This window comes from Mesoplodon densirostris, chromosome 4 (assembly GCF_025265405.1).
Source record: "Mesoplodon densirostris isolate mMesDen1 chromosome 4, mMesDen1 primary haplotype, whole genome shotgun sequence".
Classification (NCBI taxonomy): Eukaryota; Metazoa; Chordata; class Mammalia; order Artiodactyla; family Ziphiidae; genus Mesoplodon; species Mesoplodon densirostris.
In genome coordinates this window covers 97813263-98101620 of record NC_082664.1, presented here as the reverse complement: position 1 = coordinate 98101620, position 288358 = coordinate 97813263, and the positions used below count along the sequence as shown (strand labels likewise).

The window sequence follows — 288358 nt, the reverse complement described above, 5'->3', positions numbered from 1 at the left end:
CACAAGCATCCCTCCTGTTGTGCTTCTATAGCTACACCTGTTTCCTTCCCTCCTCCATCCCCCCCTTCACCCTGGTCAGCCATGAATCTATTCTCCATTCTATAACAGTATTTCAAAAATCTTATATACATGGAATCACACAGTATGTGATTTTTGGGGATTGGCTTTTTGCACTCAGCATAATTCTCTGGAGCTTCGTGTTGCATAGAGAAACAGTTGTTGCTTGTTTATTGCTTGGTAGTGTAGCATGGTGTACCACGCTCTATAGCTTCCTTTGTAGAGCTTAATTGACTTGAGTTTCATTAAGTTGGTCACACATTAAGGCACACAGACTTCTTCAGGCCAGAAAGTAGTCAGACTGGTGTGTATTTCCACCAAAAGTGCAATACTTGAGAAAAAAAATTTTGGAAAAACTTTTCAAAATTTGAAACCAGGAATTCTAAGATGTTTATTATTTCCCAATAGTGAGAGAATTAAAAATAAAAACAATTCTCAAGAAACAAGACTGTTGAAATATGAAAATTTCCCAACAATTGATGAGATATCGTTCTGGAGTGTCACCTCTAACAATATGTAACGTTGGGACATCATGATTTTTCTCAAAATTGCTGATTCTGTAAAATCAAGAAAAACGAAGCTAGGGAGAATTGTTTGGCAAGTTCCACGAATCTATCTTAGGTTTTGCATTTTTGGTGCTTATACCTTGCACTTCCTTCAGCTACAGGACCTAAGAAAGACACCAACACCCCCAAGTATAAGTAGCTCTAAAGGAAGCTGTGATTGGCAGATGGATGAGTGGCCATGAAGGAGTTATGGCTCCAATTGCAGGCTTACATGATAATACATGATGTAAAAACTCCAGTTATGCCACTGCAGGACATTTAGCACTTAAGTGAATAAGTGAACTACTTGTAAATGCACATGTGACTCTTCCTTCCACCTCCCTAGAAAGCTTGCATATTCAAGTTGACCCCAACCCTTTTTTTTATTAACATATTCTCATTAGGAAAATGGGAGATCACTTTGCATTTGGCTGTCAGGGAAAGGCTTCTGACCTTCTCTTCTCTGGGATAAGAATTTAACTACTTCTCCTATGGCCATTTAACTTCCAACACAGCCAAGGCAGCGCTAACAGAAATACATGTGGAAGCAGGGCAGCGGGTTGGGAGCTGATTTACATTACAACTTCCCTGAACACCCAGCGTTTGCAATTTTTAGGATGCCCTGAGTTGATCTGCAGGAAGGTAATTTGACTCTAGTTTGCTACCCATTCAAACCTCAGGCATGTTTAAGCTATACTTTTTTTTTTTTTTTTTCTCATCAGGATTCTAAAAGTGTAATTTATTTTCTCCCTTAGTGTTCACTCCTGAATGCTGGTTCTGATGCTTCTTTCTCCACCCTGGGAAGATGGAGCCACTTGACAGTGTGGGTTTTGGCTTTGCCACTCATTAAATTAGTGGGCCTGGGAACCAGATGGTCTTTCTGATCATCAAGTTTTCCCATTTGTAAGAAGGAAGGTGACTGTACCCTTCAATATCACTTCAGGTGAGTGAGTTGGCGCATGTGTGGCAGGTGTGTCCTGGGCTTGAGCAGAGTCCCCAAGGGCCCATCACCTGTCCTTTGCCCGCAGACCTCTGGTCCCCACCCCGGGCTCTGTCTGGCCTTCCCTCCTGCTGAAGACTCACTGGCAGAAGGAGAAAGAGCTTATGTTTCTTAGGCCAGCCCTTTCCCAGAGTTCCCAGCAGGATGCGTGCACGCAAGGTGTGTGTGTGTGTGTGCGTGTGTGTGTCTAGTGGCTATGTCCTTTCCTCAGAACCCAGTCCTCTTCTCCCCAGGCTTGCACACACTGCAGGTGCAGGTGGAGACAGTGACCATCTGGCCAGCCTCGCTGCACCTGGCCTGCCCACTCTTAGCATCCTAGCCCTGCTCTCAGCCAGACATCTGGTGCACCTGGGCTCATTTTTGCCTTGGGTCCCGAGGTCAGCATCACCTAGGGGCACCCCCAGCACCTACAGAAGAAGATCTGTAGGGGTCTGAACCCCAAATGTGAGACAGGCTCAAATCTTTTCCCGCAGGATGCCCAGAACTCCAAGCACATCAGGGGAGTGGTGGTCCCTGGGTTTCATCTCCAGGATTCAGTGCGTCCTCAGTTGACCTCTAGGGGGCAGTGTGGCCTGACTCCTCCTGCCGCCTTGTCCTCCTTGGCCCAGGCCCTCATGGCTGAACGCACTGGGTATTGCAGCTCAGAGCCACAGGACAACAGCTGTGATCACAGCAGCCACAACTGCTACAGTTACAATTTCCTTCTTCTCCCTGATCCATTGCAATCACAGGTCAGAAACGCCTTCCTGCCTGTGAGCCCGGGAACCTCTCCTTCATTGGGACTCCATAGCGCTGAGCATCTGGAAATCTTGCTTGACATTTGGCATTTAGTTTTACGTCTCCGGAGGGAAGGAATGCATTTTCAGTTTTCTTTGATTCATCCCCGTCTCTGCCAGCCAACAGTCCCCCACCGGCCGAGCAGCAGTTAGTTTGGCACTAGGTCCAAAAAGGGTCTCGATGCATATGTGTAGTGATGGGGTGACGGTGGCAGCGGCGGGATGCAGAAACTGTGAGGGCCAGGGCCGGCGCTCTGCCTGGCATTTCTGGGTCCACCCAGGTATTCCTAAATCCGTGGCCCTTCTGTCCTGACTCACACCTCACCTTTATTCCTCCACCCTTCTGTTTCCTCATCTATTGAATGCAGACAGTGCTAAGTCATATTTGCCTCATTGCCCACAATTTGAAAAGGACATGCTTTCCCCGTAACCTCTTCAGGGGCTATAGGATTAAAAGAACAGTCAAACATAGCAGTTAGCAGTCGAGGGCCCAGGAGGCGACCAGGCATCCCTTTCGAAGCCTCTTGCCTCCGGTATGACCACGTCGATGGGGTCATGAGCCGCGCACACAGCATGGCTCCTCGGCAAGTGTTGGGGGCTTCTCTGGATCACTGATGGTGACTGACGCCCAAGGGGCCTGTGCAGCTGCTCATGAGAGCAGGGCCCAGCAAGGATGCTGTGGGCAGCACGTTGCCCTAAACCTCCGAGCTGGGTCGTGGTTCTTTGGGCTTGCAGTGTGTCTCTGTTTTGTGATATTCGACACCCCCTCAGATCTCTTTTTCTGTTAGCTGGTGTCCAGCCTGTTGTGGCAGCTGGGAAGTTTGTCAGTGAGACCCGCCCGGAGTCACTGAGCTGACAGTGGAGGAATCAGGACGCGAATGGGAGCCTCTTGACACCTTCCATGCTCTTTCTTCTCCGTTTCACTCCCGCTCAGAAATGGACGCTGTCCTCAGGGCAGGAGGGCAAAGTGTGGCAGTGCCTTGGGCACCGTAACCGTGCTGTGCCTGTGTCCCTGTCACCCACACGAGTGGCCGGTCGCTTCATCATTTGGTGGCTGCTGAAGTGGCTTTAGTAACTCAAAGTGTGGTCCATGGACCAGCAGCAGAGATGTCAGCTGGAGTGTGTTAGAGCTGCAGGGTCCTGGCCTCATCCCAGGTCTGCACCGGATCCTCGCCCTCCTGTACTCACTGTGCCTGCTTTTCCCAGGGATTGCCGTGCCGGCATGAGACCTGTGTCGTCAGAGCTGCCTGGTGAGCGAATGGTCATCAGTCAAGGTATGCGTGTCAGTGGTCCAAGGGGCCCCCTTCCCAGGCACTCAGTGATTGAAGGGGGGGACCCCCAGGTGGGCAGCCCTGTGCTCTGAGTGCAGGGGTCAGAGTCACTGCATGATACTCACCCCCCCAAGGGCCTCCTTCAGACCCATGGACTGACTTTAGGCCCGCATGGCAGGCACTGAAACCCAGTGGGGCCCACTGCCCTGAGGACACCGTGTCTGTGGCCTCTCCCCATTCACAAGACCACCTTTGACCCTTCGTTCTCCTGGTGACCCTGTCCTCCAGGTGGGCAGTCTTCCACAGAGCTGATCCAAGCCAGACACTCAGCTGAAAGCCTAGTCATTTCCCCTAATGCAAAGAGAAAGGAACCCGCTTTATTAATAGCATACATTCCAGAGGGCATTCATCTTCAGGCTTAACGCCTAAGCACAGAGGGCCCAAGTGTTCTTAAAAATGCTCTCAAGAGGTGCCAGGAGTCCCTCTACCATTGGGGACATTCTCCTGTAAACACACACATGCCCAGGAGTGGAAAGCATTGCCTTAGAGAAAATGGCGTCAGCTGGAACCTAACCTGAATTCAGCCTAATGCAAAATTCATGCCAAAGGATAGCAAATGAAAGATAGTTTATTAATCCGGCTTATTCAAGGCTCCTAAGAAAGGCTCAGGCAGCAGGAGCAGCCCATGAATATTCTCCATGCTAATTGGAACTGTGCTTCAGGCCTCTGTTGGGCAGAGGCAGGAGGGGGCAGAGGGTTCGAACTCCCCTTTGGAAGCAGAAGAGCGGCAGGCTCCTGTGCAGTCCACCTCCCGGTGTGTCCTCGCCCCGTCTGGACAATTGGATCTCGGGCCTCTGGGACACGCACTCGTCAGTCTGTCCCCTGTGCTCCCTCCTACAGCTGCTCACACGTGGGCAGGATCTGTATGGAGATGCTGTCTTGATGAGGATCAGGGACAGATGTCCACGGCAGTGGGCTGGGTGCTGGCATCCCAGCTCTGTACCTACCAGCCATGTGGCTTCAAGGACATTTTTCCCTTGCTGGTTTTAGTTTCCTCAGCCATCACAATGTTCTAAGGACTTCATGAGTGCAAAGTTAGGAGTGCAAAGTTCCTAGCAGGGGTCGGGTGGGTGCTCAGGATGTGGTAGCTGTGTCACATCAACTCCTATGATGCTTCCCACTGATTCCCTTTCTTGATGGTGGCCGAGGCTAGTCACTTGCTTTAAAACGTTTTCTTAGACTTTTTTTAAGTTTAGTGTTAAGGTCTCAGCAAAACTGAGAGGAAGGTGCAGAAATTTCCAGAGACACTCCCACCCCCCACCGCATTCATAGCCTCCCTGACTATCAATATCCTGCACTAGAGTGGTGTATTTGTTACAACTGATGATCCTACACTGGCATGTCATTATCACCCAAAGTCCAGAGTTTACAATAGAGTTCACTCTTGGTGTCGTACATTCTGTGGGTTTGAACAAAGGTGTAATGACATGTATCCATCATTACAGTAGCGCACATGGTATTTTCCCTGCCCTAAAAATCCTCTGTGCTCCACCTATTCATCTCTCCCTCCCTCCTAACTCCTCACAACCACTGAAAGGATCTTTTTACTGTCTCCACAGTTTTGCCTTTTTCCAGAATGACATACATTTGGAATAATACTGTATGTAGCCTTTTCAGATTGGCTTCTTTCACTTCGTACTATGAATTTAAGGTGCCTCCATGTCTTTTCATATCTTGATGCCTTATTTCTTTTTGGCATTGAATAATATTTCATTGTCAGGATATTTCACAATTTTTTTTTTTATCCATTCGTCTACTGAGGGACGTCTCAGTTGCTTCCAAGTTTTGACAATTACGAACAAAGCTACTGTAAATCTGTGTGCAGGTTTTCGTGTGAACATATGTTTTCACCTCCTTTGGATGAATGCCAAGGAGTGTGATTGCTGGATCATATGGTAAGAGTACGTTTAGTTTTGTAAGAAATCACCAAAATGTCTTCCAAAGTGGCTGTACCATTTTCCATTCTTTTTTTTTTGCAGCATACAGGCCTCTCACTGTTGTGGCCTCTCCCATTGCGGAGCACAGGTTCCGGACGCACAGGCTCAGTGGCCATGGCTCACGGGCCCAGCCGCTCCGCGGCATGTGGGATCCTCCCGGACTGGGGCACGAACCCGTGTCCCCTTCATCGGCAGGTGGATTGTCAACCACTGCACCAACAGGGAAGCCCCCATTTTCCATTCTTACCAGCAATAAGGGAGAGTTCCTGTTACTCCACATCCTCCCCAGCATTTGGCATTGTCAGTGTTCTGGATTCTGGGCTTTCTAATAGGTGTGTAGTGGTCCTTTGTGTTGTTTTAGTGGCTCGATTTAATACATAGAACACCACAAAGGTGACAGGGTGCCCCTTCTGTGATTAGGTTACGAGAGACAGTGACTCCCATCTTGTTAGCTCTCTCTCTCTCTCTGGCTCTCTGTTCACCAGCTGCCCTCCACAGAGGTCCATGTGGCAAGGACCAGGGGAAGGTCTCCAGGCAACAGCCAGTGAGGGACTGAGGTCCTCAGTCCAACAGCTTGAGAGGAACAGAATTCTGACACCAATCACTTGAGTGAGCTTGGAATCAGGTCCAGATGAGTGCAGCCCCAGCCATACCTTCAAGGCCGCCTGGGAGAGACCCAGACACAGAGGGTTCAGCTAAGCCACACTTGGATTCCTGACCCACAGAAACTGTGAGACAACAAATGTTTTGGGGACAGTAAGTTTGGGATAATTTGCTATGCGCAGTAGCTAACTGACACAGTAGCCATTACAGTATGTTTATTATTATAATTGTCCTAACCCCAGTTAACGATATCAAAGGGGTGCATAAATAAAGCACAGGGAAGGGGAATTTCTAGAATACTGATTCTCAGCCTCCATACTTATTTACTACACTTGGCTTGAGCCCCAGAGGAGGCTAACATGCATCCCCAGCAGAAAAAATGTTATTATATGTCACTGGCTGACTACTGAAATGAAGCAAGGAACTTTGAAAAAATGCTGAGTTCTGGGCCTCATTGGAGAAGATTCTGATTCAGTAGACTAAGAGTCAGACCAGTGACCTGAAGTTGAAAAAAATGGCCTCGGGTGTTCTTTTATTTAATTTTATTTAGTTATATTTTTGGCTGTGTTAGGTCTCCGTTGTTGCGCGCAGGCTTTCTCTAGTTGCGGTGAGCGGGGGCTACTCTTCATTGTAGTGCGCGGACTTCTCATTGCTGTAGCTTCTCTTGTTGAGGAGCACGGGCTCTAGGCACAGGGTCTTTAGTAGTTGCAGCACATGGGCTCGGTAGTTGTGGCACATGGGTTTAGTTGCTCCGCTGCATGTGTGATCTTCCCTGACCAGGGCTCGAACCCGTGTCCCCTGCATTGGCCGGCAGATTTTTAACCACTGTGCTACCAGGGAAGCCCCGGCCTCAGGTGTTTTAATCATCATTCTGGGTTGGGAACTCCTGGGTTAGGTGATATTTGCACTATTTAGCTAATGTGCACATTTCCTGAAGGGTCTACCTCATATTTAAACAGTGGATTTTATTTCTGACTGCACATTACAATCACCAGGGGAGCTTTTAAAAAAATACTTTACCTGGGCCCCACCGCAGACCAATTAAATCAGAGTCCCTGGGGTAGGGGGTCTCTGGCACTAATATTTTTAAAAGCTCCCCTGTTGAATCTGATGTGCAGCTAGGGTTAAGAACTTCTGTGTTAAACCTTTAAAGAACACATAGAATTTACTCATCACCTGCGTTTGGAGGCTGCTTTTGATTATTGCCTGTTTTTAGTCTCTCATAGAGCTAATTTGTTATTCAGGATGTGAGTTTTTCAATCTAGCCTGATCCGTGTAAACCACTTGGGGTCTGTATCTCCCTTTGATCTGCAGGCTAGACTTCCATAAAGGTGGTTGAAGATGGCTCTTGCTTTAAAAAGGTTTTTTGGGACAGCTTCACCCATCATTGGTTGATTCATTGGGCTTATGGAAGAACTGAGAGCTTAGGTCTTTTCTGCACACACTGCTCTTGAAATGATCTCCTCTACCAGGTGTTTTTGCTGGTGATCTTCTTGATGGTTGTGACCAGGGATGCAGTGGGCCTGGGTCCTGGAGAGCTGATGGGGTGGCCGTTTAGGGCAGGTCAATAAAACAACTGTGCCTGTTCCACTGGACTTAAGCCACTCATGCTTGGTCAGCAGAGCCCAGCTGGATTTCAGCCCCACTCACTCCCTGGACCACACACCTCTGTGTGGGGCATGAACTCTTCAACCTCCCGTGGCAGGAGTGAGGCCCACATGAACCACAGGGACTGGGGTGGTGGGGAAAGAGGGGTTCCCTAAAGAGAAATTGAGATGCTGTTCCCCAGAGATGGGGACATGGGTGTTGGGTAGGCCAAACAGTGCTGTCTTAGACCTGAGCAAGAGGGGCCCACAGCCTGGTCCCTGTGCTTTAGAGGGCCCTTCTTTGGTCCTGCTTCAGGGTGGGGTCCCAAAGGGTGGGGGCCAAGGGACTGCACCCTACACACCTGTGCCATACCACACTGTGCCTGTTGTCACCTGCCTGGTGGCCCAAGCCCACTTTCAGGGCCCATGTATGTCTCTTCCCTGGGGCCAGCTCCTGAGGGCAGACCGCACCTCTAGTGTGTATACCCTAGGCCTTTGGGGCTGATCTAGGGGTGACAGGTGGTAGAGGGTGCCGATGGAGCTTGGACCTGTGGGCTGGGGTGTCCGCTTGCATGCATGCATGTGAGGCCCTTTGAGGAGCAGGGTGGGGCTGCGCTGAGCAGGGGTGGGCTGGGTGCTGTTGTGCAGGAGTTAGGGGCTGGATTTTCCCAGGTTGCCATATTCCAGAAACTAATCCTAATGAGTCCTGAGATTTGGAAGTCAAATCTGGCTTTCCAGTCAATATGAATGTGTATTTGTTAAGGCAGGAGGCTAGAACATGTCATTTGGTGGTTTGTTGGCTTGATTTATTTTTTTTTTAAATATGGATCCTTTAGTATACTTTTTTTTTAGTTTATTAATTAATTAATTTAATTCGGCTGCATTGGGTCTTTGTTGCTGTGCGCGGGCTTTCTCTAGTTGTGGTGAGTAGGGGCTACTCTTCGTTGCGGTGTGCGGGCCTCTCACTGCGATGGCTTCTCTTGTTGCGGAGCATGGGCTCTAGGTGCGCAGGCTTCAGTAGTTGTGGCTCGTGGGATCTAGAGTGCAGGCTCAGTAGTTGTGGTGCACGGGCTTAGTTGCTCCGCGGCATGTGGGATCTTCCTGGACCAGGGCTCTAACCCATGTCCCCTGCACTGGCAGGCGGATACTTAACCACTGCACCACCAGGGAAGTCCACTGGCTCTTAGATATTTGTTTACATGAGGGGTGGCCTCCATTTGGACTCTGGATCCAGGTACTATACATGTGAGGGAAGGGCTTTGGCACAACCAACACATGGGTCCAAAAGATGTCTATCCAGGAAGAACCCAAGGAAAGGCTATCTTGAACAGGAGGTCAGGGTAGAAATGAGGAATCATGCAGATGGTGGGTAAGTTCTTGGCTAATTCGAGGCAGGCTGCCATCTTCCTATTTATAAAATCTCCTGGAAGGAGCCTTGGCAACTGATCCTGCCAGAAACCTACAGTTTCCCTGGATTCTTGCTGATTTATTGGACCCCAAAGGACCATAGAGGTGGCCAAAAGTTTCCTTCCTTTCTCAACCCTCCAGCCTCACTCCCTAGTGAAATCAGCATTTACAAGAATTTAAGCCCTTGATATTCATCCCTATTGGCTGGCAGCTCTGGATTTCCTGTTGGGGGAAGATACAGCTGGATGCTGCGTCATAAGGATGGACAGAAGGGTCTCTCATCGTGAACCATGTTTTCCTACATTCGTTTTCAGCTAAGACTGAAGTCAGAACCACTTTTCTCCTTTGGGCCTCAGGTGTAGGAAACTGGAAAAAGTTCAAAAAACAGGGATCCAGAAGGACTGTCTTGCTTTGTCTTGAAGATATGCTTCCACCAAAGAGATAGACCTGCCAAAGTTACCTTAAGTAAGACAAGCATCAGAAGAAAACTGTAGGGGGAGGTTTGACATGAACCTGGCTTTGACAGGAAGCCTCTCCCTCCTCAACCAATTAAAATGGATCTGACTATGGGCCCACGGATGGAACCTGGAGGCTGATGGTCAGTAAGGATTTCAGGGATAAATGACAGAGAGGAAAATGTACAGAACACTGAGGCAATGGGGCGGTTATCATTTATGGGTGGAACCCTCCTAGCATGTTGGAAGTGAGGCTGGATTTACAAAAGTTTTAAGAGTACATCAGTTACCGGATGCAAGATAACTGATGTTACCACCATGGTTGTTACTTAGAGGGGCCAAATCATGTCCCCTCTGACATAGTTCTGCACATAAAACCTAACATTTTTTGGGATGCTCATCCCCACCCCACCCTGGTCACCACCATCATTATGGAGGAGCTCTGCACCCAAGTTGTCTCGGTGGCCGTCCTTTCTCCGTATCCGATAAACTGACTCTGGTTTCTCCAGATTTGCCAGCTCCTGGAAGGTGGGAACCTGCCACCTGTCTCTTTCTGGGCAAGCACAGAGTGACCTGCCGAGAGGGGTGGTCCCCTTGGGATGGAGGTGAAAATACTAGTGAAGGTTAAAGGTGTGGAGACAAGTCATCTGGATGAGTAGGTCTGGGTTACACTCCTGTTTCAGGCTCCTTGGGGAAGGTGCCAGAGCTGAACCAGTCAATACTAAGTGTTTCTTCTAAGAGGCTGTGTATGAGTTTCCTTCAGCTGCCGTAACAAATGACCACAAACTTAGTGGCTTAAAACAGTACAAATCGAATGTCTCACAGTCTTGGAGGCCAGAAGTCAGAGATCAAGGTATTGGCAGGGACATGCTCCCTCTGAAGGCTCTGGAAGAGAGTTCTTCCTTGTCTCTTCCCACTTCTGGTGGTTCTTCGGGTTCCTTGTTTTGTGGAAGCATCACTCCAATCTTTGCCTTTGTCTCCACATGGCTGTCTTCCCTCTGTGTATCTCTTTGTGTGTCCTTTTCTCTCCTAAGGACACTCTCATTGGATTTAGGAGCTGCTCAACCCAGTATTATCTCATCTTGGCCCTTACCTGAATTACATCGGCAAAGACCCTACTTCCAAATAAGGTCACGTTCCGAGATTCCATGTGGACATGCATTTTGGGGGGCAGTAATCCACCCACTACATGCTGTGAAGTACCTTTAGGAAGAACTTTGCTGCATGCTCTTAGAGATGGCCTTGGTCTCAGAAATGCTTGTATCAACTCCAAGTTTGGAACAAGGGTGTGTAGGGTGGAGTGGGGTGAGATGTCAGGCAGACATTTTATTGCCTGTCAGTTTACCTGCTAGGTGTTCGCCTGATATTTGTGGCGATTAATCCTTAAAACAATGGTTCCAAAAACATGGCACCAAGGCCAGCAGCATCAGCATCACCTGGGAACTAGATAGAAATGCACATTCTACTACTCAGCCCTAAAAAAGCATGAAATAATGCCATTTGCAGCAACATGGATGGGCCTAGAGATTATCACACTAAGTGACATAAGACAGAGAAAGACAAATACCATATGATACCATTTATATGTGGAATCTAAAACATGACACAAATGAACTTATCTATGAAACAGACTACAGACTACATAGAGGACAGACCTGTGGTTGCCAAGGGGAGGTGGGTGGGAGAGGGATGGATTGGGAGTTTGGGGTTAGCAGATGCAAACTATTACATATAGGATGGATAAACAACAAGGTCCTACTGTATAGCACAGGGAACTACATTCAGTATCTTGTGATAAACCAAAATGGAAAAGAATATGAAAAAGAATGTAGGGCTTCCCTGGTGGCGCAGTGGTTGAGAGTCCGCCTGCCGATGCAGGGGACACGGGTTCATGCCCCGGTCTGGGAAGATCCCACATGCCGCGGAGCGGCTGGGCCCGTGAGCCATGGCCGTTGAGCCTGCGTGTCCGGAGCCTGTGCTCCGCAACGGGAGAGGCCACAACAGTGAGAGGCCCACATACCGCAAAAAAAAAAAAAAAAAAAGAATGTATATATGTATAACTGAATCACTTTGCTGTACAGTAGCAATGAACACAACACTGTAAGTCAACTATAGTTGAATAAAATACTTTAAAAAGAAGAAGAAACCACTCTTTCTTATACCTTGATCTTGGACTTCTAGCCTCCAGAACTGTGAAAACATAAATTTCTGTTGTTTAAGCCAAAAAAGAAAGAAATGCACATTCTTAGGCCACCTGGGATCTGGTGCATCAGAAACTATGGGGGTGGGCCCAAAAGTCCATGTTTTAACCCTCTAGGTCTTCAAGTTTGAGAAGCACTGCCTAAAACATCCTTGATCCTTTCCACAATCCTATGTGTTATCATCACCATGTGGATAACGAACCCTTAGGAAGGTAACATGTTCAAACTGACCCAAACCCAGCCTTGCAAAGCTGAAATACACACCCAAGTCATCCCAGCCCCGAAGTCCTCAGAGCTTGCACCACATTCATCCTGCCTGTAAAGAAAATCCAGAATCTACTTTTATTTCCAGCTCCACCTAACACTCTTTTTTTCCAAGGCAGTCCACCCCTTCTCCCTCTCGTGGTCATCTCTCCATCAAGGGGAACCTTCCCATTCCTGTTTTCTGAGTTTTGTCTGTGAACTAGTTAAGCTTTGAAGAGGCAGTAGCAAAAGTGCCCAGTATCATTTTGAGTAGCCGTCGCAAATAAGAAAACAATGCCAACAAGTCAATACAGTGTGCAAAGGGCAGTAAAATCCCACTAACTGGCTCCCTGGCTCAAGTTTTATACAATAAAATCAATGACTGAGGGGCTTCAAGATGGCGGAAGAGTAAGACGCGGAGATCACCTTCCTCTCCACAAATACATCAGATATACATCTACACGTGGAACAGCTCCTACAGAACACCTACTGAACGCTGGCAGAAGACCTCAGACCTCCCAAAAGGCAAGAAACTCCCCACGTACCTGGGTAGGGCAAAAGAAAAAAGAATAAACAGAGACAAAAGGATAGGGACGGGACCTGCACCTCTGGGAGGGAGCCCTGAAGGAGGAAGGGTTTCCACACACTAGAAGACCCTTCGCGGGCGGAGACTGCGGGTGGCGGAGGGGGGAAGCTTCGGAGCCCCGGAGGAGAGCACAGCAACAGGGGTGCGGAGGGCAAAGCGGAGAGATTCCCGCACAGAGGATCGGTGCCGACCAGCACTCACCAGCCTGAGAGGCTTGTCTGCTCAGCCGCCGGGGTGGGCGGGGCTGGGAGCTGAGGCTCGGGCTTCGGTCGGAGCGCAGGGAGAGGACTGGGGTTGGCGGCGTGAACACAGCCTGAAGGGGGTTAGTGCGCCACGGCTAGCCGGGAGGGAGTCCAGGAAAAGTCTGCAGCTGCCGAAGAGGCAAGAGACTTTTTCTTCCCTCTTTGTTTCCTGGTGCGCGAGGAGAGGGGATTAAGAGTGCGGCTTAAAGGAGCTCCAGAGACGGGCGCGAGCCGCGGCTAAAAGCGCGGACCCCAGAGGCGGGCATGAGACGCTAAGGCTGCTGCTGCCACCAAGAAGCCTGTGTGAGAGCATGGGTCACTCTCGACACCTCCCCTTCCAGGAGCCTGTGCAGCCCGCCACTGCCAGGGTCCCGTGATCCAGGGACAACTTAGCCGGGAGAACGCACAGCGCACCTCAGGCTGATGCAATGGTGCGCCTCAGGCTGATGCAACGTCATGTTGGCCTCTGCCGCCGCAGGCTCGCCCCGCAGTCCGTACCCCTCCCTCCCCTCGGCTTGAGTGAGCCAGAGCGCCCGAATCAGCTGCTCCTTTAACCCCCTCCTGCCTGAGCGAAGAACAGACACCCTCAGGCGACCTACACGCAGAGGCGGGGCCAAATCCAAAGCTGAATCCCAGGAGCTGTGCGAACAAAGAACAGAAAGGAAATTTCTCCCAGCAGCCTCAGGAGCAGCGGATTAAATCTCCACAATTAACTTGATGTACCTGCATCTGTGGAACACCTGAAGAGACAGTGAATCCTCCCAAATTGAGGAGGTGGACTTTGGGAGCAAGATAGATTATTTTTTCCCTTTTTCTCTTTTTGTGAGTGTGTATGTGTATGATTCTATGTGTGATTTTGTCTGTATAGGTTTGCTTTAACCATTTGTCCTAGGGTTCTATCCGTTTTTTTTTTTAATTACTTAAAAATTTTTTCTTAATAATTATTTTTTTATTTTAATGACTTTATTTTATTTTAACTTCTTTCTTTCTTTCTTTCTTTCTTTCATTTTTTTCTCCCTTTTATTCTGAGCTGTGTGGAGGACAGGCTCTTGGTGCTGCAGCCAGGAGTCAGTGCTGTGCCACTGAGCTGGGTGAGCCAAGTTCAGGACACTGGTCTGCAAGAGACCTCCCAGCTCCACATAATATCAAATCGTGAAAATCTCCCAGACATCTCCATCTCAACAGCAACACCCAGCTTCACTCAACGACCAGCAAGCTACAGTGCTGGACAACCTATGCCAAACAACTAGCAAGGCAGGAACACAACCCCATCCATTAGCATAGAGACTGCCTCAAATCATAATAAGTCCACAGACACCCCAAAACACACCACCAGGCGTAGACCTGCCCACCAGAAAGACAAGATCCAGCCTCATCCACCAGAACACAGGCATTAGTCCCCTCCATGAGGAAGCCTACACAACCCACTGAACCAACCTTACCCGCTGGGGGAAGACACCAAAAATAGCGGGAACTACGAACCTGCAGCCTGCAAAAAGGAGACCCAAAACACAGTAAGTTAAGGAAAATGAGAAGACAGAGAAACACACAGCAGGTGAAGGAGCAAGGAAAAAACCCACCAGACCTAACAAATGAAGAGGAAATAGGCAATGTACCTGAAAAAGATTTCAGAATAATGATAGAAAAGATGATCCAAAATCTAGGAAATAGAAAGGAGAAAATACAGGAACGTTTCACAAGGACCTAGAAGAACTAAAGAGCAAACAAACAGTGATGAACAACACAATAAATGAAATTAAAAACTCTCTAGAAGGGATCAAGAGCAGAGTAACTGAGGCAGAAGAACAGATTAGTAACCTGGAAGATAAAATAGTGGAAATAACTACTGCAGAAAAGAAGAAAGATAAAAGAATGAAAAGAATTGAGGACGGTCTCAGAGACCTCTGGGACAACATTAAATGCACCAACATTTGAATTATAGGGGTGCCAGAAGAAGAAGAGAAAAAGAAAGGGACTGAGAAAATAGTTGAAGAGATTATAGTTGAAAACTTCCCTAATATGGGAAAGGAAATAGTCAATCAAGTCCAGGAAGCACAGAGAGTCCCATACAGGATAAATCCAAGGAGAAACACTCCAAGACACATATTAATCAAACTATCAAAAATTAAATACAAAGAACAAATATTAAAAGCAGCAAGGGAAAAACAACAAATAACACATAGGGGTATCCGCATAAGGTTAACAGCTGATCTCTCAGCAGAAACTCTGCAAGCCAGAAGGGTGTGGCAGGACATATTTAAAGTGATGAAGGAGAAAAACCTGCAACCAAGATTACTCTACCCAGCAAGGATATCATTCAGATTTGATGGAGAAATTAAAACCTTTGCAGACAAGGAAAAACTAAGAGAATTCAGCATCACCAAACCAGCTCTACAAAAAATGATAAAGAAACTTCTCTAGGCAGGAAACAGAAGAGAAGGAAAAGACCTGCAATAATAAACCCAAAACAGTTAAGAAAATGGTAATAGGAACATACATATCGATAATTACCTTAAATGTAAATGGATTAAATGCTCCAACCAAAAGTCTTAGAATGGCTGAATGGATACAAAAACAAGATCCATATATATGCTGTCTACAAGAGACCTACTTCAGACCTAAGGACGCATACAGACTGAAAGAGAGGGGATGGAAAAAGATATTCCATGCAAATGGAAATCAAATGAAAGCTGGAGTAGCAATTCTCATATCAGACAAAACAGACTTTAAAACAAAGACTATTATAAGATTCAAAGAAGGACACTACATAATGATCAAGGAATCGATCCAAGAAGAAGACATAACAATTGTAAATATTTATGCACTCAACATAGGAGCACCTCAATATATAAGGTAAATATTAACAGCCATAAAAGGGGAAATTTACAGTGACACAATCATAGCAGGGGACTTTAACACCCCACTTTCACCAATGGACAGATCATCCAAAATGAAAATAAATAAGGAAACACAAGCTTTAAATGATACATTATACAAGATGGACTTAATTGATATTTATAGGACATTCCATCCCAAAACAACAGAATACACATTCTTCTCAAGTGCTCATGGAACATTCTCCAGGATAGATCATATCTTGGGTCACAAATCAAGCCTTCGTAAATTTAACAAAATTGAAATCATTTCAAGTATCGTTTCCGACCACAATGCTATGAGACGAGACATCAATTACAGGAAAAAATCTCTCAGAAACACAAACACATGGAGGCTAAACAAAACACTATGTAATAACCAAGAGATCACTGAAGATATCAAAGAGGAAATCAAAAAATACCTAGAAACAAATGACAATTAAAACAAAATGACCCAAAACCTATGGGATGCAGCAAAGGCAGTTCTAAGAGGGAAGTTTATAGCAATACAATCCTACCTTAAGAAACAAGAAACATCTCAAATAAACAACGTAATCTTACACCTAAAGCAATTAGAGAAAGAAGAACAAAAAACCCCCAAAGTTAGCCAAAGGAAAGAAATCATAAAGAGCAGATCAGAAATAAATGAAAAAGAAATGAAGGAAAAAATAGTAAAGATGAATAAAACTAAAAGCTGGTTCTTTGAGAAGATAAGCAAAATTGATCAACTATTAGCCAGACTAATCAAGAAAAAGGGGAGAAGACTCAAATCAATAGAATTAGAAATGAAAAAGGAAAAGTAACAACTGACACTGGAGAAATACAAAGGATTATGAGAGATTACTACAAGCAACTCTATGCCAATAAAATGGACAACCTGGAAGAAATGGACCAATTCTTAGAAATGCACAACCTTCTGAGACTGAACCAGGAAGAAATAGAAAATATGAACAGACCAATCACAAGCACTGAAATTGAAACTGTGATTAAAAATATTCCAACAAAAAAAAAAAGGCCCAGGACCAGATGGCTTCACAGGTGAATTCTATCAAACATTTAGAGAAGAGCTAACACCTATGCTTCTCAGTCTTCCAAAATATAGCAGAGGGAGGAACACTCGCAAATTCATTCTACGAAGCCACCATCACTCTGATACCAAAAGCAGACAAAGATGTCACAAAGAAAGAAAACTACAGGCCAATATCACTGATAAACATAGATGCAAATATCCTCAACAAAATACTGGAAAACAGAATCCAACAGCACATTGAAAGGATCATACACGATGATCAAGTGGTGTTTATCCCAGGAATGCAAGGATTCTTCAATATATGCAAATCAATCAACATGATAGACCATATTAGCAAACTGGAGGAGAAAAACCATATGTTCCTCTCAATAGATGCAGAGAAAGCTTTTGACAAAATTCAACACCCATTTATGATAAAAACCCTCCAGAAAATAAGCATAAAGTGAACATTCCTCAACATAATAAAGGCCATATATGACAAACCCACAGCCAGCATCATCCTCAAGGGTGAAAAACTGAAACCATTTCCACTAAGATCAGGAACAAGACAAGGTTGCCCACTCTCACCACTCTTATTCAACATAGTTTTGGAAGAATCAACATTGTGAAAATGACTCTACTACCCAAAGCAATCTACAGATTCAATGCAATCCCTATCAAACTACCACTGGCATTTTTCACAGAACTAGAACAAAAAATTTCACAATTTGTATGGAAACACAAAAGATCCTGAATAGCCAAAGCAATCTTGAGAAAGAAAAATGGAGCTGGAGGAATCAGGCTCCCTGACTTCAGACTATACTACATAGATACAGTAATCAAGACAGTATCGTACTGGCACAAAAACAGAAAGATAGATCAATGGATCCGGATAGAAAGCCCAGAGAGAAACCCAACACATATGGTCACCTTATCTTTGACAAAGGAGGCAGTAATATACCGTGGAGAAAGGACAGCCTCTTCAATAAGTGGTGCTGGGAAAACTGGACAGGTACATGTAAAAGTATGAGGTTAAAATACTCCCTAAGACCATACACAAAAATAAGCTCAAAATGGATTAAAGACCTAAATGTAAGGCCAGAAACTATTAAACTCTTAGAGGAAAACATAGGCAGAACACAGCAAGATCCTTTTTGACCCACCTCCTAGAGAAATGGAAATAAAAACAAAAATAAACAAATGGAACCTAATGAAACTTCAAAGCTTTTGCACAGCAAAGGAAACCATAAACAAGACCAAAAGACAACCCTCAGAGTGGGAGGAAATATTTGCAAATGAAGTAACTGACAAAGGATTAATCTCCAAAATTTACAAGCAGCTCATGCAGCTCAATAACAAAAAAACAAGCAACCCAATCCAAAAATGGGCAGAAGACCTAAATAGACATTTCTCCCAAGAAGATATACACATTGCCAACAAACACATGAAAGAATGCTCAACATCATTAATCATTAGAGAAATGCAAATCAAAACTACAATGAGATATCATCTTACACCAGTCAGAATGGCCATCATCAGAAAATCTAGAAACAATAAATGCTGGAGAGGGTGTGGAGAAAAGGGAACACTCTTGCCCTGCTGGTGGGAATGTGAAATGGTACAGCCACTATGGAGAACAGTGTTCCTTCAAAAACTACAAATAGAACTACCATGTGACCCAGCAATCCCACTCCTGGGCATATACCCTGAGAAAACCATAATTCAGAAAGAGTCATGTACCAAAATGTTCATTGCAGCTCTATTTACAATAGCCAGGAGATGGAAGCAACCTAAGTGTCCCTCATTGGATGAATGGATAAAGAAGATGTGGCAGATATATACAATGGAATATTACTCAACCATAAAAAGAACGGAAATTGAGTTATTTGTAGTGAGGTGGATGGACCTAGAGTCTGTCCTACAGAGTGAAGTAAATCAGAAAGAGAAAGACAAATACCATATGCTAACACATATATATGGAATCTAAGAGAAAAAAATGTCATGAAGAACCTAGGGGTAAGACGGGAATAAAGACACAGACCTACTAGAGAATGGACTTGAGGATATGGGGAGGGGGAAGTGTAAGCTGTGACAAAGTGAGAGAGTGACATGGACATATATACACTTCCAAACGTAAAATAGATAGCCAGTGGGAAGCAGCCGCATAGCACAGGGAGATCAGCTCTGTGCTTTGTCGCCACCTAGTGGGGTGGGATAGGGAGGGTGGGTGGGAGGGAGATGCAAGAGGGAAGAGATATGGGAACATATGTATATGTATAACGGATTCACTTTGTTATAAAGCAGAAACTAACACACCATTGTAAAGCAATTATACTCCAATAAAGATGTTTAAAAAAAAAAGATGAAAGACAACGCTCAGAATGGGAGAAAATATTTGCAAATGAAGCAACTGACAAAGGATTAATCTCCAAAACATACAACTATCTCATGCAGCTCAATATCAAATAAACAAACAAGCCAATCCAAAAATGGGCAGAAGACCTGAATAGACATTTCTCCCAAGAAGATATACAGACTGCCAAGAAACACATGAAAGAATGCTCAACATCATTAATCATTAGAGAAGTGCAAATCAAAACTACAATGAGATATCATCTTACACCCTTCAGAATGGCCATCATCAGAAAATCTAGAAACAATAAATGCTGGAGAGGGTGTGGAGAAAAAGGAACCCTCTTGCACTGTTGGTGGGAATGTAAATTGATACAGCCACTATGGAGAACAGTATGGAGGTTCCTTCAAAAGCCAAAAATAGAACTACCATATGACCCAGCAATCCCACTCCTGGGCATATACCCTGAGAAAACCATAATTCAAAAAGAGTCATGTACCAAAATGTTCATTGCAGCTCTATTTACAATAGCCAGGACATGGGAGTAACCTAAGTGTCCATCAACAAATGAATGGATAAGGAAGATGTGGCCCATATATACAATGAAATATTACTGAGCCATAAAAAGGAACGAAACTGAGTTATTTGTAGTGAGGTGGATGGACCTAGAGACTGTCATACAGAGCGAAGTAAGTCAGAAAGAGAAACACAAATACCGAATGCTAACACATATTTATCGAAATTAAAAAAAAAGAAAAGAAAAGAAAAGAAAATGTTCAGAAGAACCTAGGGGCAAGATGGGAATAAAGATGTAGACCTACTAGAGTATGGACTTGAGGACACAGGGAGGGTGAAGGGTAAGCTGTGACAAAGAGAGAGTGGAATGGACATATATACACTACCAAACGTAAAACAGACAGCTAGTGGGAAGCAGCTGCATAGCAGAGGGAGATTAGCTAGGTGCCTTGTGACCACCTAGAGGGGTGGGATAGGGAGGGTGGGAGGGAGGGAGATGCAAGAGGTAAGAGATATGGGAACTTATGTATATGTATAACTGATTCACTTTGTTATAAAGCAGAAACTAACACACCATTGTAAAGAAATTATACTCTAATAAAGATGTTAAAAAATATATAATAAAGATGGCTTCTCTCACACACACGCAAAGAATCAATGAGAGTTCTGCTAGGCCTGGTAATTTTAAAGGCAAAAGACGCTGGGCATACGGGGTTGAAGGACGGAGGTTGCGTTTCAATGGTGCTCATTCTGGAAGGAAGTTAACAGAAGTGCTTAAACCTTTAACCTCCAGCGAGTTGGCCACCAGGAGGAGGAGCGCAGCTCATTAGCATAAGGCGACCCTCAAGGTTTGGCTTCCATCCTCTCCGCGACTCTGAGATCCACAAGATGGCAGCAGCCACTAAAACATTACACACCTTGTCCCTGCTGCTCTGGGAATTTCCAAATTAAAAAAATATCTGCAATCTGGAGAAGACCAAGAAAGATCCTTCATTCTGGTCCTGCCCCCATCCTTCCAGAACCGTCCACGTTAGAATCAATGTGAACATCCTGGTCTTAGAGCTGTTAAGGAAAGAAACTCCTCCGATCTCTCTTGTTTAATCAACTGACTCATTTGTTTACTTATTTCCCATCCTCCCCATTTTTTATTCTAAAAAATTCAAACCTATAGACAAGCAGGAAGATTAACACCTGCTTGCTCTTCACTTGGATTGGTTGATTATTAACATTTAACTACATTTATCTTATCTCTGTCTCTGTCTGTGCCTCTGTCTCTCTCTGTTTCTCATTCTCTGTCTCTCTCTCACTCTTTTTTTGGCTGAAACATTTTAAAGTCAGTTGCAGACATCCTGCTGTTTCACCTCCCAGCAATTCAACATGCGTCTCCTAAAAATGAAGACATTTTTCCACATGAGCACGACATCATTGTCACCCTCAACAAGTTTATCATGGATACATTAATATTATGTAATATACAGTCCATATTTAAATAGCCTCTGTAATCCCAGGTATGTTCTTTGCAGGGACCTTCAAACCGCATCCAGACTCCATTCAAGAACTATGCACTGCATTTAGTGGTCATGTCTCTTTAGTCACACTTTTTTCTAGAGCTGTTCTCCAGAATTTTGAGGTTTTTTTTTTAAACAGCCCAGTTCGTCTGTTTTGTAGAATGCCCATCACCCTGGATCAGTTTTGTTGTTTCCGTATGATTAGATTCAAGTTCAACATTTTGGCAAGAATGCAAGCTGGGTGATTTGGTGTCCTTCCTGTTGCGTCACTGCAGCTGGCACGTGTTGTCAGGTGGTCCTGTTCCTGGAGATGCTGAGCTGGAGCTCCTGGCTGAGGTACCACGACTTGGACAGGGAACCCTTCCTGTGGCTCCTGCAGCTATGAGCTGTACGCTTCCTATAGTCTCTTCTCTTCCCACAGTGGTCAGGGGGATATTCTGACGGTGTCAATCACGTCAGGACCTTCCTTTGCTTACCCACTGTCCCAAGGCTTCTCATCACTCCCAGGAAATTCCAGACTCCTTGCCATGACCTTCCTAGTTCAGCACGGTCTGCCCCTGCCTACCTTCTGACCTTGTTTTGCATCACTCTCCTCCTTGCTTACTGTGCTCCAGCTGCCTGGTCATCTTTCTGCATTTTTGGAGGCACCACCCCCTCTGCACTCTTGGTTCCTTCTGCCCGAGAAGCTCTGGCAGGGCTGGATCCTTCTTATCACTCAGGTTTCCGTTCAGATATCACGTTTCCATCCCTATCTTATTTTTTCTCTTTCTTTTTGTCTATGAAGCACTGATCACCATTTGAAATTATCTATTTACCTATTCATTCAGTGACTAGTTTATTGTTTGCCCCATCCCACAGGCCCACAAGCCCCACGAAGTCCAATACCTGGGTGGTTTTGTTCACCACAGCCTCGCCAGCCCTGAATAAATCTCAGCACATAGTAAGTGCTCAGTTAACATTTGTGAATGGATGGATGGGTGAATGAATGAATGAATGAATAAAGTCAACATGACACCATATTGGAGCATTGTTTTAGATTCGGAGATGGAAAAATAAAGAAGATAAGGTTCCTGCCCACAGGTGGCTCCTGGTTTAGTGAAGACAACTTACACATAGAGAGACAGCTGGAGTCCTATCTGCTAAGTGCCATGTGCCCTGGGTATACGGAGGAGAGGGTGGCTGAGTATCCTCTAGGCAAGGGAAGCTTTCCAAGTATGATGACTGCAGAGCTCATTGGCATGTTTGTGGCGCAGATTTTCCTCAAGAGTGCTGTGGTGGCCCCACTGGAGCATTGTGCTGGGAGGCACAAGACCCAAAGTGCGGGTCCAGCTGTGTGACTGCAGACCAGACGCTTAACCTCCTAAATGTGAGTTCTCTCCTTTGTAACGTAAAGGGCTTAGACTTGAGAATGTGTAGATTCATTTGACTCCAATGTTATCTGAGACCAAGCTCTACTGTTTGTGAGCAGCTGACCCTAAGCAGACCTCTTCCCTTTGTGTCTCACTCACCTTGGCTGTAAAATGGGTTTAATAAGACCTACCCCACACAATTACTGTGAGGAGTGATGTGATGGTGAATCAAAAATAAGGGGTTATTATGGAGAACAGTATGGAGGTTCCTCAAAAAACGAAAAATAGAGCTACCATATGATCCAGCAATCCCACTCTTGGGCATACATCCAGAGGAAACCATAATTCAAAAAGATACATGCACCCCAGTGTTCACTGCAGCACTATTTACCATAGCCAGGTCATGGAAGCAACCTAAATGTCCATTGACGGAGGAGTGGATAAAGAAGATGTGGTGTACATACATACAATGGAATATTACTCAGCTATAAAAAAGAAAGAAAGAATGCCATTTGCAATGACACAGATGGACCCAGAGATTGTCATACTAAGTGAAGTCAGACAGAGAAAGACAAATGATATCACTTATATGTGAAATCTAAAAAAATGGTACAAAGGAACTTATTTACAAAACAGAAATAAAGTCACAGATGTAGAAAACAAACTTCTGGTTACCAAGGGGAAAAGGGGGGGAGGGATAAATTGGGAGATTGGGGCTGACATATACAAACTACTATATATGAAAGAGATAACTAATAAGAACCCAGTGTACAGCACAGGGAACCCTACTCAATACTCTGTAATGACCTATATGGGAAAAGAATCTAAAAAAGAGTGGATATCTGTATATGTATAACTGATTCACTTGGCTGTACAGCAGAAACTGACACAACATTGTAAATCAACTGTACTCCAAAAAAATTAATTTAAAAAATAAGTAAGTATGCAAACCACACACACAAAAAGAAGGGGTTGTTCTTGTTCAGGGGCAGTTCTACTGAAACGAAAGAATCTCAGATTGCCTTTGTCTTCAGAGCTTTCTTTCTGCAGCTGCCCCAGGAAGAAAAACTAGCATTTTAGTCCAGACTGCTTCTCTGGAAGCCTTGGCATTTTGAGCTGAATGGTCATTAAATGACCAGATGGCAGAGAAACCTTTTAGGCTACTGTTTCCAGAAGCTCCATGGTTCAGTTAGAAACCCTGGTGCCCTGGCAGTGCCCTGCAGAAATGAAGATCAATGATGCCATGTGCCATCAATGCATCTGTGCCTGTCCTGGACACAGCTGCCCACCTGCTTTGGAGACAAAGAGCAGAAATGAGGCTTGGACCTGTCACATGTCACCATGGCACCTGCTGTGTATGTGTGTTCCCTTGTTACCCACCAACCAGCTGTGGGGCAAGAGCAGTGCCAGGGGCCTATGGAGGGGCCAATGGGGATGGCAGGGAGCTCTAAAGCAGGTGTGGGAGGGTCTGGGTGGGAAGTAGAGTGGCAACTTTTCCTTCTCTTTCTCTCTCTTTTTTATTGAGACATTCACATAATATAAAATCCATCCAATAAAATTCAATGATATTTAGTATATTCAGAAGTGATGAAACCATCACCACTACCTAATTCCAGAACATTTGTGTCACCCCAAATAGAAACCCTGTATCTATTAGCAGTCGTTCTCCATTCCCACGTACCCCTCCATGGATTTCCCTACCCAGGGCATTTCATATATGTGGAATCATGTAATATTTGCCCTTTTGTGCCTGGCTTCTCTACTTAGCAAAATGTTTCTAGATTTCATCCCTATTGCAGCATGTATCAGTACCTCGTTTCCTTTTTAATGGTTGAATAATATTCCATTGTATGAATAGACCACACTTTGTTTATCCATTTGTCCATTGATGACCATTTGGGCTGTTTCTACTTTTTGGCTCTTGTGAATAATACTGCTTTGAACACTTGTGTTCAAGTTTGTGTGTGAACATGTTTTCATTTCTCTTGGCTATACATCCAGGAGTGGAGTTGTTGGGTTCTCTTCCTTTTTTTCCTGCCACCCCACAATATTCTCATGTTTTAGTCCAGGTACATAAAGGATAAGGAGGATAAGGGGGGCATTTGGACCCTCTGACCACTGTGGGTCCTACTTAAAACATATTTTTTTATTGGGGTATAACTGATTTACAGTGTTGTGTTAGTTTCAGGTATACAGCAAAATGAATCTGTTATACAAATACATATATCCATTCTTGTCCCACATAGGCCATTACAGAGTATTGAATAGAGTTCCCTGTGCTATACAGTAGGTCCTTATTAGTTATCTGTTTTATATATAATAGTGTGTATGTGCCAATCCCAATATTCCAATTTATCCCTCCCCACCCTTACCTCCCGGTAACTATAAGTTTATTTTCTATATCTGTAACAATATTTCAGCTTTGTAGATAAGTTCATTTGTAGCCTTTTTCAAGATTCCACATATAAGTGATATCATATATTTGTCTTTCTCTGTCTGACTTACTTCACTCAGTATGAGAATCTCTAGGTTGCAGCAAATGGGATTATTTTGTTCCTTTTCATGGCTGAGTAATATTCCATTGTATATATGTACCATATCTTCTTTATCCATTCCTCTGTTGATGGACATTTAGGTTGCTTCCATGTCCTGCCTACTGTAAATAGTGCTGCAATGAATATTGGGGTGCACGCATGCTTTCGAACCATGTTTTTCTCTGGATATATGCCCAGGAGTGGGATTGCTGGATCATATGGTAGCTCTATTTTCATTTTTTAAAGGAAACTCAAGACTGTTCTCCATGAGGGTCCTACTTTTATGACTAATGAGTTCTGTAGGCAGAGGAGAGCTGCACAGACAGCCAATGACCCATTTCCCATTCTGCTTTGGCTCACAGCTATATCAGCTGTATTTTCCTGCCTCCCCAAGGTTAGATTTCGGCAGGTGACTTTGATCCAGCCGGGCTTCATCACGAAGCCCACTGCCAGGCCTGGCACAGTTCTCTTCTCCTCTCCCCTTCTGTGTCTGTGACTGAGCACAGAGGACCCGGGGGGATTCTGCCCTAAAAGGTGCCAAGCCGCTCCTCAGAGGGGGGCCCATATCCCTGAATGTGTACCAGGGCCCCCTCCCCCCCTGCCAGCCCCCAGTGCTTTGTGATGTGAACAAGGAATAAGCATTTGTCACCTTAAGCCACTGAGACTTGGGGACTGTTCATTACCCCAGGGAGTCTATCATGCCTAGTATGGATTCTTCATGTAAGAAGTGACTGTTCAATTTCTAGAACTGTCTGCAGAGCTTCTGGTCCTGCTTCCTACCTTAGCCCCCAGCTCACTCCGTGATGGTGGCTTTTGCACAGGCCTCGTTGGATGTGATGTCGTCTGCTAAGATGACCAAGTGTCCTGGTGGTCACCTGGGACTGAGGGGTCTCCTGGGATTCGGGACTCTCAGCTTTGAAACTGATGCTCTCACCCTGTCTCTGATCTGGGTCTCAGGCTGAACTCCACTAACTTTGGCCCAGCAGGAAAGAATGCCATGTCTGTCGAAGGTAAAGTTTGGGAGAGTTGAGACATATCTAGGAGATATTTGCCAGCCCTGGACCAGGGATTGGAATCCCACCTGCACCCTCCCAGTGGTGGAATGAGCCTTTCTCAGGCTGTGCTGGGGGTAAAGATGCGGGGCATGTGAGGTCAGCGTGTCCTCAGCTGAGGCTGACATGTAGTGGCCCCTTAGATGTGGCCAGTGAGACTTGCTGTAAGCGGGGAGGAGGCTGATCAACATTTGGGAAATGAATCAGGAACTCTAAGAAGGGGGTGAATAGGGTAGACAGCATGTCAGCGGGAGGCATGGAGGAGGAGAGCGGGCAGGCGTGAGTGGAGGACCCGAAGCAGGTGCACGAAGAGGGAAGAGTCCAGACCTATGTCTGCAAATGTGTTCCACCTGCCACTGGGCATGCCTGTGGGACTTGGGCTGTGCTCTCCTTCAGGCTGTGTATGAAGTGTTTTTGTTGTTGTTTTTTTCTTTCTTTGTTTGTTTTTTTGCGGTACGCGGGCCTCTCACTGTTGTGGCCTCACCCATTGCGGAGCACAGGCTCCGGACGCGCAGGCCCAGCGGCCATGGCTCACGGGCACAGCTGCTCCGTGGCACGTGGGATCTTCCCGGACCGGGGCATGAACCCGCATCCCCTGCATCGGCAGGCAGACTCTCAACCACTGCACCACCAGGGAAGCCCTGTGTATGCAGTTTTGAGACTTCGGCCTTGTCCCTCCTGTGACTTCTGGGTTCAGTTTTGTTTCTAGCTCCTGAGGTCTTCCAGTGACCCCTCCCTTCCAGAATGACCCACCCTGGTTGCTTCAGCAAGTGGGATGCACACTTGTCGTCACGTGGTCAGAGCTCAGTGGAAACACACCAAGATGGCAGGCATGATCCCTGTGTGTGTGGTGTGCAGTGCAGCATCCCTGGCCTCAGCTTCCATGTGTGACCCAGGCCACCTCCTCATCAGTGCCTATCCCTGGTCATGGGGAGCCCAGAGAGTGGGTGGACTGGCCCTGGCCACCACCACCATCAGAAAACCGTCTCAAGCTTTCTTGTTCACAAGCCAATGGTACCGTTGTTGGGAATGAAGGTGAGCTTCTTGTCTGGCTCTGCTGTAAGTCAGAAAATGAGAACTAAACACTCATTAAGGTCCTCCAGGGATGGAGACAAGCTCTCTCACTGGCCATTCATTGAAGTGAATAAGCAATCCATAGAGTCAGCTACTAGCCTTGAGTCCCTTTCTCTGAGTACCAAAGGTTTTTTTTTTTTTTTCTGGATCATGAAAAATAAATGCCCATTTTCCTTCAATCAAGTCAGCATGAGGGATCTACGGGGGAGAGGCTTGCTGTTCTTGTGATGGAGGATTTGTTGAATTTTCTACAGCCAAATATTTCCAGGTTTGTTTCCACATGGCTGACTGGAGAAGACGTTGCAGCTGGTGATGCAATGTGGGGTTCTGTAGGAGGGCTGCCTTCTTAGTAGAATGGGCTGGTGGGGAAAGGGGGCAGGCCTGGATGGTGGTCTGGGGTACAGGGGCCACCATAGTGCTGATTGCCACCAGGTATGTGCCTGCAATTGTGTCAGACACTTCAAATGCCTTCTTTCGTTTGAGTTCTCCTGGCAGCCCTGTGGGGCGTCTTACAAAGGAGGAAACAGAGACTCAGAAAATTAAGTATCTTGCCCCAGAATACAGACCTGAGATGCAAACACAGTTTTACCTGGTTCCAAATCCCAGCTCTGAAACGAACTGCTATCGTAGTCTGCCTCCTGGCTGTGGGGTAGTGGGTTGCTCAAAGGGATATTTTTTAGAAGCTGTCCAGTGGGGAAGAATAAAGCTGGGCTTGATTTGCAAAGTGGGTAGTGGTAAGCGGAACAGCCCGGTGGGTGCGGCCAGCCATAGGGATAGACCCAGACACAGGTAGCAACGCTCTGTCCTGAGCACTCATTGCTTCAGAGCCCCAGCCAATGACAGGGTGGCAGAGATGGTGGAGAGGGCTGGAGCAGGTGGGAAGGGTGTCTGAGCACCAGCTAAGAGAGTGCAGAGCTGGGATTCCTTACCAGTGGGGACTGAGAATGCTAACCAGGAAAGCATGACAGAAACTTGCTTGAGTAGATTTGTCAACAGCACAGGGCTTATTAAAGCTGGGAATCCTGGCTCCATGAGACGCCAGGGCTTCACCTTGGCTCCCCAGACAATGGGTCTATGACTGTATGATTTGTTCCAGACAATATCCAATTATCCTCCCTGCTCTGATAAGGCCAGGCCGGGGCTAAGAGACTGAAGACAAGGGTTAGTTTTCTTCTGAATGTACTGAGAGCCAGAATTCTTGACCTTTGGTGAGCTCTGCAGGACCTTGCCATAATGATGCTCTCCCTCAGTCTTCTGTGTGGGGCCCACTGTCAAATCATGAACTTGGATCCATAGCAATGATTTGAGAGTGAGCTGACTCTAATGCATATGAATGGTGTGACCTTGGGTAAGTCACTCTCTCATTAGGCTTATTCATAGAAATCAACAAGCTGATTCTAAAATGCATATGGAAAAGCAAAGGAACTGGAATACCAAAACAACTCTGAAAAAAAAAGCACTCAGAAAACAAATTTGGAGGACTCCCACCACCTGATTTTGAGACATACTATAAAACCAGAGTAATCAACACCATGTGGTATTGGAAAAAGGATAGACACATAGATCAATGGAATAGAATAGAGTCCAGAAATAGACCACACATATATGGTCAATTGGTTTTGACAAAGATGTCAAGGAAGTGAGATGGAGAAAGGCTGACCTCTTCAACACATGATGCTGGAAACACTGGATATCTATATGCCAAAAAATGAACTTTGAACCGTACATTGTACCCTATGCAAAAATTAACTAAGATGAATCATAGTAATCGTAAAACCTAAAACTATAAAACTTCTAGATGAAAACATAGGAGAAAAACTTTGTGACCCAGGGTTAGGCAAAAATTTCTTATATAGGACACAAAAAGCATGAAACATAGAGGAAAAGAAATGATAAATTGGATTTCATCAGAATTAAAAACTTATGCTTTGGGGCTTCCCTGGTAGCACAGTGGTTGAGAGTCCGCCTGCCGATGCAGGGGATGCGGGTTCGTGCCCCGGTCCAGGAAGATCCCACATGCCGGGGAGCGGCTGGGCCCGTGAGCTATGGCCGCTGAGCCTGCGCGTCCGGAGCCTGTGCTCCGCAACAGGAGAGGCCACAGCAGTGAGAGTCTCACGTACTGCTAAAAACAAAACAAAACAAAACAAAAAAAACTTATGCTTTTTGAAGGACACTCTTTTTTTTGTTTGTTTGATTTTGATTTTGGCCATGCCATGTGGCTTGTGGGGCTTGTGGGATCTTAGTTCCCCAATCAGGGATCGAACCTAGGCCCTCAGCAGTGAAAGTGTGGAGTTCTAGCCACTGGACTGCCAGGGAATTCCCAAAAGACACTGTTTTTAAGGAAATGAAAAGACAAGACAATCTTGGAGAAAATATTTGCAAAACTAATATCTGATAAGGGACTAGTATTCTGGTATTAACTTTGTGAATAAAGATCTTGAATAAAGGACTGTAACAATTCAAAATAAGAAAGCAAATAACCCAGTTTTTTTTTTTTAATGGGCAAAAGACCTGAGCAGATACTTCACCAAAGAAAACATATGGGTAGAAAGTGAGCACATGAAAAGTTGTTCAGCATTAGTAGTTACTAGGGAAATGTAAATTAAAGTCACAATCAGCTGCCACTCCAATACCCATTAAAATGGCTGACCATCCCCAGTCCCTCCCAGTCTGACCAAGGTTGGCGACGATGTGGGACTGGCACCCTCAGAAACTTCTGCTGGGAATGCAAAGTGGAACAATCACTTTGGAAAATAGTTCAGCAATTTCTTATAAAGTTAAGTACACTTATTTTACCACCCTGTGACCCCTGCTAGGTATTTACCCAAGAGGAATGAAAATATTCACCCACGCAAAAACCTGTTTGCAAATGTTTAGAGCGGCTTTATTAATAACCACCCCAAACTGGAAACAACCCAATTGTCTGTCCACTGGTGAAGGAATAAAAAATGTGGTGAATCCATACATTGGAATTCTGCTCATCAGTATAGAGGAACAAACTGCTGATATCTGCAATGACATGGATGCATCTCAAGTGTATGATGCTAAGTCAAAGAAGGCTACCTACGGTATGACTCCATCCCTATGGCATTCTAAAGAAGGCAAATCTATAGGGATGGCAAACTGATCAGTGGTTGCAAGGGGCTGGGTGTGGGGGGAGGGGACTGATTACAAAGGGGCATCAGGGAATTTTGGGGGTTCCGGCAATGTCTTATATCTTGATTGTGGGTGTGGTTATTGACTATGTGCATTTGCCAAAACTTATAGAACTGTGTATAAAGAAGTTTGAATTTTACTGTGCATAAAAAACCTGACAAGGGCTTCCCTGGTGGCACAGTGGTTGAGAATCCACCTGCCAACGCAGGGGACACAGGTTCGAGCCCTGGTCTGGGAAGATCCCACATACCGCGGAGCAGCTAAGCCCGTGCACCACTACTACTGAGCCTGTGCTCTAGAGCCCGTGAGCCACAACTACTGAGCCCACGTGCTGCAACTACTGAAGCCCGTGCGCCTAGAGCCTGTGCTCTGCCACAAGAGAAGCCACTGCAATGAGAAGCCTGGGCACCACAACGAAGAGTAGCCCCCACTCGCCGCAACTAGAGAAACCCTGCACGGAGCAACGAAAACCCAACATAACCAAAAATAAATAAATTAAAAAAAAAAAACCTAACAAGAAATTAACACTTTTCTTGAAATTGAAGTTTTGGTGGATCAAACGGATCCAATAGCTGCAGTTTCATGTGGTCTAATATGTAACATGATAAATCACATGGGGTGATATAAATAGCAAAGTTTCAGGTAACTGACATAGGGGAGAGTGTTATATAGTCCATCGTAGGAGAAGGATGACACGGGCAGAGCCATATGGCTGGAAGGGAATTCTCTGTTCATCAGAGTGACAGGGAAATGCTGTCCACGGCTCTGACTTTTCCTGAACTGAGTCTGGTCATGCAAACACATCTTCGAGTCCTTTCTCTGAAGCCAAGTCCCTCCCCTGGAGGTGGCCAGCCCTCACTGGAGCAGAGGCAGGAGTGTATTCTGGACAACACCGTTCCCTGTGGACTTAAGCTTCACGTCTCAGTGCCCTTTTGTCTGCCAGCTGCCTCAGCTGCCAGTTATCACATAGCCATTTCCTCGGAGCTGACAAGTAAAAAGCCAATAATTCTCTGTCAGGCGGAGGCTATTCTCACAGCAAACCATTGAATGGTCGTTTCAAAAGGGTAAAGCATAGGCACGATCCTTAAAGCTTCCCTGACAGGAGAGATTTAAGGACACGGAAGGGTATTCTTGGGCTGTCCCTTTACTGGATGAACGTTCAATGACAGGTATTACATGGTTAGAGATAAAATCCCTAATATCTTCATGCTTTACCTGCTAGTGGATTTGGTTCTTCCATGGCAAAGTCCCTATCAAGGACTGTTTCCGTTCATGAGGGTAAGGCAGCTGCAGAGAGTATGCTTTTGTCTTCAGAAAAATAGGTCCAGTTTTGAACTACTTTCTTCAACATAGATAAAGAAAAAAGCCCTTTTATCTCCCTTGAAGGCCTTTTCTGCTTCGAGCTTAGGTTAGCTGGATTTGCAACATTCTCTGACCCCACCAAAACCAGGCTGCTTCCCAAGGAGTCTCCATCAGAAACTTAATATAAGGCAAAGAACAGACACAACCCAAAAAGCTCTCCCCGTCTTAAAGGAGTCTTTCTTTCTAAAGTCATAAAAATATCTGATAGACGTGGTCTCAGGAAATAGAAATCTGTTTTGGGAGAACATCAATTTTATCATATTTTAGGGAAAAATTGAGGAAGAGAAGGCATTTGCTCATTGCTTTTCTTTTCCATGGCTCCTGTTAATTTTTTACGAGGGACCTAGGACTTGAACTGATGTCTTATAGTTCTTTTTCCACCAACCTGGAAGTTCCTCTGAGGTTTCTTTTTCTCTGTATTCCCACTGTACAGCACAGTGTTTGAAACATAGTAGGGAAAGGGAAGGAAATTACTATTTATTGAGCATCCACTATACAGTTGGTTCTATGGGAGATGCTTTATGAGTGTGTGTTTATAGATACAAGTGTATCGGTTAGCTATTGCAGTAGTAATGCTGTATAACAAACCGTCCCAAAGCTCAATAGCTTAAGAACACCTCAATCATTTATTCTTTTTTTTTTTCTGTTTCAGGGATGTTATTTATTTATTTACTTTAACTTTTATTTTATGTTGGAGTATACTTGATTTACTGTGTTGTGTTAGTTTCAGGTGTACAGCAAAGTGATTCATTTATACATATACATATATCCATTCGTTTTCAGATTCCTTTCCCATATAACTTATTACAGAATATTGAGTAGAGTTCCCTGTGATATGCAGTAGTCCTTATTGATTATCTATTTTATATATAGTAGTGTGTAATACTCCCAAACTCCTAATTTATCCCTCCCTCTCACCTTTTCCCTTTGGTAACCATAAGTTTGTTTTTGAAGTCTGCGAGTCTGTTTTTTCTTTGGAAACAAGTTTGTTTGTATCATTTTTAAGATTAGATTATAAGTGATATCGTATAATATTTGTCTTTGTCTGACTTACTTCACTTAGTATGGTAATCTCTAGGTCCATTCATGTTGCTGCAAATGGCATTATTTCATTCTCTTTTTATGGCTGAGTAATATTCCATTGTATATATGTACCACATCCTCTTTATCCATTCCTCTATCGATGGACATTGAGATTGCTTCTGAGGAAGTTTACAGCAATACAATCTTACCTCAGGAAACAAGAAAAATCTCAAATAAACAACCTAAACTTACACCTAAACAATTAGAGAGAGAAGAACGAACAAAACCCAAAGTCAATCATTTATTCGTGTTCATATTGTCTAGGGTTTTGCTGATCTCAGTTGAGTGGGGCTGGGCTTGGTTGAGTGGTTTTTCTTGTTGAAGATCTGTGAGTTAACCGGGATGGCTCTTTTCCAGGCTCTGGTCATGGGGGTGGCTCTGCTCCATGTGTCTCTCATCATCCTGGGACCAGGAGTCCAGCCAAGGCATGCTCTTCTCTTGGCTATGGCAGGGGGACAAGAGGCCAAGTGGAAACATGCAGGGCCTCCGTGACCTATGCTAGGAATTGGTACCCTGTCACGTTCACCTCATTCAATCTGTCAAAGCAAGTGACATGGCCAAACCCAAAGTCAAGGGGTGGGGAGTCAACGGGAGGGGGTGATGGGTGGATAAGGGGTGTTTCAAACTCACATGTCAAAGCATGAGGGAGAAATGAAGAATGAGGCCAGTAATGTAGTCCACAGTAATGTTTAATCCGGACATCAACCCTACATGCTAGATATGGTATTATCCCCATTTTACTGATGAGAAGACTGAAGTAGAGGGAGGCCAGACCGAGGTTTCAAAGCTTGTTCTCTTTCTGCCGTACCATTTTCTCTCTGCCTGGTGTTTCCTGGCGCTCCATAAACACACGTTGCATACAGGTTAATCAAAAGCCACAAGTCCAGCTGAAAGTTAAAATAGTTTAACCAAGAGCCTCTTTTCCTGAGCTAAGTTCCAGTTTGTCCGCGGTTTCCCTCATGCACTTATTCTGGGTCTCTGTCATTCCCACATGGTGGTACTGTTCAGCGTTTAACCGGCTGGGCTGTCTTAGATGTTCGGTCATGCCCTGCTCTCTCTGGAGCAGTCAGACCAGAAGGCACACAGACCAGGGGCTCCCACTGCAGGAGGGGTCCTCTGTCCATTTTTTTTTTTTTTTTTGCCAAAATGACCCTGTTTGCTAGAGGACAATTTCAAGCCTGCTCTGGATGGATCTCTTAATCAAAATGGATTATGCCAACAAAAAGGAATGTATCTTTCTAGGTTAGTCCCAATCAGTTCACTGAACTAGGATAGTCAGAAGTACTCCTCTGTGTCTGTCTACACCAGCTCAGCATCTCCTGGTGGCCTCTGGTGGTGGTCTCACTGAAGGGCTTGTCAGGGTCTGAGGAGGAGATTTTGGAGAGAGGCAGAGCCAGCTGGCTGGGACAGCACTGGTGACTCAGGAGGTGATATTCTCCTCTCTGAGTCACAGAGGAACTCCTTGAAGTACCCGCTGGGAGTCTGTGTTTTGCCTGATGCAGACATTGCGTTTTTCCTACCAGTGAAGTTGTTTCTCTGCCTACACGGGGTCATCAGCAGGCTGCTCTCAACCTAGATGCCCACAGAAAAGTGAACTGAAGCAAATGGTCCACAAGACAGCTCTTAAGGCTCACATCTCAGCTCAGCTGTGTGAGGGAGAAGCATATGGAAGTCAGGGGATGGAGGTACCTCACACGGTGCCCTGTCTGTTGGGGACTTCTTGCATGTAACACTACAGCCATTGCCAAAGTTTTGAACGGTTACTTCTGACATCCTGGCTAGATCCCAGGCAAGTCATCATGTCCTACCTCTTCTGACCCTCTCCCAATCCCTGAGAATGTTGTTCCCTGTGGTGTCTCTGAGGCAGCTCAGTGGATGCCATGTTTCTTACAGGGGCAATGGTGGAGATATCATTTCACAGATGAGCAAAATGCTTGTTTCTTGGGAGAGGGATGAAATGTGATATTGGAAAAATTTCTGAGCGACTTTGAAAATGTTGGTGGATGAATGGGGCTATTGTAATGCCAGTCATCTTTATATACTTATTTCTCACCATTGCTTGTAATAATCCCTCGGAAGCTGAGGATGAAATTGGTTTCTCAACGATTTCTCTTTTCACCCTGGATAGCTCCTATAGGATTATTTAGAAGTCCTCAAATCTTTGTCAGTATTTTGGTGACATGCTTCTGGGGGAGGACAAATGTGGTCTTATTTCATTGCCAGTGCACTGCCTTCTAGGAGCTGGTTTGATGGAATGGGGGCAGGGAAGGAGGAAGGAAAGAGGGAGGGAAGAAAGGAAACAGCACTTCTTGATGTGGACCAGATACTTGTTCCTTTTATGCCTCTGGTCCCAGTTTAATCTTCCCACAAATCTTTGGGACAGGTGCTTGGATTCCCATTTCACAGATGAGGAAACTGAGATTACATAAATGGAGCTAGACAAAACTCGGGAAAATAACAAGCGTTGGGATTCAAATCTAAGTGTCTCTGAATCCAAACCTGGTCCATGCTTGCTCCCACCTGCAGAACACCTGTCCTCCTTACCAGTCTCCCTGGGCAGCGTTTTCCTTCCTTCCATCATTGAAATAACCACAGCTTCGCCCCATCACCTCCCAGACAAATAGCTGCGACTTTCTCTCCATCTTATCTGTGCTTTTCAATATTCCACTCACCAGATTTTCCCTGGACTTAGATTTGGCCTTAAACACACGAAAAATAATGATTTCTCACTGTAGGTGGCCAAAGGCTCTTCTTAACTAGCATCTTCCCAGCCCTTCAGATGGTTCCTTTGGCTGCTTGCAACCCTTCATTAGTAAAATCTAAATGATGCAGTACAGTTCCTGGGCTGAAACAGGGCCACACACGGCAATTTAACCCATAAGGTGGAGTACCTGACCTTGGAGAGCTTTCTGTCTGGGGCAGCATGGGTCCCGAAGCACAGGCCACAGGTAGACAAGCAAAAGAAAGAGGCACAAATATGGTTACTAAATAAAACCTTTACACTGTGTTCAGGTGAAGGAGTGAACCAAGTGGAGTTTATTCTGGAAATAAGGTCCCAAAGCTGGTCATTCATATAGCTCTTTGTCTCAAGGGAGTATAACAATACAAGACGGAGTCATTGCATTAGAGAGTGCAGATTAAATTCCCTTGGCAAACTGGCCTTTGACCTGGCTCATTTTTCTACACACCCCATGTCCAACATCTATCTCCACTTGTTCTCTTATTCTGGATTTTTTATAATAAGAGTACCCAGAGTTCTGATTCCTGAGCTGAATCTCAGTGACTGCCAAGGTGGCCCCAGGTAGCTCAAACCCTTCTCCTGTGGGTCACCTTTCTGGCTGGCACCCCGAGTTCTACTGTCCTCTGTGGGTACAAGCTCTGCCTCTTCCTCCCTCCATGCTGAGACGTCAGTGCTGTCTCTTCCTCTGGCCAGCTTTCTGGTTTTCGCATCTTCCTTCTGATACTCCATTCTTATTTCAGTAGGAGACTTGAGCTGGGGGAAGGTTAGTGTTGTTCTGTAAGCCACTGGGAGCCACTGAAGATTTGTGAGCACGAGACTGACTGTCAATGGGGACCTGGAGGTGGTGGGTGGAGTAGGGACCAAATCGGGGACATCATTAACGATGCAATTGTAACAGTCGAGGAAAGGCTAGTGAGGGTCCTAAGCCAGGAGGCTGGTGTTGGGAATGAAAAGGAGAGCGGGAATTGTGGACAGAGTTCCCTTCCACTTGGGATTCCTAAGCCCCCCGATGCTAGAAGGGAACCCCAGCCTTTACACTAAGAATATCCAGATTTTGGCTTTTGTATAAAGCTGCCAGCTGCCATGGAAAGGATCCACAGATGAAAGTTGTATAATTCTGGGCTGTGATGTGGGTAATGAAATAGAAGAGCTAAGAAAGGGATCTCAGACAAAGGAAGGAGAGAAAATAACCATAATTATTATAAATGAAAGAAGTGATCTCAGAGTTAGATTAAGAAAATGGGACAAAAAGAGATGATGAAGACTCTTCAAAGGAGAGGACGGGAAGGCAGAGGGACTGTGTGCTTTAGTGGAGCAAAAACTCGTGCTATTCATCTGTCTGTCTCTATGGTTTAGTTGACACTGGAATTACTCTTAGGAAAGAAAATATTTTATTTAGGAAAATATCCTGCTCGGTATAGAAGATGAGATAATGAGGGCATACTTTAGTGAGAGTCAAGAGACAAATTTCTCTGCATTAGAAATAAGTAGCAATTTGGTGATGGGGTGGGGGCAGTGGGGGGAAAGAGGGGAGCAGAGAGAAGATAGTAGGGGGTGAAAAGAGATAGGAGAGAGTGTCAGGGCATCATGGTATTTTCTGAGGCTTTTAGGAATGGGAATGATGTTACTCAGTGAGAAATGATTTGCATTTCTGAGACAAACACCCCCTTTCCCAGGAAATTTGGAAAGTCTGCTACTTCCAATGGGAGTTTTTTTTTTAAATCCACAAACACCACCAATTCACTGGATCCCTCATCCAGGTTCATGCTGTGGGGTTCAGGGGGCTGCATGCAAGGGTGAGTGAGGTTATCCATCTGCTGACCTGATTCAGCTACAGGAACTTGAACCTGGAAGGGATGCTGTGATTATAAACTTTTCAGGAACACTCAGAAATCTTGGGAGAGGAACCTGGATTTCTACAGGTCAAGGACTGAAGTTCTAACTGGTCACATCTGGTTCTTTTTTTTTTTTTTTTTTTTTACAAATTTAATCAGTTATACATATACATATGTTCCCATATCCCCTCCCTTTTGCGTCTCCCTCCCACCCTCCCTATCCCACCCCTCCAGGCGGTCACAAAGAACCGAGCTGATCTCCCTGTGCTATGCGGCTGCTTCCCACTAGCTATCTACCTTACGTTTGGTAGTGTATATATGTCCATGCCACTCTTTCACTTTGTCACAGCTTACCCTTCCCCCTCCCCATATCCTCAAGTCCATTCTCTAGTAGGTCTGTGTCTTTATTCCTGTCTTACCCCTATGTTCTTCATGACATTTTTTTTCTTAAATTCCATATATATGTGTCAGTATACAGTATTTGTCTTTCTCTTTCTGACTTACTTCACTCTGTATGACAGACTCTAGGTCCATCCACCTCATTACAAATAGCTCAATTTCATTTCTTTTTATGGCTGAGTAATATTCCATTGTATATATGTGCCACATCTTCTTTACCCATTCATCCGATGATGGACACTTAGGTTGTTTCCATCTCTGGGCTATTGTAAATAGGGCTGCTATGAACATTTTGGTACATGTCTCTTTTTGAATTATGGTTTTCTCAGGGTATATGCCCAGTAGTGGGATTGCTGGGTCATATGGTAGTTCTATTTGTAGTTTTTTAAGGAACCTCCATACCGTTCTCCATAGTGGCTGTACCAATTCACATTCCCACCAGCAGTGCAAGAGTGTTCCCTTTTTTCCACACCCTCTCCAGCATTTATTGTTTCTAGATTTTTTGATGATGGCCATTCTGACTGGTGTGAGATGATATCTCATTGTAGTTTTGATTTGCATTTCTCTAATGAGTAAAGATGTTGAGCATCCTTTCATGTGTTTGTTGGCAGTCTGTATATCTTCTGTGGAGAAATGTCTATTTAGGTCTTCTGCCCATTTTTGGATTGGGTTGTTTGTTTTTTTGCTATTGAGCTGCATGAGCTGCTTATAAATTTTGGAGATTAATCCTTTGTCAGTTGCTTCATTTGCAAATATTTTCTCCCATTCTGAGGGTTGTCTTTTCGTCTTGTTTATGGTTTCCTTTGCTGTGCAAAAGCTTTGAAGTTTCATTAGGTCCCATGTGTTTATTTTTGTCTTTATTTCCATTTCTCTAGGAGGTGGGTCAAAAAAGATCTTGCTGTGATTTATGTCATAGAGTGTTCTGCCTATGTTTTCCTCTAAGAGTTTGATAGTGTCTGGCCTTACATTTAGGTCTTTAATCCATTTTGAGCTTATTTTTGTGTACGGTGTTAGGGAATGATCTAATCTCATACTTTTACATGTCCCTGTCCAGTTTTCCCAGCACCACTTATTGAAGAGACTGTCCTTTCTCCACTGTACATTCCTGCCTCCTTTATCAAAGATAAGGTGACCATATGTCCGTGGGTTTATCTCTGGGCTTTCTATCCTGTTCCATTGATCTATCTTTCTGTTTTTGTGCCAGTACCATACTGTCTTGATTACTGTAGCTTTGTAGTATAGTCTGAAGTCTGGGAGCCTGATTCCTCCAGCTCCATTTTTCGTTCTCAAGATTGCTTTGGCTATTCGGGGTCTTTTGTGTTTCCATACAAATTGTGAAATTTTTTGTTCTAGTTCTGTGAAAAATGCCAGTGGTAGTTTGATAGGTATTGCATTGAATCTGTAGATTGCTTTGGGTAGTAGAGTCATTTTCACAATGTTGATTCTTCAGTCCAAGAACATGGTATATCTCTCCATCTATTTGTATCATCTTTAATTTCTTTCATCAGTGTCTTATAATTTTCTGCATACAGGTCTTTTGTCTCCTTAGGGAGGTTTATTCCTAGATATTTTATTCTTTTTGTTGCAATGGTAAATGGGAGTGTTTCCTTGATTTCACTTTCAGATTTTTCATCATTAGTATATAGGAATGCCAGAGATTTCTGTGTATTAATTTTGTATCCTGCAACTTTACCAAATTCATTGATTAGCTCTAGTAGTTTTCTGGTAGCATCTTTAGGATTTTCTATGTATAGTATCATGTCATCTGCAAACAGTGACAGCTTTACTTCTTCTTTTCCCATTTGGATTCCTTTTATTTCCGTTTCTTCTCTGATTGCTCTGGCTAAAACTTCCAAAACTATGTTGAATAAGAGTGGTGAGAGTGGGCAACCTTGTCTTGTTCCTGATCTTAGTGGAAATGGTTTCAGTTTTTCACCATTGAGGACGATGCTGGCTGTGGGTTTGTCATATATGGCCTTTATTATGTTGAGGAAAGTTCCCTCTATGCCTACTTTCTGCAGGGTTTTTATCATAAATGGGTGTTGAATTTTGTCAAAAGCTTTCTCTGCATCTATTGAGATGATCATATGGTTTTTCTCCTTCAGTTTGTTAATATGGTGTATCACGTTGATTGATTTGCGTATATTGAAGAATCCTTGCATTCCTGGAATAAACCCCACTTGATCATGGTGTATGATCCTTTTAATGTGCTGTTGGATTCTGTTTGCTAGTATTTTGTTGAGGATTTTTGCATCTATGTTCATCAGTGATATTGGCCTGTAGTTTTCTTTCTTTGTGACATCCTTGTCTGGTTTTGGTATCAAGGTGATGGTGGCCTCATAGAATGAGTTTGGGAGTGTTCCTCCCTCTGCTATATTTTGGAAGAGTTTCAGAAGGATAGGTGTTAGCTCTTCTCTAAATGCTTGATAGAATTCGCCTGTGAAGCCATCTGGTCCTGGGCTTTTGTTTGTCGGAAGATTTTTAATCACAGTTTCAATTTCAGTGCTTGTGATTGGTCTGTTCATATTTTCTATTTCTTCCTGATTCAGTCTTGGCAGGTTGTGCATTTCTAAGAATTTGTCCATTTCTTCCAGGTTGTCCATTTTATTGGCATAGAGTTGCTTATAGTAATCTCTCATGATCTTTTGTATTTCTGCAGTGTCAGTTGTTACTTCTCCTTTTTCATTTCTAATTCTATTGATTTGAGTCTTCTCCCTTTTTTTCTTGATGAGTCTGGCTAATGGTTTATCAATTTTGTTTATCTTCTCAAAGAACCAGCTTTTAGTTTTATTGATCTTTGCTATCGTTTCCTTCATTTCTTTTTCATTTATTTCTGATCTGATTTTTATGATTTCTTTCCTTCTGCTAACTTTGGGATGTTTTTGTTCTTCTTTCTCTAATTGTTTTAGGTGCAAGGTTAGGTTGTTTATTCGAGATGTTTCCTGTTTCTTAAGGTGGGATTGTATTGCCATAAACTTCCCTCTTAGAACTGCTTTTGCTGCATCCCATAGGTTTTGGGTCGTCGTGTCTCCATTGTCATTAGTTTCTAGGTATTTTTTAATTTCCTCTTTGATTTCTTCAGTGATCACTTCGTTATTAAGTAGTGTATTGCTTAGCCTCCATGTGTTTGTATGCTTTACAGCTCTTTTCCTGTAATTGATATCTAGTCTCATAGCATTGTGGTCGGAAGAGATACTTGATACAATTTCAATTTTCTTAAATTTACCAAGGCTTGATTTGTGACCCAAGATATGATCTATCCTGGAGAATGTTCCATGAGCACTTGAGAAAAATGTGTATTCTGTAGTTTTTGGATGGAATGTCCTATAAATATCAATTAAGTCCATCTTGTTTAATGTATCATTTAAAGCTTGTGTTTCCTTATTTATTTTCATTTTGGATGACCTGTCCATTGGTGAAAGTGGGGTGTTAAAGTCCCCTACTATGATTGTGTTACTGTCGATTTCTCCTTTTATGGCTGTTAATATTTCCCTTATGTATTGGGGTGCTCCTATGTTTGGTGCATAAATATTTACAATTGTTATATCTTCTTCTTGGATCGATCCCTTGATCATTATGTAGTGTCCTTCTTTGTCTCTTCTAGTAGTCTTTATTTTAAAGTCTATTTTGTCTGATATGAGAATTGCTACTCCAGCTTTCTTTTGGTTTCCATTTGCATGGAATATCTTTTTCCATCCCCTTACTTTCAATCTGTATGTGTCTCTAGGTCTGAAGTGGGTCTCTTGTAGACAGCATATATATGGGTCTTGTTTTTGTATCCATTCAGCCAGTCTGTGTCTTTTGGTGGGAGCATTTAGTCCATTTACATTTAAGGTAATTATTGATATGTATGTTCCTATTCCCATTTTCTTAATTGTTTTGGGTTCGTTATTGTAGTTCTTTTCCTTCTGTTGTGTTTCTTGCCTAGAGAAGTTCCTTTAGCATTTGTTGTAAAGCTGGTTTGGTGGTGCTGAATTCTCTCAGCTTTTGCTTGTCTGTAAACGTTTTAATTTCTCCATCAAATCTGAATGAGATCCTTGCTGGGTAGAGTAATCTTGGTTGCAGGTTTTTCTCCTTCATCATTTTAATTAATTATGTCCTGCCACTCCCTTCTGGCTTGTAGAGTTTCTGCTGAGAGATCAGCTGTTATCCTGATGGGGATTCCCTTGTGTGTTATTTGTTGTTTTTGCCTTGCTGCTTTTAATATGATTTCTTTGTGTTTAATTTTTGACAGTTTGATTAATATGTGTCTTGGTGTATTTCTCCTTGGATTTATTCTGTATGGGACTCTCTGTGCCTCCTGGACTTGATTAACTATTTCCTTTCCCATATTAGGGAAGTTTTCAACTATAATCTCTTCAAATATTTTCTCAGCCCTTTCTTTTTCTCTTCTTCTTCTGGAACCCCTATAATTCGAATGTTGGTGCGTTTAATGTTGTCCCAGAGGTCTCTGAGACTGTCCTCTGTTCTTTTCATTCTTTTTTCTTTATTTTGCTCTGCAGCAGTTATTTCCACTATTTTATCTTCCACCTCACTTATCCGTTCTTCTGCCTCAGTTATTCTGCTATTGATCCCATCTAGAGTATTTTTTATTTCATTTATTGTGTTTTTAATCGATGCTTGATTCATCTTTAGTTCTTCTAGGTCCTTGTTAACTGTTTCTTGCATTTTGTCTATTCTATTTCCAAGATTTTGGATCATCTTTACCATCATTATTCTGAATTCTTTTTCAGGTAGACTGCCTATTACCTCTTCATTTGTTAGGTCTGGTGGGTTTTTATCTTGCTCCTTCTCCTGCTGTGTGTTTTTCTGTCTTCTCATTTTGCTTATGTTACTGTGTTTGGGGTCTCCTTTTTGCAGGCTGCAGGTTCGTAGTTCCCGTTGTTTTTGGTGTCTGTCCCCAGTGGCTAAGGTTGGTTTAGTGGGTTGTGTAGGCTTCTTGGTGGAGGGGACTACTGCCTGTGTTCTGGTGGATGAGGCTGGATCTTGTCTTTCTGGTGGGCAGGTCCACGTCTGGTGGTGTGTTTTGGGGTGTCTGCGGACTTTTTATGATTTTAGGCCACCTCTCTGCTAATGGGTGGCGTTGTGTTCCTGTCTTGCTAGTTGTTTGGCATAGGGTGTCCAGCACTGTAGCTTGCTGGTCGTTGAGTGAAGCTGGGTGCTGGTGTTGAGATGGAGATCTCTCGAAGATTTTCGCCGTTTGATATTATGTGGAGCTGGGAGGTCTCTTGTGGACCAGTGTCCTGAAGTTGGCTCTCCCACCTCAGAGGCACAGCACTGACTCCTGGCTCCTCAATTTGGGATGATTTGTTGTCTATTCATGTATTCCACAGATGCAGGGTACATCAAGTTGATTGTGGAGCTTTAATCTGCTGCTTCTGAGGCTGCTGGGAGAGGTTTCCCTTTCTCTTCTTTGTTCTCACAGCTCCTGGGTCTCAGCTTTGGATTTGGCCCCGCCTCTGCGTGTAGGTCGCTGGAGGGCGTCTGTTCTTCGCTCAGACAGGACAGGGTTAAAGGAGCAGCCTCTTCGGGGACTCTGGCTCGCTCAGGCCGGGCGGGAGGGAGGGGCACGGAGTGCGGGGCGAGCCTGCAGCGGCAGAGGTCGGCGTGACGTTGCACCAGCCCGAGGCGCGCCGTGCGTTCTCCCAGGGAAGCCGCCCCTGGATCCCGGGACCCCGGCAGTGGCGGGCTGCACAGGCTCCCGGAAGGGCGGTGTGGACAGTGACCTGCGCTCGCACACAGGCTTCTTGGCGGCGGCAGCAGCAGCCCCAGCGTCCCACGCCCGTCTCTGGGCTCCGCGCTTTCAGCCGCGACTCGCGCCCGTCTCTGGAGCTCCTTTACGCGGCGCTCTTAATCCCCTCTCCTCGCGCACCAGGAAACCAAGAGGGAAGAAAAAGTCTCCTGCCTCTTCGGCAGCTCCAGAGTTTTCCCGGACTCCCTCCCGGCTAGCTGTGGCACATTAGCCCCCTTCAGGCTGAGTTCTCGCCGCCAGCCCCAGTCCTCTCGCTGCGCTCTGACCGAAGCCCGAGCCTCAGCTCCAGCGCCGCCCGCCCCAGCGGGGGAGCAGACAAGCCTCTCGGGCTGGTGAGTGCTGCTCGGCACCGCTCCTCTGTGCGGGAATCTCTCCGCTTTGCCCTACCCAGGTATGTGGGGAGTTTCTTGCCTTTTGGGAGGTCTGGGGTCTTCTGCCAGCGTTCAGTAGGTGTTCTGTAGGAGTTGTTCCACGTGTAGCTGTATTTCTGGTGTATCTGTGGGGAGGAAGGTGATCTCCGCGTCTTACTCTTCCGCCATCTTACCCGGAGACATCTGGTTCTTAAGGACAGGGAGACCCCAGCTGGATTACCTATCTTGGATTATCTGTTTTCTTTTGGGGTCCAGCTTGCCTGAAAATGTTACACAAGTTTGGATTGACCAATTACTTGATTCAGTGACCTCCACCCAGCTCAGGTGTGAAATTTAGGAATCTCGGAGTCAGCTAGGGAAGCACAAAGTTTGGATCTGATCTTTGTGGGTAAGTGTGTGTCAGGAGGCTGGAACAGCAGGAGATACAACTGTCTAGTGCCCGTGTCCTGGGACTTTCTTCCAGCAACAGTCAGGACAGCTTTCTGGAGATCCGTCCATACTGCCTTGTTCCAGAATGTATAAGCTTTACCCTGAATCAGTGCTGCTCAAAATTTAATGTGCCTCTCAGAGCTACCTGGATGGCTCATTCAGATGGTTTGCTGAGTCCCATCCTCAGGGTCTGGGAATGGGGCCTGACAATATGCCTCTCACAAATTCTCTGTTGCTGCCGCTGCTGGTTTGGGAAGCACACTTGGAGAATGGCTGTTCTCAACCAGCATTTCTCAAACTTTAATGTGCATGGGAATCCTCTGGAGATCTTGTTAAAAAGCAGGTCTGTGGTGGGTCCTGATAATTTGCATATTGACAGACTCCCAGGAGATGCTGATGCTCTTCAAGTAAGGACCACTCTTTGAGTAGCATTGCCCCTCGTCAAGCTGCCTTTAGCCTCTGACTGGCTGCAGGTCAAGGCTTCCTATCCATCTAGGAATAAATACCTCCACTCCCTGCCCAGTTGACTCCACCCCATGTCCCTGTTAGGAGCCTAGCTGCCCAATCAGCTGTTGGGACACCTGTTCCCATCCACAGCGCTAGAGGGACAGTTAGGCCTGGTCAGGCTCCAGTCTTGCTGGCTGCTGCACAGTTGCAGCCAGACGTCTGCTCCCTCTCGCTCCCCAGGGCCTGCTCTGCCCTCGCCAGTCTGGCAGTGGCCACCTCCAGTACCAGGAACCAGCCACTCCTTTGTCCTTGAAACCAGCCCTGCTTGGCTTCTCTCTGGCTTTCCCACTGTCCTGGTCACTCCCGAATGACTCCAGCCTCCAAAACGGGCCTGCCACAGCTGCTCTGGTGAAAGGGCGGGAGGAACAGGGAGGTGATTCAAATAAAGAGAAGCTGCAAAGATAGAAACATAGGGGAGAAGGAAAGAGGAACGGGGGTTCATGCATGCCTCATATGAGTTTTGTTATTTGTAGGATTGGAATAACTAGGACTAATAAGCTAATAAGCACCATGATGGATTTAGGGAAGGTTTTTTGTAGGGTGAGGTCGTGGGAAGGGAAATGGTTTGGGGTTTAGGACACCCAAGTTCTAGTGCTTATTCTGATGCTAGTCAAGAGCCCCCTGGCCTCACTGTTCTCATTTATCAAAAGAGAGGGTTGTATGAAACCACATTGGAGGCACCACATATCACAAAATGTCATTTATTATGAGGATTAAATAGGGAGGCTGAGAAAGCCCTAGGCTTTGGAATCAGAAAGAACTGAATTTATTTATTTATTTAATTTATTTTCAATTTTTAAATTGAAGTATAGTTGATTACAATGTTGTGTTAATTTCTGCGATACAGAAAAGCGATTCAGTTATACATACATATACATCATTTTTTTAAGACTCTTTTCCATTATGGTTTATCATAGGATATTGACTATAGTTCTCCGTGCTATACAGCAGTTCTATGTTGTTTACCCATTCTATATATGAAAGGTCACATCTGCTAACCCCCAGCCTCCCATTGCATCCTTCCCCTAACCCACTCCTCCTTGGCAACCACCAGTCTGTTCTCTTATGGAGAAAGACCTGAATTTAAATCCCTGCTTGTCCTGCTCAATGTCTCAGAGCCACTGGACACATCTCAGTCACTCTAGGTTGCTTCTTTACCAGTGAGGATTAAATGAAATAACAAATAAAAAGAACCTAAAATAGCTGCAGGTATATAGTGAGTGAGCACTCAAGAAAAAGATGCTAATATCACGATAGTCACTAAAAACGTGAAAAACCTGTACCTTTCCACTGTGCTCCATTTTGTTAGACTGAAATGCTCAAACATGTATTACTTTTTTCCCCTGTAGAAACACTTCAATTTTGTGCTTCCCATACTAACCCCTTAGGTAGTCTGTGTTTGCTCAACTCAGCCTCCAAGAAAATACATTCCAAAATCTTGCAACAAGAGGGTAACAACAATCAAAGCAGCGTGTTGCCCTACTTAGCATGTTTTAGGGAATTATTTAATACTGAATTGCAGGAAAACTGACTGAAACATAATCTGTGCCAACAGCTCCTGTGGGTCCTGTAACCTGAAGGAAATGTTTAAGAACAGGGCAGGTAGTACAGGACAAAATGGTTTTTTATTGTCTGTTTCTATGGAAATGGTTGTCATGGGATGCTGAACGTAGTGGGTGCTCACTCGATGGTTCTTCTTTTTCTTTTCTTTTTTTTTTTTTTTCAATACGCAGGCCTCTCACTGTTGTGGCCTCTCCCGTTGCGGAGCACAGGCTCCGGACGCGCAGGACCAGCGGCCATGGCTCACGGGCCCAGCCGCTCCGCGACATGCGGGATCCTCCTGGACCGGGGCACGAACCCGCGTCCCCTGCATCGGCAGGCGGACTCTCAACCACTGCACCACCAGGGAAGCCCTCTATGGTTCTTGATTGAAAGAAGGGTGCTCTAGAGACTTAAGTGTTGCACCTGTTCAAGGTCACAGTATCTGCTGAAGGTGACTGTTGCCTCCATTGGTAGCCTGACGGTTTGTTTATTTAGTTCTGATTTGGGTCCCCCAGGAAGCAGGTGTTTGGTTTCAAGCAACAGAAACTGAGTCTGGCTAATGTATGTGGCTATCTGGAGTTTATAGGTGCACAGGGAAGGCTGGAGAGTCTGGATTAGTAAACAATAAGAATCCAGGACTTACCTGACAGGCACTTCCATAGGGATGAATGAACCAAAGGTTTTGAATATTTCTTTTTTTTTTTAATTTATTTTTTGGCGGCATTGGATCTTCATTGCTGTGCGAGTTTTCTTTAGTTGCGGCGAGCAGGGGCTACTCTTCGTTGCTGTGTGCGGGCTTCTAGTAGTTGTGGCGCGTGGGCTCAGTTGCTCTGCGGCATGTGAGGTCTTCCTGGATCAGGGGTCGAACCTGTGTCCCCTACATTGGCAGGTGGAATCTTAACCACTGTGCCACCAGGGAAGTCCCTGAATATTTCTTCACTAAAGGAAATAGGCCTGGCATTTCTGAAGGTGCCACTCCCTCAGACCCAGCCTTCAAATATGATCCCCCTGCCAGGACTCTGATATGAGCAGCTGACAAAGGGACAGTGGCACATCAGAGGGCCAGCCCATATATTACCCCCATGCCCAGCAGTTACTCTATCCTCCTATTCCTTATGAGATATAACAGACATGAGGACATTCATTCTTGTGAATCCTAAGTTTAGTATGCAGCCCAATGTGTGGTGTTGCCTTCAATATTAATCTCTGAGTACTGGTTAGTTAATTTCCTATTAACTACCCAATAGTTAATAAAACCTGGTGGTTTGGTTTTGTTGTTTTGTGCCTAATATGTTTGGGTTTTATGGATAAATGCTTACTTAGCACATTGTATCTACAAAGAACCCCTATGGGCTATAAGATAACCTCAATGGCCAAACAACTTCATCTACCGACAGAATTATTTCTGTGGTGTGCTACACTCATGTCAGAATTTGGCTAGGGAATTGTGGTCTTCCTGTGCCTTATTTCCCCAATTATATTCTGAAACGTGCATAATAGACCCTACATGGTGGGTTTGTTGTATTAAACTGTATACTATGTATATTCATCACGCCTGATGTGGTAGGAACGAATACAAAAGACAAGGATTATAACTTGTCTAGATATAGACAAGTCCTTCTATGACTTTCTCTATCCCCATGTAATAATCAGTGACTAAGACTTTGTTGGCTTATATGACAAAGTTTTGGGCAGGAGGAAGGTGAAAGAAAGAGAGGGTGGCCATATTCCCGGCCCCTCGATCTCTCCACGGTACAGAGCTGAGTCACAGCACTTGAGTCACTGGCACCCTCATTCCCTGTCTGTGATTTTGGTTATCACAGTCCTCCTAACAATTCCCCTGCAGGCTCAGGAGTGACGTGGAATCACTGTTTTTTGTTTTTAAATATTATGAATTATTTTGTGTGAGAATTATAAAGTTGATATTCTTTTTAATAAAAGTCTAATAATTTATTTCTTTCCTTGTATCACTCTGCCTGACACCAAGTCCCCAGAGAGAGAGAGTTAGTTTGTCTGGCCTTGATGATGGCCCCAACGCTTCAGCCAGGGGAGAGGATGTCATTCTGGTTGATGGTTCCAACAAGCAAATTAGGGCAAATTGATGTTCATAAAAGGAATCTGGGTCACAGTTGCCAGGAGTACAAACAGTTGATGATGCAGTGGGTGTGCAAGAATTCCAAATCTCCACTACAGGGTTTGCAGCGTTTACTCCCATAAAAATTATAAAGCCTAATAAAGAAACTACTCCAAAACAGCAGTTAAGATTTGGACAAAAAAATATACTGAGAAATAACATAATTTAATCACTTTGTCATATATATATATATATATATATATATATATATATACACACAAATATGTATGTATATATATATATATACACACACAGAAATATGTATGTATATATATATATATACACACACATATGTATGTATATATATATGTATGTATGTATGTAATCATATATATATATATACATACATACACATGTAACTAGGATTACAGTAGAATATTTTGTATTGACATGATTCGTTAAAGTTACCCATTACTAACAGACACTAATTTGTTGGCATAATTTGTTTGCAGCTCTCACCTTCCTGCCCAGCTCCCTCTCTCTCACCATCTGAATCAGCCAGTCTGTCTGGCTTCTACCAGGTACTGTGTGAGGTTCTAACACCAAGATGGAGACCAGGTACCAGTCTTGGTGGTCCTTGTTGCCAGGGAGTCCCAAATTGAGGAAGAGAGACTGACAGGTAAGTGGGTCAGTTTCACTTGGCTGGTGACCTCAAGGACACCAGACTTTGGATTTGGGGTGCAACCTGTGCTAGGACACCAGGCACTGAGGCACTTACTGCATTCCATTCTGCAGGATTCCTAGGTCTTTTCTCATCCCAGATACTTCATTCTCTTCTTTTGTAATCCTGCACCTCCCTTGCGCAAATCCAGTGCAAACTGGCTGGTTCCAATTCAGTGCGATGAGGCCCCTGTCCACTGGCCAGCTCCTTCCCTGGATGGAGCCAGGACTGCCAGAAGCGAGGCGATGTCTTCCTCCACGCCACCCCCTCTCTCCGCCTGCAAGTCTTTGTTAGAGGACTCCAGCAGGCCACCTCCTCACGCCACCTTCTCCGAAAAACTCTCCCTTTCCTCGGAGGGTGGACATTGTCTCTGGTCACTAGGTACTCCTTTATGTCCATCAGTTTATCCGAGACCCACCTAGGAAGCAGCTTGGTCACTGTGCAGTGTAAAAGGGCAAACATTATCTTTGCTCCCTCTTTCTATCTGCTCTTTTTGGAGAGACGCCAACCCGAGGAATGTGAAAAGGATTTTATTTAATTTCATTTCTATTCATTTTCAAGCCTCCAAAGCAGTAGAATTGACTCCTCTGCTTTGGATTAGGCTCAGAAGGATAATATAAGTCTCACTAACTCTGAAAAATTGGGGAAGTATCTTCCAAAGCTCTGCTTTGATCTTGTCGTCTTCCTGCTCTCCCCCCTGCCCAGGGGACAATCCAAACCCTTTCTATTGGCTTTTGAAACCCCACACAGGGAGTGGGCACCCTAGCCAGGTATGCCTCCAATGGTGCATCCTTCCCATCCTCTGTTTGGGTGACACTGGGCTCCACTTCATCCCCCAAACACTCCTCCTCTTGCTCATTCGGGCTGTTACCCAGAATGCCTTGCCCTCCCATTCTCACCTCTTCAAATCCCACTCCGTTTTCAGGACTCTGTTCAGAGGTCACTTTTTTTTTTTTTTTTTTTTTTTTTGCGGTACGCGGACCTCTCACTGCTGTGGCCTCTCCCGTTGCGGAGCACAGGCTCCGGACACGCAGGCTCAGCGGCCATGGCTCACGGGCCCAGCCACTCTGCGGCATGTGGGATCTTCCCGGATGGGGCACGAACCCATGTCCCCTGCATTGGCAGGCGGACTCTGAACCACTGCGCCACCAGGGAAGCCTCAGAGGTCACTTCTGTCGGGAAACCTTCCCAGTTGGAGCGAATCTCTCCTTCCTGTCCCCTTTCACGGTATTTGTGTGTGGCTCTCTCTTACTTTTCCCATTTTAACTTTCATTCTGTTTAACCTGCCAATTTTCCTCACTACATCCCAATTTTAATTTAGGTGACCAGACACTCAAGACAAGGAAATTCTGGGTTGGGGGGTTGCATTCAAAATCCCCCTTGGCATTACCTCCCTCATCCCGTCGATCAGGAAGTCTGCTATGTTACCTGTGAAATGTTTCTTGAGCTCCTCCCTTCCTCTCTGTTGTGATGTTCAGGGCTTAGGCCCTCATCACTGCTCCCAGAGGTCACTGCAATGGCTTTCCACCTGCGTTCCCTGCTGTGACCTGCTGGGCTCAAATCCACTGTCCTCACAGGGCTGGCAGTTGTGTGTTTCTCTCCCCTGTTAGTCCAGCAGCTTCCTCAGTTGCAACCACATCGTGGTTATGAAGACCTGGTGCCTATTAGATGCTTAATAAACACTGAGTCAATGAAGGATGAATAAGTGATGTAGTTATTGGGATTGGGGAGGGGGTGCCAACCAGCTCGGATGGGAGGATGCTACGTGATCATGGGTCCTTGACTTGCACAAACATCCTGCCTTCCCTCCCGGACCCCGTTTTACTCATCTGTAAAATGACAGTGATGATCTTGTTTCTGAGGTCCAATCGTGGATCCAATTTACCCCCGATTCATTTACATCTGTCTCACAGTTAAGCAAACACCTTAAGTTAGAGTGATCTGAGGGGTACCTTGCAAGAGATCACCCTTCCCTATGAAAGAATGTTTTCCTTCTTATTTCAGCTTGTTCCTTATGTCTCTTGTGAAGTGGACATGGACTATTGCTGATGGGGCAGAATACAAGGGAAAAGCTTTCTAATCTGGTGTGTGACTCTCTCTCCCTTTCATCACCTGGCTGGGGCTCTCAGGCTCTATGATTCAGATTCAAGTTAAAGAGTGTCCGAAAAATCTGCTTAGACACAAAAATCAATCAAAGAAAAGGAGGAAAGACTGATAGCTACAAATTACATAATTCAGGTGGTGAGTACACATGGCTCCCTCCTTTAAAGACTGTGGAAGGTGGAAATCTGAAGTGTTAATTCATCAGTTGAAGGAAACAACAATAATGATTATGCCAGGAAATTTCTCCCTGTGTAATGGTTGGGAAAATGTGCTCAGATCACAGATATAAAAGTTATATACTTTAACTTTTTTATGCCTAAGGCCCTTCCTGAATTCAAATATTCTGTCCTCTTGCTCCCAGAAGTATATTTAATAGTCGGTTCAGTTGGGATAATATGGTCATTGCATGAACAGGTCTTGGAAAGTTTTGATAAATTCATACCAGGTTTCTCTTGCTTACAAGAATAAAATAAGTATAATATTAATAATAATGTCTGGGACTTCTTAAATTCCTCCTATAAACATATTTCCAGTTTCCTAATGGAAAAATCTCTGCTTGAAGGCCATCAATTATTCCAAGCTCCAAAGCCATAATTTTCCTGGAAAACAGAATCCTCTTATTTGGGATCCCATTTCTTTCTGTGTTGCATCTAAATGAGACTGGGCCATCTGAGCAGTGAGTAGCACTGGGGGAGTATTGGCTGTTGGTTAGGGTGAAACCATACAAACATTGTTAAAGTGTGTTTGGACAAACGGAATTGAGCTATGCATTGTTCACCTAATTATATCTGCCGGGGAAGTAAAGTGAGAGCACTGCTGTTTGGAACAGAGTAACATGGCAGACCAGGGGCTGCATGAGAAACTCTTATGGAAAGAGCATGAGTGTCATATGTGGGGCTGACCCTTGAGAAGGTAGGTGGGGGTGGGAGCCTGCAGTCTATGTGTTTACTGTTTTGCAAGCTCTCTTATCTTCATTCCCTTTAGCCATTTTGTAGCTCTAGCTTCTCTGTTGCCTGTTACCGTATCTTTCTTTCATTAACCAATATCTCCCCTTACCATCTTACTAATGACTATGTCATGGAGAATACTGAATAATCCATATGACGCCATACTATCCCTGCCCAAGTTGGAATGGGTGGAGAGGTTGAGGATCAGGGCAAATGAGTTGATGGAAGAAAGTCAATGTTTCTGATCAGGAGGGTGGATCCATGGAGCCAGAATGTTGGGGGTCGGTGGGATGGACAGTGTCTGGCATCTATCAGGAGATGGGAAGTCAGAAAATGACTGAGGTCAGGGTAGTGTCCAGGTTAGGAACATGCCTAAGCAACTGCCCCCTAGTGGTCAGGAGGTCAGGGGATAGCTAGGAGGTTAAGGATCCCCAAGTGGGCCATCCAGAGACACAGTCTTGTTGAGGTAGAGTGGGGCTCACAAGTCATTCATTGTCACAATAGTGAAAGAATCAATGCTTATCAATTTTTCAATAAATTGAACTAGATTCAAGATTATGTCTCTATGAAAACTTACTGACTTCTGTTCTGATGTACATTCTTGAACTGGAAAAAAATGGTCAGGGGTACAGATAACACATCAGGAGCCACAGGGACTATCTTACAACAGCCACTTCCCACAATGAAATTTCTTCTAATAGCTGCAACAATAAAATATTGGGTAGCATTTTACTTCCACAAAATTTTTTTTATGATTTCATCAAAATTGGAGGGGCATGTTGTATATGGAAATAACAAATGTCGGGTGTGCAGCTGAAGGAAAAATGTTGAGAACTGCCAATTCAGTGTCCTGAACTGTGGCAGTGGAGGCAGACTGGGAGGCAACAGGTGCTTCTGCTCTTGGCTTTCAGGATTTTGGAGTTCAACATTGGTTGATATCTGGGTCATAGACCAGTCAGGAGGGTCAACTACTGCACCACTGCCTTCTAGTCCAGAACATACATCTCTCATCTCTCTTTCATGTTGTAGACACACCTGGTTTCTGGGTTCTGTCATGTCTTCCTTCACTGTGGTCTGACGTTTTCTCTTTGCTGCCCCTTGTCCCTAAGCCTCCCACTTGAGGCCAAGTCTGGAGCCTGGCCATCCCTTTCTTCCAGTAGTCTCTCTCCTGGCAGCCGCTCCCAATTCCAATCCACCCTCCACTCTGCCACTCTGCTAATCTTCCTGAACTGTCTCTGGCTTCCTGATGCTTCCCTGTTGGAAAAATTCAGCAAAACACGGTGAGATGGAAAAAGCCCCCACCAGGTACATCCCTGGTTTCTCACCCCTTTGCCTTCATCTTGCTGTGTCACTGAGCAAGGTGTCTCCTGTTCTGGGACCCCAGTGTTCTCCTCCATGATATGAAGTGATGCCATTAGCAGAATGTTACGAACCTTGATTCCTCTGCTTAAAAGCTCTCCAAATCTGCCCCACTGACAATGTTAATACAATATTGCCTGCAATGTTTTAGACACCTTGATGTGTTCATCAGAGAAATTTTGCAAACGTAGATGAGCACAGGGAAAAAAATGAAGGTCTTTGTAGTTAGAAAGGAAATGCTTGCTTTCAAACTAGGACAGGACACCATCTCTTTGTGCAAATCTCTTCCCCTCTTCTACCTTCAACTCCATTTTAGCCCTTTTGCTCTCCCCTTTGGCCTCTTGGAGGATGGTATCATTATGGGAGACTGAGTAATAAAATATGGTGGTTAGAGAAACAGGCTTTTGAATCAGAGAGGTCTGGGTGATGCCTAATTTCTTCGTGGCCTAGCTGACCCTTGGTGACAATGTTTCTAAGTGTCTTTTACTCCTTTGTAAAAGGGAGATAATAATAGTATCTTTCTCAAAGCCTGGTGAGGAATTTACCATATGGCATGGCACATAGTAAAAGCTAAATAAGTGTTAGCTCTGAATAAGCTCAAGCTTTCTCTTCATGCATCTTTTTCTAGTCTGCTTCACAGACCTGCCGCTGACCTTACAGGGATTACTACGCTGTTGGACCTTAGGTTTTTACCTAACCCTGGGTCTTTTTTCCTGGCCAGCCAAATGCAGACATCTTCAGTGGTGAACCCTGCTTCTATTTCTTTTGTCTTCTTAAGGAAACCAGACAAAATGCTCGCCCAATAATATTTTTGGAGCAATGAAATGTTAACACCAATTAGATGATGCTATGGCATTCTCCCAGCCATAACTAAAATCGTGGTGAAATTGTTCTTCCCAGGCTTTACCTCTTTGCCCGCTACTCTGCAGGTACTTTATCTTGATAGACATCCTCTGACACCTGAGGAGCCCTGAGATTGGGGATTTGGTGACTCTTGAATTGGCTGCCTGAAATGTCAGAGCTACCCCAGGCTCTCTCCCTTGGGGCCAGGAGATGTTTTCATCCTTCCAGCTCATGGTGAGTTTGAGGCTCAGGAATGGAGATGCTGCCCTCAGAGAAGCTGGGGAGAGGTGATTTTGCAGTGTTGTCTGTGAGTTTATTTGCTGTCCATCGTTTGTCATGGCCACACGAGGGTATGATGGGCACTTTCACTGCCCTCAGCACATTGTGGGGAGATCTGTCCCCATGGGTTTTAATTTTGGAGAAAAACCTCAACATCACACGTAAGGTGGAAAAGTTTTATTTATCATACCTGCTATGATAAACAAATTCGAACTAATGTTTGTATAGAGGGTATCTATTTGGGGACTGATACTGGAAGAAAGCATCCTCTACCCCCTCCCAGTGTGTAGAATGGACAGGGAAGAGGCTGCAACAGGAGTGGCTCGGTCTGTTTTTAACTCTGCCAGCTGAGGTTCTTACCCTAAAGGGAGGGGGTGGGCAAGGTGAGGGTTCATGTGTCAGGAATGGGAGGGGAGGTTCTGGACCTACATTCTGCAGCAGCAGCCTGAGCTCCACATTTTCTTTGCATCAGAGAAGCCTCCTCATTGGCTGTCTGCCTAACGATCAAAATCTCCCCATGGAGATTTTCTCTTCCATGTGCCCTTCATTTGGGTGTCCAGGCGGAAGTTGACCCCAGGCTCAGCAGAACTGGAGCTGCCTCCGACTCCTATCTGGTTCTCCGACTGCACAGTTCCGCTCCACTCGGGAGGTTGGAGGGTGCCGTGCATTCATTCCACCTCATCAGATGCGCTCTAGTTTGGGGGCCCATCCATCGCCCCACCTTGCTATGTGGAACCCAGAGCTCTCCAAATGCCCAGATCGCAGCTGTGACTGCGTATTTTCAACACTGCTCTGTGTGTACCGAAAGTCCAGGGAGGGAAGCTACACGGAAAGCTTTGGAGAGTAACCAGAATGCACATGGAATCATTCATGTTTGAGGAGGGGATGGCGAGACTCTTGCTCAGGGTCTGAGCAGAACAGAACCAAGGGATACAAGGCATCTGGTCTCTTAGAGACCCCTCCAACTTTGTAAGGTTCTAAATCTAATTCAGAGTGAGGATGGGAAGGGGCAGGCTGACCGGGTAGAGATCTGCTCCTGTTTATTAGAAAGAACCGAAATCCAGTACCATGTATGTGGAAGGAATTGTTCTCAGATCACAGTGGTCTCGCCCCATCAGGCAGGGGAAGGGGGCGCTGGGAGACTGTGTAAGGCCTGGGGGTGCTGGGACAGGGGGGTGGCCTGGGGGTGGGCACACCAGGGCTGACTCAAGGCTGGTGTTGCGAACAGATGTGGGCTCTGAGACACTGACACTTATTCTAGACTCCTTCACTGGAAGGTCCGAGGCCACCTGCCTACCCATGTGCTTTAGGGCTCAGCTCACGAGGCTGTGTTTCCAGGGAAGTTATCCGAGGTGGCTCTTGGCCACTGGTTTAACTCAACACTGCAGGGACGGCCACTATTCATCTTTATACAATGTTCTATTCATCCTTAACACCCCTCCAGGCCTCCTGGGTGCCACTTACAAGGTTTTCATGATCCTGTTAGATAAGACATTCATTTCCTTTCCTGACCCCCTCTTATTTGGATCATTGGATTTCCTTGCCCATAGAGAATTGTCTTGGGGTGAATGCTTGTGTCTGTTGCCTGAATGCACTACTCTCATAGACTTGGTGCGGGATGTGAGGGGCAGATTTATTTCCTTTGATATTTTGCATCAGCGGTACTGGCGTTATACAACAAAGGAAGACTTAGAGAAGTGCTATCAGGGGAGCTTATACAAAGACAGCCCCGGAATTCTGATATGTCCTCACTGAGTTGCAGTGCAGCAGTGAGGCACCATCACGGGTCGCCGAGGTGAAGAACATGGTGGGGGAATGTTGTTTAACCATCTCTAGGGTTAACTGGGTGTAAGGCCAGCCATGCATCACCCCAGATGCCTCTAGGACATGCTGCCACTGTATTTATCCCTCACGGTGTTCTCAGAGGCACAAGAACTCCAGTATCCAAATGAACATGAAGGTGGCCCAGGGCATGGATATTCTTGCTGTGAGAGTAGGAAGGCTTGAACTGAGGTCTCAGGTGTCTTGAGGTGTCAGTTCCTGCCTCTCAAGTGGTTAAACATTACTTTTCACGACTTGTATATTTTTGCATAATCCTCATAATATAGGGGTCAGTATAATATTCTCTAATCCTTATAAAATGTGTGACAGGTACAATTAGCCTTACTTCCTACATTCGGAAACCAAGACTCAGAACAGAAAAGTGACTTTCTCAAGTCACAAACTTCATGCTGGCAGAGTCTTGGGCATGAGTTTCTATTTGCTGATTCTCAGGTACATGCTGTTTTTGCTAGACTCAAAGTATTAAAGAACTGAGACTCTTTATTTGGAAGTAATGAGGGATTCCAAAAATAACCTTAGCGGTGCTTAACAGATTGGAAAGGCCAAAGGAACTGAAGCCAAAGAAGAATTAGAGAGGTGAGCTGTTTCATTGTATAAATTTTCATTAACTTAGTTAATAACAATTGATGCTGCCTTTATATGTGTCTATATATTAATTAAAAATACTTGCGATTTGATACAAGGTCAAAAATGACTCATTGAATTGTTTCTCAAATTGTGCTAACCTCAAATAAGAATCTCATGGTGATCATGGTTTCGCAAAATTGATTAGATAAAAAGAAATGCATCCAAGTGTCAAAGGCTACATTAGGAATGGTTGCTAATGAGCTCGATGTCTCAGAGCTGCCTGGCTGGGGGCACAGTAGGTGCTAAATGAGTGATGATGGAAGGCTCGGTTGGCCTTCCATCCCAGGGAGCATGGTGCTTTAATGTGTGAGCTAAGATGAAATTCTAAAAATGTATCAGCCTATAAATTTAAAGGCTCATCTGGAAAAATGTCAAACTTACAAAAGGTTAAGAGAAGAGTATAGTAAATCCCTACATATCCTTCCTCAGCTTCAAGACATCAATATCCTGTTATTTTCATTTTCTATCCCTTTAACACAAACACACACACACATACACATTCTTTTTTGGCTGGAGAGCTTTACAGGAAATTCTAAGCATCGTAACACTCACCTGTGAATTTATCTGTATGTATCTTCAATAGAAAAAGACTTAAAAAATATATATATACATACATATATATATATATATATATATAACTAGAATATCATCTTCATCAAAAATAACAATTATCCTATCATTTAACCTGTGAATATGTATGTATGTATCTTCAATAGACAAAGATTAAAAAAAAATAACCACAATATCATCATCACAACAAAAATAACAATCATTCCTTAATATCATAGAATACCTCTTTCGTGTTTAATGCTCCATGATTGTATCAAAATGCTCTGATTCTTTTTTTAATAAATTTATTTATCTTATTTATTTATTTTTGGCTGCATTGGGTCTTCATTGCTGTGCATGGGTTTCTCTTTGCGGTGGCTTCTCTTGTTGCAGAACACAGGCTCTAGGCACGTGGACTTCAGTAGTTGTGGCACGCGGGATCAGTAGTTGTGGTGCACGGGCTTAGTTGCTCCGTGGAATGTGGGATCTTCCCGGACTAGGGCTCGAACCCGTGTCCCCTGCATTGGCAGGCAGACTCCCAACCACTGCGCCACCAGGGAAGTCTCAAAATGTTTCGATTCTTTTGGTTCGATTATTCCAATTAGATTTCAAACAATGCCTTCACACTGCATTTCGTTGGTCCAGCTCTTATATCTCTTTCAATTTATAATAGTTTCTCCTTCTAAGAAAAAGGGTTAGGTTTAGAAGCTTGATTAGATTCAGGTACTTTAACAAAAAATACTGTGGACTTCCCTGGTGGTGCAGTGGTGAAGAATCCTCCTGCCAATGCAGGGGACACACGTCCAATCCCTGGTCTGGGAAGACACCACATGCTGTGGAGCAACTAAGCCTGTGTGCTCTAGAGCCCATGAGCCACAACTACTGAGCTCGCATGCCACAACTAGTGAAGCCCATGCACCTAGAGCCTGTGCTCCACAGCAAGAGAAGCCATCACAATGAGAAGCCCATGCACCACAATGAAGAGTAGCCCCTGCTCTCCACAACTATAGAAAGCCTGCATGTAGTAACGAAGACCCAACGCAGCCAAAAATAAATCAGTAAAATAAATAAATTTATATAAAAAATACTGCACAGATAAAATTTTGCACTTTCTTTAACCTACAACATTTTGAAAAAATTCTATGTTTCATTAGTATGCATTGATACCAGGTCCTAATTCTGGGGCAAGATTGATCATGTGAGGAATGTTTTGGGAAGATGACATGGAGACATGGTCTTTTATCATACCTGATGGGTCAGACTTGTGGAAATCACAGCCACCCAGGACATGGCTGCTGGGAAAGGGAAGTAGACTACTATCCAGTATCCACCGGACATAACTGTCATAAAGTCTCTCAGGAAGGATTTTAGGGCAGAGGAGAGGCCCTAATTCAGGGCCTATTTTCTCTTGCTTTACACACAGTTCTAAGAAGTTGCATTTTATTTTGGCAACCCACAGTAAATATGAAATGGAAAATTAAAAAGAGCAGGTAGTCCAGAAACATGAAAAGAGCTGGATGGCAGCTACATGATCAAGGAGAAAACAGAAGAACTAGAGAAGGCACAGAATCCAGGATAAATTGATATAGAGGCCAAGAAAGTTCGTCTTCCTTTTAGTGGGTACATCATGCTCGTCTGTTTACTTGCATTGTCTATGTTAACTGTCACACTAACCTTCTGAGGTAGGTACTATTATGTTCTGTATTTCACAGATAAAAAACATATTCAGAAATATTCCTCAAGTTACCCAACTGGGAAGAAAATCCCAAGGAACACTGTCTCATTGCTCTGTGATCAAGTACAAGGTGTGCATAGGTATGCCCGTGACCCTGAGAGAAGAAAAATTGAGGCCCTGTCTCTCTTGGTTAAGCAGGCAAGAAACCACATGATGTGTTTTGAAATGTACTGACCTCCCCACAAAATGGGAAAAATAAAATGTTTGTAATCACTTTAAACAGCTTCAGGTTTCTGGAAAATTTATACACACTGAAGTCCAGATATAAATGTTTAGAACTTGGCACTCCAAAAATTTTTACAAATCAGAAACACAGAGATGTTATACCAGTAGTTAAATTCATGGATCAGTTTATCTTGAAGTGTTACCTGGTAACATTTCAGTGGTATTGATGTTGTCAGTTTTCTCTGTCAGCCTGGACTTTTCCTGTGGTTTTCTAGAACTTTCAGTGAGGCATTTGACTGCCAGAGCCAGTAAGCTCTACTTGAGAATCTAATTTTGTCTTTTCTCCTCTGTAACTCAAGATTGGATTACTTAGGACTGGGATTCCCCATCACACCCTGTAGATGATGGTGACTATTAAAGAAACGATCTCTGCAGGGGTTTCTTCTTGCAAAAAATAACATGATGGGAGCTTTTAGTTTGCATACATTCTACATGATGTACATCTTAACCAACTCTTACTGAAGATCAGGAATCTGGGGGAGGTAAATACTTCATCATCAGAAATGATACCTTGGACGTCACCCCAGCATCATGTCAACTGTCTGGGACTCAGTCTTCTAGAGCCCAACCTGAGAGTCAGGACACACAGAATTCAGTTTTGAGGTCATCCTCGGGCAAATCGAGCACCATCTGGGGCAACTTATGAAAGGACAAAACCCTCCCAATTCATAGTCCCTAGGCCTTCAGTAAATAATTTTTGGTGTTCATAGTGATGATTCTGAATGAGCAAGCCATGTTAATAGGGAAATGATTAAGAGAAACAAAAAACCTTGGTTACTTAAAGAACTTACCTTCAGGGACTTCCCTGGTGGTCCAGTGGTTAAGACTCCACCCTTCCAATGCAGAGGGTGTGGGTTCGATCCCTGGTGGGGGAACTAAGATCCCACATGCTGCGTGGTGTGGACAAAAAAACAAAACAAAACAAAAAACCTTGCCTTCAGCTCTCTGGACAACTTAACAATCCACCAATGATTCATTTCCTGACCATCCCAGCTAACCAAAGTTTTATGCTATGGTGCTTTAAAAAAAAAAAGCATCTTTTGTTCCACCGGCAGAGAAATTCTGAACTAGTCTCACCTGCCATGACATTTCTTCTGTGCTTTTGACAATTTTCACAGCATATGGATTCTTCATTTCATTCTCAGACACATCAGTTAATTAGCTAATTTGGGTTTTGATTCACATGTATTAAACACCATCATTTTTGAGCACACAAAACCCCCCTTATGTGACATAAATGGCATTATGTCCAAAAGAATGGTGTTAGATTATCTTTTGCTTTGGAGGAAAAGACAGTAATTAATTTGATATATATTTTTTCATTTGCAGACTTTAATGCCATTTTCACCACTGAAGGAAAGGTGAATGACCGTGGCCAGTCACTGCTCCTGGTTTTTGTGACCCTGACACTGTATGAGAGGAGTTTGGGGAAATGAAATGGAATAAAAGGGCCTCAGTTGAATACATGGGTAAGTAGTGTTCTTAAGACTTCAACAAAATCTAAAAGAGTTTGCAATTCACATAGCTTTTCTGCCAAGAGGGATATTTTGAATAGTTGGCGGAATGAGGAATTAAATGTAGATTATTCTGGAAAAGACTGGAATTTAATATAACATTTGAACAGGTTAAATTTGTAACAATAAAATACCAGGGGGAGGGCCGCCCTGGTGGCGCAAGTGGTTGAGAGTCCGCCTGCCGATGCAGGGGATACGGGTTCGTGCCCCGGTCTGGGACGATCCCATATGCCGCGGAGCGGCTGGGCCCGTGAGCCATGGCCGCTGAGCCTGCGCGTCCGGAGCCTGCGCGTCCGGAGCCTGTGCTCCGCAACGGGGGAGGCCACAACAGTGAGAGGCCCGCATACCGCAAAAAAAAAAAAAAAAAAAAAAAAAAAAAAAACCAGGGGGAGAATGAGACCATTTAATTTCCAGCACACAGAAGACACATAACGGTTCTAGAAAGGATGAACGCAGCATAGGCTGCTGTTTCAGGCTTCTGTGTTCATTTTCAAAAGCAGCCTAGGAAATTCCTGCCATTCTTTGGAATTCGAGGCAGTGGCAAAGCTACGGTCAGATGTGATGGATTACGCAGCCAATTTGCTTGAAGTTTGTGGTTCACTAATCCAGCTCTTTGAATTTCAAAGAACCGAGGTGATGGCATTTGGAATGTACATCACAGAAAATTAATGGGGTTCCTTGGTCAGAAGCGAGAACTAAGACAATGTGACAGGGAAAATGGGGACTGCTGTTACTAATGGCTGGGGAGTGGGACTCCTGGTTTCCAATGGGAAAGCCTGCCTAGCCATTCAGGGCCTCTCCCCGCCCCGATCCCCCTTGTAGGCTCTGAGGGAGCCCTCTTTGTGGGTCAGCCTTGCCAAGAATGAGAAAACACAAAGCACTACTTATTCAGGTGGTTCCCAAGAACTCAGCAGCATCAGAAGCAGTTAAAAGGTTTAGTCTAATTCACTACAGTGGAACTGACTGGTTCCTCCTGTCTCCAGTTCCACAGCCTACCACCCCGTCTGGGTCACGTTGGCAGTGCTGGTGGGAGCCCGGCCCATCAGGGTGCTGTGCTGACATTGGATGCTTCCCACGGTGGACTGGACTTGGAAGCCTGAGGAGGAGTGGCAGAAAGGAGACTGAATAACTGCCCAAGAGGCAGGCTGGGAACGTGGGCCAGGAGGGGATCTCGGGAAAGAATCCAATGAAATTAGTGAATGGGTAGTGAATGACTTGCGCTCAGCCAAGCTGCGTGCTAGGTACTATCACAGTTCATAGGATCATTACAGCAACTGTCTGTGATAGCAATAGAAATATAGCCACTGGTGCAAAGTGGTTGCTCAACAATTTCATTTTTTGAATAAAAGCAAAAAAAGAAAAAAAAAAAAGCCCAACAAAACCCCCAAAACCTAAACAATCCCAAAACTGTTCAGCTGGGTGATAATATTGTCCTTCCTTTTCAAATGAGAAAACTGCAATTCCGAGACTCGTTCAGATAGTAAGAGAGTTCTATTCTTTGTACTTTGTGAGCTGCAAAAATATGCTTCAAATGTTAGCTTTCATTACTGTGTCACGGAATATGCCCATTTCCTTAAAGCCTCTGCCTCTGGAAGTGCCTGAAACATCATAGCAATTCAATACCTATTTGCTGATTGAATGACTCATTGACCATTGGGCAAGAGGGGCTGATGGTATCGTAATTGGATTGTCATCTCACAGGAAAAGAGACGAGGATTTCCACACACATATACCATCCACTGTGCAGGGTGAGTTTCCAACACTGTGTAAGAAAGTGGAAGCTAGATATCTATTAAGAAAGACGAGGTGAAATTTTTCAGGATGATTTTGGAAATCCTAACTCTGGCTTAGAACCCCTTGAAAACTCCATTAGGAATCAAAATGTACTAGCATTTTTATTGGGTAACAATATAATCTGAAAGAGTGAAAAATTTTCTGTTTGACAGTGCAGGTTGGGATTCTATTTCATATTAATGGTCAAATCTAATATGGATAGTAGGTTTTGTTGCCTATATGTTTATTAACATTTGAGGGCAATTTGAACTTGATAGCATGTTTCATTGCTTCCTCAAACAGTAATTACTCTTTATTGTAAATACATTTATGATATTACACATATATTTCAAGACATACTAAAAGTAAATTCGTTTAAAAAAATCTGAACTGCTTTGTGCATTCTTATTTCTAGCCTTTACTTCCACTTAAGAGTCTGATAGTCTTGGACGTAGCCGCTAAAAGTTGGTCAATAAATTGCAGCTTTTAGAATCCAGGGAGAGTAAGCTTAAAAGAGAACTCCAGGATTCTGTGTTCATTCACTCCTGGTGCCATTTTTTCTGGGAGAAAACCCAGATTTTCTCTGTCCATTTTGGATTCTTATTTCCTGATTGGAGTTGGGGGTCCTCACGAGCACTCATAGGGTAGAAACTCAGCTGTAGGTAGAAAGTCTCTGTATGTTTTCAACAACAACAACAAAAAATTTAACATGGTAAATTTCAATCAGTACAAAATATAGAGAGAATAGTTAAAACATTTTTCTTAAGTTGAAGTATCGTTGATTTACAATGTTCTGTTAATCTCTGCTATAGAGGGAATAGTTTTTTGAACCCCATACACCCTTACCCAGATCTAACAATTATCACCATTTTGCCCATCTTGTTTGAATCTCTTTCCCCCATTCATTTTTTCTGCATTATTTTAAAACAAATCCCATATCATTTCACCTGTAAGTAGTTCAACATAAATCTCTAACTGTTAAGGACTTTTAAAAAACTGCCTTGCAATTATCACACCCAAAACAATTAACAATGGTTCCCTTCATACCATCTAATACCCATATTAACTTTTCCCTGATTGTCTTAAATATGTCCTTTGTGGTTGGTTGGTTTGAATCAGGATCAATCACTGAATGTTTTTCCTGAAGCACAGACACCTCCCTGGGGCTACCTCCAGTGTCTTTCTAGGTTGGGAGACTAAAACTAAGGTAACAAAGGTAAACTTGGGATCTAAGGCGTTATGGCTCTATCTGCTAGTTGCGGCCGAGTGGAGGGAGAGTTAACTAGAAAGGACTAACCTGGCCTCTTGGGCTGCGTTGGGACAGGGCACCTGAATGGACCGGTCACAATCCCCAAGGGGCAGAGTGGTCTCATTCCTAATTCTAGAAGTGGACTGTGCCAGGTCATGCCATCCTGTGGCTGCAAAGACAGCAGTGGAATCCTCTAGAGCCTAGTGGGAAATAGCAGTCATTCCAGGAGAGTCACCGTAAGAAGACAACAAAATGTCAGGTCTTGTGGGTTGGGGAGGATGGCCCCAGGACCTCAGCCCAATTAGGAGTATTTGTTGGAAGTAGAATAGCAGGCAAAAAATGAAACAGAAGGGACTGGGTTGGAGATGGTGGGTTTATCCCGTGTTGGAGAGAAGAAAGAGTGTGACTGGTTCCACATCTCTCCAAGGACACTAGCTATCAAGTGTGTTTGGAAACAAGACTATTTGGTTCATAGAGTAGGAGCCCAACAGTGGGATCTGGCCACTGGATGCCAGTTCGGGAAACAGGGCTTCATTTCATGTCCCACTGGGGGAAGGAGAAGTAGACAGGAGGCAGCCGTGCATACCCTGCCCATGCTGAGACTGGTCTGGGAGCATGTGTGAGCCTCAGCGCAAGCAGAACAGAGCACACAGGTGGAGTTCACAGAAGGTGGCATTTGGTACAGAAATACGTTTTCCAAATGACATGTTACTAATCTGAAAGAATTAGAACTTGTCTCCTCAGATACATTAAGAGATTTGTCCAGATTACTGATAATATAAGTAACATCACTAAGTGTAGAAATAATGAAAACCGGATACAGAGTGAAGTAAGTCAGAAAGAGAAAAACAAATACCATATGCTAACACATATATCTGGAATCTAAAAAAAAAAAAAAAAAAAAAAAAAAAGGTTCTGAAGAACCTAGGGGCAAGACAGGAATAAAGACGCAGACGTAGAGAATGGACTTGAGGACACGGGGAGGGGGAAGGGTAGGCTGGGATGAAGTGAGAGAGTGGCATGGACCTATATACACTATCAAATGTAAAATAGATAGTTAGTGGGAAGCAGCCATAGCACAGGGAGACCATCTCGGTGCTTTGTGACCACTTAGAGAGGTGGGATAGGGAGGGTGGGAGGGAGACACAAGAGGGAGGGGATATGGGGATATATGTATGTGTATAGCTGATTCACTTTGTTATAAAGCAGAAACTAACACATCATTGTAAAGCAATTATACTGCAATAAAGAAAAATAGTTCTAAAGTAGCAAAGAAAAAAAACTGGCATTTGAATAGTATTTCATAGTTCCAAAACATTTTCACAAACATTAATTCTTTCATCTTCACAAAAACCCTGTCCATTTAAAATTGGCTGATATTTACTGAGTTTTGACTATATGCCATAATCTGTGCTGGCTGATTTTTATATCTTGCGTGAGCCTCTCCACCTATCCCTTTTTTAAAAGGGATTTTGCCTCTAAAGTCCCTTGCTTGTTGTATTGGATGGGGTTCATCTCAAGAATCAGAATAAATAGATAATTCATGTTCTACAGGGACTTGGCTTATGTGATTAAAGACACTGGATAGGCTATCTCGGCAAGACTGTCTCAGTCCAGTGCTAGAACTTGAAGCCCCCAGGCAAGTGGTCAGGAAGGGGAGATCACAAGCAGGCTGGAACCCCATGTGCGTAAGCTAGAATCCCATAAGGATGAACTGAATTCCACATCTGTACTTATTGCCTCTGACCTTGATGATAAGGATATCCTGCAGGAGCCAGAGCCCTTCCTCATGGAGCTGGACAAACATATCCCTGGCCCAGGAGTCAGAGACAGGGAAGGAAAATTCAGGGGGAGAAGAGAGCAATGACAAGACCAGCTGCTGCTTCACATCAAAGAGGTGAGTCAGCTGATCGGCAACAACCTCTGTGCTACAAAATAGCTGCCGCTTCCCTTCTGTCTTGCAACTCTCCCTAGAGACTCTTTCTTGGAGCCCATGCTAACAGGAAACACACAAGAAAAAGGAATTCTGGGAAATGTAGTTCTGAGCGGGCACAGAGCCGGCACACCTGTTCTAAGATGTGCACAAGGTGGGGTGGTTCAGTGTTCGAGGCAGGGAGAGGGGGTTGACCTGCAGTAGGAGGGGTTGCTCTGCAGCACTCAGAGGGGAGTTAAGGTAAACTAAACCTCAGTGACCACGTTAAACCTTCCACTACTACAACAGGAGCTTCGTGTCGTAGGACCCGTTTTCCTGATGTATTCTGCTAAATTTTGCGTGAAATGGGGCAGCGTGTCCTACACTTGAATAGTTAGCAGGGAAGCATGGAGTCCCGGCCTACTCACACTAAAGGGTCTTTCATTCATCCAGCAACTATTTGTTGGCTCTGGTGGTGTTGTTCTATTCCTTCTGCTTCTCAGGGGACCATCCAAGTTTACATGGAGGAACAGCTGAAACTTTTGGTGTCCCAGCTGTAAGCAGCTAATTATCACCAACGCCTTACCCCACCAGGCCCGTGCCTGGCAGGCTGTTTGCCTCTACCAGATGGGCACCTGCCCTGTCATGGTATCTTCCCTCAGCCAAGCAGACACTTGGCTGTGGGAAATGTCTTCCTGAACAAATGTGGTCTCAGGTAAAGAGCATAAGAGGGCCAGCCCAGCTCTCATCCAACTTGGTGCCAGGTGATGTGCTCTTTGGGAATCTGTCACCATGCACCCTGCAGGGTGAGGGGAAGGAACTCTGTCTCAGCTGGTGGGAAAGTATGTGAGTGGGCAGTTGCTGACATTCCCTGTCCATCTTTGCTGGGATAGGCGACCTGGAGGCACCTTTGAAATTAAGAACAGAGACTAAACGGCCTGGCGGGTGTCCAGAGGGCCCCTGAAGATGCATGCAGGGACGCTTGAATCGCAGAGCCTATTACACAGGCCAGGAAGCACATTGGTGAGCTGGGCCTTGGGGGCCCAGGTGGCTCTGAGCACCTTGAGCAGGATTACAGGCCCTGCCAACACGCCTGGAGCTCGGAGTGCTGACATGGGTATGTTCCCTGGGAATTCCTTGCCATTTTTCATTTTTGTTCTTTGATCTTGCTTAATGGAAAAGCAAGCTTTGCGTGCTCACTGGAGGGTCTGACGTTCCAGGCTGGGAAGTGGAGCTCAGGCAGGCAAACCTGAAAGCAGCGCTGAACTGTTCCAGGGCTGCAAATTAGTATATTCTACTTTGCTGGCAGGCTTTATTGATTGGCCCAGGGTGGGTGATGATTTTCCAGGCATTTTACATAAATAAATCTAGATAATGGTATCTAATATCTCACTCTCTGTCCCTGTCACAGAGAAAGGTAGGGGGGCATTCTTAGAAGTTCAGACATATGCTTCAGTTGCTGACAAATAGGCTGAATCTTGGTGCCTGGGAAGAGGGAGCTCCAGACGCAGGTGGGGCTCTTGGGAGGCAAAGGTGTCATCTTTTTTAAAAAAAGGCAATTTCCTCTTCTGAGAGGATTTAGTTATTCTATGCATTACCTCTGAACTAATCAGTTGCAGCCCTGAGCACCAAGAGTTTGCATTGATCACCAGTGGGGACATTGTAGAGAATGAGTTCTTTTAGGGGACCTTGGATGGAGATGCTCTTCTAGTTCATTCCAGACAGCTCTTGTGAAGTCAAAGATGACCTGGCTTAAGGGTTTTACAGATCCTGGCCTTGTAGACCCTTTGCTGCTTCTGAGCAAGCCCACCTCTCCACCAACCAAAGACATTTCAATCCCTCAAGATCCAGTAAGTCAGATCTACTCTAAAAAGGTGTGTGTGTGTGTGTGTGTGTGTGTGTGTGTGTGTGTCTGTGTGTCTGTGTGTGTGTGTGTGATAAATTGACCTTTCCTTTCCCTGGTGAGCAAGGAGTTTAGGACTTGGGTGTTTGGCATGGTGTTTTTAAGACCTGTGGAAGTATGCTCAAAAAGAAACACAGTGCGATGTACTCAGAGAGATGCACCTGAGTGTATTTGCCTTATCCTGCCAGCCCTGGAGATCCTGATACGGGATGTATTTTTAAAATGTGTTTTGTGAGCCCACCCCAGCAGAGGGCTTTGGCTGAAGAGCCCTTGACTGTGGATCCGGTATGAGTTCCCTGTCTGCTGTGTGTCCTTCACTCTACTTTTCTCTGTGATTTAGACTTTATCTGCTCTTTCTGATATTTGTCCTTTGCCCTTCCCCCATTGCACACACTTCTAGAGGCCAGAAGTCCAAACCAAGGTGTCTTCAGGATTGCTTCCTTCAGAACCTGGGAGAGAGGGATCTGTTCCAGGTCTCTCTCCTTGGCCGGTAGGTGGCCTCCGTGTGTCTCTTCACATTATGTCTTTGTGTCCAAATTTCCTCTTGTTATAAGGACACCAGTCATATTAGGTTTATTTCAACGCTCATTTTAACAAGATGGCCTCCATAAAGATCTCATGTCCCAATAGGGTCATATTCTGAGATAATGTCAACATATGAATTTTTTTGGTGGGGGGAACACAATTCAGCCTATAACACAGACCACGATTAGCTATCATCCCCCATCCTTTAGAGAAGGGGAGTGGGGCCCCAGAGATCTTTGAGGTAGCCTGGTTAATCAGTGGGGCCCTGGGAGTGGACCTCAGGTTCCTGCTACCCTTGCAGGTACCAGGCTTCATCAGAATCCAGATGTGTGAAGGAGCTCCGAGGGCCCGGAGTGAGTGTACTCCAAACGGGTGTAGAGTTGGTGTCAGTGTCCAGGTGTCAAGCTCAGCTGTCAAGTTTTAAAACCTCTCTGTTTTAAGAGGACACATTACTCAGATTGAACTGAGGCTTCTCCCTCCTTTCTTGTCTGCTCCGAGGGCAGTAATGGTACTGACGGTCACGGTTACAACTACCACTACCACCTACATCTGCTGAGCGCCATGTACTTCTGCAAGCCTGTTCTATGCTTTACCAATTTCCATCCTTACCACCACCCCATGAAGTAGATTCAGGTTCAGAAGCCCTTCTGAAAGCCCCTGGGGCCAGATGTATTTTAGAATTCAGAGCTCTGCAGACTTGAGAAAAGCAACTACAGTGCTTGTCTTGTGTATGACATAACAGCCCTTGTGGGTTCAGGGGCAGCATTTGAAATCAGACAGCAAAACATATAAATATTCACACAAAACTGGGTCAATGAGGATAAGCCATAACCTCTGATCCATTCAAGTCAGATTCTGCTGCTGTTGAGTTTGGAAAAACTTTCAGTTTTTTGCGATTCTTTAATTTCAGGTGTGTGGCTAAGGGATCACGAGCCTGTTGCTATTTTGGTCCCTGTTCCCAGATGAGAAGGTGAAGTTGCCCACCTGCCTGCAGAGGTGAGCTGGCCTCGGCACTCAGCAGGAGAGGACTGATGGCAGGGCTCTGTCTAGAAGAATCTGGGTGCTAGTTCTGGGCCCCAGTGACTCATTCTGTGCCTCCAGGGCACATTGTTCACCCTCCCCGTAGCTCAGTTCCCAGTTTTGCTCTGATATGTCCACCTTGTGGCATTGCAGTGAGAATAAAACAGACTTAAGAGGGGACAGGAAGGGGTCTGGGTTTTGTGGGGCTTGAAGCTTGCGAGACTGTGAAGGCACTCTTAAAGAAAAAGGACATAAAACAACAGACATAAAATTAGACACAGAGGAGATTTTTCTTTAGGATGAGAAATCACAACAGATTACACATTTTAAAAAGCTGCCAGATAAACTGGAGGTGGGAGTGTGTGAGGGGGAGCTCTCTGTGCTTTCTGTTCAATTTTTCTGTGGACCTAAAACCAAAAAAAAAAAAAAAGAAAAAAAAAGGTCTATTAATTAAAAAAACAAAAGCTGCCAAATAGTTCAGACATCACACAATCTAGAAAGGGAACATGATATATTTTTTAAATCAATTATTTGCCCACTCTTTATCCTACTTTTTTTCCCTACAAGTTTTGGGCTGTGGATTCTTTGATTTCCTTTTCACATGACAATGATTTTGTAATATATTTATAGAGAGCCTTTAAAAATCAAATGTAAAGATGATGCAGTCTTCCTTCTAGTGTGGTCGATCAAGCTGGCTTTTTATAACTGAAAGCTTAGAAACGTTCCTCTCGGCTTTGCAACTGTTTATTGGTAACATGGTAAATTTTTAGGATGGTTGACCAATTTGAGATACCTTTGCCAAGTTTCTTCCAAATCTGTGCCTTTCTTTAGACAGGAGGATAGTGTCGTGTGCCCACTGCAGGTGAGGGTTTCAAGCAGCCTGGGGTGTTAAGGGATGGGGGGTCAGTTGCACACTGTCTGGTTCTCACAGTAATGGTGATGCCGTGTGCCTTCCCACTGTAGGGTCAGCCCTGCTTTGGCCTCTAGAACAATCTTTAAGTAGGAGGATTTTTAGCAGCCTCGTCTTCCTGAAGCACTGGCTCTCACTTGGGTTCTAGAGTCACTCCTGTTCTGCCGGCTGGGCCTCTGTTTGAATTGGGTACGTAACATTGCCTAACATCCCAGCCTTCTAAGAAGGCAGGCCAGTCTGGCTCCCTCTCTATAGCCTCCACCTGGACACCCTCTTTGTGAAGGGTGCTGTGAGCTGCCTGCCTGAATTTCTGAGTATGTTTCTCTCCCTCATATATGAACTCCTTGATGGCAGAGGTAGGTTTTTTGTGATTACATGTTTGTGACCCCATCAACCAGAATAATATCTGGCATAAAATTGGTACTTGGAAAATGTAAAGGAATGAATGAATGAATGAAGAGACATGGAGGGCCAGGCCAGCTTTATTGCCAAAGAGCATTTAGGAGCTCTTAGAGCAATAGGCATAGATGCTTCTGAGCTTGACGGGGAGGATTTGAGGGCTGAGCATGGGGTATGTGGATATCCCTGTATTTTGCTAGGGCTGCTGTAACAAAGTACCACAAATTGGGTGGCTTATGGAAAAGAAATTGATTGTTTCACAGTTCTGGAAGGTAGATTGATTTACAATGTTTACAATGTTACAATGTTTACATTGATTTACAATGTTTTGTTAATTTCTCCTGTACAGCAAAGTGATTGAGTTATACATATATATACATTCTTTTAAAAAAATATTCTTTTCCATTATGGTTTATCATAGGTCATTTGGGATTAGGACCCACCCTAATGACCTCATCTTAACTTGGTTAATTCTGCAAAGACCATATTTCCAAATAAGGTCATATACTGAGTTTTACTGGGGGTTATAATTTTGATACATCATTTTTTTAAGGGGAAACAATTTAACCCATAACAAGCCCCACAAGCTCTCACCTGGGTGTTTTGGACATTTCCATGACTTTCAGGGGATGAAGTGGGGAAGGGATGTTCTCAAGGACAGGACAGTAAAGATCCTGGATGGAGTTTCTCAGTATTAGCTGGAACATAGGTTAGTGCTTATTCAATAATGGAAGAAAGAAAAAGAGAGTGAAAGAATGAATGAACACATTCTGCGGTGTACCATCCTATGGAGATATCCTTGTGACTTCCTCCTGGACACTCAGTATCATGAACTTGCCTGGACAGATGGTTTCTGGATGCTTTGGATATGCTGCTGCCAGGTTGAACTCTGGATGCCTACAACTGGGAACCAGATAGACCTGTGTTCAAATCCTGGCTCCACTATTTTCCCATTGTAGGATGTAGGTCAAGTTACCTCATCTCCATGAACCTCCGATTTCCCATGTTGAGATGAGAATGGTGATAGTAATCTTATAGAATTGTTTAGCATTAAATATGATCATATACATGATACATGTAGCTTAGAGTGGGCAGAAAGGAAATGCCTGGTAATGAGGAGAAGTCTACTGTTATTGTCATATGTGACTCTGTCTCTTCCATGGCTGCCCTCCTCTAGCTTGTTAATCTGGTTCTGGTTCCTTCCACACTGCCCCTTTCTTCTAGCTGGAGTTGATCAGGCTACGCCTGGCTATTCCCAGAAATAAGGTGATCAGATGCCCAGTCCCAAGTTAGGCAGGAAGCCTGACTTCTGGGCCAGATCTTCAATTAAGTGCCTCTATGGGGACTTCCCCGGTGGTTCAGTGGTTAAGACTTTGCCTTCCAATGCAGGGGGTGCGGGTTCGATCCCTGGTCAGGGAGCTAAGATCCCACAGGCCTCACGGCCAAAAAATCAAAACATAAAACAGAAGCACTATTGTAACAAATTCAATAAAGACTTTAAAAATGGTTCACATCAAAAAAAAATCTTAAAAGAAAAGTGCCTCTGTGGACTAAACTGTGCATTCTCTCTGTGTCCTGAGTGTCTTCATTTGTGAAATAAAATGTTGTTGGTCTAGTCCTCTCTATGACCCTATCAGTACCTAATTCATGTCCTTACAAATGCGGATGAGAACGGTTATGGGTGAGTATTTTTCTGCTATAGGACAATATTTTTACTTCTTGTTGTTACTGGCCTAAGCATGGTGTTAAGATCTGTGGCATGAACAGCGATATAAGAACTCTTGGATTACAGCATAACCCAGAGGAAAGGGAACGCAGTGTCTCAGACCCAACTGTGTTTCGTGCACTGTGTTCTATGCTTTGTGTACAATATCATATCACACACACACCACAGCCTCTAAGGAAGGAGCAGGGCAGGAAACTGAGGTCTATGGAAGTTACATGACTTGCTGGAGGTCTCAGTGCTGGCAGGTAGGAAGGCCAGAATTGGAACCTAGGATGCCTGACAGTCAGGGACCTCTGGAAAGGCAGCTGGACCCAGAAGAACTGAGAACAGCGAACAGCCGCGTGTCCACGCCCCCCACCCTCCCCCCATCCCAGTCCCTGCACAGGCGCACAGGGGTGGGAGCTGCCTTGGGCTTGAGCAGTGGTCTGTTCAAATAAGTTCTTATGAAAGCAACAGGCCTTGACTAAAGAACCAGACTCTCCGGTCGGCCAAGCTCCTCTGCATGAGAAAAGAGGCTTTTAAGAGGATAATGAACTCAGCCTCTAAGGCAAGTGAGCAGGCAGCTGGTGGAAAATATTCCTGTGCAGATTTAGCCTTAGCTTCAAGGCCCCTTGCAGCCTGCTTCTGCTGGCAAGGAAATGGCCTCACACTAAGGAGGAAATATCCGCCTTCCTTCAACCCTAAACCCTGGGAGTCATTCTGGCCATCCAGCGAGGTTCCCAGGCCATTTTCCTTTAAGTATTTACACTAAGCAAGTGCTTTTTGCTCATGAACACTTTTTCTCTCAAAAGGATCTTAAAATGGGACTCAACTCCTTTTCAGCCGAAGTTCAGTTAAGAAAATAAAGGCCAACTATTTCCATATTGCAAAGTGAGATGGTAGTGGACTGACAAAGGATGTGATAGGAAACTAACTGGTTTTGGAGCCTTAAACCCACACCCACTGGAGAGCATCAAAAGGGGCATAAAGTCAGGACATGAGAAGTTGGAAAGGTGGGAAGGGAGGTGATTGGAAATTGGAGCATTTTTTGGAAAGAGCTGGGCAATGACTTTTATCCTTGATGGCAGAGGGTCAGGGGATACTTTCTGATCCCAAATCTATTGAGAGGGATGCTAGTGGGAATTCTCAAAGATCTCAGCATGCATCCCCTGGTTCTTGAAAACTACAGTGGACTGACATCTATCTCAAATTTGGGAATCTACAGAGCGAAAGGCTGTGGCTGGAGCTGTCAGCAGGTGGCTCAGTGAACAGAAGGCTGCTTTGGGGAAGTGATTCTACCCCCACTGACTGAGGGCAAATACGAGTTATTTCCTGTGTGGATCAGGGAGAGAGAGAAAAAATTGATAAGGGGCAGTCACCCAGAGGAGTGAGAAGAAAATGCTGAAGTTGTACCATGGTATGCCCAGGAGTCGAGGGAGAAATTGTAAGTGATCAGCCAGAAGAGATACATTTGTCTACCTCAAGGGCACTGTAGCAACTCTAAACAAGACCCTTCTAATAATAATTCATACATGTATAGATCTTACTAAGGGCCGAGTGTTCTTATCACTAGTTTAGTCCTCCATAACTCTATGAAGCCTATACTATTTTCATCTTTATTTTACAGATGAAGAAACTGAAGCACAGAGAGGTCAAGTGACTTGCCCAAGGTCACGCAGGTAAAAGTGACAGAGCTGGGATTCAAATCCAGGCAGTCTAGCTTAAGAGTTTACACTTTTAATCAATACGCTGATGCTGAATCTTCTAGTAGCAACGAAGCCATTACATAGTTCTGTTTGAGGAAAATGTTCAGTTTCTCTGCCGGAACTCCATGAAGGAAGCTGGGATACTGGGTGAGTTCATCCTGGCTGCCCTCTACTCCCCAAGTCCCCGACTCGCCCTTCACTTGGCAACACCTCCCACCTTCTCTCAACATGTTTCCCTAAAGGGCTGCGCTGGGGACGCTGTCATCTCTCCTCTTGGCCCCCAGCCAACTCTAACCTCTGGGGCCTGCGGAACTCAGCACAATCTCCAGATGCTTCCTTGTGGCCCCTGCACCTACACAAGTCCAGTCTCAGTAAGAGCCCCTGGGAATTCTAGCTCCCTAACAGAGAAGCTACGGGTTCAAGTGTAATGCTCTTTGGTGCTAAAGTCAGGGGAGACTCGTAGCACTTTTCTATCAACTTTATCTCCTCTTCCATTGGCTCTGAGCCCTCAGTAGCCTGAGGCAGGAGACAGTTCTGATGTAGGGGGAAAATGCTGTACCTGGAGTGGGATGATCTGGGAGGGTCCTGAGCTCTGTACCTGGTACTCAGGTGCAGGCAGATATGTCTCCCTGCACCCACCCCCTGCCCCATGCCATGTGATGTCTGCTGGAGGTCCTCGGATAAGAGAAGTCCTTAATGAAAGTGTTTTTGAGACGACATAAAAATCTAAAAAAATGCATATATATAGTATATACATAAAAATGTGTAAACATCTGCCTTCGTATAAAGATTTATATTTATTTGTATACATGTCTAGGTGTATATATATATTTATGTGTGTATATACATTCATATAACTATTTCTATATCTATCTCTAGAGCTATCTTTTTTCTCTCTCCCTTCACCGCCCCCCCCCCATTTGCAAGATGAAACAGAGAATTTAAAGTCACGGGTGGTCCCTGAAGTTGTAATGCAACCTCTTATGAATGTGTGAGAAAACTGAGACTCAGAGATGCTAAGTGATTTACCCAACATCACACAGCCAGGCACTAGCAAGCCTGGCACTGGTCCAGGTGTCCTGTCTCCTCCCAGGGCGCTGCTCCTCCCCCCTCGCCAGCTGCTTCTGTTTCCCAAGCGCTGAGGATGTTCTTGGCAAGGTACTAGGCACGTCTCCAGTGCTGCCTCAGTCAGCCTCTGTTATTGTTTTTATTCCTCTTTTTATTTTTATAAATTTAAAAAATTTTATGTTGGAGTATAGTTGATCTACAATGTTGTGGTAGTTTCAGGTGTACAACAAAGAGGTTCAGTTAAACATATATATGTATCTACTCTTTTTCAAATTCTTTTCCCATTTCAGTTATTACAGAATACTCAGCAGAGTTCCCTGTGCTATACAGTAGGTCCTTGTTGGGTATCTATTTTAAGTATAGCAGTGTGTGCATGTCAATCTTACACTCCCAATCTCTCCCTTCCCCCCCACTCTTCCACCCTGGTAAACATAAGTTGGTGCTCTAAGTCTGTGAGTCTGTTTCTGTTTTGTAAATAAGTTCATTTGTATCATTTTTTTTAGATTCCGCATATAAGCGATATCATATGATATTTGTCTTTTCTGTCTGACTTACTTCACTTAGTACGATAATCTCCAGGTCCATGCATGTTGCTGCACATGACATTATTTCATTCTTTTCAATGAGTCAGCCTCTGTGTTAAGAGGAGGATACTGAAGGGCACAATGGTTAAGGAACCTAGAAATACAATGGTCTGTGATAGAGCTTCCAGGTCTTTCTAATTCTAAAGCCTGAGTGCTTCACAGGACACACAGGCCTCCACCTCGTGTGCCAGCTCCAGTCGACTGGAAGTGGCTGCATGGAGTGCTTGGGGGCTGGGATCTTCGAATGTGGCCTTTAGTCTCTGGGACCCTGGTCTGTATCCTGTTCACCCCACTCCTTGCAGGGAGCCATTTGGAAATCTCAGCTGAAAGGCTGCTTTTCCGAGCCCTTGCTGCTTGGTGGGCTCTGAACTCCAACTTTACTCCTTTGAAGCCCTTAAGATGCCTACATTTTGTTCAGCCTTTCCCCTACCAGTCACTGCACTGGAATTGGCAAATGCTGCAGTGGGAGAAGGGCTCTCAAATGATGGCTCACCCTGCACTTCTCTTCACTGTGGGCTCTTGGTCCCTCAAGTCCCTGCTTCCTTGGCAGCTCTCTGATGCCTTCAAACAGGTATTTTAAATATCTTTTATTCCTCCAGTTGTTTTAGTAGGAAGGTCATTCTGCCACATGCTAATCCACTTTTACCAGAACTCCCCTACGTTAAGATGTGGAGAAACCAAACCTGGAATTTTGATGCTAATTGAGTCATTTGAGAAATTGGCCTCCTCCCAGTGACTCTTCCCTGAACTAGGCTGTACCTCTGAAACCTCTCTACCTTTCAGCTAAGTTACACTGGCACTTCCGTGGGGGAGCTCGGGACAGCTAGCATTCTCTTTACATGAAAGACAATGGACACAATTTCTCTGGTGTTGGGGCCTCTAGCCAGCAAAGTTGGGTGAGTGTTACAATGCAGTCTCCAGGCAGAGCTGGCCATCTCAGAGAGTAATTGCTTCCCCTTCTATCACGAAGCTTTACATCCCTGGTTCACAGCCAGGTGCCCAATGGCCACAGCGATGCTCACATGAAGCCTGTTAAGTCCACTTGGGCACAGTTGACCAGGCAGGAGTGTGAGCAGATCTGAGGTTGGTAAATATCTGCCCCCATCATTCCCCATCACTGTCACCCTGTGAAATCTTCTGAGAAACATACCAAGCAAGAGGGGCTGCTGCTAGCTGTGGGCTGTGCTTCTATTTCTCAAACAGTTGGCTCTAAAAGGTCAGAGTAAGTAATGTTGTATAAAAGGAATGAAATGGTGACAAAAATGGACCCGTTTGCAAAGTGCTTGTACAGTATTTATGGCCCAGATACATCATTTAATGCTGTATTTGGAGAATGATTGATGCTTTAGTGACCCCCAATGCTTTGCTTTGCAGGAGCTGGTGACACATAGAGAGGGCACACCCTTGTATTTGGGAGGGGCAGGATAGCCTTCTCCTCTTGGTGGCCAAGGGCAAAAGCCTCCTGGACTGTAGCCCTCACTGTTTTTCTTGTGAATTTGCATCTTTGTATTTTTGCAGCTTCCTTTCCTTTCCTTCCAGCCCATGAGACATCCTTTGCGCAGCCACTAAAGCAGAAAATCGGAGGAAGACAGATGTTGTCCGGGTGTGGTGAGGCTTTCCGGGCGTGGTGAGACTTGACAGGGCACAGATCACAGCTATGTCAATGACAAACAGGAGAAAGACCATGGTCATTGTAAAGTCAGACCTCTCTGGGTCGAAGCCCAACTCTGTGACTTTCTTGTCCTTGGCCTGTCACTTAACCTTAACAATTTATATTTGTTAATCTTGATATTAGAACATTTAAACATATCAAACTACATAAAAATATGACAAACAATATAAAATAGAAAGAAATTTATTGACAACTTATTTCCAAAACATCACTATTTCTTATATTGCAGTTAAGCAAGAAGACAGCTTCCACAGCTCTCCAGAAAACATATAGTGTTCTTAGTGGAGTGTTATCAACAAAAATCAGCACAGTTCCACACAATAATGTCTTCAATTTATTATCTTTTCCACAGTGCAAGTCTTTCACAAACCATAAATCCTTTGCAGTTATTGAGTCTATAAACAAGTGCCTGAATTCCCACATCCCCCCAGTTTAGTATATGCTTGTGAATGTTTTAAGTCTCTCCTTCATCGTCTGTTAAAGGAGGGCAATCGTGCCGACGCAGCAGCTTTGCTTTGAGAAGGAAATGAGAGACTGTCCATGAAGAGTGACACATCCACATTCCAGCTTCTCAATTTCTCCAGCTTCCAATCATCACCAGCCTTTTTATCACATGGCATCTTAGCCAACTCTGCCTTGCTTACACCCTGCATCTTGTCACCACCAGAAAAAGCACCTCATCAGAAATCTTAGTTCTGAATGTCCCAGTCTCCAGCCCTTCCACTTGCTCAGGACCCTGTTCTTCCACTGAATCCGGACCTCCTGTCCACGTGGTCCCTGTCCTGGAGGAGGGCAACAAAATGGACTTCCTACTCCCATGCCTGTCCCCCTACCCTCTTCTCCCCAAAGCAGATAGAGTGATGTCCTCAAAATTTTAAAACCCATCATGTTCTTCCTCTGCTTAAAGCCTTTCAGTGACTTCCTAAGTGGTACCCAATCAACCAAACAACGAACCCGTAAATGCTGATGAGCACCTACTTTGTGCCAGCTGCCATGTTGCGTGATCTCAGTGCAAAGGATACGTGCAGAGCCTGCTGTCAGCTCCTCCCTGTACCATGATGGAAAATTGCCCACTATGTGTCTGGAACTATCTTGTTTCATCTTTACCATGAAGCAGATCATTGTCTTCATTTCTCAGGGGATGGAACTGATCCTCAGAGAGGTTAAAGGACTTGCCCAAGATCACACAGCTGGTGTGTGATCACACCAGGAGCTCCCAGCCTACCTGTTTCTGCCATGCTGTCTTGCTTGGGTAGCTCTAGGGCCATGGCTTAGCCCCATCACTTACTCATGAAGCCACCACCATTAACCATAATAAACCCTGTGGTGTAACACAGGGCATTAAGACCTTGAAGTCACCCCACCTCCAACACAACCCCTTTGTAGAAAATCTGAGACTATTTCCCAGGCAAAAATCTATATTCTGTGTTCTCTCATTGTCTTGTCTCTTGCCAGTACCCTTACTCCAGACTTTTGGTCTTATGGTCTCTTGCTTCTCACTGTCACCAACAATTCTGCATCCAACCATCCTGTGACATAGATGAGATCTGATTATCATCACCATTTTGGATGAAGAAGACAATCAGGCTCAGAGAGTTTAATTTACTTGCTGGTGCCCAGCTAGTGAACAAGACTTTGAGTAGAACAAGGCTTTGATCTCAGAACTTCTGCTCAAACGATTCCATCCCATTATTCCTTGTGGCCATGTCACTGTCATTTCTGCCGGTGGAATTCTGCAGCAGGAAGGGCCAATAGGCTTCATCTAGTGTGTGCTGATGCTGGTTGATTTCAGCAGTTTCTTGCACCTCTGTGTTGGGAAAGACTCTGAGGCTGCATTTAGACTCACCCAGAATGAGTGTCCTGATTAATTAGGCATGTCTGCTAAGTGTGGGGTCATGTATTGGCTGTTCCCAAAATTCTATATCATCTCTCATGTAACATAATGTGGCGGCATCTAGCACAGCGCCTGGGATGAAGTTGAAGCTCAGAAAATGTAGAATATTAGTTGATATACAGGGTTGTTTCCAGGGAAAAGAGTAGTGGAAAATACTCATTCCTTTAAAATACCAGCCTCTGCTCTCTCTTGTGTTAGATGGGTTTCAGGAAATAGAAACAGCGGACTAGGGGGTCAAGCACAGTACGTGAGGTGGTGTAATGCAAAGAATTGGGACTTTGGGGCTGGCATCCCTGGGTTTGAAGTCCCTCTCTGTCATGTGGTAGCTGTGTGACCTTCAGCAAGTCACTCAAATATTATAAACTTCAGTTGTGGAGGCGGTAATGGTACTTATCAAATAAGGTTGTTGAGTGGATTAAATGAGATGATGTATATAAAAGTGACACATACAAAGTGTCCCATAGCCATATGGATATACAGAAAGTGTTCCTGACATATAGGAAGTGTTCCACAGTTGTGAACTAGTAATAGTATGGAGCATGAAATTCATAGCACAGTTCCTGGCACACAAAAGGCACTTGGAAAATTTTTTCTTTCCTCCTGCTGCAAGGAACCAGGCAGAATGTTCTTCCTCTTTTGCCCCAGATCCTCCATCTGCAAAACAGAATCTGCTTCCTTCATGTTCAGGTCTTGGGGTGTCATGGAGAGGTCTGTAAAGCTTACAGTCACCCAGATGACAAAAGCAAAGAAAAGATCTGGTCTCTTCTCAAATCATGACCTGCTTCTTCCATTGGAAAGATGCTTACACATGGCCCCTGTCGGGAGGGGCAGTGAGAGGCTGCATCCTGGGCTCTGGGGTTATTCGCAACAGTTGCAGAAGGACCACCAGCATCCACTTTCAGGGTACTCTGCCGATGCTAAGCACCTCTTGGTCCTGCCCTGCATTCTCGCCTTTTGCTGATCAACTTGCAGTCAACTCAGGAATGTGCTCTGAGCAGAAGAGAAAGTCTAGGCGAGGTGGATGGGGCATTAAGAAAGACGGTTAATTTGCTGGATGCAGAGTCTTTCAGGAAGTGTCTGGAGAGTTTGAAAAATTTTAGACCGATGGACTAAAATAGATACCTAAAAGACTGCTTAGCACTGAAGACAGTGCTAAACTAGCCTTCCCCATTTGAAGCAAAAGCTAGCCTTCCCCACTTGAAGGAGCTCATAATTATTTCCCTGGATTGTTCTCGATTTCTGTGTTTGGGGCTCTTATTTGGAACTAAAGTTGTTTTGAGAAGTTTGGGACTTAGTGGTGAAAAGCACAGGTTTACCCACCCATTCAGACGTGGGTTCAAATCATGACGCTGTTACTGTCTTGCCTCAGAACAATTAATTTACTCTTCTCTCTTCTACCCTGTAAAGTGGGATCATGACACTTCCTTAGAGCTTATTTGTGAGAAGAAAATAAAATAAATGAATGAATGGAAAGCATGTATCACAGAGCACAACCCGGAGTAGGTGATGGAGCCTGTCACTGACATTACTCACTGACCAGAGTTTCGGGGTAGAGGGGGAAGAACTCTTGTTTAGGACTCAGAACATTCAGTTCTTCTGCAGGCTGAACAAGCTCAGAAGTCCCCAACCTCCCCAAACCCTGTGGAGATAATAATATCACTTTGCCTACCTTACCAAGTTGTGAAAATCAACAAAGTAATGGATGAGAAAGGCATGGTTAACTGTAAAGCATTATCCAAGTGGAAGGTGACTTTTTGGGGGGGTTTAGTGAGGTACAATTCACATGCAATAAAGTCCATGCTTTTAAACTGTACAGTTAGATAAGTTATGATAAATGCCTTCAGTGGGGTAGCCATGACCATTGTCAGGGTACAGAACCGTTCCATCACTCCAGAAAACTTCCCTCTTACTCCCTTGCAGTAAATCCCCTTCCCCAATACCCAACCCTTGGCAACTACTGAGTGGCTTTCTGTCCCTGCAGTTTTGTCTCTTGTAGAATGTTATATAAATGGAATCACATGGTGTATAGTCTTCTGTCTGGCTTCTTTTATTTAGCATAATGATTTTGAGATTCACCCACATGCCTGTGTGTACAGGTAGTCTGTTCTTTTTATTATTGAATGATATGGCATTGTATGGTGCTAGAAACTGAACTGTGTCCTCCCTAAATTCATATGTTGAAGGTCTAAGCCCCACAGTATGATAGAAGGTGGAGATGGAGTCACTGGGAGATAATTAGGTTTACATGAGACCATGGGGGTAGAGCTCTCATGATGGGATTAGTGCCCTTATAAGAAGGGACACCAGAGAGCTCTCTCTCTCCATGTGGACATGGTGAGAAGGTGGCCATCTGCCAGGCAGGAAGAAAGCTCTCACCAGGACCCAACCATGCTGACACCCTGCTCTCAAACTCCTAGCCTCCTGAACTGTGAGAAAATAAATTTCCATCATTTAAGCCACACAGTCTGTGAATTGAGTTATGGGAGCCCGAGCTGATGAAGACATATGGATAGAATTTTTTTAAAAAGAAATTATGGAATATTTCAAATATTTACATTTCTCATATTAATTCCTTTAACACATACCAAAACATTTGATTATAAATATACTGTTCACAAGATCATCACAAGATTAAACATTATGAATTCAGAGCTCTGAATTTGTAAGACATAAAATTTCAAGTGCTGCCATTGCCTTGACATCTCTGAGCCTCACGGGGCCCCAAATACCTCACCAGATGTACCCCTCACACAGTGGGAAAAGGGTCCTCACCCAGCTAATTCCCCTACCAGTGGCATCAGCTTTGCCGCACAGGGTCCTTACTTCCCTACCAACCCAAGGAGTTATTCAGCAAACCAACACATCCTCCCACTGGAACCAGCGGTCACATCACTATCTTGTCACTACAAAGCCTGCCTCTCACAGCTCCTGGTTGTTCACTCTGTTCCTGAGTGCAGTCCCCATGTGGCCCTGCAATGTGCTGTGTCCTCTGCCCCCTGGGCTGTGAGTATATGTAATTAATAAGCTTCTGCCAGTCTCATCCGTCCAGTGTAGGGCGTTGTACTGGGTTGGCCAAAAGGTTCGTTCAGTAACAACTTATGGAAAACCCGAACAAACTTTTTGACCAAACCAATATATTTATTTAGGGCTGGGGATCCCTCCTTCACTAATGAGGTGAATGGGAGGTGATCAAAACAAGCACATAGTAGATTTTGTGGTTTGGTAACAGGATTTGAAGGTTAACATCCTCACTGGGCATCTTTCTTCAATCCTTTACTGTGGTTCAGTGAGGCTGTGATGGGCCCCACTTGCAGATAAGGTTAAAAGGCTTAATGTGTGGCCTTATGAATAGGGACTCTCCAAAATATACAAAAAGTTCATGCAGCTCAATATCAAAAAACAAACCATGCAATCAAAAAATGGGCCAAAGACCTTAATAGACATTTCTCCAAAGAAGACACACAGATGGCCGGTAGGCACATGAAAAGCTGCTCAACATCACTAATCATTAGAGAAATGCAAATCAAAACTACAATGAAGTATCACCTCACACCGGTCAGAATGGCCATCATCAAAAATCTACAAACAAAAACACACCACCAGACGTGGACCTGTCCACCAGAAAGACAAGATTGAGCCTCAACCACCAGAACACAGGCATTAGTCCCCCCCACCAGGAAGCCTACACAACCTACTGAAAAAACCTTAGCCACTGGGGTCAGATACGAAAAACAATGGGATCTACGAATCTGCAGCCTGCAAAAAGGAGACCCCAAACACAGTAACATAAGCAAAATGAGAAGACAGAAAAACACACAGCAGGTGAAGGAGCAAGATAAAAACCTACCAGACCTAACAAATGAAGAGGCAATAGGCAGTCTACCTGAAAAAGAATTCAGAATAATGATGGTAAAGATGATCCAAAATCTTGGAAATAGAATAGACAAAATGCAAGAAACAGTTAACAAGGACCTAGAAGAACTAAAGATGAATCAAGCATCGATTAAAAACACAATAAATGAAATAAAAAATACTCTAGATGGGATCAATAGCAGAATAACTGAGGCAGAAGAACGGATAAGTGAGGTGGAAGATAAAATAGCGGAAATAACTGATGCAGAGCAAAATAAAGAAAAAAGAATGAAAAGAACAGAGGACAGTCTCAGAGACCTCTGGGACAACATTAAACGCACCAACATTCGAATTATAGGGGTTCCAGAAGAAGAAGAGAAAAAGAAAGGGACTGAGAAAATATTTGAAGAGATTATAGTTGAAAACTTCCCCAATATGGGAAAGGAAATAGTTAATCAAGTCCAGGAGGCACAGAGAGTCCCATACAGAATAAATCCAAGGAGAAATACACCAAGACACATATTAATCAAACTGTCAAAAATTAAACACAAAGAAATCATATTAAAAGCAGCAAGGGAAAAACAACAAATAACACACAAGGGAATCCCCATCAGGTTAACAGCTGATCTCTCAGCAGAAACTCTACAAGCCAGAAGGGAGTGGCAGGACATAATTAAAGTGATGAAGGAGAGAAACCTGCAGCCAAGATTACTCTACCCAGCAAGGATCTCATTCAGATTTGATGGAGAAATTAAAACCTTTACAGACAAGCAAAAGCTGAGAGAGTTCAGCACCACCAAACCAGCTTTCCAACAAATGCTAAAGGAACTTCTCTAGGCAAGAAACACAACAGAAGGAATATACCTACAATAACGAACCCAAAGCAATTAAGGAAATGGGAATAGGAACATACATATCAATAATTACCTTAAACATGAATGGAGCAACACAGTTTGGCCTGTTACAGAACAAATATATTATAACTTATATTACACTCTTTGGGGGGCATGAGTGCCCATGTCTTTCCTCTTGTCTGATATTGCTGATAAAAAAATAGTTAATTTTACTGATTTTCAGAATCTAATTTTTATTTTAAATCTTGAATTGCCTTCAAAACAGGTAAGTTATGATATTCCTGTTAAATTAGAAGTTTATTTTCTAGAAATAGAATAAAGCTTTTCCTTTTGATATAAGGATTAAGATGATAGTTTTTACAGTTTGGTTTTCAGTTGACAAATTATGGTTTACATGTGTTGTAGAGTGGAATCTACTCATTTTTTAAACTTTCAAACTTTTAAAATATTTATTAATGATATTAAATCATATGACTCTAAGAATGACTTTGAGACAAAGGAGCTTCATTCATTTAAATATACCTTCTTAATGGAGTATTTTACTTAAGCAAATTTTTATTCTTAGGGCCTGAGCGTAGAAGTGTGGAAATTGATAACAAAAACAATCACAGCGTATCATGAATCTGGTCACGCTATTATTGCATATTACACTAAAGATGCTATGCCTATCAACAAAGCTACAATCATGCCACGAGGGCCAACACTTGGACATGTATCTTTAGTTTTTCTTTTCTTTCAAATAGTGCTCCCCAGGAGCTTATGTAGGAAATTGCTGATGAAAACATTTCAAAAGAAAATTCAGCTACTTCCTAGGTGTGTTGATACTTTCTTCTTTAACTTCCTCAACTGTCTTGAAATCAGACATACTTGTGAAATTTACCTGCTAATAAAGGATATCCTTAATATTTCAGATAATATATTTACATTATGAAATGTAATTCAGGAATGACAGCAAAATATAATTCTTAAATATGTAGTTGCTCTTTTCCCCTCGAAAGAAATTATGTATCATAGTGACTGGTTCAATAGTTTTTCTAAGTTTTTTCTCATTGAGTACAAGTTTCATATTCATATCTTTCTAATTATAGACGTTTATTTTTATTTATTTATGTTTTAAATTTTATTTTTGGCTGCGTTGGGTCTTCTTTGCTGCACGCGGGCTTTCTCTAGTGGAAGCGAGAGGGGGCTGCTCTTCATTGCGGTGCGTGGGCTTCTCATTGCGGAGGCTTCTCTTGTTGCAGAGCACAGGCTCTAGGCGTGCGGGCTTCAGTAGTTGTGGTACATGGGCTCAGTGGTTGTGGCTTGCAGGCTCTAGAGCACGGTCCCAGTAGTTGTGGCGCACAGGCTGAGTTGCTCCGCGGCATGTGGGATCTTCCCAGACCAGGGCTCGAACCGTGTCCCCTGCATTGGCAGGCAGATTCTTAACCACTGCACCACCAGGGACGTCCCTATAGACGTTTTAAACACTTTTGTGCAACGAGGGACAAACAGTTGTATTGCAGCATTAACTACTTATTATTTATAAACTGCACTTTTGCTTTCCTCATTTTATACATAGCTGGTTTGGTAATCAATCACCATGACCATCTCTATTAAATGCCGCTGAGTTTTCAGCATCATAGTATTAAGTAAGGTCATGAGAGACAAATGATAATTCAGGTTATTAATGTAAGTCTTTCAAAACTGTGTCTGAATTTTTTCTTTGTTTTTCAATTGTCTGGGTGTACCTGTTGCCTGAAAATGATCGACGGAACGAAACTAGAGCTCAGCTTCTTGCTCAGATGGACGTCAGTATGGGAGGAAGAGTGGCCGAGGAACTTATATTTGGAGCTGATCATATTACAACAGGTTGGCTGTAAAGAACAGCTTTGGTTCAAATTGTGTTTGTTAGTTTAAAGATTCTTTTTAACTTGAGTTTTATGTATATTTCAAAATTTTAGGTGCTTCCAGTGATTTTGATAATGCAACCCAAATAGCAAAGCAGATGGTCACCAAATTTGGAATGAGTGAAAAGGTAATGGCTAATTTTAATCCTTCCTCCTGTATCAAATGTTGATGTGCCAAGTGTCTCTTTGTGAGAGAGGATTCTCATTATAAATTGATAGATTTTCCCCTGTCTCATTCCAAATGGATTTAACAAAGCTGACTCTAAACTAAATGTCATTTTCTGAGAAATGTAACATACTCTTTCCATTCCAGCTGCTCAAACAGTAAGAGTTATTACTTCATGAATTAACCAAATGATAATATAAATTCTTTAGCTTTTTTTATTCATATGACATCGAAGACCTACTTGTTGAGCTTGCTTACTTTGCCCTTTCCACATACTTCACGTTCTTACATTATCACTGTGGCTCCATAAAGCAATTCCAGTACTCTGTGAATTGTGGATTTCTGGACTAGAATAGCTGCTAAGGTTTTCTAAGAAGGTACTCAGAACGATACTTAGGATTTAAAATTTTCCCTCTTGCTCACACTTTTTAGTATTATACTTTCAGAAGAAGAATGAAGTTTTTTTGCCCTCAAGGGCATTTTTATATTGTATTTTTTCCTTGCCCCCATGATATTTATTTTCTTATGTATAGGGTAGTACTTCCTCTGTTACATACATTAGTGTTGGCGGTTTTTCTGTTGGATTTCTTTCTTTTCATTGATTTTAGCTTGGAGTTATGACCTACAGTGATACAGGGAAACTGAGTCCAGAATCTATATCCGCTATTGAACAGGAAACCAGAATCCTTCTGAGGGTAATGATCTTTTTTAAATGTTTATTTATCTATTTAGTCAAAATCTGCCTAAATATTTGGGTGCTTGCAAAAAAACTAAAGTTCCTCTGTTTTATAAAGTTAATAGGTGCACTGTTGCTGCCGTGATTAACTATGTCATAGACTGGATCTTTGACATAGACTGGAACCCCTGATCATAGACTGGATCTTTATTTTATTCTGGCCATAGGCTAAGAACAAGTTATATATATATATATATATATATAAAATAAATTTATTTATTTTATTTTTGGCTGCATTGGGTCTTTGTTGCTGCATGTGGGCTTTCTCTGGTTGCAGCAAGCAGGGGCTGCTCTTCATTGCAGTTGCTTCTCTTGCTGCTGAGCATGGGCTCTAGGGCCCGGGCTTCAGTGGCTGTAGTGCGGGGCTTCAGTGGTTGTGGCGCACGGGCTTAGTTGCTTTGCGGCTTGTGGGATCTTCCAGGACCAGGGATTGAACCCGTGTCCCCTGCATTGGCAGGCGGATTCTTAACCACTGTGCCACTAGGGAAGCCCAGAACAATTTACATTGTGATTTAAATATTCAGTCCTTCTTTAGCTGATATATTTCTAATATTTTATGTATTTTCTTTAATTTGATTATTTTACTTGGACATGGTTATGTTCAAAATGTCTAGTAATTGTATTGTGTTTATATGACCTGTGCTTCTTGGTGTTGGTAAATTCATTTTTACATTTTCCACCCAATTTTATAAGGACAAAAATATAATTCGCTAGTAAAATATTGGCAGAAACATTGTACAGGCGAATATGACACTGCCAAAAATGAACTGTTATTACTGCCATTATTCATAAGCTGATAAACTTAATTCAGACTCACCTTTGGAAAGAGAGTTGAAGGATTTAAATGAAAAGTTCAAGGTGTGTTGCAAAAAAAATCAAATGAACGGAAGTCAGGGATCACCTCTAATGATACTGTATTACAGTATTGAGAGGTGAGTGTGTTACCAAGTAAAAGAATGGAAATTATATCTTTTCTGGCCATTCTAGATTGAGTAAATTGGTGAAATCTCAAGAGGCAAAAGGAGCAAACTCCCTTTCCTTTTAGCACGTATACTGAAAAGAGAAATAGATTTCTGTGTTCACAGACCTTATTTAGAAAGCAGATGAGTACAGTGTATACTTTTATTTCTTAAGTAGCTTTTTGTTTAAGTAGTCCTCAGTTATCTCTATGATAGATTTTGAGGTAAAAATGTAACATTTGAAAGTATGAAAGAGTTATCTTTAGGGAACCAAGCTTTTAAATGCATTTATCTTTCATAACTAGAAGTCAATAGATTTTATAGTTTTTTTAGGGTGCATAAAGGCTTTTTATCTTATTTAGGGTTTGTGCTTCTCCTAAGGTTTCTGCCTCTTACATATCTGCTTTGTATTTCAGGATTCGTATGAGTGAGCAAAACATATCTTGAAGACTCATGCAAAAGAGCACAAGAATGTAGCAGAAGCTTTATTGACCTATGAGACTTTGGATGCCAAAGAGATTCAGATTGTTCTTGAGGGGAAGAAATTGGATGTGAGATGATAGCTCTTGATGCATTGTTGGTTTTATTGCAAGACCATAAGTAGCACTGCAGTAGTCGTATTTTGCAACACTTTTCTCCCATTCTTGGTATCACTCAAGGGTGTGAAACACTTTGTCAGTCTTTTGTCACATTTATCTAATTTTGATTATTCCCATGATGGACACCTACTGAAAACAGCAATTTATTAAAGAAAATAAAGAACTATCAGGATTGAAAACAGCTTGTTTGAGAAATGTCAATCAGTTATTAAGTTGAAAATAAGTAATGATTTTATGGTTGGTTACAGTGCTAGATGTGAATAGAAATTGTGCCTTTAGCTCTTGGGAAGTATTTTTACTTAGGAAAATAAAATTCTTGAAGGACTGTCTTTATTTCTAGATAGTACCACTTATCTTTGATAAAGAAATGATGCTATTTGGCTATTGGTAAATCATATTTCTACATACATCAGTGGAAACTTCATTAAGATGCACTTAATTATGATCTAGATTGACCATATATAAAGTGTTTTTTAAAAAAGATCTAAGAGTAGAGAATTGTGAACCTACAGATACAATCGGAATTTAAATGATTATTATAAGCTTTTTAAAATGCAGCTTGCATTTTCATGGTCTTTTTTTTTTAACATTACTATCACTCTGAAAATGAAGTTTACTTCAGAGCAGCAGTATTTTGTTAAATAAACAAGTAACACACCTCAAATTATGAATAACTATGTAATTATGCTTTGCGTTAAAACCAAAATAAAACCAAAAACCCAGTCCCATTCAGAGTGAACTTTTGAATTATGCTGTGTTAGAAATGGAAAGTTGTGTTTATTTTTCAGTCAGATTTTGTGAATATGAATGTGCTGTTACAGGATTTACAGATGACTTTATTTAACTCAGTAGAAAAATTATTTTAGAGCACATTGTAGTGGTTTTACAACCATACTATATTCTTGAAGTGACTTTATTAAAATTACCTACAGTTTTCTAGTAACTTTTAAGCTGTATATGGTCTTCGTTGAGGTTGGTAGAGGGAGCTTGCTACATGATATTCTTGTCCTTTATTTGGGTAGTTTAAAATTTTGATGTACTTTCAAACTTAGAGAAACATTACCAGAATAATACAAGGAATTCTCATATACCCTTGATTCAGATATACCAGTTATTTTCATTTGCCCATTTATTATTGCCCCTGCTTCCTTTCTCCCTTCCTGCTCTCTTCCCTCCCTCCCTCCTTCCCTCCCCTTCTCTCTGTGTTTATATATATATGAGTATACATGTCTTTGCGTGGACACGTTTTCATTTGTCTTGGTAGACTTCTAGAAATTGCTGTGTGATGTGGTGAGTTTCTGTTTAACTTGTTAAGAACCTGATGAACTGTTTTGAAAGTAACTATATAATTTAATGTTCCAACTACCAGTGTATGAAGGTTCCCGTTTCTCCATATCTTGTACAGTGTTTCTTATAGTCTTGTCTTTTTGACAAAGCCAATCTAGTGGGTATGAAGTAGAATCTCATTGTGGATTTAATTTACATTTCCCTAGGACTAGTGATTTTGAACATCCTCTGCTAGGCTTTTGGTCATTTGTATATCGTCTTTGGAGAAATGTCTGTTGAAATCCTCCCTCCCCTCTTTGGGTTGTTGTCTTCTGTGTTGTAAGAGATCATATATTCTAAAGACAAGTCCTTTATCATATGGATCTTGTTTGTTTGTTTGTTTGTTTGTTTTTTGGCGGTAAACGGGCCTCTCACTGTTGTGGCCTCTCCCATTGTGGAGCACAGGCTCCGGACGTACAGGCTCCGCGACCATGGCTCATGGGCCCAGCTGGCCGCGGCATGTGGGATCTTCCCGGACCGGGGCACAAACCCAGGTCCCCTGCATCGGCAGGTGGACTCTCAACCACTGCGCCACCAGGGAAGCCCAATCTTGTTTTTTTTAAATCCAGTGTGAAAATCTCTGTTGTTTGAGTAGGGTGTTTAGTTCATTCATATTTAATATTTATGTAGTTGCTTTTACATCTGCCATTTGCTATTTGTTTTCTGTTTTTCTCGTATCTAAAGAGATCCCTGTGTTCCTCTTCTTCTTTTTTGGCTGCACAGCATGGCTTGTGGGATCTTAGTTACCCAACAGGGATTGAACCTGGGCCCTTGGCAGTGAGAGCACGGAGTTCTAACCACTGGACTAACAGGAAATTCCCTGTTCCTCCTATTGTGAGTTATGTCTTAGCAGTTGCTCTAGGGATGACAGTACACATTTATCACTCTTAATCACAGGCTCCTTCCAAATAATACAAGTTTAATTCTGTCACAATGCAGTCAGTTTGTTCCAGTATATCTCCCTTTCTTTCCTTTGTGCTATTGTTGCCATGTTACATCTGTACGTGTTACAACAACTTAATACAAGTATTAACTACTGGTTTATATAATCTTAAGTCCTCTGTCTTTATCTGGGGATGTCTTTATTTTGCCTTGTTTCTTTGTTTGTTTTGTTTTTTTGCAGTACGCGGGCCTCCCACTGTTGGGCCTCTCCCATTGCGGAGCACAGGTTCCAGACGCTCAGGCTTAGCGGCCATGGCTCACGGGCCTAGCCGCTCCACGGCATGTGGGATCTTCCCGGACCGGGGCACAAAGCCGCATCTCCTGCATCGGCAGGTGGACTCTCAACCACTGCGCCACCAGGGAAGCCCAACAGTTTATTCTTTAATCACTTTGAGTGTGTCATCCCACAGCCTCTGATTTCCATTATTTTTGGTAAAAAGTCAGCTGTTAATGGTAATTTTGGTCTCCTTTTCCAATAGGTTTTCACTTGCTGCTTTCAAGAATTTTTTCTTAGTCTTGTCTTTTAATAGTTTGACTATGATGTGTATAAGTGTGGATATCCTTGAGTTTTTCCTACTTGGGATTCGTTGAACCTCTTGCATCTGTAGATTAATGTTTTTCATCAGATTTGAGACGTTTTTGGCAATTATTTCTTCAAATATATTTATTTGCCCTTTCTCTCTTCTTCTGGGATTCTCCTTTCACATATGTTGATCTGGTCTCTGAGGCTTTGTTCATTTTTTTCATTGCTTTTCTCCCTCTCCTCTTCAGATTGAATACTTTCTGTTGATTCAGTTTCAAGTTCACTGATTCTTTCTTCTTCTTTCAACTGAATTTTTCATTTCAGATATTATATTTTTCAGCTCCAAGTTTCTATCTGGTTCTTTCATATACCTTGTATCTCTTTACTGAGATTCTTCATGCATTGCACCATTTTCATCATAGCTCTCATTAATTCTTTAAACATGAATTCCATTAGTTCTTTGAACCTGTTCATAATAGCTGCTTTTAAGTCTTTGCTCATTCTAACATCTGGAGATACTCAGTTCCTATTGAATGCTTTTCTTCCTCAGTAAGGGTACTTACTTTCTTCTTTCTTTGCTTTGTAATCTTGTTGAATTTCAGATAATGTAGCAATTACTAATTCTGAATTTTTCCCCCATGGGTTGTTCTTGTTTTATTTATTTATTTATTTATTTATTTATTTATTTATTTATTTTTCTTTTTGCGGTATGTGGGCCTCTCACTGTTGTGGCCTCTCCCGTTGCGGAGCACAGGCTCCGGATGCACAGGCCCAGCGGCCATGGCTCACGGGCCCAGCCGCTCCGCGGCATATGGGATCCTCCCAGACCGGGGCACGAACCCGTATCCCCTGCATCGGCAGGCGGACTCTTAACCACTGCGCCACCAGGGAGGCCCTGTTCTTGTTTTATTTAGTAACTTGCCACCAGTAAATTTGTGAAATCTGTCTCCACGGCAGTGTGCAGTCACCGATGTCTCTACTCATTTTTTAAAATAATAAATCTTGCTTCCTAAGCATTGCTGCTGGGTTGCATAGCTTAGCATATAGCCAAAGACTGGACAGAGGTTGTGTTCAAACCCCATCAGTCAGGCCTCCACTCTGCCAATGGATCTGTGTGGGCTGGCAAGTACATACAGTGTTCAGGTCATTGTCAAGTCTGCTCTGGTCTGAGCTTTCTGATGGGCTTTTTTGCTTCTCCCTTGTGCATATGTGCAGGCTTTGGCAACCATGGGTATGTGGGTGGCCTGAATCAGCTTCAGTTTCCACTTTGCATGCCTGTACATCTGGAGTATATAGAGTGCTTATCCAACCCAGATGGCTGTCTTACCTCCTAGAACTTCCAGTGAAATCCCTAGCTACTCTGTTGTTTGCCCCAAACAGCACTACAACCTCACTGAGCCTTGTTTGCTTACCACTGAGCTCCCAGGTTAACTTACAATGCATCATATCAAATGAGTCCCCTCTGGCAGTGACAACAAGTCTTGTTCCCTGGGTCTGTTGTTGCCCTGGTTGAACTACTGCACCCATAGACCTGGCCCGGGATGTGGCAGCACAGTAATCCCACAGGCTCACAGGTTCTTTCCCTAACTGGGTTTCATGAATAAGCACTTCTTAGTTTGTTGTAGATCTTCAGTTAATTTCCAGAGTGCTGAAATGGCTGTTTTATTAAACAGTTTATCCAAATTTATAGCTGCTTTTTAAAAAATGGAGATGATTTGTCAACCTCCTCCCCTCATCATGCCGAAAGTATATTTCCCCAGCTTATTCTGAATCACATTTCAACCAAATCAGTTTAATAAGGATGGACTTTGAGAGGACTTGTAAACTTTTTAAAGCTGTCCATTGAAAGCTACCACAATGCCAGAGTTTTACAAGTAACCTATACCTATTAAATAGATTACTTGTGGTCATTGATACATGTTTTATTTTTAGATATTCTTTGTTCATATTCATTTTAAAGTAAATACGGAGTTACTACAATCTCGCTAGTTATAAGCATTTTTCTTAATGTAAGTATGTAATATTTTAATAAAATATGTTGGAATGTAGATTTGATCTTTGAATTGAAAAAATAACACCTATTCGTGGACATAAAATTTGGAGAGTTGGGCCTCCCTGGTGGCGCAGTGGTTGAGAGTCCGCCTGCCGATGCAGGGGATACGGGTTCGTGCCCCGGTCTGGGAGGATCCCATATGCCGCGGAGCGGCTGGGCCTGTGAGCCATGGCTGCTGGGCCTGCGCATCCGGAGCCTGTGCTCCGCAACGGGAGAGGCCACAACAGTGAGAAGCCCGCATACCGCAAAAAGAAAAAAAAAAAAAAATTCGGAGAGTTGATACATTTGAACTGAGGATTTTATTTCTATGCAGATTCTCCCCTGCCCCCATTTTGTCACATGAATCCCTATTCTTTTGGGCAAGAATGTGATTCCCCAACACACACCCCTCCCCACCTTTTAAAACAGAAACTTAATTTAGTTATGTATCAATGCTTCATATGGGAATATAATGGGTAGCTAATCTGTTATGAATTTGAGAATGTATTTCATGAAAAAAGAAATTACAGAGCTGCCAAAGACAGAGGGTGAGAGGGAGAGAGGTTGTAAAACCTGGTTTGGGGAACTCGATATGAATCTAATCTCCCGCAGTTCTGGGAGCAGGTATGTAACTCATACCCAGGGAACCTGGAATCTGAAGGAACTCGTAGGTTACTTTGGCTCAGGACAGGAGAAGAACTGCTAATGTGTTGAGACTGTTCTGCACTCTCAGCATTTGCTTTGACAAAGACTGTTTGAGTGCTTATCGAGGACCAGATGTTAGTCAAGTGTGAAAGAGAGAAAATGAGCCCTGGTGGTGGATCCACATTGGATACCGCACAAAAAGCCACTTAGAGGCGTGAACAGGCCTCAGAACAGGATAGTCCAAAGTGGGGCTCTGGATTCCTTAAGAGCTAAGAAGAAAGAATGGATTACATTCACTTAGGTCAAGGGAGTTACAGGTGAGAACAGCTGTGGGCACGGAAATGCCCCTGAGAGAGAGAGTCAGCTTTAAAACAATTGCCAGATCCAGACTGCTCAAAACCATCTCACATAAGAACTCTACCGCCCCCTGCAGTTTTGAACCTGGCAGCATGGGAAACCATGATTAGCCAGCTGGAGGAGGAAGGATGGGATGAGGCAGGAAAGGAGGGGACCATGCCTGCCTTCCACCCCTACTGCAGGTGGTCTGCCTGTAGCATGGCCTAGCTGATTAACTCTGACTTGGCATTTTTATAGTTCTGTATGTTATGTGGGGCTGGACATTGTTTTTCAGTGCTTTGTGAGTTAAAGCAACTCTGGACTTCTTATTACTTGAGAGTAAGGGTTTTCAACCTGGGTTGGGAGAAGAACCTCTGAATATTTAAAAGGGTAGTGGGAGATGAAGTTGCCTTCTAATTATATCCCATGAGTCAAAAATAGTGGTTACATATATTAACAGATTTTTGTTTGAACACTTTTCTGGGTGATCTAATTCTATTCATACGATTTTTCAAAATTGAAATATTTGTGTAATTTCCATCATAATCATGTATGGGATATGTGTGTGAGTAACTATTTTAACAAAGCTTCTAATGTCTTGGTATTTTTTAAAATTTTTATGGAAGTATAGTTCATTTACAGTGTTGTATTTCAAGTGTACAGCAAAGTGATTCAGTTATACATATATATCTATATATATTCTTTTCCAGATTCCTGTCCATTATAGGTTATTACAAGATATTGAGTACAGTTCCCTGTGCTATACAGTAGGTCCTTATCTGTTTTATATATAGTAGTATGTATATGTTAATCCCAAACTCCTAATTTATCTCCCACCACCGCCCCCCTGCTATCCGCTTTGGTAACCATAAATTTGTTTTCTATGTTTGTGAGTCTGTTTCTGCTTCGTAAATAAAGTAAGTTCATTTGTATCATTATTTTTAGATTCCACATATAAGTGATATCATGATGTCTTTCTCTGACTTGACTTCACTTAATATAATCTCTAGGTCCATCCATGCTGCTGCAAATGGCATTATTTCATTCTTTTTTATGGCTGAGTAATATTCCATTGTATATGTATGCTACATCTTCTTTATCCATTCACCTGTCAGTGGACATTTATCGAAAAGATACATGCACCCCGGTGTTCATAGCAGCACTATTTGCAATATCCAAAACATCATGGAAGCAACATAAATGTCTTGGTATTTTTATATGATTTTATTTCCTCTTCCCCCTTATATGATATTTTATTGTACTATATTATGGTTCAGTATTCTTTCCCCTTAAAATTCCTATGCAATTTAGTCATGTTATATTTCCATAATCATTATCAGTTTAATACTTTTAATATTGAAATAGCTAATCTAGGGATTTAGTAGAATGATCTATTTATTGTTAAAATGGGGACAAGAGAAACTGCTTTTAGTTGATTACAGCTCTTATTTCCCCCTTTATTCTGTTGATAACATTTTTATGATTATGTTAAAATTCAGGAATTATTTTGTGGGATCTTATTCTTTGCTCTCCATTTTATGTTGGTAAACTCTAAGGTTATATATCCTTGGTCCTTTTAGCTTCTCTCTATATTTTTGTATCATCTGTATGCTGATGACTTCTTAGTCTTGCTCTATAGCCCTTTTCCATTTAGGCTACGTGTCCAACTGTTTTTCTCCATAGCATTTGATTTGTATGTTCATAAGAAGCTGTTATTGGGGACTTCCCTGGTAGTCCAGTGGTTAGGACTCCACACTCTCAATGCAGGGAGCACAGGTTCAAACCCTGGTCAGGGAACTAAGATCCTGCGTGCCACATGGCGCGGCCAAAAGAAAAGAAGAAGAAGAAAAAACCTGTTCTCTAATTTATTGTTTCTGTGTCTGCCTTTTCCCACCTGGTGTTGAGTTCTAGGAAGGAGTCTTGAACACTAGTATCTCTAAGACTAAATGCAGTGCTTTATAAGTAGACAGCTAAAAAATCTTCAGTGAGTGAAAGAATAATAGGCATTCAGTAGATTGATCCTAATTCCCCCATCAGGCAGAGCACTGGAACAGATGGGTCAGATTCTCCATAGATGGTTAAATAATGCCATAGAGAATATGAGTAGTAAGTGTTTTTTTCGTCTTTGAAAATATCGCAGTGACTGTAACAATAAAGAAGATGGAATGTCTTCCTGAGGAAAATCTGCCTTCTTTTTTGGAAGATAAAATGTGCAAGGTGGAACTGAGTGCCAGGCTAACAGTATCTTTTACATAGAAGGATCTGTTAACTGGATAAAAAGATAACTTTAAGACCTGCAGCATGTGAAACTCCTTAAGTATTCTGGATTGATTTCATACAAGACGTGTTTTATCTTTGATCAACCAGTTGCCTCCATTCACAGTCCTGAGGCATGTTAAAGACCAGTTGTTGGTAAACTTGAGATGTTAGGAATGTCTGTATAACTCTCCTGGAAGTTCTGAACTAGGTGATGAAAGAGACAGAGGTGCGAGAAGACGGAGAAAGAAGAGACAAAATATGGAGGATTGGAGAAGATGGTTGCTAAAGGATTTCCAGGAAGAACAAAAGAGAGACTGTTTATATTATTTGGAAATAAGCATCGTTATCTAAAAAGAAACCCAAATCAACTATAACCAAAATATCAAATGACCGAATGATTATAAGAAATTTGTGAATCAAACTATGCAAAGCCTGGGGCTTCCCTGGTAGCGCAGTGGTTGAGAATCTGCTGCCAATGCAGGGGACACGGGTTCGATCCCTGGTCCTGGAAGATCCCAAATGCCTCGGAGCAACTAAGCCCGTGTGCCACAACTGCTGAGCCTGCACTCTAAAGCCTGCAAGCCACAACTGCTGAGCCCACGTGCCACAACTACTGAAGCCCACGCTCCTAGAGCCCGTGCTCTGCAACAAGAGAAGCCACCGCAGTGAGAAGCCCACGCACCGCAAGGAATAGTAGCTCCCGCTCGCTGCAACTAGAGAAATCCCGCGTGCAGCAATGAAGACCCAACGCAGCCTAAATTAATTAAATAATTAATTAAAAAAAAAAACTATGCAAAGCCTGATGCACAGTGTTTCCTGGTGGAGGGAGCATAGCTCCCACCAAGTAGAAGCATCTTGTCAGCATTAACTCTGCTAGGCCAAAAGGTTCATAATTTTTTATTTTTAATTTTGCTGGAAGATAATGTTTTATACTGTTATAGCACAAAGAAAACTGACTTCAAAATTTATCAAAACTTAATGTGATTTTTTTTTCTTCCTGTTTGGGAAGTTGATAGGAGGGCAAGTGCATACTTGAACCCTGGTTCCACTTTCTGTATGCTTCTTCATCCTTGTTAGATTTTAAGATTCTTAGGTTCATGCTTCTTCTTAGTGTCATAAGATCTCAAATCCTCTCATATAAAATTTGAAGAAAGAGTTGTTAAAGGAGTACATATAAGGTAAAACGAATGTCTCTCTTGGTTGGGTTTTATTAAAAATACACCTGATTTTTAAATATACCTCTTCTAAAAGTGAACTGTTACTATGCTTCTCAGTACCCCGAATCACAAATTTCATTTATCCACCAAAGCTGCTGTTGGTCACTGTTAGAACTGATTATATGGTTAGCATTACATTTTGTAAATTACTTGTGATGCCAAGGTGATGTTTAGGATTTGTGCTTAACTCTGGGGGAAATATTTCTTTAAATGGATAATGCTGATTTTTTTAAGAGGGTTAACATAAATCATAACAGTGGGAAAATAAATTTTGACCAGGACTTTCAAACTATCTCCTATTTCCTATGCACCTAATACCATCAGCATGAAGTCATCCACATAATGGGTAAATTTGATGTCCTGTAAGGTAGTGAGAATATCAAGATCTCGGTGGATTAAATTACCACAGAATTATCAGCATTTGATGAGCAAATGTTGTCTTGAAGCAAGATGATGAAATTAAACCCCTATCCATATCAAGTAAGAGTAGAAAGCTTCTGGTACCCATGGTTAATTTGTGAACTGATTGTATCCTTTGATCATTAAAAAAAAAAATTGAGGGGACTTCCCGGGCGGTGCAGTGGTTAAGACTTCGCCTTCCAATGCAGTGGGTGTGGGTTTGATCCCTGGTTGGGGAGCTAAGATCCTTCATGCCTCACAGCCAAAATAACCAAAACATAAAACAAGCAATATTGTAACAAATTCAGTGAAGACTTTAAAAATGGTACACATAAAAAAATCTTTTGAAAAAATTTAGTTCCTTGATTGTAAACAATGTTTTATTAATTATTAATATTAAGTATTTTATTATTTATTAATAAAATTAATTAATTTTATTAATTATACATGTTAATGCCTTATCTGTATTTGCATTTATACTTTTTTTTTTTTTTTTTTTTTTTTTTTTTTTTGCGGTACGCGGGCCTCTCACTGTTGTGGCCTCTCCCATTGCGGAGCACAGGCTCCGGACGCACAGGCTCAGCGGCCATGGCTCACGGGCCCAGCCGCTCCGTGGCATGTGGGATCTTCCCGGACCGGGGCACGAACCCATGTCCCCTGCATCGGCAGGCGGACTCTCAACCACTGCGCCACCAGGGAAGCCCCATTTATACTTTTTGTGTGTGTGTGGCTGCACCGGCCCTGGCAGCGAAAGCACCAAGTCCTAACCACTGGACTGCCAGGGAATGCCCTATACTAAATTTTTTGGTCACAAATTTTATGTGGCCAAATGTACTGATATCTTCTTTTGACACTTGCATTGTTTTTGTTTGAAAAATCTTCAAAAACTTACAAATAATACCACTCATCCATATTTTCTTCTAAAATATTTAGTGGTTTCATTAAAAAGACTAAACATTTTTACTAACCTGGAGTTTCTTTTGGTGTATATGTTGAGATATGTAGTTAACTTCTTATCACGAATTGATTTTTCCCAAACCATTTATTAATAATCTATATCATTCTCATTGATTTGTATAGTTTCTCTTATGTTAATACATTCTCACCTCTTACTGTTTTCCAGTAATATGCTTATTCTTCTGTAGGCTAGTATTTAATAATTATATTTTTATATTTACTAATAATATATTTTATAATCTAACAGAAAATATTTATCTTAACTTTCTTTGAACATATTTAAAGCTATTTTATTTTAACTAGAAACAAATCACTATATGTCTATGCAAAAGCAACATATGTTTATTGCTGAAAAGTTAGAAAATATAAATAAGAAAATAAATATGAAAGAAGGAACACCTTAGTAGTGAGTGGATGTAACTATGCCTCATTCCCCTAACACTGGGTCCCCCACGTGCAAGGTTCTGAGGGGTGATGTTAAGCTTTTGCCCTACCTCCTTCCCCTCTTAGAACCCACTTGGGTCCCAGGTTGGTGACTGAGGTGCTTAATTTGTTTCCAGTGAAAAAAGTTTGGCCACAAAGGGGATGGCCATTACACCTTTCTTGGTACCAACTCCCTATAAAACTAAGAGGTCCTATGTTTGCCACAGACTCTGGAGCAAAAAACGGCTTAAGACTTTATGAAGTAGAGATGCCAACTCATTTTTCTTGTAGATGGAAGTGCATTGCTGGCTGACTGTAGTCATGAGAAAATAAGCTCAGTACCAATAAGAGAATAATAAGAAGAATAAGAGAAAATAAGCTCAGTGCCTTCTCCTCATAGGAAGCAAAGACCCTCGTTGGAAGGGCTAAAGTAGGCACGTTGCCAACTGACGCTCCATATCCTCACAATGCTGGGGGGTCAGGGACACAGGGGATAGTCTGGATTCTATGGGAGAGAAGTATGGAAGTAAAACAGCTGAAATTTTAACTTGCATTCCTAGTGAGTTTCAATGTTTGAGAGTTACAAAGAAAAGTTACAAACACCCCAGTCTGCCTATGGAATCTCAGGAGTCACAGATGGTGTCTACTCTGGCTAGGTAGCGAAGGTAGGAAGAGGGTGAAAATTTTTTCCAGCTATAAACTGCCATGATAAGCAGAAATTATCCTAAGGGGGCCACAGAGATGAGGGGTATGTTGGGCACGAAAATGCTCAGATCAGGTCTCCAGTGCTAGGGACAGGGTAACCAACCATGCCAGTTTTCCCAGGACTGTCTTGGTTTTATCACTGATAGTCCTGTGTCCCAAGAATGCCCCAGTCCTGGACAAACTGGGGAACCTACTTGGGACACATAGTAGACTGACAGCCCCAGAAGCTGTCCTTCTGGATCCACGTCTGCGTCTGTCCTATGCCCATGCTTCCCACGACTGCTCCCAGCCATTGTACCCACAATAGGGGTAAAATACAGGCCCACTCCTGGAAGATGCAGGATTTATTTATCATATGACTTTGGCTCCAGGATTCCCCTTTGGCCTGGCCAGAAATGTTGTTAGAACTGTGCTGCAGTTTTAGACTCTCTCTACCCAGTCCTCTTTGTTGCCCTCTATCTTCACTTCTTCCATTCTTCCTAGCTCCCTCCCTCCATAATTTGCTATGGCCACTTAACATATTACCACAAATTTCGTGGCTTAAAACCACACATATTTATAGTATAGTTCTGGAGGTCAGAGGTCTGAAATGATTCTCACTGAGCTAACATCAAGGCTGCATTCCTTTCTGGAGGTTCTAGAGGACAATTAGTTTTCTTGTCTTTTCCGACTTGTAGAGGCCACCTGTATTCCTTGGCTTGTGGCCCCTTCCATCTTCAAAGCCAGCAATGACCTGTCGAGTCTTTCTCACATCATTCTGACACTCCTGCCTCCTCCTTCCACATATGAAGGACCCTTGTGATTACACTGGATCCACCTGAATTTGTTAAGGCATCCATAACATGTTTTTCATCATAAAACAGGTATTACTCTGACATTATTAATTCCATTAACATATGTTAAATAAATATTAAATAAATAATTATTAAATAAATATGCAGGAAACCACCAGGGCATTATTTGAGTCTTAGATAGGCATGGGAGCTCTAAGCAACAACTTTACTTAAAAACTATTTATTTATTTATTTGGCTGTGCCAGGTCTTAGTTGGCAGCACTTGGGCTCTTTTAGTTGCAGCATGTGGCATCTAGTTCCCTGACCAGGGATCGAACCTGGGCCCCTGGCACTGGGAGCGTGAAATCTTAACCCCTGGACCACCAGGGAAGTCCCCAAGCAACAACTTTCTAGAGGGCATCTGTTTGCAAAGAAATCTGGGAATCTTAGCTTTCAAGTGCTTGGGGATCCAGGTAGCATTTGACAAGGACATACATAAGTTCAGAGTTGGCCTAGCATATACTCCTTGAGTATCTCTGGTCTATACAGAAACACTAGAGTCAACCAAATCTTGACAACCTACCTGGAGTCCTGGTGTGTGGTTCTTATCTCCCTACAGCCTGGCAGTGTCTTTGACCCTCATTCCAGGCTGCATCAGCAAGTGTCAGAGTCTTCTTCAGATGTCACAATAGGGAGCCTTTACTGGTCTCATAGGTCACACTGGGGAGTACTGCGGAGACAAATAGAGGACAAAAGATTATTCTCTGGTTGGGCTATTATAGGAAGAAAATTGTGGGTGATCAGAGTTGAAACCAGTCACACACATCAAAACCATTTGGTGCAGCTAAGCTGGATAGACCTGAGAAATGTTTTTTTGTTTGTTTTTTGTTTTGTTTTTGTTCATTGCTCTTTCACCAGTGAAGACACTGTCCTGGAACCAGCTATCACTTCAACAGGGACCCTGCCTCCCTCCAGAGTTTTTCGGCACAATTGCTTGCTTTCTTTCTTTCTTTTTATTTTTTTGGCTGTGCCGCGTTCCCCAACCAGGGATGGAACTCGTGCTTGCTGCAGTGGAAGCGAGGAGTCCTAACCTCTGGACCTCCAGGGAATTCCCCCAGCAGCAATTTCTGCTGAAGGTCTGGACACCTGACTTCTGAGTCACTAATTCCAAGCAATTTGTTGTCAAATCATTCAACCTACAAAGCACAAAATGGCATTAAACGGCCTCTGAAGAATAAGTACCTAAATTAATATCTACGCATTTGTCTTGCTGTAAAATATGGCTGCCAAACCTTCAAATTTTGCTGGTGCATCTTGTGCAATGGTGGTTAATCAAAATTCTTAAAATCATTAACATGATTTTGATCTTGAAATCATCAACAAATGTAATAGGAACCTGCTGAGTTTTGGGATAGCTGGTTTTGTATTAACTGTTGTTGTGAGCCTGCTTCTGCTTCTGTCTGTTTCACCCACAATACCAGGTTTGGTTTAATTGTATTGTAACTGTATAATTACAGTAATTGTATAATTACTGGATCAAGTACTACATTAAAAGGAGTTTCTGTATACAGTCGCCTGTTTCTACCAGTATGGAGTATGGAGTCAACCTATTTTGCTTTATTCCTAAGAAATGGAATAAAGATGGAAACACAAATTGCAGATAGAGAAAGATGGAAGCAAGGGAAAAGATTATTTAAAGTTTGGGAAATTTTAAAGATATGGGACAAGGATAAAGCATAAGAGGTTTCATAACAATGGAGATGATAAGATTCCATAAGGTCACTATGATGATTAGATTGAGGAGTGGGAAACAGATTTGGGTGGATAGAGCAAAGGAGCAAAGAGACTATTAAGAGGAAACACGAAAGTTAGATGTGCCTATTAGTTAGCTAATTACTGAAAAATTTGGCTAATAGAATTTTAGGGAAATTTAGCTATATTGATTTTTTTAATTTGTAGCAACGATCTTATACTTCAATAAAAAACAGAGTACTTGTTTGCATTCTACTTGATTTTTTTCATCTGCATACTATTCTTCAATATTCTTCAATCTATACCAACCAGTTTGTGCCTTCCTTAAGTACTGCCAGAAACTATCAACTCTTTCTCCTGTTACAAAATTATAGCTTAAAAAAGTTCTTCACTCTTGTTGTCAAACGAATACACAGATATCAAACAATAATCGTTTACAAATTAGAATGAAAGAATAATATACCATTACAGAAAAAAAAGCGCCCAGATACAGATATATCAAGAAGTGTACAGGATTTACAAAATGAAAAAAGCTACCAAAGGCTAATGAAGGACATAAAATAAGACAAATTGAGAGACATAACATGTACCTGGATACACTGATACAAGAGACTGATTCTCAGTTAAAATTCTCTTCACCTAATTGCAATCAAAATCTCACTAAGATTTCTCTTTAGCTTGGCATAGTGATTAAAAATTCATTTCAAATAATGTAGAGGTAAACATTTCCAAGAGAATACTGAAAAGGAAGACTAAGGAGGGAAACCTTGGACCTGTAATAGATATTTATATTTTACACACTACTGACGCTAGAAGAAGCAGACCAGAATGGAAAACCCAGAAACAGAAAACACATCCGAGAATTAAATGTAAGATTAAGGGGTAAACTAGGTGAGGAAAGATGGATTGTTTGGGACAAGTGGATAACCATTTTTTAAAAAGTTCTCATATGGTACACCGTGCTCCAAAATAAATCTTGAATTTAGAGACTTAATTAGGGGAAAATAAAAGCAAACACTAAAATATAGGTGAAGAAAATGTGCAGACGGAACGCTGGGCCACAGGGGAGGGTCAGGAGGCACGCGGAAACGCGTCTTCATTTCATCTGGAGAAACTGCGTTGGTTTCTCCTAAGTTTGCACTTGATGACACCTGTCGCCACAATCTCTGGAACCATGAAAACAGCTTTCTGTAGTTACATCTGTTAAATTCCATGGAGAAAGCCTGGGGCCCAGAGGGATGTGGAAAGGAATAAACTGAGGGATAAGGAGATTTACAGAGTATTTTTAGGGGAGCTCTCTGGGGGACGAGACCTTCTGCATCCTGAAGCTCCACGCCACTCTAGCCCCAGTCGCATGCGAAGACGACTCTCTCGCGGGAGATTCTAAAATTTCCAAATGTCCAGAAACGCCCAGCCAGCTCGCACCATCGTTGTGTTTTCCAACCAGCGCGTCCCACAAACAATCGCAGAGATTTGTGACGGTTGGACCTCGCACATGCGCACTGGGCACTCCTGCGCTCCGTGCCTCTGTGCGCAAGCGCAGTGACGCCGTCTTACAAGGCGTGCACGCGCACTGTGTTTAGCTGTATCGCTTGGCTACGGTTATTCTGGGCTGAAAGATGAGAAACCGCGGAGCTTCCCAGCTGGGATGTTGTGGCTAGACCGCGTTGGCTTATCTGTACCGCTAGTGTTAGGCTCAGGAGACTGTGAGAAGCCGAGGGGGAGGTGAGGTGTGTCTGAAGCGTGTAGGCTCTGCGATGAAGAAGATTTTTGGCTTCGGAAGTAAGAAGGGCGAGTCGCTCTTCGGCTCCTCCACCAGCCCGCGGAGAGAGAGCGGTAATCGGGTCAACTCCCGGCCCGAGTACCACATCCGACCCAAGGATCTCGGGAAGGTCCACAAAGCTGCCAGCGTGGGCAACGTAGCCAAAGTGCAGCAGATTCTGTTGCTTGGGAAGAATGGCTTGAACGACAGGGACAAGATGAACAGGTAACCGGGGCGGGCGGGAGGAGGCGGGGCGGGCCTGGGTGGGGCCCCTGCTGTCAGTTTCCCCTCCGAGGCTCGTGGACACCTACGTGGGGTCCCGCGCCCCGCAGACTTTATAGGCAGCAAAAGCCTTAGCTGGTTTCGGACCCGCTCATGATTCCCCTTATAGAGCACTTTACTGACAGTTTTAAAGTCATTTGGCTGAATGTCAGTAATCACAGAAACGAAATTAAACATGAACAGCATCTTATTTTTAATGTACACATTTTTATACCGTAATGTTATATGTTACAGAGAAGTGCATAATGAGGAAAATAATTCTCATGACAGATCAACTTCTGGACTAAAAATTCTTCAGATACAATCCCGTATCTTTAAAAAATAATAATTTATTTATTGCTGTGTTGGGTCTTCATTGCCGTGCACGGGCTTCTCATTGTGGTGGCTTCTCTTGTTGTGGAGCACGGGCTCTAGGCGTGTGGGCTCAGTAGTTGTGGCTCGCGGGTTCTAGAGTGCAGGCTTAGTAGTTGTGGTGCACGGGCTTAGTTGCTTTGTGGCACGTGGGATCTTCTGGGATCGGGGCTCGAGCCTGTGTCCCCTGCATTGACAAGTGGATTCTTCACCACTGAGCCACCAGGGAAGTTCCATAATTTATAATATTATACATCACCTATACTTAAATTTTAAAAAATGGCAACTTAGGCACAGAGATATTATGATAATTAGACCAACAGGAAAAATGAGAACTGAACAAACAAAAAATGCTACCAATTATAGTTGCAAGACATCGTGAATTATAAATTTCATTCCAATGTCAGAGATGTTAAAATGTGAGAAAGTGAGCATATTAGAATCATTGAAGTACAGTGTTCTCTCTAGTCCTCAAGACATATCTTCAAAAGAGGTATAATATCCTTTTACTTAATTGAAATGTTGCCCTTGTAAAATAGTAGTAATAGTAATAATTATGATAATATTACCTAATAATTATTGAGCTGTTATCTGTGCGAGGAACTGTTCTAAACCCTTTGCACGGGTTCTCATTTAAGCATCAGAGTGGTGTCCTGTGAGGTAACTACTGCTCTATCCCCATTTTGTTGATGAGGAAATTGAGGCACAGAAAGGCTAAGTGACAGCTAATAAGTGACACAGTTAAAGTCAAATTCAAACCCAAGTTGAGCTGAATCTCAAGGTCATGCTTTTTCTATTCAAGCAGGTTGTTCTTTCGTTAATGTGGAGAGTAAGAAGAGCTAATATATATTGTTCTTTCTCCAGAAGAAAACTAAATATTTGTTTTCAAGGGATAGGAATAGCATGCTATTAAATGTTTTCAATTACATGAACAGTTGTATGTTTTGAAATAGTGCACTACTAATTTCCTAAAAACTCCTCTCGGTTTCATAGGACTGCTCTCCATTTGGCCTGTGCCAATGGCCATCCGGCAGTGGTAACTCTCCTAGTGGAGAGAAAATGCCAGCTTAACCTCTGTGACAACGAAAACAGGACAGCGCTGATGAAGGTACATAGTAGCCAACCATGTCAATGTGAGATGGATTTGATTTAACTACTTAGAATAAAAATGGATTTATCTCATTTAAATATAATGAATTGGTGAAACTTCTGGAATGTTTACTTTGAATTCCTAGAATTTACAGTCTGTTTCTTGGCATAACACTTATAGGCCATACAATGCCAGGAAGAGGAGTGTGCAACTATTCTGCTGGAACATGGTGCCGACCCAAATGTCATGGACGTCAGTGGCAACACTGCTCTCCACTATGCTGCCCTTTATCAGAATATATCACTCGCAGCAAAGCTGCTTTCACATGACGCCAACATTGAAGCAAGCAACAAGGTATAGCTCAACTATATTTACAAAATATTTGCCATACATGGTTGTTTTTTTGTTTGTTTTAGCTGCAGATGTTTTATCTATAATAATATGTACACTGAATACCACCCATCAGGCCCTGTTACCATGGAAACAACTCCAAAGGCAAGTCACGGGCTGGAGAAAGGTGGTGCTCACAGAAAGAGCACAATTCTGTCTCCCAGCCACCCTTCTACCCCAGAAGGAGAATCTTCCCATTAGGATATGCCTGGGAGTGGGTGGTGGGCTCAAGAGCCCACACAAGACAAAGACCTGGGGGGAGTGAGGTGAGGTGGAGGCTGGCTGCTTGCAGGGGCTCAGGGAATGGGTGCTGTTGGGGATGGATGGGAGGAGGAAGGAGACCCAGTACCCAGCAGGGAGAGCTGGGTGAGTGCCGGTGGCCAGGGCAGGCAGCAGGCCCTGAGCCCTCCAGGACCCCAGGTTCTAAGATCGGGGAAAGTGGGGCAGGTCGTGTTTGACACCCAGCAAGGGTGTTCACTTATGCTGGTGGCCATTTGGTCCACCATGTACACCTTGGGGTCTTCCACGCTCAGCCTCGGGTGGCTCCTCAGCAGGGTTGTAGCTGTGCATGGGGAGCAGGTGATGGCGAAGCTGCTGTTCCTGCTTTTTCTTTGGGACACACATTACCTCCTCCCACTGCAGCCCCGCCAGGAACTCCCTCTGCTGACATAGATGGGGTCAGTTTTACATATTTGGAAGCTCAAGCATTCCCTGAGTGAAAATATTTTGAAATAACTTAATTATCTAAGATTTCACTTTAAATCATTATATTTCTAAAGAAACATTAGAGAGTATAGCTTTCTTTTATGTGTCTATGGCAGATATTTGTGAAAACATTGCATTTGTTAAAGGTAAGACTTTTTTTTTTCCCCAAATATATTTTCCCCCGCTCAAATTTTTTTTCTGATTAGTGTAAAACAACAGAGAAATGCAAAACTTGCCTTGGAGATAGACTTTGTCCTAAAACTCAAACAAAACAAAAGCATTTTACAATATAATAGCAATCTTGCTGCTGTTGACAAGTTCCTATTTTATTAAAAAATGATTTATGTAAAAATGATTTCTCTCTCATTGCCTAAGGCTTCAGAGGGAAAAAGGAATAGGAAAAGGAGAGAGCAGTTGAAATATGCAGGCCGGGCTTCCCTGGTGGCTCAGTGGTTAAGAATCTGCCTGCCAATGCAGGAGACACGGGTTCGAGCCCTGGTCCAGGAAGATCCCACATGCCGCGGAGCAACTAAGCCCGTGAGCCACAACTACTGAGCCTGCGCTCTAGAGCACACGAGCCACAACTACTGAAGCCCGCGCGCCTAGAGCCTGTGTTCCGCAACAAGAGAAGCCACCACAATGAAAAGCCTGCTCACCACAAGGAAGAGTAGCTCCCACTCACTGCGACTAGAGAAAGCCCACGCGCAGCAATGAAGACCCAACGCATCCAAAAATAAATAAATTAATTAAATTAAAAAAAAAAGAAATACGTGGGCCAATTTGGAAATTTGGCAGTTAGGAAATGCCAAGTAGAGGTTTTGGGGGTTTTCTTTTCCCTTCAGTTTATGTATTTAGGCAAAGTTCTTTTCAGGTTTTGGGGATAATAATTCTTTTTTTTTTTTTTTTTTTGCGGTATGCGGGCCTCTCACTGTTGTGGCCTCCGCCGTTGCGGAGCACAGGCTCCGGACGCGCAGGCTCCGGACGCGCAGGCTCAGCGGCCATGGCTCACGGGCCCAGCCGCTCCGCGGCATATGGGATCCTCCCAGACCGGGGCACGAACCCGTATCCCCTGCATCGGCAGGCGGACTCTCAACCACTTGCGCCACCAGGGAGGCCCGGATAATAATTCTTATTTGGGGAAAGAGCCTAAGTGAACTGTAACCTTGCCTGGAGATCAATTTTAGGAGGACTCAGAGGAAATCAGATTGGCAATGAACATGTGGTGATTAAATGGGAAATAAGGGAGAAGAACAGATAATTAACTGACATATTATCCTGTTTTGGCAGAAACAGCCACTTAGATAAGAGTCTAGAGTCTGCTCTCAAATCTAGAATGTCTTGATGGGAAGTAAAGGGTTTATAAGTAATGAGATCAAGTTGCATTTTCAGTTTACTTGTCCCTGTTCTACCTATTGACCCAGAAAAATTAAATGTAGTTTTGGTGACTCTGATCTCTTAACACTTTTCTTTTTTTTTTTCAAATCCTCAATTGAGAAAAGGAATTGGCCATGTGGGTAGAGATGAGACTGAGATGGTTGCTACACTAATTCTCAGCTAGAATTGTGCTCGTGAACCACAGTCACCTGGGAGAACTTATAAAAAATTTACAAGCCTAGGCTCTCCCCTGAAGATTTTGATTGAATAAATCTAGCAAGGCCCGGACATGTGTGTTTGGAAATATTTCCTCGAGATTCTGATACAGCCCTTGGTTAAGAACAATGGAATGGATGAGTGTGATTTATAAATTCACAGATCTCAAAAATAAGAAATCTCTAGAAGAGTTGGAGTTTGATAGATGCTACTTCCATCAACTCCCTCCTTTCCAACAATATTAGCCTGACTTTTATCTTTCTCTGCCTCTGTAATTGAGAAGGTAAAAGGGATATTATTGGCAATATCTATTGGCTTGAAGAATAACTCCTTTTTCTTTCCAACCACTAATCAATCATTCACTGGCACTCAGAGAGTCTTTAGAAATTTGCTTATGGTGAGTCATTTAATAAGTAGAGTGTGACCCTTTGCAGATTTTGCACCTTTTGTTATCATCCAGGTCATTAGGTCAACAGATGTTTATCACAAACAGGGTTTTCCTGACTGCAGTAAGAGTAAAGCATGAGCCTTCTTTTGGTGAAAGCTGCATGACGGAGTCTTGCAGTGTGTCTGTTAGGTTCACTGGTCCCTGGCATAAGCAAGATGATAGTTTTAAACATCAAAACCCATGAAGTTAGTAACAGTACAGATAGGAATTGTTTTAATAATTTAGTTTCAGCAGTCTTATGAACTAATTATCCATTTGGTTAACATCAGGGAGAATTATAGAAATAGATTGTAGTTTTAACAGGCATTGGAAACATTCTTGAAGTGGGTATTATGAATCTTAATAGTAATTTTTATTACATGTTGGGACCCACTTTTTTTTTGTAAAACACATGATACTAAAGAAAGGAAAGTTTTTTTGTTTTTTTTGCGGTACGCCGGCCTCTCACTGTTGTGGCCTCTCCTGTTGTGGAGCACAGGCTCCGGACATGCAGGCTCAGTGGCCATGGCCCACGGTCCCAGCCACTCCGCGGCATGTGGCATCTTCCCAGACAGGGGCACGAACCCATGTCCCCTGCATCGGCAGGCAGACTCTCAACCACTGCGCCACCAGGGAAGCCCTAAAGAAAGGAAAGGTTTTACATGCAAATATTTGCTTTATACCCACCCGTTTGGAAACACTCACAGCAAACATAAAAACACAAGTGGGCTATAGACTAAACTTGGCCCCTGGATGTGTTTAGCTTGCCTCCACAAATTGAGTCAGCATTTAAAATTTAGGAGACTCATGCAGAAATCTGCATTTCAGGCTTCTCTTAAGGAATCCAATCTGGTCCCCCTTGAGCCCATGATACTGTTTGGTCTGCCGTGCAAAGGGTGCCCCTTCTGTATGGGGCACATTCTCCAGTTTGCTGGCCTCACCTGGGTTCTTCACTTACTTGGGTCACCTACTTTGCCTCCATAAGCATCTGTGTTTCCAATTCCTGTATTACAGTTTATTTTGATAAATATTTCTAGATTTTAAAACAGTCATTAATTTCTAATCTATTTCATATTTTAAAAGAATCTCTTAAGAATGGGATTGAATTTTTCAAGTTAGAATTTATAAGTTGGTTTTTTAAAAAAACTCTCTTTCTTTACATGTTCATGTGAAGAATCATATTCCCATTGGACTGTCTGTAAACCTTATGAGGTTAATTGGTTATCATTGGATAGGTTATGCATGTTGCAGACAGTATTATATCTTTCTCCTCAGCATTGTTCCTAAAATATGCAGTTGATTTAATAGTTAAATGATTATCTCTGGAGGAGTGTTTAGAGTGTATAGACTAGTATAGAGCAATAAAATAACTACAGTATACCTGATAAATACTGTGATAGAAGCAAAGATCCTTGGAACCGGTAAATGTTGGAAGTGAGTTTTAGAGAATGACTTTGCAGTTAATCATGTGAAGAAGTGAGGAGGAGCATTTTAAAGAGAAGGAAGCAGCACAAGGTGGGTGAGAAGGAAGGGGCTCCTTTTTATTTACTTTCTATATTAGATGTTTAAGTTCAGAGAATCTATTATAAGTTTTAAAATTCAGTTTAGAAATATGTAACTTTGTACATTCTATATAAAGTCTTTCTTCTGTTTTACAGGAGGGCTTCACACCACTTTTACTTGCTGTAAGTGAAAACAAGCAGCAAATGGTGGAATTTTTAGTAAAGAAAGAAGCAAATATACATGTAGTTGATAAGATGAAAAGGTACAGTAGTTTGTTCTTTTTCTTTTTAAAAACCTTAGTGCTGTTCTAGAGTGGTGACAGAAAGATTGAATTAGTAAGAAGAGATTAATGTATAATCAACACATCATCAGGTCGAAAAGCAATTATTCTGACTGTGTATCATGAAAAATAATATAGCAGGATTCATATTCCTTTATAATATTGACTGATGTCATTTGCCACCTGATTTTTTTCTTTTTTTTGGTCATACGATCTTATAATAGCTAAGGGGTTTCATATTAGTTTTATTAGCTTTATAAAGTATGGATTCTACTTTTTAATTTACCTTATGACACAGTATTGAATTTCTTAGTTCTTTAATAATAATTTTTTAACCTCTACTTTGTATACATTTTTCCTTAAAAGATGCATGTCTTTGGGATGACTCTTTGCTTTAAATTACTTTCTTTGAAGAATACTGATGTTATTAGGTTATCACAAAGTGATTGTTAATCACTATTACCAGATACTGTGGGCTCATCAGTTTTTATCCTTTTTCATTTCTAGTACTTTTTTTTTTTTTTTTTTTTTTTTTTTTTTTTTTTTGTGGTACGCTGGCCTCTCACTGTTGTGGCCTCTCCCGTTGCGGAGCACAGGCTCCAGACGCGCAGGCTCAGCGGCCATGGCTCACGGGCCCAGCCGCTCCGCGGCATGTGGGATCTTCCCGGACTGGGGCAGGAACCCGTGTCCCCTGCATCGGCAGGCGGACTCTCCACCACTACGCCACCAGGGAAGCCCCATTTCTAGTACATTTTGATGTTCTTATTTTTAATTGGTGAAGGTAGAAGGAAGAAAGATAGCTTTAATTGGATAAGCATTTCCTTCAATGAAGACAAGTCATAGGTAGGTGATAAAGAGGAAAATGATGGGCTTTAGATTCAGACTGGGTTTAATTCCTAGCTTTCCTACCTATTAGGTGTATGACCTTGGGAACGTTACTTATTATCAGCAAATATGTTTCCTGATATGAAAAGGAGGATAGTAGTATATCCTTCAAGGGTGGTTGTGTGGAAGAAAGATTACATATATAGTATTTCATTTAGTGCCTAGCACATGCTTATCAGCATCCTTAACTGCAACCATGACTGTTTTTATTTCATTATTATTAATATTATTGTTTTAAGCCTGCAAATAGCTTATCCTTAACCTGACCTCTAGCTGATTTTGAAGTATAATATAACAGACTAAGGAAGAAATGGGGAATTCTTCCTTTATATACTTACCTGCTTCAGATAAGTGACCTCAGCATAGCTTCTTGTCCATCAAGGACTTTAAATTAGCAGTTTCTACTACATGCCATCCGAGTGGGACAGGAGGCTTCTTTTTTGTCCCTTCATTTTAGCCTTGGAGGTAATTTACAAAGATGAACACTTGAACGTGTAAATGGTCAGTTCTACATGGATTGGCAAGATATTAACTTGGTAAAGTATATTAAATTAGCTGTTAAAGTAAGTTAGCTAAAGTTCCTAAGGGTGAAATTATCTCTCTGTTATTTTAGAACAGCCCTCATACTTGCTGTAAACAATGATTCAACAAATATAGTCAGGCTGCTTCTTCAAGAAGGTATTGATGTCTTTTCTCAAGATTTCTATGGAAGGACCGCAGACGAATATGCTCGTATTTATGGTTTTCATATGTAAGTGTTTACATTAAAATGCCAGTTATCACTAAACTGTGGTTAAAAATAATTTAACTGTTACTTGTTATGTGACAGGTGAGAGTTCTAGTTTGGTGCAGGCAGTTTGGGAATGGTGGTGAGATGTTCCCTATCATCAGCTGGAACCCAGCCAAAAGGCCAGACGAGTTAGATGTAGCAGTGGGCACAGGGTTCTTTATCTCAGGACTTTAAGACTTTATATCCTTAAAGATCCTAACATTATCCATTTCATTCCAAGTGTAACCCCTATGCATGGGGTACAAGTAGTGTCACAGCTCTGATTTTTCTAACTTGTTATTTGGGTCTTGAAGTGTTTAGTTCAGCAGACTATCCTATATTTTCTCTTGGGGACTTACTTCTATACTCTCCCTCTTAAATTTTGCAAGAACCTAAGGGATTCCCTAAGATCAAAGAGACAGTCCTCTTCCATAATTCATCTGGAGGGGAAAAAAAAGGGCATTCTCATCATTCTGTTGCTTGCGTTGATTCTGTTGCTGCAGTGTTGCTACTAAAACTGGTCTTAGCAGGGTCTCCTTGGCAGCTGGATCTGGAGTCTGGATGTTGCTCTATAAAGACCTTTAATAATTTTAAAAGAAAAAAAGGAACCGGTCCTGCAGTCGGGTCATGATTGACCTTTGCTCCCAGGATGCCCTTGCTGATTCAGATTCCTCAGTTTTCATGGTGATGCACACTTAGACTTCAAAGTGACAACTTGTTTAGTTCTCATACATATGCCTGTAGCTCAGCCACTGTTCCAAAGCACCAGCACCCAGTTCTGGCACCTGGGCCTCCTAGCCTTAGCCACACACCCCCTCCCCAACACACTCAAAAACCTTATGGAGAGCCCACATCTTAGCCCAGATCTTCACGATGAGTTACCCTTTGAGGCTCTTACTTGTCTTTTCTGCTAGCAGATGTCAATGGGAACAGTTTTAAGCTGTCAGAGAGGTTCAAATGCTCCTGCCGGGGGAGAGCAGACTTTCCTTTTTCCTTTGTTACCAGACCTGAACCTCAAGGCTGCTTTATATCCTGTGGGGCACTTTTTCTTAGGTTCTGGAAGGTCCCATATCATCCTCCTCAGAGTAGTGGGTGCCAGCTTGCCTGAGATTCCATAACTGAGGTTGGCCCCTCAAGTGATCTGTTTTCCATGATAATGAAAATCTTCTAAATGATTTACATCTGCCTCAGCCTTCAAAGTATTTTCAGATTCTGCCTCATAAGGAACCCATTCACCAGAAATCCCTGAATCTCAAGTAGGTTAGTTGGCATTAGGAGAGGTAAGCCCCGTCCAGGACTTGTCAGCGTCCATGGTAAAAGTAGGGTTATGTCTTCCAAGTGAACTGGAGATGAACATGGAGCTTAAGCATCCTTCTAAGAAAGACCTGCTGGTTCAGAGTTTGAGTAGGTAGAGAAGGAGTAGTAGTGGTCCAAGCCAGGTCTGGACTTCGATTAGTTTTCTACTCTTGGTGCGATTAGCTGCAATAATGGGGGGCAGTTATGTTATCTAATTTAATGAGGTCATATATTTATAAATAAATTCAGTTACAAATTATAGAATAGCTGAGAGTCCCTGAATTACAAACCACAAAGAAAGGACAGCTAATCACCCTGATTACTGACATTTTTCCTGAAAACTGCAACATTAGAATGTTAAACCTATGACAGGACACACACATTGGGATTTTAATATGATTTTTACAAATTAATTTATATATTATTTATTTTTGGTTGCATTGGGTCTTTGTTGCTGCACGCGGGCTTCCTCTGGTTGTGGTGAGCGGGGGCTACTCTTTGTTGCGGTGCGCGGGCTTCTCATCACGGTGGCTTCTCTTGTTGTGGAGTTCGGGCTCTAGGCGTGTGGGCTTCAGTAGTTGTGGCGCGTGGGCTCAGTAGTGGCTCGCGGGCTCTAGAGCTCCGGCTCAGTAGTTGTGGCGCACGGGCTTAGTTGCTCCGTGGCATGTAGGATCTTCCCAGACCAGGGCTCGAACCCGTGTCCCCTGCAATGGCAGGCGGATTCTTAACCGCTGCGCCACCAGGGAAGTCCCACAATCGAAGTTTTGGTAATAGCTCTGACATTGTCTGAAGTGATCAAAGAATTTAATATATTTGGTAATTGTTTTTCATATTAGTATTAAAATAGTAATGTTATTTATCACATTTTTAATACATAGCAACTGCCAACTGATTTCTGAATATAAAGAAGAAAAGAGACCTAAAACTCCTTCTCAAAATAGCAACCCAGGTAAGACGTCTGATAGTGAATTACTCTTGGTGACCCTACCATAGATAAAGTAAGAGTGAGGAAGCTTTAATAATGAAAAAGCAATGAAAAAAACCAGTGTGTAAACTGCATGTATATTTTTATTTTTTAAATTAATTTCTTAACAGTCTAATATTCAGAATTGTTTAAGACGTTAATTGTAGGTAATTTAAAATCAGACAGTGTTGTCTGAAAAGAAATCCACATATTTAATCATGGTCCCTAAAATCCCATATTAAATCTTTGCGTAAATAAGAAGAAAGATTTTTTGGTTAGTACGTTGTATGTTTCCTCTATAATCACATGAATATTAGTTATTGTATAGTGATTAGCCTCACTCAGGCAAGCTGGCCTCCACTTCTCTGAGGAGGATGATATGGGACCTTCCACAACCTAAGAAAAAGTGCCCCACAGGATATAAAGCAGCCTTGAGGTTCAGGTCTGGTAACAAAGGAAAAAGGAAAGTCTGCTCTCCCCCGGCAGGAGCATTTGAACCTCTCTGACAGCCTAAAACTGTTCCCATTGACATCTGCTAGCAGAAAAGACAAGTAAGAGCCTCAAAGGGTAACTCATCGTGAAGATCTGGGCTAAGATGTGGGCTCTCCATAAGGTTTTTGAGTGTGTCGGGGAGGGTGTGTGTGGCTAAGGCTAAAAAAGTTACCATCTTTAAGCCTGGGAACTCAACAGTACCTTCCTGGTACTTTAAACAAATGGCAAACAAGAAGAACTGCAAAGCTGAGCCAGTGTGCAGTGTACCAAGAAGAGATTATTTTTGAAAGCTACCTACCGATAGTACAGAAGTCAGAAAAGCAATGCCTGGTAGCGAAGCACTGGTTGTTTTCCATATTATTGTACCAGCGAGGTCTCGCTATTACCAACTTCATTCCTCACAAGTCCAAACAGAGTGAGATAGGCTGACTTCATTAGAACCAGATGTTTTCTTCTGTGTGTTGGATAACTGTCATGACACTATAATTTTGTTAGAACGAGATGCTCTGTTGCCATTAGTTAAAGGATTATCATAGTATTCAAATAGCCCAACTGGAGGCTCAGCAAATTCTAATAAAAGCACAAAGATACTTCACATTAAGAAATACACTATTGTGTTCCCTAGATGTGGCACCTAGCGCATTGTACAATCTGTATGAGGACACCTCTAACATAGTAGACCTCTGTCCATCAAAGAACTTCTGTAGGTTGGTTTTACACGTTAGAGGAGATACAGAAATGAAATAGAGCTTTGGTCTTCAAGGTGCTCATAATAGAGTTGTCCCTGGTTAATTTCAGTATTTTTTTAAATGGAATTTTCAAAGAAAATATTCTTATTTATTTGTTAATTTGTCCACTTAACAAATAGCTATCAAGTATCTTTTAGGTACTAGGCACTATTCTGATGTCACAGGATGCAAGCATTTAAAAAACGCAGTCCTTGGGCTTCCCTGGTGGCGCAGTGGTTGAGAGTCCACGTGCTGATGCAGGGGACATGGGTTCATGCCCTGGTCCGGGAGGATACCACATGCCGCGGAGCGGCTGGGCCCGTGAGCCACGGCCGCCGAGCCTGCACATCCGGAGCCTGTGCTCTGCAACGGGAGAGGCCACAGCAGTGAGAGGCCCGCATACTGCAACAAAACAAAACAAAACAAAACAAAACACAGTTCTTGGGCTTCCCTGGTGGCGCAGTGGTTGAGAGTCCGCCTGCCGATTCAGGGGACACGGGTTCGTGCCCCGGTCCGGGGAGATCCCACATGCCGCGGAGTGGCTGGGCCCGTGAGCCATGGCCTCTGAGCCTGCGCGTCCGGAGCCTGTGCTCCACAACAAGAGAGGCCACAACAGTGAGAGGCCCGTGTACTGCAAAAAAAAATTAAAACAAAAATTTAAAAAATAATAAAAAACACAGTCCTTGCCCTCTAGGAGCTTGTTATTATAATGATAATTTTTATTATTTAGTATACTTTATTCTGTGCTTACTATGTCCCAGAGCCCACTAGGAGTTTATAAATTGTCTTTATGTATTTTTTTAAGTTGGTGTTTCATATGTGCCAGATATTTTAAGTCCATGGTGAGGAATTAGAGTTTTTAAAAAGTGCGTGGACTTTAAGGTAAGCATGCAGAGTGAGGAGAAGTTTGCCAGGTAAAGAGGCAGAAGGACAGCGTTTGGCTGGAGGAACGTCTATCAAGATCACATGTTTTGCAGAAAGAACAGCAGTTCACAGGCTGAGATGTACGAGTGGACTTGGCAGGATTTATGAGCAGTTCAGTTTTGCTGGTGCAGAAAGGGTGCTGTGGGGATGGTTGGTAAAGAACACTTGAGGAGGGGCTGGAGAAAAGTAGGGCAGACACTGAGCTCCACAGCGGGACAAACGGAAGGTCTGCTGGGGACAATCTTAGTCACATACTGCGGGGATCCTCCTCAAGGAATTTGAGTACCAGCCAATGACGAAAAGATATCAGTGGAATTACAAAGCCCTTAACTGAGGACTGAGGGTCTTGAGATGGAGGGAAGTAGCATTATTCCACATAGATCAGTCTCTATTTAAAAAAAAAAAATTTATTTATTTATTTATTTTGGCTGCGTCAGGTCTTAGTTGTGGCGTGCAGACCCCTTGTTGCAGTGTGCGGGCTTCTCTCTAGTTGTGGCGTGTGGTAGATCAGTTCCTATATTTGTTCATCTGAGTGTGCTAAATAAAACTCTCATTCAAAATAAAAATTAAAAAGGAAAAACAAAAAAAAAAGTAGGAGAGGATGGTGGTGATGTTGCAAAAAATTTTTTTAATGAAAATTTCAAGGAGGGAGTATCAATTATATCAAGTAAAATTACTGAAAAGAAAGTTGGATTTAACTCTTAAAAGTTCTTTGGTGGTAACCTTTTCATAAGGACAATTTAAGAGTCATAACATCTACTTTTTACATGAGTGGTACTTCTGATGTCCAAATATGGAAAAATCATCACATCTACCAAGGTCCTACCTAAGTTTTTCATAACAGCGGCAGCTGCCCATGCAGGGTCAGCAAAAACAGTCTGGCCTGGTGAGTACGCTTGCCCACGTTTTCCCAGAGTTGTCAAAACCTGGGAGTGGGACTTCCCTGGTGGTCTAGTGGTTAAGACTTCTTGCTTCCACTGCAGGGGGCATGGGTTTGATCCCTGGGGAACTAAGATCCTGCATGCCGCTCAGTGTGGCCACAAAAACAAAAACAAAACAAAAATCCTGGGAGTCAACTGTGAGGAATTAAATCCTGCTTAGTTGGAGAAAATTAACTGATCTTTTCATTTTCTTTATAGGAACTTTCATACTTTAGAACATATTATCAATCATCAGAATTCTTTGTTTTTTTTCTGGTTGAAATAGGATTGTTGTTTGTTTCAATTACTTTCTGACGTCACTGTTTCATCTATCCCTTTTATGCCTTTATTCAAATGTGTATAGAAATACAGGCAAATACCAAGAAAAACAGATTTGAGGAAGGTTATTCTGTGAAATAACCTGACTGTAATCACATATAACACATCCACCCAAATAATACAGACTTCATGTTAACAATGCAACTGTTTGAGAGGTTCCCCAAACCACACCAGGTTCGGCTCTTCCATAGAACTCCCAGGACTCAGCATGTGGTTGTACTCATGCTTGTGATTTATTACAGTGAAGGAATACCAAGCAAACTCAGCAAAGGGAAAAGGCGCACGGTGCGAAGTCTGAAGGAAACCAGGCGCAAGCTTGCAGGTGTCCTCTCCCTGTGGAGTTACTGCGTGTGCTTCATTCCCCCAGCATCAGATTATGACAACACATGTGAAATGTTGTCCAGCAGTACCAGAGTCTCTCCCTCCCTCCTCCCCTCCCTCCCTTTTTTTGTTCATCAGCTTAAGAAACAATGACATATGCCTTACAAGCTGAAAAAGCATGATTTCTATAATCATTTGCCACATAATGGGAAGGGTTGAGAAAAATGACATCCCTCACTACTACACAGCACTAACTGTTTGGACCATGCTGCTCTATGTGGTGGTGGGTCCAGATAGACTGTCGAGCAATGGAAGGAGACAGTCTCAAGAGATTATACTTTTAAAATGTATATATATTGAAAACTTAAAAAAAATTCAACTTCTCCATCCTCACCATCCAGTTGACCCCATTTGCCCTCCCCCGCCTCCCTTTCAGGAGATTATCCTTTATAAAACTGGAATTACAAAGTCTTTCATGCTTATCTTGCAATTGGAAATAGGGCCAGAAAGAGTTTGTTTCCTGTGTTTTGCCATGCTCTAAAGAACAGCGCCTGTAGACCAGGCTTCCTTGTGACAGGGCGTTTTCACCCTGAACTGAAGAGCCGGAGAAGTTGTGTTACGTGATGGCAAAATACATGTATTCTGTACGCACTGCTCTGAGTGATGGAAGTCCAGAAATATCATGCTATTTAAGTTTGCTATTGTCAGTTTATGGTACTGATTCTACTAATGATACCATTTTCTGTCAGTCTCACAGTTTGGTTAGGATTATGGTCATTGTGAACAGCACTTCACTTTTAGGTAACAAATTTTGATAAATACTGTTCTTTTTTTTTGCATATGATAAATGTAAAGGAGGGGAAATGGCTCTCATGCATAATTGCCTAGCAGTGGTATAATCAGCATTCACTCTAGTATACTGTCCAGGTGTGATTCCAAAGGAATACTTTTTAAAAAATTAATTAATTAATTAATTTTATTTTTGGCTGCGTTGAGTCTTCGTTGCTGCACGCAGGCTTTCTCTAGTTGCGGGAGTGGGGGCTACCCTTTTTTGCGTCACGCGGGCTTCTCATCGTGGTGGATTCTGTTGCGGAGCACAGGCTCTAGGTGTGCAGGCTTCAGTAGCTGCAGCACGCGGGCTCAGTAGTTGTGGCTCGTGGGCTCTAGAGCTCAGGCTCAGTAGTGTGGCACACGAGCTTAGTTGCTCTGCGGCATGTGGGATCTTCCCGGACCAGGGCTCGAACACGTGTCTCCTGCATTGGCAGGCAGATTCTCAACCACTGCGCCCCCAGGGAAGCCCACAGAGGGATACTTTTTAACAAAGCATCAGTCTTACACTTTTAATATTCTGTATTTTTCTATTGTTGATTTAAAATGTGTTTTACTTTTTCCTTTAACAGTGGTTAAGAATTCTGAAGAAGAGTCTTTAAGCAGGTAGGATCTTATGGATTTTTAAAACTTGTATGTTTAACTAAGGGAACATGGAGAAAAGAAACTAATGTTTGTTGAGTGTTCTACTCTGGGTTAGACACTGTATTATGTGCTTAAATTTGTTACATCATAGAATCATCACAATCGCTTTACAAAGTAGCTGTGCTATATAGCTTACTTTAATTAATTAGGCAGCTGTGGTTTGGAGGGCTTGGTTAATTGACCCATGATTCCATAGACAACAAGTTGCTGACCTGTGATGTGACGGTCAGCCTCAGATCCACTCTCATGTCCTTCAGCAGAGATTGATAAGTGCCTGTGTAGCACTGGGGTCAAGATACAGACCCAAATCAGATCAACTCAGAAAGTCAAATTTAGTTATGTACTAACTCTGATTTAGAGTTTTCCTAAGAAGCCTGGTTAGTCCAAGCCTTTGTCCTGATATATTTGACAATTGCAGTGGTAACTAGTACCTTGTATTTACCATTAAGGTGTTATGGCAGATCTCAGGTAGCTGAGGCCTCAGAACCATAGGGTTTTATACAAGCAAGACCTCATTAGGCAGGTCTCCTTAGATATAACGATGTCTACTCTCCTTAAGGTGAATTAGTTTTCTATAAGAGAAGAGTATCTGCCTATAGACCATGTTATGTTAATTAAATTCAACATCTACATAGAGCATCTGTCTAGTTGATTTCTCTACTTACTGCCTTCCCAGTCTGGTTTTGGTTTTTCCTTCAGGGTAGTACCCTTGCCTGGTTCTCTGAAGTTTTTTTTCTTTTCCTAGAGTCTTTTTTCTTTTCTTTTTTTTTTTTTAAATAAATACATTTGTTTATTTGTTTATTTTTGGCTGCATTGGGTCTTTGTTGCTGCGCGTGGGCTTTCTCTAGTTGCAGCGAGCAGGGGCTACTCTTCGTTGTGGTGCATGGGCTTCTCATTGCAGTGGCTTCTCTTGTTGCAGAGTGCTCGGGCTTCAGTAGTTGTGGTACGTGGGCTCAGTAGCTGTGGCTCATGGGCTCTAGAACACAGGCTCAATAGTGTGGCGCACAGGCTTAGTTGCTCTGGGGTATGTGGGATCTTCCCAGACCAGGGCTCGAACCCGTGTCCCCTGCATTGGCAGGCGGATTCTTAACTACTGTGCCACCAGGGAAGTCCCGAGCCCATCCTTGATTCAGGAACCATTGCCTTCACAGGCTGAAATCTTAAAGGTTGGAGGCTGCCATTGAGCAGGCCTCAGGGGTGAGGCACAGGGGTGATTTCGGAGGGGAGCCTATAGGAACAAGATATTTAGGCAGTACATAGGGAAAGAGAGGCACAGCTGCCAGGACTCTGTTTCTACAGCACTGTCTCTGCTTGGGGATCTGAGTGCCTATGAGGGTTTTTAAGAGCTAGCTATTCATGTGGACCTGAATAAGGCAGGACCTGTATAGGAAAACTGAGTAGACTTTATAATTTTTAATGTTTTAATCTCTCTGGGAATGGTTTAACATATAAATTAGACATATAAATTTGTTCTTTGACTTTTGTACATTTAACTTTCAAACATTTCAGGGGACTCCCTGTACTGTTTTAGAGTAAAGGGAAGGAATGGGGCCTTCTTTTTTTTTTTAATACATTTATTTATTTATTTATTTAATTTTTGGCTTCATTGCTGCACACGGCTTTCTCTAGTTGCGGTGAGTGGCGGCTACTCTTCGTTGTGGTGCACGGGCTTCACATTGTGGTGGCTTTTCTTGTTGCGGAGCATGGGCTCTAGGCATGCGGGCTTCAGTAGTGGTGGCGTGTGGGCTCAGTAGTTGTGGCTCGCCGGTGCTAGAGTGAAAGCTCAGTAGTTGTGGTGCACGGGCTTAGCTGCTCCGTGGAATGTGGGATCTTCCCAGACCAGGGCTTGAAGCCGTGTCCCCTGCATTGGCAGGTGGATTCTTAACCCCCTGCGCCATCAGGATAGCCCCGGGAGCCTTCTTTAATAAGTGGTTTCCCTGCTGGAGAACCAAGACTGCCATTTTTGATGGACACAGATTACTCTTTGAACCAGGCACGGACAATGGAGAAGGAACAGCATATCCTTCTACTTTGTTTTAGGTCATCAGGTTTGTTCCAGTTCTGGTAAACAAAAGTTATGTTACCCATTAATTGGGTTTTCAGTTCAGGTTTTAGGTCTTTTGGTGAAAACAAATTATTCTTGGGCTCTGCCAGTATATTGGCTGTCACCCTTTGTTATGGGAACTAAGAATGGGTCTTAGCTAGATATTTCATACGTTGGGAGAGATGGAAGCAGAAATAGGTAACTAAAAGCTTTTCCAAAACAGAGGCCACATTTTAATGATGTCAGAAAACATCATTTAATATATAGATAACCAACCTTTCACTTGATTTTGTTTGTTTGTTTTCGGTTAAAGAAATGAAGTCACTCATTTTTGTTATATATTTTTGCTCTGAAGCCTTTCCAACAAACCTGGTGTTGATGATTCATGGCCTACATCAGATGATGAAGACTTAGATTTTGATACCAAGGTAAAGTTCTCTCCTGTGAAATTAGTTTTCCTGCTTTGAATTTAGTTTTGTGTAGTATTAACTTTTAAGGTTTAGCAGTGGTCTACCTCTCATTGTTTTATGTTTGTAGTAGAAAGTTGGTCAGAGCAAACCATTTTATAAAAATATGACTAGTTGAATTTTTTTTACTTTGCTAAATACTGAAGGTCGGGGCTGAAGAGGAAATGGGCTGGGAAGTAGATAGTGAGAGGAAAAGTGTATTGGGAAGCACTTTCCCACAAGGGAGGAAATACGAAATTTGGTCAAGGATAAGGATTCTTACTGTGACTTTTCAACCATACTGACGTGATTTATATATACTCATGCTTAAATGAAATCTTTAGTGGATACAGTTACTTACTGTAATAATCATAGAATTTTCCTGGGGCCTTTCAGTTCCAAAACTATGTAGCATATATCATCTAGTTCTTTATTCTTGGACAATTTTTATTTTGGTATCATAGAGTTATTAGGAGAGAGCTTTTTTTTTCTCTGTTTCTGTCTTTGGTTCTGCATTAAGCCTAAAATAACAGTCGAAATTATGGAAATTTAGAAATTAAAATTCTGTTTCTCAAAATCCATATTATGAAGGGATTTCGCTGTGTTTTCTGAAGCATTCCATTAAACGTATATTCAGGGAATTCCCTGATTGTCCAGTGGTTAGGACTCCACGGTCTCACTGCCAAGGACCCAGGTTCAATCCCTGGTCGGGGAATTAAGATCCCACAAGCAGTGCAGGATCTTATTTCCCCGACCAGGGGTTGAACCCATGCCCACTGCAGTGGAAGCATGGAGTTTTAACCACTGGATCACCAGGGAATTCCCAATACTTCTTATTCTTAAAGCTCTTGTTTTCTTCTCTAGAATGTCCTGAAACCAAGCTTAACAAAGCTAATGAGTGCTTTTCAGCAATCCAAGAAAAACAGTAAGTTATTTGAAGACTGTCCTTCTTGTGTTATTCACTGATTTGAAATTACGGATGTTCTCATGTACTCCACCTTGTTTTCACTATAGTAGAAGCAAAATGTGGCATCGTGAGACCAGAAGAGAGAACCTTCTTTGAGCACAATAGTTCTGATAGTGGAAATGAAGATGTGGCCAAAACCTTTCCCAAACCATCAATCCAGGGGGTCTCTCATCCTGCTTTCCCATCACCTGAACCTCTCCCAAAACCTCTCAAGTCTTTAGCAGGCCTTGGTCTTACAAAGGTAAGTTGTTCTGTTTTGTTTTTAACTTTTTTTTTCTGTGCTTTTTCACATACCAGCCCCCTGATTCTTACAGTGATGAAAAGGATCCCTTACAGAAATGGAATTCCTCAAGATCACGATAGAAAACAGTGTAATAACAAGAGCAATATATGTGCAGGATTGAGATTTATGAACGTTGGTGGCAGTAAACCATTCTGAAGTATGCCATTATGAAAGGAAAGAATGAGAAAGCAACTAGAAAGAACAACTAGATGAATAGGAAGATGGGGAGGGGGATGAAGGGGAATAATTCATTTAAGAAGGACAAGATGAATTTAAAGATTGAATGAGGGTCAAGATGAGAGAGATTATTATACAAACAACAGAAATAGTGGGGCTAAGTGAGAGCAGGAACTCTATATTATAAAATATGATAGAAATTATTTCAAATTCAAATTAACAAGAGAAAATCAGGTCATGGGAAAAAATGCTCATACTCTTTTGAATGACATATAGTTGATTTTTATGAAGAACTGAAAGAGAATTTGATCCTTACCTTTTTTTGGTTGTTGTTGTTTTTTAATTGAAGTGTAATTGATTTACAATACTGTGTTAGTTTCAGGTGTACAGCAAAATGACTTGGTTATACATATATATGTATATATCTATATTCTTTTCAATTCTTTTCCATTATAGTTGATTACAAGGTATTGAATATAGTTCCATGTGGAAGTTAGTTTTAATTTGAAGTTTTTTCCTTTTTAAAAAATTCTCACTTTTAAATTAATAAGGTTATGTCTTATATTTAATCTAGCAAAACCTTTGTTCATAGATAATGCAAGAAGAGCTCTGTTTTAGGCCTTATCAGATTTATTATGAATTAAGAATTTGGGGCCCTTCTGTTTCTTGTGGTTTCTTACTTACTGTTTGGTATATACTTAACTAATTTATCTTACTGTTTGGAATCCTCTTGGTAGGTGTTTTAGATCTTTTTGAGAATAAACAAAGAGGAAGTAAATAAATATTTTATCTAGTCTTTCACTAAGATTATAATTTCTAATTGTGTAAATGAGGTTCTTAATTTCAAGTCATTAAATGAGAAAATTTTAAACTGCAACAGTCTTAAAGAAAAAAATATAGAAATCATTTTTTCTGGAGAGATTCTGATTTATCTTTTCCTAGTAATATCTGCACATAATGGGCACATATACACACATCAAATGAATGAAAGCACAATTGATGATTTTTTTCTAATATAAACTACTTGTTATTATAAAATAATAAGGAAGGAAAAATTACCAGAAGAGTGTACAAAATTATCTTTGCAAGATAATTTTTTACTTTTTAAAATATCTCCAGCAGTAGGTACATTTCATGTTATTCTTGAGAAACTTTATTAACTTCAGTATTTATGGTTAAACTAGCATGTAAACATTTTGTTATACAAGTTAAACTAACATGTAAATTTTTTCATACCTAAAACCCAGGAATCCTGGTTACTTGATTTTTTAGTCCCTTTGTTCTTCCCTCATGTGAATATTGGGTCCTGTTTGTTAATCATAGATGTATCTGAGAACTTTTAAATCTCCAACTTGGATAATCATAGTTTTACTAATTTTTTTTAGTTCTGTATCATTTCCCCAATCTTTTTTTTTTTTTTTTTTTGCGGTATGCGGGCCTCTCACTGTTGTGGCCTCCCCCGTTGCGGAGCACAAGCTCCGGACGCGCAGGCTCCGTACGCGCAGGCTCAGCGGCCATGGCTCACGGGCCCAGCCTCTCCGCGGCATATGGGATCCTCCCAGACCGGGGCACGAACCCGTATCCCCTGCATCGGCAGGCGGACTCTCAACCACTTGCGCCACCAGGGAGGCCCCATTTCCCCAATCTTTAACTGCCATTCTATAAGGCGTAGATAGTAAGAGTTATTAGCGTGCTGTTCACAGGTGAATAAGGGAACCATGTGAATTTTAAAATAGGGTTTTATATTTCTTCCGTACATCATAGTAGTACTAAAAAATGCCTCATAATTCCATAATCACATAAACATTCTCTTCTACAATTTAAAACTTATCTTTTACGATTAATTTTTGAAAAGGAGTTTTCCTGTAGTCTCTTGAGTTGGTGTTTTACAATTAAATCTTTTCATTAAACTTAAAAATGCTTATTGCTATAATATCCCAGAAATGAATATTTGCACATATTCATGAAAGAGTATATTTTATATCCTTAAACAAATGTTGCAATATATAATCGAAAAATTGAATCTCATAGTTTTCTTCCCCAGACTTGTTTATATTTTCAAAAGTTCAGAACTCTGCATAGGTTTGCATCATTTAATTATACCAGGTTAGTATATTTTACAGATATTTATCTTAGCATCATATGCTTTTCCTGAATAAGTTTATCTATTACTAATCCAAATGCATTTATCCAAATCTTTCCTCTAAGTCCCCTGGGTGCCTCAAATTTGTTATGCCTCAAACTGAAGACATTGTCCCTGATGCTTTCCTCTTTCCTGACTCTTTGTAAGCTACTCTGTCATCTGTCTTCCCCATCCTAGTAGATAACATCACTGAAATACCAAAGCAGGAAAAATCCTGGACTCCATCCCTCCCTGAAATCGCCACATCCTGTTGCTCATCAAGTTCAGTATTTTCTACCTGCTTACCATTTTTCATTTCCTATTACTTTCTCACTTATAATTTTGAAATGCTCTTTTCTAGTTTTGCTCCCCTGATGTTCATCTTTACGTTGCTGCCAGAGTGACCTTTCTAAAATATATTTGTGAAGATGTAACACCTCTACTTATGTAGTGGATCCCCATCACATGAAGGAGAAAGTTCATGTTCTAGGAGGACACTTGCTTTTTTTGGTTTGGCTCTGATCCTCCAGTTTTGTCTCTCCATACCATTCCCTGTAACTGTGTTCTAGTTTTCCACGTGACTTGTTATGTTGTTTCACGCCTCGTCCTTTTGCTCAGGCTGCCCTTTCTAGAATCCCCTTCACGTCCCTGCTCTACACTGTGTGTGTCTTTTAAGACACAGACCTGTCTTTGCAGCATTTCCTGAGCTACCCAGATACAGCTGACTCCTCTTTCCTTGTGCCCTTCCTGTACTCTGTTCACATCAATTGTAGAGCTTTTGAATGATACTTTGCTGTTCTTACTTGTTTTCATGTAGCTCTATTTCTCCTGGAATACAGAGCAGAATCAGTCTTCTATTTATATTTCCAGCTTTTCTCCCAGGATAGTGCCGATGATTTGAAAGATCCAGTAAATGTTTGTGGTCTTACTGATTGATTGAATGACCAAATGTATGAATATGATGTTTTCTGGAATGAGGTGTTTGTTTTGTTTTGTTTTTATAGGAAGGAGCAACAAATCCAGAAATTGGAGAAAAAGAAAATGATACTGATATTGAAAGCACTCCACAAGAGCAAACAGATCATAACAATTTGACTTCTGTTGATGGAGCTCAGAAAAATATTAGGAGTGGTGAGTTAGTGAATATTTATGAATTTTTTTCTATGCTTAAAGGCTAGTCTAAAAACATCTAAAGTGTGTAGATCCAAATATACTACCCGTTTCTTTCTTTTTATTTTTTCTGCGGTACGCGGGCTTCTCACTGCTGTGGCCTCTCCCTTTGCGGAGCACAGGCTACGGACGCACAGACCCAGTGGCCACGGCTCATGGGCCCAGCCACTCTGTGGCAGGTGGGATCTTCCCAGACCGGGGCACAAACCAATATCCCCTGCGTCGGCAGGCGGGCTCTCAACCAGTGCGCCACCACGGAAGCCCTTTTTTTTTTTTCTTTCCATTTTTTTAAAGTATGTTTCTTTTGCTCTGTTTCTTCAGAAGTATCCCAACTACTACCAACTATTTTTCTTCCTAAAAATGCCTCAACCTTCTGAAATTCTTTTCTGCTACTTTATTTTATTTAAATATTTGTGGATGGAGATAGACATGTATGTATTTAAAATTCATAGCAGGAAATGTTCTCATTAATGTATCTTTGGCTGCACTCTACAGATATGATGTCAGCATTAGGATTAGGAGAAGAGGAAGGTATAGAATCACCTTGGGATTCTGAGGTACTGTCTTCTATTATTATTATTATTTTTTATTTTAAAATATAAGCACTCAGTGATGTTAAAACATAAAAGGGGGGATGCTTTGACTTTACTTTCTCACCTTTGCATTTGCCCATCAAAAGTTTTTCCTTATATTTTTAACCTGTAATTAATTAAATAATTGTGTGCTAAGTATAATAACTACCACATAGTGCACTTTTGTTAACTTGCAAGATTCACCTAATGAAACCAGTGTAGCACAGAGCAAAAACCAAGGGTTAGAAGTCATAAGGAATCAGTTTGGGTTCTGAAGTTAAAATTATCTAAATCTGAAGCATTATTCCAGGTCAGCCTATGGCCAAATGTATGTTTCTTTTTTCTTTTCTTTTTTTTAAAAATTTTTGTTGGAGTGTAGTTGATTTACAATGTTGTGTTAGTTTCAGATATACAGCAAAGTGAATCAGTTATACATATATCCACTCTTTTTTCGATTCCTTCCCCATATAGGCCATTACAGAGTATTCAGTAGAGTTCTCTGTGCTATACAGGAGGTCCTTATTATTGATCTATTTTATATATAGTAGGGTGTATCTGTCAGTCCCAGTCTCCCAAGCAAATGTATGTTTCTTTGGTACATATGGATGGGTAAAACTCCTAGTGAGGTTCAGAGAGAAACAGGTTGAAATGTAGTTTTTTACCACTTAGACCTGAAAAAGATAGTGCCTGAGACTTGAAAGTATTAGTACATTTGGATTTTCAAATAGATCTGCAAGGAACGTTTCAAGAGAAGCAAAAGAATGGGGAATAATAAGTATGTGGCGTTATAATACCAACAGTTTGGTTTAGCGATGTTTTAATAAGTACACACCATTTTGGATAAACTAGTGTGCGTTGAGTACCTTTATGGCAGCCATACTTGAAGTAACGTAAATATAAAGTAATGATGACCTGTTGTAAGGTGACAGCTATGGAAAGAGATAAGAAGGGCCTGATCTGTTAGATATAGGCAGCTGCTGCAGTCATACAGCACTGTGTTTAAAGTCAAAAGACATGGTAGCATCCTGGTTCTGTCACGAGCTGTGGGATCTCGGAAAAACTTGTCTACCCTGGTTGAGCGTCAGTGACGTCCTTCGTAAAAATGGTACTGGTACCCACTTCTCAGGTAGGTGTAGGGAACAGATGTGGTAACAGCTGTGAACACACCTTGTAAACTGTAAAGGGTGCTATAGGAATGTAAGACAAAAATGATCACAGTGCATGGACATATATACACTACCAAACGTAAGGTAGATAGATAGTGGGAAGCAGCCGCAGAGCACAGGGAGATCAGCTCGGTGCTTTGTGACCGCCTGGAGGGGTGGGATGGGGAGGGTGGGAGGGAGGGAGATGCATGAGGGAAGGGATGTGGGAACAGATGTATATGTATGACTGATTCACTTTGTTATAAAGCAGAAACTAATTTAAAAAAATGATCACAGTGGCAATTAGTGACTCACTAAATGCTGGGGCACTTTTTTAAAACCTGAAGGACAATAAAATGACAGTAGTGTTAAGAATAGGAAAATTAGAACGGGCATGTGGATTTCTAGCTTGGGGTATGTTAAGTTTCTATAGACTGTTATCGGAGATCTCCTATAGGTATCAAGTGCTTTGGTACTTGAGGTCCTCTCGACATTTTAAATGTTTTGATCTTAAATAAATTCCTGTTATTGAATACCAACTATATACTGGACAGACACTGACTGTACCAATTGAGGGGTTAGGCTGTAGTGGTGGGAACATAAAACCAAACAGGAATCCTTTATAAGTCACTGTTAAGTCCTTCATGTAAAGAAAATGGAGAGGGCTTCCCTGGTGGCACAGTGGTTGAGAGTCCACCTGCCGATGCAGGGGATACAGGTTCGTTCCCCGGTCCGGGAAGTTCCCACGTACCGCGGAGCGGCTGTGCCCGTGAGCCATGGCTGCTAAGCCTGCGCGTCCGGAGCCTGTGCTCCTCAATGGGAGAGGTGACAACAGTGAGAGACAAAGAAAATGGAGAATGTTACGTTAGACAACATTGAGAGAGTTTGTAGTGAGGATTGGGATGGGAGTGGGAGTGGAATTTAGGTAGTCAGAAAAGATCTGCATGTGAGAAAAGCTACTAAGGGGAGGATGGGAAGGAGCCAATCACGTGAGGGTCCAGGGGAGGGACATTCTGGACAGAGAGAACAGTGGATCCCATCTGTTCGTCATTACACTCTCGCATCTTGGAATGACCAGGAAACAGGAAGTGGGGTAACTGTCCTTACAATCACTTTTATCATTGTTGTTGTATGTAGAAAGTAAAATGTGCATAAGAAAAGCTTGGCACATTTAGATAATTAATAAATAAAAGTTCTTATTCTTCCCTTATTAAAGCTTGCTGTACTTTTTTGAAGAGTTGGATAACTATATTTAAATTTTCTGCTATGATTTAAACATAAAGTTTTTCTTACTACTTCGCTATTTTATTCAACTATTTTTCCTATCAATAAAAATTTTATCAAATAACAGATTCTTATAAGCCCTTGTTTACCTAAATGAAGCAGCTTCTACAGTGTTCTGTTTATGCTCAACATGACATACTTCATGGTTTCTTTTCATGCCAATTATATTATTTTAATACTAAAAAATTTCTGTCTTTAGAAATATTTTAAATTTATAGCAAGTGTACTTATTAAATAATTTATTTAAAAACATATTTTTCAATAAATACTCTCTTCTTTTGCCAAGGAATGTAAAGTAGAGTTAGGTGTTTTGAAGTTAATTCTTTGCTGAAATGTGCCTGTAAGTCAGGCACATATTTTGTCTGTGAAAATAATTCCTCTGGCTTTCCATGCTCAGTTTACAGAGTCAGTAGCCAAATGAGGATAAAAGATAGACTTGACCTAGAGAGTGTATATGAAGTTTTCTATTTCAATGTTTGGGTTTTCAATGCATGCTTCTCTTATTTTTAAATCTAATTGCTTGTAAAGTAGGAGATTTTTAAAAAGTAGGGTATTTTCAGCTATTAGAAGGGGATTAGGAAAGCTTTATGCAACTCATTATTAATATCAATTTTAACAGAGTATCTCTGAGAGACTTCCAGAGAATTATGTTGATCATTTATCTGGAGCTGCAGGTCAAAGAGGAAAAAACATATTAAATGGACAAGTAGAAGGTAAGAACTATATTTTTATGAAAAAGTCATTTGACAGCATGTTGATTTAAAATGGGAATTCTGATATATTCTAATAGCCAAAGAAAATCACCTGTCGGTTAAGAGGAAGAATCATTCCTCACACTGATTTCAAGTTGAACTGAGCCTGTCCCATTCTGGAAAAGAAGTGCTGTATCAGAAGAACTAAGCAGCTACATCTTTTTTTCTTGTCAAAAATCCATCAGCAGTTTTTAGGCAGTTTTCATTTGGCCAAAAAGCAGTGCTTGAATACTTAACTGTGTGCTGTGTTCTATTTAAGCTCTGAGTGTCCAGATGTTCTTTTGTAGACAACATGCCATGATATAATCATCTATCTCCATGTGTGTTACCAAGTTACACTGTGAAGTGTGCCACCCTTTTGAGGTGGTCCTCAAAGACACAGTTTGCTTGTTGTTTAACCAAGTGTCCTAAAGCATGTACCTGAAGTTATATCATTTTTTATTCTAAAAAGCTATGCAGCTTATATTCTGAAAACTATTAAAAAACATAACACTATTGATGCAAAAAAAAAGAAAATCACCTGTCAAATGCATAGTGAGGAAGAAGACGAGAAAAGGAGGAAAGCTGTGTATCTTATCTGGTGTCAGCCACAGATTAAATTGAGAGTCCCCTTTAAGGAGCTAAATTATTAGTTCCGTTTCAAGGTACTCTACAACCTAAGGAAAGTCGGGAAGTGAAGAAGAGGAAAGAAGGACTAAAGAATGAGAGAGGCAGAGGTTACAGGGAGTAAATGAAGGAAAAGGAAGCAGGGGTCTGTGGAGGACAGGGGCAAAGTAAAATAGGTCTTGGGCTTCCCTGGTGGCGCAGTGGTTGAGAGTCTGCCTGGCAATGCAGGGGACACGGGTTCGAGCCCTGGTCTGGGAAGATCCCACATGCCGCGGAGCAACTAAGCCCGTGCGCCACAAGTACTGAGCCTGCGCATCTGGAGCCTGCGCTCCACAACGAGAGAGGCCGCGACAGTGAGAGGCCCGCGCACCGCGATGAAGAGTGGCCCCCGCTCGCCGCAACTAGAGAAAGCCCTCGCACAGAAACGAAGACCCAACACAGCCATAAATAAATAAATAAATAAATAAATAAATAAATAAATAAATAATTTATTTTAAAAAAAAAAGTAAAATAGGTCTTTAGAAAAGGGAAGAGAAGAGTATTTGAAACGTGAGACAAATTTGAAGTGAGCTTCCAACACCGAAACTTGTCAGAGACGAACAGCAAAGCTTTCCCACTCTTACTGTGGGAATGTAGAAGCAGACTGATAGATCAGAGTTTCTCAAATTTTAATTAGTCCCCTGGGGACCTTGTGAAAAATGCACATGCTGAGCAGCAGGTCTGGGATTGTGCATTTCTGACAAGCTCTCAGAGTAGCAAGGGTGTAGGCTTGCATTGAGAGAAATCTGGAAGAGGAGCCACTGGATAGTTCAAGACAGAACAGGATCAAGGAAAAGCATTATTTTGTTTTTCTTTCTGAGTGTGTTTATAGCCAGAGGGTAGCAAAGCGTTGAAGTAGAACTTATAGATGTAAGGTGCCACTGCTAAGCAAAGAGGAAAAAAGAAGTGGTGGGGATGAACCATAAAAAGAATGTCAAAGGGGGAGAATTAAGACCACAGATCCAGAGACTACCTTTGAAGAGGAAAGAATATAGTGAAAGGAAAGAGGGGGGAAAGAAGGGTGTTAAGGATGTGATTGTGGAGGTGATGAGGAAACTTGAGAGAACTCTCGTTAGATGACTTCAGTGTATTTACACTGAGACAAGGTTAGGTCATTGCTGCTCCAGAGAATACTGGAAGCAGGAGTGGGTGCTAGAATTGAGGTAAACCCCAGCTCCTCCTTGTAACTATCAGGCATCAAAGATATATGTTGTGTTGGTATGTGTTATTCAAATGAGATTAATTTGAATATGGAAGCATTGGCTGTTTTTTGTTTTTTAAGATAGGTTTGTGGGGTTTTTTTTTGGCTGCTTGGCTTGGCATGTGGGATCTTAAATTCCCCCGACCAGGGATTGAACCCGTGCCCCCTGCAGTAGAAGCATGGGGTCTTCACCACTGGACCGCCAGGGGAGTCCCTAAGATAGCTAATTTTTTGCTGATAATTGTTTCACAAAAATCCTTTTAAACATTAGCATGATATACTGAACCAAACTAATTTTGGAAACAAAAGAAATTAATAGGGTTCATTCCCTAAATGCTAAAATTGTTATTTTCAGTAAATACTACACTGATTTTGAAATATGAAAGATTTTTAATATCTAATAATTCTGTGGCAGTAAAATTTACTTTTTCCTTTTTGATAATCGTACTTCGATGTTGAAAACTTATAATACGTTATTTCTTAGATGTGCCTTATATACCTTCTTGCATGAGTGGATCGAGAAACTTTAAGATGACTAAACTAGAGGATCCAAGAAATGTAGGCATACCAGTAGCCCACATGGGTATGGAAAAACATGAATATTTTTATGAACTATTATTCTACAAGTGTATATCCAAGCTGATCAGTTCATAACACTTTCTCTGATGAGAAATGAATTATACATTCAACTGAACTGTCATCCCAACTGTGCACTTCCTAAATTACAGGACAAATTGAAGAAGATGATAAATACTTGTAGTATAATGGTGTAAATGATGCTGCTGTATTGCATTCAAGATATGCTGTTGCATTTTACCATCAGCTTTCACATTTACCTTCTCGGGGTCATGATTTGTTGCTCTGATTAAAGATCACTTTTCTCCTCATCAATCAGCATGTTCACATTGGTACATGTGGTACATGTGCATTTTTCTATTTTATAAAGGCTTTTGGAACATAATCTTACTTTTGAAATCTTAACTGCATGTTTTGTTAAACCTGTACTCCTATTTTTTCTTCAGTATCTATAGTGGATTCATATGTCTGTCTTGTTGCAGTCCTAACTTCCCCCAAGAAACAAAACACCAAAACCTAAAGTATTCACTGCCAAGGCCAAGCACGAGGATTCTGCTCAGTAGTAACTGCATGAATATATAGTTGGCTTTCATAGTTACGTGTAATTGATTCTATGTCCCTTTTGCCTTTTAGATTCTCCTGAAAAATATCCTCACTTGAAGGTAAAAACTTATATTTTTATCTTGAATTATTAACTACAGATTGTATCAAATGTACATTATTTATTAATCAACTTCTTTCAAAACCCATTCAGCCTGCAGTTGGAGTGAAAGATTCTGTTCCTAATAAAGCAGTAGGAATGAAGGATTTACAAACAGCCAGATCAGGTAAATTTTGCAGTGCAAATTTCACTCTGGAAAGAGGTACACTAAAATATTTGAAACGCTCACAGCCTTCATATTCCTAATTCTTTTTTCTTTTGTTTTTGCAAGTTTAATTGAAGGATTTGACATAAATAAGGCACATGTTATTGTTGGCGTCCATGTTTTGAAAAAAAGATATTTACAAGCATAAGAAAAAGATATTTTTAAAATGTAAGCTTTAACTCAGATGCTTCTATGTACGTTTCAATACCCTAAAATTCTCAGTTTGGAATCTCTGTACTTCTTAGGGATTCTCAGAGGTTAATTATTAGATTCTAAGATTTTTCCAGTTTTATAAAATGCTTATTTGAATTCTGACCTTAACCTAGAGTAAAGCTTCACTTGCTAACGTGTCAATTGTATTTCAAATTTAATTATTTCATTTTAGTGGTGTTACACAGATGAGCTAAAGCCAACCAGATGTTTTGATTAGCAGACTCTGTGTGTGTGTGTGTGTGTGTGTGTGTGTGGTCTTTGATTATTAAAAGTGGGGGTAAGTAATCATACCCTAATGACAATTTGATAGACACAATCTTTTTTTTTTTTTTGCAGATTTTTTTTTATTAGTTTCTGCTTTATAACAAAGTGAATCAGTCATACATATACATCTGTTCCCACATCCCTTCCCTCATGCGTCTCCCTCCCTCCCACCCTACCTATCCAACCCCTCCAGGCGGTCACAAAGCACCGAGCTGATCTCCCTGTGCTCTGCGGCTGCTTCCCACTATCTATCTACCTTACGTTTGGTAGTGTATATATGTCCATGCCTCTCTTTCGCTTTGTCACAGCTTACCCTTCCCCCTCCCCATATCCTCAAGTCCATTCTCAAGTAGGTCTGTGTCTTTATTCCCGTTTTACCCCTAGGTTCTTCATGACATTTTTTTTTTAATTCCGTATATATGTATTAGCATACGGTATTTGTCTTTGTCTTTCTGACTTACTTCACTCTGTATGACAGACTCTAGGTCTATCCACCTCATTACAAATAGCTCAGTTTCGTTTCTTTTTATGGCTGAGTAATATTCCATTGTATATATGTGCCACATCTTCTTTATCCATTCATCCGATGGTGGACACTTAGGTTGTTTCCAGCTCCGGGCTATTGTGAATAGAGCTGCAATGAACATTTTGGTACATGTCTCTTTTTGAATTATGGTTTTCTCAGGGTATATGCCTAGTAGTGGGATTGCTGGGTCATATGGTAGTTCTATTTTTAGTTTTTTAAGGAACCTCCATACTGTTCTCCATAGTGGCTGTACCAATTCACATTCCCACCAGCAGTGCAAGAGTGTTCCCTTTTCTCCACACCCTCTCCAGCATTTATTGTTTCTAGATTTTTTGATGATGGCCATTCTGACTGGTGTGAGATGATATCTCATTGTAGTTTTGATTTGCATTTCTCTAATGATTAATGATGTTGAGCATTCTTTCATGTGTTTGTTGGCAGTCTGTATATCTTCTTTGGAGAAATGCCTATTTAGGTCTTCTGCCCATTTTTGGATTGGGTTGTTTGTTTTTTTGCTATTGAGCTGCATGAGCTGTTTATAAATTTTGGAGATTAATCCTTTGTCAGTTGCTTCATTTGCAAATATTTTCTCCCATTCTGAGGGTTGTCTTTTGGTCTTGTTTATGGTTTCCTTTGCTGTGCAAAAGCTTTGAAGTTTCATTAGGTCCCATTTGTTTATCTTTGTTTTTATTTCCATTTCTCTAGGAGGTGGGTCGAAAAGGATCTTGCTGTGATTTATGTCATAGAGTGTTCTACCTACGTTTTCCTCTAAGAGTTTGATAGTTTCTGGCCTTACATTTAAGTCTTTAATCCATTTTGAGCTTATTTTTGTGTACGGTGTTAGGGAATGATCTAATCTCAAACTTTTACATGTCCCTGTCCAGTTTTCCCAGCACCACTTATTGAAGAGGCTGTCCTTTCTCCACTGTACATTCCTGCCTCCTTTATCCAAGATAAGTTGGCCATATGTGTGTGGGTTTATCTCTGGGCTTTCTATCCTGATCCACTGATCTATCTTTCTGTTTTTATGCCAGTACCACACTGTCTTAATTACTGTAGCTTTGTAGTATAGCCTGAAGTCAGGGAGCCTGATTCCTCCAGCTCCGTTTTTCGTTCTCAAGATTGCTTTGGCTATTCGGGGTCTTTTGTTTTTCCAAACAAATTTTGAAATTTTTTTGGTGTAGTTCTGTGAAAAATGCCAGTGGTAGTTTGATAGGGATTGCATTGAATCTGTAGATTGCTTTGGGTAGTAGAGTCATTTTCACAATATTGATTCTTCCAATCCAGGAGCATGGTATATCTCTCCATCTATTTGTATCATCTTTAATTTCTTTCATCAGTGTCTTATAATTTTCTGCATACAGATCTTTTGTCTCCTTAGGTAGGTTTATTCCTAGATATTTTATTCTTTTTGTTGCAATGGTAAATGGGAGTGTTTTCTTGATTTCATTTTCAGATTTTTCATCATTGGTGTACAGGAATGCCAGAGATTTCTGTACATTAATTTTGTATCCTGCTACTTTACCAAATTCATTGATTAGCTCTAGTAGTTTTTCGGTAGCATCTTTAGGATTCTCTATGTATAGTATCATGTCATCTGCAAACAGTGACAGCTTTACATCTTCTTTTCCGATTTGGATTCCTTTTATTTCCTTTTCTTCTCTGATTGCTGTGGCTAAAACTTCCAAAACTATGTTGAATAAGAGTGGTGAGAGTGGGCAGCCTTGTCTTGTTCCTGATCTTAGTGGAAATGGTTTCAGTTTTTCACCATTAAGGACTACGTTGGCTGTGGCTTTGTCATATATGGCCTTTATTATGTTGAGGAAAGTTCCCTCTATGCCTACTTTCTGCAGGGTTTTTATCATAAATGGGTGTTGAATTTTGTCGAAAGCTTTCTCTGCATCTATTGAGATGATCGTATGGTTTTTCTCCTTCAACTTGTTAATATGGTGTATCACATTGATTGATTTGCATATATTGAAGAATCCTTGCATTCCTGGAATAAACCCCACTTGATCATGGTGTGTGATCCTTTTAATGTGCTGTTGGATTCTGTTTGCTAGTATTTTGTTGAGGATTTTTGCATCTATGTTCATCAGTGATATTGGCCTGTAGTTTTCTTTCTTTGTGACATCCTTGCCTGGTTTTGGTATCAAGGTGATGGTGGCCTCGTAGAATGAGTTTGGGAGTGTTCCTTCCTCTGCTATTGTTTGGAAGAGTTTGAGAAGGATGGGTGTTAGCTCTTCGCTAAATGTTTGATAGAATTCGCCTGTGAAGCCATCTGGTCCTGGGCTTTTGTTTGATGGAAGATTTTTAATCACAGTTTCAATTTCAGTGCTTGTGATTGGTCTATTCATATTTTCTATTTCTTCCTGAGTCTGTCTTGGCAGGTTGTGCATTTCTAAGAATTTGTCCATTTCTTCCAGGTTGTCCATTTTATTGGCATAGAGTTGCTTATAGTAATCTCTCATGATCTTTTGTATTTCTGCAGTGTCAGTTGTTACTTCTCCTTTTTCATTTCTAATTCTATTGATTTGAGTCTTCTCCCTTCTTTTCTTGATGAGTCTGGCTAATGGTTTGTCAATTTTGTTTATCTTCTCAAAGAACCAGCTTTTAGTTTTATTGATCTTTGCTATCGTTTCCTTAATTTCTTTTTCATTTATTTCTGATCTGATCTTTATGATTTCTTTCCTTCTGCTAACTTTGGGGGTTTTTTGTTCTTCTTTCTCTAATTGCTTTAGGTGCAGGGTCAGGTTGTTTACTCGAAATGTTTCCTGTTTCTTAAGGTGGGATTGTATTGCTATAAACTTCCCCCTTAGAACTGCTTTTGCTGCGTCCCATAGGTTTTGGGTCGTCGTGTCTCCATTGTCATTTGTTTCTAGGTATTTTTTAATTTCCTCTTTGATTTCTTCAGTGATCACTTCGTTATTGAGTAGTGTATTGTTTAGCCTCCATGTGTTTGTATTTTTTACAGATCTTTTCCTGTAATTGATGTCTAGTCTCATAGCATTGTGGTCGGAAAAGATACTTGATACAATTTCAATTTTCTTAAATTTACCAAGGCTTGATTTGTGACCCAAGATATGATCTATCCTGGAGAATGTTCCATGAGCACTTGAGAAAAATGTGTATTCTGTTGTTTTTGGATGGAATGTCCTATAAATATCAACTAAGTCCATCTTGTTTAATGTATCATTTAAAGCTTGTGTTTCCTTATTTATTTTCATTTTGGATGATCTGTCCATTGGTGAAAGTGGGGTGTTAAAGTCCCCTACTATGATTGTGTTACTGTCGATTTCCCCTTTTATGGCTGTTAGTATTTGCCTTATGTATTGAGGTGCTCCTATGTTGGGTGCCTAAATATTTACAATTGTTATATCTTCTTCTTGGATCGATCCCTTTATCGTTATGTAGTGTCCTTCTTTGTCTCTTCTAATAGTCTTTATTTTAAATTCTATTTTGTCTGATATAAGAATTGCTACCCCAGCTTTCTTTTGATTTCCATTTGCATGGAATATCTTTTTCCATCCCCTTACTTTCAATCTGTATGTGTCTCTAGGTCTGAAGTCGGTCTCTTGTAGACAGCATATATATGGGTCTTGTTTTTGTATCCATTCAGCCACTCTGTGTCTTTTGGTGGGAGCATTTAGTCCATTTACATTTAAGGTAATTATTGATATGTATGTTCCTATTCCCATTTCCTTAATTGCTTTGGGTTCGTTATTGTAGGTATATTCCTTCTGTTGTGTTTCTTGCCTAGAGAAGTTCCTTTAGCATTTGTTGTAAAGCTGGTTTGGTGGTGCTGAACTCTCTCAGCTTTTGCTTGTCTGTAAAGGTTTTAATTTCTCCATCAAATCTGAATGAGATCCTTGCTGGGTAGAGTAATCTTGGTTGCAGGTTTCTCTCCTTCATCACTTTAATTATGTCCTGCCACTCCCTTCTGGCCTGTAGAGTTTCTGCTGAGAGATCAGCTGTTAACCTGATGGGGATTCCCTTGTGTGTTATTTGTTGTTTTTCCCTTGCTGCTTTTAATATGATTTCTTTGTGTTTAATTTTTGACAGTTTGATTAATATGTGTCTTGGTGTATTTCTCCTTGGATTTATTCTGTATGGGACTCTCTGTGCCTCCTCGACTTGATTAACTATTTCCTTTCCCATATTGGGGAAGTTTTCAACTATGATCTCTTCAAATATTTTCTCAGTCCCTTTCTTTTTCTCTTCTTCTTCTGGAACCCCTATAATTCGAATGTTGGTGCGTTTAATGTTGTCCCAGAGGTCTCTGAGACTGTCCTCTGTTCTTTTCATTCTTTTTTCTTTATTTTGCTCTGCATCAGTTATTTCCACTATTTTATCTTCCACCTCACTTATCCGTTCTTCTGCCTCAGTTATTCTGCTATTGATCCCATCTAGAGTATTTTTCATTTCATTTATTGTGTTTTTAATCAATGCTTGATTCATCTTTAGTTCTTCTAGGTCCTTGTTAACTGTTTCTTGCATTTTGTCTATTCTATTTCCAAGATTATGGATCTTGGAAATAGAATCTTGGATCAGCTTTACTATCATTATTCTGAATTCTTTTTCAGGTAGACTGCCTATTACCTCTTCATTTGTTAGGTCTGGTAGGTTTTTATCTTGCTCCTTCACCTGCTGTGTGTTTTTCTGTCTTCTCATTTTGCTTATGTTACTGTGTTTGGGGTCTCCTTTTTGCAGGCTGCAGATTCGTAGTTCCCGTTGTTTTTGGTGTCTGACCCCAGTGGCTAAGGTTGTTTCAGTAGGTTGAGACACAATCTTTTAAAACAGTAATTCTGAAAGTTTGGGGCTTTAAGATCCTTTTATTTATTTGTTTGTTATTTTTTATGATGCAGATATAGGATCCTTTTATACTTTTAAAAATTATTGAGAATTCCAAGGAACTTTTGTTTAAGTAGGTTGTATCTACTGATGTTTACTGTATTGGAAAATAAAACTGAAAAATTTAAAATGCAAGCACACACAATCATACATTCTATTAGCCATTAGACGTATGATGTTATCACATATCTTGTCTCTGGAAAACTGCTCTGTACACTTAAAACAGAATGAGAATGGAAATAACGTTTACTGTTATTGTGAAAATAGTTTTGACCTCTTGGACCCCTTGAACGGTTGAGTCTTGGGACTCCAGGGATGCTCAGGTGACACTTGAGAACCACTGTTTTAAACCATTTACAGAGCTCATGGATGTGAAATGATAAAGGGACGCTTGTGATGAAACAGGCTTTAAACTTTCACTTTTACATTTCTTGCTTTCTTCTTTGATTTGTCTTTTTTTTTATGTATACAGCAGGTTCTTATTAGTCATCAATTTTATACACATCAGTGTATACATGTCATTCCCAATCTCCCAATTCATCCCACCACCATCCCCAACGCCCTGCGGTTTCCCCCCTTGGTGTCCATACGTTTGTTTTCTACAACTGTGCCTCAATTTCTGCCCTGCAAACCAGTTCATCTGTACCATTTTTCTAGGTTCCACATATATGCGTTAATATACGTTATTTGTTTTTCTCTTTCTGACTTACTTCACTCTGTATGACAGTCTCTGAATCCATCCACGTCTCAACAAATGACCCAATTTCATTCCTTTTTTATGGCTGAGTAATATTCCATTGTATATATGTACCCCATCTTCTTTATCCATTCGTCTGTCGATGGGCATTTAGGTTGCGTCCATGACCTGCCTACGGTAAATAGTGCTGCAGTGAACATTGGGGTGCATGTGTCTTTTTGAATTATGGTTTTCTCTGGGTATATGCCCAGTAGTGGGATTGCTGGATCATATGGTAATTCTATTTTTAGTTTTTTAAGGAACCTCCATACTGTTCTCCATAGTGGCTGTATCAGTTACATTCCCACCAACAGTGCAAGAGGGTTCTCTTTTCTCCATACCCTCTCCAGCCTTTGTTGTTTGTACATTTTCTGATGAAGCCCATTCTAACTAGTGTGAGGTGATACCTCATTCTAGTTTTGATTTGTATTTCTCTAATAATTAGTGATGTTGAACAGCTTTTCATGTGCTTCTTGGCCATCTGTATGTCTTCTTTGGAGAACTGTCTATCTAGGTCTTCTGCCCATTTTTGGATTGGGTTGTTTGTTTTTTTAATATTGAGCTGCATGAGCTGTTTATATGTTTTGGAGATTAATCCTTTGTCCATTGATTTGTTTGCAAATATTTTCTCCCATTCTGAGGGTTGTCTTTTTATCTTGTTTATGGTTTCCTTTCCTGTGCAAAAGCTTTGAAGTTTCACTAGGTCCCATTTGTTTATTTTTGTTTTTATTTACGTTACTCTAGGAGGTGGATCAAAAAAGATCTTGCTGTGATTAATGTCAAAGAGTGTTCTTCCTATGTTTTCCTCTAAGAGATTTATAGTGTCCAGTCTTACATTTAGGTCTCTAATCCATTTTGAGTTTATTTTTGTGTATGGTGTTAGGGAGTGTTCTAATATCATTCTTTCCATGTATCTGTCCAGTTTTCCCAGCACCACTTATTGAAGAGACTGTCTTTTCTCCATTGTATAGCCTTGCCTCCTTTGTCATAGATTAGTTGACCATAGGTGTGTGGATTTACCTCTGGGCTTTCTGTCTTGTTCCATTGATCTATGTTTCTGTTTTTGTGCCAGTACCATATTGTCTTGATTACTGTAGCTTTGTAATATAGCCTGACGTCAGGGAGTCTGATTCCTCCAGCTGCGTTTGTTTCCCTCAAGACTGCTTTGGGTATTCGGGGTCGTTTTTGTCTCCATACAAATTTTACGATTTTTTGTTCTAGTTCCGTAAAAACTGCCATTGGTAATTTGATAGGGATTGCATTGAATCTGTAGATTGCTTTGGGTAGTATAGTCATTTTCACAATATTGATTCTTCCAATCCAAGAACATGGTTTATCTCTCCATCTGTTGGTATCATCTTTAATTTCTTTCATCGGTGTCTTATACTTTTCTGCATACAGATCTTTTGTCTCCCTAGGTAGGTTTATTCCTAGGTATTTTATTCTTTTTGTTGCAATGGTAAATGAGAGTGTTTCCTTAATTTCTCTTTCATATTTTTCATCATTAGTGTATAGGAATGCAAGAGATTTCGGTGCATTAATTTTGTATCCTGCACCTTTACCAAATTCTTTGATTAGCTCTAGTAGTTTTCTGGTGGCATCTTTAGGATTCTCTATGTATGGTATCATGTCATCTGCAAACAGTGACAGTTTTACTTCTTCTTTTGCAATTTATGTTCCTTTTATTTCTTTTTCTTCTCTGATTGCTGAGGCTAGGACTTCCAAAACTATGTTGAATAATAGTGGTGAGAGTGGACATTCCTGTCTTGTTCCTGATCTTAGAGGAAATGCTTTCAGTTTTTCACCATTGAGAATGATGTTTGCTGTGGGTTTGTAATATATGACCTTTATTATGTTGAGGTACGTTCCCTCTATGCCCACTTTCTGGAGAGTTTTTATCATAAATTGGTGTTGAAGTTTGTTGAAAGCTTTTTCTGCATCTATTGAGATGATCATATGGTTTTTATTCTTCAATTTGTTAATATGGTGTATCACATTGATTGATTTGTGTATATTGAAGAATCCTTGCATCCCTGGGATAAATCCCAGTTGATCATGGTGTATGATCCTTTTAATGCATTGTTGGATTCTGTTTGCTAGTATTTTGTTGAGGATTTTTGCATCTATATTCATCAGTGATATTGGTCTGTAATTTTCTTTTTTTGCCGTATCTTTGTCTGGTTTTGGTATCAGGGTGATGGTGGCCTCGTAAAATGAGTTTGGGAGTGCTCCTTCCTCTGCAATTTTTTGGAAGAGTTTGAGAAGGATGGGTGTTAGCTCTCCTCTAAATGTTTGATAAAATTCACCTGTGAAGTTGTCTGCTCCTGGACTTTGGTTTGTTGGAAGATTTTTAATCACAGCTTCAATTTCATTACTTGTGATTGGTCTGTTCATGTTTTCTGTTTCTCCTGGTTCAGTCTTGGAAGGTTATACCTTTCTAAGAATTTGTCCATTTCTTCGAGGTTGTCCATTTTATTGGCATAGAGTTGCTTGTAGTAGTCTCTTAAGATGCTTTGTCTTTCTGCGGTGTCTGTTGTAACTTCTCCTTTTTCATTTCTAATTTTATTGATTTGAGTCCTCTCCCTCTTTTTCTTGATGAGTCTGGCTAATGGTTTATCAATTTTGTTTATCTTCTCAAAGAACCAGCTTCTGGTTTTATTGATCTTTGCTATTGTTTTCTTTGTGTCTATTTCATTTATTTCTGCTCTGATCTTTATGTTTTCTCTCCTTCTGCTAACTTTGGGTTTTGTTTGTTCTTCTTCCTCTAGTTCCTTTAGGTATAAAGTTAGATTATTTATTTGAGATTTTTCTTGTTTCTTGAGGTAGGCTTGTATAGCTATAAACTTCCCTCTTAAGACTGCTTTTGCTGCATCCCATAGGTTTTGGATTGTTGTGTTTTCATTGTCATTTGTCTCTAGGTATTTTTTGATTTCCTCTTTGATTTCTTCAGTGATCTCTTGGTTATTTAGTAATTTACTGTTTAGCCTCCATGTGTTTGTGTATTTTATGTTTTTCCACTGTAATTCATTTCTAATCTCATAGTGTTGTGGTCAGAAAAGATGCTTGATATGATTTCAATTTTCTTAAATTTACTGAGGCTTGGTTTGTGACCCAAGATGTGATTTATCCTGGAGAATGTTCTGTGCACACTTGAGAAGAAAGTGTAATCTGCTGTTTTTGGATGGAATGTCCTATAAATATCAATTAAATCTATCTGGCCTATTGTGTCATTTAAAGCTTCTGTTTCCTTATTTATTTACATTTTGGATGATCTGCCCATTGGTGCAAGTGAGGTGTTAAAGTCCCCCACTATGATTGTGTTACTGTTGATTTCCTCTTTTACAGCTGTTAGCCGTTGCCTTATATATTGAGGTGGTCCTATGTTGGGTGCATATATATTTATAATTGTTATATATTCTTCTTGGATTGATCCCTTGATCATTATATAGTGTCCTTCCTTGTCTTTTGTAACATTCTTTATTTTAAAGTCTATTTTATCTGATATGAGTATTGCTACTCCAGCTTTCTTTTGATTTCCATTTGCATGGAATATCTTTTTCCATCCCCTCACTTTCAGTCTGTATGTGTCTGTAGGTCTGAAGTGGGGCTCTTGTAGACAGCATATATATGGGTCTTGTGTTTGTATCCATTCAGCAAGCCTGTGTCTTTTGGTTGGAGCATTTAATCCATTACGTTTAAGGTAATTATCAATATGTATGTTTCTATGACCATTTTCTTAATTCTTTTGTGTTTGTTTTTTTTCACACTTTAAAAACTTTATTTATATAAAAAGAACTCATTTGTTTTTAAAAGCATTAACAAGAGAGAAAGAAAAACAGAAAAGGTATGGAGCAGAAGACATGCCCCTTAGTAGTGTTCTGTGGGAAGGTGGGATTTTTGGTTCTCTGAAATTGAACGTTTAGTGTTTTTATAAATGAAAAGGAAAAAACAAACAGCTTTAACTTTAAGTCCCCAAAAGCCCATGGCTGTTCTATTACCCACACCCCACCGACAAAAAGAGCACCAGGAAAAGAGCAGCAGAAGACAAGAGAAATGAAGAGTGGAGCCACATCTGGATGGGGGCGATTTCCCTTGTGCAGTATGCTCTTAGGGTCACAGAGAGGAAAAGGCTCCTTTTTGCCAGAAAAGGAGTGGGACGAAATGTGAAGGGGAAAAGGGGTAAATAAGGAATTTTAATGCAGAGGGGAAGGGGGGTGGTGGGTTGTGCACTTCTCTCCTACCCCAAAGCCTCAATATATAAAGGAAGGGGGAGGGAGGAGGATAAAGATTTCCAGTTGCATTAAACAGAGCTTTTAGACTAAGGGGAGGAGTAAAAGGCAAATAAGGGAAAGGGTTAAAAAAAAATCAACCACATAGCAGCTGATTCCTCTAGCCCAACCTGCTAATATACACTAAACTAAAAGGAGGAGGTACAGGGGTGGTGGGGGGTCGGGGAGGGGGATATGGACACGACTTCCCTATAACCACTTCAGAGATGACAATCATTCTGGGCAGCTAAGGAGTAAGAGCCACACCACTCACTCCTCCCACCAATCTCATCTGGAGGTTCATCAGAACAGGATTTTTGCAAAATCTCAACATATACAGTTGAGGAAAACCTTCTGTGGCTAAAATTAGAGGCTATTCCAATTCCCAGTGGAGAGACTGAGGTTCTCTAGGTCACTTCTCCTCTTCTTTCTGCTATTTAGGGCCAAGAAGTAGGTAAGAAAGCAACAAATTTACTACATTTTGACAGAATTAAACTTGTATTATTTTGAAGGAGCCTGTGATTAAGAGTGATAAATGCGTACTGTCATCCCTAGAGCAACTGCTAAGACATAACTCACAATAGGAGGAACAGGGAATTTCCTGTTAGTCCAGTGGTTAGAACTCCGTGCTCTCACTGCCAAGGGCCCGGGTTCAATTCCTGTTGGGGAACTAAGATCCCACAAGCCATGCTGTGCAGCCAAAAAAGAAGAAGAGGAACACAGGGATCTCTTTAGATACGAGAAAAACAGAAAACAAATAGCAAATGGCAGATGTAAAAGCCACTACATAAATATTAAATATGAATGAACTAAACACCCTACTCAAACAACAGAGATTTTCACACTGGATTAAAAAAAAACAAGATTGGGCTTCCCTGGTGGTGCAGTGGTTGAGGGTCCGCCTGCCGATGCAGGGGACACGGTTCGAGCCCTGGTCTGGGAAGATCCCACATGCCGCGGAGCAACTCAGCCTGTGCACCACAACTACTGGGCCCGTGCTCTAGAGCCTGCAAGCCACAACCACTGAGCCCATGTATCACAACTACTGAAGCCCGCACGCCTGGAGCCTGTGCTCTGCAACAAGAGGAGCCACCACAATGAGAAGCCCACGCACCGCAATGAAGAGCAGCCCCCTCTCGCTTCCACTAGAGAAAGCCCGCGTGCAGCAAAGAAGACCCAACGCAGCCAAAAATAAAATTTAAAACATAAATAAATAAAAATAAACGTCTATAATTAGAAAGGTATGAAAATGAAACTTGTACTCAATGAGAAAAAACTTAGAAAAACTATTGAACCAGTCACTATGATACATAATTTCTTTCGAGGGGAAAAGAGCAACTACATATTTAAGAATTATATTTTGCTGTCATTCCTGAATTACATTTCATAATGTAAATATATTATCTGAAATATTAAGGATATCCTTTATTAGCAGGTAAATTTCGCAAGTATGTCTGATTTCAAGACAGTTGAGGAAGTTAAAGAAGAAAGTATCAACACACCTAGGAAGTAGCTGAATTTTCTTTTGAAATGTTTTCATCAGCAATTTCCTACATAAGCTCCTGGGGAGCACTATTTGAAAGAAAAGAAAAACTAAAGATACATGTCCAAGTGTTGGCCCTCGTGGCATGATTGTAGCTTTGTTGATAGGCATAGCATCTTTAGTGTAATATGCAATAATAGCGTGACCAGATTCATGATACGCTGTGATTGTTTTGTTTTTGTTATCAATTTCCACACTTCTACGCTCAGGCTCTAAGAATAAAAATTTACTTAAGTAAAATACTCCATTAAGAAGGTATATTTAAATGAATGAAGCTCCTTTGTCTCAAAGTCATTCTTAGAGTCATATGATTTAATATCATTAATAAATATTTTTAAAGTTTGAAAGTTTAAAAAATGAGTAGATTCCACTCTACAACACATGTAAACCATAATTTGTCAACTGAAAACCAAACTGTAAAAACTATCATCTTAATCCTTATATCAAAAGGAAAAGCTGTATTCTATTTCTAGAAAATAAACTTCTAATTTAACAGGAATATCATAACTTACCTGTTTTGAAGGCAATTCAAGATTTAAAGTCAAAATTAAATTCTGAAAAAACAGTAAAATTAACTATTCTTTTATCAGCAATATCAGACAAGAGGAAAGACATGGGCACTCATGCCCCCCAAAGAGTGTAATATAAGTTATAATATATTTGTTCTGTAACAGGCCAAACTGTGTTGCTCTGTTAGAGTATATATTTGCATGTTTCTATACCTTTCTTTTTTATAAACTTTCTCTCAAAATTAAGAGTTTTTTCTCGGACTTCCCCGGTGGCGCAGTGGTTAAGAATCCGCCTGCCAATGCAGGGGACACGGGTTCGAGCTCTGGTCCAAGAAGACTCCACATGCCACGGAACAACTAAGCCCATGCGCCACAGCTACTGAGCCTGAGTTCTAGAGCCCATAAGCCACAACTACTGAAGCCCACGCACCTAGAGCCCATGTTCCATGAGAAGCCACCACAATGAGAAGCCCATGCACCGCAATGAAGAGTAGCCCCCGCTCGCCGCAACTAGAGAAAGCCCGCATGCAGCAACGAAGACCCAATGCAGCCAATAAATAAATAAATAAATAATTTTTTTTAAAAAGAGTGAATTACCACCAAACCGAAAATTATCAAGTGGCAATTTTTAAAAAAAAGAATTTTTTGTCTAACATAACGAACAGTATAAGATAGGGAAAAAAAAAAAAAGAAAACCTACCCATTAGGATTTTATCTTTGGAGAACTCTAGTTCCTTCATGGTTACCACTTCTTTTCCATCAACAGCTGCCTTTAAAGCAGCTTGGTTCACAAGATTCTCCAACTCTGCTCCAGAAAAGCCAACAGTACCTCGAGCTATGATTTCTGGATCAACAGCTATATGCAGACAGGACACAATATTAAAATTTCAGAAGAGCTAATAAAAAGCTCTTCATAAAGAACTCACATTGCAAAAGAAAAAAGAAGATAGCCATCATGAGCTGTAATTTTACAAAAGCTTACTTCACTAAATTCTAAGGGGAAAAAGCCAAAACTGCTAGTAAACACACCATTAAAATTGTCATTGGGACAAATCACAAAAGTTCTTATATTTAAATAACTTTGTGATAAACAGAGAAAGGTAGAGTTGCCAGATAACGATTTACAAACCTTTAATTATGGCCTAACCACAAACTGAAAAGGCACATTCATAGACATTTTGTTTTCAGAATTTCATCTTGAAATAACTTTGGACATAAAAGCCCCCCTTATTATCGGAAACATATTTGGTTTTAAGAATTGATTCAGGTATCTTTGAAAATACTGCAGCTTTAATAGCTGCTTTTATTACTCAGGTAGTTCCATAATATTTCCATGTGTTTTGTTTTATAGTCTGCTTCCCCTCTTTTGGCCCCAAAGTGACTATATCATGAGGTACTCTGCTCATAATATACAGGTGCTTTTGATATTATTGTATATTTTACATTCATCTAAAGAAACATTTATACATAGATTTCATCAAGTATTATCTAAGTACTCAAAAGAAAACTTTCTTTAGAATCGGGATTCAAAATGACAGAATCTCTGGACACACATTAATTGAGAAATGGACTTTATGGACAAACAAGAGGAGAGAAAAATAGACCTTTAAAGGAATTTGTCTTTTAAGCCATCCTGAGTAAGGACCACGAACAGGGTGGATTGATATATTACCATTTTATGGAGATAATGTCTGTATCGTCGAATTAAGACTTACACTGATCAAACTTTATTTTATTGAGATACCACTTCAAGATTTCTGTTCGACCTTTTACATCTGGCCTGGGAACTGTAACCTGCATGTCAAAACAACCAGGACGTATTAAGGCGCTAAAGGGAGAATACAAAAAGCAAATATAAATTAATAAGCTGACTGTGCTGAAGGTCAAGTTAAACAGGACTGACATCCTAAAGAGAAGATGGAAAGACAATGGCAACCAATATTTATTTTGAACATAAATATTCAGATTAGTTCCTTATAAAACGTGGCTCAAAGAACAGTTTCAATAACCAGAAGGCAGAACAAAGGTTCATATAGATAAATGTGTGCATCTAGATAGCATACAACCCTTCAGAGACAAAGACATGCAAGTCAGCCAGTCAAGGAGCAAATAATTCTACAGCAACCTATTATGAGAGCTACACATCCATCTTACTGCTATTAAGTACAAAATGTTAAACTAGAGTCTTAGGCAAGAACCAACTATTAGATCAAATGAAAGTATGAATAACTTCTATATAATAAAACCAATAAAAATTTTAAACTATAGTAAATTTTCTTCTAAAAATCCTCTCTACCCCCCACCCAAAAGCTTTGTGATGTTTAAGTTGTGAGAAGATTCTTTTAGCAGCTTTACTGAGATACAATTTTCATATCATAGAATTTGAAGTCGAAAACCCAGTGTTGTTTTTTTTTAACATCATTGTTGGAGTATAATTTGCTTTACAATGTTGTGTTATTTTCTGCTGCATAACAAAGTGAATCAGTTATACATATACATATATCCCCATATCCCCTCCCTCTTGCATCTCCCTCCCTGCCACCCTCCCTTATCCCACCCCTCTAGGTGGTCACAAAGCACCGAGCTGATCTCCCTGTGCTGTGCCGCTGCTTCCCACTAGCTATCTATTTTACGTTTGGTAGTGTAACCCAGTGGTTTTTAATATATTCAGAGTTGCCCAACCATCACCACAATCTAATTTTAGAGAATTTTTACCCCCTCCCTCTCTTCTCCAGCTGAAAGAAACCCCAAATCTACTGGCAGTTATTCCCCATTTTCCCTAACCTCTGGCAACCACTAAATTCCTTTCTGTTGCTATGGATCTGCTTATTCTAGACATTTCATATAAAAGCAATCATATAATATGTGATGTTTTGTGATGGGTTTCCTTCACTTAGCACAATATTTTTATTTTTATTTTTTTTCTTTTTGCGGTATGTGGGCCTCTCACTGTTGTGGCCTCTCCCGTTGCGGAGCACAGGCTCCGGATGCGCAGGCCCAGCGGCCATGGCTCACGGGCCCAGCCGCTCCGCGGCATATGGGATCCTCCCAGACCGGGGCACGAACCCGTATCCCCTGCATCGGCAGGCGGACTCTCAACCACTGCGCCACCAGGGAGGCCCTAGCACAATATTTTTAAAGTTCATCACTATTCTAGAATATATCACAAAAATTTTAATACTTACTTATCTAATGCCTCTGGGAAGTTTGTGGCTCCTATGATGATAACTCCTTCGTTGGGCTTAAAACTATTATAAAAAAAAAAGGACCTTTTCATTGAAAATTAAAACAGCACACATGTAGAAATGTTCTATGCAAAACTGTTTATCGTTAATCTTACTAACAGCAAAGAAAAGGGATTGATCTTTTTAATGGCCAAAATGATAAGGCATCTCTAATTGTTTTCTTAAAATGCCAGTGCACTTCAATAAAAGTGTTAAGAATAAATCACCAAGTCATCTGTGGTTACATACCTTCATAATAATTTTTCTAGTTAGGAAGAGATGACCTGACACAAAAAGCTTGAGTCCCCGCCTAATTTTTGAAAAACATTTTCAAGTTTACCAATTCAAATTATTTGCTCCTAGACTTCCAGAATGTCTTATATGACTTTAAGAAACAATTTTTTTATCTACAGCAACACTCAAAATAGGGTTTTATATTTCTTTCGTACATCATAGTAGTACTTAAAAATGCCTTATAATTCCATAATCACATAAACATTCTCTTCTACAATTTAAAACTTGTCTTTTAAGATTAATTTTTGAAAAGGAGTGTTCTTGTAGTCTCTTGAGTTGGTGTTTTACAATTAAATCTTTTCATTAAACTTAAAAATGCTTATTGCTATAATATCCAGGAAATGAATATTTGCACATATTCGTGAAAGAGTATATTTTATATCCTTAAACAAATGTTGCAATATATAATCGAAAAATTGAATCTCATAGTTTTCTTCCCCAGTCTTGTTTATATTTTCAAAAGTTCAGAACTCTGCATAGGTTTGCATCATTTAATTATACCAGGTTAGTATATTTTACAGATATTTATCTTAACATCATATGCTTTTCCTGAATAAGTTTATCTATTACTAATCCAAATGCATTTATCCAAATCTTTCTTCTAAGTCCCCTGGGTGCCTCAAATTTGTTATGCCCCAAACTGAAGACATTGTCCCTGATGCTTTCCTCTTTCCTGACTCTTTGTAAGCTACTCTGTCATCTGTCTTCCCCATCCTAGTAGATAACATCACTGAAATACCAAAGCAGGAAAAATCCTGGACTCCATCCCTCCCTGAAATCGCCACATCCTGTTGCTCATCAAGTTCAGTATTTTCTACCTGCTTACCATTTTTCATTTCCTATTACTTTCTCACTTATAATTTTGAAATGCTCTTTTCTAGTTTTGCTCCCCTGATGTTCATCTTTACGCTGCTGCCAGAGTGACCTTTCTAAAATATATTTGTGAAGATGTAACACCTCTACTTATGTAGTGGATCCCCATCACATGAAGGAGAAAGTTCATGTTCTAGGAGGACACTTGCTTTTTTTGGTTTGGCTCTGATCCTCCAGTTTTGTCTCTCCATACCATTCCCGGTAACTGTGTTCTAGTTTTCCACGTGACTTGTTATGTTGTTTCACGCCTCGTCCTTTTGCTCAGGCTGCCTTTTCTAGAATCCCCTTCACATCCCCGCTCTACACTGTGTGTGTCTTTTAAGACACAGACCTGTCTTTGCAGCATTTCCTGAGCTACCCAGATACAGCTGACTCCTCTTTCCTGTGTGCCCTTCCTGTACTCTGGTCACATCAGTTGTAGAGCTTTTGAATGATACTTTGCTGTTCTTACTTGTTTTCATGTAGCTCTACTTCTCCTGGAATACAGAGCAGAATCGGTCTTCTATTTATATTTCCAGCTTTTCTCCCAGGATAGTGCCTATGATTTGACAGATCCAGTAAATGTTTGTGGTCTTACTGATTGATTGAATGACCAAATGTATGAATATGATGTTTTCTGGAATGAGGTGTTTGTTTTGTTTTGTTTTTATAGGAAGGAGCAACAAATCCAGAAATTGGAGAAAAAGAAAATGATACTGATATTGAACGTGCTCCACAGGAGCAAACAGATCATAACAATTTGACTTTTTTTTTTTTTTTTTTTTTTTGCGGTACGCAGGCCTCTCACTGTTATGGCCTCTCCCGTTGCGGAGCACAGGCTCCGGACGCGCAGGCTCAGCGGCCATGGCTCATGGGCCCAGCCGCTCCGCGGCATGTGGGATCTTCCCGGACCGGGGCACGAACCCGTGTCCCCGGCATCGGCAGGCAGACTCTCAACCACTGCGCCACCAGGGAAGCCCAATTTGACTTCTTTTGATGGAGCTCAGAAAAATAATAGGAGTGGTAATTTAGTGAATATTTATGAATTTTTTCTATGCTTAAAGGCTAGTCTAAAAACATCTGAAGTGTGTAGATCCAAATATACTATCCATTTCTTTCTTTTTTTTTTTTTTTTTTTTTGCGGTACGCAGGCCTCTCACTGCTGTGGCCTCTCCCGTTGCGGAGCACAGGCTCCGGACGCGCAGGCCCAGCGGCCACGGCTCACGGGCCCAGCCGCTCTGCGGCATGTGGGATCTTCCCGTACCAGGGCACGAATCCGTATCCCCTGCATCGGCAGGCGGACCCTCAACCACTGCACCACCAGTGAAGCCCTTTTTTTTTTCCATTTCTTTTTAAGTATATTTCTTTTGCTCCGTTTCTTCAGAAGTATCCCAACTACTACCAACTTTTTCTTCCTGAAAATGCCTCAACCCTCTGAAATTCTTTTCTGCTACTTTATTTTATTTAAATATTTGTGGATGGAAATAGACATATATGTATTTAAAATTCATAGTAGTAAATGTTCTCATTAATGTATCTGTGGCTGCATTTTACAGATATGATGTCAGCATTAGGATTAGGAGAAGAGGAAGGTATAGAATCACCTTGGGATTCTGAGGTACTGTCTTCTATTATTATTATTATTTTTTATTTTAAAATATAAGCACTGAATGATGTTAAAAACATAAAAGGGGGGGTGTGCTTTGACTTTACTTTCTCACCTTTGCATTTGCCCATCAAAAGTTTTTTCTTATATTTTTAACCTGTAATTAATTAAATAATTGTGTGCTAAGTATAATAACTACCACATAGTGCACTTTTGTTACTTTGCAAGATTCACCTAATGAAACCAGTGTAGCACAGAGCAAAAACCAAGGCTTAGAAGTCATAAGGAATCAGTTTGGGTTCTGAAGTTAAATTTATCTAAAAACTGAAGCATTATTCCAGGTCAGCCTATGGCCAAATGTATGTTTCTTTTTTCTTTTGTTTTTTTTAAAAAATTTTTGTTGGAGTATAGTTGATTTACAGTGTTGTGTTACTTTCAGATATACAGCAAAGTGAATCAGTTATACATATATCCATTCTTTTTTCGATTCCTTCCCCATATAGGCCATTACAGAGTATTCAGTAGAGTTCTCTGTGCTATACAGTAGGTCCTTATTATTGATCTATTTTATATATAGTAGGGTGTATCTGTCAGTCCCAGTCTCCCAAGCAAATGTATGTTTCTTTGGTACATATGGATGGGTAAAACTCCTAGTGAGGTTCAGAGAGAAACAGGTTGAAATGTAGTTTTTTACCACTTAGACCTGAAAAAGATAGTGCCTGAGACTTGAAAGTATTAGTACATTTGGATTTTCAAATAGATCTGCAAGGAACATTTCAAGAGAAGCAAAAGAATGGGGAATAATAAGTATGTGGCGTTATAATACCAACAGTTTGGTTTAGCGATGTTTTAATAAGTACACACCATTTTGGATAAACTAGTGTGCGTTGAGTACCTTTATGGCAGCCATACTTGAAGTAACGTAAATATAAAGTAATGATGACCTGTTGTAAGGTGACAGCTATGGAAAGAGATAAGAAGGGCCTGATCTGTTAGATATAGGCAGCTGCTGCAGTGACACAGCACTGTGTTTAAAGTCAAAAGACATGGTAGCATCCTGGTTCTGTCACGAGCTGTGGGATCTCGGAAAAACTTGTCTACCCTGGTTGAGCGTCAGTGACGTCCTTCGTAAAAATGGTACTGGTACCCACTTCTCAGGTAGGTGTAGGGAACAGATGTGGTAACAGCTGTGAACACACCTTGTAAACTGTAAAGGGTGCTATAGGAATGTAAGACAAAAATGATCACAGTGCATGGACATATATACACTACCAAACGTAAGGTAGATAGATAGTGGGAAGCAGCCGCAGAGCACAGGGAGATCAGCTCGGTGCTTTGTGACCGCCTGGAGGGGTGGGATGGGGAGGGTGGGAGGGAGGGAGATGCATGAGGGAAGGGATGTGGGAACAGATGTATATGTATGACTGATTCACTTTGTTATAAAGCAGAAACTAATTTAAAAAAATGATCACAGTGGCAATTAGTGACTCACTAAATGCTGGGGCACTTTTTTAAAACCTGAAGGACAATAAAATGACAGTAGTGTTAAGAATAGGAAAATTAGAACGGGCATGTGGATTTCTAGCTTGGGGTATGTTAAGTTTCTATAGACTGTTATCGGAGATCTCCTATAGGTATCAAGTGCTTTGGTACTTGAGGTCCTCTCGACATTTTAAATGTTTTGATCTTAAATAAATTCCTGTTATTGAATACCAACTATATACTGGACAGACACTGACTGTACCAATTGAGGGGTTAGGCTGTAGTGGTGGGAACATAAAACCAAACAGGAATCCTTTATAAGTCACTGTTAAGTCCTTCATGTAAAGAAAATGGAGAGGGCTTCCCTGGTGGCACAGTGGTTGAGAGTCCACCTGCCGATGCAGGGGATACAGGTTCGTTCCCCGGTCCGGGAAGTTCCCACGTACCGCGGAGCGGCTGTGCCCGTGAGCCATGGCTGCTAAGCCTGCGCGTCCGGAGCCTGTGCTCCTCAATGGGAGAGGTGACAACAGTGAGAGACAAAGAAAATGGAGAATGTTACGTTAGACAACATTGAGAGAGTTTGTAGTGAGGATTGGGATGGGAGTGGGAGTGGAATTTAGGTAGTCAGAAAAGATCTGCATGTGAGAAAAGCTACTAAGGGGAGGATGGGAAGGAGCCAATCACGTGAGGGTCCAGGGGAGGGACATTCTGGACAGAGAGAACAGTGGATCCCATCTGTTCGTCATTACACTCTCGCATCTTGGAATGACCAGGAAACAGGAAGTGGGGTAACTGTCCTTACAATCACTTTTATCATTGTTGTTGTATGTAGAAAGTAAAATGTGCATAAGAAAAGCTTGGCACATTTAGATAATTAATAAATAAAAGTTCTCATTCTTCCCTTATTAAAGCTTGCTGTACTTTTTTGAAGAGTTGGATAACTATATTTAAATTTTCTGCTATGATTTAAACATAAAGTTTTTCTTACTACTTCGCTATTTTATTCAACTATTTTTCCTATCAATAAAAATTTTATCAAATAACAGATTCTTATAAGCCCTTGTTTACCTAAATGAAGCAGCTTCTACAGTGTTCTGTTTATGCTCAACATGACATACTTCATGGTTTCTTTTCATGCCAAGTATATTATTTTAATACTAAAAAATTTCTGTCTTTAGAAATATTTTAAATTTATAGCAAGTGTACTTATTAAATAATTTATTTAAAAACATATTTTTCAATAAATACTCTCTTCTTTTGCCAAGGAATGTAAAGTAGAGTTAGGTGTTTTGAAGTTAATTCTTTGCTGAAATGTGCCTGTAAGTCAGGCACATATTTTGTCTGTGAAAATAATTCCTCTGGCTTTCCATGCTCAGTTTACAGAGTCAGTAGCCAAATGAGGATAAAAGATAGACTTGACCTAGAGAGTGTATATGAAGTTTTCTATTTCAATGTTTGGGTTTTCAATGCATGCTTCTCTTATTTTTAAATCTAATTGCTTGTAAAGTAGGAGATTTTTAAAAAGTAGGGTATTTTCAGCTATTAGAAGGGGATTAGGAAAGCTTTATGCAACTCATTATTAATATCAATTTTAACAGAGTATCTCTGAGAGACTTCCAGAGAATTATGTTGATCATTTATCTGGAGCTGCAGGTCAAAGAGGAAAAAACATATTAAATGGACAAGTAGAAGGTAAGAACTATATTTTTATGAAAAAGTCATTTGACAGCATGTTGATTTAAAATGGGAATTCTGATATATTCTAATAGCCAAAGAAAATCACCTGTCGGTTAAGAGGAAGAATCATTCCTCACACTGATTTCAAGTTGAACTGAGCCTGTCCCATTCTGGAAAAGAAGTGCTGTATCAGAAGAACTAAGCAGCTACATCTTTTTTTCTTGTCAAAAATCCATCAGCAGTTTTTAGGCAGTTTTCATTTGGCCAAAAAGCAGTGCTTGAATACTTAACTGTGTGCTGTGTTCTATTTAAGCTCTGAGTGTCCAGATGTTCTTTTGTAGACAACATGCCATGATATAATCATCTATCTCCATGTGTGTTACCAAGTTACACTGTGAAGTGTGCCACCCTTTTGAGGTGGTCCTCAAAGACACAGTTTGCTTGTTGTTTAACCAAGTGTCCTAAAGCATGTACCTGAAGTTATATCATTTTTTATTCTAAAAAGCTATGCAGCTTATATTCTGAAAACTATTAAAAAACATAACACTGTTGATGCAAAAAAAAAGAAAATCACCTGTCAAATGCATAGTGAGGAAGAAGACGAGAAAAGGAGGGAAGCTGTGTATCTTATCTGGTGTCAGCCACAGATTAAATTGAGAGTCCCCTTTAAGGAGCTAAATTATTAGTTCCGTTTCAAGGTACTCTACAACCTAAGGAAAGTCGGGAAGTGAAGAAGAGGAAAGAAGGACTAAAGAATGAGAGAGGCAGAGGTTACAGGGAGTAAATGAAGGAAAAGGAAGCAGGGGTCTGTGGAGGACAGGGGCAAAGTAAAATAGGTCTTGGGCTTCCCTGGTGGCGCAGTGGTTGAGAGTCTGCCTGGCAATGCAGGGGACACGGGTTCGAGCCCTGGTCTGGGAAGATCCCACATGCCGCGGAGCAACTAAGCCCGTGCGCCACAAGTACTGAGCCTGCGCATCTGGAGCCTGCGCTCCACAACGAGAGAGGCCGCGACAGTGAGAGGCCCGCGCACCGCGATGAAGAGTGGCCCCCGCTCGCCGCAACTAGAGAAAGCCCTCGCACAGAAACGAAGACCCAACACAGCCATAAATAAATAAATAAATAAATAATAAATTTATTTAAAAAAAAAAGTAAAATAGGTCTTTAGAAAAGGGAAGAGAAGAGTATTTGAAACGTGAGACAAATTTGAAGTGAGCTTCCAACACCGAAACTTGTCAGAGACGAACAGCAAAGCTTTCCCACTCTTACTGTGGGAATGTAGAAGCAGACTGATAGATCAGAGTTTCTCAAATTTTAATTAGTCCCCTGGGGACCTTGTGAAAAATGCACATGCTGAGCAGCAGGTCTGGGATTGTGCATTTCTGACAAGCTCTCAGAGTAGCAAGGGTGTAGGCTTGCATTGAGAGAAATCTGGAAGAGGAGCCACTGGATAGTTCAAGACAGAACAGGATCAAGGAAAAGCATTATTTTGTTTTTCTTTCTGAGTGTGTTTATAGCCAGAGGGTAGCAAAGCGTTGAAGTAGAACTTATAGATGTAAGGTGCCACTGCTAAGCAAAGAGGAAAAAAGAAGTGGTGGGGATGAACCATAAAAAGAATGTCAAAGGGGGAGAATTAAGACCACAGATCCAGAGACTACCTTTGAAGAGGAAAGAATATAGTGAAAGGAAAGAGGGGGGAAAGAAGGGTGTTAAGGATGTGATTGTGGAGGTGATGAGGAAACTTGAGAGAACTCTCGTTAGATGACTTCAGTGTATTTACACTGAGACAAGGTTAGGTCATTGCTGCTCCAGAGAATACTGGAAGCAGGAGTGGGTGCTAGAATTGAGGTAAACCCCAGCTCCTCCTTGTAACTATCAGGCATCAAAGATATATGTTGTGTTGGTATGTGTTATTCAAATGAGATTAATTTGAATATGGAAGCATTGGCTGTTTTTTGTTTTTTAAGATAGGTTTGTGGGGTTTTTTTTTGGCTGCTTGGCTTGGCATGTGGGATCTTAAATTCCCCCGACCAGGGATTGAACCCGTGCCCCCTGCAGTAGAAGCATGGGGTCTTCACCACTGGACCGCCAGGGGAGTCCCTAAGATAGCTAATTTTTTGCTGATAATTGTTTCACAAAAATCCTTTTAAACATTAGCATGATATACTGAACCAAACTAATTTTGGAAACAAAAGAAATTAATAGGGTTCATTCCCTAAATGCTAAAATTGTTATTTTCAGTAAATACTACACTGATTTTGAAATATGAAAGATTTTTAATATCTAATAATTCTGTGGCAGTAAAATTTACTTTTTCCTTTTTGATAATCGTACTTCGATGTTGAAAACTTATAATACGTTATTTCTTAGATGTGCCTTATATACCTTCTTGCATGAGTGGATCGAGAAACTTTAAGATGACTAAACTAGAGGATCCAAGAAATGTAGGCATACCAGTAGCCCACATGGGTATGGAAAAACATGAATATTTTTATGAACTATTATTCTACAAGTGTATATCCAAGCTGATCAGTTCATAACACTTTCTCTGATGAGAAATGAATTATACATTCAACTGAACTGTCATCCCAACTGTGCACTTCCTAAATTACAGGACAAATTGAAGAAGATGATAAATACTTGTAGTATAATGGTGTAAATGATGCTGCTGTATTGCATTCAAGATATGCTGTTGCATTTTACCATCAGCTTTCACATTTACCTTCTCGGGGTCATGATTTGTTGCTCTGATTAAAGATCACTTTTCTCCTCATCAATCAGCATGTTCACATTGGTACATGTGGTACATGTGCATTTTTCTATTTTATAAAGGCTTTTGGAACATAATCTTACTTTTGAAATCTTAACTGCATGTTTTGTTAAACCTGTACTCCTATTTTTTCTTCAGTATCTATAGTGGATTCATATGTCTGTCTTGTTGCAGTCCTAACTTCCCCCAAGAAACAAAACACCAAAACCTAAAGTATTCACTGCCAAGGCCAAGCACGAGGATTCTGCTCAGTAGTAACTGCATGAATATATAGTTGGCTTTCATAGTTACGTGTAATTGATTCTATGTCCCTTTTGCCTTTTAGATTCTCCTGAAAAATATCCTCACTTGAAGGTAAAAACTTATATTTTTATCTTGAATTATTAACTACAGATTGTATCAAATGTACATTATTTATTAATCAACTTCTTTCAAAACCCATTCAGCCTGCAGTTGGAGTGAAAGATTCTGTTCCTAATAAAGCAGTAGGAATGAAGGATTTACAAACAGCCAGATCAGGTAAATTTTGCAGTGCAAATTTCACTCTGGAAAGAGGTACACTAAAATATTTGAAACGCTCACAGCCTTCATATTCCTAATTCTTTTTTCTTTTGTTTTTGCAAGTTTAATTGAAGGATTTGACATAAATAAGGCACATGTTATTGTTGGCGTCCATGTTTTGAAAAAAAGATATTTACAAGCATAAGAAAAAGATATTTTTAAAATGTAAGCTTTAACTCAGATGCTTCTATGTACGTTTCAATACCCTAAAATTCTCAGTTTGGAATCTCTGTACTTCTTAGGGATTCTCAGAGGTTAATTATTAGATTCTAAGATTTTTCCAGTTTTATAAAATGCTTATTTGAATTCTGACCTTAACCTAGAGTAAAGCTTCACTTGCTAACGTGTCAATTGTATTTCAAATTTAATTATTTCATTTTAGTGGTGTTACACAGATGAGCTAAAGCCAACCAGATGTTTTGATTAGCAGACTCTGTGTGTGTGTGTGTGTGTGTGTGTGTGTGGTCTTTGATTATTAAAAGTGGGGGTAAGTAATCATACCCTAATGACAATTTGATAGACACAATCTTTTTTTTTTTTTGCAGATTTTTTTTTATTAGTTTCTGCTTTATAACAAAGTGAATCAGTCATACATATACATCTGTTCCCACATCCCTTCCCTCATGCGTCTCCCTCCCTCCCACCCTACCTATCCAACCCCTCCAGGCGGTCACAAAGCACCGAGCTGATCTCCCTGTGCTCTGCGGCTGCTTCCCACTATCTATCTACCTTACGTTTGGTAGTGTATATATGTCCATGCCTCTCTTTCGCTTTGTCACAGCTTACCCTTCCCCCTCCCCATATCCTCAAGTCCATTCTCAAGTAGGTCTGTGTCTTTATTCCCGTTTTACCCCTAGGTTCTTCATGACATTTTTTTTTTAATTCCGTATATATGTATTAGCATACGGTATTTGTCTTTGTCTTTCTGACTTACTTCACTCTGTATGACAGACTCTAGGTCTATCCACCTCATTACAAATAGCTCAGTTTCGTTTCTTTTTATGGCTGAGTAATATTCCATTGTATATATGTGCCACATCTTCTTTATCCATTCATCCGATGGTGGACACTTAGGTTGTTTCCAGCGCCGGGCTATTGTGAATAGAGCTGCAATGAACATTTTGGTACATGTCTCTTTTTGAATTATGGTTTTCTCAGGGTATATGCCTAGTAGTGGGATTGCTGGGTCATATGGTAGTTCTATTTTTAGTTTTTTTTTTTTTTTTTTTTTTTTTTTTTTTTTTTTTCGGTATGCGGGCCTCTCACTGTTGTGGCCTCCCCCGTTGCGGAGCACAGGCTCCGGACGCGCAGGCTCCGGACGCGCAGGCTCAGCGGCCATGGCTCACGGGCCCAGCCGCTCCGCGGCATATGGGATCCTCCCAGACCGGGGCACGAACCCGTATCCCCTGCATCGGCAGGCGGACTCTCAACCACTTGCGCCACCAGGGAGGCCCTATTTTTAGTTTTTTAAGGAACCTCCATACTGTTCTCCATAGTGGCTGTACCAATTCACATTCCCACCAGCAGTGCAAGAGTGTTCCCTTTTCTCCACACCCTCTCCAGCATTTATTGTTTCTAGATTTTTTGATGATGGCCATTCTGACTGGTGTGAGATGATATCTCATTGTAGTTTTGATTTGCATTTCTCTAATGATTAATGATGTTGAGCATTCTTTCATGTGTTTGTTGGCAGTCTGTATATCTTCTTTGGAGAAATGCCTATTTAGGTCTTCTGCCCATTTTTGGATTGGGTTGTTTGTTTTTTTGCTATTGAGCTGCATGAGCTGTTTATAAATTTTGGAGATTAATCCTTTGTCAGTTGCTTCATTTGCAAATATTTTCTCCCATTCTGAGGGTTGTCTTTTGGTCTTGTTTATGGTTTCCTTTGCTGTGCAAAAGCTTTGAAGTTTCATTAGGTCCCATTTGTTTATCTTTGTTTTTATTTCCATTTCTCTAGGAGGTGGGTCGAAAAGGATCTTGCTGTGATTTATGTCATAGAGTGTTCTACCTACGTTTTCCTCTAAGAGTTTGATAGTTTCTGGCCTTACATTTAAGTCTTTAATCCATTTTGAGCTTATTTTTGTGTACGGTGTTAGGGAATGATCTAATCTCAAACTTTTACATGTCCCTGTCCAGTTTTCCCAGCACCACTTATTGAAGAGGCTGTCCTTTCTCCACTGTACATTCCTGCCTCCTTTATCCAAGATAAGTTGGCCATATGTGTGTGGGTTTATCTCTGGGCTTTCTATCCTGATCCACTGATCTATCTTTCTGTTTTTATGCCAGTACCACACTGTCTTAATTACTGTAGCTTTGTAGTATAGCCTGAAGTCAGGGAGCCTGATTCCTCCAGCTCCGTTTTTCGTTCTCAAGATTGCTTTGACTATTCGGGGTCTTTTGTTTTTCCAAACAAATTTTGAAATTTTTTGGTCTAGTTCTGTGAAAAATGCCAGTGGTAGTTTGATAGGGATTGCATTGAATCTGTAGATTGCTTTGGGTAGTAGAGTCATTTTCACAATATTGATTCTTCCAATCCAGGAGCATGGTATATCTCTCCATCTATTTGTATCATCTTTAATTTCTTTCATCAGTGTCTTATAATTTTCTGCATACAGATCTTTTGTCTCCTTAGGTAGGTTTATTCCTAGATATTTTATTCTTTTTGTTGCAATGGTAAATGGGAGTGTTTTCTTGATTTCATTTTCAGATTTTTCATCATTGGTGTACAGGAATGCCAGAGATTTCTGTACATTAATTTTGTATCCTGCTACTTTACCAAATTCATTGATTAGCTCTAGTAGTTTTTCGGTAGCATCTTTAGGATTCTCTATGTATAGTATCATGTCATCTGCAAACAGTGACAGCTTTACATCTTCTTTTCCGATTTGGATTCCTTTTATTTCCTTTTCTTCTCTGATTGCTGTGGCTAAAACTTCCAAAACTATGTTGAATAAGAGTGGTGAGAGTGGGCAGCCTTGTCTTGTTCCTGATCTTAGTGGAAATGGTTTCAGTTTTTCACCATTAAGGACTACGTTGGCTGTGGCTTTGTCATATATGGCCTTTATTATGTTGAGGAAAGTTCCCTCTATGCCTACTTTCTGCAGGGTTTTTATCATAAATGGGTGTTGAATTTTGTCGAAAGCTTTCTCTGCATCTATTGAGATGATCATATGGTTTTTCTCCTTCAACTTGTTAATATGGTGTATCACATTGATTGATTTGCGTATATTGAAGAATCCTTGCATTCCTGGAATAAACCCCACTTGATCATGGTGTATGATCCTTTTAATGTGCTGTTGGATTCTGTTTGCTAGTATTTTGTTGAGGATTTTTGCATCTATGTTCATCAGTGATATTGGCCTGTAGTTTTCTTTCTTTGTGACATCCTTGCCTGGTTTTGGTATCAAGGTGATGGTGGCCTCGTAGAATGAGTTTGGGAGTGTTCCTTCCTCTGCTATTGTTTGGAAGAGTTTGAGAAGGATGGGTGTTAGCTCTTCGCTAAATGTTTGATAGAATTCGCCTGTGAAGCCATCTGGTCCTGGGCTTTTGTTTGATGGAAGATTTTTAATCACAGTTTCAATTTCAGTGCTTGTGATTGGTCTATTCATATTTTCTATTTCTTCCTGAGTCAGTCTTGGCAGGTTGTGCATTTCTAAGAATTTGTCCATTTCTTCCAGGTTGTCCATTTTATTGGCATAGAGTTGCTTATAGTAATCTCTCATGATCTTTTGTATTTCTGCAGTGTCAGTTGTTACTTCTCCTTTTTCATTTCTAATTCTATTGATTTGAGTCTTCTCCCTTCTTTTCTTGATGAGTCTGGCTAATGGTTTGTCAATTTTGTTTATCTTCTCAAAGAACCAGCTTTTAGTTTTATTGATTTTTGCTATCGTTTCCTTAATTTCTTTTTCATTTATTTCTGATCTGATCTTTATGATTTCTTTCCTTCTGCTAACTTTGGGGGTTTTTTGTTCTTCTTTCTCTAATTGCTTTAGGTGCAGGGTCAGGTTGTTTACTCGAAATGTTTCCTGTTTCTTAAGGTGGGATTGTATTGCTATAAACTTCCCCCTTAGAACTGCTTTTGCTGCGTCCCATAGGTTTTGGGTCGTCGTGTCTCCATTGTCATTTGTTTCTAGGTATTTTTTAATTTCCTCTTTGATTTCTTCAGTGATCACTTCGTTATTGAGTAGTGTATTGTTTAGCCTCCATGTGTTTGTATTTTTTACAGATCTTTTCCTGTAATTGATGTCTAGTCTCATAGCATTGTGGTCGGAAAAGATACTTGATACAATTTCAATTTTCTTAAATTTACCAAGGCTTGATTTGTGACCCAAGATATGATCTATCCTGGAGAATGTTCCATGAGCACTTGAGAAAAATGTGTATTCTGTTGTTTTTGGATGGAATGTCCTATAAATATCAACTAAGTCCATCTTGTTTAATGTATCATTTAAAGCTTGTGTTTCCTTATTTATTTTCATTTTGGATGATCTGTCCATTGGTGAAAGTGGGGTGTTAAAGTCCCCTACTATGATTGTGTTACTGTCGATTTCCCCTTTTATGGCTGTTAGTATTTGCCTTATGTATTGAGGTGCTCCTATGTTGGGTGCCTAAATATTTACAATTGTTATATCTTCTTCTTGGATCGATCCCTTTATCGTTATGTAGTGTCCTTCTTTGTCTCTTCTAATAGTCTTTATTTTAAATTCTATTTTGTCTGATATAAGAATTGCTACCCCAGCTTTCTTTTGATTTCCATTTGCATGGAATATCTTTTTCCATCCCCTTACTTTCAATCTGTATGTGTCTCTAGGTCTGAAGTCGGTCTCTTGTAGACAGCATATATATGGGTCTTGTTTTTGTATCCATTCAGCCACTCTGTGTCTTTTGGTGGGAGCATTTAGTCCATTTACATTTAAGGTAATTATTGATATGTATGTTCCTATTCCCATTTCCTTAATTGCTTTGGGTTCGTTATTGTAGGTATATTCCTTCTGTTGTGTTTCTTGCCTAGAGAAGTTCCTTTAGCATTTGTTGTAAAGCTGGTTTGGTGGTGCTGAACTCTCTCAGCTTTTGCTTGTCTGTAAAGGTTTTAATTTCTCCATCAAATCTGAATGAGATCCTTGCTGGGTAGAGTAATCTTGGTTGCAGGTTTCTCTCCTTCATCACTTTAATTATGTCCTGCCACTCCCTTCTGGCCTGTAGAGTTTCTGCTGAGAGATCAGCTGTTAACCTGATGGGGATTCCCTTGTGTGTTATTTGTTGTTTTTGCCTTGCTGCTTTTAATATGATTTCTTTGTGTTTAATTTTTGACAGTTTGATTAATATGTGTCTTGGTGTATTTCTCCTTGAATTTATTCTGTATGGGACTCTCTGTGCCTCCTCGACTTGATTAACTATTTCCTTTCCCATATTGGGGAAGTTTTCAACTATGATCTCTTCAAATATTTTCTCAGTCCCTTTCTTTTTCTCTTCTTCTTCTGGAACCCCTATAATTCGAATGTTGGTGCGTTTAATGTTGTCCCAGAGGTCTCTGAGACTGTCCTCTGTTCTTTTCATTCTTTTTTCTTTATTTTGCTCTGCATCAGTTATTTCCACTATTTTATCTTCCACCTCACTTATCCGTTCTTCTGCCTCAGTTATTCTGCTATTGATCCCATCTAGAGTATTTTTCATTTCATTTATTGTGTTTTTAATCGATGCTTGATTCATCTTTAGTTCTTCTAGGTCCTTGTTAACTGTTTCTTGCATTTTGTCTATTCTATTTCCAAGATTATGGATCTTGGAAATAGAATCTTGGATCAGCTTTACTATCATTATTCTGAATTCTTTTTCAGGTAGACTGCCTATTACCTCTTCATTTGTTAGGTCTGGTAGGTTTTTATCTTGCTCCTTCACCTGCTGTGTGTTTTTCTGTCTTCTCATTTTGCTTATGTTACTGTGTTTGGGGTCTCCTTTTTGCAGGCTGCAGATTCGTAGTTCCCGTTGTTTTTGGTGTCTGACCCCAGTGGCTAAGGTTGTTTCAGTAGGTTGAGACACAATCTTTTAAAACAGTAATTCTGAAAGTTTGGGGCTTTAAGATCCTTTTATTTATTTGTTTGTTATTTTTTATGATGCAGATATAGGATCCTTTTATACTTTTAAAAATTATTGAGAATTCCAAGGAACTTTTGTTTAAGTAGGTTGTATCTACTGATGTTTACTGTATTGGAAAATAAAACTGAAAAATTTAAAATGCAAGCACACACAATCATACATTCTATTAGCCATTAGACGTATGATGTTATCACATATCTTGTCTCTGGAAAACTGCTCTGTACACTTAAAACAGAATGAGAATGGAAATAACGTTTACTGTTATTGTGAAAATAGTTTTGACCTCTTGGACCCCTTGAACGGTTGAGTCTTGGGACTCCAGGGATGCTCAGGTGACACTTGAGGACCACTGTTTTAAACCATTTACAGAGCTCATGGATGTGAAATGATAAAGGGACGCTTGTGATGAAACAGGCTTTAAACTTTCACTTTTACATTTCTTGCTTTCTTCTTTGATTTGTCTTTTTTTTATGTATACAGCAGGTTCTTATTAGTCATCAATTTTATACACATCAGTGTATACATGTCATTCCCAATCTCCCAATTCATCCCACCACCATCCCCAACGCCCTGCGGTTTCCCCCCTTGGTGTCCATACGTTTGTTTTCTACAACTGTGCCTCAATTTCTGCCCTGCAAACCAGTTCATCTGTACCATTTTTCTAGGTTCCACATATATGCGTTAATATACGTTATTTGTTTTTCTCTTTCTGACTTACTTCACTCTGTATGACAGTCTCTGAATCCATCCACGTCTCAACAAATGACCCAATTTCATTCCTTTTTTATGGCTGAGTAATATTCCATTGTATATATGTACCCCATCTTCTTTATCCATTCGTCTGTCGATGGGCATTTAGGTTGCGTCCATGACCTGCCTACGGTAAATAGTGCTGCAGTGAACATTGGGGTGCATGTGTCTTTTTGAATTATGGTTTTCTCTGGGTATATGCCCAGTAGTGGGATTGCTGGATCATATGGTAATTCTATTTTTAGTTTTTTAAGGAACCTCCATACTGTTCTCCATAGTGGCTGTATCAGTTACATTCCCACTAACAGTGCAAGAGGGTTCTCTTTTCTCCATACCCTCTCCAGCCTTTGTTGTTTGTACATTTTCTGATGAAGCCCATTCTAACTAGTGTGAGGTGATACCTCATTCTAGTTTTGATTTGTATTTCTCTAATAATTAGTGATGTTGAACAGCTATTCATGTGCTTCTTGGCCATCTGTATGTCTTCTTTGGAGAACTGTCTATCTAGGTCTTCTGCCCATTTTTGGATTGGGTTGTTTGTTTTTTTAATATTGAGCTGCATGAGCTGTTTATATGTTTTGGAGATTAATCCTTTGTCCGTTGATTTGTTTGCAAATATTTTCTCCCATTCTGAGGGTTGTCTTTTTATCTTGTTTATGGTTTCCTTTCCTGTGCAAAAGCTTTGAAGTTTCACTAGGTCCCATTTGTTTATTTTTGTTTTTATTTACGTTACTCTAGGAGGTGGATCAAAAAAGATCTTGCTGTGATTAATGTCAAAGAGTGTTCTTCCTATGTTTTCCTCTAAGAGATTTATAGTGTCCAGTCTTACATTTAGGTCTCTAATCCATTTTGAGTTTATTTTTGTGTATGGTGTTAGGGAGTGTTCTAATATCATTCTTTCCATGTATCTGTCCAGTTTTCCCAGCACCACTTATTGAAGAGACTGTCTTTTCTCCATTGTATAGCCTTGCCTCCTTTGTCATAGATTAGTTGACCATAGGTGTGTGGGTTTACCTCTGGGCTTTCTATCTTGTTCCATTGATCTATGTTTCTGTTTTTGTGCCAGTACCATATTGTCTTGATTACTATAGCTTTGTAATATAGCCTGACGTCAGGGAGTCTGATTCCTCCAGCTGCGTTTGTTTCCCTCAAGACTGCTTTGGGTATTCGGGGTCGTTTTTGTCTCCATACAAATTTTACGATTTTTTGTTCTAGTTCCGTAAAAACTGCCATTGGTAATTTGATAGGGATTGCATTGAATCTGTAGATTGCTTTGGGTAGTATAGTCATTTTCACAATATTGATTCTTCCAATCCAAGAACATGGTTTATCTCTCCATCTGTTGGTATCATCTTTAATTTCTTTCATCGGTGTCTTATACTTTTCTGCATACAGATCTTTTGTCTCCCTAGGTAGGTTTATTCCTAGGTATTTTATTCTTTTTGTTGCAATGGTAAATGAGAGTGTTTCCTTAATTTCTCTTTCATATTTTTCATCATTAGTGTATAGGAATGCAAGAGATTTCGGTGCATTAATTTTGTATCCTGCACCTTTACCAAATTCTTTGATTAGCTCTAGTAGTTTTCTGGTGGCATCTTTAGGATTCTCTATGTATGGTATCATGTCATCTGCAAACAGTGACAGTTTTACTTCTTCTTTTGCAATTTATGTTCCTTTTATTTCTTTTTCTTCTCTGATTGCTGAGGCTAGGACTTCCAAAACTATGTTGAATAATAGTGGTGAGAGTGGACATTCCTGTCTTGTTCCTGATCTTAGAGGAAATGCTTTCAGTTTTTCACCATTGAGAATGATGTTTGCTGTGGGTTTGTAATATATGACCTTTATTATGTTGAGGTACGTTCCCTCTATGCCCACTTTCTGGAGAGTTTTTATCATAAATTGGTGTTGAAGTTTGTTGAAAGCTTTTTCTGCATCTATTGAGATGATCATATGGTTTTTATTCTTCAATTTGTTAATATGGTGTATCACATTGATTGATTTGTGTATATTGAAGAATCCTTGCATCCCTGGGATAAATCCCAGTTGATCATGGTGTATGATCCTTTTAATGCATTGTTGGATTCTGTTTGCTAGTATTTTGTTGAGGATTTTTGCATCTATATTCATCAGTGATATTGGTCTGTAATTTTCTTTTTTTGCCGTATCTTTGTCTGGTTTTGGTATCAGGGTGATGGTGGCCTCGTAAAATGAGTTTGGGAGTGCTCCTTCCTCTGCAATTTTTTGGAAGAGTTTGAGAAGGATGGGTGTTAGCTCTCCTCTAAATGTTTGATAAAATTCACCTGTGAAGTTGTCTGCTCCTGGACTTTGGTTTGTTGGAAGATTTTTAATCACAGCTTCAATTTCATTACTTGTGATTGGTCTGTTCATGTTTTCTGTTTCTCCTGGTTCAGTCTTGGAAGGTTATACCTTTCTAAGAATTTGTCCATTTCTTCGAGGTTGTCCATTTTATTGGCATAGAGTTGCTTGTAGTAGTCTCTTAAGATGCTTTGTCTTTCTGCGGTGTCTGTTGTAACTTCTCCTTTTTCATTTCTAATTTTATTGATTTGAGTCCTCTCCCTCTTTTTCTTGATGAGTCTGGCTAATGGTTTATCAATTTTGTTTATCTTCTCAAAGAACCAGCTTCTGGTTTTATTGATCTTTGCTATTGTTTTCTTTGTGTCTATTTCATTTATTTCTGCTCTGATCTTTATGTTTTCTCTCCTTCTGCTAACTTTGGGTTTTGTTTGTTCTTCTTCCTCTAGTTCCTTTAGGTATAAAGTTAGATTATTTATTTGAGATTTTTCTTGTTTCTTGAGGTAGGCTTGTATAGCTATAAACTTCCCTCTTAAGACTGCTTTTGCTGCATCCCATAGGTTTTGGATTGTTGTGTTTTCATTGTCATTTGTCTCTAGGTATTTTTTGATTTCCTCTTTGATTTCTTCAGTGATCTCTTGGTTATTTAGTAATTTACTGTTTAGCCTCCATGTGTTTGTGTATTTTATGTTTTTCCACTGTAATTCATTTCTAATCTCATAGTGTTGTGGTCAGAAAAGATGCTTGATATGATTTCAATTTTCTTAAATTTACTGAGGCTTGGTTTGTGACCCAAGATGTGATTTATCCTGGAGAATGTTCTGTGCACACTTGAGAAGAAAGTGTAATCTGCTGTTTTTGGATGGAATGTCCTATAAATATCAATTAAATCTATCTGGCCTATTGTGTCATTTAAAGCTTCTGTTTCCTTATTTATTTACATTTTGGATGATCTGCCCATTGGTGCAAGTGAGGTGTTAAAGTCCCCCACTATGATTGTGTTACTGTTGATTTCCTCTTTTACAGCTGTTAGCCGTTGCCTTATATATTGAGGTGGTCCTATGTTGGGTGCATATATATTTATAATTGTTATATATTCTTCTTGGATTGATCCCTTGATCATTATATAGTGTCCTTCCTTGTCTTTTGTAACATTCTTTATTTTAAAGTCTATTTTATCTGATATGAGTATTGCTACTCCAGCTTTCTTTTGATTTCCATTTGCATGGAATATCTTTTTCCATCCCCTCACTTTCAGTCTGTATGTGTCTGTAGGTCTGAAGTGGGGCTCTTGTAGACAGCATATATATGGGTCTTGTGTTTGTATCCATTCAGCAAGCCTGTGTCTTTTGGTTGGAGCATTTAATCCATTACGTTTAAGGTAATTATCAATATGTATGTTTCTATGACCATTTTCTTAATTCTTTTGTGTTTGTTTTTTTTCACACTTTAAAAACTTTATTTATATAAAAAGAACTCATTTGTTTTTAAAAGCATTAACAAGAGAGAAAGAAAAACAGAAAAGGTATGGAGCAGAAGACATGCCCCTTAGTAGTGTTCTGTGGGAAGGTGGGATTTTTGGTTCTCTGAAATTGAACGTTTAGTGTTTTTATAAATGAAAAGGAAAAAACAAACAGCTTTAACTTTAAGTCCCCAAAAGCCCATGGCTGTTCTATTACCCACACCCCACCGACAAAAAGAGCACCAGGAAAAGAGCAGCAGAAGACAAGAGAAATGAAGAGTGGAGCCACATCTGGATGGGGGCGATTTCCCTTGTGCAGTATGCTCTTAGGGTCACAGAGAGGAAAAGGCTCCTTTTTGCCAGAAAAGGAGTGGGACGAAATGTGAAGGGGAAAAGGGGTAAATAAGGAATTTTAATGCAGAGGGGAAGGGGGGTGGTGGGTTGTGCACTTCTCTCCTACCCCAAAGCCTCAATATATAAAGGAAGGGGGAGGGAGGAGGATAAAGATTTCCAGTTGCATTAAACAGAGCTTTTAGACTAAGGGGAGGAGTAAAAGGCAAATAAGGGAAAGGGTTAAAAAAAAATCAACCACATAGCAGCTGATTCCTCTAGCCCAACCTGCTAATATACACTAAACTAAAAGGAGGAGGTACAGGGGTGGTGGGGGGTCGGGGAGGGGGATATGGACACGACTTCCCTATAACCACTTCAGAGATGACAATCATTCTGGGCAGCTAAGGAGTAAGAGCCACACCACTCACTCCTCCCACCAATCTCATCTGGAGGTTCATCAGAACAGGATTTTTGCAAAATCTCAACATATACAGTTGAGGAAAACCTTCTGTGGCTAAAATTAGAGGCTATTCCAATTCCCAGTGGAGAGACTGAGGTTCTCTAGGTCACTTCTCCTCTTCTTTCTGCTATTTAGGGCCAAGAAGTAGGTAAGAAAGCAACAAATTTACTACATTTTGACAGAATTAAACTTGTATTATTTTGAAGGAGCCTGTGATTAAGAGTGATAAATGCGTACTGTCATCCCTAGAGCAACTGCTAAGACATAACTCACAATAGGAGGAACAGGGAATTTCCTGTTAGTCCAGTGGTTAGAACTCCGTGCTCTCACTGCCAAGGGCCCGGGTTCAATTCCTGTTGGGGAACTAAGATCCCACAAGCCATGCTGTGCAGCCAAAAAAGAAGAAGAGGAACACAGGGATCTCTTTAGATACGAGAAAAACAGAAAACAAATAGCAAATGGCAGATGTAAAAGCCACTACATAAATATTAAATATGAATGAACTAAACACCCTACTCAAACAACAGAGATTTTCACACTGGATTAAAAAAAAACAAGATTGGGCTTCCCTGGTGGTGCAGTGGTTGAGAGTCCGCCTGCCGATGCAGGGGACACGGTTCGAGCCCTGGTCTGGGAAGATCCCACATGCCGCGGAGCAACTCAGCCTGTGCACCACAACTACTGGGCCCGTGCTCTAGAGCCTGCAAGCCACAACCACTGAGCCCATGTATCACAACTACTGAAGCCCGCACGCCTGGAGCCTGTGCTCTGCAACAAGAGGAGCCACCACAATGAGAAGCCCACGCACCGCAATGAAGAGCAGCCCCCTCTCGCTTCCACTAGAGAAAGCCCGCGTGCAGCAAAGAAGACCCAACGCAGCCAAAAATAAAATTTAAAACATAAATAAATAAAAATAAACGTCTATAATTAGAAAGGTATGAAAATGAAACTTGTACTCAATGAGAAAAAACTTAGAAAAACTATTGAACCAGTCACTATGATACATAATTTCTTTCGAGGGGAAAAGAGCAACTACATATTTAAGAATTATATTTTGCTGTCATTCCTGAATTACATTTCATAATGTAAATATATTATCTGAAATATTAAGGATATCCTTTATTAGCAGGTAAATTTCGCAAGTATGTCTGATTTCAAGACAGTTGAGGAAGTTAAAGAAGAAAGTATCAACACACCTAGGAAGTAGCTGAATTTTCTTTTGAAATGTTTTCATCAGCAATTTCCTACATAAGCTCCTGGGGAGCACTATTTGAAAGAAAAGAAAAACTAAAGATACATGTCCAAGTGTTGGCCCTCGTGGCATGATTGTAGCTTTGTTGATAGGCATAGCATCTTTAGTGTAATATGCAATAATAGCGTGACCAGATTCATGATACGCTGTGATTGTTTTGTTTTTGTTATCAATTTCCACACTTCTACGCTCAGGCTCTAAGAATAAAAATTTACTTAAGTAAAATACTCCATTAAGAAGGTATATTTAAATGAATGAAGCTCCTTTGTCTCAAAGTCATTCTTAGAGTCATATGATTTAATATCATTAATAAATATTTTTAAAGTTTGAAAGTTTAAAAAATGAGTAGATTCCACTCTACAACACATGTAAACCATAATTTGTCAACTGAAAACCAAACTGTAAAAACTATCATCTTAATCCTTATATCAAAAGGAAAAGCTGTATTCTATTTCTAGAAAATAAACTTCTAATTTAACAGGAATATCATAACTTACCTGTTTTGAAGGCAATTCAAGATTTAAAGTCAAAATTAAATTCTGAAAAAACAGTAAAATTAACTATTCTTTTATCAGCAATATCAGACAAGAGGAAAGACATGGGCACTCATGCCCCCCAAAGAGTGTAATATAAGTTATAATATATTTGTTCTGTAACAGGCCAAACTGTGTTGCTCTGTTAGAGTATATATTTGCATGTTTCTATACCTTTCTTTTTTATAAACTTTCTCTCAAAATTAAGAGTTTTTTCTCGGACTTCCCCGGTGGCGCAGTGGTTAAGAATCCGCCTGCCAATGCAGGGGACACGGGTTCGAGCTCTGGTCCAAGAAGACTCCACATGCCACGGAACAACTAAGCCCATGCGCCACAGCTACTGAGCCTGAGTTCTAGAGCCCATAAGCCACAACTACTGAAGCCCACGCACCTAGAGCCCATGTTCCACGAGAAGCCACCACAATGAGAAGCCCATGCACCGCAATGAAGAGTAGCCCCCGCTCGCCGCAACTAGAGAAAGCCCGCATGCAGCAACGAAGACCCAATGCAGCCAATAAATAAATAAATAAATAAAATTTTTAAAAAAGAGTGAATTACCACCAAACCGAAAATTATCAAGTGACAATTTTTTAAAAAAAGAATTTTTTGTCTAACATAACGAACAGTATAAGATAGGGGAAAAAAAAAAAAAAGAAAACCTACCCATTAGGATTTTATCTTTGGAGAACTCTAGTTCCTTCATGGTTACCACTTCTTTTCCATCAACAGCTGCCTTTAAAGCAGCTTGGTTCACAAGATTCTCCAACTCTGCTCCAGAAAAGCCAACAGTACCTCGAGCTATGATTTCTGGATCAACAGCTATATGCAGACAGGACACAATATTAAAATTTCAGAAGAGCTAATAAAAAGCTCTTCATAAAGAACTCACATTGCAAAAGAAAAAAGAAGATAGCCATCATGAGCTGTAATTTTACAAAAGCTTACTTCACTAAATTCTAAGGGGAAAAAGCCAAAACTGCTAGTAAACACACCATTAAAATTGTCATTGGGACAAATCACAAAAGTTCTTATATTTAAATAACTTTGTGATAAACAGAGAAAGGTAGAGTTGCCAGATAACGATTTACAAACCTTTAATTATGGCCTAACCACAAACTGAAAAGGCACATTCATAGACATTTTGTTTTCAGAATTTCATCTTGAAATAACTTTGGACATAAAAGCCCCCCTTATTATCGGAAACATATTTGGTTTTAAGAATTGATTCAGGTATCTTTGAAAATACTGCAGCTTTAATAGCTGCTTTTATTACTCAGGTAGTTCCATAATATTTCCATGTGTTTTGTTTTATAGTCTGCTTCCCCTCTTTTGGCCCCAAAGTGACTATATCATGAGGTACTCTGCTCATAATATACAGGTGCTTTTGATATTATTGTATATTTTACATTCATCTAAAGAAACATTTATACATAGATTTCATCAAGTATTATCTAAGTACTCAAAAGAAAACTTTCTTTAGAATCGGGATTCAAAATGACAGAATCTCTGGACACACATTAATTGAGAAATGGACTTTATGGACAAACAAGAGGAGAGAAAAATAGACCTTTAAAGGAATTTGTCTTTTAAGCCATCCTGAGTAAGGACCACGAACAGGGTGGATTGATATATTACCATTTTATGGAGATAATGTCTGTATCGTCGAATTAAGACTTACACTGATCAAACTTTATTTTATTGAGATACCACTTCAAGATTTCTGTTCGACCTTTTACATCTGGCCTGGGAACTGTAACCTGCATGTCAAAACAACCAGGACGTATTAAGGCGCTAAAGGGAGAATACAAAAAGCAAATATAAATTAATAAGCTGACTGTGCTGAAGGTCAAGTTAAACAGGACTGACATCCTAAAGAGAAGATGGAAAGACAATGGCAACCAATATTTATTTTGAACATAAATATTCAGATTAGTTCCTTATAAAACGTGGCTCAAAGAACAGTTTCAATAACCAGAAGGCAGAACAAAGGTTCATATAGATAAATGTGTGCATCTAGATAGCATACAACCCTTCAGAGACAAAGACATGCAAGTCAGCCAGTCAAGGAGCAAATAATTCTACAGCAACCTATTATGAGAGCTACACATCCATCTTACTGCTATTAAGTACAAAATGTTAAACTAGAGTCTTAGGCAAGAACCAACTATTAGATCAAATGAAAGTATGAATAACTTCTATATAATAAAACCAATAAAAATTTTAAACTATAGTAAATTTTCTTCTAAAAATCCTCTCTACCCCCCACCCAAAAGCTTTGTGATGTTTAAGTTGTGAGAAGATTCTTTTAGCAGCTTTACTGAGATACAATTTTCATATCATAGAATTTGAAGTCGAAAACCCAGTGTTGTTTTTTTTTTAACATCATTGTTGGAGTATAATTTGCTTTACAATGTTGTGTTATTTTCTGCTGCATAACAAAGTGAATCAGTTATACATATACATATATCCCCATATCCCCTCCCTCTTGCATCTCCCTCCCTGCCACCCTCCCTTATCCCACCCCTCTAGGTGGTCACAAAGCACCGAGCTGATCTCCCTGTGCTGTGCCGCTGCTTCCCACTAGCTATCTATTTTACGTTTGGTAGTGTAACCCAGTGGTTTTTAATATATTCAGAGTTGCCCAACCATCACCACAATCTAATTTTAGAGAATTTTTACCCCCTCCCTCTCTTCTCCAGCTGAAAGAAACCCCAAATCTACTGGCAGTTATTCCCCATTTTCCCTAACCTCTGGCAACCACTAAATTCCTTTCTGTTGCTATGGATCTGCTTATTCTAGACATTTCATATAAAAGCAATCATATAATATGTGATGTTTTGTGATGGGTTTCCTTCACTTAGCACAATATTTTTAAAGTTCATCACTATTCTAGAATATATCACAAAAATTTTAATACTTACTTATCTAATGCCTCTGGGAAGTTTGTGGCTCCTATGATGATAACTCCTTCGTTGGGCTTAAAACTATTATAAAAAAAAAAGGACCTTTTCATTGAAAATTAAAACAGCACACATGTAGAAATGTTCTATGCAAAACTGTTTATCGTTAATCTTACTAACAGCAAAGAAAAGGGATTGATCTTTTTAATGGCCAAAATGATAAGGCATCTCTAATTGTTTTCTTAAAATGCCAGTGCACTTCAATAAAAGTGTTAAGAATAAATCACCAAGTCATCTGTGGTTACATACCTTCATAATAATTTTTCTAGTTAGGAAGAGATGACCTGACACAAAAAGCTTGAGTCCCCGCCTAATTTTTGAAAAACATTTTCAAGTTTACCAATTCAAATTATTTGCTCCTAGACTTCCAGAATGTCTTATATGACTTTAAGAAACAATTTTTTTATCTACAGCAACACTCAAAATAGGGTTTTATATTTCTTTCGTACATCATAGTAGTACTTAAAAATGCCTTATAATTCCATAATCACATAAACATTCTCTTCTACAATTTAAAACTTGTCTTTTAAGATTAATTTTTGAAAAGGAGTGTTCTTGTAGTCTCTTGAGTTGGTGTTTTACAATTAAATCTTTTCATTAAACTTAAAAATGCTTATTGCTATAATATCCAGGAAATGAATATTTGCACATATTCGTGAAAGAGTATATTTTATATCCTTAAACAAATGTTGCAATATATAATCGAAAAATTGAATCTCATAGTTTTCTTCCCCAGTCTTGTTTATATTTTCAAAAGTTCAGAACTCTGCATAGGTTTGCATCATTTAATTATACCAGGTTAGTATATTTTACAGATATTTATCTTAACATCATATGCTTTTCCTGAATAAGTTTATCTATTACTAATCCAAATGCATTTATCCAAATCTTTCTTCTAAGTCCCCTGGGTGCCTCAAATTTGTTATGCCCCAAACTGAAGACATTGTCCCTGATGCTTTCCTCTTTCCTGACTCTTTGTAAGCTACTCTGTCATCTGTCTTCCCCATCCTAGTAGATAACATCACTGAAATACCAAAGCAGGAAAAATCCTGGACTCCATCCCTCCCTGAAATCGCCACATCCTGTTGCTCATCAAGTTCAGTATTTTCTACCTGCTTACCATTTTTCATTTCCTATTACTTTCTCACTTATAATTTTGAAATGCTCTTTTCTAGTTTTGCTCCCCTGATGTTCATCTTTACGCTGCTGCCAGAGTGACCTTTCTAAAATATATTTGTGAAGATGTAACACCTCTACTTATGTAGTGGATCCCCATCACATGAAGGAGAAAGTTCATGTTCTAGGAGGACACTTGCTTTTTTTGGTTTGGCTCTGATCCTCCAGTTTTGTCTCTCCATACCATTCCCGGTAACTGTGTTCTAGTTTTCCACGTGACTTGTTATGTTGTTTCACGCCTCGTCCTTTTGCTCAGGCTGCCTTTTCTAGAATCCCCTTCACATCCCCGCTCTACACTGTGTGTGTCTTTTAAGACACAGACCTGTCTTTGCAGCATTTCCTGAGCTACCCAGATACAGCTGACTCCTCTTTCCTGTGTGCCCTTCCTGTACTCTGGTCACATCAGTTGTAGAGCTTTTGAATGATACTTTGCTGTTCTTACTTGTTTTCATGTAGCTCTACTTCTCCTGGAATACAGAGCAGAATCGGTCTTCTATTTATATTTCCAGCTTTTCTCCCAGGATAGTGCCTATGATTTGACAGATCCAGTAAATGTTTGTGGTCTTACTGATTGATTGAATGACCAAATGTATGAATATGATGTTTTCTGGAATGAGGTGTTTGTTTTGTTTTGTTTTTATAGGAAGGAGCAACAAATCCAGAAATTGGAGAAAAAGAAAATGATACTGATATTGAACGTGCTCCACAGGAGCAAACAGATCATAACAATTTGACTTTTTTTTTTTTTTTTTTTTTTTGCGGTACGCAGGCCTCTCACTGTTATGGCCTCTCCCGTTGCGGAGCACAGGCTCCGGACGCGCAGGCTCAGCGGCCATGGCTCATGGGCCCAGCCGCTCCGCGGCATGTGGGATCTTCCCGGACCGGGGCACGAACCCGTGTCCCCGGCATCGGCAGGCAGACTCTCAACCACTGCGCCACCAGGGAAGCCCAATTTGACTTCTTTTGATGGAGCTCAGAAAAATAATAGGAGTGGTAATTTAGTGAATATTTATGAATTTTTTCTATGCTTAAAGGCTAGTCTAAAAACATCTGAAGTGTGTAGATCCAAATATACTATCCATTTCTTTCTTTTTTTTTTTTTTTTTTTTTTGCGGTACGCAGGCCTCTCACTGCTGTGGCCTCTCCCGTTGCGGAGCACAGGCTCCGGACGCGCAGGCCCAGCGGCCACGGCTCACGGGCCCAGCCGCTCTGCGGCATGTGGGATCTTCCCGTACCAGGGCACGAATCCGTATCCCCTGCATCGGCAGGCGGACCCTCAACCACTGCACCACCAGTGAAGCCCTTTTTTTTTTCCATTTCTTTTTAAGTATATTTCTTTTGCTCCGTTTCTTCAGAAGTATCCCAACTACTACCAACTTTTTCTTCCTGAAAATGCCTCAACCCTCTGAAATTCTTTTCTGCTACTTTATTTTATTTAAATATTTGTGGATGGAAATAGACATATATGTATTTAAAATTCATAGTAGTAAATGTTCTCATTAATGTATCTGTGGCTGCATTTTACAGATATGATGTCAGCATTAGGATTAGGAGAAGAGGAAGGTATAGAATCACCTTGGGATTCTGAGGTACTGTCTTCTATTATTATTATTATTTTTTATTTTAAAATATAAGCACTGAATGATGTTAAAAACATAAAAGGGGGGGTGTGCTTTGACTTTACTTTCTCACCTTTGCATTTGCCCATCAAAAGTTTTTTCTTATATTTTTAACCTGTAATTAATTAAATAATTGTGTGCTAAGTATAATAACTACCACATAGTGCACTTTTGTTACTTTGCAAGATTCACCTAATGAAACCAGTGTAGCACAGAGCAAAAACCAAGGCTTAGAAGTCATAAGGAATCAGTTTGGGTTCTGAAGTTAAATTTATCTAAAAACTGAAGCATTATTCCAGGTCAGCCTATGGCCAAATGTATGTTTCTTTTTTCTTTTGTTTTTTTTAAAAAATTTTTGTTGGAGTATAGTTGATTTACAGTGTTGTGTTACTTTCAGATATACAGCAAAGTGAATCAGTTATACATATATCCATTCTTTTTTCGATTCCTTCCCCATATAGGCCATTACAGAGTATTCAGTAGAGTTCTCTGTGCTATACAGTAGGTCCTTATTATTGATCTATTTTATATATAGTAGGGTGTATCTGTCAGTCCCAGTCTCCCAAGCAAATGTATGTTTCTTTGGTACATATGGATGGGTAAAACTCCTAGTGAGGTTCAGAGAGAAACAGGTTGAAATGTAGTTTTTTACCACTTAGACCTGAAAAAGATAGTGCCTGAGACTTGAAAGTATTAGTACATTTGGATTTTCAAATAGATCTGCAAGGAACATTTCAAGAGAAGCAAAAGAATGGGGAATAATAAGTATGTGGCGTTATAATACCAACAGTTTGGTTTAGCGATGTTTTAATAAGTACACACCATTTTGGATAAACTAGTGTGCGTTGAGTACCTTTATGGCAGCCATACTTGAAGTAACGTAAATATAAAGTAATGATGACCTGTTGTAAGGTGACAGCTATGGAAAGAGATAAGAAGGGCCTGATCTGTTAGATATAGGCAGCTGCTGCAGTGACACAGCACTGTGTTTAAAGTCAAAAGACATGGTAGCATCCTGGTTCTGTCACGAGCTGTGGGATCTCGGAAAAACTTGTCTACCCTGGTTGAGCGTCAGTGACGTCCTTCGTAAAAATGGTACTGGTACCCACTTCTCAGGTAGGTGTAGGGAACAGATGTGGTAACAGCTGTGAACACACCTTGTAAACTGTAAAGGGTGCTATAGGAATGTAAGACAAAAATGATCACAGTGCATGGACATATATACACTACCAAACGTAAGGTAGATAGATAGTGGGAAGCAGCCGCAGAGCACAGGGAGATCAGCTCGGTGCTTTGTGACCGCCTGGAGGGGTGGGATGGGGAGGGTGGGAGGGAGGGAGATGCATGAGGGAAGGGATGTGGGAACAGATGTATATGTATGACTGATTCACTTTGTTATAAAGCAGAAACTAATTAAAAAAAATGATCACAGTGGCAATTAGTGACTCACTAAATGCTGGGGCACTTTTTTAAAACCTGAAGGACAATAAAATGACAGTAGTGTTAAGAATAGGAAAATTAGAACGGGCATGTGGATTTCTAGCTTGGGGTATGTTAAGTTTCTATAGACTGTTATCGGAGATCTCCTATAGGTATCAAGTGCTTTGGTACTTGAGGTCCTCTCGACATTTTAAATGTTTTGATCTTAAATAAATTCCTGTTATTGAATACCAACTATATACTGGACAGACACTGACTGTACCAATTGAGGGGTTAGGCTGTAGTGGTGGGAACATAAAACCAAACAGGAATCCTTTATAAGTCACTGTTAAGTCCTTCATGTAAAGAAAATGGAGAGGGCTTCCCTGGTGGCACAGTGGTTGAGAGTCCACCTGCCGATGCAGGGGATACAGGTTCGTTCCCCGGTCCGGGAAGTTCCCACGTACCGCGGAGCGGCTGTGCCCGTGAGCCATGGCTGCTAAGCCTGCGCGTCCGGAGCCTGTGCTCCTCAATGGGAGAGGTGACAACAGTGAGAGACAAAGAAAATGGAGAATGTTACGTTAGACAACATTGAGAGAGTTTGTAGTGAGGATTGGGATGGGAGTGGGAGTGGAATTTAGGTAGTCAGAAAAGATCTGCATGTGAGAAAAGCTACTAAGGGGAGGATGGGAAGGAGCCAATCACGTGAGGGTCCAGGGGAGGGACATTCTGGACAGAGAGAACAGTGGATCCCATCTGTTCGTCATTACACTCTCGCATCTTGGAATGACCAGGAAACAGGAAGTGGGGTAACTGTCCTTACAATCACTTTTATCATTGTTGTTGTATGTAGAAAGTAAAATGTGCATAAGAAAAGCTTGGCACATTTAGATAATTAATAAATAAAAGTTCTCATTCTTCCCTTATTAAAGCTTGCTGTACTTTTTTGAAGAGTTGGATAACTATATTTAAATTTTCTGCTATGATTTAAACATAAAGTTTTTCTTACTACTTCGCTATTTTATTCAACTATTTTTCCTATCAATAAAAATTTTATCAAATAACAGATTCTTATAAGCCCTTGTTTACCTAAATGAAGCAGCTTCTACAGTGTTCTGTTTATGCTCAACATGACATACTTCATGGTTTCTTTTCATGCCAAGTATATTATTTTAATACTAAAAAATTTCTGTCTTTAGAAATATTTTAAATTTATAGCAAGTGTACTTATTAAATAATTTATTTAAAAACATATTTTTCAATAAATACTCTCTTCTTTTGCCAAGGAATGTAAAGTAGAGTTAGGTGTTTTGAAGTTAATTCTTTGCTGAAATGTGCCTGTAAGTCAGGCACATATTTTGTCTGTGAAAATAATTCCTCTGGCTTTCCATGCTCAGTTTACAGAGTCAGTAGCCAAATGAGGATAAAAGATAGACTTGACCTAGAGAGTGTATATGAAGTTTTCTATTTCAATGTTTGGGTTTTCAATGCATGCTTCTCTTATTTTTAAATCTAATTGCTTGTAAAGTAGGAGATTTTTAAAAAGTAGGGTATTTTCAGCTATTAGAAGGGGATTAGGAAAGCTTTATGCAACTCATTATTAATATCAATTTTAACAGAGTATCTCTGAGAGACTTCCAGAGAATTATGTTGATCATTTATCTGGAGCTGCAGGTCAAAGAGGAAAAAACATATTAAATGGACAAGTAGAAGGTAAGAACTATATTTTTATGAAAAAGTCATTTGACAGCATGTTGATTTAAAATGGGAATTCTGATATATTCTAATAGCCAAAGAAAATCACCTGTCGGTTAAGAGGAAGAATCATTCCTCACACTGATTTCAAGTTGAACTGAGCCTGTCCCATTCTGGAAAAGAAGTGCTGTATCAGAAGAACTAAGCAGCTACATCTTTTTTTCTTGTCAAAAATCCATCAGCAGTTTTTAGGCAGTTTTCATTTGGCCAAAAAGCAGTGCTTGAATACTTAACTGTGTGCTGTGTTCTATTTAAGCTCTGAGTGTCCAGATGTTCTTTTGTAGACAACATGCCATGATATAATCATCTATCTCCATGTGTGTTACCAAGTTACACTGTGAAGTGTGCCACCCTTTTGAGGTGGTCCTCAAAGACACAGTTTGCTTGTTGTTTAACCAAGTGTCCTAAAGCATGTACCTGAAGTTATATCATTTTTTATTCTAAAAAGCTATGCAGCTTATATTCTGAAAACTATTAAAAAACATAACACTGTTGATGCAAAAAAAAAGAAAATCACCTGTCAAATGCATAGTGAGGAAGAAGACGAGAAAAGGAGGGAAGCTGTGTATCTTATCTGGTGTCAGCCACAGATTAAATTGAGAGTCCCCTTTAAGGAGCTAAATTATTAGTTCCGTTTCAAGGTACTCTACAACCTAAGGAAAGTCGGGAAGTGAAGAAGAGGAAAGAAGGACTAAAGAATGAGAGAGGCAGAGGTTACAGGGAGTAAATGAAGGAAAAGGAAGCAGGGGTCTGTGGAGGACAGGGGCAAAGTAAAATAGGTCTTGGGCTTCCCTGGTGGCGCAGTGGTTGAGAGTCTGCCTGGCAATGCAGGGGACACGGGTTCGAGCCCTGGTCTGGGAAGATCCCACATGCCGCGGAGCAACTAAGCCCGTGCGCCACAAGTACTGAGCCTGCGCATCTGGAGCCTGCGCTCCACAACGAGAGAGGCCGCGACAGTGAGAGGCCCGCGCACCGCGATGAAGAGTGGCCCCCGCTCGCCGCAACTAGAGAAAGCCCTCGCACAGAAACGAAGACCCAACACAGCCATAAATAAATAAATAAATAAATAATAAATTTATTTAAAAAAAAAAAGTAAAATAGGTCTTTAGAAAAGGGAAGAGAAGAGTATTTGAAACGTGAGACAAATTTGAAGTGAGCTTCCAACACCGAAACTTGTCAGAGACGAACAGCAAAGCTTTCCCACTCTTACTGTGGGAATGTAGAAGCAGACTGATAGATCAGAGTTTCTCAAATTTTAATTAGTCCCCTGGGGACCTTGTGAAAAGTGCACATGCTGAGCAGCAGGTCTGGGATTGTGCATTTCTGACAAGCTCTCAGAGTAGCAAGGGTGTAGGCTTGCATTGAGAGAAATCTGGAAGAGGAGCCACTGGATAGTTCAAGACAGAACAGGATCAAGGAAAAGCATTATTTTGTTTTTCTTTCTGAGTGTGTTTATAGCCAGAGGGTAGCAAAGCGTTGAAGTAGAACTTATAGATGTAAGGTGCCACTGCTAAGCAAAGAGGAAAAAAGAAGTGGTGGGGATGAACCATAAAAAGAATGTCAAAGGGGGAGAATTAAGACCACAGATCCAGAGACTACCTTTGAAGAGGAAAGAATATAGTGAAAGGAAAGAGGGGGGAAAGAAGGGTGTTAAGGATGTGATTGTGGAGGTGATGAGGAAACTTGAGAGAACTCTCGTTAGATGACTTCAGTGTATTTACACTGAGACAAGGTTAGGTCATTGCTGCTCCAGAGAATACTGGAAGCAGGAGTGGGTGCTAGAATTGAGGTAAACCCCAGCTCCTCCTTGTAACTATCAGGCATCAAAGATATATGTTGTGTTGGTATGTGTTATTCAAATGAGATTAATTTGAATATGGAAGCATTGGCTGTTTTTTGTTTTTTAAGATAGGTTTGTGGGGTTTTTTTTTGGCTGCTTGGCTTGGCATGTGGGATCTTAAATTCCCCCGACCAGGGATTGAACCCGTGCCCCCTGCAGTAGAAGCATGGGGTCTTCACCACTGGACCGCCAGGGGAGTCCCTAAGATAGCTAATTTTTTGCTGATAATTGTTTCACAAAAATCCTTTTAAACATTAGCATGATATACTGAACCAAACTAATTTTGGAAACAAAAGAAATTAATAGGGTTCATTCCCTAAATGCTAAAATTGTTATTTTCAGTAAATACTACACTGATTTTGAAATATGAAAGATTTTTAATATCTAATAATTCTGTGGCAGTAAAATTTACTTTTTCCTTTTTGATAATCGTACTTCGATGTTGAAAACTTATAATACGTTATTTCTTAGATGTGCCTTATATACCTTCTTGCATGAGTGGATCGAGAAACTTTAAGATGACTAAACTAGAGGATCCAAGAAATGTAGGCATACCAGTAGCCCACATGGGTATGGAAAAACATGAATATTTTTATGAACTATTATTCTACAAGTGTATATCCAAGCTGATCAGTTCATAACACTTTCTCTGATGAGAAATGAATTATACATTCAACTGAACTGTCATCCCAACTGTGCACTTCCTAAATTACAGGACAAATTGAAGAAGATGATAAATACTTGTAGTATAATGGTGTAAATGATGCTGCTGTATTGCATTCAAGATATGCTGTTGCATTTTACCATCAGCTTTCACATTTACCTTCTCGGGGTCATGATTTGTTGCTCTGATCACTTTTCTCCTCATCAATCAGCATGTTCACATTGGTACATGTGGTACATGTGCATTTTTCTATTTTATAAAGGCTTTTGGAACATAATCTTACTTTTGAAATCTTAACTGCATGTTTTGTTAAACCTGTACTCCTATTTTTTCTTCAGTATCTATAGTGGATTCATATGTCTGTCTTGTTGCAGTCCTAACTTCCCCCAAGAAACAAAACACCAAAACCTAAAGTATTCACTGCCAAGGCCAAGCACGAGGATTCTGCTCAGTAGTAACTGCATGAATATATAGTTGGCTTTCATAGTTACGTGTAATTGATTCTATGTCCCTTTTGCCTTTTAGATTCTCCTGAAAAATATCCTCACTTGAAGGTAAAAACTTATATTTTTATCTTGAATTATTAACTACAGATTGTATCAAATGTACATTATTTATTAATCAACTTCTTTCAAAACCCATTCAGCCTGCAGTTGGAGTGAAAGATTCTGTTCCTAATAAAGCAGTAGGAATGAAGGATTTACAAACAGCCAGATCAGGTAAATTTTGCAGTGCAAATTTCACTCTGGAAAGAGGTACACTAAAATATTTGAAACGCTCACAGCTTTCATATTCCTAATTCTTTTTTCTTTTGTTTTTGCAAGTTTAATTGAAGGATTTGACATAAATAAGGCACATGTTAATGTTGGTATCCATGTTTTGAAAAAAAGATATTTACAAGCATAAGAAAAAGATATTTTTAAAATGTAAGCTTTAACTCAGATGTTTCTATGTACGTTTCAATACCCTAAAGTTCTCAGTTTGGAATCTCTGTACTTCTTAGGGATTCTCAGATGTTAATAATTAGATTCTAAGATTTTTCCAGTTTCATGTAAAATGCTTATTTGAATTCTGACCTTAACCTAGAGTAAAGTTTCACTTGCTAACATGTCAATTGTATTTCAAATTTAATTATTTCATTTTAGTGGTGTTACACGGATGAGCTTAAGGCAAACAGATGTTTTGATTAGCAGACTCTGTGTGTGTGTGTGTGTGTGTGTGTGTGTGTGTGTGGTCTTTGATTATTAAAAGTGGGGGAAAGTAATCATACCTTAATGACCATTTGATAGACACAATCTTTTAAAACAGTAATTCTGAAAGTTTGGGGCTTTAAATCCTTTTATTTATTTGTTTGTTATTTTTTATGATGCAGATATAGGATCCTTTTATACTTTTAAAAATTATTGAGAATTCCAAGGAACTTTTGTTTAAGTAGGTTGTATCTACTGATGTTTACTGTATTGGAAAATAAAACTGAAAAATTTAAAATGCAAGCACACACAATCATACATTCTATTAGCCATTAGACGTATGATGTTATCACATATCTTGTCTCTGGAAAACTGCTCTGTACACTTAAAACAGAATGAGAATGGAAATAACGTTTACTGTTATTGTGAAAATAGTTTTGACCTCTTGGACCCCTTGAACGGTTGAGTCTTGGGACTCCAGGGATGCTCAGGTGACACTTGAGAACCACTGTTTTAAACCATTTACAGAGCTCATGGATGTGAAATGATAAAGGGACGCTTGTGATGAAACAGGCTTTAAACTTTCACTTTTACATTTCTTGCTTTTTTCTTTGATTTGTCTTTTTTTTAATATATACAGCAGGTTCTTATTAGTCATCAATTTTATACACATCAGTGTATCCATATCATTCCCAATCTCCCAATTCATCCCACCACCATCCCCAACCCCCTGCGGTTTTCCCCCCTTGGTGTCCATACATTTGTTCTCTACAACTGTGCCTCAATTTCTGCCCTGCAAACCAGTTCATCTGTACCATTTTTCTAGGTTCCACATATATGCGTTAATATACGATATTTGTTTTTCTCTTTCTGACTTACTTCACTCTGTGTGACAGTCTCTGGATCCATCCAGGTCTCAACAAATGACCCAATTTCATTCCTTTTTTATGGCTGAGTAATATTCCATTGTATATATGTACCCCATCTTCTTTATCCATTCGTCTGTCGAAGGGCATTTAGGTTGCTTCCATGACCTGCCTACGGTAAATAGTGCTGCAGTGAACATTGGGGTGCATGTGTCTTTTTGAATTATGGTTTTCTCTGTGTATATGCCCAGTAGTGGGATTGCTGGATCATATGGTAATTCTATTTTTAGTTTTTTAAGGAACCTCCATACTGTTCTCCATAGTGGCTGTATCAGTTACATTCCCACCAACAGTGCAAGAGGGTTCTCTTTTCTCCATACCCTCTCCAGCCTTTGTTGTTTGTACATTTTCTGATGAAGCCCATTCTAACTAGTGTGAGGTGATACCTCATTCTAGTTTTGATTTGTATTTCTCTAATAATTAGTGATGTTGAACAGCTTTTCATGTGCTTCTTGGCCATCTGTATGTCTTCTTTGGAGAACTGTCTATCTAGGTCTTCTGCCCATTTTTGGATTGGGTTGTTTGTTTTTTTAATATTGAGCTGCATGAGCTGTTTATATGTTTTGGAGATTAATCCTTTGTCCGTTGATTTGTTTGCAAATATTTTCTCCCATTCTGAGGGTTGTCTTTTTATCTTGTTTATGGTTTCCTTTCCTGTGCAAAAGCTTTGAAGTTTCACTAGGTCCCATTTCTTTATTTTTGTTTTTATTTACATTACTCTAGGAGGTGGATCAAAAAAGATCTTGCTGTGATTAATGTCAAAGAGTGTTCTTCCTATGTTTTCCTCTAAGAGATTTATAGTGTCCAGTCTTACATTTAGGTCCCTAATCCATTTTGAGTTTATTTTTGTGTATGGTGTTAGGGAGTGTTCTAATATCATCCTTTCCATGTATCTGTCCAGTTTTCCCAGCACCACTTATTGAAGAGACTGTCTTTTCTCCATTGTATAGCCTTGCCTCCTTTGTCATAGATTAGTTGACCATAGGTGTGTGGGTTTACCTCTGGGCTTTCTATCTTGTTCCATTGATCTATGTTTCTGTTTTTGTGCCAGTACCATATTGTCTTGATTACTATAGCTTTGTAATATAGCCTGACGTCAGGGAGTCTGATTCCTCCAGCTGCGTTTGTTTCCCTCAAGACTGCTTTGGGTATTCAGGGTCTTTTTTGTCTCCATACAAATTTTACGATTTTTTGTTCTAGTTCCGTAAAAAATGCCATTAGTAATTTGATAGGGATTGCATTGAATCTGTAGATTGTTTTGGGTAGTATAGTCATTTTCACAATATTGATTCTTCCAATCCAAGAACATGGTTTATCTCTCCATCTGTTGGTATCATCTTTAATTTCTTTCATCAGTGTCTTATACTTTTCTGCATACAGATCTTTTGTCACCCTAGGTAGGCTTATTTCTAGGTTTTTTATTCTTTTTGTTGCAATGGTAAATGAGAGTGTTTCCTTAATTTCTCTTTCATATTTTTCATCATTAGTGTATAGGAATGCAAGAGATTTCGGTGCATTAATTTTGTATCCTGCACCTTTACCAAATTCTTTGATTAGCTCTAGTAGTTTTCTGGTGGCATCTTTAGGATTCTCTATGTATGGTATCATGTCATCTGCAAACAGTGACAGTTTTACTTCTTCTTTTGCAATTTATGTTCCTTTTATTTCTTTTTCTTCTCTGATTGCTGAGGCTAGGACTTCCAAAACTATGTTGAATAATAGTGGTGAGAGTGGACATTCCTGTCTTGTTCCTGATCTTAGAGGAAATGCTTTCAGTTTTTCACCATTGAGAATGATGTTTGCTGTGGGTTTGTAATATATGACCTTTATTATGTTGAGGTACGTTCCCTCTATGCCCACTTTCTGGAGAGTTTTTATCATAAATTGGTGTTGAAGTTTGTTGAAAGCTTTTTCTGCATCTATTGAGATGATCATATGGTTTTTATTCTTCAATTTGTTAATATGGTGTATCACATTGATTGATTTGTGTATATTGAAGAATCCTTGCATCCCTGGGATAAATCCCAGTTGATCATGGTGTATGATCCTTTTAATGCATTGTTGGATTCTGTTTGCTAGTATTTTGTTGAGGATTTTTGCATCTATATTCATCAGTGATATTGGTCTGTAATTTTCTTTTTTTGCCGTATCTTTGTCTGGTTTTGGTATCAGGGTGATGGTGGCCTCGTAAAATGAGTTTGGGAGTGCTCCTTCCTCTGCAATTTTTTGGAAGAGTTTGAGAAGGATGGGTGTTAGCTCTCCTCTAAATGTTTGATAAAATTCACCTGTGAAGTTGTCTGCTCCTGGACTTTGGTTTGTTGGAAGATTTTTAATCACAGCTTCAATTTCATTACTTGTGATTGGTCTGTTCATGTTTTCTGTTTCTCCTGGTTCAGTCTTGGAAGGTTATACCTTTCTAAGAATTTGTCCATTTCTTCGAGGTTGTCCATTTTATTGGCATAGAGTTGCTTGTAGTAGTCTCTTAAGATGCTTTGTCTTTCTGCAGTGTCTGTTGTAACTTCTCCTTTTTCATTTCTAATTTTATTGATTTGAGTCCTCTCCCTCTTTTTCTTGATGAGTCTGGCTAATGGTTTATCAATTTTGTTTATCTTCTCAAAGAACCAGCTTTTAGTTTTATTGATCTTTGCTATTGTTTTCTTTGTGTCTATTTCATTTATTTCTACTCTGATCTTTATGTTTTCTTTCCTTCTGCTAACTTTGGGTTTTGTTTGTTCTTCTTCCTCTAGTTCCTTTAGGTATAAAGTTAGATTATTTATTTGAGATTTTTCTTGTTTCTTGAGGTAGGCTTGTATAGCTATAAACTTCCCTCTTAAGACTGCTTTTGCTGCATCCCATAGGTTTTGGATTGTTGTGTTTTCATTGTCATTTGTCTCTAGGTATTTTTTGATTTCCTCTTTGATTTCTTCAGTGATCTCTTGGTTATTTAGCAATTTACTGTTTAGCCTCCATGTGTTTGTGTATTTTATGTTTTTCCACTGTAATTCATTTCTAATCTCATAGTGTTGTGGTCAGAAAAGATGCTTGATATGATTTCAATTTTCTTAAATTTACTGAGGCTTGGTTTGTGACCCAAGATGTGATTTATCCTGGAGAATGTTCTGTGCGCACTTGAGAAGAAAGTGTAATCTGCTGTTTTTGGATGGAATGTCCTATAAATATCAATTAAATCTATCTGGCCTATTGTGTCATTTAAAGCTTCTGTTTCCTTATTTATTTACATTTTGGATGATCTGTCCATTGGTGCAAGTGAGGTGTGAAATTCCCCCACTATTACTGTGTTACTGTTGATTTCCTCTTTTACAGCTGTTAGCCGTTGCCTTATATATTGAGGTGGTCCTATGTTGGGTGCATATATATTTATAATTGTTATATATTCTTCTTGGATTGATCCCTTGTTCATTATATAGTGTCCTTCCTTGTCTTTTGTAACATTCTTTATTTTAAAGTCTATTTTATCTGATATGAGTATTGCTACTCCAGGTTTCTTTTGATTTCCATTTACATGGAATATCTTTTTCCCCCCCCTCACTTTCAGTCTGTATGTGTTCGTAGGTCTGAAGTGGGGCTCTTGTAGACAGCATATATATGGGTCTTGTGTTTGTATCCATTCAGCAAGCCTGTGTCTTTTGGTTGGAGCATTTAATCCATTCACATTTAAGGTAATTATCAATATGTATGTTCCTATGACCATTTTCTTAATTCTTTTGGGTTTGTTTTTGTAGGTCCTTCTCTTGTCTTGTGTTTCCCACTTAGAGAAGTTCCTTTAGCATTTGTTATACAGCTGGTTTGGTGGTGCTGAACTCTCTTAGCTTTTGCTTGTCTGTAAAGCTTTTGATTTCTCCGTGGAGTCTGAATGAGATCCTTGCCAGGTAGAGTAATGTTGGTTGTAGTTTCTTCCCTTTTCTCACTTTAAGTGCATCATGCCACTCCCTTCTGGCTTGTAGAGTTTCTGCTGAGAAATCAGCTGTTAACCTTTTGGGAATTCCCTTGTATGTTATTTGTTTTTTTTCCCTTGCCGCTTTCAGTAATATTTCTTTGTGTTTAATTTTTGCCAATTTGATTACTGTGTGTTTCGGCATGTTTCTCTTTGGGTTTATCCTGTATGGGACTCGCTGCACGTCCTGGACTTGAGTGGCTATTTCCTTTCCCATGTTAGGGAAGTTTTCGACTATAATCTCTTCAAATATTTTCTCTGGTCCTTTCTCTCTCTCTTCTCCTTTTGAGACCCCTATAGTGCGAATGTTGTTGCATTTAATGTTGTCTCAGATGTCTCTTAGGCTGTCTTCATTTCTTTTCATTCTTTTTTCTTTATTCTCTTCTGCTCAGTGAATTCCACCATTCTGTCTTCCAGGTCACTTATCTGTTCTTCTGCCTCAGTTATTCTGCTATTGATTTCTTCTAGTGTAGTTTTCATTCCAATTATTGTATTGTTCATCTCTGTTTGTTTGTTCTTTAACTCTTCTAGGTCTTTGTTAAACATTTCTTGCATCTTCTCGATCTTTGCCTCCATTATTTTTCCGAGGTCCTGGATCATCTTCACTATCATTATTCTGAATTCTTTTTCTGGAAGGTTGCCTATCTCCACTTCATTTACTTGTTCTTCTGTGGTTTTATCTTGTTTCTTCATCTGGTACATAGCCCTCTGCCTTTTCATCTTGTCTATCTGTCTCTGAATGTGGTTTTTGTTCCACAGGCTGCAGGATTGTAGTTCTTGTTTCTCCTGTCTGCCCTCTGGTGGATGAGGCTATCTGCGAGGCTTGTGCAGGTTTCCTGATGGGAGGGAGTGGTGGTGGGTTGAGCTGGGTGTTGCTCTGGTAGGCAGAGCTCTGTAATACTTTAATCCACTTGGGCCTCCCTGGTGGCGCAAGTGGTTGAGAGTCCGCCTGCCGATGCAGGGGATACAGGTTCGTGCCCCGGTCTGGGAGGATCCCATATGCCGCGGAGCGGCTGGGCCCGTGAGCCATGGCCGCTGATCCTGCGCGTCCAGAGCCTGCACAGCCTGTGCCCCGCAACGGGGGAGGCCACAACAGTGAGAGGCCCGCATACCGCAAAAAAGCTCCGTAGGCAGAGCTCTGTGAAACTTTAATCCACTTGACAGCTGAAGGGTGGGGCTGTGTTCCCTCCCTGTTGGTTGTTTAGCCTGAGGCAACCCAACAGTAGAGCCTACCTTGGCTCTTTGGTAGGGCTAATGGCAGAATCTGGGAGGGCTCACGCCAAGGAGTACTTCCCAGAACTTCTGCTGCCCATGTTCTTGTCCCCACGATGAGCCACAGCCACCCCCCGCCTCTGCAGGAGACCCTCCAACACTAGCAGGTAGGTCTGGTTTAGTCTCCCGTGGGGTCACTGCTCCTTCTTCTGGGTCCCACTGCCCACAGTAGTTTGGGTGTGCCCTCCAAGAGTGGAGTCTGTTTCTCCCCCAGTCCTGTCAAAGTCCTGCAGTCAAATCCCACTAGGCTTCAAAGTCTGATTCCCTAGGAATTTCTCTTCCCATTGCTGGACCCCCAGGTTGGGAAGCCTGATGTGGGGCTCAGAACCTTCACTCCAGTGGGTGGACTTCTGTGGTATAAGTGTTCTCCAGTCTATGAGTCACCCACCCACCTGTTATGGGATTTGATTTTGCTGTGACTGCGCCCCTCCTACTGTCTCATTGTGGCTTCTCCTTTGTCTTCGGATGTGGGGTATCTTTTTTGGTGAGTTCCAGTGTCTTCCTGTCGATGATTGTCCAGCACCTACTAGTGATTCTGGTGTTCTCACAAGAAGGACTGAGAGCATATCCTTCTACTCCACCATCTTGGTTCAGCTCTTATTTGTCTTAAGAAATTGAAATCTGACAATTTTACTTTCGTTAAAAAAAAGGAAAATATTTTTGTTATGTATTCATTTCCTGTGTCATGACACTGTATGCTCTTTGGATCTAGTGTGGACCTAGACTTATCCTATTTTTACCTGGAAACAATTAGTCACTCAAGGCTATCATTTCTTTTGTAAATTTATGATATTTATCCAAGCCTTAAAAAATGAGTTCTGAAGATATTGGTACATTGAGGAAGACCATCTCATTGTATTAAAGTAGTACCATTCATTAAAAGATTTTTTAAAACCCATGTCTCTGGAACACACAATACTGTCATGCATATTTAAACATAAAATAAATGGTTAGACATAATTTTGTTAATGAAAAAATTTATATGTTGAAGAGACGTAATTATTAATAAAGCTCTTAAGGTATACAGAATATGTAATAGAGATTGATGAGTGAATCAAAGTAAGTAACACTAGAAAATTGAAAATTAGAAAAAATGAGAGGCAATAGTTAACGTATCTATATGAATGGCAATGATGTGTAAGATACAATAAGCCATGAAGGAATAGTGTGTTTGGGGGGAGAGGAGGACATGGGACTGCTTCTCTGAAGAAAGAATTTGTTCAGTTTAGTCAAATTTGTATTAGTATTCACATTCGAATAAACGGAAACTTTGTTTTTGGATTTTTCAGAGTGGGATTCTGCTAGTTTGTCGCTCAATAATGAGACTTGTCAAAGAGCTGGGCATTTGAAAGTTGATGATAAATATCCATTTGTGTCACAATCAATGACCAAAAATCAGTCAGCATCCACAGAATTTGGACAGATGACCTTAACAGATAAAGAAAAGATTAATATCGGAGTGTTGTTTCTGTTAGGGGATTACACGCTCCGTGACCTGTGTGAGTCACAACTGCCAGAAAACAGAGAAAGCAAACAATTTAATAAATAAGCACAGAGCACTCAACTGTAGGCCAACCGCATGGCTTCACCATAATCCTGATGTTTCCAAAATCATTTTGTGGCAAAATCTTCTTTGTGTTTACTCCTTTTATTCAACCTGCAGCCAAACGTCTTTTAGCAAGACGTTTGCATTCTTTCTCTGACCAAAGCAACATAATAAATAACAAAGGGAATTAGGAGAGAGAATAGGTTCGTTAGGCTAGTATTTAGCATACACCTGAGAGTGGGTAGCAAGATTATATTTAGAACTTTGTGACTAGTTGGGAAACCTAGGTAGACATTTGTAGATTCCCTTCTCAAAATGTAGTTTCTTAGCTTTATTTTTGTTTAGCTCTGAATTCATTAGTATTAGTTATAACTATATTCAATGTAACAAAAAAAGCACCTCCAAAACCAAATACTAAACTATTTCTTGTATTTTCTATGAGTTTATATATTTTAGAATTGGCTTTCCCAGCAGTAATGGGAGTCATTGGGGATTGCTACATAGTCCCTCCTTCTTAGCTGTGTCCACATAGTATATCAACTTATTATTTTTAATGAATTAATAGTTCACAAGGGATATTGGTTTTAAGGAGTGCTGATCATTTAAAGATAGTGTAAGGAAAATCAATTCTAATTCTACTAGGATGCCCAGTCTATTGATTAACCACATCTAATATATGTTCTACATAAATACCGATTAAGTTAGTGCCCTTAATCAGTCATATGATCAGGGCTATAGTAATAAATCATACACTGTTTTCTTTTTCCAGTCCTATAGTTTTATCTTCTTGTCTTTCCTTACCTGTGGAATTAATGTTACATTTACAAAGGATCCTCAGTTATCTCCTAGAGTAGTGACTACAAGCTATAAACTCAAAGTTTTTTTTATCTATACAAGTGACTTGTTTGCTCTCATTTCTCCATGAGCTTGGTAGGTCCAAGAAGCACAAATTCAAACGAAACACCTACACGAGCCCCATCAACACAGGAAGATGTGAAACAGGAAAACTGGAAACTAAATACAAGGAACTTAAAACAGTTCATGCAGATCATTTCTCTTCTCAGTTGATACCTTTTATAAAGTAATAAGCAGAGTCTAGTTCTTGAGGGGCCCAGGATTCGTGCATTTATTTATTTAATAAAGATTTATTCTATGCTGGGTCCTGGTAATTTTATATCCTAAATATTTCTGGAAACAGTCCCTCAGTGTAGGCCTGCATCATCTTTTTTTTTTGCATTATAATGCCATCAAATTCTTCTCCCTCTATTTATTTGTATGTCCTTCAAATTCATCCCTCCCGCAGCATTTAGAGTGATCTATGTCAAATGCACCAGTGATCGTGAACCACTCTTTAAAGCATATTAATGTCCAGCCATCTTAGAATGACACGAGGCTTTCATAATCTAACTTCTACCTGACTCTCCCTCTCTAGCCCTTTCTGTCTGTCCTTTGCTCTGGAATTCTGAACTGCTGGTGATGCTCTCTCATCTATCTCTGTATTTTAGACAACTATTCACCCTGTTTTATGTATGCTTCTCTGCCTGTCTTGCTACAGCTTTCCATGCTCTCTCCCTTTCCTGCCCTCTATTCCCTTGAATCTGACTGACCTCACTGTGTAAGTCTCAGCTCAGGCATTATCTCTAGAAAAGTCATCCCTGACACCTTTCATCTACATTCTTCTTTAAACTCCATGTTTAGTACTGAGCAGGAACTCAATAAATAATTATTGAGTAAAATAAAGACTGTTTATACAAAGATAATTTCAAGAGATTGTCCTCTACAGTCTAGAAGCAAAGAGGATAGACCTGAAGAAATAATTTACAGTTCAGGTGATGAAGATACACTAGAAAAATCTATAAAGTACTAAGGTAGCTACTAGGAAAGAGATACCTATTTGGGGAAAGAGAGCTGTAATCAAGGAGGACTTCACGAAGCAGGCTGAGTCTTAAAAGATGAAAAGAACTTTGTCAGAAGAGTAGAGGAAAACATTTCAGATTAAGGAACTGATAAATGCATGAAAAGTAACAGTAATTTTGGAAACCATGAATAACGTTGCAGTTGAAGCTTGGTGTATTGTTAAATAGGTACTATTATGAAGTAGAGAACAGAGTATATTGTGGCTTTCTATGTTTGTCCTGTATTTTTAAATTTTGTTTGTTTGTTTGTTTGTTTTGCGGTAAGCGGGCCTCTCACTGTTGTGGCCTCTCCCACTGCGGAGCACAGGCTCCAGACGCACAGGCCTAGCGGCCATGGCTCACGGGCCCAGCTGCTCCGCGGCATGTGGGATCTTCCCGGACCGGGGCACGAACCCGTGTCCCCTGCATCGGCAGGCGGACTCTCAACCACTGCGCCACCAGGGAAACCCTTTGTTTGGTTTCTGATTGTTCTGTTCATTGATGTTTGGTGGATGAATTTGTAAATGAATCTTTGAGATGTTTGTGTGCCTCTAACCTGGTGACATCTGGTATTTCCCAGGTGGGTTGTTGGAGTTTTAGGTAATTAGAAGTATTTCTTAAAGAAGTAAATATTCAGCTAAAGATTAAGCTTAATTTAAATTGTCATTTGATAAAATTTTTAAATCTATTTTTATAAAGATTATGTCTTTTATCTAACTGTTCTAAGTAGTTAATTTTAACTAAACATATAGATTTGTCAGCAGAACTAGACTTAGAAGTAACATCGGAGGAAGCACAAGAAAGGCTTAATGGAAATGAAAATAACCACTCACAGGTATGTAAAAATGTAAATGTATATTTCTGGCTCAATATAGTTTTCTATGTTTTAACAACAGAGTTCAAGTGAAATTACCTTTCAAAATTAACCTCTTAGAATTGATAGATAATAATTTAATAGTTAGTTTTATAGTGCTTTAATTACAAAGCTTAAAATATTGTTAGAATCTATTATAATTTATAGTTAAACTTTGTCCTTGGAATTGAGGGAAAAAAATTCCTGAATATTGTTTGCTTCTTCCTTACATGATAAAGAAGGTGATAATCAAATACTGAATCGTATGATTAAGCAGTTGAAATTATGAACAGTATATCAGTGATGGTCCGTGAGTTAGATTCATGGAAGTAGAAATCATTCCCAGCTGTTCAAAATTTGCAGTTTCAAATTGCCAGTCACTAATGCCAAGATTAAAGATTTATTCTGTCCTGTGACCTCTATGTAATCGACCTAAAGATCTACATTCAGGGAGAGAAGGGGTCATACAATCAACCCAATTGCCTATTAAGGAAGCAGACCTTCCAGAATTGGACCTTTGTTGTTAGGGTACAAACAATAACTTTCTAATTTATTTCATTTCCGGGTAGGAAACCAATAAATAATATTAAACAATGTTTTATCCACTTTCATTAGTGGATATTAGAATATAATATAACTGAATGAAAGCAGGTATTATATCAACGTATAATACTATCATAGTATATAATTTGCATTAAAATTTAGGAATTTGTTCCTCTTTCTGTTTGGTATTAATTGATTTTGGCTCCTAGTAATTTAAGGTTTGTCTATTCTCCAGTTACTAGTCCTAAAAAAAAAAAAAATCCTTACGTGCACATAGGGACTTTTTAAGGTACGGTGAGGTGAAATATTTTTAAGTAAGGAAGCCTTTGTAACATTAAAAATCATCTCCTAATTCATTTTTGGTAGATTTAACATATATGAATTATTTAGTTCAAACAAACAGTGACAAAATTGGGTTTGTGAGTTCATGTTTTTCTCCTGTTTCAGGCTAAGGCAAGTTATTTTTCACTTCTTAGTTGTAATCCAGTGATTTGTGAGTAGCTAAACATAGATGAAGAAGTTTAACGGTTAAATTTTAATTATTTTCTAATTTTTCTTTGTCCGTACTTGATTACTTAAGGATAAAGTTATTTTACAAACATGTACCCTGACAGAAAAGACATCTGAAAATCAAATCAAGCCAATTGATCTTCCGCTTTTGCATCTGCAAAAAATGCCTCAAGAACCAGAAATGAATAAGGAATGTGATAGAGAGGACATATCCGTATGTTCCGGACTTCCTTGTGTACAAAAGCATGAGGAAATGTGGATCAAATGAGGCAAATTAGGGTGGAAAAATAACTTCAAACGCATCACAAATAAGTTAAAGTGGAAGTTTGGTGGAACTTTTGGAAAATACAAAATTACTGTTTGTCCTGAGGAAGAGCCACTACATGATAACCCTAAAGAAGGGGCAAACATAAAAGAAATACCTTCTAATTTGACAAATAATATACCTGACTGTCAGGCAAAAGTTGCATTTGGAATATACGTCTCTCTAGCATTCCAAGCATTTCCTGAACAAAAAGAACCCAGGCTTGAAAATGTTTTTCCATCTTATTTAACCTCTGGGCCTTGGGGACATGCTTGCCCATCATCTTCACAGCTTTATTTAAATGAAAATAAATTAGACTATGAAAGTGATAAACCAGACACTGAACATGTTTTTAACAAAAATGAGGAGAGTTTTTATAATGATACAGAAAATAAAAAAGTAAGGGACTCAGTAGTTACATTTGAAATGCAAGAAGACCAAGAGTTTGATATGCAAATGTTACAAAATATGAACCAAAATACCACTAATTGGAAATTAGACATCGGATGTATACCTCAGTCTAGTAATCCCAAAAGACTTTTTGATTTATGGCTTGCCCGCTCCAATGAAATGAAACACGTGATTCAAATAAAATGTCGTGATATTTCTGCTGTTACAAATACTTATAAGAAAACCAAACCAATACAAGACTGGTTCCAGAAGCCATTGCTTGCAGATAATTGCAGTGCTAATAACTACAAAAGCATGCAACCTGAATTAGAAAATGGGAGTTCTTCTCCACTGAATAGTAACAGAAGATCCAAAGTGTATCTAAATGAAGAATTACAGCAAGATATGCAAAGGCTTAAGAATGAGATAGGCATGTTACAAGTAGAGTTCCTGGCTTTGGAAAAAGAGAAAATTCAACTTCAAAAAGAGATAGAGGTTCATTTGCTGCTACTTTGTTCTTTCTCTTTATCAATGATCTGATCCATTCTGATTTTCCACTTAGTAATAAAATGGGGTCAGCTAAATAGGTAATTGTGTAGAAATAGATTACTTCTGCCATCTAAATAATAGGAAACTATTTTCATGGCTTTTGTTCCTTAATCAACCTAAGTCTCTCTCTGTCAGTCTTTCATATGAACTGGGAAACTAATTTAGCTACATACCATGTGACCTTCTGAGCCAGAATTTCCACAAAGGAAATTGCTTAAGAAATATAATAAGCTAGGGTTTGGGTTTTTTTTTTAATCTATTGGGTTTTAAATATAAATTACACTCTATGGTATAGGAAGGAAGCAGTGACTGAAAGAAGGGACATAAACACGTATTCCTGTTAAACTAATCTCTTCATTGTGCTTTAGTGTATGCGATCTTCTTTGCTTTACTCAATCGCTTGGCACTTAGAATTCCAACATGGCCACTTCAAGATATTTTTAATAACAAATACATGTACTCCCACATATTCTTTAATCACCACTCTCAGATGTTTCTGTTGAGTCAGACCTTTACATTGTGTTGTTTAATAAAATGTGGTAAGTTTTGACATGTATGATTTTATCATTTAGGTAGTATAAACCCTCAGCCAAACAAATTCAGTATTTATCTCCAAAGGAGAAAACTGAGTTTTGATGTGCAATGAGGGTTTTTTTTTTTCCTTCCAATAATAGATTTTTTAATTTGTTTGTTTGCTCTTTTGTGTAAGAGGTGCATTGACTGAGTTTTAAAGTAGACAAAAATCTGTAGATACTCTCCTTTGAAAGAAAAAGAGATGAGCCCTACCCCCAACTGAGGCATTAAATTACTTTGCCAAAGTCACACTTTTAACTTATCTGATTAATCTGATGAATTCATTTGGTAATTTATCAGATTCAGTGTTACAGAATTGTATCATCTCTTTTGGTGCCATGAAATGATAGGAAATGCCACTTTAGGGGCTTTGGACAAATCATTGAACCTTTCTTGGTTTTATTCCCATTATTGGTAAATAGTGGGGCTAAAGTAGATAATTGCTTCCTTACCCTTTAGCTATAAAATTTCATGGTTATTGAATGTGAAATTGGGAGGCATTACTCATTTTCCAGAATTCCACACTAACTAACAGTTCATCAATTTCACTCTACTCCTGTTTTTTGGTAAACTTTGGTTCATATATTTTAGTGAACAACGTCACTTTTTTGATATTCCCAGGATCCAAATGAAAAAAGAATTGTAAAAGGCAGTGGGGGAAGAATAGCTTCAGTGCAGAAAGAAGGATGTTTCCTTTTTGTTACTGAAGCACCAAGGTGTCCCATCCTCTAAATTTGGCTGTTTAATGCAAAATCCAGGTGGTAAAGACCAAAGAGGACAAATTTTGTGTCTTTGTCTCTTTATTTCTCTGTCTCTGCCATCAGACAGGGAAGAGTGGATGTGAATAGCTGCACCACATTAAGAAAGCCCTTTTTGAAAATTTTAAAATTTTATTTCTTTTCCTCAAACAGAAAGAAGCAGACTTTACAAAAATTTCAATGACTTGTAATTAAAAAAATTAAAGTAAGCACAAAACTATTTTTATTGCTTAAAGCCGGGGCAAACTCTGAGTCAAGTAATTAATGACAATGAAAAGGTCTTTATAATGAATAAGGTAATAACAATTATATGTAGTGTCAAACTTTCATTAAAGGTTGAAGAAGCAAAGAAGAAGCACAAAAGTAGTGAAATGGAAGTATCAGAAAACATATATGATGCTGATGATAGTGGATTAATTCAACAGAGAAAGAGCAGAAAAACTAATAACCAACAGTTTCCTACCATGGAGAATGAAGATTCTGATAGGTAAGCCTATGTCAGTATTTAACAATAGATAATTGTTATTTTCCTATAAAACAAGTTCTCATTTGAGCTAATGTTCATGATTAACAAATTTTATATTTTTCTAGGGTTATAGTTATTTCTAATACTCTTGTCCTTTAGCCTTAATACTAGAGTTAATTGGTTAACACACCACCATATTACAGTATTAGAGTATTCTGGATTTGACTGTATACTTACCTTTACCAGTGTGTTGTATATTTAAATATATTTTATGTTACTAATTAGCGTCCTTTCAGCATTTCTTGTGAGGCAGGTCTAGTGGTGATGACCTCGCTCAGCTTTGCTTTGTTTGGGAAAGGCTTTATCTCTCCTTCATTTCTGAAAGACAACTTTTCTGGATAGAGTATTCTTGGTTGGCAGGTTTTTTCTTTTAGCACTTTGAATATGTCATCCTACTCTCTTGAAATCCATTGATAGACTTATGGGGGTTCCCTTATAATTTACAAGCCTCTTTACTTTTGCTGCCTTTAAGACTCTCTCTTTGTCTTTGATTTTTGACAGTTTTGTTATAATGTCTCCTGGCGAGGATTGCTTTAAGTTGAGTTTGTTTGGTGACCTATGAGCTTTAGGAACTTGGATATCCAAATCTCTCGCCAGGTTTAGGAAGTTCTCAACCATTTTTTCTTTAAATAAGCTTCTGCCAACTTCTCCCTATCTTCTCTTTCTGGAACTGCAATGATTTATGAATTATTTCCTTTGATGGTATCTGGTAATTTATGTAGGCTTTCTTCCCACTTTTTCATTCTTTTTTTCTTTATTCTCCTCTGATTGGATAATTTCAAAGCTCCTGTCTCTTAACTCACAGATTCTTTCTTCTGTTTGATCCATTCTGCTGTCAGTGCTCTTTATTGCATTTTTCCTTTCATTCATTGTATTCTTCAGCTCCAAAACTTCCATTTGGTTATTTTTTATTATTTCTATCTCTTTGTTAAACTCCTCATCTTGTTTGTGTATTACTTTCCTGATTTTATTGGGTTGTCTTTCTGTGTTTTCTTGTAGCTCACTGAGTTTCCTTAAAACTACTATTTTGAATTCTCTATCAGGTAGATTGCAGATCTCCATGTCTTTGGGATTTGTTACTGGAAAATTATTGTGATCTTTTGGTAGTGTCATGTTTTCTTGATTTTTTTTATGCTACTTGAAGTTTTGCTTTGCTGTCTTTGAATTTGAAGTAGCAGTCACCTCTTCCAGTCTTTAATAACTGCCCTCTCCAATGTATCCCAACTTCCATTTTTTTGTTCCAGTGGTATGCTGGCACTTCTCTACTGGAAACCTGGATTTCCACAAAGGCTTTCTCGTCTGTGGGTGATTGTCTAAGACAGTGTTTTCCAGGGGTTCCCTGGACGTTGCTAAGAGTGGCAGGATCTAGTTCATGGGCCATGCACGGTCCACAGCTAGGCTGTGGTCTGTATGTCTGTTACCACTTTGGTGGGCAGGACTCTTCCCAGGTCCCTTGGTTTATGGTGCTGGATCCTGCAACTGCCCCAAAGCCAGTTTTGTCTGTGGATAGATGCCAAATTGTTGCTGGTGGTGGAGGGATACTATGAGGTACCTATTTTTCAGCCCTGATGCTGACATGACCCCAACATGTGGGTGTTTAAAAGTAAAAACCCTTGTATATTTCTTCCTATCAAATAATGCAAGTAACATTATGTTTTTCCTTTTCCTTTCATTGTCAGCTTAATCTAATTTAATGCTTTGTTAATATTATTATGGTGTATTTTCTTTGTCCTTTAATGTTACTCTTTCTATTTATTTTTTAATCTCTTTTATAGAAAATTAATTACCAATGCAAAGATTTTATGTAAAAAACAATAGGTTTAGGTATTCTTTGTATTTTAAGTATTTAATATTTGCCTGAAAAGAATCGTTTGTTTTTTCAGGGCTACAAAGGAAACATCTAATGAAAAGAACAAGGTAGAGTAAAAAACTAATTATAAAAAATATTATCCTGTAGTAAAAAATTACTTTGTGAAATGTATAGTGGAAAAATAGAAAATCTTCCTTTGTTGTAGAAATATTTACTTTGAAAAAATAATTTAGAAACACTGTTGATAAAATTACCCCTTTGATAAAAATCTGTTCTTTTAAGAAGTATCTGTGTTTTTGCTTTAATAAAGAGATATTTATCACCTCTGTACACTTAGTATATTTTATAAGTATTTTGGGGACATTGTGAAATAGTATTTTTTGTTTATAGGTCAAAGAGCAAATTAATTCTATGAATGACCTTGATGACTTAACTCAGTCATCTGAAACAGCTTTTGAAGATTGCCAGATGCTTTACTCTAATTATAAGAATTTCATGTTGCTAATAGAACAACTTGGCATGGAGTGTAAAGGTAGGACCATGGTATAAATATGTATATTTATATGTATATTTTTGTGTATACTGTTGTAATATTTTGTAGAATTCACCAGTGTAGCCATTTGGGCCTGGAATTTTCTTTGTGGGAAGGTCTTTAAGTAGGACTTTAGTTTCTTTTTTAGATATAGGGCTATTTAGTTTATTTGTTCTTTCTTTTTTTTTTTTTTTTTTTTTTGCGGTATGCAGGCCTCTCACTGCTGTGGCCTCTCCCGTTGCGGAGCACAGGCTCCGATGCGCAGGTTCAGCGGCCATGGCTCATGGGCCCAGCCGCTCCATGGCATGTGGGATCTTCCTGGACCCGGGCACGAACCCATGTCCCCTGCATCGGCAGGTGGACTCTCAACCCCTGCGCCACCAGGGAAGCCCTATTTGTTCTTTCTTGATTGAGCTTTGGTATTTTCCCTCTTTCAAGGAATTTACCTACTTCATCTGAGTTGTCAAATTTATTTACATAATGTTCATAATATTACTCTGTCAGTCTTTTAATATCTATAGAATCTGTAGTAATTTCTCATTACTCATTTCTGTGAAATTGGTAATTTGTGCCTTCTCTCTCTTTTTTTTTTTTTTTTTTCATTATCAGCCTGGCTAGAGGTTTATCACTTTTATTCATCTTCTGAACATATTTGGTTTCATGGGTTTTTTAAATGATTATTTATTTATTTTTGGCTCTGTTGGGTCTTCGTTGCTGTGCTCAGGCTTTCTCTAGTTGCGGCAAGCAGGGGCTACCCTTCATTCAGTGTGCGGGCTTCTCATTGCTGTGGCTTCTCTTGTGGTGGAACATGGGTTCTAGGTATATGGGCTTCAGTAGTTGTGGCATGCGGGCTCAGTAGTTGTGGCTTGCGGATGGTAGAATGCAGGCTCAGTAGTTTTGGCACACAGGCTTAGTTGCTCTGCGGTATGTGGCATCTTCCTGGACCAGGGATCAAACCCATGTCCCTTGCATTGGCAGGTGGATTCTTAACCATTGTGCCACCAGGGAGTCCCTCATTGATTTTCCATGTCTTTTTTGTTTTGTTTGTTTTGTTTTTTCTCATTGATTTTTTTCTTTGATGTTTTTTATTTCCTTTCTTCTGCTTGCTTTTGGTTTACTTTGCTCTTTTTTAAAAAATATTTATTTATTTATTTATTTTACTTTTGGCTGCGTTAGGTCTTTGTAGCAGCACGTGGGATCTTTTGTTGCACTGCATGGGCTTCTCTCTCTAGTTGTGGCGTGTGGGCTCAGTATTTGTGACACTCCAAATGGGGTGTGGGCTCCAGCGTGTGTGGGCTCTGTAGTTGCGGCATGCTGGCTCTCTAGTTGTGGCTTGCGTGTTCAGTCGTTGCAGTGGGCGGACTTAGTTGCCCCATGGCATGTGGGGTTTTAGTCCCCCGACCAGGGATCGAACCCGTGTCCCCTGGATTGGAAGGCAGATCCTTAACCACCGAACCATGAGGGAAGTCCCCTAATTTACTCTTTTTCTGGATTTTTATGTTGGAACCCAAGGTCATTGATTTGAGACCTTCTTTTCTAATATAGACATTTAGTGCTATAAATTTTCATGCAAGTAAGCAGCATTCCACAAATTGTAATATATTATGTTTTCATTTTTATTCAGTTCAAAATACTTTGTAATTCCTCTTTTCATTACCTCTTTAATCCAAGGATTATTTAGATGTGTGTTATTTAGTTTTCGAATATTGGAGTATTTTCCAGAAATATTTTTGTTCTTCATTTCCAGTTTGATTGCTTTGTGGTCAGAGAACATACTTTGTATGACTTAAATCCTTTTGACTTACTCCTTTATTTTATAACCCAGAATATAGTCTTCTTTTGGTAAGTGTTCCATGGCTACTTGGAAAGGATCGTCATGTTCAAGTCTACAGTATCCTTGATGATTTTCTGCCTGCTCTTTCTATCACTTACTCATTGAGGTGTATTGAAATCTCAGATTGTAATTGTGGATTTGTCTATTTTTCCTTGCAGTTCTCTCAAGTTTTGCTTCATATATTTTGAAGTTACTAGGTGCATAAACGTTTAGGGTTGTTATGCTTCTTATTAATTGACACTCTTATCATTATGAAATGACCTTGTTTATTGCTGATAATGTTTTTTGCTCTGAAGTCTACTTTGTTTGGTATTAATATAGCCAGTCTAGCTTAGCTTTGTTTTGTCACATGTTAGTGTGGTATATCTTATTTCTAACCTTATTACAAATTTATGTCTGTATGTTTAAAGTGCATTTCTTATAGGTGGCATACAGTTGGGTCTTGCTTTTTGATCCAGTCTGACAATCTGCTTTTTCTTAAAAATTAATTAATTTATTTATTTATTTATTCATGGCTGTGTTGGGTCTTCATTGCTGCGCACAGGCTTTCTCTTGTTACGGTGAGTGGAGGCTACCCTTCATTGTGGTGCACAGGCTTCTCATTCCGGTGGCTTCTCTTGCTGTGGAGCACAGGCTGTAGGCCCATGGGCTTCAGTAATTGTGGCATGTGGGCTCAGTCGTTGTGGCGCATGGGTTTAGTTGCTCCATGACGTGTGGGAGGACCAGGGCTCAAACCTGTGTCTCCTGCATTGACAGGTGGGTTCCTGACCACTGCGCCACCAGTGAAGTCCCTGACAATCTGCTTTTTAATTGAGGTGTTCAGACCATTTTCACTTAATGTGATTATTGATACAGTAGGTATGAATCTGTCATTATGCTGTTTGATTTCTGTTTATCCCATCTGTTCTTTGTTCCCCTTTTCTTTTTCTGCCATCTTTTAGATTAATCAAGTAATTTTTATGATGTAGTTTTATTTCTTTTTTGTTTTTTTTGGTTTATTAACTGTAACTCTTTTGTTTCACTATTTTAGTGGTTGCTTTAGGGTTTACAGTATTTTACTTAGGGTTATCACAGTCCACCTTCAAGTAATATTGTACCACATCATATATAGGATAAGAATATTACAAAATAGTTTACTGCCACTTCTTCTCTCCTTGCCAAATCCTCCTGGATCTGTGGGATTGTAGTTTTCATTAAGTTTAGAAAGTTGTTGGCCATTCTTTTCTTCAAATATTTTTTTTCTGTTTCTTTCCTCCACCTCTTTGGGGCATTGTATATTTAGCCACTTGAATTCCTGGTCAGGGAATTAAGGTCCCGCATGCTGTGTGGCATGGCCAAAAAAACAAAAAATGTATTTGTTCAATGTATGGATGAGTGAAGGTGAAAATGCACAGTGCTTTATACATAAAAATTACTCATATATTTAATTTCTATCTTTGTTTTCTTCCTAATGCAGACTCTGTTAGCTTATTGAAAATTCGGGATGCAGTTCTTTCATATGAAAGATTAATAGAACTTAAAAAAGATCACTGTGAACTACTTACAGAAAAAAATAAAAAAATGGAAAGTAAGGTTACTGGGCTACCAAAGGAGCTATCAGAAACAAAAGAAATGAAATCACAGATAGAGCATCAAAAAGTGGAGTGGGAACAAGAGCTCTGCAGCTTGAGGTATTGAACATCTTGGTTTTCAAGAAATATTTGAACTGTTTTTATTTACTGCAATACTACAGATGTGTATTTACTTTAATACTACGGGAAGTTTTATACCTGCTAACTTACCTGCTGGGATTTTACAGGGGAGAAAACTTCATTAGTGTTGTGGAGTATGAAATTCTTGGAAATAATACAGCAAGTTCTTAACAGTGGATACTTCTACTAATAATATAATGTATATATTTCCAAATCATCATTTTCATGACCATACAGAAATCCTCCATACGAAGCCTCATTTTTTTGTAATATCTTTTTTTTAATTTTATTTTTTTATACAGCAGGTTCTTATTAGTTATCCATTTTATACATATTAGTGTAGACATGTCAATCCCAAGCTCCAAGTTCATCCCACCCCCCTGCTCTCCCCCCTTGGTGTCTATACGTTTGTTCTCTACATCTGTGTCTCTATTTCTGCCTTGCAAACCAGTTCACCTGTACCATTTTTCTAGATTCCACATATATGCGTATTTGTTTTTCTCTTTCTGACTTACTTCACTCTTTATGACAGTCCCTAGATCCAACCACGTCTCAACAAGTGACCCAATTTCGTTCCTTTTTATGGCTGAGTAATACTCCATTGTATATATGTGCCACATCTTCTTTATCCATTCGTCTGTTGATGGGCATTTACATTGCTTCCATGTCCTGGCTATTGTAAATAGTGCTGCAATGAACATTGGGGTGCTTGTGTCTTTTTGAATTATGGTCATTATTTGTTTAGCAAATTGAATTTCAGTTATTTTTCATTTTTCTGTATTATATTTAATGCTACAAGGAATGTCTCTTCTATAAATTCATTTCTACATTTCTGATTATTTATTTGGAATAAATTCTTTAATATTGTGTTATTTGGTTAAAGTATGAGAACTTTTTAAAAAGGTCTTTGATCCATGTTTCTAAATTGTTCTCCAGAAAGTTTATATTTCTTTACACTCCCACCCACAGAAGTATGAAATGGCCATTTTTCTGAAGACAAAATTTTTAAAAACATTTATGTAGTTTTATTCTTAACATATGCATGGATGAAATAAAAGGTAAAAATGGAAGGTGATTACTGATTAGTTTATTCAATATCTCTTTCATACAGAGATAAAATTAGTTCACAGGTTTGTGCTGAAAGCACAAAATACTCTCTATTTAATTAATTAATATGGATCCTGCCTTACGGAATTTAAAATTATTTATTAAATAGATAATAATCAACAAGTTGAAAATGTTGCAAAAGAAGAAACATAAAAAGTGTGGGGCAACAGATATTAGACTCCCTAGCCTAGTCTTGGATTACAGTGTCTGAAGATATATGTTCTGTAAAAGGCATCTGCAGATTTGATCTGGCACTGTAAGTCATTTAGGGGTACCTGTAGTATTTTATGAAGTTGAAATTTTATTTCTAGTGAACTTATAAACTTGTTTCTAAACAACAGCTTCTCTTTTTAACTAGTAAGTAAATTATCTGTCCTAAAGGAGGAGTAATTATGACAGTGTGGAAAACAGGGTAATTTTCGGCCTAACTTCACTGAATAATTTCAAAATTTCTTTCCTACACTATTCACCAGAGTTACTCTTGACTAAAACTTACTTAAGTGGCAGAATGTTTTTTCATTGCTACCTTTCAAGTATATATATCTTTATGAAGAGATTGAAGTGAGGAATTAAAAATATGAGATCTAGAAAGGAAAAAAAAAACTGGAGAACAGAAATTTCATTAGGATACTAAATCAGCGGGTGAAGAGCCAGATCATAAAATGAACTTTTTATTTTCCAACAAAACACATTTTAAGGTAAGCATTTTTAACTGCAGATTCACCCTAAAACAAGAAAAAAAGAAGAGAAGAAATGCTGACAGGTTATATGAAAAAATTAGGGAGCAGTTAAGAAGAAAAGAAGAGCAATACAGTAAAGAAGTTGAAATGAAACAACAACTTGAACTCACTCTCAGAGCACTAGACATGGAACTGAGGACTGTGAGAAATAATCTGAATCAGGTAAGTTAATCTTTGGTGAAAATTTCAAATTTCCAACAGTATTTCATCAGTATTATTTGTAATATCTCTTTGATTTAATATATATTATTTAGGTTTAAAACAAATAAAAAGTGTTATCTCATCCTAAATATGAACTATGACACTTATAGCTTAAATTATTAATTTCTTGCCATTTTTAGCTTCTACTACATGCTCTGTGTATGTTTTCTGAATGGAGGAATGGAAGGTAAATTGAGCTTAATGATTAACATAATGATTGGCATTTTTGGTCCATTCGAAAGTAATATTCTTAATTCCAATCCATGTGTTAATTTTGGCTTTTCTATGTTAAAATACAGGGTAAATTGCCTTGAGACTGTGATGGAACTAGTTAAATGCTTTGTAAAAAGATTTTCTTTCACAATACTATATCTCCCTGTATTTTTGCTCTGTGATAAGTTTAGCAGTCATTTAAATTAAAATCTTAAGTTATTCATGTGGGATAAATATCCTTGTGTTTATTTTAAAAGGCTACTTCCTTTTAACAGTTTTGTTTTTTTTTAATTCTGCTCTTAAGCTTTTGACTTTTTTTTTTAATGGTATGAGACCAAAAACCTCATGAAATGTGTCTCCAGGTTGTAGAAGAGCGAAATGACGCTCAGAGGCAGCTTTCTCGAGAGCAGAATGCCAAAGTTTTACAAGATGGGATCCTGACCAGTCACCTTGCCAAACAAAAGGAGATAGAAATGACTAATAAGGAAATGAATTCTGAGGTATTTTCTTTAATCATTTTCAAATATTTGTGTGTATGTATCTGTATATGTATATATTTTTAAAAACAAATACTATACATCACAGACAGTGTAGAGGATATTTAAAACCTATTTAAGTATATTTTGGGGAGGGGGTTGACCTTTCTTGTCCATTGGATATTTAATATTTTTAATTCAAACATAATTGAATTATATTTGACTAAATTTAATTCAAGTAGTATTTTTAATTCAAATCCATTTGTCTGCAACAGTCAAGCAGTGACATACAATAGCCTCATCCAAGGAGAGGCTTTTAATATTTTCCATAGGGACTGATGAACTTTTCATAATCTCAAAACTATTGCTACCATCTAGAAAAGTCTGCACCCTGATGGCGGTTTAGGCAGGGAAGACCATGTGTGCTCCACCATCGACCACACTACCAGACCAAATCCCAGCACTGAATACGTTCTTGCCCTCTGCTTTGGAGTGAACATGTCAATCACTATGCACCTCATCATTTTCAGTGTCTAAATCAGAGTCTGTTCTTGGCTTCACTGTCATTTCTTTAACCAGTACCCCATCAATGACATTTTCACATCACTTACAATTTTTCAGTATTGTAAAAGCTGCAACATTAGTTGTAAAAACATTTTTTTGTGTGTGTTTGTGGTACGTGGGCCTCTCACTGTTGTAGCCTGTCCCATTGTGGAGCACAGGCGCCAGACGCGCAGTCTCAGCGGCCATAGCTCACGGGCCCAGCCACTCCACGGCATGTGGAATCTTCCCAGACCGGGGCATGAACCCGTGTCCCCTGCATTGGCAGGCGGACTCTAAACCACTGCGCCACCGGGGAAGCCCGTAAAAACATTTTTGAGCACTTAAAAAAAATTATTTCCTTAGAATAAACTTACAAAATTACCAAAAAAAAGAAAAGAGAAAACCCCAAAACAAACAAAGAAAACAACATTATGGTTTTTGGCAGTGATTTCACTTCCTTGATAGATTAATAGAGAGGTTAGTTTATCCCTTCCACTGATGGTAAGGAGGAAAAGTATAGCCAGTTCAGAGACCGTCTTTTGGATGTCATTCTTCTACTTGTGAGAAAATTAACACTTTGCTCCGTGTGGTGTCCTATTTCAGTACAAGGAACTTTTGAAAATAGTGATAGATATGCCATAATATTTATTTAGTGATAATTTATTGATAAGTATTTTATTTTTAGTGAAACAGTTCATTGTATTTCCCCCTACCTTACTATTTTAAGCATTATGAAGAGAGAATAAAAGTTATTGCAGCAGCGAATAATCTCACGATTTTCTAAGATCTCTATAAATTTTACCTTATTTACCACTAGTGTATGCACCATAGTGAAATATAAGGCTCATTTCATATTTATATGTTTGTACTAGAGAACTAGCTGTGGTTTGGTGTAAGAGGACTCATAGTAAAGTCAGAAGACCTGGAGAAAAGCCTGCAGCTTGCTTGTATTTTTGACTTCCTCATTTCCAGGACTGTCATAGCTAAATGAGTTAATTGATGTTTGTAGAAGTGCTTAGTACAGTTATCAGTAGATATGATTCTTGTAACTGACTATAAAAATATTAGAAACGTAGAATATGTATGGAATATTCTCAGGACTATATAAATATTAGAAACATAGAATATTTATGGAATATTCTCAGGAAAAAAAATTTTAGGAAATTTAATCTGTCAAAATATATACAGAGCTACGGCTTTTACTATGGGGTAGCTGTATAGGTTAGATAGCAGATGTAATTTTTTTTAAGCTAGCAGGTGGTATTTTATTTTATTTTTTGTTGAAGTATAGTTGATTTACAATACTGTGTTATTTTCGGGTATACAGCACAGTGATTCAGTTATACACACACACACACCCACACACACACATATATATATATACCTTTATAGATTCTTTTTCCAAATATTGAGTGTGTAGTTCCCTGTGCTACACAGTAGGTCATTGTGGGTTATCTGTTTTTTATATAGTAGTGTGTATATATTAATCCCAACCTCCTAATGAATCCCTCCCCCTCTTTCCCCTTCAGTAACCATAAGTTTGTTTTCTACGTCTGTGAGTCCCTTTCTGTTTTGTAAATAAGTTTATTTGTATCATTTTTTTAGATTCCATGTATAAGCGATATAATATGATATTTGTCTTTCTGTCTGGCTTACTTCGCTCAGAATGATAGTCTTTAGGTCCATCCATGTTGTTGCAAATGGCATTATTTCATTCTGTTTTTATGGCAGAATAGTATTCCACTGTATAAATATATCACATCAGATGCAATTTTTAAGTGTAGTCAGATTTATTAATCTTTTATTTTAAGCCTTCTGGGTTTGTTATAATTTAGAGAAAGGCCTTTCCAATTCTGAGCTTCTTAAAAATTCTCCTGTGGTTTGTTTTTTACTTTCATGGATTCATTGTCTTCAATTAAATTTTTGAACTTTTGAAGATTTCTGCTTGTAAGAAGTCTGAGGTTTGTATCCAACCCTATTTTTTCCAGTTGGATATCCACTTATTGCAGCCTTTTCATTGTATAAACATATAGGTTAGTCTTTCAGAGGAAATCATGAAATGTCAATTTATTGAGCACTAGCTAAAAATCTCCTTTATTTCACTTAGGTGTCCGATAGCCCTAAAAAAGAGAAAGATCTGTTACATAAAAACCACATGTTGCAGGATGAAGTTGCCATGCTAAGACTGGAAATCGACACAATAAAATGTCAGAACCAGGAAAAGGAAAAGAAATATTTTGAGGACATTGAAATTGTAAAAGAAAAGAATGATGATCTTCAAAAGACAATAAAACTGAATGAGGAAACATTAACAAAGACAATATTCCAATATACTGGACAGCTTAATGTTCTGACAGCTGAGAATACAATGCTAATCTCTAAGCTGGAGAATGAAAAACAAAGCAAAGACAGACAGGAAGCAGAAGTGGAATCCGACCGTTCTAGACTGGCTGCTACCATACATGATCACCATCAAAGTCAGACATCAAAAAGAGACCTGGAACTTGCCTTCCAGAGACCAAGAGATGAGTGGTTACGCTTGCAGGACAAAATGAATTTTGATGTGTCTAACCTGAAAGATAACAATGAGATGCTTTCCCAGCAACTTTCTAAAGCTGAAAGTAAATTCAGTAGCCTAAAAAGCAAGCTCCATCACACGAGGGTTGCTCTCAGAGAAAAGACTTTGGTGTTAGAACGTGTACAGAGAGACCTAAGCCAAGCACAGTGTGAAAAGAAGGAACTTGAACACATGTATCAAAGCAAACAAGGCAAAGTGAATAAATACATTGGAAAGCAGGAATCCTTAGAAGAGAGATTATCTCAACTCCAGAGTGAAAACATATTGCTCAGACAGCAACTGGATGATGCGCAAAACAAAGCTGACAGTAGAGAGAAGACAGTAATTAACATCCAAGACCAGTTTCAGGAGATTGTGAAAAAACTTCAAGCTGAAAGTGAAAAACAAGGTCTGATGCTGGAGGAAAGGAACAAGGAGTTAATCAATGAATGTAATCATTTAAAAGAGAGAATGTATCAGTATGAAAATGAGAAAACAGAAAGAGAAGTAAGTATCCAAGAAGAGAAATAATTCTCAGACTTCCTGAAAGAAAATTCAAAGTGATTTTGTTTATGGCTAAATGTTGAATCTAGTTGAATAGAAATAATATATAGACTATAAATCTATAGACTGTAAATCAGCCTAAAAGCATACCTTGTATCCAGCAAATAAAGAATTAGACCTGAGAGGTGCTTTACTTTGAGTAGACATTGTGTCACCTATGAAATTTTAAGAGATTAAGTTATAAATTGTTAATGGGTATAGACAGGTATTAGTAATTTACTCTTCTACTGCTAAGCTAATAATTTTAATCTTTATGTCACCACATTTTAGTAGCACGATGAAGCAGATAAATGAAACGCTCAGATCTAAAATGAATTATTTTGAAATTAAGGTTCAGTTGTGTGTATTACCTTGACAGTCAATTCCAGATTTCCCAAATGAACTGATGTGTTGATGCCATATCTCATAGTACTTTTCCTTCAGTAGCTTGTCATAACTTTTTAGTTGATATAATTTTATTTTTATTCATGTCAATTTGAATTAATTTGGGAAATAGTTCAGCCTCAAACCATGTATTCTTATGACCTCTCAACTCTTTAAAGGCATCTACTTTTCATTAAATCATAATTTGGGATTAAAGTAGTGAGCTTTAGCAAAACTATACTTGATTTAATCTTCCCACTTCTATTTATAATTTACTTGGAACATTTTTACAAATAATTTGCTCATAATTCTCATTTCAAGGCTCAGTTACTATCATTTGGATATAAATCTGTCCAATACAAAGAGAATTGTAGCTCTCTGTGACTTATTAATTTGGCATTGGACTCCCATTTTCAGACTAGCGAGGGGTGGCAGATTCAAGAGTAGCAGGAATAGGGTGGGGGACAGGGTCATAGGGGCTTCTATCGGGAGGCAGAGGGATGCCCTGAAGGTCTCATTTTAATTCTAGGAATTAAAATGGGAATGACCTCATTTTAATTCTGAGATAGGAATCTATTGAGCACTGGATTGAATATGTGAGGATCTCTGAAGTTAATGGAAGCCTCCAGTAGAGAAGAGGGAAGATGTTCCCACCACTCGTCCCACCTACACACCCATTTCTTTCTGAGACTTGAGGAGGTCCTCAAGCTCAGCAAATTGATCGGGAAGGGCGGGGAGTGGATAGTGGGACTGAATCCATTGTCTAAGTAACTTAATAGCGATAAGGCCGGAGGGTAACACCTTCTGTGTCTTAAACCAAATTCAGTGAGCAGGAAGGTGCACATACAAGAAGAAGGAGACAAATTGATGTCTCTGGTGATAGTTTTCAAAGTACATAGGTTGGAGTTATCTATTATTAACATAACTTAATAATAAGGTAATTTATAAAATCAGTGACAGAGTATCTTATTAGGCACTTGTGAGACAACTTCAACAAGAACTGGCTGATACCCTAATAAAGCAATCTATGTCAGAGGCTTCACTGGAGGCCACGTCACGTTATCGTACTAATTTAGAAGATGATGCACAGGATTTAAAGAAAAAATTACGTCAAGTCACAAGTCAGGTATGTATGAAATTTAACATGTCAATACTTAATGTATAGGATAAAGTGTTTTAGGACACTCATTTTCATGGATGGCTTTCTTTTGTATTTTTGTTACAAGTAAATTTATTACAATTTTGTTATCTTTATAATGCACTTGTTTCTTAAACTCTGACTTTCATCCTGCCGTTTGCATTATATATTTTTTCTTACAATCTTTACCCTTAGGAAAGTTGAGAATTGTGCGTGATTCCTCACAGAAGTTGAGAGACTTTTTTTTTTCTATTAAACAGTATTTTTTAGTGATATCTCTACTACCATGATGAAGCAAGCCAGATAAAATCAGAGGATAATGTTTAATGGAATGTTCCATAAAATTGTCATTTTTCATCTTCACTTTCATGAATGGATGTAGTATCTGTGTGTATTTATTTCATGGATTTCAGAATAACGTGTGCAGAAAGGTCATTATACAAACCAGTTGAAGTTAGGCATTGCCTTCATTTTCTTTTCATTTTAGATATATTGTAAAAGCGTAGAGATACTCAGATCGTGTGTAGTATGTACACCCAAAATAGAAAATTAAGAAAATTATCTAGATCCTGCCATTGTATTTTTAAGAAAACTATTGAGATAATTCACATATCATATAATTCACCCATTTAAAATGTGTAGTTCAATCTCTCCGTGTATATTCAGAGAGTCGTGCACTTGGAATCAATTATAGAGCATCTCCATCACCCCCAAAGGAAAACCCTGCATCCCTTAGCCATCACCCATGGCCCCCATCTCCCTCAGCCCCAGCAACCACCAGTCTAATCTCTGCCTCTGTAGATGTGCCTATTCTGGGTATTTCATATAAATGGAATGACACAGTATGTGGTCCTTTGTGATTAGCTTTTCTCATTTGACGTAACATTTTCGAGGTTCATCCATGTTATAGCGCATATCAGTACTTCCATTTCTGTTTATTGTCAAACAGCACATTATGTGGCTAAGCCATTCATCCATTCATCAGTTGATGGGCCTTTGGGTTATTTCCACCTTTGGGCTGTTAATAATGCTGCTGTGAACAGTCATTTACAAGTTACTGTGTGGACATAATTTTTATCTCCCTGCTGTTGGGTTTTATCCTCTGAGTTAATTGGCTGATTTCACCTTTTCTTGGCCTTTACTCATGCTGTCCTTTCTGTCTTTACAGTTTCTTTTCCCCCTGCCTAATCCTCCATTTATTCAGACCTGGCCCCCAGTCTTCTCCATGAAGCTCTCTCTCTGACTGTCCTAGCTCTCATTGACCCTGTCATCTAGTCTGTGAAGAACACTTTAGCCCTTAATTTTACACTGTTTTAATGTTTTTTCATGAGAGAGAATCTCGTCTAAGTATAAATTTGTCTAACAGCGAATATTTATTGATATGCACGGCACCTGTCTTGCATAAATTGAAAATATTTTAGCTTAACAGTTGCTAGGATACAATTAAGTACTTTATACCATACCAATAACTTTTTCTTGGAGATATTGATATAATCTTTTATTAAAATGTATTTTAAGCAATTAAATATACAATTAAAAGCTCTTAATCTAATAGAGGAGAATTGTTCAATTAAATGCTCTTTTTTCCCCCCTCACTCTGGAAAAAAAAAATCTAAATTTGCCTTCCTTCATTATGCAGCCAGAACTGGGGATTTTCACATTGATAGCATTTCACCAACTGTAAAGCTCTGTGGATAGCTTCTCCAATATCCATACCACATAACCTTAATTTTCTCATCCGAGTGCTTTCTAGACATAACCAGTTGCTGGGAGTGAATGGATTCAGAACTTTGATTTAGCAGTAGGGTGATATTTCCATGCCAGTGACATAACCCTTCCTCTGATGGTCATGTAAGTTATGTACCACTCAATCCAGGAGGTGCTATTTGCATATTAGTCCATGATCACTGCCCACTGAGTAGTACAGAGAGGAAGTAAGTTATAAATTATTATAAGGGGAAAAAAGGACTAGTGGAATCAGTGAAAGTTTTTGAAGTACTGGGCACATACATTCTGGTCCTCATGCTCCCTGTTTACTGCCAATTTCAATGGTATGGAGAATGATTTCAGTGTGACTTGTACAGGAGACCACTTCTGTTGGCATGCCATCTGCCTAAAATATCAAATTGTTTAGAACATAAAATACAGCAATAGTAATAATTCTGATTGTAAACACTTAGCATTTACTATGTGCCACGTACTTTTCTAAATACGTTATGTACACGCCCCCCGCCCCCAATTTAATCTTCCCGACATCCCAGTGGGGTCAGTGCTATTATTATCTTCATTTTATGGCTGGAGAAACTGAGACACAGAAAATTTAAGTAATTTGCTCAAGGACGTACAGCAAATAAGTGGTGGAATTGGGACTCAGACCCACGCATTCTGGCCCCTGTGTAGATACTACCTCTCACACTAGTCCCTGAAGCATCTGGTTGTCACCAACAGTAGTGTGTAGTGTGAACGTTCATAATCACTGAAAGAGCTGTGGTCATTCACATATGTGGATATTTAATATTATAGTTGGTATAGAGCGTGGAGTAAAAAATATAAATGTCTTTCCCCATTTGGCCAATTTATAAATTTGTGTATTTATTTGATAAAATATAATTTAAAGCATGAATGATGTTGTGGTTTAGTACGAGAAGTCAGTAACTTGTAAAGGGCCAGATAGTAAATATTTTAGACTTTGTGGTTCACAAGGTGTCTGTTGTAGCAACTCAACTCTGCTGTTGCAGCAGGAAAGTAGCCATAAACAATATGCAGATGAAAGACATAAAAACAGATGATGGCGGATTTGCTAGATTATCAGTAATTTAAAAAAAAATTTTCTCCTTTTAGTTGCAAGAAGCACAGGATCGATGTACAGAGGCCATGAGATGTGCTGAGAAGACGCAGGATCACATCCAAAAGTACAATTTAAAGCAGCACAGAAAATAACTTAAGTATAAGTATAGAGCAGATAAGCAGTATAGTATGAGAATTATATCAGTTATGACAATAAATACATCATTGTAAAGCTGGGTAAACATTTCAGCTTTGAGCTATTTTGAAATGCATAATTTTTCTCCATTATTTCTAAATTTTTCACATTATCCACAGAACACAACTAGAAAACGGCACAATTGCCAAATCATCTACTTTTCAAAATTCTAAGAATGTATGTAATTGAACCTGCAGGTGTTTGTTCAGAAAATGTGTGGTATTTTAAAATCTATGTGTGAGAGTAATTATTTAAAAATATGCATTTTAGGCTTGAAATTGAAAATGCCGAGTTAAAAGCTACAGTCAAAAAGCAAGCGGACAAAATTGAAGAGCTTCAGAAAAACCTGTTAAGTACAAGTTCAGTAAGTCAATCTCTTAATTTCTGTCATGCTGAAAAGGAATTTTAATTTTTTTACTAGTAATATATAAGAATATTTTGGACAATATGAAAAGTCTCATTGATAAAAGAGTTTATTTTTATATTGATACTACTTGCTACTGGTAGCATAATTCCTCTTTGTAGAGGAAGTTGACTGAAATAATAAGATTGATTTTTATAGTAAGACTTTAATTAAAAAGATGGTGACAGTCCAAAGCAATATTTTATATATACCACATTTTGTTTATTCATTCATCTGTCAATGAACACTGTGATTTTTCCACCTTCTGGCTATTGTTAATAATGCTGCTATGAACAGTGGTACACAAATATCTGTTTGAGTCCAGAAATTTGAGTAATGATTTGATCTAGAATTCTGAACTTCCCTTGTAATCTAAACCCTCCAGTGCTATTTTGAGAATGAATTACTTTTAATGTTGTAGTTCATTTTCTTTATCAAGAAGGAATACTAGGTCACTATGTAAGCATTTTTCTGAAAGGAATGTATTTTTTCCTTTCTTGGATTTTATTTTACTTTATTTTTTAAAGTTTTTTTTGATGTGGACCATTCTTCAAGTCTTAATTGAATTTGATACAATACTGCTTCTGTTTTATGTTTTGGTTTTTTGGCCAGGAGGCATGTGGGATCTTAACTCCCTGACCAGGGATCAAACTTCCTGCATTGGAAGGCAAAGTCTTAACCACTTGACCTCCAGGGAAGTCCCCCTTTTTTCTTTAAAAAAAAGAAAAGAGATGCCAGTGAAAAAGCAGAAATGGCTGCTCAATCAGGGCCTTACATAGTAACAGGTGCTCCTAGCATGGCAAGTTCAGGAACAATTTTTCTCCCAGACACTTGAGTTAATCAGCCTTTCAAAGGTGTAACAGCCAGTCTCAGAAAAGACTGATGTGTAATCCAGGATTCCAATTTATCAATGTATAGTGAAAGCTATGTAATTATTTACCAAGCAGAAAGGAATTCTCCTGCCATTTATACTCTCCTTTGTAGGGAAGCTACCTATGATTTAAAAATCAGAAGATTCTATTGTGAACCCTAAGTTGGAGGGATGAGGTAGATGCACCTATCAACTCGTTTCTTTCCATCACAATAGTTAGATTCATGCAGTGTCATTATACAGATATACCTGTCAGGGGGACTAGAACATTCTATTGACTGGCCCTTCTTGTGTTCAAAGAAACATTGAAAATTATTTTTTCTAGACTTGATATGCATTAGTCACATTGTATTAGCATACTTTTCATACGAGTGACAACACAATATTTTGACAAAAGGAGTCTCATGTGAATGAGAGTGCCAGATGTCCCCTTACATTGTCAAACACATCTATTCGGGTATCAGAAATTGAAAATTTTGTAAGGATACCCCACACTGAGTAAGCGTATTAAAAAAAATAATGAGGGATTTTCTGTAGATTCCTATAGAAATGAGTTAGGATTATGACATAGAATTATTGGCCACTTTAAGGTCTACACAAATCAAAAATTTAATGAGAGAGCTTTTCACCAACTCAGTCAGTAGCCCTGGCTTCTCCTAAAGTTCTCATCTCAGGAATCCCCAGGCCAGAGCCAACCTGAGTTAAGATATATGGTCAACACAGTGTTGAGATGAAGAATCTGGGCTGGGAAGAAGAGAGAGCTCTAGCTGACTCAAGACTCCAAACAATATAGTTGAGTATTCACCTGAAAGGAGTGTCAGAAGACTTCCATAAGGTCAGGTCTCTATGGAGTAGGAAATCATTCAAAAGAAAACAAGGGCAGGGACTTCCCTGGTGCAGTGGTTAGGAATCCGCCTGCCAATGCATTGGACATGGGTTTGATCCCTGGTCCGGGAAGATCCCACATGCCGGAGAGCCACTAAGCCCGTGCACCACAACTACTGAGCCTGCACTCTAGAGCCTGCGAGCCACAACTACTGAGCCCATGTGCTGCAACTACTGCAGCCCATGTTCCTAGAGCCTGTGCTCTGCAACAAGAGAAGCCACTGCAGTGACAAGCCCACGCACCACAGTGAAGAGAAGCCCCCACTCACCTCAACTAGAAAAAGCCCGCACGCAGCAACGCAGATCCAATGCAGCCAAAAAAAAAAAAAAAAGAAGAAGAAGAAAACAAGGACAAATGATTGATAATCTGATCCTTGTGAAAAACTTTCGCATTGTAAAAGAAAATAAAGACAAAGTATGCTGGTCAACATCCTAAGGCTGAGGGTGCCCCCCAAGATTAGAAAATAACACTACACTCAAAGTAACACCAATAAGAATAAACATAAAGTGTCCAAGAATAGCTCTGTACAAGGATAATCCACACTGAGTAATGGCTCATGAGTGTGGCTGAGGATGTTGTCTATGAGGAGCAAGAAGGGGGAGAGAAAAGTACAGGTGATCTCAGCAAAGGGGTCAAGGCTGGAAAGGTAGGTTAAGGAATCTGGTACGAAGCCTTGAGATGTAAGGAGCCCTGAGAGAATTTAGAAAGAGGATTAGAAAGGGTCAAGGACTGAACATCAAGGGTTACTGTCATTCAGACTGAGGTGGGCTCAGAGGAGCAGAGGCAGAGTGTGGTCATGTTCGCGGTTGCTGCTGAGAAGTGAAGCAGGGTAAGGACTGAAGAAGAAACGGTTCTTGATGACCCTCAAAACTTTTAGTGGAGTTACAAGATTGAAAGTCAATTTAGTGTAAAAGAAGAGAATAAGTGATGAAAGATGAATTATGGATGAGACCATGCGTTAAAGAATGTAAGAGTCCCGGGCTTCCCTAGTAGCGCAGCGGTTAAGAATCCACCTGCTAATGCAGGGGACACGGGTTCGAGCCTTGGTCCGGGAAGATCCCACATGCCGCAGAGCAACTAAGCCTGTGCGCCACAACTACTGAGCCTGCGCTCTAGAGCCCGCAAGCCACAACTACTGAGCCCATGTGCCTAGAGCTCATGCTCTGCAACAAGAGAAGTCACTGCAATGAGAAGCCCACGCACCACAACGAAGAGTAGCCCCTGCTCACCACAAGTAGAGAAAGCCCGCACGCAGCAACAAAGACCCAACACAGCCAAAAATAAATAAATAAATTTAATTAATTAATTTAAAAAAAGAATGTAAGAGTCCAGTAGCGGGAGTGAGGGAGAAAAAGGATGAGAGAAAAAGCTACAAGAATCAAGAAGAAGTTACATTTTTTTTGTGTGTGTGTGTGGTATGCGGGCCTCTCACTGTTGTGGCCTCTCCCGCTGCGGAGCACAGGCTCCGGATGCGCAGGCTCAGCGGCCATGGCTCACGGGCCCAGCCACTCCACGGCATGTGGGATCTTCCCGGAACGGGGCACGAACCCGTGTGCCCTGCATCGGCAGGCGGACTCTCAACCACTGCGCCACCAGGGAAGCCCTACATTTTTTTTTTATGCGGTACGCGGGCCTCTCACTGTTGCGGCCTCTCCCGTTGCGGAGCACAGGCTCCGGTCGCGCAGGCTCAGCGGCCATGGCTCACGGGCCCAGCCACTCCAAGGCATGTGGGATCTTCCCGTACTGGGGCACGAACCCGTGTCCCTTGCATCAGCAGGCAGACTCTCAAACACTGTGCCACCAGAGAAGCCTGAAGTTACATTTTTATTTAGTGTACAGAAGACTTAAACTTTATTTAAAGAGAAGAATGGTTAATAGAAATGGAGAAATTGTAACCTATGGAAGAATGCTTACAGAGAATGAAAGGCTTTATCTTGTGTGGGAATTTTTCAAAGATTATATTAGTAAGATGTGATTTAACAAAACCTGGGATATCTTAAACCATTGATGAAAATGTTTCTAGGGCATCTTTAGAAACTAAAACGTAAATATAACCACTCTTTAAAAAAATTTCATTAACGTGTAAAAACCTCTGGGTTATTTATTTACTTATTAATTTATTATTATTATTATTATTTGGTTGCTCCAAGTCTTGGTTGCAGCAGGCGGGCTCCCCAGTTGCAGCAGGTGTGCTCCTTAGTTGTGGCATGCAACCTCTTAGTTGCGGCCTGCATGTGGGATCTAGTTCTCTGACTAAGGATTGAACCCAGGCCCCCTGCATTGGGAGCACGGAGTCTTATCCACCATGCCACCAGGGAAGTCCCAAAACGTCTGTTTTTAACAAATAAATTTTGGCAATTTAAATTCTAGAAAAATGATGAAAATGAAAAATCAATATAAGCTGTTTCAAGAAAAGTCATTATTTTTGAAATCTGTCCTTATTGGCATCAGGTTTATAAACTGTGTTTCACTATAAACGTATATTACTCATGAACTCATGAGAAGTAATATTTTTAAGAAAGAAGAGTAAGTCTCTAGGTTTTAAAAACTAATTAATTTTTTTTGAGGATGAAAAGGAGCAATTAAAGAAATATATTGAGCTAAAACAGTCTCTGGAATATAGTTTGGATCGAGTAATGAAGAAAAATACTGAATTAGAAAAAGAGATTACTGGGTAAGATTTTAATATTTCTGATAATTTCATTAATTGATTTAACTATAATTTTGTTTTATTAAAACCTTAGATACAAATTCATTTTATATGTGTATATTCATACTTAAACAAATCATCCATCCTATTTAAAAGTTAACTTTAGAAACTCACAGCACAATCTGAAACTGTTTTGAGTGCCCCAGTATTACAGTTCCTCTTTAATGATTTCTAAAGCAATAACAATAGTGTGCCTTGCATATAGTAATGTCACTCTGCTCTCCATCATCTACCTTGAATTTTTATGTCTGCAAGATATCTTTGCTCTTTTTGGGTAATCCTGCCCTCTTTTAGTTGTGTTCTTCCCCTTCAGCGTTCAAGTATTTTAATATCTAAAAACCTATTTGTGTCACTGTTTAACAACATCAAAAACTATCTTGATTTTGCTTATGTTTTCTTTCTGCTCTAAAAGTTTAGTTCTAAAATATACGTACAAAAACATATGTATGACTTAAAGAATAATAAAATTAATGTTCATGTTTTGACCACTCAGATTATAAAAAAAAAAAAATAGAGTGTTTCCCAATGTCTGTGATGCCTCCACATGGCTTCCTTTCTGGTTATTTGCTGAGCACAGTTTGCCCTCAGCATCCACAGATTCAACCAACCTCAGATTGAAGGTATTCAGGGGGAAAAAAATTCCAGAGAGTTCCCAAAAGCAAAACTTGGATTGGCCTCAGGTGGCAACTATTTCCATAGAATTTATTTACATTGTATTTATAACTATTTACATAGCACTTACCTTGTATTAGGTATTATAAGTGATCTAGAGATGATTTAAAGTATACAGGAGTATGGGCTTAGGAGGACTTGAGCATCTGTGGATTTTGGTATTGTACTTATGGTTCTTCCCTGATTCTCATTAGTATTTTTCTCTCATTTAATTTTCTCTACATTGCTTGGCATTTTGTTAACATTGTGCTGGGCAAGATTTCTAGATCTCTTAAAACAGCTTGAAGAGACTGGTACACATTCTCTCTCTGCTGATTTCCTTTTTTATGAAGCTCAGCCTGGTTTTCTTCTCCATCAGCTCAGACTCCAAAGATTGTTCTCTCTTGTTTCTTTTTCTATTTTGAGTGAGTGAGTGTCGATGATTTTTTGTGTGTTATTTCTTTGCTTCTTGTAGAGGCTGTGGTCAGTAGGTACCAAAATGTCTTTTTGTGTCTTTTCAAAACATTCATATATGATATGCTCTTCTTCTTCAGCTTGGATACTGATGTCTGGTTTATAACTAGTATTTAATAATAAGTTAGTATTTCATATTAACATACTAAAAATGGATACTAATAACAGCTTCCTTATAAGAACCGTATAATATATGTATACACATACTATATTAACTCTTTACTTAGCATGTGTCATAAAATTTTTCTTCATATTATTTACCTAAGATTATAAGTTAGTTATTATGCTTTCAAACCATATTAGATTAGAACAGATGAGAAAGGATTATAATTTATAGAGTTTATTTTATATGATAGAACATATATCTGTTTAAATAGTTATTAATTATCTACTCTTAAAGAACTTGACTTATTCATTCTATGCATTTCTACAGACTTAAGAAACTCTTAAAAATGGCAAGAAGGAAGTTAAATGAATATGAAAATGGAGAGCTTAGTTTCCATGGAGATTTAAAAACCAGTCAAAGTGAAATGGATATTCAGATTAATATGCTAAAACATAAGGTAATTTTTAATCAGTTTTGGGACCAAAAAGCCACTTAATTGGGGGAAATATAAATCACTCCATGCTTTGAGCAGTGAAACATAGATTTGTCTCTTAATTTTTTAGACTTGATACCAGTAAAAAAGACAGTTTTTTCCTATATATTTTTTCCATAAAAAGGGCACACTGTTGACTGTTTGTGTCTTGAACCATGGCTAGGGATCTGAAGCTGAGCAGCACACCATTACCCCAAAGCATCCATTATTTTTTGGTGACAGCTTTATTGAAATATAATGAACATACCATGCAGTCCACTCATTTAAACTGTACAATTCAGTGACTTTTAGTATATTCAAAGAGTTATACAGTTATCACCACAATCCATTTTAGACCATTTTCATCACCCTAAAAAGAAACCCTATACTTTTTAGCCATCACCCTGTGCCAGTTTTCCCTTCCTCATATTCACAGCCCTAATACCACGACTGTACTCCCTGTTTCTATAGATTTGCCTATTTTGGATATTTCATGTCAGTGGAATCACAGAATATGGGGTCCTTTGTGACTGCCTTCTTTCATTCAGCATAATATTTTTAAGGTACATCTGTTTTGTAGCGTGGTTCAATACTTTATTTCTTTTTATTGCTGAATAATATTCATTTGTATGGACATACCACATTTTATTTATCCATTCATCAGTTGATGGACCTTTGGGTGGTTTCCACTTTTTTGGCTATTGTTAATAATGCTGCTATGAACATTCATGTCCAAGTTTCGGTGTGAACATATTTTTTTCCTTTCTTTTTGGAATATACTTATGAATGGAATTGCTGTATCATATGGTAACCCTGTTTAAACTTTTGAGGAACTGCCGTACTGTTTTCCAGAGTGGCTGCACCATTTTACATTTTTATCCAAAGTGTGTAAGCATTCCAGTTTCTCTACATGCCCGCCAACACTTGTCATTACCCGTCTTTCTGATTATAGCCATCCTAGTAGGTGTGAAGTGGCATCTCATTGTGGTTTTGATTTGCGTTTCGCTGTTGACTAATAAGGTTGAGGCACTTTTCATGTGCTTATTGTCTATCTGTGTATCTTCTTTGAAGAACTGTCTATTCAACTTTTTGCCCATTTTTAAGTTGGATTGTCTTTTTATTATTGAATTGTAAGAGTTCTTTTTGTATCCTAGATACAAATCTTCGATCGGATATAGGATTTTCAAGTATTTTCTCTCATTCAGGAGCTTGCCCTTTCCCCTTCTTGATGGTGTCCTTCAAAACACGGAAGTCTTTAATATTGATGAAGTTCAGTTAGTCGATTTTTGTCTTTTGGTGTCATATCTAAGAATTGCCAAATCCAGTCATGAAGATAAACACCTGTGTTTTCTTCTAAGAATTTTGTAGTTTTAGCTCTTGCATATTGACTTAATTTCTACATATGGTATGAGGTAGAGGTCTAATTTTATTCTTTTGTATGTGGATATTCTGTTGTCCCAGTACCATTTGTTAAAAAGACTATTCTTGTCTCATTCAATTATTTGGCACTCTTACAATCAGTTGGCCATAAATGTGGGGCTTTCCTTTTAGATCCTCAATGGTAACGCATTGATCTATATGTCTGTCCTATGCCAGTATCAAGTCAGATTTTATGAGAATTCTTTCTTCGTCATCTTGCATCTTACCAGTTGTTTTATGTAATAATAAAAAGTCAGTGTAGTGGAATGTCTTTAACTCTACTTCCGTGGAGGTTTTTTGCCTCTTGAAGGAGCCTGTGGCCAGCTTATGCCTCACTGACCCCATGACACAATGGGAAGTATGTTTACAAAGGTAAAGTCCATTCCTTTTTTCTCCCTCCATTCAGACCTTTAGTCTCTCACCCAGTGCCTCCCACTTCACTCCAGTTTCCATCAAATCTTGGTCACGAGATCTGCTGACTTCGTCTGCTATCTGCTTCATTATGTTTATCTCATTATAATTCATAGACTCATCCATAGGTTTCACCATCTAGGAGAAGATTAAGTCTGGGCTGTCAGCTTTCCTCGTTGGAAGTCTCTCTAAGCCATCATGTTGCAATTCACAATTAAATCATCTTTTGATGTGGTTCTTGGTATAACACTCATGCTGATCTTGTTCTTGACATAGATCCTGCATTCTCAGAAACCACAGTTCCCTGTATCTACCTTCTTTGATTGGAAAAGAAAGAGATGCATAGCTGTACTTTATAGCTTAACACATAATGAATAGAATAACTATTTCATCCCATCCAAAGAAAAATTTTTAAGAGTATAGCTGTTAAAAACCAGGTAGGGCTTCTCTGGTGGTGCAGTGGTTAAGAATCTGCCTGCCAATGCAGGGGACAATGGTTCGAGCCCAGGTCCGGGAAGATCCCACATGCCATGGAGCAACTAAGCCCATGCACCACAACTACTGAGCCTGCACTCTAGAGCCCGCAAGCCACAGCTGTGGAACCTGTGTGCCACAACTACTGAAGCCCATGCACCTAGAACCCGTGTTCCACAACAAGAGAAGCCACTGTAATGAGAAGCCTGTGCACCTCAACAAAGAGTAGCCCCTGCTCGCCTCAACTAGAGAAAGCCTGTGCACAGCAATGAAGACCCAACACAGCCAAAAATAAATAAAATAAATAAAATAATTTTTTTAAAAAAGGTAATAATTTATCTGGGACAAATAATAGATTAGTAATTTGAATTTCAAAGCCAGTTTGTATGATATAGAGAAGCACTGTGGTACAATGTAAAAATGAGATATCCTACCTTCCCTTACAAACAAGCTTTAAGTAAGGTAAAGGAAAAATTGTATTTAATTATATACTGCCAAAGGACATTCCATTTGTTTTACTACTGAGAAGATTAAAAATGCTTCCATGATGTTTTATTTCCTCTCTGAGGAAAGGACAATGAAGATTGAGTCCTAGATTAATATATATTCAAAGTTGCCTATCCCTTAGAATTTCAGTTGAGATGAGGTAAAAAAGTCTGATTTTGGTAATTAAACTGACGATTTCTAGTTGTTTTTCAACTATAATACTTCATATGTCTCCTTGCTTACCAATCTTCCTTATCTTCAAACTTGAGGGGAAATTCTGAAGAGGCATACCTGCCTATTTGTAAGAAATTGTAAGTGAAGGGAACCTTCCCCAAACTTCCTCCTGAATAGTTCTTAGGTCTTTCTTCTACTTATCTGCTTCTTCTCATCAGCATTGTTTGTCATTTTTAATTAATCTCAACATTTATTAGATTCCAGTTTATAGGAAACCAATTTCTACTGTGTCTAAGTTATGTTTCTTATTATCTCTTTTTTTATCCACTTTTCTATCTGTTTTTTCCTAAAAATCTCCTCAAAGTTTAGTAGCTGAAATAAGCAATGTTTATTTTGTTCACAATCTATACTTGGGAAAAGCATAGCCAGGACAGCTGGCCTCTCTTCCCGTCAGTTGGAACACCTACCCTGAACACCTAGGCTCTCTTTGTGGCCTGAGCTTCCTCACAACATGGGGCTGGGTTCCAAGGTTAAGAGCCAGGCAGAAGCCGTGTTGCCTTGTCTAACCTTGCCTTGCAATTCACACAGCATCTCTTTCACCATATTCTGTTCATTAGGAATAAGTCACTTATGCTTGGCCCATAGTCTACCTTTTTTTGTGGGATAATTTTTTTCAAAAACTTATGGATACATTTAAAAACCAGCATAATCTACCCACTGGCCACAATTTTTATATTCCTTCCACATGAAGAATACACTTATCCCTACTTAGTTCCCCCACAGGTCTCAATTGTTACAGTGTCAGGCTCAGGCTTGAGTCCAGGATCTTACCATCTTTCACCAGGTATGGATGGGGATGAGGCTCCTGGGTGTGGTTTCTAGAGTATAGCCCCTTGAGTACCAATCCTCTCAGTACTAAGACTTGAGAACTGAAGGGACAAATCTTCTGTCACCCACATAACCAACATTCTGTTAAACTGCTAAAGACTCTCCCTTTCAGAAATGGAAAATGGAAGACATGCTGGTCCATAGCAGTTCTGAAATACAGCCTGATACCTGCTGCCAGCTCTGTGATTAGGACTTAGTCCCAACCATGGAAGTGATTCTCCTTTGCTGTACCCTCTGAGCTCTTTGTTCCGTCCTTTTCATAAGAAATGACCTGTGTTTGCAGCTGAGTAGTGTTTCTCAAGCCAGCAAGGGAAGAAAATGACACTGAAACCTGGAGGAAGGGGGACTTACAGAACTTCTAAGAAAATCCCAGAGGCCTCTTCTCATTTTGTACTGTCTTGGTCTCTGTTAATGCAAGCTAGCAAGCAGTGTTTTTGCTACCACAGTTCTCTTTAAAGCTTTGAATGTCCTGTGAATTTTATTGGGGTTCATGACATTGGAAAAGCTACCCTCCCAAATCTTTTTGAGATAAGCTCTTCCCCTTGGGCTTCTTGTGAAGCTGTTGTAGGATGGTAGGACGGGAAACTTTGTAGGATGATGCCTTTAAAATTCTTATGCTTTTTTAAGATCCTTAAAGGAATTTGAGGCACCAACTTAAGTCTTTCCAGGGTGTTAATAAAGGGTTCTACAGTCTTGGCTTCATCTTTAGACCATGTTTTCCTGGCAGCACCCTAAATCTGATCTTAGCCCAGAATCTATTACTCTGTTTTAGCATTATTTGGGCATGGGGAGATGCTGTAAATGGGATACAGATATTTGAACCCAATGAGTCCTGGATCCTTTATATTCAATAGTCTTTTTTTTTAGCTTATCTCTCTCATCAATTTTACTTTCAGCTGCTTTGTAGCTAGAGTCCCCCCTTCCTCCAGGTTGCAGTGTCATTTTCTTCCCTTGCCTAGAAGCTGTTACCTTCAGCCTCTCCAAGGGCCGTCAGGCTTCCATTAACAGTCTTGCGAAGCCCTGAGAATTTCGTGAGATAAGTGTCCAAGAATTTGTAGACATGTTTTTTTTTCCCTTTTTTTGCGGTACACGGGCCTCTCACTGTTGTGGCCTCTCCCGCTGTGGAGCACAGGCTCTGGACGTGCAGGCTCAGCGGCCATGGCTCACGGGCCCAGCCGCTCCGCGGCGGCATGTGGGATCTTCCCGGACTGGGGCACGAGCCCGTGTCCCCTGCATCGGCAGGCGGACTCTCAACCACTGCGCCACCAGTTTCAAAACATGTAGACATGTTTTTAAACTACCACATCCACTTGCCTTGTCTGACCAAATAATCATTCTGTCTAAAGGGAAGTAGTTCTTCCCAACTCAGTGTCCTTGAAATTCCAGCAAGTTTTTTTGTTTGTTTTGTTTACTATGTTCTCTTATTCTGTGGAAAGTAACAAAGCATTACAAGAATTAATGGCATTTTTTTGTTCAGAAAAATGTATGGATCATCTCGCTAAACTATTACACTGGGAGATGTGATTTCTCCTTAACCCTGCGAAGCATTTCTCCTTGGAATGCAATTCAAATTAGCATAAAATATTTGTAGTTCAGAAAAAAGGCTTATGGTATTAGAAGCCATATTTACAAGACTCATTAGAGTCTGAATTTCCGAGTCTTATTTTGGGAGGCATTTATTAATTCAGCCCCAAATAACTCAATATGATATCCCTAAAACTTTAAAAATCATGGCGGGTTAAGATGGGGGTGGGGAAGGAGTAAGAGGCTTTCTACTAAGAGGTGACTTATAGTCATTTTATGGAGGAAAGGCATGAAACAATAGAAGAATAAAAGTATAAAATCAAATGCAAATTTTGTGTAACAATGATGACCGTGAAGGATATATATTTGTGGCTCTTGGTGGTTTGAACTTTTTTCTTCATTTTCTTAGTAATTCAAGGTCCTACATGCTACAATATAGACACCATTTTATTGTAACTGAATTTATTTTAAAAGTTGATACTGATTTTGAGTTAGGCTATTCTCAGTCTACGTCCCTAATTACCAAGCGATTTTATTTTATTCATGAAGATTGATGACCTTACAGCAGAACTGGAAACTGCATCTTCAAAATGTCTACATCTGGGTGCAAAAAATCAAGTTCTTCAACAGGAGTTATTATCTATGAAAGTAATGCAAAAGAAATGTGAAAAACTAGAGAAGAATAAAAAGAAGTTGGAACAAGAAGTAGTGAACCTCAGAAGTCATATAGAAATGAATATGATAGAACACAGTCAAGTAGAGCAGTATAAACGGGAGGTTGAAGAAAGAGCAAGACAGGATATAATAGAAAAATTAAAAGAAATCAACCTATTTTTACAGGTTAATTTTTTGATCTGTAATGTGCTTTAATTCACTTCACATTTATAAATTACATTTCGGATGTATACATTTTATATGTTTCTTCTACTTCCCTTATAGCAGTTTGTTTTCTAAATTTCTGGAAGGAAGGTGGCATTTGTTTCTCCCTTTAAATATTTCAGTTTCCATCATTATTCTCACTAAATTGATCTTTCAGAACGATTCTCACTAGGGAATCATTTTATTTTTAAGACCAACTGGTTTAAAACAAAACTATTAGGATGAAAAGAAAATATTATGATTTAGAAATTGTACTATACTCTTGGATTATTCTTAGCTGTATTGTTCAATTTAAAAATTTTAAAATTGATCCTATTATTCTTTGAATTATCAGATTACATGAGTACGAATATAAGAATGATCCAACTTTAATTTTATAATTAAGATTTAATTCAGTTTACATTGATGATAAATATTTTTAAAGTTCAGCTTTTTTTTCACATTTAAAATTGCTCTCTGAATCATTGACACAAAACTGAAGGGAACAAATATACTATAATTATTCAGGTTATAATTATTTTAAACATGTATGTTTTTATTTGACTTTAGACACAAGCAGCATGTCAAGAAAACTTAGAGCAGTTAAGAGAGAATCATAATGCTTCAATAAGAAGTCCAATGGAACTCAGAATTAAAGATCTGGAATCTGAACTCTCCAAAATGAAAACTTTTCAAGAAGATTCTACTAAAGCAGAGTTGGAAAAATATAAGCAACTCTACCTCGAAGAACTAAAAGTTAGAAAGTCATTGGCAAATATACTAAAGAAGTAAGTCAAAACGTAGAATCATAGAAAATAAATTTAAATTTAGCTCATTAATTTGCCTCTAAAGCATAATTTTTATTGAGCCAGGTTCATGAGATTAGTAGGAAGTGAAAGCTAACTAGATAGTGTAACTTTGGAAAATGATGTTAGTAAGTGAAGTCACCTTTAAAATGTTAGTCCAGTTTGCATCTCCCCACCTTTTTGTTGGTTTTACATAACTTTATTTTTTATATTTTCATATATTGGGTTGGCCAAAAAGTTCTATGTGTCTTCCCGTAAGATGTTACTGGAAAAACCCAAACGAACTTTTTGGCCAACCCAATAGTTAACCTGATTTAGTCTTTAAGCTAAGTGTTTTTGAAACTTTGTAATTGAGATAAAATTTCTTGTTGGAATTCCCGTAAATAGAAATATTAACGAGTTTAATTATTTTTGGGAAGATTACCGCTTAAACGTAAAGCGTCACATTTTAGCATTTGGTAAATTCACTTTCTTGATTATGATCTTTGGTATCATCGCTAGAGGGCGCCCTGAGACAAACTACTGTATCTGAAGTTTTTCTACTCTACATAAAGGCATGCTTGTGAAATAAGGGGAAAGTAACAGAGGGGCGAAGGGCCGTATAATTCACAAAGTGTCTAAAAATAACATGGTGGCCTGCGTGAGGGTGTGCGTGGAAAACCGCAAGGGCAGATCCCACCCCCAGTGCCTCAGTAACAGTGTTACCGGTACCTGTCCGCAGCCTGTTAGGAACCGGGCCGCACAGCAGGAGGTGAGCGGTGGACAAGCCAGCAAAGCTTCACCTGCCGCCCCCCCCCATCGCCCCCCATCGCTCGCATTACCGCCTGAACCATCCTGACAACCCCCATACACCCCCATCCATGGAAAAGTTGTCTTCCACGAAACTGGCCCCTGGTGCCAGAAAGGTTGGGGACCGCTGCTCTAGATTATTCCTCAGTGCCGAATGCTTAATTCCTCTGAGGTAATGAGTGAAATGTGTATACAGGGGTGGTGAAAGCAAATGCTTGAAAATGTCTTTGAGGGATGGTTTGTGTATTCATCCCTGGACTGGTTTACTAAAGGTGGGTGTCTAAGTGCAGCCATCGCAGAAGGCAGCAAGCGTCACCTGTTAAGCCGTCTCCATCGCTGACGCCATTTCTCTCCTCTCCGACTTTGACTGACTTGTTAGTTAAGGATCCCCCAGACACATATATACTTCTTTAGAATAATTTTACACCTAGAATTGTTTATAATAGGTCTGCTCTGACCCATTTTCAGTGTTAAAACGTGGTTTAATGGTTCATTCCATTTACTATTATGGCAATTTAAGAAATGCAAACCATTTACAAATCATTTAGGGAAAATGCAATGAATGAAATTGGTGTTTTGCCATCTTCCCAGGACTAATAAGAAGCTGGCAAAGGTCAGTACTAAACTACTGGTGGAGAAAGAGCAGAACAGATCTTTACTCAGCACTCTTACTACGAGGCCAGTCCTGAAGCCACCTTGTGTAGGAAATATTAATAATCGTTTAGTGCTCAATAGATATCTTACTCCAGGAGAAAACTTAGGGATTTCTACCTCAAGTTGGCGCCCTTCACATGAGAGCATGGAGATTTACTGGACCAAGGTTAGTTATATTACCCTTTTTTCCTTGGGTTTCAGATTTCTGATAATAATTCTTGTTTTTAATTTGGTGAAATTCTGAATTGTTTATTTGACTTACACACACGAAGTAAAAGCCATAATTAATTGTGCTAATAAAGAGACAGAAATTTTATGATTTTTTTAAGTCCCTGGATTTCTCATTTTCAAGAGAGATTTATCATTAACTTTATTCAGTAAATGTAATTAAACTGACAAATTTTAAATTTCTTGAAAAACTGCAGTTAAATTCTATTTTAGAAATTAAATATTATTGCCTAATAACCAAAGATATACTTTCTAATTGATTTCAGTTTGGCAATGGTTCATAATCATTTTCAAGTTTTGCTGCACCCTAGTTTTTCTACCCCTAAGCATAAGTGAATGATTGGCATCCAAACACTTAACCATATATGGATTTTTTTTTATTTAAAGGAATCCTAGATAAATCCTTTTTGTGAATTAAATAGACTTGTAGCACTAAATAGGTTAATTTCTGTTTTTAAGTTAAATTTTTTTGTCATTTTCGTACATGAGAGTGCATCCTTAATTGCTATTTTACTTAGAGCATTTTTATTGAATTTTTATAAAATGTCTTGCTGAGCAATTGTAGAACATTTCTAAATACGTAAATAAAGCAAATCTTTAAATTTTTAAAATGAAGTCCACTTATGTCTCTATCTTGCCATCACCTGGATGAATGATGACTATGATGGGGAGTCTTTAAATTGCAACTAGTTTTCATTGTGTATCATTGTTATTAAAATATGCATCTCAGTGCACACGGGGTTATGGTTTTGATGGTGTTTTCATGATGTTCTTGATGCAGAGAACAGTAGGCCTTGTTAAATGAAGTCTCAACCTGTTTTCTCATTTGGCTTCACGTCGTAAGAAATCATAGAAGAGCAAAGCTAAGGTTTCTTAGACAGTGCTGTGGCTAAATTGGGTCTAAGTGCTTCAGAGCCATGAAACTGGACTCCAGGGTCGAAAAGAAAATGCATGTCAAGCCCTCTGTCAGTTGCTAAGCATGATGTAAACTTAGAATGTTCTCATGGGTTGTCACCCAAAAAATCAAACAATGTATCATTTTACAAGATGAAGATGAGTGTGTGAATGCAAAAACAATGTGAGAGAAAATTTCTGCGGGAACTTTTTCCTTTAATTTTTTTGGAGGAAAGAGGCATTTATTTTTTTAGTAATTCTAGATAAATCGAAAAATCGTTTATTTTAAACTCAATGTTGTAGTTACCAGGTATACACAGTTCCCTTGTGGGGTCTTTGCCAAATCGTGCTGGTTTTAATAAGAGAGATTGAAGAGCACTACTTAACTCTATCAAGGTGCAAAGACGTGTCTCCATAATGACTACAGAATGCCACGGAAGAGTTATTATACAGTTGTTGTTCACCTAATTCTTAGTAAGACTTACAGAAAGAAGGTGCCTTCTGGAATTGCTAGGAATATAATTATTTCTACTAGGAAAACATAAAATAATACTATGAGAGGTGTTAACGTACTGTCTAAAGTGATAGAAAGAGGTGGGTTTTTGGATGGGACATGATAAAACAATAGCCTTCTAAAGGTTTTAGCTATGATTCTACAAAGTAAAATGTTAAAAATGGCATTAAGATTGCATTTGTTTATCATTCTCCTTTATTTGCAATGTTTTAACATTTTGGACTATTCCTACTGTGAAGTTTTATCTTACTCAGCATTTTCCCCTAACTTTAAGGAAAATAATTATAGCAAAGTACTGCTCTAGGTGTGTGGTTTCAGTTGCGCTGGTTGTAGCAGCAAGCTTTCTCCATGTACGTAATACTTAGATTTATTACCTCCCTCACCAGTACATGAAGTTCAGTCTTAGCAGTTGATACCATTGTGGGGGTAGGAGATTACTGCGTATCTGTCTTGCTAATTTTACCCTCAGTTTTCACATTCTAGTTAATTCTGGGATGTTTGGTCCTATATATCAGAAGTAATTTTACAGTTTTTTTCAATTGTGTTATTTAATTATACTATTATAAAATACAAAAAGTTAACATTAGCCAAAATAGCTACATCACTGTTAGATTTTCTTGCACATAGAATTTTTTCAAGAACTGAAAACTTAAAAATCTATTCCAGACAACTTTATAACAGACACAATCTCACTGGTTTAAAGATTTTTTTATGTTCAAGAGTTTTTAGGTATTTGTGTGCCGAACACGATGCATGGCCACAGTAGTTAATAAATGCCCTTTAAATCTGTCTTAAGTAGGAGGATTACATTTTACATTGACTGATTTTGGACTTTTGGTGCATTACTGACACTTTGAAAATTTTTCTAATGATTTATTTAAGTAATTTAAAAAATTGCTCAAATGTCCATTCAGTTTAGCAACTCTCTTTCTAAATGTGGTCATACAAGTGCACTGAAGCTAAAACAATTAATATTCCTAAGACTTTGACTTTTTATATGACACAACATTTTGTGTCTCACCAGAATATTGAGTCACATTTCTTTTAAAAAAAATAGGCCTCGTGTTTACATCACCAAGGCAGTGCCTATCCACTCTTGAGTTTTAACTCTAATCAACTTACCACAGTAGTTGAGCTAGTTTCTCATAAGGCACAGGCAGAGTTCAATAAACTTGTTTATTGTCTCAGTTTATTATATCAGTATAATCCTTCTTGTTCCCACTTCATTTTGTCCACATGGACAAATGAGTAGGCATTTTATCTTTTGACAGATAGAGGTAATAGTTCAACTTCTTAACAGTTCTTTTTCTTTCATTCATTTTTTTTCCTGTACTTAGTTTTTCAGCTCTTTGATCTACAAATTCTTCCTCAGTTCTTCTCTCTGCAGCAAAATATATGTACTTAATATCTACAGACTGCCAAGTGTAATTTCCTTCATACCTTAGCCTGTTTACAATTGGATAATGAATTGAAGTGGTTTAAATGACTTGATTTTATTACATTTTCGTGACATTTAAAATGAGTGATATCAAATTTTAAAAGTATCAATAATTACTGAAAATAAATTAACTTTGGAAATGAGTGTGCATGTGTATGTGTGTGGTGTGTATATATTTATCAAATTGGTCTTAAAAAGAGAGTGCAACATTATTTTCCAGCCTGCAGTCTCAGATATAATTTAACAGTAATATATTACAGTTGGGTGAACGAGCACATACCTGTTGTGCTTCATACTGTTACTGGCTTCACTACGTTTCTTTCTAAAATGTTCCTTTCACCTTTCCCCTACTTTATAGTGGGGGTTGTTTTGAACAATGTACATTAATTATAAAGTCAGGGAAGAAGAAGAAAACGTTCCCTCAGTGTCGTGTGGTCCTCTGCCTTGTTGGAGCTGTGGTGGGTAGGTGGCAGATGACACTTCTCTTCCCCTTCTGAGTTCAGCACGCAGGAGTCAGCAGCTGGAGATCAACTAAGGAGCTTTGTTACTGACACATAACTAATGAATTGGAGGACGTGCTTTAGGTGTGCAGTCACAGTGCGCCTCAGAATACTTCATCCCAAATTAGGCCTAAGGGGAGGAAGCAAATGCTTGACCCCCGCCCCAGGGCAGGCTGCTTACTGCGGGCATGAGAGCAGACCCCAGTTCCCGGTGCTGAGGGCACACACACCTTCTCAAAGAAGAGATTCGGAAGCAAGCCAGCACTTCTTAGTTCCTTCTCCCAAATTCACGCATTGGGTAAATCTCCCCTCCTCTCATGAGGAGGGTAGGAGTGTAAGTCCTCACATTGAAACTTTAGGCCAAGGAATTAGCCTGTAATTTCTGACTGGATTTAAATTCTAATTGAGATTACACTCATGTTTTTTTGTACATACAAACTAATGATGAGAGATTGAAGTATGCTAGATAGTAAAGAGAAATCTGTTTTGTGTTTTAAATTTTGCCATATAGAACCCACAACGTGGATAATTCATTTGTTGACTCATTTCGGTAAACCAAGTTTTATTTGGAGGAAACGAATATCCTTTTAAAGAAGAATCTCCTCAGGCTTCCCTGGTGGCGCAGGGGTTGAGAATCTGCCTGCCCATACAGGGGACACGGGTTCGTGCCCCGGTCTGGGAAGATCCCACATTCCGCGGAGCAGCTGAGTCCGTGAGCCATGGCCGCTGAGCCTGCGCGTCCGGAGCCTGTGCTCCGCAACGAGAGAGGCCACAACAGTGAGAGGCCCGCGTACCGCAAAAATAAATAAATAAATAATAATTAAAAAAAGAAGAAGAATCTCCTCAATTTTGGCCTGTGTGATTCAACTAAAGATTTTCTCCTTCAAGTTCCCTGTCCTGTGGTTAAAAAAAAAAATCTGTGCTTTATAAATTAAATATATTGACTGCTACTAATAGCAGTTATGATAATTTATTCTTGTTCATGCCTTTGAAACATATAATTTAGTTAGAAAGCTACTATTTCATGTCTCATGTATCAAACGTTATTGAGCTACATGACAAAGTTTTACATATTCATTTTCTCTGAGTTATAGTTAAAAATCTATGTGTTTTTTTTCCTTAATCTGAGGAAGTAGCTGGCGTAGAACTCTCTCTAGACTCAGTGAGAAGGCCTTTGGCTTTGTGACACGTTGGCTTTGTGGCAAAGTCTCTCTGGCCCTTTGTGACCTCTTTTGTAAAATTAGGGACTTTGACTAAATCAATGACTCTCATACCTTAAAAATTTTTATTTTAACGAAAAGAACCTTTCTTTTTTAAAAAAAAAAAAAATTTGCATGAAACTGTATTATATAAAACAGAGACAAATATAGAGCTGTTTAGCTAAAGGAGTGGCGGAGACCCTGAAGCTGTGACTTCTTTTTCCTTCAGTCCTGCAGTGTCCTCAGTAGGGACCTTCCATTACTATGGGACATAGTTTGGAAACTACCAGTTGTGAGAGAATCCTTCTAACTAAAAATCTTTAAAATTAAAACTTGCTGATATATTATTTTCCTGTGTATAATTTTCTCACCTTTCTGTGTTTTTGTTAAATGGAACAGTTTAAAGAAAAATGCAGGTGTGTTCTCCTTATTATTTATTTATTTTTTGCGGTATGCGGGCCTCTCACTGTTGCGGCCTCTCCCGTTGTGGAGCACAGGCTCCGGACGCGCAGACTCAGCGTCCATGGCTCACGGGCCCAGCCGCTCCGCAGCATGTGGGATCTTCCCGGACCGCGGCAAGAACCCGTGTCCCCTGCATCAGCAGGCGGACTCTCAACCACTGCGCCACCAGGGAAGCCCTGTTCTCCTTATTAATGTTCGACTTCCAACTACTTCCCCCAGGTGAACATGATCTTCACCTAGAAATCAACATAAGGTTCTTGGAAGTACATATTGAGGAAAAGAGCTTTTGGGGAAAAAGAGAGTAATCTTACACGGGTCATTCCCTAATTCAACGCATGTAAAAACGTGACCTACATTTTGCAGTGTTTATTAATGGTAATACAAAATTATTTCAGTAAAGGCTTCTTCCTTCATCTGTTATGAGTTATTAATTTCACAAAACCTGTCTAGTAATGTTGTCACATTATTCATTTCATAGGGCCTCTCTACAGTGCTGTTGTCAGCAAAGTGTTATGGAAAACAGTCTCTGAAAATATTGGGAAACCTGCTAGCCAAAAAATTTGTCTTCGCACCTAAAATTTAAAAAGACGTTGGCTATCATGATATCATTATCATCACAGTGTTTGTCATGTTCAGTATACTATTTGAGACCCTGTTTAGTGAGAGGGTGCCTTTTATAAGAAAGATTTTTAAAAGAACACTCTAGGTGGAGACACTTGTAATACAGTTTGAAATGTTCCCACACATTTCATAATTAAGTAGATAACTATAATTAGTCAAATGTTTCAAAAAGTTGGCCCTAATTTCTAGAATGGAAACAAAGTTACAGTTAAAGAATTATGTATTGTTTTCCTTGTTTCTAATTCTAGAAAGTCATGAATCAGAAACTGAGTTTGAAAACTGGCTCTAGCCTCTACTTTTCCTTTCTTCAAGCAGATTTTCTGAAATAAATGTTTCAGTCCTAATATAGACAGCAAAATACCTTTACTTAATTTTTTGCCCATAGAATTTTGACATGACATTACAACGGAACCATTTTCTCCATTTTATGTATTTAAGATTCTATGTTGAAAAATTATTACCATAGAACATACCTTAAAATTTTAGTTATATAGAAGTGTAAGAAAGGAAAACTCATTTTAAGGAAAGATCCATTAGAGTAAAAGACTGATTAAACTTTTAGAAAGAGCAATTTTTCTAAGAATTGCAAAGTAATGCATTCATTGTAATATATATATATGACTTTAATCGTTTAAACTTGTTTGTACCAATAAGATCAAATATCACCCTCTGAAATTATGTATATTCAGTAGACTGATATTTATTGTACTTTTTATCTGATTAATCTAAATAACATTACATATATATGTTCTTCATTATCTAAAATCAAAATAAGTAGGAATTTATTTTATTTTATTGATGTGATTATTTTTCTATTTAAGCAATCCTCAAATTAGGTCTAGTCTCTAGAAGTATTATTTAAAGGCCACATTTCATAAGTTATACATCATTCCTACAAAAATGTCTCTTGTCTAACTTAAATAATATTTGACTTATTTCAGATGTGGCCGGAGATGGAAAAAAATATAACTAGAGTACTAGAAAAAGGTATGTTGCTGAAATTTATGAATTAAATTTAGACATTGATTTCTGAAATAAACTGTAAATATTCAGTAGTAAATGGCATCTCTTTCCATTGTTTGGATGACAGATACTATTGATAGGTTAAATATCTTTTCTTATACATATCTAATGAAAAAATGTGAAAGAATGAACATTCATAATGAAAAATATCCTGATTCCTCATTTATTCAGCATGTTCCACAGCTTTAAAAAAAATCTCAAAAAGTCTATGTATTTCTTTTTATTTCTGGCTATATCCTTCCTCTCTACTTCTGCCATCCCTGTGGAACTGTCAACCTGCACACTGACACTATTAGAAAACATGGGGTTTATCAACTTCTCAAGTTTCTGGCAGTGATTAAGGCCAAAAAACCCAGACTCAAGCAGTCACGTTCGTGTAGCTGTCACTTAGTGGCTGACATTAAAATTTCCTGTCATTGACTTTGTCATTGGTTTATCTTTCGCTCTCAGGAAAAATTCCAAATTCCTTATCATGGAATAAAAACACCCAAATCAGTTTGGGTCCTGCCATAGTATTCAGCCTTATCTCTTTACTACCTTCCTCTGCCCCTTTGCTCTACATCTAGTCAAATAGACTGCTTGCAATCCCACAGGTGCTCTTCCCCACCTTTAGTCTTTGTATTTGCCTCTTCCCTCCATCTCCCGTACTTTTCCCTTGTCCTTCAGGTATCCGCTTACATACCACCTCCATCAAAAAGCTGACAGTATTGACACAAAGCTGGGTGTCACTTCTGAGTGTTCCTTGTACCCTCTTTTATACCTGTCATAGTATTTATGACTCTGTATGGAAATTGCCTGTTTGTCTGTTTTTCCAGTTTATAGCATGATTTTTCAGGGTGGACTGTGTCACCTTCATCTTGTAATTTCAGTGCTTGTCACAGCACCTTAGCAGATGGTTGTTGACTAAATGAATGACGAATGAGAAAGCCAGAAGCTCTGATACTCGGCCACAAGAGCAATTAATTCATTGTGCAACCACAGGCAAATTATATACTAGTAATCTTGTATTTTGTGTTATGTCGTGTATAGATACTTTTCATTCTTCTGAACGCTTAGAAAGGTCTCAGGTTTTTTTTTTTACTAACTTATATTTAGTTAACTCAAGTATTTTAGGTAAAGAATATAATCCTTTCTTTTTCTTTTCAGCTGCTGCTGAATTGAATCAGCATGCTATAGAGCTTCTCATCTAGGAGCTACTGATGAGTCAAATCTAAATCAAGATCTAGTTTTGAAAACATCACGAGAATATGTACAGATTTTGAAGAAAGATTATATGATCTAAAAGATAAATAGTAAAAATTTCCCTCCTGGGTTGTTTGCATAACATTTTAGTTGTTTCCCATTAAACATGACGTGAAAATCTGGATTAAAGGAAAATATTCTTGTATTATATGTGTATGATGAAAATTTATATAGTATTTTAAACCATGTTTCTCTGCATCTAAGTTACTTTTAATCAGATTTTGTGAATCAAAACACTGTTGAGTTTTACATACTCAAACTGAGCCTTGATACCAGCACCCAGACAACCAAACTTGTCATTAATATATAGTGGTGTTGATTGATAGCTTTTTTCTATTTCCAATTTTATCACGATATACAGACCTAAAGATTTAGACAGACATCATTTGGATATACTGCTGCTATGGCTATTGTCAATGTTTTGGGGTTTTTTTAATATTATTTATTTTTGAGTGTGTTGAGTCTTCGTTGCTGCATGCGGACTTTCTCTAGTTGCGGCGAGCGGGGGCTATGGGCTTCTCATCGTGGTGGCTTCTCTTGTTGCGGAGCCTGGGCTCTAGGCGCATGGGCTTCAGTAGTTGTGGCATGCGGGCTCTAGAGCGCAGGCTCAGTATTCGTGGCGCACAGGCTTAGTTGCTCCATGGCATGTGGGATCTTCCCGGACCAGGGCGAACCTGTGTTCCCTGCATTGGCAGGAGGATTCTTAACCACTGTGCCACCAGGGAAGTCCTTATTGTCAATGTTTGGATGTATTACAATTGTTCTAATGCCATAAAACTTAGTATATATAACTTTAAACACTGATTCATAGATCTTTCCTCATGGAGAAATAAAATTCCCCTAAGACTTTTCACCTTTTCTATTTATTTACTTACTTACTTTTTGGAAACAGTCTTAGAGAAGAGTTCCAAGCACCAGACTCACACATTTTCCTAAAACTACCATATCTCCCGTATATTCTCCTAATGTAACATTTATCTTTCCTAAATGTCATTTGTTCTCCCATAAGTGCCCTTCCCGCCCCCCACCAAGAAGTCATGTTTTTCAGAAGATGCCTTTCTCCTACTCCCTGTCACTTAAGTAGTATATAAGCCCCCAGTTGTAGCCAGCCCTTCAAATCACGTTTCTTTGTGAACCCCTGCATGTAGTCATCCACAGTTAAATGTTTTTTTCTCATGGTAATCTGCTTTTGTCAATTTAATTTGCAGATTCCCAATTAATGAACGTAAGAGGGTAGAGGAAGTGTTTTCCTTCCCAACAATTCCAAGAGCTAAAATGTTAGTGACTCTTACTTACATCCTTTATTCCCTTTTCTTCTGTCCTTTCAGTGTACTTAGTTAGCAGAACTTCATAAGAGATTGCTTATCATTCTCCCCCCTTACCTTCACCCAGGCATCTACGTGCTGCTGAAGAAAGTTATTCTACTACTTATATTTAGCTAATTTGCATCTTCTTTCTTCACAATGTCGATTTCAAATCTCCTCTCTCTGTAAACTTTTCACCCTGTTTTTTCCCTCTCATGTGTACCAGGCAATCTCATTTCTCACGACAAACTTCTTGAAAGATTTGCCTGTATCCCCACCCGCTCTAGGCTGTCTTCTCCTTCCCGCATTCTCTCAAAACTACTCCGAAGTCACCGATGACTTCCACATCGCTAAATCAAAGTGACACCTTTCCAGTCCTTGTCTAACTGAATTTCTCATTCCTCTTGGCATTCAGTATAACTGACCTCTTTGAGACACTCTCTCCTTTTGGCTGGGCTTTTAATACTCTTTAATTTCATCCTGAATGCACCCACAGCGTATTGTGATCGCAGACAGAGTTCTTATTAATATCTCACAGTAAATACACAGGCCTTCCCCCATCGCCCAGGCCTGCACCTGGGGCAACATGGTGAGAACAGGTCAGTTGTTCTAAGTCAGCAGGTGAAGGGCGGGAGGAAACTGGTTTTCCCTGCTGCTTGTGAAGGGGCGGGAGTTAGCCGTCCTTCTCTCCTGGGAAGCATCTCCTCCTCACTCTGGCCTTTGGTATGTAAGTAAAACTGTTACCCATCCCAACAAGGGTCCTTCTGCCCAGTGTCGCCCCAACCAGTAGAATGGGTTGGGTTCAGAGGCAAAAGAAAGCTTTACTCTTTCTTTGATCAAAGAATGCAGAGGCACAAGCTCCCGCTCAAGAGGCCGTGGGCGTGGCTGCTTCACAGGGATCCCCTCAGCAGGGGAGGGGGTGGAGTTCTCGCGGGGCAGGCGCAGGCGCAGCTGCTCCCCATCGCAGTGCCCACATGGCCCGCCACCGCCATCTCGATTGGGGGTGTCATGTGCAGCGTTCCTGCATACGGTCGGACCTCCCACCCCCAGCTGGAGCATTGGCGCAGATATTTCACACCCGGAACTCGGGTCTGAAATGCTGGATGCGAGGCCTCTGCACGAAGCCCCCTGTAAGCCAGTGAAAGCAGACTAAGCACAAAGGCAAAAAAGGTTAGACTTTATTTTACTACCCAGATTCTATTTTTATTTCCTGGGAACAGCTAATGGGCTTTGCCAGTGATGAAATCTCTCCAGGAGCCAGACCCGGAGTCTCCAAGTTTCTGGGCCTCATTCCTCCTTGAAATGTGAATTCCTAGGGAGATGGTGCACCTTCGGGGACCTACTCAGAGCTGTAACTATTTGGTCCTCCTGGGGGGATGAGACTTTATGAATCCTTTCAGATCAGAGCAATTTACTAGACAAATGGCTGTAGATGTGAATCTCACACTGCACAAAGAGTCTCAGAGGGCCAGGGCTTTTTACAAGATCGCTGAGAAATCCCAGGAAATTTTGCTTCCCCACAATTCCACCCCTCATTCCGGAAGGAACTTCAGCCCGAACATCGGCCACTGTAACCAGTCCAACTAAAATTGTTGGGCACCAAATCCTTTGGGTTTGTCTTAGCCAACACTTAATCAGAGCTATGATCAGCAGGACCCTGACTTAGCAAAAGAAGTTGGTCTCAGCTGAACTCCCCCAAATCTCAGGTTCAGGCATCTAGCCGAGTCCCCCAAAGCATTAGGGACGACCTTGGGAAGGCAGGTGGCTTCCTCCTTGTGTTTCCATATTAACCTTTGCTATCTGGCCCAAGGCACTGTAAGGAAGCAAAATTTGTCACCCCTAAACGTGTCTCTTTGGCACGAGAATTATTTTAGGCTGAATAATTTTAAGAAGTGGAAGACTCAGGAAGTCTTTCTTTTTACCACCCCCTTAACTGTTGAAGAGTTTAGATAAAGGGCCTGGTCCGAGAAGACCACCATCACCAGAGACACCTGGAAGGAATATGGGTTAGGTGCGGTAAAGAGCACTCCAGATTTTTACAGGGAGTTCCAAACATTTGCTTTTCCATCTCCATGTGAATTGCCTTCCTCCACTTTGTAGTCCCAAACCACTACCCATAACATCCTCTTTTGTCTTTAGCTGAAGATGGTATTTAAGGGGAGGTTTTTAGCCATTCTGGTGAGTTACTCAGTTTTCCTGGGTCTCTCCTATGTATACAGGAAGTAAACATGTTAGTAAGCTTTTTTTTGTTTTTCTCCTGTTAATCTGTCTCACATCAATTTTATCCTGAGACCAGTCAGATGAACCTAGAAGGATAGAGGAAGGTCTTTTTTCTCCCCGACAGCACATACCTTAGTACAGGTAGTGATGCTAATTTACAAGTGGCACAGACTTTGCTTCGCCTGCAAGGAAGGAATCTATGGCAAACTCTGTTATCCATACAATACTAGCCAGTGAGTTGAAGCTCACCTGAATGGCTTCAAGCTGAGGTGGGGTCACTGTGTTAGTCATACTGCTCTCTGCAGAACCGGCCAATAAATTGAGAGACGAGTTGTTGGAGCAAGGAATAGCGACCTTATTTGCAAAGCTGGCAGGCTGAGAAGATGGGAGACTCATGTCCCAAAGAACCATCTAGCCTGAGTTAGAATTCAGGCTTCTTTTATACTGAAAGGGGAGGGAGTAAAGTCAAACACTTCCTGGTTCCCATCAGCCTCCTGAGGGGAGGTGTTACTGTTTTCCTCTTTTTCCTCCCTGCAGTCATTCACAGGTGGGCCTGGTCAGCATGCTTCCTGGGAGCTAAACAAAGGTACTTTAGCTTAATGCTCATTACCTGGGAGGCAGGGTTCCCAGAGATGGGCCATTGTGTATAATTTAAGCTTGTAGGCAACATCCCCTCAGTGATTAACTTGTAATAGAATATGAAGTTTCTTCGCTTTGTATGGTATTGTACAGTTGTTCACTTCAGCAGAAGTCAGGGACAAATTTCATACTGCCTTTTGTGAAAGAAAAATAAAAATGGAGTCGGTAATGCTCCCTAAAGAGGGCTCTCTAAAGTGGAGCTGGGAGGCCATTAAGGGGTGTGACATATGCACGTCTCAGCCTGGATGCAATCTGACCTTTTGACCATTTATTGTCCTAATGAAGTCATCCAGAACATCTGCCAGAAACTCAAGATACTTCTTGGGCCCTACCCTAAAATAACTTGTGATCCCTTAAGGACAAGTATTTCCGGACTCGTATCAGAGTCAGTCATAATTCTCATCAGGCAATTTTTGTCAGCCTGTGGCTTTTTGTCTTTATAAGCCCCTGACTCTCTCTCGGAACACTCAGTTTTACGTGAATCTGTGTCTCCCGAACTGAAATTCTTTTTTGTTCCTTCCAGTTTTATTGAGATATAATGGACATGCAGCACTGTATAATTTTAAGGTGTACAGCATAATGATTTGATGATTATGAGATGATTACCACAATATATTTTACTATAATTATAAACATAACTATATCCCTGTTGCCAGGATATAGTGAAACATAACTATAGCCCTGCTGCTGGGATATAGTAAAATTATTAGTCAGTGTTCTCCAGAGGGGAAATAAAAACAGTATGAGGTTACCTATCTATCTATCTATCTATCATCTACCATCTATCTATCTATCTCTGTCAACAGGTCTGAAATCTGCAGGGTGGGCCTGCAGGCTGTAAATTCAGGGAAGAGTTGATGTTGCAGTCTTGAGTCTGAATCCCCAGGACAATAGTCTGGAAACTCAGGCAGGGTTTCTATGCTTCAGTCTTGAAAAGAGTTCATTCCACTTTGGGGAACCTCAGTCTTTGCTCTTAAGACCTTCAACTGACTGGATGAGGCTCATGGACATTATGGAGGGTAATCAGCTTTATTCAAAGTTACTGATTTAAATACTAATCACATTTAAATACACCTTCACAGAGGGGACTTCCCTGGTGGCGCAGTGGTTAAGACTCTGCGCTCCCAATGCAGGGGGCCTGGCTTCGATCCCTGGTCAGGCAACTAGATCCCCCATGCACACCGTAACTAAGAGTTTGCATGCCACAACTAAAGGGCCTGCGTTCCTCAACTAAGGAGCCCACCTGCTGCAACTAAGAGCTGGTGCAACCAAATAAATAAATAAATAAATAAAATCATTTCCTCGAAGAATACTTAATGGTATGCTAAAGTGCTCTAAATGTGATGTTTATAAAAGCAGGATACAAAACTGTATTTAAATATATATATATATTTAAATACCTTCATGGGAACATCTAACTTGTGTTTGGCCAAACAGCTGGGATCATAATCTAGCCAAGTTGGCACATAAATTAACTATCACACTGGGCAGATATTTTAACTATCAATTTTAAGAAGAATATTGAAATATTCTAATATTTTTCCAGTTCTAGGCTAGGTTTTATGGAGAACCTATAATGCAACCTGTATGTTCCTTCCTGCCCCCTGCAAGAGGTTTTTATTGTTTTAATTTTTAAAAATTTTTATTAGAGTATAATTGCTTTACAATGTTGTGTTAGTTTCTGCTGTACAATGAGGTGAATCAGCTATATGTATACCTATATCCTCTCCTTCTTGGACCTCCCTCGCCCCGACCCCCATCCCACCCACCTAGGTCATCACAGAGCACCGAGCTGAGCCTCCTGTGCTTTATAGCATGTTCCCACTAGCTAGCTATTTTACACATGGTAGTGTATATATGTCAATCCTGATCTCCCAGTTCATCCCACCCTCCCCTTCCTTCCTGTGTCCACATGTCCATTCTCTACATCTGTGTCTCTGTTCCTACCCTGCAAATAGGTTCATCTGTACCATTTTTATAGATTCCACGCATATGCATTAATATATGATATTTGCTTTTCTCTTTCTGCCTTACTTTACTCTGTATAACAGACTCTAGGTCCATCCAAATCTCTACAAATGACCCAATTTCATTCCTTTTCGTGGCTAAGTAATATTCCATTGTATATATGTACCACTTCTTCTTTATCCATTCTTCTGTCATTGGACACTTAGGTTGTTTCCATGTCCTGACTATTGTAAAGAGTGCTGCAATGAACACTGGGGTACATGTGTCCTTTTGAATTATGGTTTTCTCAGGGTATATGCCCAGTAGTGGGATTGCTGGGTCACATGGTATTTCTGTTTTTAGTTTTTTAAGGAACCTCCATACTGTTCTCTATAGTGGCTGTATCAATTACATTCCCACCAACAGTGCAGGAGGGTTCCCTTTTCTCCATACCGTCTCCAGCATTTATTGTTTGTAGATTTTTTGATGATGGCCATTCTGACCGGCCTGAGGTGATACCTCATTGTAGTTTTGATTTGTATTTCTCTAATAATTAGTGATGTTGAGCATAGGAGTTTGTTATTGATTTTGTTACCAAACCAAACTTGGGTCCACTTGCCCAATGCACAGCAAAGATAATCTACTGACACCAGGTTGTGATGAAGGAAAGTGTGGCGTTTATTCCAAGGTGCCCAACGTGGCGCCAAGCAAGGAGAACAGACGGCTCAGGCTCAATAGACCCAAACTGTCCGATAGCTTTCAGGGAAGGGTTTTTAAAGGCAACATTAGGGGTGATGATGTAATGTGCCAGATGAGCTTGTGTACATCCTTCTGGGTTGGTTGGCAGTGAGGTAACAGGGTGGTGTTTTGGGAATCAACATCAACCATCAGGTTCCAACCGGTCTGAGGTCTGTGGGCTTGTGGTCAGCATGCAGTTAACTTCTTCCACCTGGTGGGATTTTCAGTGTCTGCAAAACAGCTCAAGGGTATATATGGCTTAGAATATTATCTATAGCCCTTGAGGAGGAACTAAAGGTCCTTGACTTTGTTTTATGGCTAAACTATTATTATTTTGTCTTGCTTCACTATTTTCCTTTTTTCCCACTTCCCTAATTACATTTGCTCTTTGGAACTGGGGGAAAGCCTAGGAGGCTAAAGGTTTTCTACAAACAAGAGGCAGGGGCCATGGGGAGGTCCCCAATGGGTCCTGCTCCATTGCAATTAGTTTTTCTTTTTAACAGTGTTTCCCCCCTTACTTTTAATGGATTCAAGAGGAGGGGAGAGGGTTCCTAGTTAGTTTTTCAGTCATAACCCACCTAAACTGGAAGGTCTAGAAAAATCTCTCTCCTTAAAATAAAATAATCTGCATGTCATATTCCCTCACCTCAGATAGTAAATGCGTGTTATATCATTCAAAAAGACACAAAACCAAAACCAGCCAATTCCAGAACTCTAGTCTATGTGCTGGATGCTAGAGATGCAACAACAAATAAAATGTGGCTTCTTCTCTCTAATTGTTTGTTACCGGTTGTCATTTTGAGCCTTATGCTAATGACTCACTGGAGTAAATAAAACAAAATCACTTTATGAACCTGCAAAGAAAATGGGAAGGAAGTCGTAGGAAAGACCACTTAGCTTCTGAGATATTTATTAGGAGTTGGAGAGATTTGTTCTAAAGGGATATAAAGCCTTGTTCCAGCAGGAAACAATTAAAAAAAATTTTTTATTGGAGTATAGTTGACTATACATGGTTGACACAACCATGTTGTGTTAGTTTCAGATGTATAGCAAAGTGAATCAGTTATATATATATATATCATACGTATATAGATCCATTATTTTTCAGATTATTTTCCCATATAGGTTATTACAGAATATTGAGTAGAGTTCCCTGTGCTATACAGTAGGTCCTTATTAGTTAGTTATCTATTTTATATGTAGTATTGTGTATATGTTAATCCCAGTCTCCTAATTTATCCCTCCCCACCATGCTTCCCTTTTGGTAACCATAAGTTTGATTTCAAGATCTGTGAGTTGGTTTCTGTTAAGTAAATAAACTCATTTGTATCATTTTTAAATTAGACTCCACATATGAGTGCTATCATATGATATTTGTTTTTCTCTGTCTGACTTACTTCACTTAGTATGATAATCTCTAGGTCCATCCATGTTGCTACAGATGGCATTATTTCATTCTTTTTTTTGTGGCTGAATAAAATTCCATTGTGTATATGTACCACATCTTCTTTATTCCTTTCTCTGTCGATGAGCCTTTAGCTTGTTTCCGTGTTTTGGCTATTGTAAATAGTGCTGCAGTGAATGTTGGGGTGCTTGTATGTTTTTGAATTATGGTTTTCTCATGGTATATGCCCAGGAGTGGGATTGCTGGATCATATGGTAGTTCTCTATTTAGTTATTTAAGGAACCTCTATACTGTTCTCCATAATGGTTGTACCAATTTACATTCCCACCAACAGTGTAGGAGGGTCCCTTTTCTCCAAACCCTCTCCAGCATGTATTGTTTCTAGATTTTTGATGATGGCCATTATGACCGGTGTGAGGTGATACTTCATTGTAGTTTTGATTTGCATTTCTCTAATGATTAGTGATGTTGAGAAGCTTTTCATGTGCCTACCGGCCATCTGTGTGTCTTCTTTGGAGAAATGTCTATTAAGGTCTTTGGCCCATTTTTTGATTGCATGGTTTGTTTTTTGATATTGAGCTGCATGAACTTTTTGTATATTTTGGAGAGTCCCTATTCATAAGGCCACACATTCAGCCTTTTAACCTTATCTGCAAGTGGGGCCCATCACAGCCTCACTGAACCACAGTAAAGGATTGAAGAAAGATGCCCAGTGAGGATGTTAACCTTCAAATCCTGTTACCAAACAACAAAATATACTTTGTGCTTGTTTTGATCACCTCCCATTCACCTCATTAGTGAAGGAGGGATCCCCAGCCCTAAATAAATATATTGGTTTGGTCAAAAAGTTTGTTCGGGTTTTCCATAAGTTGTTACTGAACGAACTTTTTGGCCCACCCAGTACAACGCCCTACACTGGACCGATGAGATTGGCAGAAGTTTATTAATTACATATACTCACAGCCCAGGGGGCAGAGGACACAGCACCTTGCAGGGCCACATGGGGACTGCACTCAGGAACAGAGTGAACAACCAGGAGCTGTGAGAGGCAGGCTTTGTAGTGACAAGATAGTGATGTGACCGCTGGTTCCAGTGGGAGGATGTGTTGGTTTGCTGAATAACTCCTTGGGTTGGTAGGGAAGTAAGGACCCTGTGCGGCAAAGCTGATGCCACTGGTAGGGGAATTAGCTGGGTGAGGACCCTTTTCCCACTGTGTGAGGGGCACATCTGGTGAGGTATTTGGGGCCCTGTGAGGCTCAGAGATGTCAAGGCAATGGCAGCACTTGAAATTTTATGTCTTACAAATTCAGAGCTCTGAATTCATAATGTTTAATCTTGTGATGATCTTGTGAACAGTATATTTATAATCAAATGTTTTGGTATGTGTTAAAGAAATTAATATGAGAAATATAAATATTTGAAATATTCCATAATTTCTTTTTTAAAAAATTCTATCCATATATCTTCATCAGCTCGGGCTCCCATAACTCAATTCACAGACTGTGTGGCTTAAAAGATGGAAATTTATTTTCTCACAGTTCAGGAGGCTAGGAGTTTGAGAGCAAGGTGTCAGCATGGTTGGGTCCTGGTGAGAGCTTTCTTCCTGCCTGGCAGATGGCCACCTTCTCACCATGTCCACATGGAGAGAGAGAGCTCTCTGGTGTCCCTTCTTATAAGGGCACTAATCCCATCATGAGAGCTCTACCCCCATGGTCTCATGTAAACCTAATTATCTCCCAGTGACTCCATCTCCACCTTCTATCATACTGTGGGGCTTAGACCTTCAACATATGAATTTAGGGAGGACACAGTTCAGTTTCTAGCACCATACAATGCCATATCATTCAATAATAAAGAGAAGAGACTACCTGTACACACAGGCATGTGGGTGAATCTCAAAATCATTATGCTAAATAAAAGAAGCCAGACAGAAGACTATACACCATGTGATTCCATTTATATAACATTCTACAAGAGACAAAACTGCAGGGACAGAAAGCCGCTCAGTAGTTGCCAAGGGTTGGGTATTGGGGAAGGGGATTTACTGCAAGGGAGTAAGAGGGAAGTTTTCTGGAGTGATGGAACGGTTCTGTACCCTGACAATGGTCATGGCTACCCCACTGAAGGCATTTATCATAACTTATCTAACTGTACAGTTTAAAAGCATGGACTTTATTGCATGTGAATTGTACCTCACTAAACCCCCCCAAAAAGTCACCTTCCACTTGGATAATGCTTTACAGTTTACCATGCCTTTCTCATCCATTACTTTGTTGATTTTCACAACTTGGTAAGGTAGGCAAAGTGATATTATTATCTCCACAGGGTTTGGGGAGGTTGGGGACTTCTGAGCTTGTTCAGCCTGCAGAAGAACTGAATGTTCTGAGTCCTAAACAAGAGTTCTTCCCCCTCTACCCCGAAACTCTGGTCAGTGAGTAATGTCAGTGACAGGCTCCATCACCTACTCCGGGTTGTGCTCTGTGATACATGCTTTCCATTCATTCATTTATTTTATTTTCTTCTCACAAATAAGCTCTAAGGAAGTGTCATGATCCCACTTTACAGGGTAGAAGAGAGAAGAGTAAATTAATTGTTCTGAGGCAAGACAGTAACAGCGTCATGATTTGAACCCACGTCTGAATGGGTGGGTAAACCTGTGCTTTTCACCACTAAGTCCCAAACTTCTCAAAACAACTTTAGTTCCAAATAAGAGCCCCAAACACAGAAATCGAGAACAATCCAGGGAAATAAGTATGAGCTCCTTCAAGTGGGGAAGGCTAGCTTTTGCTTCAAATGGGGAAGGCTAGTTTAGCACTGTCTTCAGTGCTAAGCAGTCTTTTAGGTATCTATTTTAGTCCATCGGTCTAAAATTTTTCAAACTCTCCAGACACTTCCTGAAAGACTCTGCATCCAGCAAATTAACCGTCTTTCTTAATGCCCCATCCACCTCGCCTAGACTTTCTCTTCTGCTCAGAGCACATTCCTGAGTTGACTGCAAGTTGATCAGCAAAAGGCGAGAATGCAGGGCAGGACCAAGAGGTGCTTAGCATCGGCAGAGTACCCTGAAAGTGGATGCTGGTGGTCCTTCTGCAACTGTTGCGAATAACCCCAGAGCCCAGGATGCAGCCTCTCACTGCCCCTCCCGACAGGGGCCATGTGTAAGCATCTTTCCAATGGAAGAAGCAGGTCATGATTTGAGAAGAGACCAGATCTTTCCTTTGCTTTTGTCATCTGGCTGACTGTAAGCTTTACAGACATCTCCATGGCACCCCAAGACCTGAACATGAAGGAAGCAGATTCTGTTTTGCAGATGGAGGATCTGGGGCAAAAGAGGAAGAACATTCTGCCTGGTTCCTTGCAGCAGGAGGAAAGAAAAAATTTTCCAAGTGCCTTTTGTGTGCCAGGAACTGTGCTATGAATTTCATGCTCCATACTATTACTAGTTCACAACTGTGGAACACTTCCTATATGTCAGGAACACTTTCTGTATATCCATATGGCTATGGGACACTTTGTATATGTCACTTTTATATACATCATCTCATTTAATCCACTCAACAACCTTATTTGATAAGTACCATTACCGCCTCCACAACTGAAGTTTATAATATTTGAGTGACTTGCTGAAGGTCACACAGCTACCACATGACAGAGAGGGACTTCAAACCCAGGGATGCCAGCCCCAAAGTCCCAATTCTTTGCATTACACCACCTCACGTACTGTGCTTGACCCCCTAGTCCGCTGTTTCTATTTCCTGAAACCCATCTAACACAAGAGAGAGCAGAGGCTGGTATTTTAAAGGAATGAGTATTTTCCACTACTCTTTTCCCTGGAAACAACCCTGTATATCAACTAATATTCTACATTTTCTGAGCTTCAACTTCATCCCAGGCGCTGTGCTAGATGCCGCCACATTATGTTACATGAGAGATGATATAGAATTTTGGGAACAGCCAATACATGACCCCACACTTAGCAGACATGCCTAATTAATCAGGACACTCATTCTGGGTGAGTCTAAATGCAGCCTCAGAGTCTTTCCCAACACAGAGGTGCAAGAAACTGCTGAAATCAACCAGCATCAGCACACACTAGATGAAGCCTATTGGCCCTTCCTGCTGCAGAATTCCACCGGCAGAAATGACAGTGACATGGCCACAAGGAATAATGGGATGGAATCGTTTGAGCAAAAGTTCTGAGATCAAAGCCTTGTTCTACTCAAAGTCTTGTTCACTAGCTGGGCACCAGCAAGTAAATTAAACTCTCTGAGCCTGATTGTCTTCTTCATCCAAAATGGTGATGATAATCAGATCTCATCTATGTCACAGGATGGTTGGATGCAGAATTGTTGGTGACAGTGAGAAGCAAGAGACCATAAGACCAAAAGTCTGGAGTAAGGGTACTGGCAAGAGACAAGACAATGAGAGAACACAGAATATAGATTTTTGCCTGGGAAATAGTCTCAGATTTTCTACAAATGGGTTGTGTTGGAGGTGGGGTGACTTCAAGGTCTTAATGCCCTGTGTTACACCACAGGGTTTATTATGGTTAATGGTGGTGGCTTCATGAGTAAGTGATGGGGCTAAGCCATGGCCCTAGAGCTACCCAAGCAAGACAGCATGGCAGAAACAGGCAGGCTGGAAGCTCCTGGTGTGATCACACACCAGCTGTGTGATCTTGGGCAAGTCCTTTAACCTCTCTGAGGATCAGTTCCATCCCCTGAGAAATGAAGACAACGATCTGCTTCATGGTAAAGATGAAACAAGATAGTTCCAGACACATAGTGGGCAATTTTCCATCATGGTACAGGGAGGAGCTGACAGCAGGCTCTGCACGTATCCTTTGCACTGAGATCACGCAACATGGCAGCTGGCACAAAGTAGGTGCTCATCAGCATTTACGGGTTCGTTGTTTGGTTGATTGGGTACCACTTAGGAAGTCACTGAAAGGCTTTAAGCAGAGGAAGAACATGATGGGTTTTAAAATTTTGAGGACATCACTCTATCTGCTTTGGGGAGAAGAGGGTAGGGGGACAGGCATGGGAGTAGGAAGTCCACTTTGTTGCCCTCCTCCAGGACAGGGACCACGTGGACAGGAGGTCCGGATTCAGTGGAAGAACAGGGTCCTGAGCAAGTGGATGGGCTGGAGACTGGGACGTTCAGAACTAAGATTTCTGATGAGGTGCTTTTTCTGGTGGTGACAAGATGCAGGGTGTAAGCAAGGCAGGGTTGGCTAAGATGCCATGTGATAAAAAGGCTGGTGATGATTGGAAGCTGGAGAAATTGAGAAGCTGGAATGTGGATGTGTCACTCTTCATGGACAGTCTCTCATTTCCTTCTCAAAGCAAAGCTGCTGCGTCGGCACGATTGCCCTCCTTTAACAGACGATGAAGGAGAGACTTAAAACATTCACAAGCATATACTAAACTGGGGGGATGTGGGAATTCAGGCACTTGTTTATAGACTCAATAACTGCAAAGGATTTATGGTTTGTGAAAGACTTGCACTGTGGAAAAGATAATAAATTGAAGACATTATTGTGTGGAACTGTGCTGATTTTTGTTGATAACACTCCACTAAGAACACTATATGTTTTCTGGAGAGCTGTGGAAGCTGTCTTCTTGCTTAACTGCAATATAAGAAATAGTGATGTTTTGGAAATAAGTTGTCAATAAATTTCTTTCTATTTTATATTGTTTGTCATATTTTTATGTAGTTTGATATGTTTAAATGTTCTAATATCAAGATTAACAAATATAAATTGTTAAGGTTAAGTGACAGGACAAGGACAAGAAAGTCACAGAGTTGGGCTTCGACCCAGAGAGGTCTGACTTTACAATGACCATGGTCTTTCTCCTGTTTGTCATTGACATAGCTGTGATCTGTGCCCTGTCAAGTCTCACCACGCCCGGAAAGCCTCACCACACCCGGACAACATCTGTCTTCCTCCGATTTTCTGCTTTAGTGGCTGCGCAAAGGATGTCTCATGGGCTGGAAGGAAAGGAAAGGAAGCTGCAAAAATACAAAGATGCAAATTCACAAGAAAAACAGTGAGGGCTACAGTCCAGGAGGCTTTTGCCCTTGGCCACCCAGAGGAGAAGGCTATCCTGCCCCTCCCAAATACAAGGGTATGCCCTCTCTATGTGTCACCAGCTCCTGCAAAGCAAAGCATTGGGGGTCACTAAAGCATCAATCATTCTCCAAATACAGCATTAAATGATGTATCTGGGCCATAAATACTGTACAAGCACTTTGCAAACGGGTCCATTTTTGTCACCATTTCATTCCTTTTATACAACATTACTTACTCTGACCTTTTAGAGCCAACTGTTTGAGAAATAGAAGCACAGCCCACAGCTAGCAGCAGCCCCTCTTGCTTGGTATGTTTCTCAGAAGATTTCACAGGGTGACAGTGATGGGGAATGATGGGGGCAGATATTTACCAACCTCAGATCTGCTCACACTCCTGCCTGGTCAACTGTGCCCAAGTGGACTTAACAGGCTTCATGTGAGCATCGCTGTGGCCATTGGGCACCTGGCTGTGAACCAGGGATGTAAAGCTTCGTGATAGAAGGGGAAGCAATTACTCTCTGAGATGGCCAGCTCTGCCTGGAGACTGCATTGTAACACTCACCCAACTTTGCTGGCTAGAGGCCCCAACACCAGAGAAATTGTGTCCATTGTCTTTCATGTAAAGAGAATGCTAGCTGTCCCGAGCTCCCCCACGGAAGTGCCAGTGTAACTTAGCTGAAAGGTAGAGAGGTTTCAGAGGTACAGCCTAGTTCAGGGAAGAGTCACTGGGAGGAGGCCAATTTCTCAAATGACTCAATTAGCATCAAAATTCCAGGTTTGGTTTCTCCACATCTTAATGTAGGGGAGTTCTGGTAAAAGTGGATTAGCATGTGGCAGAATGACCTTCCTACTAAAACAACTGGAGGAATAAAAGATATTTAAAATACCTGTTTGAAGGCATCAGAGAGCTGCCAAGGAAGCAGGGACTTGAGGGACCAAGAGCCCACAGTGAAGAGAAGTGCAGGGTGAGCCATCATTTGAGAGCCCTTCTCCCACTGCAGCATTTGCCAATTCCAGTGCAGTGACTGGTAGGGGAAAGGCTGAACAAAATGTAGGCATCTTAAGGGCTTCAAAGGAGTAAAGTTGGAGTTCAGAGCCCACCAAGCAGCAAGGGCTCGGAAAAGCAGCCTTTCAGCTGAGAATTCCAAATGGCTCCCTGCAAGGAGTGGGGTGAACAGGATACAGACCAGGGTCCCAGAGACTAAAGGCCACATTCGAAAGATCCCAGCCCCCAAGCACTCCATGCAGCCACTTCCAGTCGACTGGAGCTGGCACACGAGGTGGAGGCCTGTGTGTCCTGTGAAGCACTCAGGCTTTAGAATTAGAAAGACCTGGAAGCTCTATCACAGACCATTGTATTTCTAGGTTCCTTAACCATTGTGCCCTTCAGTATCCTCCCCTTAACACAGAGGCTGACTCATTGAAAAGAATGAAATAATGTCATGTGCAGCAACATGCATGGACCTGGAGATTATCGTACTAAGTGAAGTAAGTCAGACGGAAAAGACAAATATCATATGATATCGCTTATATGCGGAATCTAAAAAAAATGATACAAATGAACTTATTTACAAAACAGAAACAGACTCACAGACTTAGAGCACCAACTTATGTTTACCAGGGTGGAAGAGTGGGGGGGAAGGGAGAGATTGGGAGTGTAAGATTGACATGCACACACTGCTCTACTTAAAATAGATACCCAACAAGGACCTACTGTATAGCACAGGGAACTCTGCTGAGTATTCTGTAATAACTGAAATGGGAAAAGAATTTGAAAAAGAGTAGATACATATATATGTTTAACTGAACCTCTTTGTTGTACACCTGAAACTACCACAACATTGTAGATCAACTATACTCCAACATAAAATTTTTTAAATTTATAAAAATAAAAAGAGGAATAAAAACAATAACAGAGGCTGACTGAGGCAGCACTGGAGACGTGCCTAGTACCTTGCCAAGAACATCCTCAGCGCTTGGGAAACAGAAGCAGCTGGCGAGGGGGGAGGAGCAGCGCCCTGGGAGGAGACAGGACACCTGGACCAGTGCCAGGCTTGCTAGTGCCTGGCTGTGTGATGTTGGGTAAATCACTTAGCATCTCTGAGTCTCAGTTTTCTCACACATTCATAAGAGGTTGCATTACAACTTCAGGGACCACCCGTGACTTTAAATTCTCTGTTTCATCTTGCAAATGGGGGGGGGGGCGGTGAAGGGAGAGAGAAAAAAGATAGCTCTAGAGATAGATATAGAAATAGTTATATGAATGTATATACACACATAAATATATATATACACCTAGACATGTATACAAATAAATATAAATCTTTATACGAAGGCAGATGTTTACACATTTTTATGTATATACTATATATATGCATTTTTTTAGATTTTTATGTCGTCTCAAAAACACTTTCATTAAGGACTTCTCTTATCCGAGGACCTCCAGCAGACATCACATGGCATGGGGCAGGGGGTGGGTGCAGGGAGACATATCTGCCTGCACCTGAGTACCAGGTACAGAGCTCAGGACCCTCCCAGATCATCCCACTCCAGGTACAGCATTTTCCCCCTACATCAGAACTGTCTCCTGCCTCAGGCTACTGAGGGCTCAGAGCCAATGGAAGAGGAGATAAAGTTGATAGAAAAGTGCTACGAGTCTCCCCTGACTTTAGCACCAAAGAGCATTACACTTGAACCCGTAGCTTCTCTGTTAGGGAGCTAGAATTCCCAGGGGCTCTTACTGAGACTGGACTTGTGTAGGTGCAGGGGCCACAAGGAAGCATCTGGAGATTGTGCTGAGTTCCGCAGGCCCCAGAGGTTAGAGTTGGCTGGGGGCCAAGAGGAGAGATGACAGCGTCCCCAGCGCAGCCCTTTAGGGAAACATGTTGAGAGAAGGTGGGAGGTGTTGCCAAGTGAAGGGCGAGTCGGGGACTTGGGGAGTAGAGGGCAGCCAGGATGAACTCACCCAGGATCCCAGCTTCCTTCATGGAGTTCCGGCAGAGAAACTGAACATTTTCCTCCAACAGAACTATGTAATGGCTTCATTGCTACTAGAAGATTCAGCATCAGCGTATTGATTAAAAGTGTAAACTCTTGAGCTAGACTGCCTGGATTTGAATCCCAGCTCTGTCACTTTTACCTGCGTGACCTTGGGCAAGTCACTTGACCTCTCTGTGCTTCAGTTTCTTCATCTGTAAAATAAAGATGAAAATAGTATAGGCTTCATAGAGTTATGGAGAACTAAACTAGTGATAAGAACACTCGGCCCTTAGTAAGATCTATACATGTATGAATTATTATTAGAAGGGTCTTGTTTAGAGTTGCTACAGTGCCCTTGAGGTAGACAAATGTATCTCTTCTGGCTGATCACTTACAATTTCTCCCTCGACTCCTGGGCATACCATGGTACAACTTCAGCATTTTCTTCTCACTCCTCTGGGTGACTGCCCCTTATCAATTTTTTCTCTCTCTCCCTGATCCACACAGGAAATAACTCGTATTTGCCCTCAGTCAGTGGGGGTAGAATCACTTCCCCAAAGCAGCCTTCTGTTCACTGAGCCACCTGCTGACAGCTCCAGCCACAGCCTTTCGCTCTGTAGATTCCCAAATTTGAGATAGATGTCAGTCCACTGTAGTTTTCAAGAACCAGGGGATGCATGCTGAGATCTTTGAGAATTCCCACTAGCATCCCTCTCAATAGATTTGGGATCAGAAAGTATCCCCTGACCCTCTGCCATCAAGGATAAAAGTCATTGCCCAGCTCTTTCCAAAAAATGCTCCAATTTCCAATCACCTCCCTTCCCACCTTTCCAACTTCTCATGTCCTGACTTTATGCCCCTTTTGATGCTCTCCAGTGGGTGTGGGTTTAAGGCTCCAAAACCAGTTAGTTTCCTATCACATCCTTTGTCAGTCCACTACCATCTCACTTTGCAATATGGAAATAGTTGGCCTTTATTTTCTTAACTGAACTTCGGCTGAAAAGGAGTTGAGTCCCATTTTAAGATCCTTTTGAGAGAAAAAGTGTTCATGAGCAAAAAGCACTTGCTTAGTGTAAATACTTAAAGGAAAATGGCCTGGGAACCTCGCTGGATGGCCAGAATGACTCCCAGGGTTTAGGGTTGAAGGAAGGCGGATATTTCCTCCTTAGTGTGAGGCCATTTCCTTGCCAGCAGAAGCAGGCTGCAAGGGGCCTTGAAGCTAAGGCTAAATCTGCACAGGAATATTTTCCACCAGCTGCCTGCTCACTTGCCTTAGAGGCTGAGTTCATTATCCTCTTAAAAGCCTCTTTTCTCATGCAGAGGAGCTTGGCCGACCGGAGAGTCTGGTTCTTTAGTCAAGGCCTGTTGCTTTCATAAGAACTTATTTGAACAGACCACTGCTCAAGCCCAAGGCAGCTCCCACCCCTGTGCGCCTGTGCAGGGACTGGGATGGGGGGAGGGTGGGGGGCGTGGACACGCGGCTGTTCGCTGTTCTCAGTTCTTCTGGGTCCAGCTGCCTTTCCAGAGGTCCCTGACTGTCAGGCATCCTAGGTTCCAATTCTGGCCTTCCTACCTGCCAGCACTGAGACCTCCAGCAAGTCATGTAACTTCCATAGACCTCAGTTTCCTGCCCTGCTCCTTCCTTAGAGGCTGTGGTGTGTGTGTGATATGATATTGTACACAAAGCATAGAACACAGTGCACGAAACACAGTTGGGTCTGAGACACTGCGTTCCCTTTCCTCTGGGTTATGCTGTAATCCAAGAGTTCTTATATCGCTGTTCATGCCACAGATCTTAACACCATGCTTAGGCCAGTAACAACAAGAAGTAAAAATATTGTCCTATAGCAGAAAAATACTCACCCATAACCGTTCTCATCCGCATTTGTAAGGACATGAATTAGGTACTGATAGGGTCATAGAGAGGACTAGACCAACAACATTTTATTTCACAAATGAAGACACTCAGGACACAGAGAGAATGCACAGTTTAGTCCACAGAGGCACTTTTCTTTTAAGATTTTTTTTTGATGTGAACCATTTTTAAAGTCTTTATTGAATTTGTTACAATAGTGCTTCTGTTTTATGTTTTGATTTTTTGGCCGTGAGGCCTGTGGGATCTTAGCTCCCTGACCAGGGATCGAACCCGCACCCCCTGCATTGGAAGGCAAAGTCTTAACCACTGAACCACCGGGGAAGTCCCCATAGAGGCACTTAATTGAAGATCTGGCCCAGAAGTCAGGCTTCCTGCCTAACTTGGGACTGGGCATCTGATCACCTTATTTCTGGGAATAGCCAGGCGTAGCCTGATCAACTCCAGCTAGAAGAAAGGGGCAGTGTGGAAGGAACCAGAACCAGATTAACAAGCTAGAGGAGGGCAGCCATGGAAGAGACAGAGTCACATATGACAATAACAGTAGACTTCTCCTCATTACCAGGCATTTCCTTTCTGCCCACTCTAAGCTACATGTATCATGTATATGATCATATTTAATGCTAAACAATTCTATAAGATTACTATCACCATTCTCATCTCAACATGGGAAATCGGAGGTTCATGGAGATGAGGTAACTTGACCTACATCCTACAATGGGAAAATAGTGGAGCCAGGATTTGAACACAGGTCTATCTGGTTCCCAGTTGTAGGCATCCAGAGTTCAACCTGGCAGCAGCATATCCAAAGCATCCAGAAACCATCTGTCCAGGCAAGTTCATGATACTGAGTGTCCAGGAGGAAGTCACAAGGATATCTCCATAGGATGGTACACCGCAGAATGTGTTCATTCATTCTTTCACTCTCTTTTTCTTTCTTCCATTATTGAATAAGCACTAACCTATGTTCCAGCTAATACTGAGAAACTCCATCCAGGATCTTTACTGTCCTGTCCTTGAGAACATCCCTTCCCCACTTCATCCCCTGAAAGTCATGGAAATGTCCAAAACACCCAGGTGAGAGCTTGTGGGGCTTGTTATGGGTTAAATTGTTTCCCCTTAAAAAAATGATGTATCAAAATTATAACCCCCAGTAAAACTCAGTATATGACCTTATTTGGAAATATGGTCTTTGCAGAATTAACCAAGTTAAGATGAGGTCATTAGGGTGGGTCCTAATCCCAAATGACCTATGATAAACCATAATGGAAAAGAATATTTTTTTAAAAGAATGTATATATATGTATAACTCAATCACTTTGCTGTACAGGAGAAATTAACAAAACATTGTAAATCAATGTAAACATTGTACCATTGTAAACATTGTAAATCAATCTACCTTCCAGAACTGTGAAACAATCAATTTCTTTTCCATAAGCCACCCAATTTGTGGTACTTTGTTACAGCAGCCCTAGCAAAATACAGGGATATCCACATACCCCATGCTCAGCCCTCAAATCCTCCCCGTCAAGCTCAGAAGCATCTATGCCTATTGCTCTAAGAGCTCCTAAATGCTCTTTGGCAATAAAGCTGGCCTGGCCCTCCATGTCTCTTCATTCATTCATTCATTCCTTTACATTTTCCAAGTACCAATTTTATGCCAGATATTATTCTGGTTGATGGGGTCACAAACATGTAATCACAAAAAACCTACCTCTGCCATCAAGGAGTTCATATATGAGGGAGAGAAACATACTCAGAAATTCAGGCAGGCAGCTCACAGCACCCTTCACAAAGAGGGTGTCCAGGTGGAGGCTATAGAGAGGGAGCCAGACTGGCCTGCCTTCTTAGAAGGCTGGGATGTTAGGCAATGTTACGTACCCAATTCAAACAGAGGCCCAGCCGGCAGAACAGGAGTGACTCTAGAACCCAAATGAGAGCCAGTGCTTCAGGAAGACGAGGCTGCTAAAAATCCTCCTACTTAAAGATTGTTCTAGAGGCCAAAGCAGGGCTGACCCTACAGTGGGGAGGCACACGGCATCACCATTACTGTGAGAACCAGACAGTGTGCAACTGACCCCCCATCCCTTAACACCCCAGGCTGCTTGAAACCCTCACCTGCAGTGGGCACACGACACTATCCTCCTGTCTAAAGAAAGGCACAGATTTGGAAGAAACTTGGCAAAGGTATCTCAAATTGGTCAACCATCCTAAAAATTTACCATGTTACCAATAAACAGTTGCAAAGCCGAGAGGAACGTTTCTAAGCTTTCAGTTATAAAAAGCCAGCTTGATCGACCACACTAGAAGGAAGACTGCATCATCTTTACATTTGATTTTTAAAGGCTCTCTATAAATATATTACAAAATCATTGTCATGTGAAAAGGAAATCCAAGAATCCACAGCCCAAAACTTGTAGGGAAAAAAAGTAGGATAAAGAGTGGGCAGATAATTGATTTAAAAAATATATCATGTTCCCTTTCTAGATTGTGTGATGTCTGAACTATTTGGCAGCTTTTGTTTTTTTAATTAATAGACCTTTGTTTTTCTTTTTTTTTTTTTGGTTGTAGGTCCACAGAAAAATTGAACAGAAAGCACAGAGAGCTCCCCCTCACACACTCCCACCTCCAGTTTATCTGGCAGCTTTTTAAAATGTGTAATCTGTTGTGATTTCTCATCCTAAAGAAAAATCTACTCTGTGTCTAATTTTATGTCTGTTGTTTTATGTCCTTTTTCTTTAAGAGTGCCTTCACAGTCTCGCAAGCTTCAAGCCCCACAAAACCCAGACCCCTTCCTGTCCCCTCTTAAGTCTGTTTTATTCTCACTGCAATGCCACAAGGTGGACATATCAGAGCAAAACTGGGAACTGAGCTACGGGGAGGGTGAACAATGTGCCCTGGAGGCACAGAATGAGTCACTGGGGCCCAGAACTAGCACCCAGATTCTTCTAGACAGAGCCCTGCCATCAGTCCTCTCCTGCTGAGTGCCGAGGCCAGCTCACCTCTGCAGGCAGGTGGGCAACTTCACCTTCTCATCTGGGAACAGGGACCAAAATAGCAACAGGCTCGTGATCCCTTAGCCACACACCTGAAATTAAAGAATCACAGAAAACTGAAAGTTTTTCCAAACTCAACAGCAGCAGAATCTGACTTGAATGGATCAGAGGTTATGGCTTATCCTCATTGACCCAGTTTTGTGTGAATATTTATATGTTTTGCTGTCTGATTTCAAATGCTGCCCCTGAACCCACAAGGGCTGTTATGTCATACACAAGACAAGCACTGTAGTTGCTTTCCTCAAGTCTGAAGAGCTCTGAATTCTAAAATACATCTGGCCCCAGGGGCTTTCAGAAGGGCTTCTAAACCTGAATCGACTTCATGGGGTGGTGGTAAGGATGGAAATTGGTAAAGCATAGAACAGGCTTGCAGAAGTACATGGCGCTCAGCAGATGTAGGTGGTAGTGGTAGTTGTAACCGTGACCGTCAGTACCATTATTGCCCTCGGAGCAGACAAGAAAGGAGGGAGAAGCCTCAGTTCAATCTGAGTAATGTGTCCTCTTAAAACAGAGAGGTTTTAAAACTTGACAGCTGAGCTTGACACCTGGACACTGACACCAACTCTACACCCGTTTGGAGTACACTCACTCCGGGCCCTCGGAGCTCCTTCACACATCTGGATTCTGATGAAGCCTGGTACCTGCAAGGGTAGCAGGAACCTGAGGTCCATTCCCAGGGCCCCACTGATTAACCAGGCTACCTCAAAGATCTCTGGGGCCCCACTCCCCTTCTCTAAAGGATGTGGGATCATAGCTAATCGTGGTCTGTGTTATAGGCTGAATTGTGTTCCCCCCACCAAAAAAATTCATATGTTGACATTATCTCAGAATATGACCCTATTGGGACATGAGATCTTTATGAAGGCCATCTTGTTAAAATGAGGGTTGAAATAAACCTAATATGGCTGGTGTCCTTATAACAAGAGGAAATTTGGACACAAAGACATAATGTGAAGAGACACACGGAGGCCACCTACCGGCCAAGGAGAGAGACCTGGAACAGATCCCTCTCTCCCAGGTTCTGAAGGAAGCAATCCTGAAGACACCTTGGTTTGGACTTCTGGCCTCTAGAAGTGTGTGCAATGGGGGAAGGGCAAAGGACAAATATCAGAAAGAGCAGATAAAGTCTAAATCACAGAGAAAAGTAGAGTGAAGGACACACAGCAGACAGGGAACTCATACCGGATCCACAGTCAAGGGCTCTTCAGCCAAAGCCCTCTGCTGGGGTGGGCTCACAAAACACATTTTAAAAATACATCCCGTATCAGGATCTCCAGGGCTGGCAGGATAAGGCAAATACACTCAGGTGCATCTCTCTGAGTACATCGCACTGTGTTCCTTTTTGAGCATACTTCCACAGGTCTTAAAAACACCATGCCAAACACCCAAGTCCTAAACTCCTTGCTCACCAGGGAAAGGAAAGGTCAATTTATCACACACACACACACACACACACACACACACACACACACACACACACACACACACACCCCTTTTTAGAGTAGATCTGACTTACTGGATCTTGAGGGATTGAAATGTCTTTGGTTGGTGGAGAGGTGGGCTTGCTCAGAAGCAGCAAAGGGTCTACAAGGCCAGGATCTGTAAAACCCTTAAGCCAGGTCATCTTTGACTTCACAAGAGCTGTCTGGAATGAACTAGAAGAGCATCTCCATCCAAGGTCCCCTAAAAGAACTCATTCTCTACAATGTCCCCACTGGTGATCAATGCAAACTCTTGGTGCTCAGGGCTGCAACTGATTAGTTCAGAGGTAATGCATAGAATAACTAAATCCTCTCAGAAGAGGAAATTGCCTTTTTTTAAAAAGATGACACCTTGGCCTCCCAAGAGCCCCACCTGCGTCTGGAGCTCCCTCTTCCCAGGCACCAAGATTCAGCCTATTTGTCAGCAACTGAAGCATATGTCTGAACTTCTAAGAATGCCCCCCTACCTTTCTCTGTGACAGGGACAGAGAGTGAGATATTAGATACCATTATCTAGATTTATTTATGTAAAATGCCTGGAAAATCATCACCCACCCTGGGCCAATCAATAAAGCCTGCCAGCAAAGTAGAATATACTAATTTGCAGCCCCGGACCAGTTCAGCGCTGCTTTCAGGTTTGCCTGCCTGAGCTCCACTTCCCAGCCTGGAACGCCAGACCCTCCAGTGAGCACGCAAAGCTTGCTTTTCCATTAAGCAAAGATCAAAGAACAAAGATGAAACATGGCAAGAAATTCCCAGGGAACATACCCATGTCAGCACTCCGAGCTCCAGGCGTGTTGGCAGGGCCTGTAATCCTGCTCAAGGTGCTCAGAGCCACCTGGGCCCCCAAGGCCCAGCTCCCCGATGTGCTTCCTGGCCCGTGTAATAGGCTCTGCGATTCAAGCGTCCCTGCATGCATCTTCAGGGGCCCTCTGGACGCCCGCCAGGCCGTTTAGTCTCTGTTCTTGATTTCAAAGGTGGCTCCAGGTCGCCTATCCCAGCAAAGATGGACAGGGAATGTCAGCAACTGCCCACTCACATACTTTCCCACCAGCTGAGACAGAGTTCCTTCCCCTCACCCTGCAGGGTGCATGGTGACAGATTCCCAAAGAGCACATCACCTGAGCACCAAGTTGGACGAGAGCTGGGCTGGCCCTCTTATGTTCTTTACCTGAGACCACATTTGCTCAGGAAGACATTTCCCACAGCCAAGTGTCTGCTTGGCTGAGGGAAGATACCATGACAGGGCAGGTGCCCATCTGGTAGAGGCAAACAGCCTGCCAGGCACGGGCCTGGTGGGGTAAGGCGTTGGTGACAATTAGCTGCTTACAGCTGGGACACCTAAAGATTCAGCTGTTCCTCCGTATAAACTTGGATGGTCCCCTGAGAAGCAGAAGGAACAGAACAACACCACCAGAGCCAACAAATAGTTGCTGGATGAATGAAAGACCCTTTAGTGTGAGTAGGCCAGGACTCCATGCTTCCCTGCTAATTATTCAAGTGTAGGACACGCTGCCCCATTTCACGCAAAATTTAGCAGAATACATCAGGAAAACGGGTCCTACGACACGAAGCTCCTGTTGTAGTAGTGGAAGGTTTAACGTGGTCACTGAGGTTTAGTTTACCTTAACTCCCCTCTGAGTGCTGCAGAGCAACCCCTCCTACTGCAGGTCAACCCCCTCTCCCTGCCTCGAACACTGAACCACCCCACCTTGTGCACATCTTAGAACAGGTGTGCCGGCTCTGTGCCCGCTCAGAACTACATTTCCCAGAATTCCTTTTCCTTGTGTGTTTCCTGTTAGCATGGGCTCCAAGAAAGAGTCTCTAGGGAGAGTTGCAAGACAGAAGGGAAGCGGCAGCTATTTTGTAGCACAGAGGTTGTTGCCGATCAGCTGACTCACCTCTTTGATGTGAAGCAGCAGCTGGTCTTGTCATTGCTCTCTTCTCCCCCTGAATTTTCCTTCCCTGTCTCTGACTCCTGGGCCAGGGATATGTTTGTCCAGCTCCATGAGGAAGGGCTCTGGCTCCTGCAGGATATCCTTATCATCAAGGTCAGAGGCAATAAGTACAGATGTGGAATTCAGTTCATCCTTATGGGATTCTAGCTTACGCACATGGGGTTCCAGCCTGCTTGTGATCTCCCCTTCCTGACCACTTGCCTTGGGGCTTCAAGTTCTAGCACTGGACTGAGACAGTCTTGCCGAGATAGCCTATCCAGTGTCTTTAATCACATAAGCCAAGTCCCTGTAGAACATGAATTATCTATTTATTCTGATTCTTGAGATGAACCCCATCCAATACAACAAGCAAGGGACTTTAGAGGCAAAATCCCTTTTAAAAAAGGGATAGGTGGAGAGGCTCACGCAAGATATAAAAATCAGCCAGCACAGATTATGGCATATAGTCAAAACTCAGTAAATATCAGCCAATTTTAAATGGACAGGGTTTTTGTGAAGATGAAAGAATTAATGTTTGTGAAAATGTTTTGAGAACTATGAAATACTATTCAAATGCCAGTTTTTTTTTCTTTGCTACTTTAGAACTATTTTTCTTTATTGCAGTATAATTGCTTTACAATGATGTGTTAGTTTCTGCTTTATAACAAAGTGAATCAGCTATACACATACATATATCCCCATATCCCCTCCCTCTTGTGTCTCCCTCCCACCCTCCCTATCCCACCTCTCTAAGTGGTCACAAAGCACCGAGATGGTCTCCCTGTGCTATGGCTGCTTACCACTAACTATCTATTTTACATTTGATAGTGTATATAGGTCCATGCCACTCTCTCACTTCATCCCAGCCTACCCTTCCCCCTCCCCGTGTCCTCAAGTCCATTCTCTACGTCTGCGTCTTTATTCCTGTCTTGCCCCTAGGTTCTTCAGAACCTTTTTTTTTTTTTTTAGATTCCAGATATATGTGTTACCATATGGTATTTGTTTATCTCTTTCTGACTTACTTCACTCTGTATCCGGTTTTCATTATTTCTACACTTAGTGATGTTACTTATATTATCAGTAATCTGGACAAATCTCTTAATGTATCTGAGGAGACAAGTTCTAATTCTTTCAGATTAGTAACATGTCATTTGGAAAACGTATTTCTGTACCAAATGCCACCTTCTGTGAACTCCACCTGTGTGCTCTGTTCTGCTTCTGCTGAGGCTCACACATGCTCCCAGACCAGTCTCAGCATGGGCAGGGTATGCACGGTTGCCTCCTGTCTACTTCTCCTTCCCCCAGTGGGACATGAAATGAAGCCCTGTTTCCTGAACTGGCATCCAGTGGCGAGATCCCACTGTTGGGCTCCTACTCTATGAACCAAATAGTCTTGTTTCCAAACACACTTGATAGCTAGTGTCCTCGGAGAGCTGTGGAACCAGTCACACTCTTTCTTCTCTCCAACACGGGATAAACCCACCATCTCCAACCCAGTCCCTTCTGTTTCATTTTTTGCCTGCTATTCTACTTCCAACAAATACTCCTAATTGGGCTGGGGTCCTGGGGCCATCCTCCCCAACCCACAAGACCTGACATTTTGTTGTCTTCTTACGGTGACTCTCCTGGAATGACTGTTATTTCCCACTAGGCTCTAGAGGATTCCACTGCTGCCTTTGCAGCCACAGGATGGCATGACCTGGCACAGTGCACTTCTAGAATTAGGAATGAGACCACTCTGCCCCTTGGGGATTGTGACCGGTCCATTCAGGTGCCCTGTCCCAACGCAGCCCAAGAGGCCAGGTTAGTCCTTTCTAGTTAACTCTCCCTGCACTCGGCCGCAACTAGCAGATAGAGCCATAATGCCTTAGATCCCAAGTTTACATTTGTTACCTTAGTTTTAGTCTCCCAACGTAGAAAGACACCGGAGGTAGCCCCAGGGAAGTGTCTGTGCTTCAGGAAAAACATTCAGTGATTGATCCTGATTCAAACCAACCAACCACAAAGGACATATTTAAGACAATCAGGGAAAAGTTAATATGGGTATTAGATGGTATGAAGGGAACCATTGTTAATTGTTTTGGGTGTGATAATTGCAAGGCAGTTTTTTAAAAGTCCTTAACAGTTAGAGATTTATGTTGAACTACTTACAGGTGAAATGATATGGGATTTGTTTTAAAATAATGCAGAAAAAATGAATGGGGGAAAGAGATTCAAACAAGATGGGCAAAATGGTGATAATTGTTAGATCTGGGTAAGGGTGTATGGGGTTCAAAAAACTATTCCCTCTATAGCAGAGATTAACAGAACATTGTAAATCAATGATACTTCAACTTAAGAAAAATGTTTTAACTATTCTCTCTATATTTTGTACTGATTGAAATTTACCATGTTAAATTTTTTGTTGTTGTTGTTGAAAACATACAGAGACTTTCTACCTACAGCTGAGTTTCTACCCTATCAGTGCTCGTGAGGACCCCCAACTCCAATCAGGAAATAAGAATCCAAAATGGACAGAGAAAATCTGGGTTTTCTCCCAGAAAAAATGGCACCAGGAGTGAATGAACACAGAATCCTGGAGTTCTCTTTTAAGCTTACTCTCCCTGGATTCTAAAAGCTGCAATTTATTGACCAACTTTTAGCGGCTACGTCCAAGACTATCAGACTCTTAAGTGGAAGTAAAGGCTAGAAATAAGAATGCACAAAGCAGTTCAGATTTTTTTAAACGAATTTACTTTTAGTATGTCTTGAAATATATGTGTAATATCATAAATGTATTTACAATAAAGAGTAATTACTGTTTGAGGAAGCAATGAAACATGCTATCAAGTTCAAATTGCCCTCAAATGTTAATAAACATATAGGCAACAAAAGCTACTATCCATATTAAATTTGACCATTAATATGAAATAGAATGCCAACCTGCACTGTCAAACAGAAAATTTTTCACTCTTTCAGATTATATTGTTACCCAATAAAAATACTAGTACATTTTGATTCCTAATGGAGTTTTCAAGGGGTTCTAAGCCAGAGTTAGGATTTCCAAAATCATCCTGAAAAATTTCACCTCGTCTTTCTTAATAGATATCTAGCTTCCACTTTCTTACACAGTGTTGGAAACTCACCCTGCACAGTGGATGGTATATGTGTGTGGAAATCCTCATCTCTTTTCCTGTGAGATGACAATCCAATTACGATACCATCAGCCCCTCTTGCCCAATGGTCAATGAGTCATTCAATCAGCAAATAGGTATTGAATTGCTATGATGTTTCAGGCACTTCCAGAGGCAGAGGCTTTAAGGAAATGGGCATATTCCGTGACACAGTAATGAAAGCTAACATTTGAAGCATATTTTTGCAGCTCACAAAGTACAAAGAATAGAACTCTTACTATCTGAACGAGTCTCTGAATTGCAGTTTTCTCATTTGAAAAGGAAGGACAATATTATCACCCAGCTGAACAGTTTTGGGAGTGTTTAGGTTTTGGGGGTTTTGTTGGGCTTTTTTTTTTTTCTTTTTTGCTTTTATTCAAAAAATGAAATTGTTGAGCAACCACTTTGCGCCAGTGGCTATATTTCTATTGCTATCACAGACAGTTGCTGTAATGATCCTATGAACTGTGATAGTACCTAGCACCCAGCTTGGCTGAGCGCAAGTCATTCACTACCCATTCACTAATTTCACTGGATTCTTTCCCGAGACCCCCTCCTGGCCCACGTTCCCAGCCTGCCTCTTGGGCAGTTATTCAGTCTCCTTTCTGCCACTCCTCCTCAGGCTTCCAAGTCCAGTCCACCGTGGGAAGCATCCAATGTCAGCACAGCACCCTGATGGGCCGGGCTCCCACCAGCACTGCCAACGTGACCCAGACGGGGTGGTAGGCTGTGGAACTGGAGACAGGAGGAACCAGTCAGTTCCACTGTAGTGAATTAGACTAAACCTTTTAACTGCTTCTGATGCTGCTGAATTCTTGGGAACCACCTGAATAAGTAGTGCTTTGTGTTTTCTCATTCTTGGCAAGGCTGACCCACAAAGAGGGCTCCCTCAGAGCCTACAAGGGGGATCGGGGTGGGGAGAGGCCCTGAATGGCTAGGCAGGCTTTCCCATTGGAAACCAGGAGTCCCACTCCCCAGCCATTAGTAACAGCAGTCCCCATTTTCCCTGTCACATTGTCTTAGTTCTCGCTTCTGACCAAGGAACCCCATTAATTTTCTGTGATGTACATTCCAAATGCCATCACCTCGGTTCTTTGAAATTCAAAGAGCTGGATTAGTGAACCACAAACTTCAAGCAAATTGGCTGTGTAATCCATCACATCTGACCGTAGCTTTGCCACTGCCTCGAATTCCAAAGAATGGCAGGAATTTCCCAGGCTGCTTTTGAAAATGAACACAGAAGCCTGAAACAGCAGCCTATGCTGCGTTCATCCTTTCTAGAACCGTTATGTGTCTTCTGTGTGCTGGAAATTAAATGGTCTCATTCTCCCCCTGGTATTTTATTGTTACAAATTTAACCTGTTCAAATGTTATATTAAATTCCAGTCTTTTCCAGAATAATCTACATTTAATTCCTCATTCCGCCAACTATTCAAAATATCCCTCTTGGCAGAAAAGCTATGTGAATTGCAAACTCTTTTAGATTTCGTTGAAGTCTTAAGAACACTACTTACCCATGTATTCAACTGAGGCCCTTTTATTCCATTTCATTTCCCCAAACTCCTCTCATACAGTGTCAGGGTCACAAGAACCAGGAGCAGTGACTGGCCACGGTCATTCACCTTTCCTTCAGTGGTGAAAATGGCATTAAAGTCTGCAAATGAAAAAATATATATCAAATTAATTACTGTCTTTTCCTCCAAAGCAAAAGATAATCTAACACCATTCTTTTGGACATAATGCCATTTATGTCACATAAGGGGGTTTTTGTGTGCTCAAAAATGGTGGTGTTTGGGCCTCCCTGGTGGCGCAGTGGTTGAGAGTCCGCCTGCCGATGCAGGGGATACGGGTTCGTGCACCGATCTGGGAGGATCCCATATGCCGCGGAGCGGCTGGGCCCGTGAGCCATGGCCGCTGGGCCTGCGCATCCGGAGCCTGTGCTCCGCAACGGGAGAGGCCACGACAGTGAGAGGCCCGCATACCGCAAAAAGAAAAAAAAAAAAAATGATGGTGTTTAATACATGTGAATCAAAACCCAAATTAGCTAATTAACTGATGTGTCTGAGAATGAAATGAAGAATCCATATGCTGTGAAAATTGTCAAAAGCACAGAAGAAATGTCATGGCAGGTGAGACTAGTTCAGAATTTCTCTGCCGGTGGAACAAAAGATGCTTTTTTTTTTTTAAAGCACCATAGCATAAAACTTTGGTTAGCTGGGATGGTCAGGAAATGAATCATTGGTGGATTGTTAAGTTGTCCAGAGAGCTGAAGACAAGGTTTTTTGTTTTGTTTTTTTGTCCACACCACGCAGCATGTGGGATCTTAGTTCCCCCACCAGGGATCGAACCCGCACCCTCTGCATTGGAAGGGCGGAGTCTTAACCACTGGACCACCAGGGAAGTCCCTGAAGGTAAGTTCTTTAAGTAACCAAGGTTTTTTGTTTCTCTTAATCATTTCCCTATTAACATGGCTTGCTCATTCAGAATCATCACTATGAACACCAAAAATTATTTACTGAAGGCCTAGGGACTATGAATTGGGAGGGTTCTGTCCCTTCATAAGTTGCCCCAGATGGTGCTCGATTTGCCCGAGGATGACCTCAAAACTGAATTCTGTGTGTCCTGACTCTCAGGTTGGGCTCTAGAAGACTGAGTCCCAGACAGTTGACATGATGCTGGGGTGACGTCCAAGGTATCATTTCTGATGATGAAGTATTTGCCTCCCCCAGATTCCTGATCTTCAGTAAGAGTTGGTTAAGATGTACATCATGTAGAATGTATGCAAACTAAAAGCTCCCATCATGTTATTTTTTGCAAGAAGAAACCCCTGCAGAGATCGTTTCTTTAATAGTCACCATCATCTACAGGGTGTGATGGGGAATCCCAGTCCTAAGTAATCCAATCTTGAGTTACAGAGGAGAAAAGACAAAATTAGATTCTCAAGTAGAGCTTACTGGCTCTGGCAGTCAAATGCCTCACTGAAAGTTCTAGAAAACCACAGGAAAAGTCCAGGCTGACAGAGAAAACTGACAACATCAATACCACTGAAATGTTACCAGGTAACACTTCAAGATAAACTGATCCATGAATTTAACTACTGGTATAACATCTCTGTGTTTCTGATTTGTAAAAATTTTTGGAGTGCCAAGTTCTAAACATTTATATCTGGACTTCAGTGTGTATAAATTTTCCAGAAACCTGAAGCTGTTTAAAGTGATTACAAACATTTTATTTTTCCCATTTTGTGGGGAGGTCAGTACATTTCAAAACACATCATGTGGTTTCTTGCCTGCTTAACCAAGAGAGACAGGGCCTCAATTTTTCTTCTCTCAGGGTCACGGGCATACCTATGCACACCTTGTACTTGATCACAGAGCAATGAGACAGTGCTCCTTGGGATTTTCTTCCCAGTTGGGTAATTTGAGGAATATTTCTGAATATGTTTTTTATCTGTGAAATACAGAACATAATAGTACCTACCTCAGAAGGTTAGTGTGACAGTTAACATAGACAATGCAAGTAAACAGACAAGCATGATGTACCCACTAAAAGGAAGACGAACTTTCTTGGCCTCTATATCAATTTATCCTGGATTCTGTGCCTTCTCTAGTTCTTCTGTTTTCTCCTTGATCATGTAGCTGCCATCCAGCTCTTTTCATGTTTCTGGACTACCTGCTCTTTTTAATTTTCCATTTCATATTTACTGTGGGTTGCCAAAATAAAATGCAACTTCTTAGAAGTGTGTGTAAAGCAAGAGAAAATAGGCCCTGAATTAGGGTCTCTCCTCTGCCCTAAAATCCTTCCTGAGAGACTTTATGACAGTTATGTCCGGTGGATACTGGATAGTAGTCTACTTCCCTTTCCCAGCAGCCATGTCCTGGATGGCTGTGATTTCCACAAGTCTGACCCATCAGGTATGATAAAAGACCATGTCTCCATGTCATCTTCCCAAAACATTCCTCACATGATCAATCTTGCCTCAGAATTAGGACCTGGTATCAATGCATACTAATGAAACATAGAATTTTTTCAAAATGTTGTAGGTTAAAGAAAGTGCAAAATTTTACCTATGCGGTATTTTTTATATAAATTTATTTATTTTACTGATTTATTTTTGGCTGCGTTGGGTCTTCGTTACTACATGCAGGCTTTCTATAGTTGTGGAGAGCAGGGGCTACTCTTCATTGTGGTGCATGGGCTTCTCATTGTGATGGCTTCTCTTGTTGTGGAGCACAGGCTCTAGGTGCATGGCCTTCAGTAGTTGTGGCATGCGAGCTCAGTAGTTGTGGCTCATGGGCTCTAGAGCACACAGGCTTAGTTGCTCCACAGCATGTGGTGTCTTCCCAGACCAGGGATTGGACGTGTGTCCCCTGCATTGGCAGGAGGATTCTTCACCACTGCACCACCAGGGAAGTCCACAGTATTTTTTGTTAAAGTACCTGAATCTAATCAAGCCTCTAAACCTAACCCTTTTTCTTAGAAGGAGAAACTATTATAAATTGAAAGAGATATAAGAGCTGGACCAACGAAATGCAGTGTGAAGGCATTGTTTGAAATCTAATTGGAATAATCGAACCAAAAGAATCGAAACATTTTGAGACTTCCCTGGTGGCGTAGTGGTTGGGAGTCTGCCTGCCAATGCAGGGGACACGGGTTCGAGCCCTAGTCCGGGAAGATCCCACATTCCACGGAGCAACTAAGCCCGTGCACCACAACTACTGATCCCGCGTGCCACAACTACTGAAGCCCACGTGCCTAGAGCCTGTGCTCTGCAACAAGAGAAGCCACCGCAAAGAGAAACCCATGCACAGCAATGAAGACCCAATGCAGCCAAAAATAAATAAATAAAATAAATAAATTTATTAAAAAAAGAATCAGAGCATTTTGATACAATCATGGAGCATTAAACACGAAAGAGGTATTCTATGATATTAAGGAATGATTGTTATTTTTGTTGTGATGATGATATTGTGGTTATTTTTTTTAAATCTTTGTCTATTGAAGATACATACATATATATTCACAGGTTAAATGATAGGATAATTGTTATTTTTGGTGAAGATGATATTCTAGTTATATATATATATATATATATATATATATATTAAGTCTTTTTCTATTGAAGATACATACAGATAAATTCACAGGTGAGTGATACGATGCTTAGAATTTCCTGTATAGCTCTCTAGCCAAAAAAGAATGTGTATGTGTGTGTGTGTTTGTGTTAAAGGGATAGAAAATGAAAATAACAGGATATTGATGTCTTGAAACTGAGGAAGGATATGTAGGGATTTACTATACTCTTCTCTTAACCTTTTGTAAGTTTGAAATTTTTCCAGATGAGCCTTTAAATTTATAGGCTGATACATTTTTAGAATTTCATCTTAGCTCACACATTAAAGCACCATGCTCACTGGGATGGAAGACCAACCGAACCTTCCATCATCACTCATTTAGCACCTACTATGCCCCCAGCCAGGCAGCTCTGAGACATCGAGCTCATTAGCAACCATTCCTAATGTATCCTTTGACACTTGGATACATTTCTTTTAATCTAATCAATTTTGCAAAATCATGATCACCATGAGATTCTTATTTGAGGTTAGCACAATTTGAGAAACAATTCAATGAGTCATTTTTGACCTTGTATCAAATCGCAAGTATTTTTAATTAATCTATAGACACATATAAAGGCAGCATCAATTGTTATTAACTAAGTTAATGAAAATTTATACAATGAAACAGCTCACCTCTCTCAATCTTCTTTGGCTTCAGTTCCTTTGGCCTTTCCAATCTGTTAAGCACCGATAAGGCTTTTTTTGGAATCCCTCATTACTTCCAAATAAAGAGTCTCAGTTCTTTAATACTTTGAGTCTAGCAAAAACAGCATGTACCTGAGAATCAGGAAATAGAAACTCATGCCCAAGACTCTGCCAGCATGAAGTTTGTGACTTGAGAAAGTCACTTTTCTGTTCTGAGTCTTGGTTTCCGAATGTAGGAAGTAAGGCTAATTGTACCTGTCACACATTATAAGGATTATAGACTATTAGACTGACCCCTATATTATGAGGATTATGCAAAAATATACAAGCCGTGAAAAGTAATGTTTAATCACTTGAGAGGCAGGAACTGACACCTCAAGGCACCTGAGACCTCAGTTCAAGCCTTCCTACTCTCACAGCAAAAATATCCATGCCCTGGGCCACCTTCATGTTCATTTGGATACTGGAGTTCTTGTGCCTCTGAGAACACCGTGAGGGATAAATACAGTGGCAGCATGTCCTAGAGGCATCTGGGGTGATGCATGGCTGGCCTTACACCCAGTTAACCCCAGAGATGGTTAAACAACATTCCCCCACCATGTTCTTCACCTCGGCGACCCGTGATGGTGCCTCACTGCTGCACTGCAACTCAGTGAGGACATATCAGAATTCCGGGGGTGTCTTTGTATAAGCTCCCCTGATAGCACTTCTCTAAGACTTCCTTTGTTGTATAACGCCAGTACCGCTGATGCAAAATATCAAAGGAAATAAATCTGCCCCTCACATCCCGCACCAAGTCTATGAGAGTACTGCACTCAGGCAACAGACACAAGCATTCACCCCAAGACAATTCTCTATGGGCAAGGAAATCCAATGATCCAAATAAGAGGGGGTCAGGAAAGGAAATGAATGTCTTATCTAACAGGATCATGAAAACCTTGCAAGTGGCACCCAGGAGGACTGGAGGGGTGTTAAGGATGAATAGAACATTGTATAAAGATGAATAGTGGCCGTCCCTGCAGTGTTGAGTTAAACCAGTGGCCAAGAGCCACCTCGGATAACTTCCCTGGAAACTCAGCCTCGTGAGCTGAGCCCTAAAGCACATGGGTAGGCAGGTGGCCTCGGACCTTCCAGTGAAGGAGTCTAGAATAAGTGTCAGTGTCTCAGAGCCCACATCTGTTCGCAACACCAGCCTTGAGTCAGCCCTGGTGTGCCCACCCCCAGGCCACCCCCCTGTCCCAGCACCCCCAGGCCTTACACAGCCTCCCAGTGCCCCCTTCCCCTGCCTGATGGGGCGAGACCACTGTGATCTGAGAACAATTCCTTCCACATACATGGTACTGGATTTCGGTTCTTTCTAATAAACAGGAGCAGATCTCTACCCGGTCAGCCTGCCCCTTCCCATCCTCACTCTGAATTAGATTTAGAACCTTACAAAGTTGGAGGGGTCTCTAAGAGACCAGATTCCTTGTATCCCTTGGTTCTGTTCTGCTCAGACCCTGAGCAAGAGTCTCGCCATCCCCTCCTCAAACATGAATGATTCCATGTGCATTCTGGTTACTCTCCAAAGCTTTCCGTGTAGCTTCCCTCCCTGGACTTTCGGTACACACAGAGCAGTGTTGAAAATACTCAGTCACAGCTGCGATCTGGGCATTTGGAGAGCTCTGGGTTCCACCTAGCAAGGGGGGGCGATGGATGGGCCCCCAAACTAGAGCGCATCTGATGAGGTGGAATGAGTGCACGGCACCCTCCAACCTCCCGAGTGGAGCGGAACTGTGCAGTCGGAGAACCAGATAGGAGTCGGAGGCAGCTCCAGTTCTGCTGAGCCTGGGGTCAACTTCCGCCTGGACACCCAAATGAAGGGCACATGGAAGAGAAAATCTCCATGGGGAGATTTTGATCGTTAGGCAGACAGCCAATGAGGAGGCTTCTCTGATGCAAAGAAAATGTGGAGCTCAGGCTGCTGCTGCAGAATGTAGGTCCAGAACCTCCCCTCCCATTCCTGACACATCAACCCTCACCTTGCCCACCCCCTCCCTTTAGGGTAAGAACCTCAGCTGGCAGAGTTAAAAACAGACCGAGCCACTCCTGTTGCAGCCTCTTCCCTGTCCGTTCTACACACTGGGAGGGGGTAGAGGATGCTTTCTTCCAGTATCAGTCCCCAAATAAAAACCCTCTATACAAACATTAGTTTGAATTTGTTTATCATAGCAGGTATGATAAATAAAACTTTTCCACCTTACGTGTGATGTTGAGGTTTTTCTCCAAAATTAAAACCCATGGGGACAGATCTCCCCACAATGTGCTGAGGGCAGTGAAAGTGCCCATCATACCCTCATGTGGCCATGACAAACGATGGATAGCAAATAAACTCACAGACAACACTGCAAAATCACCTCTCCCCAGCTTCTCTGAGGGCAGCATCTCCATTCCTGAGCCTCAAACTCACCATGAGCTGGAAGGATGAAAACATCTCCTGGCCCCAAGGGAGAGAGCCTGGGGTAGCTCTGACATTTCAGGCAGCCAATTCAAGAGTCACCAAATCCCCAATCTCAGGGCTCCTCGGGTGTCAGAGGGTGTCTATCAAGATAAAGTATCTGCAGAGTAGCGGGCAAAGAGGTAAAGCCTGGGAAGAACAATTTCACCACGATTTTAGTTATGGCTGGGAGAATGCCATAGCATCATCTAATGGGTGTTACCATTTCATTGCTCCAAAAATATTATTGGGCGAGCATTTTGTCTGGTTTCCTTAAGAAGACAAAAGGAATAGAAGCAGGGTTCACCACTGAAGATGTCTGCATTTGGCTGGCCAGGAAAAAAGACCCAGGGTTAGGTAAAAACCTAAGGTCCAACAGCGTAGTAATCCCTGTAAGGTCAGTGGCAGGTCTGTGAAGCAGACTAGAAAAAGATGCATGAAGAGAAAGCTTGAGCTTATTCAGAGCTAACACTTATTTAGCTTTTACTATGTGCCATGCCATATGGTAAATTCCTCACCAGGCTTTGAGAAAGATACTATTATTATCTCCCTTTTACAAAGGAGTAAAAGACACTTAGAAACATTGTCACCAAGGGTCAGCTAGGCCACGAAGAAATTAGGCATCACCCAGACCTCTCTGATTCAAAAGCCTGTTTCTCTAACCACCATATTTTATTACTCAGTCTCCCATAATGATACCATCCTCCAAGAGGCCAAAGGGGAGAGCAAAAGGGCTAAAATGGAGTTGAAGGTAGAAGAGGGGAAGAGATTTGCACAAAGAGATGGTGTCCTGTCCTAGTTTGAAAGCAAGCATTTCCTTTCTAACTACAAAGACCTTCATTTTTTTCCCTGTGCTCATCTACGTTTGCAAAATTTCTCTGATGAACACATCAAGGTGTCTAAAACATTGCAGGCAATATTGTATTAACATTGTCAGTGGGGCAGATTTGGAGAGCTTTTAAGCAGAGGAATCAAGGTTCGTAACATTCTGCTAATGGCATCACTTCATATCATGGAGGAGAACACTGGGGTCCCAGAACAGGAGACACCTTGCTCAGTGACACAGCAAGATGAAGGCAAAGGGGTGAGAAACCAGGGATGTACCTGGTGGGGGCTTTTTCCATCTCACCGTGTTTTGCTGAATTTTTCCAACAGGGAAGCATCAGGAAGCCAGAGACAGTTCAGGAAGATTAGCAGAGTGGCAGAGTGGAGGGTGGATTGGAATTGGGAGCGGCTGCCAGGAGAGAAACTACTGGAAGAAAGGGATGGCCAGGCTCCAGACTTGGCCTCAAGTGGGAGGCTTAGGGACAAGGGGCAGCGAAGAGAAAACGTCAGACCACAGTGAAGGAAGACATGACAGAACCCAGAAACCAGGTGTGTCTACAACATGAAAGAGTGACAAGGGTGAGAGATGTATGTTCTGGAATAGAAGGCAGTGGTGCAGTAGTTGACCTTCCTGACTGGTCTATGACCCAGATATCAACCAATGTTGAACTCCAAAATCCTGAAAGCCAAGAGCAGAAGCACCTGCTGCCTCCCAGTCTGCCTCCACTGCCACAGTTCAGGACACTGAATTGGCAGTTCTCAACATTTTCCCTTCAGCTGCACACCCGACATTTGTTATTTCCATATACAACATGCCCCTCAAATTTTGATGAAATCATAAAGAAAAATTTGTGGAAGTAAAATGCTACCCAATATTTTATTGTTGCAGCTATTAGAAGAAATTTCATTGTGGGAAGTGGCTGTTGTAAGATAGTCCCTGTGGCTCCTGATGTGTTATCTGTACCCCTGACCATTTTTTTCCAGTTCAAGAATGTACATCAGAACATAAGTCAGTAAGTTTTCATAGAGACATAATCTTGAATCTAGTTCACTTTATTGAAAAATTGATAAGCATTGATTCTTTCACTATTGTAACAATGAATGACTTGTGAGCCCCACTCTACCTCATCAAGACTGTGTCTCTGGATGGCCCACTTGGGGATCCTTAACCTCCTAGCTATCCCCTGACCTCCTGACCACTAGGGGGCAGTTGCTTAGGCATGTTCCTAACCTGGACACTACCCTGACCTCAGTCATTTTCTGACTTCCCATCTCCTGATAGATGCCAGACACTGTCCATCCCACCGACGCCCAACATTCTGGCTCCATGGATCCACCCTCCTGATCAGAATCATTGACTTTCTTCCATTAGCTCATTTGCCCTGATCCTCAACCTCTCCACCCATTCCACCTTGGGCAGGGATAGTATGACATCATATGGATTATTCAGTATTCTCCATGACATAGTCATTAGTAAGAGATGGTAAGGGGAGATATTGATTAATGAAAGAAAGATACGGTAACAGGCAACAGAGAAGCTAGAGCTACAAAATGGCTAAAGGGAATGAAGATAAGAGAGCTTGCAAAACAGTAAACACATAGACTGCAGGCTCCCACCCCCACCTACCTTCTCAAGGGTCAGCCCCACATATGACACTCATGCTCTTTCCATAACAGTTGCTCATGCGGCCCCTGGTCTGCCGTGTTACTGTGTTCCAAACAGCTGTGCTCTCACTTTACTTCCCCGGCAGATATAATTAGGTGAACAATGCATAGCTCAATTCCATTTGTCCAAACACACTTTAACAATGTTTGTATGGTTTCACCCTAACCAACAGCCAATACTCCCCCAGTGCTACTCACTGCTCAGATGGCCCAGTCTCATTTAGATGCAACACAGAAAGAAATGGGATCCCAAATAAGAGGATTCTGTTTTCCAGGAAAATTATGGCTTTGGAGCTTGGAATAATTGATGGCCTTCAAGCAGAGATTTTTCCATTAGGAAACTGGAAATATGTTTATAGGAGGAATTTAAGAAGTCCCAGAAACTATTATTAATATTATACTTATTTTATTCTTGTAAGCAAGAGAAACCTGCTATGAATTTATCAAAACTTTCCAGGGCCTGTTCATGCAATGACCATATTATCCCAACTGAACTGACTATTAAATATACTTCTGGGAGCAAGAGGACAGAATATTTGAATTCAGGAAGGGCCTTAGGCATAAAAAAGTTAAAGTATATAACTTTTATATCTGTGATCTGAGCACATTTTCCCAACCATTACACAGGGAGAAATTTCCTGGCATAATCATTATTGTTGTTTCCTTCAACTGTTGAATTAACACTTCAGATTTCCACCTTCTACAGTCTTTAAAGCAGGGAGCCATGTGTACTCACCACCTGAATTATGTAATTTGTAGCTATCAATCTTTCCTCCTTTTCTTTGATTGGTTTTTGTGTCTAAGCAGATTTTTCGGACACTCTTTAACTTGAATCTGAATCATAGAGCCTGAGAGCCCCAGCCAGGTGATGAAAGGGAGAGAGAGTCACACACCAGATTAGAAAGCTTTTCCCTTGTATTCTGCCCCATCAGCAATAGTCCATGTCCACTTCACAAGAGACATAAGGAACAAGCTGAAATAAGAAGGAAAACATTCTTTCATAGGGAAGGGTGATCTCTTGCAAGATACCCCTCAGATCACTGTAACTTAAGGTGTTTGCTTAACTGTGAGACAAATGTAAATGAATCGGGGGCAAATTGGATCCATGATTGGATCTCAGAAACAAGATCATCACTGTCATTTTACAGATGAGTAAAATGGTGTCCGGGAGGGAAGGTAGGATGTTTGTGCAAGTCACGGACCCATGATCACGTAGCATCCTCCCATCCGAGCTGGTTGGCACCCCCTCCCCAATCCCAATAACTACATCACTTATTCATCCTTCATTGACTCAGTGTTTATTAAGCATCTAATAGGCACCAGGTCTTCATAACCACGATGTGGTTGCTACTGAAGAAGCTGCTGGACTAACAGGGGAGAGAAACACACAACTGCCAGCCCTGTGAGGACAGTGGATTTGAGCCCAGCAGGTCACAGCAGGGAACGCAGGTGGAAAGCCATTGCAGTGACCTCTGGGAGCAGTGATGAGGGCCTAAGCCCTGATCATCACAACAGAGAGGAAGGGAGGTGCTCAAGAAACATTTCACAGGTAACATAGCAGACTCGCTGATCGACGGGATGAGGGAGGTAATGCCAAGGGGGATTTTGAATGCAACCCCCCAACCCAGAATTTCCTTGTCTTGAGTGTCTGGTCACCTAACTTAAAATTGGGATGTAGTGAGGAAAATTGGCAGGTTAAACAGAATGAAAGTTAAAATGGGAAAAGTAAGAGAGAGCCACACACAAATACCATGAAAGGGGACAGGAAGGAGAGATTCGCTCCAACTGGGAAGGTTTCCCGACAGAAGTGACCTCTGAGGCTTCCCTGGTGGCGCAGTGGTTCAGAGTCCGCCTGCCAATGCAGGGGACACGGGGTCGTGCCCCATCCAGGAAGATCCCTTCTGCCGCGGAGTGGCTGGGCCCGTGAGCCATGGCCGATGAGCCTGTGCGTTCAGAGCCTGTGCTCCACAACGGAAGAGGCCACAGCAGTGAGAGGACCACGTAGCACAAAAAAAAAAAAAAAAAAAAAAAAAAAAAGAAGTGTCCTCTGAACAGAGTCCTGAAAACGGAGTGGGATTTGAAGAGGTGAGAATGAGAGGGCAAGGCATTCTGGGTAACAGCCCGAATGAGCAAGAGGAGGAGTGTTTGGGGGATGAAGTGGAGCCCAGTGTCGCCCAAACAGAGGATGGGAGGGATGCACCATGGGAGGCATACCTGGCTAGGGTGCCCACTCCCCATGTGGGGTTTCAAAAGCCAGTAGGAAGGGTTTGGATTGTCCCCTGGGCAGGGGGGAGAGCAGGAAGACGACAAGATCAAAGCAGAGCTTTGGAAGATACTTCCCCAATTTTTCAGAGTTAGTGAGGCTTATATTATCCTTCTGAGCCTAATCCAAAGCAGAGGAGTCAATTCTACTGCTTTGGAGGCTTGAAAATGAATAGAATTGAAATTAAATAAAATCCTTTCCACATTCCTTGGGTTGGCATCTCTCCAAAAAGAGCAGATAGAAACAGGGAGCAAAAATAATGTTTGCCCTTTTACACTGCACAGTGACCAAGCTGCCCCACGGAGCTTCCTAGGTGGGTCTCGGATAAACTGATGGACATAAAGGAGTACCTAGTGACCAGAGACAATGTCCACCCTCCGAGGAAAGGGAGAGCTTTTCGGAGAAGGTGGCGTGAGGATGTGGCCTTCTGGAGTCCTCTAACAAAGACTTGCAGGTGGAGAGAAGGGGTGGCGTGGAGGAAGACATCGCCTCGCTTCTTGCAGTCCTGGCTGCATCCAGGGAAGGAGCTGGCCAGCGGACAGGGGCCTCATGGCACTGAATTGGACCCAGCCAGTTGGCACTGGATTTGTGCAAGGGAGATGCAGGATTACAAAGGAAGAGAATGAAGTATCTGGGATGAGAAAAGACCTAGGAATCCTGCAGAATGGAATGCAGTAAGTGCCTCAGTGCCTGGTGTCCTAGCACAGGTTGCACCCCAAATCCAAAGTCTGGTGTCCTTGAGGTCACCAGCCAAGTGAAACTGACCCACTTACCTGTCAGTCTCTCTTCCTCAATTTGGGACTCCCTGGCAACAAGGACCACCAAGACTGGTACCTGGTCTCCATCTTGGTGTTAGAACCTCACACAGCACCTGGTAGAAGCCAGACAGACTGGCTGACCCAGGTGGTGACAGAGAGGGAGCTGGGCAGGAAGGTGAGAGCTGCAAACAAATTATGCCAACAAATTAGTGTCTGTTAGTAATGGGTAACTTTAACGAATCATGTCAATACAAAATATTCTACTGTAATCCTAGTTACATGTGTATGTATATATATATATATATATATGATTACATACATACATACATATATATACATACGTATGTGTGTGTATATATATATACATATTTGTGTGTGTGTGTGTGTATATATATATATATATATATATATATATATATATATGTATGACAAAGTGATTAAATTATGCTATTTCTTAGTCTATTTTTTTGTCCAAATCTTAACTGCTGTTTTGGAGTAGTTTCTTTATTAGACTTTATAATTTTTATGGGAGTAAACGCTGCAAACCCTGTAGTGGAGATTTGGAATTCTTGCACACCCACTGCATCATCGACTGTTTGTACTCCTGGCAACTGTGACCCAGATTCCTTTTATGAACATCAATTTGCCCTAATTTGCTTGTTGGAACCATCAACCAGAATGACATCCTCTCCCCTGGCTGAAGGGTTGGGGCCATCACCAAGGCCAGACAAACTAACTCTCTCTCTTTGGGGACTTGGTGTCAGGCAGAGTGATACAAGGAAAGAAATAAATTATTAGACTTTTATTAAAAAGAATATCAACTTTATAATTCTCACACAAAATAATTCATAATATTTAAAAACAAAAAACAGTGATTCCACGTCACTCCTGAGCCTGCAGGGGAATTGTTAGGAGGACTGTGATAACCAAAATCACAGACAGGGAATGAGGGTGCCAGTGACTCAAGTGCTGTGACTCAGCTCTGTACCGTGGAGAGATCGAGGGGCCGGGAATATGGCCACCCTCCCTTTCTTTCACCTTCCTCCTGCCCAAAACTTTGTCATATAAGCCAACAAAGTCTTAGTCACTGATTATTACATGGGGATAGAGAAAGTCATAGAAGGACTTGTCTATATCTAGACAAGTTATAATCCTTGTCTTTTGTATTCGTTCCTACCACATCAGGCGTGATGAATATACATAGTATACAGTTTAATACAACAAACCCACCATGTAGGGTCTATTATGCACATTTCAGAATATAATTGGGGAAATAAGGCACAGGAAGACCACAATTCCCTATCCAAATTCTGACATGAGTGTAGCACACCACAGAAATAATTCTGTCGGTAGATGAAGTTGTTTGGCCATTGAGGTTATCTTATAGCCCATAGGGGTTCTTTGTAGATACAATGTGCTAAGTAAGCATTTATCCATAAAACCCAAACATATTAGGCACAAAACAACAAAACCAAACCACCAGGTTTTATTAACTATTGGGTAGTTAATAGGAAATTAACTAACCAGTACTCAGAGATTAATATTGAAGGCAACACCACACATTGGGCTGCATACTGAACTTAGGATTCACAAGAATGAATGTCCTCATGTCTGTTATATCTCATAAGGAATAGGAGGATAGAGTAACTGCTGGGCATGGGGGTAATATATGGGCTGGCCCTCTGATGTGCCACTGTCCCTTTGTCAGCTGCTCATATCAGAGTCTTGGCAGGGGGATCATATTTGAAGGCTGGGTCTGAGGGAGTGGCACCTTCAGAAATGCCAGGCCTATTTCCTTTAGTGAAGAAATATTCAGGGACTTCCCTGGTGGCACAGTGGTTAAGATTCCACCTGCCAATGTAGGGGACACAGGTTCGACCCCTGATCCAGGAAGACCTCACATGCCGCAGAGCAACTGAGCCCACGTGCCACAACTACTAGAAGCCCGCACACAGCAACGAAGAGTAGCCCCTGCTCGCCGCAACTAAAGAAAACCCGCACAGCAATGAAGATCCAATGCCGCCAAAAAATAAATTAAAAAAAAAAAGAAATATTCAAAACCTTTGGTTCATTCATCCCTATGGAAGTGCCTGTCAGGTAAGTCCTGGATTCTTATTGTTTACTAATCCAGACTCTCCAGCCTTCCCTGTGCACCTGTAAACTCCAGATAGCCACATACATTAGCCAGACTCAGTTTCTGTTGCTTGAAACCAAACACCTGCTTCCTGGGGGACCCAAATCAGAACTAAATAAACAAACCGTCAGGCTACCAATGGAGGCAACAGTCACCTTCAGCAGATACTGTGACCTTGAACAGGTGGAACATTTAAGTCTCTAGAACACCCTTCTTTCAATCAAGAACCATAGAGGGCTTCCCTGGTGGTGCAGTGGTTGAGAGTCCGCCTGCCGATGCAGGGGATGCGGGTTCGTGCCCCAGTCCAGGAGGATCGCGCATGCCGCGGTGCGGCTGGGCCCGTGAGCCATGGTCGCTGGGCCTGCGCGTCCGGAGCCTGTGCTCCACAATGGGAGAGGCCACAACAGTGAAAGGCTCGCGTACCGCAAAAAAAAAAAAAAAAAGAAGAACCATCGAATGAGCACCCACTATGTTCAGCAACCCATGACAACCATTTTCAGAGAAACAGACAATAAAGAAAACATTTTTGTCCTGTACTACCTGCCCTGTTGTTAAACATTTCCTTCAGGTTACAGAGCCCACAGGAGCTGTTGGCACAGATTATGTTTCAGTCAGTTTTCTTGCAATTCAGTATTAAATAATTCCCTAAAACATGCTAAGTAGGGCAACACTCTGCTTTGATTGTTGTTACCCTCTTGTTGCAAGATTTTGGAATGTATTTTCTTGGAGGCTGAGTTGAGCAAACACAGACTACCTAAGGGGTTAGTATGGGAAGCACAAAATTCAAGTGTTTCTACAGGGGAAAAAAGTAATACATGTTTGAGCATTTCAGTCTAAAAAAATGGAGCACAGTGGAAAGGTACAGGTTTTTCATGTTTTTAGTGACTATCGTAATATTAGCGTCTTTTTCTTGAGTGCTCACTCACTATATACCTGCAGCTATTTTAGGTTCTTTTTATTTGTTATTTCATTTAATCCTCACTGGTAAAGAAGCAACTCAGAGTGACTGAGATGTGTCCAGTGGCTCTGAGACATTGAGCAGGACAAGCAGGGATTTAAATTCAGGTCTTTCTCCATAAGAGAACAGACTGGTGGTTGCCAAGGAGGAGTGGGTTAGGGGAAGGATGCAATGGGAGGCTGGGGGTTAGCAGATGTGAGCTTTCATATATAGAATGGGTAAACAACATAGTCCTACTGTATAGCACGGAGAACTATAGTCAATATCCTATGATAAACCATAATGGAAAAGAGTCTTAAAAAAATGATGTATATGTATGTATAACTGAATCGCTTTTCTGTATCGCAGAAATTAACACAACATTGTAATCAACTATACTTCAATTTAAAAATTGAAAATAAATTAAATAAATAAATAAATTCAGTTCTGTCTGATTCCAAAGCCTAGGGCTTTCTCAGCCTCCCTATTTAATCCTCATAATAAATGACATTTTGTGATATGTGGTGCCTCCAATGTGGTTTCATACAACCCTCTCTTTTGATAAATGAGAACAGTGAGGCCTGGGGGCTCTTGACTAGCATCAGAATAAGCACTAGGACTTGGGTGTCCTGAACCCCAAACCATTCCCCTTCCCACGACCTCACCCTATAAGAAACCCTCCGTAAATCCATCATGGTGCTTATTAGCTTATTAGTCCTAGTTATTCCAATCCTACAAATAACAAAACTCATATGAGGCACGCATGAATCCCCGTTCCTCTTTCCTTCTCCCCTATGTTTCTATCTTTGCAGCTTCTCCTTATTTGAATCACCTCCCTGTTCCTCCCGCCCTTTCACCAGAGCAGCTGTGGCAGGCCCGTTTTGGAGGCTGGAGTCATTCGGGAGTGACCAGGACAGTGGGAAAGCCAGAGAGGAGCCAAGCAGGGCTGGTTTCAAGGACAAAGGAACGGTTGGTTCCTGGTACTGGAGGTGGCCACTGCCAGACTGGCGAGGGCAGAGCAGGCCCTGGGGAGCGAGAGGGAGCAGACGTCTGGCTGCAACTGTGCAGATGATGAGAGACACATGGAGCAGAGCCACCCCCATGACCAGAGCCTGGAAAAGAGCTGTCCCGGTTAACTCACAGATCTTCAACAAGAAAAACCACTCAACCAAGCCCAGCCCCACTCAACTGAGATCAGCAAAACCCTAGAAAGTATGAACACGAATAAATGATTGACTTTGGGTTTTGTTTGTTCTTCTCTCTCTAGTTGTTTTAGGTGTAAGTTTAGGTTGTTTATTTGAGATTTTTCTTGTTTCCTGAGGTAAGATTGTATTGCTGTAAACTTCCTCAGAAGCAATCTCAATGTCCATTGATAGAGGAATGGATAAAGAGGTTGTGGTACATATATACAATGGAATATTACTCAGCCATAAAAAAAGAATGAAATAATGCCATTTGCAGCAACATGAATGGACCTAGAGATTACCATACTAAGTGAAGTAAGTCAGACAAAGACAAATATTATACGATATCACTTATAATCTAATCTTAAAAATGATACAAACAAACTTGTTTCCAAAGCAAAAACAGACTCACAGACTTCAAAAACAAACTTATGGTTACCAAAGGGAAAAGGTGAGAGGGAGGGATAAATTAGGAGTTTGGGAGTATTACACACTACTGTATATAAAATACATAATCAATAAGGACTACTGCGTATCACAGGGAACTCTACTCAATATTCTGTAATAAGCTATATGGGAAAGGAATCTGAAAACGAATGGATATATGTATATGTATAAATGAATCACTTTGCTGTACACCTGAAACTAACACAACACAGTAAATCAAGTATACTCCAATATAAAATAAAAGTTAAAGTAAATAAATAAATAACATCCCTGAAACAGAAAAAAAAAATTAAATGATTGAGGTGTTCTTAAGCTATTGAGCTTTGGGACGGTTTGTTATATAGCATTACTACAATAGCTAACCGATACACTTGTATCTATAAACACACACTCATAAAGCATCTCTCATAGAACCAACTGTATAGTGGATGCTCAATAAATAGTAATTTCCTTCCCTTTCCCTACTATGTTTCAAACACTGTGCTGTACAGTGGGAATACAGAGAAAAAGAAACCTCAGAGGAACTTCCAGGTTGGTGGAAAAAGAACTATAAGACATCAGTTCAAGTCCTAGGTCCCTCGTAAAAAATTAACAGGAGCCATGGAAAAGAAAAGCAATGAGCAAATGCCTTCTCTTCCTCAATTTTTCCCTAAAATATGATAAAATTGATGTTCTCCCAAAACAGATTTCTATTTCCTGAGACCACGTCTATCAGATATTTTTATGACTTTAGAAAGAAAGACTCCTTTA

The 288358-nt window shown here is 40.7% G+C and overlaps 1 protein-coding gene and 2 long non-coding RNA genes across 6 annotated transcripts; 2 read left to right on the top strand and 1 right to left on the bottom strand.

The window, feature by feature from the left end:
• Positions 1-69932: 69932 nt before the first annotated feature.
• Positions 69933-104351, bottom strand: LOC132487409 (uncharacterized). Of its 4 annotated transcripts, none has more exons than XR_009531634.1 (4): positions 104205-104351; positions 101724-101870; positions 71517-71638; positions 69933-70020 (listed from the first exon to the last, which is right to left on the bottom strand). It is a non-coding gene; the product is annotated as an uncharacterized LOC132487409 (long non-coding RNA). The 4 variants fall into 4 exon arrangements; XR_009531636.1 differs by having other exon boundaries at positions 71517-71620; XR_009531635.1 differs by lacking the exons at positions 69933-70020; positions 71517-71638 and adding an exon at positions 77199-77640.
• Positions 86069-86961, top strand: LOC132488947 (uncharacterized). Its single transcript, XR_009531826.1, has 3 exons — positions 86069-86105; positions 86198-86271; positions 86918-86961. It is a non-coding gene; the product is annotated as an uncharacterized LOC132488947 (long non-coding RNA).
• A 97-nt stretch (positions 104352-104448) lies between the features above and the next one.
• LOC132488542 (ankyrin repeat domain-containing protein 26-like) lies at positions 104449-240900 on the top strand. Its single transcript, XM_060096841.1, is given in 45 exon segments — positions 104449-104879; positions 106281-106395; positions 106558-106731; positions 111148-111254; positions 112771-112908; positions 115101-115171; positions 120311-120344; positions 122783-122855; positions 123738-123798; positions 123888-124081; positions 127427-127553; positions 128088-128149; positions 131213-131306; positions 133676-133774; positions 134401-134429; positions 134522-134594; positions 153470-153531; positions 156600-156693; positions 159046-159144; positions 159771-159799; positions 159892-159964; positions 178866-178927; positions 181996-182089; positions 184443-184541; positions 185161-185189; positions 185282-185354; positions 196172-196254; positions 200235-200386; positions 202309-202342; positions 202626-202767; positions 205358-205459; positions 206058-206271; positions 208118-208301; positions 208916-209053; positions 211680-212636; positions 214030-214182; positions 217036-217106; positions 217448-217541; positions 221905-222011; positions 223606-223735; positions 230555-230772; positions 232171-232399; positions 239031-239076; positions 240259-240267; positions 240270-240900. Coding segments are annotated over 45 exon segments (5583 nt in total). The 5' UTR covers positions 104449-104649; the 3' UTR covers positions 240395-240900.
• Positions 240901-288358: the final 47458 nt, after the last annotated feature.